The 288,358-nt window shown below is 37.1% G+C and overlaps 1 protein-coding gene and 1 long non-coding RNA gene across 7 annotated transcripts; both read left to right on the forward strand.

The window, feature by feature from the left end:
- Nucleotides 1–22,089: 22,089 nt before the first annotated feature.
- Nucleotides 22,090–24,865, forward strand: LOC138240765 (uncharacterized). The gene is made up of 4 exons (XR_011190002.1): nt 22,090–22,193; nt 23,409–23,428; nt 23,900–24,061; nt 24,613–24,865. It is a non-coding gene; the product is annotated as an uncharacterized lncRNA (long non-coding RNA).
- Nucleotides 24,866–41,185: 16,320 nt separating this feature from the next.
- Nucleotides 41,186–197,552, forward strand: LOC102691813 (coiled-coil domain-containing protein 91). 6 transcript variants are annotated; one of them, XM_015352945.2, is made up of 14 exons: nt 41,223–41,269; nt 59,901–60,116; nt 72,698–72,741; nt 78,409–78,490; nt 94,047–94,195; nt 94,811–94,984; nt 95,437–95,541; nt 120,415–120,492; nt 140,060–140,167; nt 144,447–144,539; nt 145,785–145,853; nt 146,884–147,060; nt 158,587–158,700; nt 196,721–197,552. In XM_015352945.2, the coding sequence occupies exons 3-14, from the start codon at nt 72,712–72,714 to the stop codon at nt 196,865–196,867; spliced, it is 1,326 nt and encodes a 441-aa protein (XP_015208431.2). In that variant the 5' UTR covers nt 41,223–41,269; nt 59,901–60,116; nt 72,698–72,711; the 3' UTR covers nt 196,868–197,552. The 6 variants fall into 6 exon arrangements, with proteins under 6 accessions (XP_015208430.2, XP_015208431.2, XP_069048457.1 ...); XM_015352944.2 differs by lacking the exon at nt 59,901–60,116 and having other exon boundaries at nt 41,186–41,269; XM_069192356.1 differs by lacking the exons at nt 41,223–41,269; nt 59,901–60,116 and adding an exon at nt 52,083–52,102.
- Nucleotides 197,553–288,358: the final 90,806 nt, after the last annotated feature.

A 288,358-nucleotide genomic window follows, 5' to 3' on the forward strand; every position in this document is an offset into this window, starting at 1 on the left:
CCACCTCCTGTTGCTTTGTACTCTCTGACACTGGAAAGTCACAGACAAACTGAGTGTAAACAATTGCGATCAGGCCCTGTTATACTAAAATATGGAAACATACAGTACTGCAGTACAATGAAATGATGAACATGATGAACATACTGCAGTACAATGAAAAAATACATAAGCAGTAGTGATTTCTTTCCAAGACATTTCTGGAGAACGTCAAATGACAGCTATGCTTAGTTAAGGGAGGATAGGAAAGAATCATGGGAGGTTCTTCATGCCTGCCATTGCAATGTTTCATGTGTCTGTCAATGCAGTTTTTGAAAGTAGCTCAGTGCCGGAGCAGTGACCCAAGGCCATTGCTGGCCTTTGCCTGCCACTGCTCTCTTTCAACACTGGTGTCACCTCCTCTTCTAGTTTGGCAGGACTAAGTCAGAAATGTCAGTCAATGGCTATATTCTAAGATGGGCATCCTGATTTCATACTGATTGACAACCATCACTCAGGTAGAGCAAACTGCAGTACGACATAAGAATGGCACATGAAGCTGCTTTTAGACCTGCTGTGGGAGCCAAGAGCAGGTGTGGGTGACTGCTCTGACACCGACAGTGTAACTTGTTTCCTCAAGCAGTGGTTCAAGAGCCCGGGAGTCTGATTAATGACAGGCAAGTTTAAAGAATGCCTTCAGTTAATTTTACCCACTGTCTTTAAATCATTTAGAGTCAGCTACGTGGGGTCAATACCAAGTGTTGACTGTCACTTCTATAGATGAATATATTGGAAGAGATGCTAGCAGAAATGGGATTACCTGATAAAGGTTCCTGGAATATGTTGAATATTTTTTGTCTTTTACTAATTAATAAAGAACAAGCCTGAAATATTTGACCTAAGCTTTATGTTAGAATGTTCATTAGTTACAGTTTATATCCTGCAAAAATGGATTTTGTCTTATTGACTCATTTGAGATCAAATCCCCTGTGTCAAGGGGCTGATCTTATGACAGCAGGTTTGTCGCAAGTGCCGATTGGCTTGGGATATAACTGTTGCACGAGAAAGAAACCATTTAAAACTTCATCATTTATTCTGCATTATGAGGCCTGAATTTTATGTATGTTCCATTATACCTTCACTTCCATTTCTGATGAAAAATATGGTAACATACTGCACTGTATGTAAGACCTTAGTGATGGTGCTTTTATGTTGAGCTCTGTGCAAGATCCAACATAAAAGCAAAGATTTAAAAATACTCTTAGTAATACAAACTCCACTCACGGATGCTGTAAGTAAACACATTACTTCTTCAAAACAGGATATATTCATCCTTTAGTTCTACTGCGTGATCTTGACACACTGCTCTTCCCAGTAGAGGCCACTCTAACAACATTATCACTTTTGCTGGATCGTTCATATGGGGTATCCTGGACTGACACAACCACCAACCTGCTATAGAATCAACACACATACTGCCCTTAAGTCAAGTAGCACACAAGGTTCTGTATACTTGAACTGGTCAAGCAGTAAAACAAACGGAGAGGTGTTGAGTAAGCCTTCATAGAGTAAAGACTTACAAAATATGGCGCATGTATTTGAGGCTAAAGGAATTTATTACAAGTTTTATTCCTGTCAAAAACATTCTTATACCTTATGCTCAGAATAAAGCCTTCAGAGATTTCTGATGAGGCTTTGGCAGAAGATCAGTGTTTCTTACTCTGCAAACGTTCTTCTAGTATTCCAGGCTTTTCATGATTGAGTGTTTGATGTTACTGATGAAATGCTATTTGCCAGACCTGTTCTAACCTCTCTGTATACGTCTGGAGTGTATTTCTGATTTTGGAGCTCATTTCAGTAAAGAAATCATCATACATTTCACTTCAGTCTATGTCCCATTTCAGTTTTTCCTTGCAGGGCTACATGATTGTTATGTTCGTAGATAACTCGTTATATGAAACCAAGTAACATCATGTCATAAGAACAGTGATGTGCCTTCAAATGGCCAGAAAAAGCGCACTGTACAGCACCCATTGGAAGAAGGAAAGACCGAAAAACAAATGACATTTTTCCTAGATTCTTTTCTTTTTTTATAGGAACATAATCTGACATTCTACTCATAAGCTCTGCCTTTGAAATGATCTAAAGCAGACTGAAAAGAACACAAAGGGCAAAGCTAAATTTTGACAGACTTCACAAATGTTTAACATTATGAATCATTCCCAACATTCCACAAGCACCACACTTCCAAACTGTGTTAAATTCACAAGTGAAAATATAGCTATTTGCCCATTGAAGAAAGCCGTTTTGTACAATGGGTGAGAGTTGTCTCCTGTGTACAAGGGTAATTTTAGAAGGAAATCTCATTAAAACCAAGCATGGATGATCTATGTCCTGAATCATTTACACATATGGATCCTTGAACATTATAGAAACCATTCACTCTAGTACTTCTAATGTTAAACAGATTTGAAAATTGTTTTAATAAAGATTTGTTCCATGATTATGTTTTCTTTAAACTTTGACTTAAATCTTAAGTCAACACAAAAACATAAATTTATAAACACTTTTTATATTAGTCTAAATTTTCAGACTTAGAGGTGGGGAGGGTGAGCGTTTTCCAAATGTTATTGTAAGAAAGCAATTCAAAATTTAAATGTGAAGCCAATAAAATTCAGATTGCTTGCTTCAGAAACAGCAGACCATTTGCCACTATGTGGATGTGTAGAGGAAGTGAAGACAATCCATTTATAACATTTCTGGAAAACAATCAACCCCAAATATGTCAATATTGTTAACTTAATATTCACCTTTTTCACAGGTTGTAACTTGTGCTTTATTAAATTTCCCCATTAGAAATAATGGTACCATATGTGAATAACTGAATAGTGAGCCTCAATAAAAGAGTTCAATGGCCCTTATTTCACCTACTTAGATAATGAAAATGAAGATTATGCACTGTACCACGCATAATGTTTTCTGTATTGTAATACAGTGCAAAAACCACTGTGTCTTTCAGTTTAATTACAGTTGAGTACTAGTTGAACAGTTTATGTTAAAAGGAAGTACACATAGGAAGTTGGATAATATTGTTTTGAAACGTTTTATCAGTTATACAGTGTATCCACAAGTAGTCCATTACCGCATTTACTAAATTACTGGCTAGCCTTGCAGATAAATCTTTTGATGATTTTTGATGATTTGACAGTTTGTAATGATTTGTAATGAAATGTTAAAGAATATCTGAGGGATTGGATGAGTTGTTAATGAATTCAGTTATTATACTGTTCACGATAAACTCAGAATCTGAGTGGTCAGTTTCATGTTTCATGTGTTTTTTGCAGATTACTGTGCTACTTGCTAACTATAGCTAATTACATTTCAGTGGAAAACATCATCTTATCAATGCACAACAGATACAGAAATAAAACAGTGTATTTCGCGAATGATAGGCTATAGCCTCTGAGCATCAAACTGTGTATTGTTATTCTCTTAAGCGAAAAATGTTAATCTGTAAAAAAATTAGAAAGTTTTTATTCATTTGCATTTTTGTTTATTTATATGTTTTGGGAGCAGCATGGTGGCATGGCTGCCTCACTGCCTCTGTGTCCTGGGCTCAACTCCAGCCCTGGGCACCTGTCTGTGTGTGGTTTGCCTGGTCTCCCTGTGTTTGCGTGGGTTTCTGCTGGGTGCTCTGGTTTCCTCCCACCTCTTACAGACATACTGGCCGGGTTTGTCTGGTGACTCTAAATTGCCCCTTTCTCTATGGCCATCAAAAGGCTTCCCAGGGGAAGAGCAGTCTGATTCTCTCTGTCCCTCCTTGCCCTCCTCAGGCTTCAGTCTGCCACAGCTTTCATCAGAAGACGTAGTGCTGTGACAGTGGGTGGCTGGAGGTCTACATTGCGTCTATACAGGGGGAAATAAACATGGTCCATTTCTCTTCAAACTTCACTCTTGCTCAATGAGCACATGGGTAAGACAGCTGTCAGTCTGTTGATGCTTTTTAACTTTTTCTGCTGAAGAATACCAATACCATTTGCCTAAATAGTTAGCGATAACCTAAAATGTGTTAATATTAGGAATTGACAGTAACATAAAACATGTTTAGGTGATAAAGTTGATTCTCTATTGGTCTACGTGATTCACCTCATTGTCTTAGCAGTTTCTAATTAACTAAATGTAAGTTTTATATTGATAAATGTCCTCTTAGCTCATTAGTGGTGTCTTAAAGCCTGTTGCTTTATGTGTATAAAAGGAACTTTGGTTTATGAATAAAAATATATGAGAAAAACGTGAGGGTATTCACCTCCTGGGTGGCAAATTAGTTCCTAAATTGCTTCTTATTTTACAGGCTCCTTGGTTTGCAATGGTTTTAATTTGATGAGGAGTCTTAAAGTGCTTTAAATTAAGACAACTACTGTGTATAGCGACCCCTCCCCCCTCTTAAAAGTCTGCTTGTTGCAATTTCCAGCTGGTCGGCTCCCACCTAATATAACGTTTTCACATTCAGTAGGAAAAAAAGACCTCATATGATTCCATTCTGCAAAGTCTACTTTACCTGCACATAAACAGGTAAAAAAACAACTTTCCTGGCAGAGAAACCCATGTGGAATACATGCCAGGAAAGCTGTTTTTGATTCATAGTAAATTGCTGCTTTTTGGCAGAGTGTGGCATACACAAAAAATGTTAGCTTTTAATCTTAATACTTTTTTCATTTTTCCCCTTTCAAAAACAATCTTTCTCACAAAGGCACGTACTGTTGTGCCTCATTTTTTCGTTTTTATCCCTGCTTGTAGTCATTGGGTGGCTAGCATGGAGGGCAGCTAGAAAGAGTCTAGAAGTACAGTAATACCCTACAGAGCTCGGAATGCATATTGGAAGCTGTACTTAAATCGGTTTGGACAATGTTTTTGGCACAAGCTGGTCTTCTTGAGCACTGAGCTACTGAAGAGGCTAGGTAGGAGCACGCTCTCTAAGGAGGTTATCAAGGCCAGAGAAAAAATAATGGGAGATTGAGCGACCACACACATTAATCACTAATATGTGATTGATTATTCATTTAAAACAGGGTCTTAGGTTACTGGTTACACAGGTATTTTACAGTAGTAGAGTGGACACTCACTGCAGTTACCTGTCCTTTATCCTAGGCTCCTTGTCTATTGGGATTTGCTCCACTTTGGCAGAAGAAAGTGTGTGTTTTAAGGAGAAGAAAGACAAGGTGACTGTTTTTTATCTCTGTTTTTGCTTTCTGCTTGGGTAGGTTAAGTCTATATGCTACTGGTTCTAATCTAAGTGGTGATTACATTTTAAAAGGAAACTATAGCATTGCTCTGCAGCACGTACAGTACTGTAGTACAACAGCAGGCGGGAAACCTGCTCATAGTGCTGCATGTGCTGTGGGTGAAAAACTGCTGCAGTGTGTAGTCATTTTTAATTGTCCTTTAGCTCTTCCTAGATCCTCTGGCCCTCAATGTACAGAATGGAGAATGGCTAACCTGTGCCTGTGGTATTTTCTAGGAAAAAAGAGTGAAAATGGAATACTGCATTGCAGTCTGCCTGTTCTACAACTACAACATTTCCCGATAAAGTAGATTGAGATGCCAACTTCATTATTTTAATTAAATTATTTTAATCATTGAAGAAGATGGGATTTTTAAATCAAAGACATTTGGTGTCAGCCAAAAAATATAAATAAATATATTTATAATATTCAGCTTCATTTAAATCAGTTTTTCAGCATTACAATGCTTATTAAATGGGAAACTCCTTTAAATGTGCAAGATTTTTTCATTTTTTCTGGACTGATGTAATTTAAGTAGAAAGTTAGCAATCAAGTTTAATTTTCTTTCCTTTTCCTGAATACATATATATATATATTTCCATACAGACTTAGAGTCTTGCTAGGGTAAACCACAGTGCTTGCACCATCGCACATACTGTACTGTACATTTTGTTCAATTAGATTATTTTTACTTTTCTTTGATGAAGCTCTCATAGTCATGTTAACCATTCTGGAAAGAAATATAAGAGAGTGCTTGCATTTGTTTGCATAAAGGTACAAATTCCTTTGTATTTCTAAAAAAAGTCAATGCCCGTGCAGATTTTTCAATGAGGGATTCAGATACGCTGATAGTCACATGGAAATGCATATGCTTTTCCAGCATTATTGAGAATTAGTGGTAATTTTCTTCCCTTTTCAAGAATAATAGTAGATATATTTGGTTTCTTATGCCTTCTCCACCTTTGTTTTTCATTATTTTAAATAAAAAAAACTTGTAAGGGGTGTTTTTTTAAATGCTTCTGGAATGCCAACATTTAGACATTTAGTAATTTAGATGATGTCTGTATGAGGCATGGAAAAACAAAGGAAAAGACATATTTCATATTCTCTATTTGTATGCAATTTAGTGCTGCCTTTCAATGGATTTTCTGCTAATTATTTTATTACAGCTCTGTTTAATGTTTTGCTGTAAACGTTCAAACCTTACTGAATAAGACGAAGGCACATTTCATTCTGTCATTATTATCATTAAAAAGCAGTAATGCCCAGAAGTTCACTGTGAGAAACATTTTTGGCAGCGTTTTTCTTTCATCTCATATTACTCACAATCAAAAGCCACAACACAGTCTCTGACGAATCTGGTTTACTGCAGGTACAGCGATCTGCACCTGGGAGGAAACCAGACCCTCTGGAGAACAAAACCAATGAATGTGGACTGTAGTTTGAAGAAAATCACACAGTGAAAGTCCACAGAATACCTGTGTGAGAACAAACAGGTAAATGGTAAATACTATCAGATTGTCTGTCATTCTGATGACTTATTGGTATTGTTTTTCCTCTGTTTCTTTCACAACTAGAAGTTTAAACATGTTTTCTTGTGAGTAAGTCAAAACTATTAGTTAAAATGCATGTCAATTTAGTGACCTTGGTTTTTATTGTACAGTCAGTGGTTAAATATTTTGCCAGTTTTCACACTTATAAACAGCAGGTTTTATTGGCTTAAAGAATCCCACTTAAGAATTAGTTTTGCTGCAGTTTAACTTTCCCCAGGAGATCTTTGCAGTAGGCATTTCTTGACATTTTCCTCAATGCTTTTTTATTTTATGTTTTGTTTTACAATGGTTATATCATCCATTACGTTTCATTAAAAATAAAGTAAAATAAACATGAGAAAAGCTACCATGAAATGTGTATTTGACAGAACACAGAATAACTATAAAAGATTCATTTATAAACCACAGATACACACAGATGCAAACACACACCCACACTCACACAAAGAAAGCACAGCTGAAAGAAACTCTCTCAACCACATTCCATAGGATTTAAAACTGCAAAACAGAAGACAGCAAATACAGCATCAGAGTAACTACTAGCTTTGATAACGTTTTACTCCTCTATTGAATCTGTGACAAATTGTTTAACTCTTTAGCTCAAATACTTACCCTTTGTTGAGATATAAATGTAAAACACATTATGTGTTGTCTAACTTAATTTGTTTAATATTGAACAAACTTCACCAAATGTCTACCAAATAACAAAATCAGTATAAAGTACTTTGTTAGGTTAAATATATATGACTTTACATATTTAGAAGAAAATATGAAAATAAAGAGACTTACAGATACAGGAACTATAAAAATTAACATTAACTTCAGGAAACTGGAGTCTTCTTTGCAGTTAACAACTTCTTTCCTCTTTTTGATTAACAATCCAGAGGGGATCTTTCCAAAACTAAAGTTGGCTGGGAAAAAAAGGAATGCTTTTATCTTCTTTTTACTCTTTCCTGTCAGTCTCCAAATATTTTTGACAGGTCTGTGAAATAAAAAAAAACTAACTGATTCAAATAGGCTGAGAATTAAGGGGAAAAGTATATATGTAATATTTTTTTGTATATAATGGTATTTAGAATTGATCTTGAGCCTCTGTTGCCTTCTCAGTTCAATTGTAAAGAAAGTTGGTTTTTCAAAATTTATACAAGGTTGAACCCTATTGCTGACATCATTTGCTAGTCATCAGTGCCTCATGGTAACAGAAGACATACTGAATATGTATTCATGCACATGCACTTACTCACACACACAAACACAAATCATTAGGATATAATTTATAGCCCAAGGCTATGACATTCTGCCAATGGAGCTTGTATTATGTTTTCTTTGAAATCAGAAAATCACATGTTATGTACTAAGTGTGGATTTGGGGCAGAGGAGGTGTGCATGTTTCATACTGCAAGGGAAGGATTGATTTGTTCAAAGTTTCCAAGGAAAAAAACCAATTATGTGTATATATTTTTAAAGATTAAAATTAAGAGTTCGAGATGAGAAATACAATAGCCATTGTTTTCTTTTTCTTTCTGTGGCTAAAGCAATAACTTAACTCTGATATAAGAAAAAAAGGTCTTACAAAAAAGTGTAGATGACTGGGGTGGAACTGAGAACCCAATACAAGAGTATTCTTTAAAAAAAATACAAATCTATTTGGTCTTATTTTCTTCTTTCATTCCTAATGCCTTTTTGAATGAAGAAACCCCTCCAGTGCTCTTCTGAAGCATCCTGTTGAATGGGTTTCAAAATGTAGTTTGTTGTGTACACCCACCCTTTGTATACTCAGTTTTTCTTTTGGTCTAGATTTCTATGTTTAGATTAAAATAGTGGTCTGGATATCCCCTGAACTACAGGCTACTCATTTGTTTGTTTTGTTTAGATGGGCAGCACTTCTAAACAGCCAGGAAAAGCAGCCAGGCAGTCCTGTAAAAATATAATTCCTTCAAGTCTCAGCTTTGGAAATGACATTTTTCTCATTTTTTTCATAATTTCTATTTTTTGTATACTAATGAGAATAGACTCTGAAAATAATATACAGTATTTCCACTTAATCCTGTTAAAACAATGGTGACTAGGAAATGCAATGAAGCAAAATCAGATGTAAATATCACTCTGTGATCTAGTTTTAATTTTTATCCTTCTTAAAGTGATGTTCTACATATTCACTAACATACAGTATGAATAAATTAATGCATATTAAGGAGCAAGTCATCTGAATATGTGGTCAGTATTATGTAATATGTCCACAAAGGCAATTACAATTTCCACTCAGTAAACTGGGTAAACTGTTTATACATGTTATTTAAAATAACATCTTTAAGGGATTAGCTAATTATGCATGACCAGTGTTTTTATTTATGTCTTCTGAAAGATTTTCAGTTTTGCGGAATCTAGTAGTAGTCTGCTAGTTTTTAATCAAGAAAACTCTCTTGTATTAAATCCAGAGTTAAGATTATATAGTTTTTCAATGTATCATTCCCATGATTTCCGGACAAAGCAGATGATGATATTACAATGCTCTACCAATTCAAACTCTTGGGGGTAACTTGTGTTGTTTGGTATTTACTAGAAATGTATATTTTAATTTCTTTATACAGTATACAGTATAGACATTTATATTGCAATCACGGTAAAAACTCACATTACTGCACATGTGCATGAATTAAAAAAACAAAAAACCCACTGCTTCTTTTGAATGCCCCCCAATGCATGCATTTCCTTTTGAATGCATAAGGAAATATTAAATCATGCTGGTGAATCACAGAATGTTTCTCTTCTTTGGCTCTTCAGATCTTCTTGATGAAGTCACAAGGGTGCGCTTGAGTTTCTAAGTAAAAATTTAACTTCAACGTAGGTGTACAGATGCATATTATGTACAAAGGAGACACAACAGAGTGTGTAATTGATTTAATCAAAGATTGTTAATATATATCAAACAAAATCACACAAAAATATGTGAATAAAACATTTTTTTTTGAATATGTGAATAAATCTATGCCAGCAGCCATATTACCCTGCAACTCACAACTGGCAACCCACTGAAGCTCAGCAGGTGTGAGCCTGGTCAGTACCTGGATGGGAGACCTCCTGGGAAAAACTAAGGTTGCTGCTGGAAGAGGTGTTAGTGGAGCCAGCAGGGGGCGCTCACCCTGCGGTCCATGTGGGTCCTAATGCCCCAGTATAGTGATGGGGACACTATACTGTAAACAGGTGCCGTCCTTCGGATGAGACGTAAAACCGAGGTCCTGACTCTCTGTGGTCATTAAAAATCCCAGGGCGTTTCTCAAGAAGAGTAGGGGTGTAACCCTGGCGTCCTGGCCAAATTTTCCATTGGCCCTTACCAATCATAATAATAATTAATAATCCTCCTCTATGAATTGGCTTCATTACTCTGCTCTCCTCCCCACTAATAGCTGATGTGTGGTGCGTGTTCTGGTGCACTATGGCTGCCGTCGCATCATCCAGGTGGATGCTGCACATTGGTTGTGGTGGAGGGGAGTCCCCATTGTAAAGTGCTTTGAGTGGAGTGTCCAGAAAAGCGCTATATAAGTGTAAGCAATTATAATTATTATTAAATATTATATGACCATAAGTTTTCAGTAAGAAATCTGAGACACTATGAAGATGAAAATACTGCAAAGACAGTGTTGAGTATGGTGTACCTGAGAATTCACACAGTCCTTGCAGCAGGTCATAGATACATAGACCTCATCAAACTGTGGATTGTTTCTTCAGAGTAACTGTGTGGCTGCAGGCATCTAGTAGATTTTAGTGGCAGTTGCTTTCTTAGGTGACATTAGCAAGTTGGTCTCACTGACATTTTACTGGGGAAAAAGCTGACAAAAGTGGGCAAGACCTCAGCATTGTTTTCTTGAAGTCATGTCAGTGTAATATTAGCATTGTTTTTACTTGTATCGTCTTGCTTAAATATAGACACTTTAGGAGTGGACTGCAGACAGAAAAATTGTTAGCACATTGGATTCAGTGAGGCTGCCTTAAATCTGCATGAAATTCATTTTTGTGTTAAAGGAGAGTTCTCTCCATTTCAATCACCAGCATTCAGCATTACTCTGGCAGGGAATTAAACTCTCTACAACTCTCTGCCACCACTTCAGGTGTTCTCTAGCTCACAGATTATAGTGAATTTAGCTGTTAACGTGTTGCCCAAACAGTCTCTAAAGACACAACTAATGCATGGAGTATTTTTTCCTGGAACTTCTCATGATCATGTAGGACAGGAATGAGATTATTAGTGGGGTACAACAGAGATCAGTTCTAGCACCACAACTATTCTTGTTCTATACAATTAATTTAGAATCTTGAATAGCGAGTCAACTTGTCAGGTATTAATCTTATCTTATACAAAAATTGGTCATTTTGCAAAAAAGTGCAACAACAACACAAGAGGACTGAAGAGGATCTTTAATCAAATTCATGGCTGAACCCTGAATAGCTCAAATGGCTGGTACTAAAGCAGAAGATCATATGATAAAGGTCTGGGGTTTATGTGGACTCTTCACCTTCTTCTATCACATGGTCCAGTGAACCAAAAAAGAACACCCTGAGTAGGTTTTGAGGTAGTGCCAGAAAGTGTCAAAAGTGTGCTCTCATATTTCGCTTGTTGTGTCTTAAGACTCCAAAAGGTCTAAACCCTTGTTAGTCTTGCTCCAAGAAATTATAGTGACCACAAGAACATTTTTCCATTCTGAGTCTCAGGCAAAACGAAATTCTTTCTAGATCCCGTCCTGGTTTATTTAAAGTTTTTCTAATTGTAGCTGTGTTGCATTCAGGTAAAAACCCAACGCACCGTGTAAGGTTCTCAGATGTCTGTTGACTTTGACCCTGCTGCCCACTTCAGAGTACAGTATCTTTATCCAGCAGCTATTCTTCCTCCGAATCCTGAACCCCACCCTCAGCTCTTTCCCAAACAGGCCAGCCCATAGATGACTGGAGTCCAGTTTACGTGGGGCAGGAGGTTCTGCTGCTGACAGGGTTACTAACACCAACCCGGCAAGGAGTCTAACTGGAGAGATCAGCTACAGGGAAGAAACCACCACACAAAAGAAACATACGTTTGTGGAGCAACAATTAGTCCTTTCTCAACAGCGCCTCTGGGGCATAGGCTGCATAATTATTGTCCCATCACTGCTTGCAGAAGCACCCCATGGTCACCCCAATATGTTGTGTAACCTTCTGTGGAGTTCAGGGTCACCAGGGTGGTAATGCAGGAGACTACACCACACAACACCTGGGTCAAATGTCCTCTGAAAAGCAGAGCTTCTCTACTGGGCGCCTGAAGGACATTACCGGTACAGTCGAAACCTTTTGAGCACAGCTGAGCACAGTCTTAGCTTTGACCTCTCTCATACTCTCTGACTATGTTGTGAGATTTTCAAGAGTGCTCTCTCATACCAATGGTGTCTCAGTCACCTTGACTATGTTGAAAATGTACACCAGCTTCCTAGAAGGCTGAGAACAGGAATGATAGAAAGGTGAGAATCTTATGGTATGAAAAATTACTTATTTGGTTTCCTCGCACAAACACACTCACTTCAGGACAGAAAGGCATTATCACAGATTTGTCAAATAAAAAAATGTATTTTTCCTATAGGAAAGTGTTAAGAAAGTGATAGATTAGCATTGGACCATAAATCATCTGATACTAGTGCATCAAATATTTCAGTGCTGTAGGAAGTTCCATTTGTAGGAACTGTTTTCAATGGTTCCTATGGTTCCATTTTTTATAGTCTGCTTTTAAACCTTCTTTTCAATTTTATATGAATTTAAAACATCCAATTTAATATTTCTCATTTCAACAGTTGAATCCCACCACAGACAAAAGGAACAAGACATGAAAAAAAAACAAATTTACCTTTGCTTGGGAAAGATTGGACAGGTCTGGCAAGATGAGTCAATTTCACTCTCTTCCTGTTGTACTTTGGCATAAAGCTGTGAGGTCCTTCACTCAAACTTACTGTGACCAGGACATGAACCAATGAGCACATGACATAAATGCTTAGCCTTGGACACCATATAACTTGTAGTTTAAGCCAGGGCAAAAAGTGAAGGACCACCTCAGAAAAGCTTCTGAAAAATATCGCGGCAGTTAATGCTGGCATCCGGTCTTAGTCCCACAAGAGTTCAATAAGAACTGTGCCTAGTTTCAGTTTCCTCAGTGCAGATTTATTGTTTGAAAGGGCTACATAGGATTTTACCGACATGATGCATGAAGACTGGAGAGCATCCATTTCTACTGGCAAAACTGAAAAAATGGAGAAGGCTATGAAATATATAACAAAAACAAAAACAAATCACAATAATAGCAAATTCGTAGTGGTCTTAGTTTTATCGAGGGCAAGTTGTGACTGATTTTGTTGATTGTATTTGGCCTTCAGAAAATTTGTTTTCAAATACTTTTTGCAAAGATGACCTTAAAGATTGAACTTTTCCTGTTTTGGCAAACTATATACTAGCTTGATCATCTGAGGAAATGACAGAGATTTGGCTTTTTCAAGTGTAACAGAACCAACTGAGTGGAAGACAAATGTGAAGAGCACTTACCATCATTACTGTAAAGAGCGTTACGGTTTTATGAAGCTTATTTAAACCCGCATAAGAAGTTAATTTGAAATACATGAGTACTTGTTTCCTCCTATTACTACTTAAAAAAATGTAAAAGTAAAATATGAATAATGATGTTTGTGTCATTAGTTATGAATTATTTGCAAATACATATGAAGAAATACTGACAAATACTATTATTATCTATATTATTAGCAAATTGTAAAAAAAAAATCCATCAAAGTTTTTATTTTACACAAAGACCCAATTTCACATTAATGTTTTGTTAAGGGTTCACAACATCAAGTTGCCTTTTCTTTGCATAAAACATACCTTTTACATATAAATTGTGTTTTGATTTAGTCAGATAGTGGAATACTGTCCGTTATTGTTATTGGAAATCACAATGCTATTGAATGTTTAAATGTTGTTGTTATTAGCAAACCATGTGGGTAGCAGCAAGCGTAACTTTAGTGATTTTCAGTTCAACGGGTGTTTTCTTGTGTTCAACGGTGTTACAGGTACTGTAAACAGAGTTGAGTTTAGTAAAGTTTGGCTTCAGGTAAGATTGGACTAGAAATTAAATACATGTGAATATAAACATAAGCATATTGCAATATTATACATTAGAATTTTTATTATTAAAATTGTATTTTTATATGTTTATTAGTTCTAATAGTGTCTCTAAAAATATAAAATGGTTTGCAAATAAGAGGAGGCCACTCAGCCCATCTACAGGTAGCTCATTTGGTTACTGGCAGCTAAATGAGGTAACTGACTTCTGTTCTCAGATTGAACTGCACGTCTAGATGAGATCTTACTAGTGTATTAATCAGTGTTTTACATCATATCCTTTTGTTTAAAATTCTACACTTTTAACTGCACATCCAAACATTGTTTGCCTTTCTTATTGCTTCCTAACATTGTCTAGAAGATATTAATGACTTCCATGTGTGTTTTTCATTTTATATCCATGGTTTGCTTTTACAACCTGCTTGTAATTTTCTTCACTTGTTCAATCTCGTCTGCCAGGTGTTTGTCCAATCTTGAATCTTTTTGAATGTCCTTTCCAGCAGATATTACTATACTTAATAGTGACAATGTTTCAAAATTGCTGAAAGCAGATTGCAGGCCTTTTTTTTTCCTCCCAGGGAAAAGAACAGCAAGAGCACAGTGTACTCCATGTCACGCATTCCGCATGCACCTCTGAGCAGTCTCGCATTCCCAGGCGCACTGTGTTCAACAGCTCGTGTACCTATCACTCCCATCACTAGATCGGTTCCCCTTCTTTCTCACTTCCCCGCACACTATTGCGGATTCTCCTCGAGCTCCCTAGTGCTTGTTCTTTTTTCTCGCTGTCTAAACTGTAATCAGACCTTCTTGCTTGTCCTCTCATTTACAATTTAGTCCTGCGATTCGGATTGTTACTCTCTTGCTGTCTCAACCGTTTTCAGACCTTCTTACTTGTTTCCTGGATTGGGTCTTAGCCTAGTGATTTGGATTGGAATTCTCTCTCTCCTGAGTCCAGCACAGGATTCAGAGCATTTGTGAATTTTCCATCAGAGCACTTCAGAGGTGGCTGAGGGGTGTCCCAGTTTCACTCAACGCTGTCCCTCACTGCTTGACCACACACCTCTGCAACTGCAATAAGATAGGAATGGCTGGTTCCAGAATGGCTCCTGCTCTGTCTTTGGGATCCCATTGTCAACTCTGAAGTTCTGACCTCAGGCAGACGAAGCTCAGGCAGTGTGAGATCTTGATTGTGAGGTGGCCTCACTATGCAGGAGATGACAGTGCAGGAAGAGCTCAGGGACTCACCACTAGTGCTTAATTACAGGAGCATCTATAGCCTTGTGATACAACAGCGATAGATGTGTGCGCATGTGCAAAAGGACAACATGAATCAATAAAACACCCTTCCACACCTGCGGAGCAGACTGGGTGGTTGACTCTCAAATCACTTTACTTGTTTTCTTATAATTGTAGTTTTGCACTTTCAATTGTTTACACTGATTTAAAACAATGTGGGATGAGATTTTCTTTTGTGAAGGCTTCCCTGAGAGTGATTAAGGTTATAATATAGATCCATAAATTAGTCCTGTAATTTAACCAGTTATGTCTATGCAGAACAAATTGTGATTTGCAATAACAGTTTGGAGAGTAGCCATTTATCTGGCACAGCATTTTGACTGCAGCAATCAGAATGATTGGTCGGTGTTCCACTTAAGATTTGAACTCACAACCTACCAGTTACAAGTCTAGATCCATAGCTAATACTCCCCAATACTCCCCAGTACCAGTGCTGCCCCTAGTGGCCAAATAAGAAAACGTGATGTGGTTAGGAGGGCTCTTCAGTATGTGTACATACAGTAGGCCACACACTTTCACTTTCACCCACCTGCTTTTTCTTTGCCAGGGATGTATTCCTTGTACTGGGAGAAGCACTGGACTTGTGATTTGCTATTGGAATGAGGGTTTAGGTTTGTGATTTAATCCGGGTGATGCACCTGGCTAGCAAGTGTATTCCTTTTCTCAAACATATAGTATTTTAGTGCTATTAATAAAAAACAACTTTGCATTCATTCTTTGGACTCTCTTGAAAATAGTTCAGGATTCTGCACTTTTCAAAAAGAGAATGAGGTGCCATTGCTTTGCTCATAATGCCTTCTGTTTAAAGTATCCATAAAGGAATCATAAAGTACAAAAAACAAATGCAAAAACAGCAAGAGCAACCCTTAGGTGACAGTTGTATTTTGCAACATAATCGTCTGTTTTTTATTTTTGTTGAACTCTGTAAAGATTTCAATTCAGTGCTGAAATGAAGTGCTAACTTGTTTGTTTCATAAGTACTTGAACATGTATTGTAATTCTTCTGCACAGATGTTTTCCTTATGACAAGGTCACATCCAGCACTTAACAGCAACTTAACATCAACAAGTATTTAAAAACAGTTGTTCCTGAGAAGTTTTTGTACTCATTCTGTGGAAATCCAAACAGCTCTTCCAAGGTCTTGTTTCAGGTTTCTAAGAACCTAGCAGACACAGAAAAAATGCTGATCTCAATACATGGCAGGGAATATGTAATTAATTTATAGTACTTGTCCCTACTATTAATAGTTCTGTGATGTGTCTGATTTCCTTTGTATGGCAGAGTAGACTGTGGAATATGAATACTGTCCAGGTTTTTTTTACTGAAGTCAGACAGACGACTCCAGTATGTAAGTATTATAAATTTCACTGGTCTGAGTGCTGGATTCATACTGTAGTCCCTGTCCATGGTGTTTCACAGGGTTAGGTGGATCATTTGTTATATTTGACATGAGGTCTTGATTGGACAAAGAATGAGTTTATGGCTCTGGGTTTAATTTCAGTCTCCAAAAATGTGGACCAGCCAGTCCTGCTTGGTGGAACAATAAAGATGAAGAACTTCATGAATGGAGACCTAATTCCTGCTTTTTCAATGGAAAAACTCCATTCTTTACTGGCGCCTTCCTTCTTAGGCAAGCTTGCACTGTGCTGTCCCCAAACACAGCTTAGATGGTTGGGCGGTAGAATAAAGTGGTATAAATTACAGAAGGTTCCTCCCAGCGTTTGCTTACCCTAATCCCAAAGGACACCTTTGTGAATGGAAATGGCTATAAACCCACCACAAGAAAAACACATTACATAATGACAGTGAGGATGTCTGGATGAATGTTAAACTACAATATTTGCACATTAATTTCTCTGTAATATTAGTCTTTGAAACAAAAATGTGGCTTGCGTTTATCAAACCATATCCCATTTTTTACAAACTTGTACAGTACAAAACTGCACAGTATTAAATATTACACACACAGGAAAACTGGTTCTTTCCACAATATATCAATCCTAAAAAAATGCTTTTTACAAAAAATTACCTTCAACTCAATTCAGTTACTGTGCTTTAGAATGATTCACATCTTGAGAATTTTAAACTGATTGTTTTGACACTGAGCTAGTTCTACAGGGGAATTAAGTTTCTATTTATACCGTCTCAAAATAAAAAAAAAACAAACCATAAAAACATAACATGCTATGTGTAGCTTTGATGGAGATACTAGAAAAGAAGTACTCTGGAAAATCAATGTGAAGTGTTCTGAAGGACACTTGCATGTTCACTGGTGGTCACAATTCTGTCAGTTCGACTGAAATTCACACGAGAGAGGATGCTTTATGCAAAAGCATTTTCTATCACAAAGGAAAATGCGGATGTATTTTATGAATATTAAACTATTTCACTCTGTGCAGAGCCAGTATTATCTTAGAAATCTGAAGTCATCGAGACAGAAGTGTGTGGAGAAAAGAGTGAAGGAGAGTTTTGTTCCGTTTGTGTCGTCTTGATTTGTTTTGGCCATTAATGACACTAATTAATGAAGGTCATTAAAGAGGGAAACTTTAGGTAGGCCAGGTTTTACAGGTGCTGAGTGGAATTTAGGGGTTACCCTCCTTGCTAGCTTATGCTTATGTAAGGGTTCCAGCAGCAATTACTTACAAGCATATCTAGAATTACACATTAGCATTGTCTTCTATACAAAAATGTGTTCATAAGAATTACTGATAAAATGCATTGTTTTCATAAGCAATCTTTAATCTGTGCCTTTTGGAAGTTTTTTAACAGTAAAGAGTTCTGAAGGGTGTCAAGGTTATTCTTAAATCCCAGGTAGGTTATGTTTCCAGTGTACAATAGGGCTTCCCAAATACAGGAAGTAGATCAATTTCAGACACATTTTGAACATACGCTTCCTGTGTGTCAGTTAATGCAGGTTTAGGGTTATAAAAGCAACCACTGTGCTTCGTCTCATTAATTCAACATTGAGAGAATTTTTGCTCAATTGATATGTAATGATCAGTGATAGGTACTAAATAAGAACTCAAAAACCTACTTTCACATACAACAGTGAACATTTTATGTTTTATTAGCAGTGGCAGTGAGCAATACACAGTGTGCTAAAGAGGTATTTCTGAAACAATTATATATTGTTAAGCTATGGCGAGAGTGCAGGTATATTACGTAGTTGTTAATAAACTTATAATCTCTAGAGGAAAGTCACAGGCAAAAAAATATATATGTTTTTTAACAAAGTTAAGCAGTGAGAGCATGAAGAGAAACACAGTGGACTGTTTGTGCTGAAACCTACAAGTCCCAGTCTCTGAAACCCGTCTAGTCCGTGAGAACCGCTTTGGCTGACATTTTTGTTCCAGTGGATTCCAGAATCTGTTTTAAATTATGAAGCATTTCTAGCTTCCAAATAAAAACTGTAAGGTATCTGATGTAAATTCTTCTCTTCCTATGACAGACTTATTGGGAAATAATGCCAGGGAGGTTAGTAGGTAAGCAATTACAGTCAGAAGGTCATAAATGGGACAGTGTGGAATGATGCAGCTGATAGGGTCAGGTTATTATTACACTGTCCTTTTACCACTTTTGTATGACTTCACTTCTGAAGGTCTTTGGTGAGGGGGATATTGCTGATGGAGGGAAAAGGGGGGTTATGCAGGGTGAGTAGAATGTCTTTATTTTGGATTCAAGTCATGCTCGGAAAATTAAAACTAATAAAAATGTGTTCACACCAAACCAAGCAAAAAGGCAGTATTTATGGCAAAACCCTGTAGAAAAAAAGGTAATGACTCTGTAACACTGCACGAGGTGAACATGCTCTGAAATGTGAGCCTCACAGCCTTGATGGGTAACAGGTCTGAGCAAATAGATTCATCTAATGATGATATTTTAAAGGCATCAACAAAACAATTGAAATACGTTACAGAGGACAGCAAAACATCTGTTCAACAATATTCAAAATAGTGCTCTGATTGTTATTTACCATTTGACACTAACCTGAAACCCATATGAGTCTTTAGCTCTTTGGATTCCTGTATGATGGACTTCAGTTATAAGAACTACAGAGTAATTAAGAGCTCCTACATTTTGTAATAACAATGTTAATAATATCAGGATAGAAAAGGCAGAAGTGTTTCAGTTCAGATTAACAAAATTCCAGGGAATGATGGTATTCTACCAATTGTACTAAAGGAAATAAGAGATGCTATTCTTAATCCATTAACATAACAGTTTCTGCAGTAACCCATGACAAGATTTAAACCAAATGACTGGAAAATTGATATTGTAGAGCCCAGCCATTAAAAGGACGATAAACCTAAGTAACTAACCATTGAATAATACTTACTTCTGTTACATGCAAGATATTGGAAACAATAAGAACTAAAAGAACTGTATAGAAATCTGATTCTTGTTAGATCACTTCTTGGAGATCTTTGAACAAGGAACAGCAATAATGGATGGAAGAAAACAGGGCAAGTGACTCGGCATCTTCAGATTTTCAGAAGGCTTTTGGTAAGTAAACATAAATGATTAATACAAGTATGTGGATTAATAATTGGTTAGTAGACAAGCAACCACAACCACAGATAATGTGTAAGTGCTAAAACTGGAAAGATGCAAGTAGTTGAGTACCTCAAATATCTGTATTCAAATCGCTCTTCCAAATTTATATCAAAGATACTGTTTCATTAGACAAATTGTCCAACTCACAGATAATACCACACTAGGAGGAGTAGCAAACACTCTAAAAATGCAAAAGAAAATCCTAAAGTATTATACAAAAGGACTGTGTAAGCACCTAGCACATGGCATTTTGTATGGACAACTGCAGGGTGTTGCATGGACGTAGAAATACATAAACTACAGTACATATATAAAATGAGAAACACTGAGCTTGAAGAAGCTGCTTACGAGACAGACATTTGTTTATGTTGACACATCATTTCCATCTTCTAAACATTACTGAGGAATCAATTAAAAGGCAAACAAAATGTTAGGATATCAAAACATGGAATTCAAATCAAGGGGTGTTTTGTTAAAATTATAGACTATGCTAGTAAAACTGCATCCACAATCATGTTTATGGTTTTGATCATCAGGGTGTAAAAACATATCTGGAACCAGTCCAGAAAAGAGCAACAAGATACAGCCTCAGTCTTAAAGGACCGTCCTACACGGCCAGACTACAAGACATGAACCTACAGAATATAGACTTACAGTACAGTATATAAACCTGAACTGAGAAGACTGTATTTGTAGTTGTAAGTATCTGAATTCCTCAAAGGCTTTGGCAAAGTCAATCCCATGGATTTCTTCACAATAATCAGTGAAACATGAACCAGAGGCCACCAGTGAAAACCATAGGAAGTGCATTTAAAACCTAGAGCATGGAACTGGAACTCATCTATGTTGTCCAAACAAATGCCATTGTTTCTTGGAAAGGGTTAGATGTGATCTTTGGATTAGCAACCTGTTAAAAAACTGAATGGTACATTGTTATTTATAACTGTTCTTACTGTAACGTTCTGTTGTTATGTGGTACAATAGTGGCTTAAACAGCAACTCAACAGCTTGCACCAGGATGGGTTGAGGAGACGTACTGTAGTGCAACACATGCATTGCAAAACAGGGCAACTAACTACAGAGGCAATACAGTCCATTGAATTATACTTGGCCACTTTTTTTGTTTTTTGAAACACCCCTGTCAAATGTGAGAAATATATAAACAACTGGAAAAGACTTTGCTGTTATCTTTCAACTGGACACTTTTTAAACAAAGAGATGGAAAAAAGCCTACTTTTACAACAGTCTTTATGACAAGGGTATAAAAACCTAGTCTCATTTTTTTTTAATTCTCCTGGTGCAGAACTAACATAAACATCTCTATAAAGATAAATGTTGAAGATAATTACAGCCACAATTAAAGACATGCAACCATTGGTAGACTTTCTTGTATTAAATTATATAGATGGTGTTTGTTCATCTTAATAAATGTGCTTTTTTATACTTATTTCTTAACTACTTAGAGCACTATACCAGAACAAACCTTATGAGGACTGAAATGGAGCAGATCAAAATCTGATTATTATTACTAGTATTACACAACACAGCAATGCAGTGAAGAATGATTATTTTAATATTAATATGTGTACAATAATATGAACTCTAGATTATTCTTAATCGAAAGTTAAAATATAGGTATGCAAAAGTCTAATTATTTAAGTAGTATTTCCATGAGCATACATATTTCCATGTAAAAGCCTGGCTTAGAAATCAAGTCTGAAACTCTTGAATTTCACTCCATAAAAACCCAACGTTGCACTTGTGCCACAATCAGGTTTACTAACAGATAAACACATTTTACCATCCGTAACCTTTGATGTTCAGTTCACAAAGATAATGGCATCACATCAGACATTCTGAGGGAGAGGTAGGGCCTTCAATACACTAAGTATCAAGAAGAAAACTCGACTCACAAATAGCCCTTTGAAGGTTTTACCACTGGAATGATATTCAAAATTGTTTTTGAAGATTGTTTTATTTCACTTTAAGAACAACTCCTCTTTGCAGTGATTATGCTTCCAAAAACAAACTACTAACAGAAATTATATATCCCAAAGTTTTGGGGCATTTCTAGCTTGGTAAAGTTAGCAGAGCAAAAGTTCTATATGTTCCCTGTGTCATCCATAAAAGCATGCAAAGATCAAAAGATCAAGTATTCAGGGGGGAAATAATTTGTCTGGAAACACACCACATTTATTCCTTGTATACTTTGATTTTATGTCTGATGAAGTCAATCACTGGATCTTTTTCTTTCTGATTTCACATTAATAATAACAATTGATGATAATTGTATAGCTCTTCTCAGACCAAAGACTCCCAATATGCTCCACAAAAGAGGAAGGAAGGGAAGTGTGTGGAGTTGCAGTCGTTATATGCCAGCTGCCCCACTACACCATGAGATCAGGTGAGAAGTGAGAAGCTACTTCTACAGTTTAATTTAAATAAATTGAGGAGGAAAGATGTTTTAAGCCCAAAGATGAATATTGCCAGAGCTACTGTGCTTAGTAGCCTTAATTTTACAAAGAGGGGTGTTCAATGACCTCACGATCATTACCTCAGTTTAACTAGCTTAGTTTCTGTGATTGAACAAGACTAGTCTACAAGGCGGTAATGGTGGTGTAACCTTTGTTAAGTCCAGTTTGGCTGGCTTACAAGAATATAGAAAATCTACCTTCTAAACACATGCTTTTATCAAAGTGTTGAAGAGGGAGCTCCAATAATAAAACCATATGCAGGTTGAGTGAAATGCCAATACACTCAGCCACGCCATAGCTGCTTTTATAAATAATGTTATTGCTAGGTCTATCAAGCTCCATGACTCTCTGTGGGTCCACTTGCTTCACTGGTATGGTTTCTAGGCTTAGGGCCATAATGTCTGATTTGAATTGCAGCTAGTCCCTCTCTGCTGTCTCTCTGCTGTACATTTAGTGCCAGCTCTCACCCTATAACACCACAAACACACGCAACGCAAAATGTTTATGTGAATAACTTTCCCACGGTGAATAATGACAAAGAGCATAAATCATGGTCTACAATCTGATCCTCCCCAGCACAGAGAGGCAGGGAAGACAGGTACAACACAAAATTAATTTGGGCAGAAGTGAAACACCGAAATTCACAGATTCCATTTCATTTCAAATATTTCCAAATGAATGATGACGTCAGCCAAGCTTGTTATTGTCTGTCTGTGAATCTAACTCGGGAAGCCACAGTTTCAGACTGCGGTGTTCAGAACTCTGATAGAGATCTGTTAAGTTTGGAAAAGCTTATGTGTGGGACAGTGTCACCACTCTGGAAAACCTCATACACTAGCAGAGGAGAATGTTGTCTGATCTCGTAATTATAGGCCTATATTCTTAGCTTTACGTTCTCCACCTTCTTTATGTAATGCAGCTGTTCGCTTATTGACACCATTCTGAAGTTCACACTCCTACACCAGATAACGACAGGTAGTGAAAATATAAAAGGAGAAATATAGCCATTTATGGACAACTGTTTGTACACAATTTGGAATTTAAAACATTTGAAAGTTGCGACAATCATTCTGAGTTTACTTAATGAAATAATGTATCTGCTTCAGTCGGGGCTGTAATTCTTATTTTTTCTTTATCCTTTACAGAGAATGAGAAAGCGTAAAAGGTAAAACTCCATATTACCCCACCCTACATATTACCCTACCCTCAACTACATATATTTATATATATTAAAAATAGTCAGTTAAATAAAAATTGCATAACTGTTTTGGGAAATAGAAAATAAGACAGTAAACGTTTCTGAATTATTGAGTTAGAAACTGACTCATTTTGCACAATGCTACGATAAGGCCAAAGGTCCCCATTCTGTCTGATATACAATAGGTTTCTATATTATTGCTCACTGTTAAAGACATTAATCTTTCAAAGTTTTTGGTTTTCATTATTAAAAATTGTAATGTTTTTGTTTATTTCCATTAAGTTTATTTCAATTAATATTAAATAATGAAACATACTGTATATAAGGACAGCACTGGAACCCTGGATTCAGTTCCTGATATCTGCATTAAGTTTGTACCTGCTCCCAGTGTTAACATGGGTTTCTCCTCATGTTCTCGTTTTCTCCCACTGTCCAAAGACATACTGATAGGTTAATTGGCTTAATTGGGAAAACTGGACCTGGTGTCTACTGGCGTTTGTGTGATGTACTGGTGTCTTGTCCAGTGTGTATCCTGCCTTGCACCTGTAGCTTGCCGAGAGAGACTCCAGCTCCCTCCTTGATTCTGTATTGGATACTATGGTAAGAAAATGGATGGATGGAGATATATATGGCATATACAGTACATTGATGAAATACTGATGAACTTGAAAGTGTTGTCTCTTTTAAATAGCATCTTATTTCTTCCTGAAAATATTGTTCTTATGTTGTAGCATGACAATGAATTATTGCAGCACACATTGAATTATTTTCCTTTAATCAGAACAATAAAACCTCTCTTTATGGATGTTAAAAAAATGCCTTAAACGTACCAGTTAAAGTAAGACGAAAGAAACTTGGCACTTCAGGGTCTTTGCAACTGACATTTGACAGCAACTGAGCTATTTAAAGTGACGGTAGGCGTTTTCAAAACTACAGTATGTTGTGGGGAAAGTCTGTGGTGTCAGTCTGAGGCCACAGAATTTTCTTGTTATGAAATGAAGGTGGGGAAAAATGATGCTGACATCAGTAAATGTAGATCTGGCACAGCATTTTTAATGTTACCAGTATGTGCCACTGTAACACTGAGACTGTTACAAGATGATGTAATCCTTTAAGAAACCAGATAACGTTATTTTCTCTCCCTCCACCAGGCCTGGCCCTCTGGTATACTATAACTCCCTGTTGTCTACCCGAAGCACTGTTTAAGTCAGGGCTGGAAGGTGCCTTAGAGATCATGTTTGAATGCCATCAGGGAATGAGCCGAACTCTCAGCATTTGCACTGGTATGATTACCTGTTAGGATCTGACTGGTTTCCACCGTGTAAATATGGCATTCTGCATGCAAGGAGAGGATGAAATGAAACACTGAAAGCCAAGAGAAAATACTTTACATATTGAAAATCACAAAATGGAAAACCTTTTACAATTGTCCAAAAGTATGGAAACACCAAACCTTTTTACTTTTGGGAAGAATAAATGTCAAGTATAATAAAAAACCAAGGGATATTCGCCAAATATTCGCATTCCTTGATAAACTGTGGTGCTTGTAAATTAAATTGGGTATTTAATAAAATAACATTTTGATTGTTCAGCCGACTGCATAAATGTTTTCCAGACGCCTCTATAGCATGGTGTTGGAGAGTCTATCTACAGTATCTATCTCTAGCTAAACAACTTTGTATTTGACAGGTATAGTTAATTTATTTGTGCTAAAACATGGGTTCTGTGCCAAATAAGGTGGCGTTCCAACCCACAGATTCAAAATCAAATTGTACATCTTCTTGTTATGAATGCTAAAATGAAACTTTTTTTCAAATTTAAAGCTCTTGTCAAAAACTGTCAAAATGCCAAGCTTCATAGGTGAAATACTAGTACAAACTGGATGAAATGATAGGAGAAAAGCATTCCTGCCTTGACCAAGACATGGCCTCCATTTATTTTTCTCCAGGGTCATGGGTATGCAGCCCATTACACTAACTTCTGTTGTCTAACAATCTTTTACACAATGAACTCCAAACACAGTTATTATTCTAGAGGACACCTCTAGCATCTGATTTACTGTCATTATACAGTACCAGCATGAACATGTACAGTATATACCTAGATACGTGCATGACTGCTGTTCAGTTAAAACATTTAAAACTGCCTTTTTCTTGGAAACGACAGTACTGATTGAATTTAAATTTAAATTTAAATTATAATGTTACAGTTATCGGAAGCGATTATTGAAATATCTTAAGACTCTAGAGACAATAATTAACACCTGTATAGTGTCAACATTTATAGTTCTCGGGAAGCTTCAAAGCAAGAAAGGAACTGAGGTGTTTACTGAGTTGTATTGGGTCTGAGACTCACTGATCAAAGGAATCTCTGGTTGATCTTGGTTAATTATGTTCTGAGTAAATTATTAAGTGTCATCAACCATCCAGGAACAGAGCCTAAAAAAGGCAGGTACATAGAGGGAGAACACAGAGGGTGAGAAAAGTACAGAAGGGGAGAGGCGAGCGTGAGAGTGGAAGGACAGAGAGAAGGAAAGGAGCAGGAAGCTCCTTGTTCCAATAGGCCTTTACAACCCAGATTGAAGTTAAATATTAGAACCTTGTTGAGACAGCTTGTTTTTCTGTTGTTTTTAGGAATTCCTAGGTTAAACACGGACAGTCTGGTCAGTGGAATCATTTTTTAGAATAGGGAGAGGCAGAAGGTTCCCATTCACTTTGAAACATTTGGATAGAGAGAGATTTAACTGTACTGTAGGTGTTATTCTGTTTAGTTCAGAAGGCAGCTTTACCTCCTCTGTTGACTTTTGCAGGTGTTATATAGGATTTGAATACAAGGTAACGTTCTGGGGTGTTCAGGATGGTCGGGATGTAGGCCTTTGAGATGCCTTGTTTGTAAGTTTGTAAATAGTGTCACTTGTACTGTATGTTATGTTGTGTTTTTCACAGTGTGTATTGTCATTATTAATAAATGATTGTTTAGCCCAGCCTGATTTATTACTCTTTTCATCAAAGCTGTGCCAGAGAACGAAGAACTCAGGCTTCTCCAATTGTACCAACTGCTCTGGCATATTCTTTGGAAAAACTTTAGAATTTGATGGTTATTTACTTCTTGACTAACCCACTCAGTCATTTTCTGGCATTCCCTGTTTTTGTAACCCCTATTTATAACAATATAATACCATATGTCCAGCCAAATCCAGCCAGATTAACCAATGATACTTTTGATTTACATTTCACAAATTGCTGTAATAATTATTCCACCAGAATCAACTGCTTAAAAACAGTGGCCTCTTATGCTGTTTCTGTTCTGACTGTTAGCCAAATAGCTCCAACTTGATACTGTAGTTATAATTCTTGTGACAATCAAGTTAATTCAGGGCAAAATGGTTAGATCACACCCAGACAATGCTTCTGATACCTTATACCAGGTCATTTCCTGCTGGGGGAAATTTTCTCCATAACACTGGCTGCTCTTCCTCAAAAGCTTACCATTTAACTCTGTTCTTGGAAGGTATCATTCTAATGTGAATGAAGTTACAATACACTGAAACAAGGTTCCTGCATAACCTAGGATGGTCACCTGATGCACCCTATACAGCAAGCTGCTTCTGAACAAAAACTAATTGGTCAATTAATTTTAATCCGGAAAGTATCATTTTATCCCACTATATGTAATCACTGCCGTTAAAGAAGTGGGCAAGGAAAGCCAGGAAACTTTCAAAACTGTTTGCAGTTTTCTAATTTATCATTGCTACTGATTTAAAAAATTTGCAATGTTTTTATTTATGAATTCTAATAAATAATTTAATGCTCAATCAGTTTACAGCAGATGTTCATTATTATCTGTCTTGATACAATTATTAATACAAAGCCACATATATTTTGATCTATGAATACAAAGATAATGCATGTTTGTACTATTTTACTATAGTTCAGGTGGGTAGCTGCGTCAGCATGCGTAGGCTGCAAAGGAACAAGTAATAGGTTTTTTCCATGCTGAAAAAAAGAAGAAAGAGAACACAACGTTTCAGCCGTGGAGCCTTCTTCAGGTGTGAGAGAGACAGGGCAGTAGGCAAAGGTAAAGTAGCGGGAGAACAAAGGTTGAGAGGGAGGAGGAGTGAGAGGCGGGAGCAGGGGACAGAAAGAGAGGCCAATCAAGAGGTGTGAAGTCAGAAGTCTATTTTACTATATTCAGTATTATGGAATCGGGTTTTTATTGATGGTTTTAAGATAATTTAAGTTTGTTATTTAGTTTCCCACTAAATTATTTATTTCCCTTTGAACAGTACTGTTTGTAGGTTTTGGCAGTGATTACATTACCATGATACATATTAAACACTTTTCTTTTCTTTTCAAAGTGTGCTTGTTTACCATTAAAAGGATTTAAACTTTTAGTTCATTTTTATTTCATTGCTTGGTGCCTGAAATAGTTCAAATTCTCTGGCACCCAAGATGTGAGGCATCTTACACTGATTTCAAACATGGTTTACTGGTTCAAACATGATGCCCTCAAACTTTTATTCCCAATTTATTGACGTAAGGAATGCAGAAAGACTTCTCATTCTGGTGTGTGAAGAATATGTCACAACTTACAAGTTGTGAAAAAAAATATCTATTTTTTTTCCCACTGTCAAAAGCATCAATAATTGCTCATACTTTCTGAACTGAATCATTTAAAAAATTCCAATAACAAACTCGTTTCATTGCATATCTGTGAACTTGTAACTCATTCTCGTGATTATCTCTTCTTAAATATTAATATTAATTACCTACAACTAAAAACTTAGTTCCTTCACACAACTTGCGTCTAGTTGTACAGGTTTGTCAAATGAAAACAAGTTGTGTGCCATTATACATTTGAGAATGCTTTCACATTACAGAGCTCTGCAAATTGCAAACATATTCCCCTAGAGGAAAGGTTGCTGAATTGTATTAAATGTAAAACCCCAAAGACATTACAGTATGGCATTACGGTGGTTTTGGCTAATTCCTGATAAGTTTTTCCACTGAAACATTATGATGCTTGTCTTTCTAAACTGTAATGCCAGCCACAAAGATTCCCATTACTATTTTGAACATTTTTTCTTGGCCTTAGAGGTTGTACTGTATGTGGGAGGCTGCCACATAATGTTATCTTTGCTGTGGATTTATGTAAATAAAAGTCCTTTAATGCGGTGATAGCACCTCACAATATAAGACCATGTGTTTTATATAATTTTTATGTTTACAATTAATAATAATGAAATACAAAAATAAGTATAGTTAAATTAAATCAAGAAAATACCACAACAATACTATTTTTCTAGAAAACACTACATTTAAATATGAGATTAGAATTCTCTCCACACTGTGTAAAATGTGTGTATCACTAGAATTTGTCAATTAATTTCATTAACGAAATGCAAAAGATCTCTTAGCAAATTATGACTTCCAAAGGCTTCCCGTCTACAGTATAGCAAATGTAGTCATGTCTCAAAAAGGAAAGGTTGTAACTTGAGAATACTTCATAATCAATTTTCTTTATCTACAAAAATGCTTTGAAGATTGTTTTTTTCTTTTTTTGAGTCAAATTTGTATTTCTGAACAGATGTTGTCTCTCATGATAATGAACAAAGAATTTCAGAGGCAAAGGTGCAGAGATGACAATCTTCATTCAGGGCTTCAACCACCAAAATTTAGAAACTTCAAGTCTTCTTAATACTTTACAAAGAAGCCTTTAAAACTAAAAGTACATCTGTACTTCAATATTTAATTATGAAGTTATTATAAATAAGTTATTCAGCTCATGTTTGGTGTAGTTTGTCACTCTTATTGAAAGTAAGCAAAGAGAAAGAGGTACTGTATTCTTAGAGACAGCTGGATCCTACAAAGATGTTATGACAAATAACTACCACTGAAAATGCAATGCTGTGTCGATGTTAAATATCAAATTTCCGAAAAAATAAGAATAGCAATCAGTCAATTTCATTCAAAAATGTACTTCATAATAGGATATGCTTCTATTATGAAATTATAAACCCTTTATATCATGTAATATATCTCCAGAAATACAAATCAATTACTTCTAATTCTAGAGTTCCTTTGAAAGTGATAAGATAAATCATAATTTGTAGCTTTCTTCATCTTTGAAATAGATAGCTAAATACACACAAAATCTGAGACATGTAAGTAAAATCTGTCCAAAGCCCAGTGGGAAACTATCATATAAGAAAAGTCTCTGTCAAATGTAACTACATCACAGAAATGTTACCTTTGTAAAGTGGTTCTTGCAGCACTAAAAACAGATGCACAGAAACATTGACAGTTTAGTTATAAAACAATAATTATGTGTGACCATTTTTGTTAAGATCATCTGCTGAGTGGAGTTTGCAACAATCAGTTTTTCTTGAACTACAGAAAATGAATGTCTTAAATTCCCCTCTGTGTGGATGCCAGTTGCGTTCAGTTCTTCTACAACTCTTAATCACCATTAATAAAGAGGTGGAGTGGGTGAGAAGGGGCGGAGAGCAGGTGACAATGTGTCTAGAGAGAACAGGAGGAGAGGTGTGGAAAGGCAAAATCTGTAAATGAATGGAGAGGGCTTAGAAGGAGATGAATCTGTCATTGAGTGAAGGGGGGAATGTGTGATCCAAGTTTAAGAATAATTTTGGTTGTGTTGTGTGAGGACGCAGATGGCAAGATCAGCAAGATCATGGCCGTTAGAGGTGAAATGGGGAACTCTCGGCTTGGAGAGCTCTTTGATCTTCACAGCTCGTTCCCTGAACGGGTCTGCCAGTCTTCTTCTGTCTTACCAGTATAAACTTCTGGGGGGGTTGGGGTTCTGCATGAGATGCAATGCATGAGGTTGCTGAAAATACATTATGTTCTCTGGCAGAGTCAGAATTGTCCAGAGGGGTGTTGTATTGGATATATACTGTACAGTATTTTTCAGGTGATTTAGTAGGTTCTGTTGGAGGAGAAAGTGCCTGGTATAGATGGTTACTGTGGGTGGTTAAGTGAGCTGTGAACAAGAGTGATGTGCACATTAGGTGGTCAATGAAATGAAATGATGGGGCAGCCAGGGCCGAGAGTTCTAGTGGAAGGGTCATCTTGTAAAATGAGGAAGTTGTCATTGATGGTTTTGGGAATAGAAGGGATGTTAGGGTGGTAGGGAAGCACCAATGGAATGTTATTGTGAGTCTAGTCCTACTTGTGTCGATGATCCAAGGGCTATTTTTGGCTCGGGGAGGGCCCTGTCAATAAAATTTGCTGGGTACCCCCTGTCAGTGAAAGAAGAGAGCATTTTGAGGGCTTGGTTGTGCATTTCCAGGTCATGACTACATAGTCGTTGGAGTCTGACTGTGAAAAGGGGAGATCATTTTTAATATGTTTGGGGCGGAAGGAGCTGTACAGGTTATAGCTGTATGAGTAGTAAGTTTCTAATAGGCAATGTTGAGACACATGGATGGGTAATGAAGAGGTTTATTCCCAAAAAACGGAAGAGTCGTGGAAGATATGTTAATTGTAACTGTCCTTTCATCTCTTTTCATCATGGAATAAACCTTTCTTGTTCCCTTGCAGCCTACGCGTGCTGACGCAGCTACCTACTTGAACTACTTTGGAAAAGATAAGTCTTGCTTAACTAATGTGATACAATTCTTTGAATAAGTGACAACAGGTCACACACAAAGGATACAATGGGGTGTACCTAGATTAAATGCATAGGCACAAAAAATGTTAGGCATTCAGGGCAATGTGTGTTTGGATTGAGAAATGGTTATAAAGGGTAGAAAAGAGATAAAAAAGGGGAGAATGTTCCAAATGGGGTAATATAATTAGTCTAGAACCACAGGAACCTGTACTAGGACATTTGCTCTTCCTAATTTATATTCATGATTATTTTTTATTATGGTATAATAAGTCATATTTGTAGACTATACTGAAATACGAGAATTACAATTTTTTTTTTAGATAAATGAAATTAAAAAAAAATTAGAAACAAAAATTAAAGGCTGGGCAAACAAAGTACAGGTTCATAATGATAAAAATAGAATTTAAAGAGGTTACCTATGATATAACTTGGATATTTACATACATTTAAATCTTGTACACCATGTGGAGAAGCAATTAAGAAAGCAAACATAATGCTAGGGTTTATATTAAGTATGTGTTTTGAATCAAGGGATATTGTGTTAAAATTGTACAGTACGCTAGTAAGAATCCATTTAAAATATTAAGTACAATCTTGCTCACTACACAATAGAAAATATATTGTTTTTATATAAAAGTATAAAAGTGGAAGCTCTCTCTGGACTGATTCTGAAGATGCTCATGGACTTTTTCAGAATCTACACTGAACGACAAACTCCTGTACACAAATGAAACCTTAATGGAAGTGTTTTGAAACAGAAGGTGTTGCAAGGTTTTTAGGACTATGGAATAAAATAACTATATTAGTTAAATCAATACCTTGGCTTCCTTCAAGAATCTGTTCATATTCGAAGAGACATTAAGGGTCTTTGAAACGTTTTTATTCCCTTCTCCTTATCTGTGCCTTAATAGATCATTATCCCTGACTTGTTTTGAAAGCTCCTTCGTATTTACAATTGAACCTTTTCTTGAAATTCACGATAATAATTATAAAAATTGCTTACACGTATATAGTGCTTTTCTGGGCACTCCACTCAAAGCGCTTTACAGGTAATGGGGATCCCCTCCACCACCACCAACGTTCAGCCCCACCTGGATGATGCGACGGCAGCCATAGTGCGCCAGAACGCTCACCACACATCAGCTATCAGTGGGGAGGAGAGCAGAGTACTGAAGCCAATTCATAGATGGGGATTATTAGGAGGCCATGATTGGTAAGGGCCAATGGGAAATTTGGCCAGGATGCTGGGGTCACACTCCTACTCTTTTCCAGAAATGCCCTAGGATTTTCAATGACCACAGAAAGTCAGAACCTTGGTTTTACATCTCATCTGAAGGATGGCTCATGTTTACAGTATAGTGTCCCCACCACTATACTGGGGCATTAGGACCCACATGGATTGCAGGGTGAATGTCCCCTGCTGGCCCCACTAACACCTCTTCCAGCAGCAACCTGAATGAGGCAGGTGTATTTATACTGAAATCTTATGAACCATGGTTAGTGTATATACCAATATATAGGTGTCAAGACTGCAAGTGGGTGGCACAGTGGTTCAGTGGTTAGCGTTGCTGTCTTACAGCACTGGGGCCCTGGAAACAGTTGATCAGTTGTGACCCTGGGTTGTTATCTGCATAAACTTTGTGCGTTCTCCCTGTGTTTGCATGGGCTTCCACCCACAGTCTAGAGACACACTGATAGGTTAATTGGCTTCCAGGAAACGTGGCTCTGGTTTAAGTGTTTGTGTCTATGTGTGCCCTGTGATTCCCATCCAAGGTGTGTCCTGTCTTGTGCCCGTTACTAGAAGGGAAGGCTCTGGCTCCTCCGCAACCCTGAATTGGATTAATCATTTTAGAAAATGGATGGATGGAAGACTGCAAACCTAAAGTAACAAAATGTGAAAACTGTGCAAGAGCCTAAATATTTAACAAGGCACTGAACATGAAAACATTCCTGATGCAGCAGGAAAACTTCTACAGGAATCTGAAAAAAAGCAACTAAAGAATTAACCAAAAATAGTTCACTACCATGTTATCTGATTGTCCAGGTGGAATTTACAGAGATGAGCCCAGTTCTGGAAATTGTCAGTTTATTTTTCTAGATCTGGCACCCACACTAACTGCAGATGCATTCCTTTTGACTTCGCTACCAAAGATATAATTGTTACTATCAGATATCAAGCATGTTTTGTAAAATAAAAACGTATTTCCTCGCGAATGCAGATTGATGTTAAATCTTTCATCTCCCAGGAATGTGAGCTATCTATAATTACACATTGAGGGCACAGATAAATGGTTTAACTACTGTTTGGGCCTCCATTTTTTTATTGCTAAACTTTGCTTGTGTAAAACAACTTATTCCAAATTCTTTGTCGTTGAGGTTAATTATATGGTGGGTAGATAAGAGGAAATAAAGAGCAGTACAGGTGGATTGTGTTTGATCCAGTGTAATTGCCAAAGGCACAGGACCCTCTCTGTGTGTCTTATCTCAGCTCAATCATCAGTTTTCTGGTTTGTGTTACATAATTATTATCTAAGGAAACCAAAACCAAACATATTAATAATTCTTTTTCATCAGCGACTTACATTCCTTCAAATTAAAACCTAAGCTGCTTAATCTTTAGTAATCTAAAATGTTTTTGTCTAATGTGATCATAATTATAATTGTGACATATAGTTATTTTTTCTGTGGTACAATATCACTTTTGCATTTTTTTGCCCCTTTATGAACAGAGCCTTGCTAAAAAGATGACCCTTTAACTACGCTCAGTGCTATAATTTGAAAAGTTTAGACTCCTTATTTTGAGGGTTTTTAATAATAATCTTCAAGCCAGTGGTCTGACATGGTTCCTGCTTTAACATACTGTACACAGACATCTTTAAGTAAAAGGACCTCAAAGGGCACTGTGCCTAATATTTTTGAACCACATACATATAAATATTTATACATTGTATAAATGATATATCATGTACTATACAAATTAGATTTGACAGTAAGAATTACAGTCCTGGGAGTTCTCATGACAAAAAAAATGCCTGACTTCAATTGTTTAACAGTTTGCAACTGTTGAAGCATTGTCTTCACAGTCTTTTAACACACGTTTGTGCCAAGAATTGGTCCTTACATCTAATTAAATTATTGCCAAATTGCATCCATAACTCCACTCCACAGAAATCATGCAATTCCAATTCATGTTATTGCTTAAACATAATTATAATATGGGAGTGGAATCATAAGGTCCACCATAATATTGTAAGAGTCTATATTAAATATTAGCTTGACGTTCAGTACATTTAAACTGCTGATAAGTCTGAAATCCATCATGGTCCCATACTGGAATGTCTGAAGCCACCATCCAGTATTAAAATGGCTTATATGGGACTTAACATAAGTTGTTTCAGTTCTGAAATACTTTCACTGAAAGTGAAATACCATTTTTTATGTTAATTTGTTTTTGATGTACATCTCAGTGACATAAGTGTTAGAGTTACAAAGGCTTACATGTTTTTATGTTGTCGGCTTACCTTTTAATGAAATATATTGTGCATTACAAAAATTGTCCGATAAAGATTGATTCAGTGTTAACATGTTTTATTGTCCTAACACCTATTTTTTTCATTTAAGTTCAAATAGCATCCCATATAGACTATTCAGCCAAACTAGCCCATTTTGTAGTTTTTTTTTGTAGTGTTTAAAACTGAGAATGGGAAATGCTTCTTTACGCAAAAGGTTGTAGGAGTCTGGAAGAAGGAGCTCATGTTGTTGAAGTTGATATCCTGGTTTCTTTCAAGACATGGCTGAATGAGATTCTTGGGTCACTTATGTACTAACTACTAAGGGGGCAAGATAGGCCAAGTGGACGCTTGTTTGTAACTATTCTAATGTTCTTATGAAACTATTCAGGAAATGCAAGATCATATGTTTAAAGAAAATGTATACTTGGTTACTGCACATACCAGAACATTAATATCTTCTGAGAGTATGGGAACACGCTAAAGTCTTGCAACATTACACTGGACTAAAAACACAGGTATGCCAAGTATGGTGAAAGTGAATGTCTCTTGCCACTACAGACAAATAAAAACTGCTACTCAGTAGTCCTCAGCACTCATGGGTAGACTCCTGCTGGTATGTGTGGTCAGCCTGAGAGGAAGCACATGCTTGGAAGTGACAAGGCTTCTATTCTTGTGGGATTTACTTCAAATCGTCTCTCAAAGCAGTCCCAGCTGATAAGTGGAGGAAGTTATTATGATGCAATATGCATTTAACAAGCATCCCAGACATGTGCATTAATTTTGCAGATCAATTCTGGAAAAAAAATAATTTTCTCTGTAAATGCAAAGCTCTATACTAATTCATCATCATTCATTGTCTAGTTCGTCTTGTTTGCTGTATTCATAAGTGCAATAGTGTCAAAAGATGCCACTTTTGACTAAATATATTTAGCAAATATAATAAGAAGGGAATACTAAAAGACAAATAAAGGTAAATTAAACAGGAACTAATCAACTTTGGATATCTGATTAAATAAAGCTCTTTCTTTCCTCATGATTTTTAATAGCTGTGTATTTTTAAGAGATTGGGATAACTAACTACTTGGTTAAATGTCACATTCTATTAAAACTGCTTTGATCATTTTCGATTTGATAATGGCTTCCAGATTTTTGGAAAAATCTCAAGGTTGCCGTTCAATTTGAAAGTGAAAACTAAGTAAGTGCTAATTGCAGTGCGTGCAAGTTTTCTCTGCTCTGACTATACAAAGATTCCAGAAATGGAGAACAATACATTATTGTAGTCCTCTTGTTTAATCTGAAATTGCTACTCTTAAAAACAACCCAAAAACATATTTGTTTTCCTTTTTCAATGGCCATAGCTTTCAGAATGATGCAGATTTGATTTTCCTCCAAACTTCTCTCTCCTCTCTTTTCATAGAATTTAGCCAGGTGTTCATCAATCTGTTTGATAAAGCCCTGTGGCCTTCAGGCTGTTCTTGAGATGAATGTGAGAAATGCTTTAATGCTAATCATTTTCTTTTAATCTTCCAAGTTCATCAGTTTACCTCCCACCACATGATCATTTGTTCAGCATTAAACTTCATTTAAAGTTTTCACAATGAAAGTGGGACCTTATATAGTCATTATTTTCCAACAATCATATTAAACTCAATAACCCCTCTTAAATGTACTTGATTGTTTTTGGGTTTGTCTTTAACATTCATGGCCATATTTCAGGGGGTGCACAGCTGCAGCACAGTGATTTCTGTTCATCACAAATCAGTGGCTTTCTCGCTTGATACATGCTTCCTGGAATACAAGTATGTTCAGTTACATCCTTCTCTAGAGTTTCTCACCTAGAGAAAACCAAACCTGTCTCAAGGCACGGAGGTCAGATCAAACGCCTCGAAAATAGTTTTCCGAGACGGCATTTTTTAGCGCTCTCAGTCCAAAAAGACAAAAAAAAACACTAATGACCACAACCCATGGTACCTGGGGATAAGGTCCCCAGAGTGGGCCCATGGTTTATTTTAACATGAAGGATATTAATGCCAGGGAGCAAAAGGAAGTCTTGTCAGGACATATGGTCATCAATGTGATGACATGTGGTGTGCTTTTATAGCATGGCGCACCACAAGCAGGTGTCACCCCCTCCCCCTCTTTGTCATCAGCTAGGAAGACAGCAAGCAACTTCCCCAACAAGCCTCCTGTGATTCATCACGGTCTCCACTCCCCAATCTTTTGATCCATCTTTTAACTTAGGCAGACCTTCCAGGAAGCACCATGCACAAAATGTACCAAAGCTACTGAGGTATCTGTGAAATAGACCCCTCCAAGCCCTGTCAGCTATCGTCAATTTGTCAGCAAGAGGAAGTGTGGCCCTGTGGATGACAAACACTCAAGGTGTTCAGAAAAAGAACTCTAAAATTCTGACAACCATGTTCCCACTTTTTTGCCCCACTCTGTGGAGGGGCTGAGTAATGCATTGCATAAATGAATGATGTAAATGTGGCTAGTATTTCTGGTTTATTACCAGAGTTCCTGAAGCATCTGGGCTCACGAGCAAGGGAATGTCTTGCTATTCTCTTCACCAACACCCATTCCTCAGGGTGAGTACTGAAAAAAATACAATACATCAAACAAGATACTGTATGCATCTTCAAACCAAGTAAGGAGACAAGAAAAGTGAAAAGCTTCTCAAGTATATTGATGCTAAGCAGCAGTTATCAGCTATTAGATGGGTTTCTGCTTTGTAGTATGAAGCCACAACTGAGTGATCTGGTCTTGGAAAAGCAAATTCGATATAGTTTGAACTGAATCTGTTGTGATCCTTGCCACATCCTTGCCTTGACAAGGTACATAGAAGCTGACAACCAATACCAATTAAAACTGGGTCCATTCTAGCCCCAGCATTGACATGCCCACAATGTCCATAAACATCTGCCTACAAGTTCATGTATATACAGTGGATATAATCAAAATAGATATTCAAAATACCCTCACTTGAAGGATCAGATTGTTTTCTAGAAATGTATCTAAAAATATGACAAACCTAGCCAAATGCCTTGAAAACAGTCGTCTCAGCTGCCCTGTTCAACTGCTCTCAGTACAAGAATAAAAAAAAATGATCATAATACCTGATACCTGGGAATAAACCTGGACTGTTAGTGTTGCCCTATACAAATCAAAAGGAAAATGGAAGCCATGGTTATCATCACTCATCAGACGTCTGCAGTCAACACACTCCAAATATCAACAATATCAGTGGAGCACACCACAGTGGAATACTGTGCCCTGGTTTGGCCCACATACCAGCTAAGAAGATATTAAAATTAATACCACAACATTGCAGAGAAAAGCTAGAATTCCCAGATCCACACAGTGAAGTCTGAGGGGCCCACCAGTCTCCTCACTTCTCTTTCAGCATCAGCCAGGACCCCATCAGGGACCGGCCTGTTCCTGACAGCAATCTGGACCTCGGGTTGGTGGTGTTGTGCAAGTCTGGGAGATACAGATGACAGACTAAGAAGTGTCATGTCAAATCACCTCAGCAAAGAAACCAATGAGCTGATCCTGCAGCACTTTCATTCAAGATTTTGAAAGAACTTTTCTTGAGTATTCTTCAAAACAGAAATGAAACATTGTAAAGGAGTTCACAGAGGTAGAAAAATATATTCATATTTTCTTCATATATACTGTACATCTCGACAGAACATTCTCTCTCATTGGCAGTATTCAGATTTACCATAACAATGTCAACAGACTTCACTAATGGAAAACCCACGTGTTAAGTGTATGGATGGATAAATGAACAACACAAACAGCACAGTGAGAGGAAGTTTTAATTATGGACAACTGAAAATCAGTCAAAGCTTAACAGATGAAAGACAGCTTCTCTACTGCTTCTTCCAAGGGGAGCAGGATCATTACCTCCATAGTCCTCATTCTCCCTGAAGAATTCCTTCCTGTCATTGGCTGAACAAGGCAAAACATATTTTTCACTTCTCTGCACTGAAAGGCAAGCTGCATTTATTGGAGCACTTCTAGAACACTGACATGACAGTAAAAATAAAAGTTAAACAGGGAGTTAAATCGGTCTCATATCCAGGAAAAAGCACAGATTGAATCTTTCCCAAAGAATTAATGTTAATTACTTAAGATGAAAACCAGAGGAGATCTGATTCAAATGCTTAAATTCCAGAAAGGCACTAACAAAATCATCTGTTTGGATCCTTTCAGAATCAGCAGCGAAACATGTTGAGGAAACCAATGGAAACTAAGCGGATGTGTATTTAAAACTGAAAACGTGAGGCACGTCTTTACACAAAGTATTGTGGAGTCTGAAAAAGACACCCAGCATGGTATCGAAGCACATTTCAATGCTTATTTCAAGAAGCAGCTGGATAAGATCCTCACGCCAACTACTGTAACTACCTAAAACAAAACGAGCTAGGTCAGCTGGATTGTCTCCTCTGATTTGCAAACTCTCATTATCAAGAACTTGGGGAATTAACGTACATTAATGGTCACCTAAACTCTTGATAACAGCAAAGAGTAAACTCTCCTGTGGTCCCATCCAAGTAAGCAAAACTCTTGGCCTCAGGCCCGTAAAAGGAGTGAGTGGAATATCACCAGTCAAGGATCTAGCTTTTTACAACCATAGTTGATGACTCTTTTTTCTACTTATCCTGTAAAATATGTTCAGAATATTACAGGACACATAGTATTTCCGAAAGGCAGAGTACTGAAGAAATAGCCAATGTAGAAGAAATAGTCAATTTCAGTCAATTTGTGGAAAATATAGAAATACCCAGCATCTGTGCCCAAATCTCAGGATAAACCCATATTAGAAACTCTCATATCCAAGTCTATTTAAAACAACAAAACTACCTTTCCTTGCAAAAGTGCCTTGATGATTTGCTTTTTTCATGTCACTGATGTCTAATCTAAATTGGTTTCCTATGTTTTTGGATAATATAATGTCTATCTATAATTCCTAATTGTTTTATTTAGTTTAAAAGGTAATTTCTGTAAGAGCTGCAATTAGTAATTTCGAGACTGCTGGTACACTTTGCAATCAAAGGAAGTGAAAATCTGGAAGGTAAAAGCAGAAAAAAAAACATTGAAGGTATTACAGTATACATTTCTGTATGAAAACCAAAAAATGCTAGGAAAATCAAATGAATAACTGTTTCCCGTAACAGCTCATTTTAACCTCACTGTAACAGGCTACAGTGGGTTACAGTGAGTCTTAGTTTAACCCAGCAGGCACTGACAGTAAGGCAATACACCCTGGATGGGGCACCAGTCCACTGCAGAGCACACACATCTAGTCACTCATATCCATACAGGGGGCAAGTCTGTGACACCAGTTAACTTGGATGGGATGTCCTTAGACTGCATGAGGAAACCAGAGCAGTCAAGAGGTAGCCCACATGGACACAGACTGAACATGAAAACTCCACAAGGAAGGTGATATATTTTCAGTTCCCTGTCAAGCGTAAAAAGTTGGCAAAACTGATCATTCTTCATTCCAAATTCCTCTTAGGAATAATTCCAGTTATCCTGTTATCTTTATAACTGCTATCATTAGCAAATCAAAGTAAAAAGGTATCAAAATCTCTACGAGGAAACCTGGTGTGGAATGAATATCAGATGTGCAGAAATTAGTGTTCTTTGAGGCAACGAGATAATACGTGCCTATATGCAAAGCATTGGCTAAAAGCAGCCAATATCACCCTGAGGGAATTAAGAGAGCGTCCAAGTAGACGATAAAAGTAATGCACGTATTTTGACAATATTTTTATATTTTTATATATTTTAGCTATATTTTGACTATATTTCAAATAATTCTTATTTGCATATCTGATTTACTCAAATGAAAGTTATAATACTGGTGCTTTCAGAGATCTTAGAATAGACAGATAAAGACGTCATTGACATTTCAAGAACATCATATTGTAAAATAGGAAACAGCCTTTTCAGCGGCAGCCCCACTTCTTGGAAATACTCCTCCTGACCATATTAAAAACACTCCATCTGCTTACTTTTTTCACGGTCCTTCAATTTATTATCTTTCTTTTAATTACACATAGATACATGGTTTTATCGTATTTTTGTGTATTGTACTTTTTTATATGTATAATTATCCACAGAGCCCAGAGAATCGTCTGGATGGAAAGACGCTATATACGATTAAAACTGAAAATTGCTTAAGGGGAAGAATTCTAAAATACTGGATGCATACCACCTGTGTAACATAATTAACTCACATGGCCACGATCCCCACAATGAGAAACGTACAGAGAATGGTGGATAGTCGAATTTATTATTTTCCCGAGTTCTCGGTCTTAAAGCAGCACTGAAATGCTGCATCAAACACAGCTAAACCACACACGCAAACATACACCGGTAAACGTTGGTACATTGGTAAAGTTGCTTAGAAATTTCAGTGGCACTACACACGCGATGCAGTGTTTGGGAGCAATGAAAATAAACTCTCATTTTGCTTTAAGCGTTCATTTAGCGAAGGACTACTTTTTCATGTTCTTGTGCTTAAAACTGTCTACTGTTTCCTTGCTCTTTTCAAATCACACACTACGTACGCCACACTAGCACTTCCGGGTCGACTGTTTCCTACTGCAGGTATACCCCTTAACACACAGACAGAGAAGATCTTCGTGTATAGGTAAACCCTGTTTGTATATCCATCGTTACATGAAAACATATGCACCTATGTTGCTTCATGGTGTTTTTGTCTGCGGAGTTTCCTATGTCGGCTTGCGTTAGCATGTTTTCATACGTAAATAATCTTGACATCCCCTCTCCTTTCTAGCTGGTCATTCATTACAATGCTTGTACTGTACGAGCAGGACATGCGTACCACAGGTCTTGTGACCAGTTTCCTGAACTTGTATACTTTTTAAGATACTTGATTAAAGAACTAGCGTTTTCCAGTGAACGAAGAATTTAAAATCAGTTACTACATACGTATTTACTCGATTGTATGAAATTAAGATGAGTAATTATAGCTAAGTTCCAGATACTAGTTACTGGTAGTTCAGGTTAAACTTCTGAATTGTGTATTATCGACAGTTTAATATGTGACTTGATTAACGTTGAGGAGGTGCTGTCATGCTGGTTTTGGGTTTTACTGATGACATTTTATAACTAGGTATCATACCATAAGTAAAAAAGCATTGAACGTATTGGCTTTAAATTGTTAATGCGAGTTTATTTATGGTGTACATTACATGTTTATAGTCGACCTCGCACGCTGGGACAAAAGCATTGCATCACTTATTGGTGGAGATGTATAATAAGTTTACTACCCAAGCACAGCAAACGTACTGTACATTGACGCAGACTTAATGAATCATGTGCGGCTGTATTTGTTGTACAATTTACATGTGTTTAAGAAGACATTAATGGCATCTACTGATGTCCTCTTCCAAACTCTTATGTTCTTTGCTTATGCAGTACAGTAATGTTATAGACAAAAATATGTACTATACATTCAATATTGCATCAATATTCAGGTGCAATATTGTATTGTATTATTTGTAATACAGAGCATTTTGATGTCAACCTGCCAGAACATCTCATTGAAGTGGCTGAATGAATAAATGACTCCATTGAAAGTTTCATTGCCCTTCAATTTGCGCTGAATGTGAATTCTGAAACAAATGTTTTTGTGAGATTGAAAACCAGCATTATATGGTTTTTTACTTGTTTTTTTGTGCTCACCTATTTTTATTGTTATTTGTGATGTGACAGCCTTTGTACTTCAATTATATGAATTAGTTGTCTGAATGTATAGCTTGAGACTACTGTACAGGTCTAACAGAGCCATAAATTACCCAGGGCCTTTATTATACAGTACAAGTGAATAAACTCCTGTGTTGTGATATGTAATACAGTTTCAGAGTTTTCACCTGTAGGCTAGTCCTAATGTTCACACTTGCATTTACTATTGGTTTCCCTTAGGAAGAATATTAAATTGATCCAGTTAAGATTTACAGTATCTGGACCAGTTTGTCCCTTCTTCAGCCATTTGCAGTTTAAAAAAAAAGGCAGAACACCCACAGGGCTCCAATCCCCAAGGACTGAAGTTGGGCATCCTTGTTTCAAACTGTTGCTTGAAGATCCCACCGTGAGCTTTAACAACTTGACTTGGTTCCAAATTCTGTCAAAACTGTGTGGAAAGACGTGTCTCCTGTGTCCTGAATGTTTAATTGGGTATGCAAATTTGAAGAGGCTGAATAGTATAACTATAGAGAGAACTGCTGCAAGCATACATCAATATTATTACCAATGCTGGCAGGAATCATATGACACGCAGGCAGATGTGCTGTTACAGTAATTTAGCTAAGAGAGCCATGCTGTATAAGTTTAGCCGACAGTCCCAGACAGACCTGTTTATTTAAGTCAAATGCCAGAGAATTCATCACAAAGTTCCATTTAATGTAGATGCCCATTGTGACTCATGGATGCTGCTGTATGGCTTCTTTGCAGTAATGTTTGGCACATTTCAGCAAATATGGTTGCATTCCAGCATATATAATGGAGAAATTCTATATCTGAAAGTTCTGGATTACTATGCTTATTAAGTAATAATTGCTATAATTCTGGATTATTCTAGTTGTTCATCCTTTTTATATCACTAATTAAAATACATAGAACCACCAATTATTGAGTACATATTAAGAAGATAATGAATTATCACTTTTTTATTATAATTCAGTAGTATAACATTAATTTAGCCATAATTTATTATGTTATAATGATGTAAGACATGTCCAAGAAGCTGTGTAAAGAATGCAGAAAAATACCAAACCTAATAGACTTTGTCTTTTGTGTTTACAGCCCTGTACATTAATCTACTGGTATCCATACACTATTGTCCTTATTAATATACATTACTCTTACAGTAGCTTTAATGCCTGTTACTCTCAGTTAAATAAATAATGTGATATTTTACAACATGGAGATATTAAATCTTTTTTAGTATCTATGTGCCTATTAAGCCATAAATCTGACACCTGACATTTCTACCATCGCTGAATAATTTAACAGTAATGGATTATTAATTTTTTGGAACAAGAAAAACAGACATTGTTTGAGACAGTGAAGCTCTTCTCATTCTTCCATCTTGCACATTCCTAAGGGAGAGAACAGAACCACACACTGGGCTTCAGTTTGTGTCTAAAAAGGTGCTGTGTAAAACATAATAGCACTCGTTTTTTTGTTCAGTCCGGGAAGGACAGTCATCCTTCTTTTGCAAACATTACTTTCCTTAACTAATAAAAAACAAAGCAGGACAGAAAGAAATCAGTCAGAATTTGTGATCAGTCAGGACTGTGATCCTATGCAGTGTAATTTTAACAGTTTTAGGATTATTTGAAAATCTTAAAGTTTGCTTTAGCAAAAGTGGACTCTTAGCCCTTTTTTGACTCAGTTTTTATTGTGTTATATAAATATAATTTATATATCTCAATTAAAAGCTTTGCATTGTTTGGGTAACTGCATTTTGAGAAACGTTGGAAGCTGCCTTTGCAGCTTCACGTCCTGCCCCTGACTGAAAAATTTCAAAAAGAAAAAATAAGATCTTGAGTAAAAAAAGTAATAAAATACGTTTTTCTGTGTTTTTTTCCCACTAATAATAAAAAACCTAAAGATAGCTGCAAGGGTCCGCAGCTGTACAAGAACGTAGCCTTTTGACTGATTACGTCCTTCTTGATATTTACAGATCTCTGGGCTAACAGCATTGACCTTTTCCAAGGTAGTTTGCCCCAAGTAAGCCTTACAGATGCCTCCTTGATCTCTGGAGTTTTGCTTATGCCCTAGCCTGTCTTGACGCATTGCGCTGGAGTGAAACAGCTGTTTGTTTCGTTATCAGTTTGGAACATTCTGATGAAAGGGCTTAAAGCATGATTAAGAAGAAACAGTTAATAAATGTGGCAGTTTGCACAAAAAATAAAACTACAACTTTGATACTTCATAACTGACCGTTCTTGCTGAAGTGCTGTGGCATCATGTGAACTCAAAACCAGCTGAACTATTGTTGCTTTATGTGCAAAAGCACCTCAGTTTTGTTCTAGGGACTAAGGCCATTTTCTAGATATGAAAGACTGCTGTGCTGTTTGTCTTATTATTGTGCATTTTCACTTAAATTTGGGAGGGTTTTGAATCCAGAGTAGTGGTAGGAACACTGTACTGTAGAACTATCTAATTTCACACTTCTTTCTGCTACACCCTGTTCAGAACTGCCATAATAGACACCCAAGTGTTTGTTTTATAAAGGCAACAATAAATTGTGGGCACAAATTTGCATAAGATTTGAAACTGTTAGTTTTCAGACAGAGGGCCATTCATTGTTTTAAATGATCTTTACGAAAGGGATTTTCATATTTTGTAATCTAGGTTATGAATGAGGCTCTTGTAAAGCTCCTGTTACAATTGACATCTGATCGTTACCATTCTAGTACTGGAAGTTTATAAGCACACAAGTCAAACACAGATTGCTTTTCTTCAAAAAACTTTACACAATTTCTAAATATCTGAATTATTCCCATGAATATATAAGTAATGACATTTGCTTTTCCCTAAAGCAATCATTGAATTTTTTTTGGTGGTTTCCTGTAGTGCTTTAATATTTATTTTCCATGGTCACTGCTTCTTTTGCAAGTTTGCGAGTCAGTTTGCAGACAAAACCAAATATTTAGGAGATAAGACAATGCTCACTCCAGCAGGAGCACCCTGCAATGCTTTTTTAATGTGGGCATCTTTGTTGTTCTGGACTTCAATGGTGACATATAGTCAATCAGGTGCCATTGTTTGGGTCATAAATGTTGTCTGGATATTTAGTGTCTGTTTTTCTGGTGAAACAGTGACACACCAATGTGATCATTTGGCAAGTAGAAGTGAACTCCAAAGGTACTCATCTCCAACTCTTTCCTTTCCTTTTCTAAATCTGGTGTTGACGTCTTCTGGCCAAATGAGCCTGTCCTCCTTGAGGATTCAAAGAATAAAAGAATTTTGGTTTTATGGTCTGAATTGAGTCGGACCTATCATGTAGACATCATGATCTTCTGTTTATTAGAGAAGAAGAGTCAGGAGTTGCTCTTCATCAGTAGAAGAAGATTTCAGAAGAAGATGAAGTAATTTCCATGTTTCTTGAGGTGCCATTCCTCAGCTTGTCAGGAATGAGTTGTTCTTGAGTGGCAATGTCACTGTCATATTTCTATAGGTCTCAGGCCATAAATACAACACAATCCATTATCTGTACAGTCCATGAGGGTTCTGATGTACCAGGTCCCACATTTTAAACTGTAGAAAGGAGCTAACTCTGAACTTGGTATCTCGTGAGTAGTGCTGAAACAGACATTGTTGATTGAACATATTGTAGCCTGCTGCATAAAAAGAGAAGAGCAGGGCAGATCCTAAAAAGGGCTGCTCAGTCACATTTAAAGCCAAGCACTTCTTCACAAGTGCTTAGAAACCCTCTGTAACAGCTGCACCCGTGCACTCGTCATGATAAGATATCACTGTACTTCTTCTGTTGCCCTAAGATGGATGCCAAAGAATTTGGAGAATGTGTTTTGGATGGAAGACACCTCTGTGTGTCATTTTATTGTGGAGAAACTGTTACTTTTCACATAATATATTCAGAGAAGGTAACTTTCATTCAAGGACATGAAGACCCAAGTAATCGCAGGTCTCATTCTCAGGCAGCCTTCATCTGCCAGAATGGCCATTGAGGTGTTCCAGGTGGTGTGTTGTCTTGTTAGAAATGATATATGCTGTAATGGAAAGAACATGAGCCCACATTCCACACTCTTCTGTGTAACGGCTATTAATTTAAAATAATGAATGAACCTTACAATCACACCATTTGTATTCTTTGGTTATTATTTGTTGAAGTTATAGTAGTGGAGAGGTATGAGAGCTGTTTTCTTGGTTGTTTTAGAAAAACTTGTGGCTCTATTTTCATAGTCATCATTAAGTGAAATAATGGGTGGATAAGTATGCATCCCTATCCTCCTGTATTACAGTTATGTCTATGCATTTTTAAAGTGAGATTTTTTTCAAGAACTTGAAAGTTTATATTGAACACTTTTGTAGTTGAATGAATGGGTATGTCAGACAAAAGGCCTATAATATTGGTTTCACCTGATTTCAGAATGCACTTCTCTCTATGAGGTTCTTAAGTCCAACAAACTTTCAAAACTACAAAGTATAAAGTTGTAGAAGGGTAAAGATCAGGAGATGGCTGTAAATAAATTTGGACACTGAATATTCCTATGAACGTGATTAAATCAATCTTAGAAGTGGCTGGTGTACCATTACATCCAGACACTGCGTAGATCAGGCTGTCTCTGCAAACTGAACAGCTGAGCACAGAGAAAACTGGTTAGAGATGCCAACAGCAACGTGGATAAAGTTATAGAGTTGTCCATTTTCATGAGTCAACAATATCTTGGTTACTGCACATACTGTAGCTGACCTGTATAGAACTGAAAAAAAATCTCAAATTATATATGGAGTTTGCAACAACGTCTTTAAGTGGTACTTCATATGTGGCAAAAGGCTTTGTGGTCAGATGAGACAAAACCGAACTTTTTGGTCTAAAAGCAAGGGGGTTCATGTGATGCAAACCAGCAAGCAAATCAGACACCAGTCAGCACCATCTCCATTGTCAAGTATTATGGTGGCAGCCTTATGTGATGGGACTGCTTCTCATCAGCAGGTACTGAGAGGCCTGCCATGACTGGGGGGAAATGGATGGAGCAAAATACAGGTGAAGTAGCTAAAGCTACACTGGAATAATAAGAATCAAGTGAATGTCCTTTAGCAGTCCAGTTAAAGTCCTGACTATGGCAAGATTAAAGTTCTTAACCAATACTTAAAAAATACTTAACCAATGTGACAGAGCTGAAGCATGTTTGTAAAGAAGAATAAGTAAAAATTGCACCATCTCAATCTGCAAAGTTGGCAAAGACTTATTCAAAAAAAGGGCAGCTGTATTGACTGAGAGGTGTGATAAATTATGTAATTTGTATTTTAGTTTTGGATTTTTCTTTGCAGCTTTTATTGACTGCCTCATTTCACCTTTAAAAGTGTTAAAATTGATTATTAAAGTTTTGAAAATATACCATTTAAAAACAATCATACATAATTAGTAATTCACAAAAATAGAACATCTTTGGAAGGGCTGGATATTATTGTGTAGCACTGCATATTTTGAAGTGCACAATATTCTGGTTTATTCATATCTGGAACGTGCTGAAAAGAGCTGCTGTATACTTAATCCTCTAACATTTTCCAGTTACCTGTTAGTTTCTCAAAGTTCCTAGAAGCTTCTAGAGGTCACTATGGTGGCACTGGATATCTAAGGAGATTGAACACAGAAATAAGACACTCATCATAGAAAAGAAAAGATAAGAAACATCTAAACATCTTGTTTCACCTGAGCGAGCTAGAACTTGCAACCCTCAGTCTCTATGGAAACCACCTGCATTCATATTAGGATTTGAACACCTCCTGGGGCTGTGTGGACTTGCTCAGGCTGCTTGTCCCAACTGCCTGCCTCCACTTAATGGGTGATCTACAGTAAAATATCAGTGACCTGATCCAAATGCAGTCAGTTATATAAAAACATTTAAACTAATTTAAAATAGTGACAGCTTTAACTGTGGTGCCTTTCATAAAAATGTTCAAGAATATTGCACCAGAGAGAGGGTGTAAGAAAGTTTAAGATCCAGCCTGCGGGTAGAAACATGGCTATGGGAGATAACATCACACAAAGGGGAATATTTGAGAATCTTTGGAATTCTGCAGCACCGTCACAATATCCTGTCTCCAAAATTACCATCTGAGGTTGACCTAGTGAATCTGGGGTGTATAGTCCCATAGAAACAGAAAGATGAAGATCATGGTGAAAAATAATGTAATCCCTTCTGACTTGGTCTATTCGGCTTTACTTTTGGTCCTGTTGTCCTAGTTAGAACTAAGGAACAAATAGGTTATAAAGGTTCTAAGATTTTTTAGCCCAAACTGTTGCCTTTTGTAATGAATCTCAAACATGGCTTTAAATAAGCTTGAAAGTGTTTTTAATACAAGGTGTGCCTCAAACTGAGTAAAAGATTAAATAAAAATCAGTGTTTCTTATGTGTCCCTGAACAGAGCACTTTTCTTGATTGGTTATCATAGTCTCTAGTAGGTAATTTTAAGTTTATGTCATGCAACCTAGAGAAACTGGCGATGTTCTGTATGCAGAACTGTTCAAATGTCCCTCATCAGTAATTTAAGAACCAAATTTAAGAACTTTACCAGTAGTGCCTCATTAATGTTATCAAAGTCAAAGGACCGTTCTAAAAATGAATAAAGTTGAACTCCATGCATTTAAAAATGTTATCAGATCATCTGTTCTACATCTTACATCTTGAAATCATACAAGTTATTTTGTTTCTATCCAAAATTGCTGAATGTACACCTAGATTTTCATGATAAATCAACTTTCAGTTACAATTCATAGAGGGTATACTGTATGAATAAATATGTTGACTCCTATGTATCACTTTAGGACTTGGACTTTTGAGATGAGTCATACCAATCATTGTGCACCTTTCTGTGCTTTCCATAATTTTGTTTTATCATCCTTCCTGTGCTTTTACCGTGGTGTGCCGTAATAAATATTTATAAGTCATCATTCAACCTGTTTCTTTTTTTGATGCTCTTTATGTACTTTTTATACATTCCACTGATACAGTTATAAAGAATTATGTAACTCCCCTGTTGCATTAAGGCTCCAAGAGGAAATCCAGCTGACTTGAGTCACATAAATAATTCTGTAAAACAATAAAAGAGCAGGCCAAATGAGCCACCAATGGGCAAGTAGTGTAACAGGGAATGAAATCAGAGCAATTATTGTGGTTTGCTGCCTTATTAGACCTGCTAAGTGAGATCTCTGTATTTGTGGAACAGAAAATACAAAGAAGAAAGTGATTTTCATTTCTGACACACACTGAAAAGAATGTAAAGAAACAACCATGTTTCTCCCGTGGATGAAAAGCAGAAGACTTGATCTTGTGCAGCAAGGGCATAATTCTCCAATGATGATTTTGGTGCACTTTTACAGAAATGGTGTCCAAGTTTTTCTGGAGTCTTAACCGAATATGGTTGTTAAATCCATTACAGACATCTTAAAAATGTGCAGAACTTTAGAAATTGGAGTTCTGATTGACGGCTCTCGAAAATGAAGGCTAATTATTTATTTGCAAATACTTTTGCTTGGGACAGCCAGAAAGACACAATTTTAAGTATTAGTGAATTTGGTGTGATAAACCTAACAACAGACTACCTTAACCTTAAAACATTATGTAATTAAATTATAGCAGTTGCAGATTATAGAAATTACATTAGATTAAGTTACAGAATAACAGAAATATGTTACATAACATTTTAAACAGGTAAGGCTTTGTGGGACATAGAGGCTTTTCTAAATATGGACAAGGTAACTGGTGTTGACATTGTTTAGTGGAGGATTTTTACAGAAAGCTGATTCCTGAACAGAGCACTGCCAGCCTTATCCGTTTATGTTTTATTTTGACATTTTGGAGGAATGTTTCTCAGCAAGGATTCAGGATGTAGGATGTGCTATCAAAGAGTGGCTAAAAGTTGTTTGGGGCAAAATCCTCAGTGTGTGTCATCACTTTCAGATAGCTCAGGCAAAAAGGAGTTTATGATAATACGCAAATACATTATAGATCCTATAAATTCTGATATGCAATGAACAGCTCTTATATTAAATTTTGATTTAACAATGACTGTTGGCTTGCCTCAAAACTCTGTGGTACTTCAAAAGGTTAAATAAGGCAGATTAAGCCAGTGTGTATCATTGGAAAGATTTTTTCTAACAAACTAAAAACTAAAAACATGATTGAGTTGTCTAGTTTTACAGTATGAACCAGAGTTTTTTTTAATTTAAAGGAGCACAACTTTTCAATATGACCAGCCATTTCCCCAAGCTTAATAATGATTTAATGATGGCAGGGCCTTATATTGTCACTCTAGGGTAAATTACTTCCATTGGGAATGTTTTTCCTTAAATCTTCTTTTTTCTGTTTTTTTTTCTTCTAATTTTCTAATCTGATTTTCTGCCAATTTCCTACTCTTACAAACTTTGTTTAAGGAAAACCAATTTTTAAGATTTTTGTTGTGCAATGGAAAGGAGTTTGGAATAAACTTGTCAAGCAACAGTCGATAACATTAGATCGAGATTAAGGAGGTTCCTGATTTATTTTAACATTATCCATCCTTTTTTTTAACCTCTTCATCCAGGCTCAAGTCAGGATACACCTGGATGGGACATCAGTCCATTGTAGGGCACATATAGACACAGACATGCTTTCCCTCAATTGACAGAGGAGGATGAAAAGTAGAACCCCACGAACTCATAAAAGAAAAAAAAGTCTGTCGCTGAAATTTTTCTTGCTTCTGGAAAATAGTCTTTTAAAGCAATAGTACAGAGTCCCAGACTGATGTGCATGGAAAGAAAGTGTTTTTTGTGACCTTGCAGCAACAGTGCAATCTAAGTTCCCAAATATGAAATTAAAAGTTCTTTTTACAGGAATTGTACCTGATTCTTATTGTATTGAGCATTTAATGGAAAATCTTGGCATGAGATACACATACAGTATTAATCCAAGACTTGTTTGCTTCTGTTATCTGGTGATGGGATGAGTAAAGCCCTTTCTTTTAAAACTTACAGTTAGAAGTATAGTTCTTCAGGTGTAGGAGAATGTACTCTGAAGGTAAGGAGAGTCAATGCAGTGGGTTATAAAAAAGATATTCCTGCTCTGAACTCAGCCCAGAAACATTCCTGGTCTTAGGGGAATGGCCTACAGAGAAAGGCCAAAGAAACTGAAATGAGTCTTGAATACAGGAGACTATGAGCGGACCTGGTACACATATTCAAAATCTTCAGAGGCACTGACAAAGTGAACCCACTGGATTTTTTTCAGAATCTGCAGTGAAACAGGAACCTTAGGACACGAGAGGAGACCATATGGAAAGAAAACTGCAAAGATTAGGCACTTCTTTGCCCAAAAAGGTTGTGGGAGTATGTTACAAGCCACCCAGCCATGTTGGTGAAGGCAGTGCTAACGATTTAACTGACTAGATGGGCTGAATGGCCTTCTCATATCTGGAACTGTTCATCTGAAAGTGATTAAGCCACTGAATACACTTTATGTTTGGGTAAGACGTTTTCAAACAATAATCTACTTGTCAGAGTGAGAGTCAGTAAAACTCATTAAAGTTCATTTTCTGTCCAAATCATTGCTTTCAATTCCAGTCTCACACATGTTAACTAAGCATAAAAATATTATATTTATGCTTGCACACTTTAGAAAAATACATTTGTGAGATTTTGGAATTTGATTAAATGTGTTGGGGGCAATAATGACTAATTGATTCATTCATTTATTGTTTCATTAGTGAGCAAGCTGATGTGGCACAGGTAAGGAGATGATTTAAGAAGTCTGAATGCCAAGCCTGGTGAACATAAAGAAAGAAACACAGAAAACCAATATGCCATGCTTATCAAGAGAACAAAGCCTTTGTGCAATTGGTATGTTGGAGTCTAATCTAAGTAATCTCTGTAGATATGCCAGCAGTAGAGCCAACTACTTTTTAGTGCTGAATCAAGGTTTGGTGTAGACCACCCTGTTAGACATCAGTAAGTATGGCAATAGCCATGCAGAATGATACACAAAGTGTTGTGTACAACAGGCCAGTCAATATGGAGATGTACAGTAAGTGTGATGGTCTTGGAAGGAGTGTCTAGATGCTACAAAGCTTCTGCTAAAGTTATTTGACGACCTTGAGCCATAGCCAGTGAATGATTGAAGCAATTCAATACAATAATTGTGTGCAAAATGTGTATTTTCTAGTTAAATTAATATGGAATTGATAATCCCATTCACAAAAAAATGTCATTTACAATTCAAATGCAAAACATTGAGATATTTTTCAGTTCTGGTTCATTACCAATCTCTGAACTTGTGCACACTTGAATTGGATTTGACCACTGAATTTTAATTTGATATGTCTGTCATAGTGTTGTATGGCTATGAATCCTCCCATAAAATGATGTTGAATGGTGCCATTTCTGCACCATTATTTGGAGCGTGTGGGATTTTGACATTGGGGCAAATATCTCAGAATCATCAACAACATCAAAAACCCTTAGGCATGTCAGGAAAATGAAGATGGCAATATTCTTGGGCTAAGAAGATGTTCTTAACACACAGATCATTTTACAAGAATCCTTACGTTATAGTTTAATTCTTACCTGTGCCAGCATAGAAAAGGTTTGTGGACATGAGTAACCATGCTGAAAAACAAGCTCCTCAGAGGGAAGCATACTTAGTGGATGATCCACAAATATACTTTACTTATTAACTGTACTTTGTAATAATGGACAAATGTATAAGGAAATCTAAAGTCACAAAGCATTGGTAACTGTAGGGTTCTACAAGGTTAATTTTATTTGGGTAATGCATTCTGATTTATTTGCAAAAGGCAAAGATTAAACTAAATTCAGTAGCTTAGTTGTTTGAGAATGCCCACTATAAGTAGGTGCCATAGCAGTGATCCATTTCTTTCTGTATTAGGCTCTACCCAACCACCTATGAAATGCTTCTCTTTCATCCAAATAATTCCTGAGTGCCTCCAATGTTGAGGTGGTTTATGGTTTTTGCCACCATCTGAAACAATTTTTCTCTCGGGTTTTGTGGATGCTTTACTTGGTCCCCCAGTCTTGGAAGGCTTCTGTTTGTAATTTCTTCTGTTGTACTGTACTCTTGTGTAACTGAAAACAAACTAATAGCCAGGTTCATGTATCTTCTCAATGTGGCTGTATAACTGCATGCTTTAGCTTTGTGTCATATTGTACCTTTGCCAGCTGTCAAGTCATTACTCTAGGCTTTGTAGTTTTTTTCTACACAATTAGGCTGTTGCAGCCTTTGTCATTAGTTTATGTGCAGTTGCTGGTTTCACACTATGTTGTCATGCTGTCGATTCTTATCCAGTTTATGTTGGAGAATAAACACTTCTTATAGAGTATCCATTTGTTTTCTGCTTTAATATTTGGCGCAAGGAAAAGCCATTTATCTTGTGCAGTGAAAGTTCCACAGAACAAGTTTTATTTCACATTATTCTCAACAAATGCTAGGTGTTGAAAACCCATGTTACAGGGAAGTTTTCGTTGTGTACATTTCAGAAAGCTGCCATAAATTCCAAAATTTGAAACATTAATCCTAACAGGATAGTGAGGTGAAGTGCAAGGAAAAATAACTTGTACTGCAGATACCTAAGGGTAAAGGTCTAACTCACTGCTGTGGGACAGGAAAGCCAAGCCACAGCTTTCTTCTAGCTTGAGCCATAAGCAGACAACCATGTCTATTAAAGAAAATACGTTTTCGGTCTTTTTTTTCAGAGCTTTTCCTCTCCTGTTTTCCAAAAAAAAAATAAAAATAAATCAAAATCATGTTAAGAAGTTCCACAAGAACGAGACTACCTACTTTGGACTTTCCAGTCGTCAATCCAAAGTGGTGCCAAGTGTTTTTTACCAGCTTATACTGTAACCGATCCCTTGTTGGCACACTTCCTGGCCAATTACAGTTCACTTACACTTTATTTATTTATCCATATGCTATTTTAAATGGATCCCTTTCAAGCTAAAGGTCGTGTAGCGAAGCCCTGTCCTCCCTGCCTGTTCTGTGATGCAGTCTTTGGCATCCGGAGGGCTGAGATGGATGCAGATGGCAGCCCTGCAGCGCTCGAACGCGATGGTGGAAATGCCACCCTGCTGGAGCGTGGCAGCGCCAGACAGAAATGGCAGCGTTTCCTCCTTTTCTTTTTTGTCCAAGAAAACTGCGAGGACTTACTCCCCCGCAATGATTTCAACATTTTTGTTTCTCGTGCGTGCAACCCCGTAAGCAGCTAAGGTCGCGGCACCAGATCGGCTTTCGAGATGGCCAAGGTGTGAGGCGCTAGCTCCTTTCCTCAGTGGGACCAGACACAGCTAACACCCTGGAAACTGAGGGCATCACTACAAGACCAGGGTCGCCCACGGCACCCAGTTCTACTTATTATCATATTATTTCTATTTTTTATTTTAGGATTTATTTTTAACTTGCTTATCCAGTTGAAACAGGACAAGGGGATACTTGTTATATATACTTGTTTTTTCTGACTTCATGCATCCTGTTGTTCAGAGAATGCTTATATGGTTTGAATAAGGCAGACATTTTAGATCTTTAGAGCTTGCTTAAACCATGTAGTGATGTGATGGTATTTAATCTACTGAAACAATTAAACAAATCAATCAATCATACACATGAACGGTCTCATGCACAGACTGACTTAAGAAAGAAAACCGCTTCTGTGACAAAGAGCAAGCACCCAGGAACTAGAGCCTAGAGCTTACAAACGTGGTCTAAACTGTATTTGTTCTCAGCGACTTTATACAAAGTTTAGAAATATCTATTTCCCTTGCCATTGTTGTGAGAATGAGGTGTAATATGCATAGCTGAAGCACTTTGCTGTGCTTCACTATGCTTCAGCAGTTCAGAGATCTCAAACTTTGCGGTACTCCTGAGCAGTAAATGACACTCCCTTGCCAAAATATGAGGAATTCATTTCTGTCTACTCTTGCCAGTGCACTAAAAAGTTTTCCACTTTGCACAGTAAAATGCCATCAGCAGCATTGTCAGTTATGTATTCAGGGTACACAAGTTTTCCAAAGATAACTGCTTTCACAATGTCTACCTCCTTTTCTCTCAGCAATTCCCCAGTGATTTGAGAAGAAAGTTTCTGCTTCTTCCTGTTTTAATTTTGATCTCACAACGTAAGCTCTTTGATAGATTTTTTTTGTTCTATAGGCACTATTTAATTCAACCTGACATATGCGTTGAAGTTTGTGAATGTCACAACTCGCCTGTTGGTCACAAGCACTATAATATAAACTTGGATTTAGAAGTTCTCGTGTTCTAGAAGAACTCGTGTTCATTTTACACCGAGGACTGTTTTTCAAATTCTGCATGCTCGTAGGAGAAAATACTTGTGTGATCGAAGTCTCTGATGCAGATACCCATTAGTTCTATCTCATAATAATGTAAGAAATATTGCAAAATAACCAAAATGTTATCTTGTTAAAACCCAATAATATTTTTTTCCTCTGTGGGGCTAATTGGCTTCTGTACCCTGACACTGAAGGAGAAGTGTTGTGTGTGACTAACTTGGAATACTGTCACTTACACTAATACATATTGTAAAATACATCACTTGCACTTTACTGGAGCATTTGTCTCTGTGTAAGACCGCAATATGTAGATTCTAAATGCTGACTATGGAGCTAGTACAGCTTGGCAAAAATGGTGCAACTATTTTTTTGTAAAAAAAATATTAAAGCCGATTCTTTTCTTTTAAGTCAGAAGTTGTAGGCCTAAATATTTTTTAAAATAACAAATACAGGAGCTGCACTTTCAGTACAAATGCATCCAAAAGGGAAAAGTGAATGGTATCTGTCTGACTGGGATAATAAGGACAGAAAGAATTTAGTGCTTCAGGATAATATTTATACTGTACTATGTTATTGCATCAGGTGGGTAGCTGCGTCAGCATGCGTAGGCTGCAAAGGAACAAGTAATAGGTTTATTCCATGCTGAAAAAAAGAAAGAGAACACAACGTTTCGGCACACCTGAAGAAGGCTCCACGGCCGAAACGTTGTGTTCTCTTTCTTCTTTTTTTCAGCATGGAATAAACCTATTACTTGTTCCTATGTTATTGCATGTCATCTACATTGGTGGGGTCTTCAAGCAGAACAGAGCCAAAAGTCAGCGTCACATTTGGTATTCCAATTCCTGGTTAATTCTGTGACAGATTACCCAACAGGTTACACCCCATCATGTCAGAATTGCTTTTGAGTTTGTTTGGTGCAAAAAAAAAGCTCAATTGTGCTCATCATGCCAAGGAGTCAAAGGTTATAGAAGAGTCAGAACACGGTCAGTTCTTTAGCCTTCTTATTATAACCATCCTTTTATTGTCCTTTGCGTCTTATTGAAGGTGTTTGTTTTGGAAATTGTATGATGAATTAATAAACTTTATGAAAGACACTTGAAAAACAAAGAAGAAGAACAGTACAAAATGTTTGACCCCTGACTTGGAATGCAAACCTTGGCTTTGTCTTTGTCAAACGAAGGACTTTATTGCTCACAGACTGTGAAAGTATTCTGATGTTTACACGTCCAAAACCACTATTGTTTAGAAAAAATCAATCTACTCTTCATGTAGTAAAGAAGCTGAGCATTCATTATCCTTTGCTTAAATTTAATCAATTTTAAATGGAAAAAATTGCAGACATGTATTCGGATTTATACAGGAAGGATGTAAACCCCTACCTTCCGTCACCTTGCTGAAAGTAATTGAAACCAAGAGTGTTTATATTACGGTATGAAGGTGAAAGGTCATGCGTTTCACGCTTTGGCATCTCCTGCAGAGTCTGCAGACCATAGAGTTTCATTGCACACGATAACATCAGTAACTCATTTACTGACCGTCTGAGCATTGAAAGCATGTTTACAATAAAATTAAATTATAGTTATATAAAAAATGGAAGAGTTCACACAGTCACTGACAGATCTATATTTATCCAGACCTAGACTGTGAACATCAGCAACCCATCTGGAGTTGGTAAAACTGAGGAGGAATAAGAGAGCTGGCAGTTGTAAACTTACAGTAGGGGCTACTGTACAGCCTTTATTTATTAATCCTGCCCTTGTTCCTCCATTAGGTTTGAATTACAGAACCGCATAATAAAAAACTGATCCACACAACTGAGTTTAGTTTTAAATCCCTTGGCAGACTGAGATCCCATCATGGAGTCTGGTGGCAGACATCTTGACTACAGTGAGGACTGATCGCCTGAATGCAGTAAGCTTAAATTTCAGCTGCAAACAAAACGTCTAACAATAAAAGGTCTTTAATGAAACTCACACTTTATTCAGGCACTAATGATGTGATTTCACCACCCACCCAGAACATACATATCAGTACAGCAGATTAGTCTTGACCATGGAAAATATGACTCATTGTTAAACTTTTTCCTCTTCCTACTCATATTTTTGAGTTCTTTACTAGCTGGAGGGTACCGTTATTTTAAATGGAAATTTGATTCAAATTTTAGATTTGACCTTTCTGTAATGTAACTATTCTGTAATAGGATGGGCTGTAAGTTTGTTTAGAAGAGTTGTGTCTTTTTATTTAATAAAAATCTTACAAAATATCAAAATCTGTGAAGAGGTATCTTACCTCCCTCTGTGCACAGCTTCAGGACTAGATAAATGGTCATGTTGAATGTTGTTGATAACCTGATCTGGTTCAAACTCTTCTTACCTCTGTTATTACTCTGGGTTTGTTTGTTTTTCTGTGTGGATATATTGTGGTTTTATTTTGGGGGACACGACGAGACAAATTCCCTGGTTTTCACTGAAAACCTTAAAATGGAATTAATTGAAGCATTTGTAATTGATCTCACACTTTTTTTGTCATTGTATCCAATATCTATCAAGTAACAAAAGTCTTGATCTTTTTGTCCCAATTTATTTTAGAGTTATGGAGAGGAACAAGCACGTGAAAGTGACTCATTTTGCAATTATTATAAATCTTCCTTTAATTATTTCATATGGAAAAGGGGTTAGAAGTGTCATCCAACAATGAATGTATTTGTTGGAAGCATATTTACTTGTGTCTTTAAGTTATGTACTGTGTCTTCTTTATACCCTAATGAGATTGGTTTACAGTAGAAAATGTTCTGTGAGTTACAGAGAGGTTTTGAGATGAATGTTGCTGCAGAACGGCTTTATAATCCCTTCATAACTGCTATACAAGACGTTATGATCACATTCATTATGCTCAACACAGGCATGCACAAATGACATGATGTCATAAGAGGTCGATACATTTGTTTTAGCATCATTAATTTGAAAATTAAAGTGGTACTGCTTTACTTATCCCATCACCTAACAACAGAAGCTATTGCTATGTACTTGTACCTGATATCAACCCGACAGTGTTGCGTAGTTTGTACTGTTATAATACCAATATTCTTTAAGTGAAGCCATTAATAACAAAATGCAAAAACGTCAATTAATATGTGTATCTCCAACCTATTAACTGCTCAATACAATAATATTGAGGTAAATCCTGTAAAAATAACTATTAATTGAAAGTATTTGGGAACTTAGATTACGCTGCTGCAAGATCACAAAAAACTGTGTTACCATCCACATTAGTCTAGGACTCTGAACTATTACTTAGAAAGATGTTCTTTTCCATAAGCAAGAATAATTTCAGTAACACACTTCTTTCCTTTATTAGTTCTTAATCTTCTTGCTTTCCTTAACATTTGCTTTGTGGGATACTACTTTTCATCCTCTTCTGTCAAATGTTTTTATTAACGTAATTAATCATTGATAATAATTATACCACCACTTTCACAAATAACTGATTCACACTGTCATTATTTAGTTACATGATTTAGTTCATATGAGGCAAAAAACAATCCACAATTAAGCTCAGCTAGTGACTGAAGTTTTGCTCATAAAGTACATCTTAAAGGTTACTGGGACTCTTGTATTAACATATTAGATTCGAGGAAACAGCGTTATGTTTTGTATTACCTATATTATGATTTATTTTACAACTCCAGCATTGAATTTGTTGTTACAGTCAGGCCATCCGTAAAAGCTCTAATTGGGGGCTGCTGCACTCCAGAATGGTTAGTGGGCCTCTTAACTGCAGTTCAGCTCACTGGACCAGCAATTTCAAAGCGAAAAGAATACCTGAAATGGTACGGCCAGTGCCAATCTGATGTTATTGCCCCAGAGGTAACTCTGAAGATAAAACTGTTGTGGTAGCCCAAGATAAGGTTCCTAATCTTCCATGGGACATAATACTGTACTAGCTTGTGGGGTATTGACCCATATGCATTGGCGAAGTCTAACCACAGCACAACCGGTTCTCCCTTGCCTTCTCAGGCTTCCTTGGTCAGCTGTAAGACCACGTCAACCACGTCTGTGTGCTCCAGGCAACCTGGCACCTTAGGGATCCCACTCTTCTGCACTGACGTAATCATTCTTGCGGAGATACACTGTCAAACCCCGGGCCATAATGCTGAAATCTGTCTTTCCCTCAATGCTGAACAGTGAAATAATTCTGAATGGTTTGATGTTCTTCAAGTTCTCTTTTTTAGGAATATGGAGTTCTGCTGACCTCCACTGATGGGCCACTCTGCCTCTTTGCTACACTACCCTCAAAATCTCTCACAGCTGATGGAGTAGCTTACAGGTCCTTCTTTGACAAGCTCCCGTATCTCCTTCCAGTTGGACTCCCCAACGCTGATGCCAGGTTCTACTGGATTTACTAAGTCCCTGCAGTGCCTGAGATCTTGCTCTTGTCTTTCATTGCTGTAGGTATTCCGGAGAGAACAGTCAATATACTTACTCTTTGGAACATGTGAAGTGGCCACTGCGCTTCTGCCCTCCATTTCCCCCGTTTTTTCTATGCCATCCCACTGATGCAGGGACAAGAGCTTCTTCCTGAGGATAGTCCGAAGCTCAGCCAGTGGTGTGTCTTTAAACTGCGATTTCAAAGTCCTCTGCTCCTGCCACAGCTGGTGTGTTTTGGCAGCTCACCTGTTCATTGTATACTTCATCCTAGCATGGTGGATCTTCAAGCCTCGCGGGTCCTAACAGACCTTGCCGCATACACAATCCCCGCTCATCGTTGGTGATTCGTTTGGAATGGTCATGCTTTGGTCTGTTTAACTGGGGTGCTCATCCTCCTCCCCTCTTGGGCTCCCTGGCGGTATCTCTCTGTAGCTGATCGCGGGTTTGTCCTTTTGGAAAATGCAAACCCCTGCTGCCCTGAACATCATCTTTACACACTATCAATTTTCTCTCTGGTTGTCACCAACCTATTCTTGGTGGTCACCCAGATTATTCCAGGGCTTTCCTGGCCCAGTCACATTTGAACTACTTGACAAATATATCCTCTGATGCACCTCGACACATCAGTGATGTTACCTGGGGTCACTGGGTGTTTTGGGTCTACGGGCATCAGATACCCTCACCCAGGTGACCCAGATGGGGTTGGGCTTTTGTCCTTGTGACATTGTAATTTTATGTATGCAATTATATCTATGTAGTTTTGTATATTTTGGAATGAACTATACAATATATCTTACAGGAATAGTCCTCCAGGAATCACATTAAGGGCCTCCTGATCAATAACCTTCCACCAGCATCTTTCTTGAGTATCTTGAGTTAAATGTGTGTATCGCAAGATGTTGCTATATTTTCAAGTGTGTGCTAATAAACATTTGGTGGCAGTGCATCCTACTCTATGTGATAAGTCAGCTGAGGCTGTTGTAGTTCAGTAAGCACAGAAGTGGGTTCATAGTGATGGTATTGAATTAGATAGAGCCACTTTCTGCCCTGAAAACATTTGATAGCTTTGATTCAATCTCAAAATCTGTGAAACACTCCTGATTTTCCAAACTATATGTAAATTATTACTGGTCTTCTTTTCATCCTCTTCTGTCAAATGCTTTTATTAACGGAATTAATCATTGATAATAATTATACCACCACTTTCAAAAATAACTGATTCACACTGTCATTATTTAGTTACATGATTTGGTTCATATGAGGCAAAAAACCAATCCTTACTGTTGACTAAATAAGCCTTACTGTTGACTAAATAAGCGGTTTTCCACTTCAGGGGTGTTATTCCCATCCTGAGTTAGTATCAGAAGAGTGTTTTTAACACTTGCTTTCTTTTTTATTCCTTTATTTTGCATGGTAAGGCAACTGCGAACAAATTCTCATTTACAATGTTGATCTAGGAAACCAGTTATACAGCAGGGCATTTATAGGAGCTATTTGAGTGAAGTGCCTTACTCATGGCTACAATATACTCCTTTGTGTGGTCTGTTTCTTTAATTACAGTCAGCTTGAGTGATGTACTAGATTCCAAATTTGTTTTTACTATTGGTACAATATAACGGTAAGCCGATTTAGCAGAAAAAAGATGCAAGTGTTCATTATTTGGTTCATAAATAAAAACAATGTATGTTTTGTATACATTTATCTGATATCCATTTGTGTTTTATAACCTCTCATGTTTTCAGTCATTTAGGCTTTAAATACCGAATGTACACTTGCATTACTTTGCTAAAACCATCTATATTACATTTTACAAAGATGTATGTGCTCTATTGGCATCTATGCTCTTCTACAGAAATACCTGTAGCACTGTGGAGCTTCAGTATCGCTGTATGAAGTTTTTTTTCTGCAGGCACTTCAGTGTCATTAGGGTTGTTTGCCAGCCCTAAAATTGAAAATGATTAATATCTGTAAATCTGAAATGGTGTTAGAATTGTGAATAAGAGGAATGCATCCAGAATGTTATAATCCTGCCTCTGGGTTTGTACTGGTTTTACTTGATGACCACTGAATGTGTATTTTAACCCTTTTCTTGACTGCTCTTTCTTCTAACGTCTCGCGCTGGGTCTGATTTCCCCATAGAGTCCAACTGTTCTTTTCTGAAAGTGCAGGACAGAAACCTTGTCTTGTCTTGTCTTTGCAACCACATTATGCTAGAAAAAAAGTCTTATATGTGTGCCATAATCAGTAAAAAAAGAAGGCTCCACGGCCGAAACGTTGTGTTCTCTTTCTTCTTTTTTTCAGCATGGAATAAACCTATTACTTTTTCCTTTGCAAAATAATAGCATGATCACTTTGAGACTGAGAAGTTTGAAGTGACATTTCTCACTGTCTAAGCTTTAGGTAGATTGTGTTGCTTCTGTACAGAGGCAGTTGGTGGGTACAGTATATGAATTAGGAATGTCAGGGAGAGGGAATTTTTTTTATGGTGAAGAGGTGGTATTTATTTGATATAAGTAATTTTTGAATTAGTGGCCAAGAATTTCCTGTATTTACTAAACCAGTTTTGATAGTGTAAACATGTAAAAATATGTATATGTTCCCCTAGGAAACCTTTCTAAAACCAGCCTGGTTTTTGCTTCATTCTTACTTGTCTATGCAGAGCCATCAGCTTCACATTTCTCTATTTGCTTCATTTTGTTACCTTTTTTGTGTTCTTTTGTGACTTACTGTCAAATGAATACAGAAAAATACTAAATGAATCGTCATGTGAATAATTTAGGAATTTATAAGAAGGTGCTGTTTAAAGTACAGTTGGAAGTATGGAACAATTATGTGTTTAATAATATTTGAGAGTACAAGGTTTTTAAAGATTTTTTGTTTCATTTTTCAGTTCATTCATTTTGAGTTTGACTTTTTCATTTCATTTTCTGATGGGTTGCCTTGCCCCACTAGAGGGAATTGAATTCCTTTACTTTAGATACGACACTGCATTTTGGGGTGGCATAGTGGCACAGAGGTTAGCATTGCAGCCTTGTAGAGCTGGGTTCAGTTCCAGGCCTGGGGTGCTCTCTGAGTGGAGCTTGTGTGTTCTCCTTCTGCTTGTGTGGGTTCACTCCAGGCTTCCTCCCACAGTCCAAACAAATACTGGTAGGCTAATTGGCTTCTGGGAAAATCGGCCTTGATGTGAGGTGTGTGTGTGTGTTTTCTGCTGTGTGATGGACTGGTAACCTATCCTATGCTACTGTATGTACCCTCCCGTGTGCTTGTTGTGTGCCAAGATAAGCTCCAGCTCCCCTTGCGACCCTGAATTCTCCGAAGCAGTTAGAAAAGGGATGGGTAGATGCTGCATTTTCATTTCTGTATCACTCAGTCTGGTTTGCAACTGTGCAGCTACTGCACAGTTTACTGTCCAGTGAAACATTCATTAATTTGGGTAAAAGTAAACCTTTCTCTGTTTTACTTCTTGCATTTCCACTCATCTGCAAATTTAATTTTTCCTTTCGGTACTTCTTGTGACACATGCACATGGCAGAATAAGGAAGTGTACTGTTAACAGTAAAGGACATTTATACAAGCTTGAAACATTTGGAAAACACTGAGATTTTAGTTCTTGTAGAGTGACGTTTCTACTTAGTATAAAGGGGTCAGTAAGCTTCTTTAAATTAATAGTATCCAGCAGTGTAGTGTAGTTTTTTAGGATGTAGTAGTAGAATTCAAGAAATATTAACGTTAACAGGAGCAGCACCATAACAAAGTACTTAAAATTTCTGATTATGGTTAAGTGGTTAATAATGGCTGGGCAAAAATCTACTTAAAATATTTATAAGTATTTAGTGATATTATACAATTATGTTCTGCACAAAACACTGAGATACATTAGTGCCTCATTGTCCCGTTCAGAGATCCAACCTGAATGTAAGACATCCTGGTCTCTGAGGAGTACAAGCTGGGGCTCTGATGGGCTACGATTGTGTTCAAAGGTCATGAATAAACCAATTGATTACTAACAGCTCAGATTCTTGAGGGAATTTTGTTTTTGATTCATCGGTGAAAAGTACATTAGGCCAATGGATTTGATTTGATTCCTGCAGATGTATTGGAGCTGGAACTTGGCTAGAGCAGGGCATGGTCAGTCACAGCAGAAGCCAACAAGCACACATTCTTTTTTCCTCTGCACATTTCACAACAGCACTGGCACTCAACTGATGTCCAGGGAGTGATTTTGTGGCTTGCTAAGTAGTTTGGAAGTGATGGCAAGGATGAGGTGATCTGATAAAATGGTCCTGGGAGGTGCTGTAACTGTACACTGACCACTTAGGGGGGAAATTGTGTGGGTCACAGCTACCCACACGCCTTTTCTGAGCTCATGAACAGCTGCTATATTTTAATGAAAAAGCCTTGAAGTGCAAAAAAACAAATAGAGAGGCCTGCTTATGAACTGATTGCTCTGAAGTGCGGGCAACAGGGGCATGACAAAAGCAAGGTTTTCGTATTTTGAAAATGTTTAATCAGAAGACACAGCTTGACCCTGCGGTTGTAAGCATCCTGAGTGGATGGATGAGTATGTAGCTCATACTTTGTTAAGATCGACTCAGCAATTGTGAACAGTGCACCAATATGCACAAGGCTGTTAAGCCATTTATCCACAAACAATATTAGTGTTGACCAATATTAGATTAAAAGCATTTTTTACAGAGTGTCTGTCTGTATTGAGAATAGAGATCTGCCACCTGGTTCAATGCAGCATGTAACCTATCTTACAGCCTATTTTTATTCCATCATCTTTAAAGCTCTGGCCCTTGCAACCTCCCAGTAATGGCTCCAGTGTTCTACTCAGTATATTTATATAAAAGCATAAATAGGATTTTTAAATGGTAGTTCAAATCTTTTTAAGGGGGTTTTCACATACGTGCCAGGCTTCAGAGGTCTGACTTTGTTCTACGTTTCTAATTAATGTATGAACTTCCAAAAAGTATGCACATAATGTCCTCAACCACACATATACACAATTGTAATTGAACACTGATGACAGTGCATAAACTAATCCAATTTTTGCAGTTTAGGATCAAAGGAAATCTGGAACTGCTGGCATACTGTGCAAAAATGTCTATCTCAGATTATAAAGTGTTCTGAGATTACTGAAGAAAGGCAAACCAGTTTTGCTTGGTCTAGTGAAATTCCTAATATAGTTCATGGGTAGACTAATTTGCATTGCCTTTGGTTTTTCCTCTTAAATTTTATGATATGTTGTTTTTGGTATGCTGTTTGTAAATAAACCATGTCAAATAACATAACCTTGGTATTTATATATTTCCAGCACAACCTCTTTTACTACACAAGTGAGATGGAGGCAAGGGACCCGAGAAGCCAATTTAAGGTGCTTGCTCATAAAATGGTGGTTTCTCTAAAAAGATAAACGTTTCCTTTTTCCAAGTGTTGAGAATTGCTTTCTCTAATGCTGTATCTGTGGAAACAACAGTGTTTACATGGAATATTAACAGATCTCTGTGGCAACAAATTTGAGGAAAATCCCAAGCCTTTCTGCAAACGTTAAGATTCATGGCGTCACTGAGATTAATGGAAAATCAAACGACATTGCACATCTTTTGCAGACGTAGTGTGCTTTGTCTAACCGAATAATCAAAAAAAGAAAGTTACTCTTAACAGTATTGTGAACTTTTGAGGTGCCTCTCTGGGAATACTTAAAGATGGTCTTTCTGTGAGTCTTGACTCCTGTTTGTCACGCCTAAAGAAATTTTATACTGGAGTGTAAAAAGTGAAAGGTGGAACATTGCTCCCTTGTCTAGGGCAATAAAGAATTACCATGATATCTAGCTTTGATTCATGGTGAATCCTTGATTTCCTGACACATTTTTTTACCCTGGATCGTGTCAGCAGGGCAGTCTTCAGAAGCGGCTCCCCACTGAAGTAGTATCCCATGATACAAATTGCTTGTAATAACTAAAAGCAATTATAGCAAAAAAAGGTGTTTTGATAACATTAGCCCTTGGCTGTAGGTAGGTATAGATCTGAGCTGGGTGTTTATCCAGAAAATTGTAGCCATTCCAACAGTTAATAGAGCGCTTTTTCTTCAGTCATAGTGCTGGGTTTTGAGCGAGTAGAAAAGTTTTGACTTCCACTCAGGAAATAATTAGTCTCATTTCCTTCTTTATTGGTGAAATTTGGGTTTTTCTGCCAAGGCAGTAATGGAAGTTCTGTGTAATTTTTGCAGAGACAAATGCAAAAAAAAAAAGCTTAGTGGGAATTTATTGATGCAGTGTCCCTTTTCCCGAAAGAAGATAAAATGTAGATGTCAAAGCACTTGTCTAGAGAAATTCAGGTTTAGCGATTTATATCCTTGTGCTGTACAAAACTGATGGTTCTTCTGATCGTATCACACAGGTTATTCTACAGTGAATCCTCATGCTCCTTTTCACTGTGGAAGTGGATTTATTTCTTGCTATTGGTTCACTTGTAACACTTGATTCAATTCTTAGACTATGAAGTTATAAAATGACATCCACAGTTCTCTGTGTTTTGAGGGCATTTCAATGAAGTCCATGTGATGAAGATCTAGCCCCAGATTCCGATACCCATCCAGTGATGTGCTGTGGAGGGGAGGCTGATGTGATGTTTGGCTATCCTCTGTTATACCCTTTTTAAAATTTCCACTGACAATGACAGAGTTTACACTTATGCAATTAAAATGAAGTATTCTTTTAAAAAAATTGAAAGCATAAATTTTGTAATATTCATCTGTTTTCCTATTTAAAAAAAACAACAAAATTGAGAACATGTGATAGTGTGTTCTGTAGATGTCTGCCACTTGTTTTATAGCGCATTAAAATTCACAGCAAGTCCAATTCCATCCTTACAATGACAAAAAATAGGCATAAGAGCAGGCTGTCAAAATCGCCTCCAAACTAACTGACTCCTGTGTTGTTTCTGTTAAGTGAAAAACATGGTGCTGTTTTTATTTCGCCTAACTGTAAATTTACTGATTGCTGGCACCGACTGACTAGCCTTGCTTGTACTGCACCTTTCCACTCAGAATTAAAATGTAAACTGCTGTGCCAGCTGTAAAAACTAAAGTCTTGCTGCTGTGTGGTATTAACTCATTTTAAAGCAGCAGTTAATAGACCAGGCACATTGCTACCAATTAGGACTGCCTGTAGCAGACAGCATGTTGTGCATTCAATGTTTCTGTCTCATTGCAGAGCTATGTTTTGATGTGAAAGAGCAACATGGACATTTTCAGTTCTATAATTCATGTATTGTAAGCAACATCATTTATTGCAATATATTTTCTCTGCAGCAGGCTTGTGTCCTTAGCTGAACTGTATGTAAGATGCCTGTTATCAGAATGGTACAACTAAGATCTTAATTATAGTTTGGAAAATCAGACCCAGAACTTCTTTTAAGAAGAATACAGGCCCCCGTAGACCTGAGCTGCTTTTGAAAATGAAATAAAGAAATTCTGTTTGCTTTAGTGACGGTACAAGGCAAAAAAGGAAAATGAAATGCCTTGTAAGACTTCTCAAAGTGAGCTCCGTGGAAGAGAAGGGAAGACTATTTGTCACATAATGCTCTTAAGTCCTTTGATGGAACCCATAGAAGCATTATAAAGGAATAAAATTATCACTTAAATTATATTGTGCTTGTTCAGTTTTGTACTCAGTTCTTGTGCCATTTGATAAATGGCAGTCCTGTGCCTTAGTGCCTGCCTGCAGCCCTGTGTGGTACACAGGACTAAGCTGTGGTGGGTTTTTCTCTGTGTTGGCTCTGGTATGTTATTGCATACCAGTGGTGTTGTGTCATGGCTGCTCATTTCAGATTGACAGATTGACTCCTTGCTTCCTGTCTTATTTAATCATTTTAAGAAGCTTTTTTTTGTTATAATAATGATAGTGTAAGCACAAACAAATTACAGGCCAACATCAAGAACCTGAAACTATTCATAAGCACCGCCATAGAATGGTATTTACAAAAGCCTTTTTTAAACTTCTGGCTGTTTTTCAATAGCTGAAAAAAGCATTTCTGCTCAAAATCAAATCACAGATTTGAATCACAATTCCAGACACCAGTTCTTCAAAACTCTTAAGGTTTCTAAGTGATTATTAATGTACAGAAATGTATGTGTTTTCACAGAACAGGTCATTTTGCCAATTCGTTTGATACATAAAGGTGTTGTGACACTCCACTCAATGCACCCCACCAGTGTAGTTCCCAGCTGGATGATGCGCCAGCAGCAATACTGCACCAGTACACTCACTACACACCACCAGCTATCAGTGAGGAGGAGAACAGAGTGATGAAATAAATTCATAGACGGGGATTATTAGGATGCAATGATTTATAAAGGCCAGAGAGAAATTTGACCAGCATACCAGGTTAACACCCCTGCTCGTTTCAAGAAAGACACTGGGATTTTTAATGACCACAGTGAGTCAGGATGTCGGTTTTATGTCTCATCCAAAGGATGGTGCCATTTTACAGTATATTCACCTCATCACTGTACTGGGGTATTAAGACCCACACAGACCACTCCTTACTGATCCCAATAGCACCTCTTTTAGCAGCAGCCTTACCTTTCCCAGGAGGTCTCCCATCCAGATACTGACCAGGCTCACACCTGCTGAGCTTCAGGGGATTGCCAGTTGTGAGTTGCAGGGTGATTTGGCTGCTGGCAAAACGTTCTGCTCTCTCCCTAAAGATACATTAAAGAAAATCCCAAATGTACTTTAGGTTTATTAGAGTTAGGAAGTTTTCAAATATGGATCAGTAAATAGTGCTTTAATTCTTTGCTTTAAAAGCAATTTTACAGATTTTCTTTACGCCATTAACTATAATGAGCAGAGAATGCTAAAAATAATAGTACCCCAAGTGGATAATTAGACAACTTGGTACAATTTACAAAGCTTCCCGTGAACCTGATAAAGTAAAAGTCAAAATTGTAGGCGGTTCCATAAGTAAGTTTAAGGTCTGATTTTCCTAGTGAGACTAATTGTAATAGTCTCACTAGTAATTGTAATTGTAAAACTAAAGAACATAAGAGCATAAGAACAGTTACAAATGAGAAGATACCATTCAACCTATCATTTTCCTTTTAGTAGACAATTGATTTGAGAATTTCATCCAATCAATCTTGAAATAAGCCAGGTAGCTTTTTAAGTGCCTGCTGTTCTCCATTTTATATGCTCTTCCATATAATTTCTACTTGTGTCTTATGGTTTGTGTTTCACTGTTGATTCTGTCTGTGCCTTTGAGATACAGTACTTGAATCAGGTCTCCTTATAGTTTTCCCTGTTATAGACTAAAAAGATTATTTTATCCTGTCAGTGTAGGATGTTCCTTTATACACAAGTATGTTGCTGATTCTTTTGTCTGAGCTCCAGAACAGCAACAGATTTTTTATAATGATTTGTGTTTTTATTTTTTACTGTACATTTCTGCTTTTAGCCTTTCAAATAGAACTAATGTAGTTTTTAAAAGACACCTGCAGATGTCTGATTTTGTTCAGACCTGTTACTTTAAAAGACTGCAACTACCCATCATCTGTGAAAAATCCAGGTGTTCTCATGCAGACCTATTGATTACAGGCTTGAAATCTGACAGAATTGTATGGACCTGTTGCTTATTTTCTTATTCAATAAAGAGCTTTATTTTGCTGAATCGCTGGATATTTTTTTACCCCATTTTCTTTATTTACATTTTCCAGTTATTTACATTTTAGTTAGAATTGTAACAGTTATTTTCTAGTCAACTTGGCATCCAAACTGCAGCCTTTGAACCAGCATCATTGAGATGAAGACCATGTGTGCTTTCCTGTGGAAAAATACACGTGCCAATGCCCTGTGTGACACTTGGTATCAAGCAGAGTAAAGCAGCTCTCTCTGTCAACACTGCCCACAGAAGTGCTCACACCCATCCACAGCAATCTGTCTGTCTTGAGCTCATACGCATCCACAGCAATCTGTCTGTCTTGAGCTCACACCCTTCCACAGACATCTTTCAACTCGCAACCCCCCAGAGTAAGCTTCTTTGAAGCTTTGAAATTGTCAAAAGCAATGAGTTCTAAGTTACTTTAACAGCAATGCTTTAAATGGCTTGACTTCATTTTAATTGGCTCATCCATTTGTTCCAGATGCTTTACTTTTCGGGCACGTCTTGTGCCATGAGTCATCGGCTCTGGAACAAACAGCCCACCAGTATGGCTGAACCTGACACTCTGTTATCAATCAAGAAATGGCTGAGTGAGATTCTAGGATCGATAAATTACCAACAACCAAATGAATAACAGGGGCTGAATGGCTTCCTCTCATTCCTTAACTTGCTTACATTTTCAGTTTTACCATTACAAATACTCAGACACACAAGGAAACATTAGAAGGTGTTCAAATGATGTGCTTGGTACTCTTATTTTTATCAAACTTATTTATTTGAATAGAAATAAAAGTTTTGTTTGTTCCAACAATATGACAAGTTCAGTAGATCACTTGAGATAGCCTGAATCGTACATGAGAGGGATTATATCTCCAAGAGATATGTAAGTACAATATTACAATATGCTTTTGAATAAATCATCGGTGATTATCCTGAAAAATCATAAATGCTATAAACCAGTGCAGTGTACAAGAGGAATAGAACTATATCAAAGCCTTGGAAAGATGAACAACTTAAACATTACATAAAGTCTCGTGGTAACACGGTGCTGTCAATGTCACCCACCAAGTTATGGTTTTCTGGTTTTTTGAGTGTTGATTTTATGCTTTAGAGCACAACCAGCCAAGCCAAGGAGCTTAGGGTCTTGCCAAGGTCTGCTTTGAATTTTTAAATGATTCTTGTAATTACTTTGTCTCGTCTGGTAGGAGAGTCTTAAAACGCATTCGCAGTGATCCCAAATTAATGCTACAGACTGAGAAAATACTTTAAATATGTAGCACTTGTCTAGTGGTGTCTTCGTCTTTGGAATCAAAAAAGTTTACAAGACTTTAATAGCTGTGCTGGTTTTGTAGGTTAGGGAACTGGTGACTGTGTCTGTACCCAAGTTGTGATTCAAGACTTCTAACTGAGACTGCTAAAAATAAATTGTTTTAAAATGCGGTTTTTAATAATAGTGCATGAAACCTACAATGTGTGAACAGCCCTGTTTAGGAAAACATAAGCACATGGCGTAGTAGTGCCATAACAAATACAGACGACATACGCAGAAATTGGATCTTTGAACAATGTTTAAAAAAATTACAGACTTTGTGTGTAGTAAACAATCACAACAATCTGTTCTGTTTTAGGAGGGTGGGTTAATAAAACAAGGATGGTGACATAAAGTTATTCTGAGGCTATGAGTAGATGCTGGTTATACAAGGACGCCAAATATATAGAATCAGAAATGTCTGCAGTGGTTCTCCTACCCAAGTTAAATTCCCCTAACACAGTTTGTTTCTTGATTGAATTCCTGCAGGAGCAGTTTATGACTGTGTCGATTAGTGGGCCTGTGACATATACAGTATAACAGAAAATGAATACCTGAAGTGCACATGTACCATATAACCTAGTCTTCCACTTTTCCCCCCTAAATTTGTATTTTCATCTTCATCATTAAAATCACAAGGACTGAGATGACAGAAACAAAGGTTATATCAATGCTTTAAAGAGGTACTTAAATAATTTTTTCTCAGCCTTCTTCTTCTGATGCAACTAATACTGCTACTAATAATATACACCCCCTCTGTGGGGTACTGTACTTGACATACTTCAATTCCACTTGTGTACCCTCTGCAGATGACTAGTGTGAAGTAAGCTCCATGCGGCCATCACCAGTATCCACCAGGACGCCATTTTATGTGCTTTGTTCTCACATACAGTACATGATGGTTACCTCTGCATATCACTTCACACCTTTTCACTAAAAATTGTGACTAACCCATCCCTTAGTCATGTATTTCATATTGTGTTTAATTACAGATCGGTACAGTGTAGGGCAATGAAATGTATTTATAAATTTGCAAAAAGCAATTCTGTCTACAATGTTGCACCAAATTCTGTGTATATGTAATAGTTATTTTAATGTTTAATTATCTTAATTTTAGTTTTGTAAAATGTTTTGTTCATTAAGCAAAATGTTTTTGTTTATAAATATAACACGGAGTATTTGCTCATGGAACAAGTGAGAAAGGGCGCTTCTAAAATAACCTTACTTATGGAAAAACATGCTGAAATAAACCTTTACCTAAGTTGGGAATGGAAGTAATCTAATTGTAATTTAATTTATTTTTACAAGAGTATTTGCTTAATATGCCGAATACATCAGAAAAGTCACGAGGGTCCGGAAGATGTCCTAGGAAAACCAAATACTGAAATCCTGTGAGGACAGACTCCAGTAACAACTGGAGGGGTCACACAATTCTTAATCTCAGCCTTGCTCCCTCCACCCCTCTGAAGAATTTTGTCTGGGGATTCGGAAACCCTCAAGTTGGTCCCTTCAGACTGACAAAGAGTTAAAGAACTCTTTCAGGATCTCAGAAATGTAAATGTCAAAAAGTTTTTTCTTTGTTCTATAAAGAAAGTTTAATTTTGGGGTTGTTGTTTTTTTGCCTTCTAGGTGTTTGCCGAAGAATGGATGACGATGATTTTGGCGGGTTCGAGGTATGTTTTTAAAAAACGTTCCACATTAAACATTTTATTTATTTGTAACGTGCAAATTATGGATTTTCGTTGTAAGCAGACGGGAGGGCGTCAGGTAATGAACCTGTTTTTAGGAGTTTGAATGTATGGATGCCCCTTCAAAGTATTTTCTGCTGCTCATAAAACACATGAAGGTCTGCCAGGTGAGATTTCTGGGAAGGTGCAGTGGAGAGATTGGAGGTGAATGGGGGTTGAAGAAGGATGCCAAGAAACCTGGGCAGTCTTAAATAACCATGGGCAGGCAAGCAATAAAACATGATCAAAGCTACACCATCTGGCATGTTACTGCATGTAGTTATTTGTTACAGAATAATGATGACACCAATTACAGACATGTACAATTAGTACAGAGACCTAAAAAGAAAGATGTGTGTAGTTTGGGAATTATACTAATTATCTTCAGGGAAATGAATTCTGTTTTCATACAAGATCTTTCTAAGCAAATTAAATGCAATTCCATTACTTTTTTTAGTGTGTGTGGAATATTAATTTGTTTCTTGGTAAATGTTTCAAGCTCCCTATGTCTTCAATCTCACATAGCTAAGCGGTAGAGTTCCATAACGTAATCAATCAGTCTTGCAACTGCTTTTGAATATGTGTCGCAGGGTTTAATCAGGGTTCCTTTTCCACAGATGTGAAACACAGACTTTGGAAAATGTTCTGTGTTGATCATAGCCTTCCTGTAAGACTTGCTGAAAGAAACAATCCTCCAGGGCTGCACTGTAGTTCCCATAATAATGCAGACTTAAAACAAGCATAATTTATTCATGACACTTCCAATTCGATCTTCAGAAGAATCATACCACACCTACTGCAGAAGTACACATTCTTTGTGTAAGCTGGTTTTTGGGTCCCACTGTACACCAGCTCCAGACACTGCCTTGTAAAAGTAATCACAAACTTCATACAGTTTATTGCTTTAAAGTTTGCAGTCCTGGCACTTTGAAGTAACAATATTTGTTATATACACGGCACACTGTGCATTTAAATGAGAAAACAAAGACAGAAGAAAATATGTAAAAAGTGTTCAAACCTTTGCTGTGGCAAACCTAACTTAGTTATGGGCAAAGAGGTACCTTAAAAAGGCATACAATTCCTGGAGTGGTCTCAGTGTGAAATAATAGAGGTTAACATGTTTTCAGAATGCAAACACCCATCTCCTTATGGATTCTTAGTCAGGTAGTGAATGTCAGATAAAGACTATCATTAAGTCCAAGACACTTTCAAAATAACTTCGGTTAAAGTTGTATGAAGGCACAGATTAGGAGAAGAAGGGTATTGAACATTTCAAAGGCCTTTAATATCTCTACCAGCATGGTGAGCTTTATAATTAAGAATTGGTAAGCACGCAGAAACTGCCTAATTCAGGCTGTCCCTCAAAACCTAGCAGCTGGGAAAGTAAACACTTTGAATCCAATGGGAGAAAATGTCCAGGGGTCGTCAATATCCCAATCCCTTCAAAAAGCTGGCATGTATAGCAGGATGACAAACCCATTTCAAAACCCCTACAAATGTGTGGCAGAAGGTTTTGTGATTAGAGAAGACAGAATTGAATTTTCTTCGGTCTAAATGCAAAGCGTTACATCTGAGGCAAACCAACACAGTGCATCACTCAGTCAGCACCATCCCTGCTGTCAAGCATGGTGGTGGCAGCATTATTTTATAGTTCTGTTTCTCATCAGCAGGGACTGGGAAGCTGGTCAAGACTGATGGAAACATAGATGGAGCCAAATATTGGCAATTCATAGAGGAAAACCTGCTTCAGACCTAAAACTGGGACAGAAATTCACCTTTCAGCAGGACAGTGATCCAAAGCACAAGGCCAGAGTTGCTCTGGATCGGCTTAAGAATAAGAAAGTGAATGTACTTAAGCGGCCCAGTGAAGTCTTGACTTGAGTGCTTTTGGGATTCTGTGGAACGTGAACTTGAAAATGGCTGTTTGTAAGTGATCGCCTAACAGCTTGTGGAAATCAGCTGCGAGTCCACATGTGGTAGATTGGTAAAGTGTGCAAAGTTAGTAAAGTCTTACTTATAAAAACCTGATAGTGTAAATCCTACCAAAGGTGCTTAAAACAACAGAAAATGGTTTATATAGCACCTTTAAAAGTAGCATGTCAAAGCTACATTGGTGTAAAAAATATTGCTTATATACTTATGCAATCAACATATTTTCAATTTTTTTCTTTTTAGTTTTTGCTAAGATTTGCTATAGCTGGTATCTTACCCTTAGAAGTCTTCAGTTTGAGCATTCACATTTTTTATAAGATATTTAAAAATGTGTTTGCTTGTCTTTGTAATCTCACAAAATGGGACACCACAGTAAGGATACAGTACGATTGCAAGGTACCAGATGTACCACATATTGTCTTTGGTGTTCTTTGGTACCTCTTTTTCCCAGCTACTAGCTCTTCCTTCTACAGTATATTAATAGTTTCCTAAACCACACCACCTAGGTTTTCCAGCTACCAGGTCATTCAGTACCTAAGAGTACATACCTAATTTGCTTACTTGGCTGGTTCAATGAATTTCAACACTGAGATAAAATGATACAGGCTCAACTAGTGATTCAGTGTCCGGACAACTGGGCGGTTCTCTGCCCAGATGGGAAGGAACCTTTCCAACACTATTTAATTTAAAAGTCTTCCCTTCTCCTCCTTTAAAGGCCAGAAATGTGGTATTCTGCTCTGAGGTTTGGCTCTATGCTGTGGTGCACCTCATAAAAACAAGACAAACTAAATGTACGTAGAGCAGTGGAGAGAAACATGACATCATATTTTTATAGTATACCCTTCGTTCTACTGAATTTACTGCATTTTTTTTTAAAGGGGCAGATTTGAGGACTGAAACTCAAGTTTGTTTAAAATTAATCTTTAACATTAAACTGTACTTACCAGTCTTGAATTCAGCATTCATGAAAGCAGATTTCAACCAACACTTGTTTACCAGACATGTGGGTTTAAGTGATGCTATTTATTAGAGTAAGCATATTAACAAACGGAGAAACCTAACCATTTCTCCTGAACGCTGCCTCAGTAAAAATTAGTGGCATGTTGCTGAGAGTTTTAATTTCACTCATTTTCAGGGATTCCACATATATATTCAAGGTGATTATAAAGCCGTACAGCTGCTTCTGAAAAAAAATACCCATCTCATTTAGGCGTGAATCCACTGTGTTTGAAAGTAAGGTACACATTTGGGGTCGGGAGTCTCTGAAGGCAGGGGAAAAAAAAATCACCACCAGGTGGAACCATAATTATTAGGATGCACTATATAAGGAACATAGTTACATATTAGTTTGAATGATGACGGTCATATCTTTGCAGAACAATTCACTTATTAATGCAAGACCCAATAGTGCCTTTTGAGAAATTGATTCAATGTTTTGTATTAGCTCTTGATCAGGAGTTCTGATGTATTGAACAGCTATAATAATGTAACACCATTTGGTGCAAAATGGTTTCCTGCTAACATTATTTTGGAGAAAGAGATCACTTGGAAAAAACCTTCTGCTGTTTAGTGGGACAGAATAAAGCAATTTATGAAAGTAAAAGCAATTTATTACAAAACCAGATTTGCTCAGCAACATTCAACCATGAACTTGTTTCTACATGTCTCCATAGTGTTAAATTATATAAGCTTATTTGAACTGAATTGTGTCTAGTCTATTATAATGTGCCTCTCCCTTTTTGTACTCCAAATTGAACCGCATTTTATTAAATATATTCTTAAAGCTTGTTTTATTACAAGTGAGTTCATGTAATATTGAGGTAAATCTATGATTAGCAGAAAAAAGGTGTTGTGTAAAATGTGGTTTATTATTAATATGTTATACAATACCTATAAATATATTCATATATGCAGGTTTTACAGTAAACTTAAAATTATTTAGCCAATTTCGTCTGTTTCTTTTCCTTTATACATACAGTACATAAGACTGGTGGAGATTGGGGTCAGGATTTAATGACACTAATCTCTGTTGTTTAGTCATACTTTCAGTAGATACCCTAATTAAATATGATCCAGCACCATTTAGTGGATGGCAGCACACCTCATTACAATTGGCAGATATTTCAGGAATGACAGCATGAGTAATTATTTCGTACCAGTGTTGACAGACTATGTAATGTGATATTTGAGCATTTTCTAAATTCATTTTATAAGCAAAACGGTCAAAAGCAAAAATAGAAGATTGGGAAATCATGACAAACGGAGAAAGGGTGTCATAGTTTGTCAAGTTCTGCAGATGAAAAGGGATCTGCTGTTACAGATCATGCATGAGCAAACTGGAATCTAGCTGTAGTGTAACATTTTCTGAGATGGTGAATGAGTTTTTAACATACTATAAAATGGAAAACCATTTGTTTTATTTGGTGTATGCTCAGCAAGTCTCATTGTAATGAAAAAATGGCAACATTTTATGTTAGGGTTCAGTAATTATTGTTAACAAATACTTCATTAATGTTTATTTAGGTATTATTAGCTTAAGTCTATCAACTATAGACTAGTTACATAAATGTTAGTACTGTACTTGTAATTGTTAATGAGAAAAGTGACCTCACAAGAAAACTGAAAGTTATGTTAATAACAGTATTTATAACTAGTTTATTATCAATGTCATGGATTAATGACCATAAAAGCGTTAATAAGGAATGAATAAAAGGTGTATTTACGTTATTACCAAACGTAATTCCAGGACATTTTATTTTAAATGATTCAATTCCAATACAATCAAATGGTTTTGTCTCAGAAAAAGAAATTATGGGTTAAAAATATAAAGACATGCGTAAAAGTTTCTCTTTCTTGGTGTATGCACAGGTAAACTAATAATTTAAACTAATTTTCTACAACAGCATGTTAAAAGGCAAGCTCATAGTACAGTTATTTTTATTTTGTAAGTTATTTAAGTTATTTTAAGTTACTTCACAATGCACTTAAAACTGTTTATTCCAAAAAATGGAAAAACACGATGAACCAACAGGACTGGAACAAAAGAGCAATATTACAGTCTGAGTTAATGTGGAATACTGAGCGAAGTCTCATTTGTAAAGGAAAATACTGTGATTTAAGATTTTCAATAAAGGAAAAAAATCATAGTAATTCCGGAATGTATACAAATTGCCACTACATAGGTCTTCAGTATCAGCATTGATGAAGATGCAAATCAAATAATTTTTCCTAGCCTTGACACAGATTGTGATTTATTTTTCTAGTTACAAATGGTATTTCTGTTGTGTCTGGAAAAAACAACAACATTCCTGCCAAAGAAGTTTTTAAATGTGCTACTTTTATTTTTTGGACATATTGTCTAACATTTTTGTGCCCTTTTCCAGGAGGCATGTTACCAAAGAAAGTACATTAATTCTTAACCGGGACTAAATAATGCTCTTCTAACACAATTCCACCATACTGATGATTTCAGCATTCAGGCCTTTTCTAGTGCTGTAATGTATTATGTTTTGTGCTGTATTGTTGTTTTTGCATTGACAATCCTTGTGTTTTAGAACTTCCAATATATACACTTTCAGTTCAGAAAAGTTTTTGATATGTTTTTTCATTGTATGTTATCATGTGCAGTGTAACTAGGCTTTTGTTGTCTGGTGTCAAAAACAAACTCATTTGATTTTCCAGGCTGCTGAGACGTTTGAATTTGGGGATACAAACGCACAACATCCAGTTTCGCCAGCAATACCATGGGCAGCTTTCTCTTCAGGTAAATATATTCTTCAATGGACAGCCACTGCGTTTTGTTCTGACATTACTTGTTCCCAGTGCCTTCCAGTGCTCCAGTGTTTTATTATTTTACATGCATTATTAAATAATAATGAATAATTCCTTTTACTTATATAGTGCTTTTCTGGACACTTCACTCAAAACACTTTACAGGTAATGGAGACTCCACTCCACCACCACCAATATGCAGCCCCACTTGGATGATGCAACGGCAGCCATAGTGCACCAGTCTGCTCACCACACACCAGCTATCAGTGGGTAGAAGAACAGAATAATGAAGTCAGTTCATAGATGAGGTTTATTAGGAGGCCATGATAAAGGCCAATGGGAAATTTGGCCAGGACACTGGGGTAACACTCCTACACTTTTTGAGAAACACCCTGGGATTTTTAATGACCACAGAGAGTCAGGACCTTGATTTTATGTCTGAAATACAGTGCCTTTTTGGCAGTATAGTGTCCTCATCACTATATTGGTGCATTAAGACCCACACAGACCGCAGGGTGAACGCCTCCTACTAACACACCTTCCAATAGCAATCTTAGTTTTACCCAGGAGGTCTCTCATCCAGGTACTGACCAGGCTCACACCGGCTGAGCTTCAGTGGGTTGCCGATCGTGCAGGGTGATATGGCTGCTGACTACAATATAAATGAAATGCATCACTGTTTCTCATGAAAGATACAGGCAGTAGGCAAACAAATGGTAAAACACCACTGTAACTGAGGGATACCAAGTATGCTAAAAGCAAAAGCTTCCACACAGGAGTGGCTCATGTATTAATTAGGTGCGACACATTGTAGTGTACTTAAGCTCATGTATACAAAGTCCGGATATGCCTGATTGCCTATAATTATGGCTGTATAAGGACCTTAGTGACTTTGGAAGGGAGATGATTGTAGTGTGTTTGGCAAGAGCTTTAGTGACCTAGACAGATCACCTTTGCTATCCTTTGACAGGCAAATGTATCTATGGCTCTAGAGTCAGGATATCCAGGTGTTAATTTAGTATGTAAGATAAAACAGGCGATCAACTGCAGATTAATTGGCTGCACGTTTCAACCTGGGGCATGAGCAGCCAGTTTTCTCAAAGAGAGTCCACTGACAGGTGACAGATAGTCGTGTTTCTGTGCACAAACTGCTCATCACACCTAGCAATGCATAACTGCTACACCAGTGGTGCAAAGAACACAGGCATTGGCCACCGAGCGGCGGCGAAATGTGGTCGGGTCAGATGAATCATCCTTCTCCATGTTCTCGAAAAACAGATGAGTGCGCGTGTGGCTCCAACCTGTAGAATCTGTACAGCCTTGAGTGCTTGGTTCCGACAGTGAAGGGGTCTGGTGGCTCTATAATATTGTGAAGCACATTTTTCTTAGCATGGTTTGGGTGCACTCAAGCCTTGGAAGAAAGGGTCAAAGCTTGAGTGGTAATCTTCACCGCATGTTACAGAATTACTTTCCTGTTGGGAGGGATGCTTGCAGGATGGCGGTGCTCACCACAGAGCATGTGCAGTTTCCCATCGGGTTGATGATATCCATATGTCATGGCCATTACAGTCATCAGATCTTAAGCCAATTAAGTATTCATGGGTTATCCTGGAATAACGCCAGAGATAGCTCTTTCCACCTCCATCACACAAGTGTGAAAAATTGATAGTTGCAATCCTTCCTGCAGAATTACAGTTGATGGTGGACTCCATGCCATAGTGCATACGGGCCGACAAGGACTTTTTTGGTAAAAAAATCTGCATGGATCAGTGTGTAACTGGTACAACAGTTGAAATATAAACTCACTAATGAAATCAGACACGATATCGGATATACTGTATACCATAGTTTTGGTTGCAAACCTGAAATGTGAAGCACCACTTTTAATTTTTTAAAGTTCTAAATATAGAGTTTTCTCTGATATACTAGTAAATTCTGAGCAGAAAATTATTTAACAGTATTAAACATGATGATAAAGTCTTACTTTTCTGTTTAAGACACATAAACTGGCCTGACATAACCAGTACGGAAGCTCTTTTTTATTCAATGTGATTGTGCATGTAGTGCTAACATTGAATGATGAATTTTCTTTGTTGAATGCTCATAAACGATTACAGAAAACAAATACTTAAACTACACAACCTTTAAGAGAGGTCCCTACTCACATACTTTAGCAGTGTAATTGAACTTCAAGTACCAGGGGAAACTAGAATTAGACCTACCAAGTCTTACAACAAAGTGGACAAACAGTTTTTGCACTGAAGCGGTTTGCGGTGCAGGAAAGATGACGGCAGCAGGGAGATGGATTGACTAACACTCTGAGTGAAATAAAATAAACCAAAAACTCTTTCACTGAGTGTTGTCATTTGCCTCTCTGTTGTACAGCATGGTTTGCAGAAAATTGCCTCATGAGCTGCAATTGGTGTGAGACGGACAACAGCAGGCACAGCAACTCCTTTGCTACAATAATATAGTACGTATTGCTGCATCTTGTGAGGTGCAGCTCTGAGTGTAAGAAAACCTGCCAAGTTTCATGCAAAATGGTGCAGTGGTCCCAAAGCAAAGATAGCTTAAAGTGTTATTAAAAAATAGCAGTCTGGTGGCCATTGTGATTTATGCAGTAGGTAGTCCTATTTCGCTACATCTTGATATGAATGTCACCTACAAAAATTGGAGACGATCCAGTAGCAGTGTTAAGAGGCCACATTTTGTCAAACAGTGGATAACTTCCTCTGTTTGTGGGACAGATGATCGGAACACGTCAGGAGCTATGCAGAAGAAAGATCTTTCAAGGCAGTCAGCACTTCCACATCCTGTCTTAAGCCTCGGTTATATACTGTAATTCTCATATTCTCATTTCTCCAGTTTTTGTCTTGGTCTTGTTTTATTGCTGAGATCCTTTATATTATAGACCATGAAAGATGCCTCTATGCCTACTACTAATAGGCCTCCCCTCTTCTCACTCCTGGAGGAAACCCATATGAACATGGGAAGGAAATAAATGTTCCAAACAGCACCCCAGGAATTAAACCCAGCGCTGCAAGGTGACAATACAAACCACTGTGCTACCTTCCTGCCCATTTCTAAGCAAATGTCAGAAGTTAAGAGATAATTCTCAACAGTCTCTCAAATTCTAAGCAGTTTCCATGTTTTAGGGTTGGGTGGAAGATGTGTTTATTCTGACCAGTTTTTTACTTCAAAGACGAGGTTAGTTAAAAAAATAATTTCCCCAGGTGACACTGGCATAGAACTGCAAAAACCATTATAAATTAAGACTCTTATTCACCAATAAAACCTTAGAAAATCTAATTTTTTGAAAAAGCAATCTCCAAAATATTTATAAAACATTCTGTACAAATCAAACCTTTATGTTAAAGGGTTCGCATGGCACAAATGAAGAAGAGAATAAATACTTAAAAGTGAATGGGTGTGACAGGATTTAATCTCATCTCTTTCTTAGAAGTTACTAGTAGATGGGAGTTTTGAAAAGAAAACCGCAAACACCATTATTTTCAGTACCTTAGTTGAGAAGGACAGATTTTTCATCCTTTAATTTAAAATAGATTATACAGTAAGAAAATAATTTTAATCATCACTTCAAGTCCACATTAAACTGGATTTTGTTCTTTCATAGAACAAAAGCTACATGCATTAATGCAACTACCCATTAATTATTGAGAGGAATATGCACAGTCAAGAAAAACAATGTTTTGCTCAAATATTATCTCCAAATATTAAAATGACAACTCATAAATAAAGGGGGAAATTATTTTAGTCCCCTGTTATAAGAATACAGAAGGGTTGGGTAAGAAATAGAAAATAGAATATGAAGCATGTTAGTACACATTATACTCCTTATATTAGTGGTTTATATTGTATTCTTTCAACAAATGTATTTATTCAACATAGTAAGTGCTCATAATAACTTGTAGTATTAGATGGCACTGATTTAGAGAGTGCTCCCATGCCTTATTGTCAAGGGCTGTCCTTTCCCTCTCTGCACTGTAAGCACTCAAATATCTGCAGTCATCAGCATAGGCACTGTGGCTAATCATATCTGCGTTACTGAAACGACACGGCGCGGTGCAGAGTTATGCTTTCAAGCATGAACGGGTATGCTGCGGAATTTTGGAAAAGTCACATATGAGAGAAATTAAAAATGAATGAATAAAATATTGCGTGTATATGTTTTGTGGTGTAACCAAAGTGTTGTGTTGCATGTTTGGTTTAAGGACATGATACAGGATGCGCTCCGTGACTGTGCGTTTGGGAATTGTGCATGGTATGAGTTTGATGGTGGTGGGACGTCCCAGTGGGACATACACACATCTTAACTAACTTCCTTTTAAAATATTTCTCTTGAATGTGAACCAAAATACATGGCCTTCACAAGAAATGTGATAAAAGTTGGGGTAATTCCCATAACAACTCTGAGAAAAGGGTATTTACCACAGACCATTTTGCACAAAAACAAAATTTAAAAACTGCTCCAAATTTTTGACAATGCATCTGTAGTTAATAAGTCTGCTATGCTTTGTGCATTTTGTTTTCCAAGGACAATCAAGTGCCAGTGAACTGACAGTTATTCTAGCCGATGCAGTTTATCGCCACTCTCTTTTGAATTACTCCTCAGTGGCAAGGGAACATTATGAAACATTAGAAATAGATCTCATAAACATGACTGGATTCATCTTAGATAATGCAAGTTACATGGTCAAGGTATACAGTGACATTCACTGAGGCTTGTTGCCAAATTTAATACATTGGACATGTAATTCCCTAATGGCAGCTTTGCAAGTAATATATGAGTAAATCAAACTGAAATGTTGGACTCTTTTAAAAATATGCCTCCTGAGCTGTATACAATTTAAGTCATACATTTTATAATGAAATGTGTAATAAAATTAAAGAATGAACAGTAGAGGCACAGCTCAGACAACACAATAAACAGACATTGAGTTAAAACTTTGACATTGAAGAAGTACTGACTGTATACTTTGACCTATTTACCGCTGAATTTGCAAACTATCTTTTCTTATTTTTTCAGTAATCTACTTTACTAAATACTAAACAGGCCAGATGGGCTGAATACCTTCCTCCCATTTGTAACCTTTCTTAACAGGCCTTAGAAGAGGATTTAATGACCTCTTGGTGCTGTCAGACTGAAATACAGGATAGAAAATTAGAAAAAGTCAAGAAACTCCAAGTTTTACTTGTTGTATCTTTTTTATTATACTCTATTAACTGACTGATTCATTGACATGATAACTTGATTCATACATTTCCTAATTGGATGAGCAATTAAAGGAGCCTTAATCAGTGATACATTAACTAGGTGTGGAAGTGTCCTGTGATAAACCCCAACAGATGTTTAGATATACGCAGTGTGAAACAGTAATACTGGAATGAAATTTGAGATGTGCTTATTTGATCAGTTAATGTTCCCTGATGTTCTCCATTTGTGTATATTAAAAGAAAAGAAATAGGCATATTGGACTCTTACAGAGTATATGGTTGTGGTACAGTAGATGCATGCTTTGAAACCGTCATTAACCTCATTATTTGTGTTTTCATTTAGTTTTTGTGGAATTGCATTTGAGCATTTTCTGGTATTTCCTGCATGCTATTTATCTTTAATTATTCTTGAATCAATATAGTGCTTTTCATCTTGAAGATTCTCCAAGAGCTTTTCTTAAATTAGACTAACCTCATTGAACACTGAAGTGCATACCTTATGAGCCAGCATCTCTTCTACATAACAGACCAGGGAGAGATGTTAGGAATTGCTTCACTAGTTGAATAAAGGGGGCACTTTAGGGAGGCCAGAATGTGCAAGCCCACAGTGGAATTTAGTCAGTACTCTTAAAAACAGTACCAGGGGATCTTTAATGACCTAGTACGATGTTGCTTTAATATCTCATCTAAAGGACAGCGAATCTGCAGTCTAACATCGCCATGGTTGGTATTTGTTTTGGAATTTCTGGTGCAGGGGAAAAAGCACCACTTCCTGGTCCACTGTCACCACCTGCACAACCTGGTTTTCCTTTGAAGACTCCAGTCTCAGTACTGACCAGGCCCTGCCTTGCTTCTGAGATCTGGCAGACTAGACAGTGGCAATGCTGCTGTCATGGAAAGTAAAGAAGTTATAATAGGATGTAAATTAAATGCAAAAAGAATCTTGCACAAAGAAAATGTTAAACGTAGTAGGAGATAATTGCACGTAGAGCACTGGAATCTCTATTAACAGGAAATAATTGTTTTTAAACTGCAGAAGTAACTGTACTTGTGTGTGTTCTTATCAAAGCACACTAGAACACCACCTGGAGGCTACAGTGACTGAGATATAAACCTCAATGAGTCATCATGGGCAAAGTTTCAACTTTCGGCATACTTTGTAATTTTTTAAGCAAAGTGAGAACAGAGGAGGAAGCACATCCTTTTTCCCATTTCTCTCTAATCCAGAGGTGAATGACTGAAACCCTGGGTGTAGCTGGGGGAATGTGTTACTGTTAAAAGCTGGCTGCAGGCCCTGCATTTCTTAACTTCAAAAGTGCCGTTCCAGACGATAGGTCATTATCTAACATCCATAGTCATTGAGGTTCTGAGAAATTCCATTAAAGTAAAATGACAGCTAAAGGGAATCATCAGCAGATTATACCTAAACTATGGTAACAGGATATGTCTTGCTCATAATGTTTTTTTTTCATTTCTTCTCGTTTCATCTATGACATACTGTATACTGTCTCACAATGAGAAATACAATAAATCCAAACATTTCCATTTGAGGGAAAGTTCTGCTGAAAGCTGAATACAAATAAAAAGATTAGTCTGGTTCAGTCCTTTTTAGAGTTGATTTATCACCTTGACAAGGATTTGTTTCATATTTGTATGTGTAACTGTGTAAGACTATTTGGTTAAATAAAAATTGATATCAGATTAAATTTCTTGCTTTATTTGCCTTAATAGAAATGCATGGATGTTTTACTACATTTAATGGTCAAGTATCTACTGTAGGTTTCAGAATATGTAAAAAAATCTTTGTTTACCTGTTATTTTGTGATCCAAATTTGTGTTGTGAAATAATATTTTAAAATTATTTTATATACCTATCTAAATATATATTTTTAATCAGTTTCTTGGGAGATTATGTTGCAAAGCAGAAACTTCATCCTTTCCATTTTATTGTTTTCCCCAAATCATAAAGTTTAAGAAATGTTAATGGTTTGTAATAGGTTTTGAAAACTTTGTTACTTTTATTTCTAAAACTTGTATGAGAACTTCAGAAAGGTTAAAATGAGAAGAGGACATTTGGCCCATCTAGCTAATTTGGGTGCTTGTAGCCAATTAACGGCCTTGTTTAAAGCCATTTTTGAGAAAGACGATGTATGAATTTTGACAGCAACACTAACTTTTTCTAGATTTGCAGTTCATTATGACATATAAAAGGTTTAAAAAGTTATCCGTAGATCTTTAGTTTTTCTATTGAAATTAAGCCTTAATTACAATTGCTAGAACTCCTTCAGGCTCTTTAAATTTTTCTTCATGCATCTGATACACATCTGAACCTGTCTATGATAATATTATTTAACATAGAACTTTCTTCCTTGGGAAACCTAGTGAAGTATTTATCTTATAATTGAATATACAAGTCTAATATTTTTCCAGAGACACTTTATCCTTCATAGTTTTTATATACTATTATAATACAGAAAAACTACATAGCCTCCCCATGCAGTGCACTGTATTGCATCTTGGTTATTTCTGCTTGCAGTTCCCATTTCTCTTCATTAGCTGGATGGTGTTCTAATAATCGCTTTCTTTCTCCCTATATTTTTCTTATTTGATTTGTTAAACCATTTGGGCCACTTCTATCCTGACTTTATTTTACTTAGAAGATTAAACTGTTCCGTGCTTCAAGCAGAATCTCTTTAATATGTTGCCATCCTGTCTCTACTGTTTCCAAATCTGTCCTATCCATCTCTGCTTCTTGTAACTTGTCTCTTTCCTTTGTAGTCTGCTTTCCTGAAAGTACAAGCCTATGTTTATATTGTGAATCACTAACTTAAATCTTAACATTTATTAAATATTATAATGACAGGTGCATTGTTCTTACTCTTATCTTAATTGTTTGAAAAGACTAGATCAAGATTTCTACCCAGTGCTCTGGCATTGATAGAAATCAATTATTAGCCACGTTGCCTTTTCAGCTTTAGCTGTTGATGTCTTTGTTTTTGTTTCCCAATGTAGCGATGAAAACTAAAATCCCTCGTGCACCTTTTGATCTATAGTGTTATACCTCCACCTTTTCCATCTTTTCTCTCTCTTCTCTGTTTTCTCAGAATGCAAAGTACCAATGCATGCAGCAGTGTTATATTCTTTACCATCATTCTCTGTAAGCCATGGTCCAGTGGCACCAGTTTTTTTATAAGCAACTTGTGTTTTTCCTTGGGTTATCTTCTTCACCCAGTGTATCTGCCTAGCAGATTTTCTGTGAATCCTCTCCCCTTCCCCTCTAGTTTGAATGTTTTCAAATTTCTCTGCATTACTTTGGCCCTTGCCGACTGTGTATCTCATTCCTTTGTCAAAGTAAGTTTTGCAGTGGCTGATGGAGCTGGAGCCATCGTGAGCACACCACGTCATAGTTTAACATTTGGTCACCTTTGCAAAGCACAGGTAGGATCTCTGAGAAAAACACTCATATAGTCCTAACTGTAAATTTGTTTCTAAGATCTCTGAATTGGTTTCTTATGTTGTTTATGCCAATGAGATTTGTCCTAACACAGACAACAACAGCTGAGTCTCCACCTCAGTCATGATTAGGAGCAGGCCTACTCTGTGGAGGATACTCACTCAAAGACAGCACACTGCTGATTGATAAGCATCCTGGCTTTACATCTCACTTGCACTTTTTCTAAGATTAGCGGACCAGAAACCACCATTTCAACTTGTTGTGTTGGCGTCACTGGTGCTGATTGTAACTGGGCTTTAGTGTCAGTGCTAAGAGTGCACCATGAGCTGCTAAATTTAACTTCCAAGTCTTAAGTCTTTGTTTCCTATAGTGGAATTAACTTTGATGATGTTAGGTGTGGTTTTCAGGATAGACTGTTGTATTTTACTTCCTTTGACAACCTGGGACCAACTCCTGTCTGTCAGTTTCTCCTTGCTGGGTCTGATATGTGGCACACATGTCACTACAAACTGAAACTTCAAAGTTCCTCCATCTCATGGCTCTCTCTCATTTCCCTCAGCTTCGACTATGTAATAAAGGTTGCATTACAAAAGAAAAATAACTAATGGGACAGTTGCTCCTGGCATTCTTATTATCTGTGATCAGTACTGAAAAGCAGCATTTAGAAAGAAAAAAGCACAAAAGTTGATAATGTAATATTGTTAATGAGTTATTTTCATGACAGGAAACAAGGAGGATTGGATCTTCTTGGGGCTAAATTCATTTTCTGTCCAACACTGGGGTTATTTCAAAGGCCGCTGCATGTCGAACAGACAAAGATTTTTAAATAAGTCAGTTCAGCCTGAGCTGATGTGATCAAGACGCACGTTGCAAGATGTATTTTGACCTGAAATGCTACAATATACATTTGATTACTGACCTTTTTAATTATGTATTTCAAATGTGATTTTGCATGTTAGCAGGAATATTGTTTTTTTTTATTCCAACTCACTTTGTAGCAATACTAATTCTGAAAAGAGTTCTGCTTAAGTTCTAGTTTGACCTGTAGCTAGACAGACACATCATTTCCAGTGGCTAAATGAGTCTGCCAGTGATGGGAAAACAGTGAGGTGAACTCATGACTGTTTGGGAGGATGAAAAACTGCATGGCAATCCTTCTGAGTTAAAACATACTTTACTAAATTTGTCTAGTCCAAAAAATTCATCCTGTCTCTGAGGATTGGTGTCTTAAAAGGCTTCAAAGTCCCATTTTATGACAGGAAAGACTTAAAGTAACCTTATCGAGATTAGGAGGTGCTTATTGTTGAAGTTAGGAGTTTTTTCTTTTAATCTGCACTACACAAAGGAACCATAGTGTGTATAGTTGCTTGCGTTTAACTTTCCAACTTTTTGCAAGCCCTAAAATTCTCCTTCAGGTGAGGTACCTGCACCCTGTAATTGTAATTTAACCCAAGGATATTAATTTTTTGGCAGAGCTTTACTATAATTAATCACATCTCTGATCTTGTTATTGCGATGTCTAATGCATTTCTTTTCAACAGAGGGATCTGCTTTAATGGCACACATTTAAATCAGTTTTGTGTATGTTTTAATATTTCATCAATGGAGTGGACTTTTTGTTGAAGCGGGCTAGCTGTGGTGAAATGTTGAGTCTCTTTCAACTCTCACCCGTTGGAAATACCTGTGCTTGAGCAGAGTCATTGGCTGAGAGTTTGGGCCTGAGAATGTCAGGAATGTAGTTCATGATCAGTATCAGCTGCTCAATGTAAACATGCTATAAAGCATTGTGCAGAAACACACACACTGTAACTGCAGGCTACCTCTGTTGCAGTTTAATACCTGTAGAACTGCAAACAGAAGCTACTACACAATCTCAAATCCTTTTTTCTAAAGGAAGTTTTTATAACTCTGACTTTTCCTTTTATTGCTTATCTTATTAACATGTTTACTGACCTATTTGTGGTTTGTGATTCTCTGGAAGTGCTTCATTGTAAGATTATTAGATGCTATGTTACCTAACTCTGACAATCTGATTTCAGAAAAGCTGAAAAAAGGCAACACATTGTTTTACTGTTTTCTTGTTTCCTGGCTGTATATATATGCTGGACCTGAAAGCAAGCATGGAAATTCTCTATCAAACCTGAGAGATCTCCTGAATTGTTTATGTTTATATAGGTGAAATGGAAAATAACAGAACAAAATACTGTAACAAAGTATCCTGAAGCCCAAAAGTATGAAAATCTTTTTAGTATGTAAGAAATATTGCAGGAAATAGACCACATTTCTCTGATAGCTAGAAATTAACGCATGCATTTAACTGCAAAAATCTGTGTTCTGAGTTTACTTTAACAGTAGAAGTCCAGATTCTGTACTTGTTTTGTCATAATAGAATCCCTATGAGGCCCTTTGGCTCCCTGCAGTATAAAGTGTGTATTGGTGAGAGAACAAAGCAGAATCCTATTTGATTTATTTTGCTTTATGAATACTCTTCACTGCTGAGTGTTAGAAAGAAATTGATTTTGAACAGTTCTTGTGTTGAGAAATCAAATTAATACTAAATGTTATTTTTCGTTTGGGGTTGTGTTCTAGTTTAAGACCAGAAAAGGAAAGTGAACACAAGTCATTGTTTCTCTTTGGACACCCATATTCCCAGATCGCTTGCCCGTTAGATTTGGGTGGACCTGCAAGGCTTTGTTTTCATTGTGTCATAAAATAAATCTGTAAGGCATAAGTATAAAGGGATGAATTTTGAAGGACTCTGCTGCAAGTCTGTAAACAGAGCAACAGATCTGATTCAGCTCCCCTTCCCTTCCCAGAGGCAACACATGTGGGAGGCTTTGGAAAAGTTTAGTAAGACATCTCGATGATGTCTTCATTGTATTGTCTCGCTGGAGAGTTGGTTTAAGACACAGACATTAGTAAGTGCACACACATACAGACTAAAATAGCTCCTCGCATGACAACAATATGGGGACCCCCTGCTGGTTAGTGGGTGTTCCCTGTTTGAGAGTTTAAAATACAGCCATTGCTCACACCCTTGCATTTTGAAACCTCAATACAGAAATTGTAGATGTTGATCGTCTACATTTTTTTAAACATTTTTTTGATTCCCTAACAGTTAGCCACCCATTCCAACTGTGTCTTCCAGCTGGCTTAATCTGCACAGTTCTGTCAGAACAGACTGCATGTGCACTATATGCAAAAGCAAGCAGTGAGTACCTCATTTCCACCAGTGCGCCTGGCACTCACTTTTTATTTGGCAGCTTCATCATCAATTGTATCAGCAAATAGTGCAAAATTGTGCACTTAGCACTTAGTCCTGTCTTTGTGATTGATCTTGCTCCAGTAGAGTAATTGTGATCTGTCTATTCAAACAAACTCAACCCCTGGACATTATGCCCAATTGTTCAGATTAATTGTGTAGTATTAAGATTAGGATTGAGATTGAGAGGACCACCATTTTGCATTTTAATTGCACAGTTTTTCCTGAATAAATCCATTTTACATATACAAAAAGTGAAAATCTGTTTGTCTATCACTGAAGTGCAGCATCCAAATGGGTGTCGTGAGGCACAAATAGAAATATTCAGGGAGCTGAATATTTCTATTCAGGTAGACCTCTACAGCACAGCCACCATACTGGAGCATACGTCTGAATGTTGTGGTTTAGATGGCAGAGCGCCAGCTCTTGGGTTCACCAGCACTCGCGCAGCAACATGGATTTTCTTGACTTGTCTCCAATCCTAATACTGTCCAGGTCCAGCATTGCCTTTCTTCTGAGATCTGATAGATCAGGCTACAAGGTGGTGACCCTGCTGTCACCTAATATAGTAGAGGTAGGGCACAATGTTATCATTTTGGGAATAGATTTCACCAGTGATGTCAAAAACGTACAGGAGCCTGGCAAACCACAGGGGTGATTTTTGGCAAGTCAAGGAAGCCCTCACTATGTCTGTTCCCCTCGAGACTGGTAGGTAGTTGGCAGTTATCATTGCCCAGCCATCACACTGTATCGGTATCGGTATCACTGTATCAGCATCCTTAATTTCTGAGCAGCTTGGGAGCCCCAGGTGGTGATTTAAAACATTATTTAAGGAGAGCCTTTCAATTAAATGATGTAATATAAACATTATAGTTATCGCTACAAAGAAAAAGGTTCATAGCAATAACATTATTAACACCTCAAAATTGAAACACTTTCATTGAAAAGATTGAGATTTGGACCCTTGAAGGTTACAACCAGTAGAAGCATGCAGTGAACTTTATGACCCAGTCACATATTTAAAACCATCACAGGTAATTTCGTCTCATTATTTCAAAACACTTATCTAATGAGAGGTTGAGGTTACTTACACACTGCTGTTGTGGGAAAGATCCTCTCATTTGTTTTTTTTTTTCTAATAAATCCACAGTTTCCTTCCTTCGTTTTTAGGAGACAAGGTGGGTTTCTGTAATGATTTATACAGGGAATATTACGCTTAGGTTATTTAATAAAAATCAAATAGTCAAAAAAATCAAATAATGTATCACGTCTGACAAAATGAAATCTAAAAAATATGGGCAAATATCGGCTGAAATCTTTGTAATAATTGTGATGATTTTATGTAAAACGGATGTTTCAGATTTGACGATGTAATAATAATTAATAATAATAATTGCTTACATTTATATAGCGCTTTTCTGGATACTCCACTCAAAGCGCTTTACAGGTAATGGGGACTCCCCTCCACCACCACCTATGTGCAGCATCCACCAGCATGCTCACCACACATCAGCTATCAGTGGGGAGGAGAGCAGAGTAATGAAGCCAATTTTTTTATAGATGGGGATTATTAGGAGGCCATGATTGGTAAGGGCCAATGGGAAATTTGGCCAGGACGCCAGGGTTACACCCCTACTCTTTTCGGGATTTTTAATGACCACAGAGAGTCAGGACCTCGGTTTTACGTCTCATCCGAAGGACGGCGCCTGTTTTCAGTATAGTGTCCCCATCACTATACTGGGGCATTAGGACCCACATGGACCGCAGTGTGAGCGCCCCCTGCTGGCCCCACTAACACCACTTCCAGCAACAACCTTAGTTTTTCCCAGGAGGTCTCCCATCCAGGTACTGACCAGGCTCACACCTGCTTATCTTCAGTGGGTTGCCAGTTGTGAGTTGCAGGGCGATATGGCTGCAATGCAAGGAAAAGATATTCCCTTGTATTCCATCTTTTAGAAACTGTTAAGGTAGCACAAAACACAATTCAATGTTTTACATAATGGTGAAGGAATGAAAGTCTAACAATGATTTGCATTACTGTGCATTGCAAACAATTATATATTTGACATGTTGCCAAATTGATCTAGGCTTTCCAGGCTTTATCTCTTTTTATTTCTGAATGCTGTTTTTCCCCCGATGCATTTTAGAGAAACATTACCAAAGTGCTGAGCTACAGAGGTATAGAGTTTATACTTTAGTCACGTCTCAGTGTCGTTTTTGTACATTTTTTATGGAAAGAAATTACTTTCCAAACTTTTTGTGTGAAAATGCAATATCAGCACATAAGAAAGCAAGGTTTAATTCAGAGTTGATGCATATGTGCATATTCAAACAGACATGCTCTGATTTCTGTTTTAGAGACACCACTAATACTGTAGATTACAAGCTAATATCTCTAGTCCAAAGATGAAGAGCATATGAATTGGTAATCTCCAGTGTTTTCTTGCAAAAGGTCACAAGTCAATGTGTGATTGTGTTGGACTGATCAAATCCTGTGATACTAGATCTTAGGACCTTCTATGAAAAAATTAGGAAAAATAAATCTAGACTCAAGTCTTGAAGAGGGGGAACTGTAAAACATATTTTTGGAGAATATAACTATTGCAGTAGTTGCAAAATACCATACAAGCAGATATGTGATTTAACAGTGTTTAGGGACTGGAATTTTGAGAAGGTATTTGACCTTCTCTGTTGCGGTTTTGGACGCTTCAGCTTTGCTTTGGGCTGACCATTGGAAACCTGTCCGTTAACCTTCCTCTCCGGCCTCATGAATGACTTTGGAGTCCCTGTCTGGTAAATCAGCATTTTCAGCAGCAGCTCTGCCAAACTACACTGAACGCAGTTGCAATTAAAAAAAAAAAAAACTTTCTAACGAAAACAAATGTAGTCTTCTCCCAGCCAGTGTAAGTAGCTGGTATGAAAACCGAGCCGTCTGTTGAGGGAAAAGAAAAGGGATCCTTTTCAAGCACACTTCAGCAAGATTTCCACTGCTGTGCTTTTCTGCTGTCTTTTCCGAACGTTGCCCTCGGGGCTGTGCCCGGAGGCGAGGCTCAGATCATCACCTCGTAAATCCAGCAGGCCCCTTCTCTCCCCTCTTCGGCTGGTTCATGCAGCTTCCTCTCCTGGTGACCTATGCAGAGATGGGGATTATGTGCAAAAACGACGTTTATGAAGTGGTGCTGAAGAAATTTTGATTTTGATTTTTTTTTAAGAACAGCCAAAATAGTCAATAAAAGCTGTTACTCCTCTGAATTCACTGTAAAATTAAAGTGGTAGCACAGAGGTTTGATCGTGTATTAATATGTTAAATACTGTATGTACTGTGTGTATTCTTGTATCTGTATAAGTATTTTCTTTATCTGGAACTTCTTTCTGCGGCAGATCTTGTGAGATTTTAAATAGGCTTTGATTGAACAGATTTATATAATTTTGATCATATTAAATTAAAGTATACTGTAAGTAACCTGATATTTTCCTGTACTCAGTGCTATAGTCCAAGTCACTTGATCTTAGGACAAGGTGATCAAGTGGGAACACTTCACTTGTTGATGTGTTTTGTTTTGTTTATTCTCCCCCTATACTTTCTCGATTGTGCAGTTCCGGGGATGAAACTCTCCCAGAGTGCCCCTCCAGACCTCCCACTGGACCAGACAGCTTCCAGCTCTGTGACCCTTCTCTCAGGGCCCCTCCAGCAGTCTGACACCCCTCGCCCTGTCCCAGTCATCAGTGCTCAGGAGGAGCAGCAGGTATGTAATCCATCATGTTCCCTCTGCCAGTGGACAACGGGAAACTCGGTAGCTCCCTGTCTCACTCTTAAGTGGAGAGAGGCTCTCTTCCATTTCTTTGTATCCTTCAGTGTGGACTACAGGGACCGCAGATTAAATCCCATTGCAAGGACAGGCCCAGACCCAGTACTCTCCACAGAATTGAGTGGTACTAACTGGCACATGCGACTCCCCCACCCTTGTGCAGCTCTTCTATACCCATCACTCTTATAGTTTAACACAGTATCAAGGGCCTCTCTTAAAAATGTAAAACTCTGTGCCTCATTAGTATTAATATTCAGTGCTCCACTACATATATTACATTATAGCAACTTACTGTAGGTTCTTTGGTTTTGGACCCTTACACACGCTTTTTAAGACTGTTTATTGTGATAACAGTAGTATTTGAATATCTTCTTATAGATGGTACAGTATTTGAAATCTGAAACAGTCAGTAGCTAGTCTGTATTGGAGTGAATGTAAGGCTCTAGTCAGATATTGAAGCTCTCTTGAAGTAAGAATGCAGAAGTACCATGTAGTAAAACAGTTGCTCCCAGAACCCGAAATTAAAGTTATCACTCTACTGCTTGTGTTTAGGCTTTCCCCGTTCCTTGTGAGGACTCACTATCTGCTGCAGAATCAACTGTTACTTCTCAGAAGGGTAGTGTGTCATCACTGTCATGGGAAACTCAGAAGCAGCTCCAGCAAACACTGTCCAGTCTGCAGGCTAAACTTTCTGCCACTGAAGAAGAAAAATCCCAGATCAAAAAGGTAAATGGGCACCACTTTATATATATAACAAGAATACACTTTAATGGATGTTTAGGAGTCTACATTGTAGACCTGTCCAACCTTGTTGTATCGATGGGACAGATATTGGCAAAAAGATTATGGTCTTGCACACTCCAGGGTAATATGCTTTTTGTTACTTGGGCAGCACTGGAGATTTGCAGAATGCAGACCCATAAATGGGTGATATTCCCCATGGTATTTCATGACATTTCAAAATTTTCTTCCTGATGAATTCCTTATTTGATGTACAGTACATTTGAAATCTGCAGTAACATTCAGGACAGTGTGCAGGGGTCATAGCTATATTTGAGACTCATATTGAGAACATTTGGAAGAGTTATAGTTTTATTTCTTTTTAAAATTTTAGTGAAGTAATTCATTGAAAAAGACCAGGAAAGATTCAGTCCATACCCTTTTGTTGCTGCTTGCAGGATCTCGAGGAGATGATGGAAAAGCATGCCAAATTAGAAGAAGAGTTTCTGAAAGACAAGGAGACAGAAGCAGAGGCTCACAAAAGCCGCTATGCAGACCTCCAAGTAAGACTGGCACCTAAAAACACATTTCAGGGTTTTCTTCTCTTTAGTTGTATAGAATAAAATATTAAGTTCGCCCAGTATTTTTATTTTTTAAAGAGCCTTGAGTGAATTAAATGCTAGAATTGTTTACATTTAATCAGACCTAACCCATGTCTTTGGACTGAGTGACCTTACAGCTTTTCGTCTATGCACTGAATAACCCCTTTCCCGTAACACAAGACACCTACAGTAGTTTGCTGTATCTAATTAATAACAGAACAAGCCTTTGTTATGTGGAAATCAGTGTGTGGGCATACATACCTGAGGTTGGTGAGGGAATCAGCCTTATCATCTGTTAATAAGGGCTTCCCTTCACACTAGACATAGCAAAACAGATTGCTGTATGTGGGACAGAAAAAGGCTTTAACTTCATAATCCATCTTGTACTTTTACTCAAAAGTGTGGTAATTTCCATCTGTCGGTGATGATAGGTTGGTGTAAAATGCCTGTCTCAGGCTGCCAGGTGTTATACTTGTTGCCAGCATAGCTCATTTTAAAACTGTAACCATTATTGTTGCTGTTTAGAACCAATATTTAATTTTTAGGCATCTTATTTCACCTTATGTTTGTTTCTTTATGGACCAGGCTACCTGCAAGGCTTTGCTTTTTCAGACTACAGTCTTGGGGACTTTAACTCATTATTGCTTTACACCTGTTGCAGTTGTTTTCGGAACTGGCCTTTGACGTCCCAGATCACACAAAATAATCATGCCTACTTCAAAATCTTTATTAGTAAATTGGCATCTTTCTCCATTTTTGTTTGTCACTCTGCCTCATATATATTGCATATACACATCCCTGCCATGTACAGAGGGTATATGTTTGTTTACAGTGTATATGTACAAAAGAATTAATAGAGTGATCAGTTTTATAAGAGAAGAAAACTAAATCTGTAGAGCCCATTTCTTAATTATTAGTGTAATTGTGTAATACTATATAAGGGCTCTTGGGGAAAGACACCTACATATCATTGCAAGATGTAACAATGGGAAAAAATGAATATCTTTGATTGTGAGTGCTAACCACAACCTTTGTTCCTTGTAATTTTGGTCTGTTTGCTTTGTAGAGGTTAATGTGTTACAAAATGCATAGCTGACACAGTACAACACTTCCACAAGTAATTAAAAAGTGCTAAAGGCATCTTTGAACAGTATCTTCAACCTACCACAGACTCTCTGCATTCTCTCTAGCGGACTAAATGAAATTTGATTCACCACTTCAAAACAGAGCAAATGCCAGTATCTTTATTTGGAAGAGCCCTTGAAAAAATGCAACATATTCTGCTGTTTTCTTTGCTTGCAATATGTTGGTCCATATTTTAATTCTGAAATGGGAAAACTTTGTAAGCTAGTGTGAAGATTTTATTTACAGCTGAATGAAATCCCAATAACTGAAAATTGCTCCAGGTTTAAAATTGGGAACTACAGTATATTTGATGTAATGCAGTTCCATTTCACAGGATTATTTTTTTGTTATGTTATGGTCTGACCTGGAGATAGAGCTGGTACAAATAGTGCTTATGATTTAATGTGCTAAAAAATGCAGAGCATATGATTTCTTGAAAGATAACGGAAAAATAAGTAATGCTAAAAATAGGATTGTGCATTTGCACATTGTCTTGGTTTTTTGTTTTTGCTGTTACTGTATATGCAAACTATATGAACCTGGTACATACTGTACCTGGAAAGATGATTTCCTTGGAATTGTTTACATAGGAAGATTGTTCTCTGCATGTTTTGAGTTGCAGCATTGGAAGTCATATTAGCAAATTATGTTATAACGATCTGGAGAAAAAGAAAGTGCATAAGAGACTAGAAAAAAGAGAAAAGATATTTATTTTAAGGCTATGATGTTAACATTGTTGTTTCTATAAACAAAGTATATTTTTTTGTAGAGATAGGTAACCTACCCAATACCCCATACCAAATCTTCTGTTTATGGCATTTCATGCTGTCTGTTTAAAGCTTCTTGAAGAAGAAGAAAGACATGATTACTAATACAATGCCAGATGCTGGGAAATAAATTGTATTAAGTGGTTAAATCATTAGGCATGTTACTATGCCTTCACAAATATAATGATAAATACAAATAATATACTGAGCACCAAAACAAATAAATCAGTATGCATGTATGTTTTTATTCAACTAAAGCATATGGATTTTAGATATTGATTAAACACAAATATAAATTTGGGTTTTATTTGGCTGAATTGATCATTCACGACTGGCAGTGATTGTTGCTTGAGCACTAAATCACCACATCAATGAGAGTGGACTTAGCACAAGTGATGAGGTAATTTTACTTGTCCAGGTGGTATGGGCACATTTCATAATAGAAAATCAAGATAGAAAAACACATACAAGAACCAATACGCTCACCTTATCAGGAGAACAGCTCCTTCCTGCCATCAGTATGTTGGAAGCTGGACTAGGTTGGTGCACTGTAGCTCATGGTCTGTTTATACAGACAGCAGTTTCTAAATTGGCAAGACATTGCAAGCAACTTATAGACCACATACAGTATGACATAAAAATTTTAGGCCACGGTGCGGGAGAGCTCGATTGAAGCAGGATTTCAAAATGATGGTGTGGGCAGGAGTGTCTTGTCGCTGCAGAGCTCCACTTGTGGTGAGTGAGAGAACCCTGATAGGACAGAGCGATGTTGATCACGTCCAGTGACATCTCTCCTTCCTGAGGCCTCATCCTGATGTGATGTTCAAGCAGGACAGTGCATGTCCTCACACTGCATGTGTAATGATGGTTTTCATGTGAAGAAGGGAATGTTACTGCTATGCTGTGGACGCCCTATTTGTCAGACTTCGGCTCTAGTGAACATTTATGGGATGATCTGGGCCAACTCGGGACACTGAGGGCTCAGTGACCAGTGAACATGTAAAAACTTGCCTAGGTTGTACTGGAGGAAAGGAACAGAAAAGAACACAAAAAACCTATGTCAGACATGTACAATTTTCTGTACTGTATATTTCTTCCAACTGTGGCCACACAGATTACTAGTCTGTGGCTTTCACAATAGAACTCCTGTTGATCAACCCTGTTGATGACATATACTTGGTTTTTCAGACTATCTGCAGTCTGCTTAACTTTTTGTAATTGAAGCCCAGATGGTCTTTGCAGTCAAATGTAAAACTGAAATCCCACATATCCTGTCTAGACTGAGAAAAAGAGAGTAGTATAGGCACATTTCGTGTCATTGTGCCACATTGACACTTGCTGAGGACTAGTGTGGTAAAGCCCAGTGTAAATGTCTTTGGCTAAACTCCTCTGGTCTTTCACCGTTTACATTCCCTGATCAGGTATGTCATTTGAAAAGGAAGGTTTCTGCAGTGTAATCAAATTGATGTACATTCACTAATATTTAGTCTTTCTGACTCACATATGCTTAAAAGCAGTGGAGGAGACATTTAAATTGAGCTAACCACATTACACAAAAATAAGAATAAGACACATTTGGCAATAGTATAATCCTTACAAATCACTGGAAAACTTACCAAAAGGTTAAGAGAGGGTTTGAGAAAAATCTTAAAACAGATTTCTAAAATTCAGTGCATCTACATTTCAAATTCCTTATTGTACTTTAGCAGAATGAAAAGTAAATGCAGGTTAGTTTGGTTAGAAATAGGATACATTTACAAAAAAGCACTAAATTTCCCACACTGATTGATTCTTCTGAAAAAGAACTCTCAATATCCTATCCTGTGTAAATTTGTTAAATCTGAGTTTGCTAATGCACTGTGGCTAAAATAGCCTGTTTACAGCATCATATAAGGTAGAGGTACCAATGACATTGAAGGACACAAAGGAAAAAATCTTAAAAGTAAAAAGGGTAAAATGTTTTGAAGAAGACGTCATTACATATTTTTCTATCTTTAGCATGGAAGTAACTTATACTCGCTACTTTGTGGCTTAGATACTGACAGATTCCTATTCAAACCTTTTATGGGAGAATCATAAAATATTTTTCTCTACGTTTTACTTTCAAACAGTGTATTGGTTTGCACCAAAACTACAAATGGACCCCTTTCTTAAAAAGTCACAATATTATTGATGGATTTTAAAATTAGTATCATGGTTTACCAATTCCAGTGGCAAATCTGAAGCTCTGTTAGAGGTAGTTCACTTGGATCTGAAGTCAATTTTAATTAACACAAAGAGATGTGTACAGTTAGTGTTACAGGCTTTATCAGGTCCTTTGGATTTTATATCATAATTAACTAAATCTGCTCATAACCTTTCTGCTGTGGGAGACATCCCTGGGACAGCAGTCTAATTCATTAAAGATTTGTAACTCTTATACTATTCTAGTAATTTAATGTGGAGAAGTGTTGATGTCTGTAGAAAGAAGTACATTTTGTGTCCCTCATTTTACAGCCATCAGTTTGGAATAACAAATTGCAAATCTGCACTCCATCCTTTGTTTAAGTTCTGGAAAAATACATGCTTATGTGTCATCTGAGGTATATTCTTTGACAAGAAATGCACTTCTGTTTGCACTGACTCCTAAATGTCGGACAGCACGTTTTATGACAGTCCAAACCCCGAAACTGCTCTCAGTGATAACATGCAGTCTCTGGTGCCTACTGCACGCAGTGTCAAGGTTTGACAAGCTGAGCTCTAAGCCAGGGTTTTCTGATTAGAATCCACTTTGCCTCATACCAGTTGTGCTCTGTGAATAATGCACTGCTTCCACGAACTTGCAATAAGTTAACATAACAGCCTACAGGTTGTATAATACCTGCTGAGATCTTCAGACCACCCATACTCGATGAGTCACATGGGCTCTGCAACAGTTTCCTTTCTAAATCCAAGAATGGAGATGCAGACAGCCTCTGCATCATTTATTTTCAAGAATGAATCATGAATCTGTAAACTTGGGGCACTCATCACCTGACTGGTCCACAGCATGAATTTTCCACCTGATGTAGAGTGTCCAGTTTGGTGTTTCTTATGTCCTGGCTTGTGGCTGTGGGCTGTGCGATTGTGTACCGGGGAGAAAAAGAAAAGAAAGTGTGGTCTGAGCCATTCAAGGCACTTGAGCCATTTGTCTATTAATGCCTAATCTCACTCTGCCTTAGCAGCACTCAGCGAATTGGGGAAGGGCGATCATGGTCAGCTATTGAAATGACCCAGGTTTGAACCCATTGTCATACGGATGAACCTTCTGCTGGCCGAGTGCCTTTACCAATTCAGCCGATTCAGGGTCCCCTGGAGCATGATTTTTAAGGTGAACCATTTATCACTGACACTCGTCATTTCATTTCATTATTTGCCATTTCAAATACCAGTCCTGTCAAGTTGCCAGTCAAGGGTAGTTTCCCACAGGCTAGGCAGTGGATCTGCCTCTCATTGCGCCAACCTCTGAACATCTGGTGACAAGAAGGTTACTACTGACAGTGATGAGGACTCAGATTCCACTCTCTTTTTTTGGCACAACACTGAATTTCAGTACCTGTTGGGTGTTAATGCAAGGGTCACATCAACAGACCTCCAAGAGTTTTTACCCTGTCTTGCTCATGTCTCTGGTCTATTCTTCAGCACATTGTCTTCTTAAATCATCATATATATCAAGGCAGTCATCTCAGTAGTACAGACATTTGCCTGCTTTTAATGCCTTTTTATTTTTATAGATTGACACTTTCACTTTTAAAGATATACCAACCCGAAGGCTCACTTGTTATTTTGCTAGTAATGCAAAATTGTGGTGTTGGAATCCTCAAACCCAATGGGTTGAAGACAACAGCTCTTCAGTCCAATGCTTTATGGTTCTCTTCCTATGCAGCTTAGAGCAACAAAATGCAATAGTTCAAGTTTTCATGTTATTATGTTGTTTTGCAGTCCACATATAAAGAGTTGAGTCAATTGGTGATGCTGTGGGGTATTATTATGTATTAAACACTCTGGGAATATTCTTTTCCCACCCACTGTTATCTCAGTAGGTTCACTGTGGCTGACTTCGTGGGGAGTGCTGTGTTTTTCCAAGGCTATGAAGACAGTCATGCACTTCACAATTACCTTGAAAGGCATTTCTTTGAAATACAATAAACTCACATTTGTGTGGAGAGCTTAAATGTGGCTGAGTTTTCCCATTCAGCCTGACCACATCAAGAATGCACTTTTCCATTTCCATCCCAACAGGTAATTTTTACAAGTCATTCACTGCCATGGAATTTACTTTGGCATTTTTTAATACACCTCCTCTGCATAAGCAGAACTGTCTACAGTCTGCCGTTATATACATTTGTGCTATTTATGCTTTTCACATTTGTCAAGAAACACGTATTTTTGTTCTTCTTTAATTTAATTGAAATACACTCTTCATTTGAAATACATTATTAACAGGTGCTGTATACATTATTACTGTTGCTGCAAGATCTTTACAATTGTGTATTTTTAATGAGGCTCTGTTCAGCATCTGAAATATTTTATATAAAACAAAAATTCAGTGACTGAAACCTATATTATTTGCCACCAAAGTCACACTCCAATTCCAGGCAGATTTGTACGGATGAACACAGCATGCATCCTGATAGACTGTATCCTTTTCCGGTCCTTGTGTGCTTCTCAATTGGCAAGGGAACCATACTGTGTATGTATGACTGATCTACTCAGCTACTCAATGACCGACTTACTACTGAGTGCATACTTCAATTAAACTGAGGAACCAAAAAGCTAAAAGATATGCTGAAAGAAAACAGTTTTTATAATTGCCAAGTTTACAGATTTTTTTAAAACGTCAACGCTTATTTTGGCCAATTTTGATTTATATATATTAAGGGGACACACAAGGTCTTTAAAGGCACAAACCAGAAATTATGTGGGATATAAAAAAAAAAGAAAATCACAGAGAAATATGCACAGTATGAGAAATACAACCTTTGCTATGAAGTTGAGGACTGGTAGAAACCACAATGGTGGCACCTCTGGAAATCTATCATTACCTGGTGCTTTTGTTTTACCGGAGTAGGGTTTTAAATGTGCTGGTAATGGTTAGCTCTATAGCTGATTTCACTGCTTTCTGTTCCTGTGCATTGGACAGTGCCACTGGTTCTGAACACAGCCAGACTAACAGGATTTCTGAGAGACTGTGAAGTCCAAGCTGGCATGCACGAATCTCCCGGTCTTCCAGTGTAAATAGCATGTGTCATACCCCTTGTGTTCAGTTTATAATCTCCCACTGAGCAGTAAGAACCTCCACCATGTGGGAGGAATTTTACCAAGCAATGAGTCAGAACTTTTTTGTACCTTTGCCTCATCATGTTTCAGGCATCTTTTTCTCATTTTTAACATTAAAACTGGCAGTATTCTTTCAGTTCTGTACTTCTTCGTTACCTAAAAATGGGGTGAGAAAATAGACCAGTATTTGACTGCAGGCTGTGTGTAGTTGACTGTCAAAAGTATGAGTCACTTTCCTTCTTTGAGATTGAAAATGAAGCAAAAAATGGAACAATCTACAGTATTAAAATTATTATTGCTCCATTAGTGGTGAATCTGTTTTGATTAAGATTAAGATCACTCTCTTAGCCATATGCAATTTCTTGCATTAGGAATTTGTCTTTTTGCACACCCCAGCTTGCTCTCCATGAGACACACAGGCACACAGACGGGGAGAGAGAAGCTTGGGGTCAGAGCGCAGGGTCAGCCATTTATACAGCACTACTGGAGCAGCTGGGGTTAAGGGCCTTGCTCAGGGGCCCAACGGAGTAGGATTCCTCTGCTGGCCGCAGGATTTGAACCAACAACCTTCCTGCCACTGGGGCAGATCCTTAGCCACAGTGCTTGTAGCAAGTAATAGAAGTTAATATATTTAAGTCACAATATATTATTGATGCTAAGAGTACATGACTTGAGATCAATGTTGAGAAAAGGTAGCTGTGATGATTTAGCATTATTAGTGAAGGTGATTATTTAATTCTGAGAACACCTGGTTAAATTGCTTGCCTTACCTCCAGCAGTCTGGGGTTTAGATTTGTCTCGAAATTTTAAAGTCAAGCACTATTCATAGAAAAGCCGTCAGATGTTTGCAATCATATGCACGTTTAATATTGAGATCAGTTCAGCTATTAAAAATCACTATTTTTAATCACTATTTTGAATTTGCTTGCCAGCCTTGTATTGTATAAAGAGGTTAGAAAATGTGTGAGTGAGCGGGTGGATTTTTAAGCTTAAGTAATGAAAATCAGTCCATTTACAGTATGTTTATCATACGTGTTATTTCTTTGTTTTCTCATTTGTACCTTGTAACTTGTGCCCTACGTCTCTTTTGCATCTTGTAATCTGATTATCCAGGGATGTTTGCTTAGTTGCGGCTATAAGAGATGCATTCTTTATAATAATAATAATAATAATAATAATAATAATAATAATCATGGTAATTGCTTACACTTATATAGCGCTTTTCTGGACACTCCACTCAAAGTGCTTTACAGGTAATGGGGACTCCCCTCCACCACCACCAATGTGCAGCATCCACCTGGATGATGCGACGGCAGCCATAGTGCGCCAGAATGCTCACCACACATCAGCTATTAGTGGGGAGGAGAGCAGAGTAATGAAGCCTATTCATAGAGGGGGATTATTAGGAGGCCATGATTGGTAAGGGCCAATGGGAAATTTGGCCAGGACACCAGGGTTACACCCCTACTCTTTTCGAGAAACGCCCTGGGATTTTTAATGACCACAGAGAGTCAGGACCTCGGTTTTTCGTCTCATTCAAAGGACGGCGCCTGTTTACAGTATAGTGTCCCCGTCACTATACTGGGGCATTAGGACCTACATGGACCGCAGGGTGAGCGCCCCCTGCTGGCTCCACTAACACCTCTTCCAGCAGCAACCTTAGTTGCTTAGTTGCAACATAAAAACAATCTTTGAATGGTGCTGTTAAAAAATGAATTGCTTACTGCTGATTTGATTTTTTCCCCAGGCATGTATCATATTTAAGACAAGTGCCAAGAAAACAACACAAAAAACATTTTGTATTTCATAGCCACATGTCAAACACTGTTGATAACTACTAATGTAATGAGTTTGAGGGTTTGTATAACATTACAGGAGGCATATATCAAAAATGTTCTGGCACACTGTGTTATAAATGCAAAATTTCAAGCACACAGAACCAGTACCGTGCCATAAAATTGAAACATTTGAATATAAAATTAGCTAAATCTGAAAACATGTCAATTAATTGTGTCTTCTTGTATTGCTCAATGTAAGTGCTCACTGAAAAAATGCCGCAAGCATCCCTATGCATTCTGGCAGCTGTATTTCACACAATCATTTAATGAGCTGTTTACAAGAGGAAATCACAAGTATGTATGCTTAAGAGCCCTGTGTGGTCTACCTACAGCATGAGGTCATGAAAAGAAAATAAAACCAGCTAACTGGGGGCGAAGTTATTCATCAGCTGCCTCCGCAACCCATCGTCTGGTAAAAGCAAGAGAGGGTAACACTTCAGTACCAGACTTGACTGAGGAGCTCCCTTGTTTGTCCTGCCTTTTTTAAAAAAAGAACAAAAGGAAAAATAATAGCTGTAAAAAATAGCAGTGTTTCTGTGTAACCTCAATTTCTGCTGCTTATGGAACCTCTTGGCTGTCTTTAGGGTGGAAACAAGAGGTCACAGTAAAGTCTCCCATGTGTATTTTTTTTATTGCCTGAATCCAACTCAGAACTAGTAATTTCAGTCTGTCTGGTTTGGGCTGTTTGCCCGTAATCTTGTACTGCGAAGTGCAAAGAGGTCAAAACAGAATTTACTATTGGTTCCTTTTATATATAATTTTCCAAAAGAAAAAAAAAATATTTATTTAAACTGTTCTAGCATGAGAAAACGTTACCTCTGTATCCCTTGTGTACAGAGCAATAATACACACATCACAAACACTACTGATGGTATATGACAGCAAGATGTTATGAAAACACTGTCCCAGATAGAGTTCTACTGTAGTGTGTTATCCTGTAGTTGTCATAGGGATAGTGTTGTTTACTCAATGTAACAATTTTTCCACTATTGATAGAAGTTTTTTTTTACAATTGAAACACATTATTAAGCATTTTTCATGTGCTCATTCCTTCATTCAACTAGTCATAGACAAAATATGTCTTTCTTTCACATCAGAATTAATCTTTTCTTATTCCTCCTGTCAATTAACAGCCTAAAGAGCTGATTTTACTGTGCATTCAATTAAATTCCAAAAATCAAAGCCTTCTTGAGTGTTCCAATTTTGAATAATATATTTCTAAAACAAGACAGATATACTGCACATTAGTACATTAATATATTATGGCATATTAAAGTAATTAAATTTTTCCTTTCAATTGGCCAGTATGAGAGGTATCTTTTAGAGGTTAGAAAATCCCAATTCTCCGGGTAATAATGTTACTTAACACAAACATATTACTTTTTTTCTTATACAGAACGTGATTGGTATAAGAGACCACAACACATCCCTTCTATTGAAAAGACCAGAACTGCTTTTCTCTTCATGACAATGGATAAATGTTACTTCAACAATATCATACTTTAATGCCTAGTGTCTAATTGGTGACAAAGCTGAGAAATGACCTAACTCGTTATAAAGGGTTGGAGATTTGAACTCTTATCGTTCTCTTACTTATGGTAGTGGTACACCCTTCTAGATGGACCTGTGTAATGGGAGTCCTCTAGGAAAAGTAATGGTGATGGTGACAGTGGTCATATGTTCTTTAGGCATTTGTTTAACTTGAGTTCTTGGCTACTTGGTCATTAAAATTAATATCAGAAATGGGTGTTCACCTCAGTGTCCTTGATAAATTCTACCCTAGGTTTGCATAATATAGGGTACATAAAGTTCTCACTTAATTCAGCTGGTGAAGCGAATTAACATTTCTCTATCAGATCTATGGTGTAGTAGGCTGCTGCAGTAGAAGCAATGGATTCCCTCCATTATAAATATAAGGGATTATTATAATTATTATTTGTTATTGAAATCTTAAGGTAGAAAACATTTTAAAAAAACATTCATATGATTAATTAAAATTAACTAACTGGCAGTTATTTAGTCAGTTTGTGTTAATATTTATAACAAAACTCTTTACTGAAAAGTTCAGTTGTTTTTGTGTCAAATTAAAAAAAAAACATCTTAACACATTCAGGCATTACTAGTTATGTTACCACCATTGATGTCAGGGCTCAGGCACAAACATGATCATGTAAAATTATTTTTTTTACATCAGAAACGTCTGTTGTCGAGGAGCTGGATATGGTATCATCACAAGTCCCCTCTTGGATATCGGTCATTTCTGCATTGTGAAAAGTTGTGTAACCTTCTAATTACACAGTGGGAGTCATAAAAATTCTGACTACAATAAATTACAAAACCAAGAAAATAGTGCTATGTAACACAATTTTCTATGCAAACTCTGAGGACACACATGAATAATATCATTAGCAGCTCCAGTCAGAGATGGAGAACCGTACACTTTGCATCTGTTTATAGTAAAATTAAGGAACCTTTAATCTAAAGTCAATGGTTTTACTTTTCTTTTTCATGTACGAATGTCATTCAGAATTCACAGACTGAGCTTGTCTTGACAAAGTCAGATATAATCAATGTCACTGTTAATTATGCATTCTTTTACACTCCATAAATCATTTTTATATTTTGCTTGTTAAGATTCTGACTATACATTCATAAAAATACTGTACTCTATTTTGGAAGACATGTTTTCTAAATCTACTGCTTGTGTTGTTCTGTGATGCATACAGTAAGTACAATCTCACATTTTCTCTTAAAAAGCTATTTGACCAAAAACATTGCTGGGAAATGTCTGTAGTCCTGCAATTTGTTACTGTTAGTTATTTGTACACCCAAACTAAACCTAACTTTCCAGAAATGTCACTTGTAAGGGAAATAAACTATAGCCTCAATACACTGCCCTCTTATGGTGAAATACACTAGATGAAAAATTAGAAACCAACTCTCTCATCTAGATTTGCATTTTCACCACCTTTAACATGATAGGGTTTTCGCCATATGCCCGTTCATGTGGGTAATATGTGCAAACTATGTTTCATTTGTACTGAAGTAAATAACTACTTCAGCTCTCATAAAGGGAGCACGCAGGTGGTCCATTGTGACAGGCAGACTAATTGCAGAAAAGCAGAAAGCAGACTGAACAATCCTTCATGGTTTTCCTGATCTCATCTGCCCCATTCAGTATTGTAAGCAACATCGGGAAAACATTCTCTGTGGTTTGCATCAGTGTCTCAGACTTTCACAGACGTTCATCCTAAATACCACAAGAATCACAAAGCTTATATAGCATGTCCTACTGTTACTGTTACTGACTTGACCAGACTACTTACATGATCATATGTCAGAAATAATAATATTATATATTCCAGTGTTTTCTTTGTACTGCATGGAGTCTGTGTTTTTAAATGGGTGTGAAAGTGTGCAAAAACACGCATAATTTCATGCATATTTCTAAACTCCTTAAAATCCCATACTCTTTCTATGCAAGGCCAATTCAAATTTCAGCAATGGAAAATGATGGTTTGGGCAATATTCACACTCTAAGCCCAAGAAAACTAATTGGCAGTGAATACATTTTAAAGTACTATAAGTGTATATTGTTATAATGGTCAGCCCTGTACCCTTTTGATCTTCTCTTAAGTGTCTTGTTTACGGGATGGGTATCTGTCCAACAATTGAATATTATTTATATAATCAAAGACAGAAGGCTTGAATGCAATGGGAAAAAAAACGAATGTTTTGAGAGATAAGCCTCAGATGTTGTAAGTTCTGAAGGATAACCCACTCTATAATAATCCCACACACACAAAACTGAAACACGGATGTGGTTCAGGAATGAGTAAAAAGAATAAAGGAACACCACAAAAAACAGTGATATCGGGAAAACAGTTGCACACATATTACAAACTACACAAATCAAAACAGTCTCAAGAAAAGTCCCATGCAGAAAAATGGTGCCAAATCTTCCAAGTTAAAACAAAAATGCAGGGACAGCGCCAGCCAGTGTATGACAAATATAAAAGTAACACTGACGGAGTGCATAAGTCCAGCGTCCAGGGAGAAAAGAAAAGAAAAAAGGAAAGGTCTCAACAAGTTCTAAGTGTTGCAGTGAGGAAAGTCACCTCAAAGCTACCCAGACTTCCAAAAAATAATTCAAAATGTGAGGGTCTTGAAAACAGTAGTTTTTGAAAGATCGGTCCTTTTGCAGACTCCTACCTGTAAACTGGAAAGTAAATACCATTAAATACTGGAAGCATGAAATCAGAAATTACAAGGAAATAAATGCTATAAAGTCACAGAAAAAAAAATGTGTCCCTTCCTGTTTTATTAAATTTTCATGTTTTGAAGTAATTCTTGTCAGGGTGATTCACAAAATTTCTCCTTAATGGAAGTAACACCCCCCACCCCATAACGTGTAGAGACCAACAGTTTAAAGGGATGTTTTCCTGGCTTTTTTGAAAGGGCAGTAAAAAAACAAAAAACTGAAGTCTTAAAATGGTACTGTTTCTCGAAACAAAACGTACTTTATAGACACGTCCTGTCCAGGAAAAGTGGTGCCTCCGCAAAATTATGTCACAGGTGTTTCATAGTCTCCCCCCAATTAATGCTCAAAATAGGAATTTGAAGGGATATTTTCCCAGCTTTCTTAAAGGGGTGGTAACACAATAGCTGAAGTATGATAATGGTATAGTTTCTTGAAAAAAAAAACCATATGTTTTAGACACCTTCTGGCCAGGAAAAATGGTGCATAGGAACCACCTCAAATAATGTAACAGGTGTTACAGTATGATTTTAACAGTTTAGCTAAAGCACGAAAGCAATGACAGTAAGTATGATTATATGTGATATGGGAGCATGACTGGTGCAATTAATTGAATTAATATATTTATTCACTTTTTGAATTTAAGTTTAAGTTTTATTAATTCAGTTGGCTTTAGAAAGTAAAGGTGCTTATGTGAATATATTGGTTTAGAAATTTCATTACTACGTTGTGACAATTTATAATAATGTGTCTCAGTCTGCACTCTATTGTAGCCTGTTCTGCATGAAGTATTTTAGTTTGTCAAGCCTTGTATCTATAAAATGAAGGCACGTAACTTAACTTGAAGTGTGGTACACAGAAATGTCACTGTGTTGTCAGTGCCTGTCAAAGGTCTATGTTGCTTTAACTCAAACCTTTAAAAGATGTTTTTTTCCTACATTTTTTTCTCCAAAGCTTAAATACACACACTTAATTTCAAACCGCCTGTTCATCATTTAGTGACAGGGGCGTCACTTGCAGCACCCTTGGTGGGCCAGGTGTGCAGTTAGGCTGCAAAGTGTTGCCAAGGCCTGCTGGCACTAAGAGTCAGGCCATGGAAAGTTCTGGAATGTGTCTGCGCTGGCGTGGACCTCATCAGTCTCGGTGTTGGTTTTGCCTCCAACTGTTTCTTTACAGTTACACTGAACACTCTGCTGCTGAGGCCAAGATTAGTTTGCTGCTTACAGTTGGCAGCGTGCATTGTCGGCCACACACATACACACCCACACACCCACATGTACACATCCACCCGCAAACAAAGATACACACATTCATCGGCACAAATATGCTGCACACCTAAAGTCAGACAAACAGAGAGAAAGATGAGGATAGGTAAAGCAATTATAAGACTGGTCAAGGTAAAAAAGATATTTAAAGGCACAGAAAGTGGAAGGTGGTTAAGGTAACCAAGTTAATACATTTTTCCTCTTGTTGAATACATTCAAAAAGGAGCTTTTATTGCTATTATGTGATTTCCTTCTTTCTGTTTTTTAGTGCTTCATTCAAATATAAAAATGAACAAGGCCCTTGATTGTGAAATCTACTGTATTGCTCAGGATAAAACAGTGTCTAGCCCATCCATAAAAATTAATAGCCAAAATGCTACCTGTAATGATTAAGTTATTAACGTGGTTCTTAAAGACCTACGTTGACTAGTTTAAAGGCAGATAGGCCTGTCAAAAAAATCACAATTGACAGGCCCACACAGATGCAGATGTGTTCATAGTCAAGATATTCCTTTTTGTGTTTCTCTAAAATGTTACAAAATTGTGTGATAAATCCTGGACCCAACAATGTTTAGACTGAGTGTTGAACATGAGGCTCTGACCTATAAAATAATATTTTTAATGGTTTCCAAACTATTTTGTATTTGTTGTTTTCTTTTAATTGCTTTTTTAAATCTTGATGTTGGGAAGAGCCACAAGAAAACATGACACACCTATAAGTAAATATAATAAAGTGCTGGAGTTAGTTATTCTGCAGGAATGTTTTCTATGGATGTGGTTTGTGGTTCTGTCTCGAACATCTTTGGACAGATGAGTTGAAAAAAAACATTTGCCTTGTGTTAGTTCATCAGCAGTGCAGATAACATAATTCACTTATTTTTACATATATGATTTCATTCATGACAGATGTTTGTGTAAATAAATACATATCATGTCTGTTCAAGAGGTGCAGTAGTTTTGATACCAAAAAGGTAAAAAACTGCTATCTTTATTAAGACTTGAGGATATTGCTGTCACTAGAATAAATCACCTAAAAGCATCATTTCACTTTATACAGCCCCAGACCATCTGTGGTAGGTTAAAAGGTAAAGAAAGTCCAGTTATTAGAGCAATAAAAGCAATATGTCACGAAAGTTGGCCAAATTTCTACTTCTGCCTATTTTTCTTCCATCACAACTTTTATTAACATACTGTCACTTGAAGCTGTACCTTCTCTACCAAGAGCTTCTATTTTTTATATATTCCACTTGCTTGATTACAGTGTGCCGGTATAAAATGTGCATTGAATTTAAAATTTAAACTTTTAAAGTATTTATCCTTGTTTAAAAAGACAATTTTATATAATGCGTATTCCATTTTGCCCACTTTTTGAATCTATTTAGATCTATTTAAGTCCCAATCACCAACTTTAACATCAATGGAACCACAAAATTAACCAGAATGCATGGGCATTTATATAAATTTTGTTGAATGGATTATGTTTTAAAACTTCAAATCTGTTTCACCAGCAAAAAAAAACACATATAGAGCAAAGGAATACTGTAGTGTCCTATAATGTGCACCTAAGCCCTTACATTATTTCAGTACCTTTGGTACCTTTGACTTACCTGTTGAGGTAATTCAGTTTCAATTGAGTAGCTGCTGGTTTTCATAGATGTAATCTGTTTCTAATGTAGAATCACATCTTTGCCAGACCCTGCAGGAGTTTTTCCTGAATCTTCTCTAACTTTTCAGCATCCTGTTTTTGTTACATCCAAAGGGCTCCATGAGAAATTCGAGTATGTGAAAGGAAGTCAAGCTGTAGGAGACATAATGGTGTAACAGTCACAGCCTGTCAATGCCAGCATTAAATGGGGGGCGCCATCTCATTTTACAGGAGATAGTTCATGTTAGAATTATAAGCAAATAAAAATAAGACTGTGCAGATGCAGTCTGAGGAGAGTGGAGGGCAATTCTGTTTGCAGACCTACCTGTTGGGTAGACTCAGGGCATCAATCAGTACCAGTACGTGATGTGTTTCGACCACAAAAGAAATTGTAATACCCTGAAAAAAAAACAGCTTGACTGAATTAACGATGTGTTTGAGAGAAGTTTCTTTCTGTTATTAGATACAGTATTAGATGTGTAAATGTGGTTATTTGTCCATTACAAATATACTAAGAGCCCTGTTTGAAAAACTAAAGTTCTGTAGTAGACTGGGAGAGTTTGTTCAAAATCAGTAACAAAACTCTTTTAACAGTCACTCAGGACCTACTGACTGGAAAACAGCTAATGTAATGTGACAAAACTGTGACACAGCTTACCCACGTAATTATAGACCAATTCGTCTATTGTATATTGTGTGTAAAACAATGGAAATTATTACATTTAAAGAAGAAAACCGTCTGTTGGTATGATACAAGAAATTCAGCATGTACATGTAACACTTTTGTGTCATTTATTTCACCCTTGGTGAAGCCTTTGGTGGTAAATGCAGAGGGAATGATTTCTGATGGGGGCGGGGAGGGACTTGTGGGGCAGTTTTGTTTTACGTTGGCTGTATCATGTTTGGAAAAGCTAAGACAAAATCCTAAAAGGCCTTTGAAAATGTTAGTCTAACAGACTTCAGAAAACTCAACACTAAAACATGGTCCAGAGGACTCAAGTTGAAGTGTGTGAAGTGTAGGAGCTCAGGAGGCATCTTTTTACACATGCGTGGGAGTCTAAAACAAGCTACCCATTTCGAATTACTGGGGTAAATGTGGTTTATTTCAGTCTAACGTTGTAATGATAGGGAAGCTAGTACAGATCTGCAGGTCTTTTGCTGCTGTGTTTGACTTGATCAGTGGATTATTGGTACATGCTGCTAGAACTATTAGTAAAGATCACTTGATGAAAATCGTTGAACTTGCTGCGTATCAGTGCCTTCGTCTACCAACCCAGGCAACAGCAGGACTGAGTGGTAGACCTATAGGGTTTATCTGTTTTCAGACTAACACATGAGCTCTGCTACATCTGATTTGGAGCCACTGTGAAAAAAATAAACTGTCCTTATATTCCAGTGGTTTCACTGTAGTAAACCACTTTGAAGTCATGTTAATCCATAGGAAACAGTGATAGACCCACTATACAAAATACTATGGTAAATATAGCAGTGTAAACGTCTTGATTGCATGTAATATGTGTTTACACCTCTGTTGGTAATGTGGTTTACAATAAAACTTTGCTTAAGTTTTTATGTTAAAGATTTTATTGATCTGAATACAAAGTCACTCATTACTTCATACATACAGAGCTGAAAGTGTCAAAATGGTGGACTCATTCAGTGAAGTGACTACACAAAATAATTTATGCATTTACCCATTATGTCTAACAGAAATGTGTTTAAATTTGCAATTTATAAAAAAATATAGTAAAATATAATGATGTAGTGTATTAACACTTTCAAGAGCTTTGGAATTCTACAAGTATTTTCTTTCATTCCCTTTGAAATGTAATTTAACACATCAAACAACCATTTGCTATCTATAAAAATGAAAGGATATGAATAACAAAAATTCTGTATGTTTCACCTTCTGAGCCTGTGGTGTGTTTACTCTCTTAAGAAACATTATATAGTAGTTTATATACTGTATGGTATATAGTTCTACCTACCTTCAGAAGAGAAAAACTGACATGTGTGATAAAAGCTAATTTATTGGTTTTCCAAAAGCACAGGAACAATTACCTTTTATGCCTTTCATATAATTTTCTTCCTTTTTCGGAGCCTCACAGCACAGATCCATTAATGTTGTGGTCAAAGTCTACTCTTGTTCCAATTGGAATAAGAAGAAAAATACTTCACATGTTCTTTGAAACACTCTCTTTTAATGCTTCTAGTCCCCTATATGTTTTCTTTTGTAATAAGAAGATGCTCATCACATGTAAGTACTGGTTTACAACAGCTGCAATGCAATTTAGCATGACATAAATACAGTATGCTCCACATAAATGAATAAGGTATCCAAATTTATTCAAATAGCTTTATAAAAGATTTTTCACATGATTAAAGTTTAACCCAGATGGGTCAGAGAGAATGCTTTTGAGCAGAGAAACTAAATGAGTGCAGGAAAAACAACAAAGCATAGCTAAATATCTGAATATTTGCTAACAGAGATAAAAATAGACATAGCTTTGAAAAGAATGACAGAAAAATGCCTCTGATAGCTAAACTCATTGCTTACTGGTAAAGGAAGAAAGTGGCTGAGGAAATTTAAATTTATTTCAGTGGTAAAGCTGGCTGTGTTTTTTGGATGTGTTGCCATTTTCTAAACATGTAGGGAGCGTGTTGGTCAGAAGAGAGGTGAAATGAATGCCTTTGTGGCCCAACTAACAGCTAAGTGCGTTTAGGCTTGTGGTATGGAAACCTGTGGCTTGAATGTTATGCATGATTGGTGATGGAAGTGCTTAAACAATATATTATAAGAGTTATATAAAGCAGTGGGTGCATGGGAAATATTTTCTAGAAATATTAAACTCTTTTGCCTCTTTGAGTTGCTTATTTAAAAATAAAATTCAGGATATGGAGTTAGAACCTCCCTTTAGGATTATCATCATAATTGTTATTAGGTCATTATTTATTATTTCACCATTTTGTGTCACATAATACACCATAATAAAATAGCATTGACATATGAAAATAAAATCATGAAATTGACTCCAGAGAAACCATAGAAAGACAAAAGGTGTTTATTTAGTATTTATGTAAAAACGAAATTAACACAAATTCCCGTGTTATCACCGGAATTTGCCCCTTTAAGATTTCAAGTGAGATTTACATCATATGAGCATAACAATCATTTGTAATTGTAAAATTTTCAAAAATTCTAATCCACTTCACAGCAGAGAATTTCTGATATATCACAACGGCAGATCTTACTAGTACACTTGATTGCAAATCTGACTTGAAGAATTTAAATTTTGGGGGGCTTGAGCGCTTTAAAAACCACAAAGTAAACACTATGAGTAAAGGAAGATGAAGATAAACAAGTACCTATCAATATATTCTAAAATACAAGAAAAATCACTTAAATACCAAAAGATTATCATAAACCAAGATGTCACAAATCAACAGAATTAAAATGAAATAAGAAAATTTGCAGTTACCTAAGGGGACTCCAACCCTGGTGCTTGAGAGCCCTGATCCAGTTAGCCTTATAGAACACCTGTAAGTAAAAATTGTCAACAACTGTAGGCTACTGGTGAATCAAGAAATTAGTCTGCTCAATTAAGAGAACTTTGGTCCTTGACAGCTGAAGAATTCTTATACCTACTCAGGGATGGGAGTAGTCACAAACCCCATCTCATTTAGAAATATAGATTCTTAACTCAGCTCATATTGGATAATTCACTTTACCTTGACACAGTTCAAATGATACCCAATGGTATCTTTATAAAAGGTTAAAGTGTTTGAGATATATTGGCTTAAAAAGTATGGATTGAAAACAAAAGTTAAGAAAAAATCCTGCAAAACAAAAAAGAAAATGACACTAAGCAGTCAAGCAATCAATTTACCAACCAATCATATAAATATATATCATACAAAGCCCATTCTCTAATAACCTATATTATGTTTCTTTGTTTTATCCATCCTTCCATGTTCAATCAGCTTTTCCTAGTGAGGGTTAAGTCTTTCTTACACTTTAGAAGCATTCCAGTGGGTGTGCAACATTTATCTGTGAGAGTTTTACAAGCATAGAAAGGCATTCACTGTCTGTCTCAGATGCTTGGTCAAGAAGGCAGCTTTGTCAGAGATCTGTAGAGATATGTTATAGTGTAATCAGTGGAATAGGATCAGGCTAGAGGCCCTAAAGATAGTCCATGCCTAACATCTTAAGTGAAGAAAGAAAATAGATTTTTGAGTGTTTTTTACTTTAGAAAGGGAAACTTTAAAAAGTATTTTTTTCTTTTTCTGGAGAGTTGTTCACCCCGCAAGGCGTCAATTTATTTTAAGTTCCCATTTTTTATTTTGTTCTGGAATATTCTTCATAGTCTCAAAATCTTTATAAAGTTTTATATAAAATAATGTGCCTTTTCATCACTTGATCATAGTGTAGAATTAAACAGTACAGGGACAGGAATTAGAAGAACTTTTTGTTCAGACGTTTTGTTGCTCTCCAGGTGATACGGGAAGACGTTCAAGTATGCAGACATTGTAATTTCAGATATTACCATGAAGACAGACACGAAAGCAAATTCTTGGCAGCCTGGTGATGATCTATAAAAATAGCTTGACTTCGGCACATTTTCTTCTCCTCTGCTGTGTTCATCCTTCAGTGGAAAGGGTGATGGGTTGTTGAGATGAAGTACTGCTGAACTCATATAAATGCTTCCTGCCTACCTGTAGGTCTCTGAACTCTATTCCTCCTCTGCTCCTTGGGAATTGTACAGTTTAATTTTAGTAACTGCCAAAATACTGAACTTTTCATGTGTCTTGGATTTGATGACAAGCTTGGACTCAATGAATGAATATTCTTCTAATTCAAGCCACATGGTTTGCATAAAGGTACTGTATGCTTAAATAGTGACTGTTTTGTTTGAGTTCGTGAAGCAAAAGCATTTGCACTTTTATAAGATAGGGAATAAGAACAAAAAAATAAATAACGGTTTGAGACATATTATGGAGACTGAATGCCTTTGTTATTCTGCTGTCCCAGTGGAAACGCACATGAAATCAGTCAGGTGAGCCAAGTTCTTCCAAACAGTTCTCAAAATGAAGTTGGATAAATGCAGATGGGCCAATGTTGAACATTGCACAGTTCTATTCTTTCCAAGAAACGATGTTTAGCCATGCATCTCATGATTGCCAGATCTACGATAGATATTATCTGTAAAAGAGATACTTCTAAAGATACATAATTCCTGTTTCCACCTGTTTTATCAGCTTAACTTGCCTAAAAGCAGGGATATATCCATAATGGAAGTATTGTAATGCAATGCATTTTAATGTGCCTGAATGTGCTATTGTTCTGTGATAGGCATTGTACAGATACATAGCGCAAAACCTCTGGATTATACTGGATATGAATGCACTGATCTTGGTATGAATGTGCAGTAATGCTGTCATAGAAATGTTGTCTATCTATTTCAATTAGAATCCCTTGAGCTTCCACAAAGGGTGCCAGATTTTTGCAACATGAGTTATGAACAGCTCTTAGTTCTGATATGCTGGGTTATCAGAAGGAGCTGTAAAAAACTGTAATAGGAGCAATATACTCGATTTGATAGACAATATTCTACCAACAGTACAGCTTTTCAGAGCATAATTGTTTTCTAAAGTATTTATACACTTTAATTAGGTGGACAATGTAACAAATGTGCCATGGTTTCAGACCAATATGACAAGATTTGGGTTTTACGAATGAACCAATTGAAATTTGTAGATATTCAAGAAAGAATTACAAGCCAATTGAAATTTGAAGATACTGAGGAAAATAATTACAAAATAATTACAAAACATCTTCTCAAGGAAATCATTACGTTTGAACTGCTAAAACTATAGCCATGTTCTTCTTTAATCTGATAGCAGTTTTATTGAAAAATAGAAGTTAAGGACTGTTGATAACTTATCATTTTTTATAAATTGGGTAAACTTGGGACAAAAATTTAATAAAACAAGATTGTGCAGACTGAAATGTTTATGTAGATTTTAACCACAGAGCAAACCACAAAGAGGTCATTAAAGTAATATGCGATGTCTGAAACTATGTTTTCAGTACAGTGCCCTGCACATTTATTCATGTCCCCAGTAAAAAAGAAACAAAAACATATAACAGAAGAGATTGTCTTGCTTGAAAAAGTCTAAAAATGCTGTAATGATAATCTTATTAGCTTTGTGCAGTATCTGTCACCAATAATTAAGGTAAATACAGACAATACAAAAGGTCACAATTATGTGGATGCTGCACATTGGTGGTGGTGAAGGGGAGTCCCCGTTACCTGTAAAGCGCTTTGAGTGGAGTGTCCAGAAAAGCGCTATATAAGTGTAAGCAATGATTATTATTATAATTATTATAATTATAATAATTATTATTCTTACTATTATTATTATTATTATTATTATTATTATTATTATTATTATTATTATTATTATTATTCACACCAAAGTGAAGATTTATAAATGAGATTTGGGTACTATGAGGGGGGGTGTCACCGTTCCTCCTTTGTCAACAGATTTGCTTTAGGTTTTTCATAAATGTTGGTCTCCTTGTGAACTACCTTGAAGCACAAATGTTTGATTTGACCTACTGTAGGTCTGGAGATTGAGGCAGCCAAACAAGAGTATTTTGTTTCATCTGACTATAAGACATGACTTCAGTTTTCAAAAGCAAAAAGAAGTAAACAGATAATTATCAAAGTAGCATTCCTAATTACATAAATATTCAAACTGTTTCTTGTGTCAAACCTAGATTAATGTAGGTTTTAATTGTGTGGCTCATTAGGTGCACACAATTACCTTCACAAGCCACACAAGTTGTGTGTGCTCTGTCTGTCTGCAGTAATAATGGTTCACACAATTTCAGAGTAAATATAATACAATAATTCTCTGCAAGGTTCTTCAGTCAGAAAGTGATTTTTTTTTTAAAAGATTCAACCACGAAGACTTAAAGAGATTTAAAAACAATTCAGGAATAAAGCTGTACAAAGGCACAGATCTGGAGAAGAGAATAAAATGTTTCACAATTCCTTAATAGCCCTTTGAGTCGGGTGAAGTTGATGAGTGGAAGTGGAAGGCACCCAGACACAGCTTATATCCGGCTGTCTCTCTAAACTGAGCTGTCAGGCAAGGAGGAGACTAGCACGCAAGTTACTCTGAAAGAATTACTGTACAGAGTGCAGTTGCTCAGATGGGAGAAAATGTGCATTAGCCAACAATTTCCACTCCACAAGCGGGCTTATGTGGAACTGAAAAAAAACTTCTTAAGATCAACATCAGTTATGAAAAAAAGCACCTAGGTTATACTGCAAACACATGGCAAAAGCTTTTGTCTTCAAAGACAAAATGCATACTTTCAGGTTTAAATACAAAGAGTTACATCTGAGTAACAAACCCAAAATAGATAGATGGATGCTTTATTGATCCCATGAGGGAAATTGCAGAAATAGTGATCACTCATTAAGCAGCAATACCATCTCTTCTGTCAAGCATGATGGTGGCAGCATTATGTTCTAGTTCTGCTTCTCATCAGCAGAGACTGGGAATCTCATTAAGACTGATGGGAACTTAGCTTAGTACTGGGAAATCGCAGGTCAATAACGCAAAACACAAGGCCGGAGTCACAGTTCAGTGGTTTAAGAACAAGAAAGTGCATTTTCCTGAGTGAAAATCACTTAAAATGATCTGAAAGTCAGTGGAAAACCTGTTGTACAATAGCAATCCTCAAGCAACTTGAGAGATCTTGAGGAAATTTGTCATGAAGAACAGGCACAAATTGCACCAAATTGGTGTGAAGGTTTGGTAGACACGTACACAAAAAGATTTGTGATTGTAATTGCTGCCAGAGATGCTTCCACCAAATACTGAGTTACTGGATTTGACTATTTATACAATTAAATATATTTTAGTTTTTTCCTCTGATGTTTTTACTGGCTTTTACTGTATCTTATCTTACCCTTAGACATCTTCAGTTTGAGAATTCTGCTTAAAATATTTTATAAAAAATCTTAAGTTTCACTTTGTAATTTTGTAATTTCATCGAATGGGACACCATTGGAAAGGTTTGAATACTTGTTTTCAGGCACTGCATCTGACTAAATCTGTTCTTAACATGACCATGTGTTTCAATCATTTTAAAAGAGATCCAAAATTTTTTTCCATCTCTTATAAAAAAATTGCATTGTTACTGAAGTGATGTAATGTACAAATTGCCTTTTGCATTGATTTTGCCTTTGTTAGAAAATGCATGGATTCCTATAGCCTAACTGCTTTATCAAACAAGCAACACACCAGGGCCTGATGTCCCGGAAGCCAAGTAACCTACCAGGATTTCTTTGGACTGTGAGAGGAAAATGAAGCGCTTGGAGGAAACCTCATGAACACAATGCAAACGTACAAACCCCACGCAGTTTGTAATTACTTTTATTAAGACTGGTTATTTTAACTCAAATGTAGGATTTCTCATGGGAAGTCTCACAATTATAAATAATCAGAGATCAGTTAAAAACCCATAGCAATTCTACCTTCTCTCCTTGGTTTTATTAGTATTATAAATTATATTTCTACTGCTGCTATTACTACTAATAACCAAAATATTTTTATGTTTTAGGAAAAGCACAACAAAGGACTTGAAGAAATGAGGAAGGCCGGACATGAAGCTTTGACTATAATTGTTGAGGAATTTAAGGTATGTGAATACGGTATACATTTTTCATTTACAGTATTACTGCAAAGAGATGACTGGCCATTTTCAGATATTTTAGTAGGGAAAAATATTCAGTAGTGAAGTGACTTTATTCTAAGTATCCAAACAAAAACAAACATTTGCAACATAGTGCTATTTCAAAAACGTATGAAATGTTGATGCACATCTCTCTCAACTGTGACGGCTTTTGTTTTAGCATCCAAATGCACCAGCATGTTTGTCCTTTCAGGAGGTAGCAAAGGAAGAAGTAAAGGCTTATTCCATGTGAAAAAGAGAAGAAAAGAACCACAGCATTTCGGCTGTGGAGCGTTCTTCGAGTGTGAGAAAGAGAAGGACGTCAGCAGCTGATATAGCATCTGAGAACAAAAGCCGGGAGTGTAGAGGAGGCCAGAGCAGGGAAGAGGCAGAGAGGATACTCAGGTGGTGTGTAGTCGAGAGAGGTGATGAGACGTGTGAAGTCGAAACCTGCAAAAGAATAGAGAGGATTAGAAGGAAACAAACGTCGTTGAGAAAAGGAGGATGGTGTGAAGCTAGTTTCAGGATAATTTTGGTCTCAGATGTCTTTCTGCAATAGGAGTTAAGAAACCCTACTTTGAGAATGCAGATGGAGAGATCAGTGTGATCATGGCCGTCAGAGGTGAAATGAGAAACTATGGGCTTGGAGAAATCTTTGATCCTCACAGCCCTGACATGTTCACTGAAGCGGTCTCCGAGTCTCCTTTTGTTTTCCCAGTGTAGAGATAGCTGGGCATTTACTGCAAGAGATACAGTAAATAAGGTTGTACATTTTTTACAATTTTTCTCAAAGGATGAATCTTTAAATGTTACAAAAGAGGAAACATAGCAAAAATATTTTGTCTGTTCTTTCTGTTTTATCCAACTCTTTGTGGCATTCATACTTTCATGTGTCCTTAATCAGACCTTTTTATAGTCTTATTGTAAAGAGCACAAGAGCATAATAGACACTGAAATAAAAAACAAGCTAAGTGCTGTCATCAAAAATTTGGTGCTATGGAACAGTTTCCCCGAAAATCGTTGAACTCTGTTAATTACTGTCAAAACCATTATGACAGCACAGTGTTGAATTTCAGGAGAAGGTTAATTTGATAGTCTGGTTCACTTAGGAAAGCCTTAGTAGATGATCCTTCATTATTTAACGCAAGTTAAATTAAAATGTCTTTCATGCGATCAGTTTGAAGTTTATCTTTTAAATATTTTTTTTAAATAAGCAATGATTTGGATGATATATTTTGTCACCACAAATTTTGTATTTTTGTGCAGGGAAGGTTCAGAAGATTACCTTTTTCCAATCAACAAAGAGATTAGCTAAAAGGAAAATGTTTAAATAATTTTGTTGCATTTGCAGTTTGGTAAATATCCTTATAAAACCATCATTTATCGAAAACCTACAGGTTGTCAATTTTTTTTCCCATTGAATCTCCAAAGAGATTAGCATTGAATGGGCTATTATAAGTAGTCTACAAGTTTGTTTTTATTAGGATTTTCTGGAGCAAGAAAATGATCGCTCTTTAAGTAAGCTGAAATACACATCACATCACTTTTAATACCACTTATTCAATTCAAGGTCATAGTTGCCCAAAATATATTCAGGGACATCTTGGGCGCAAGATAGGATACACCCAGGACTAGTCCATCACAGGGCACACACAGACACAGACATACTCAAACCCACACCAGGGCCACTTCGGACTGTGGAAGGAAACTGGAACACATGGAGGAAACCCATGCCAACAGGGGGAAACCATACAAACTCCAGACTCCACGCAGATAGAACCTCAGGACTCCAGCTCTGAGAGAAAGCAGTGTTTCTGCCACTCTAAACACATTAATTAAGAAAAAAAAGTTTAATGATTTGTCGATTTGTCAGCTTAAAGTGAAATCTATCTTTTTTCTCAGATGTGGTGTCTAAGACTGACATGGGTAAATAGAGCACAACTAACTCTTTGAAATCACCATTGATGTAATTTCAGATTTCAGTCACCAGACATTTATTAGATTAATAATAGGCATTTTTAAACTTTGCACAACTAGAGCAACTAATATGCCCTCACCACAAGTGGCGTATTAGTAATGAAAGAATTATTACTAAAGGGATGTTTCAGTATTAACAATGGTGAATACAGGTGTTGGAAAAGGAGATAGTCATCTTACATAATAAAGGCGATCATAATAAAACTAAACCTTTATTGCAAATGGCAAATTGGGCTTTAATGTTCATATGTTAAAGTATGTTATCTTCAGTCTGCATTCCCAGTGAAAATGTAAAATAATAAAAAAGGTAAAAAAGAATGTTTGGAGAAATAATTGCAGGAAGAGGAAAAGGCTGATATTTAAATAAATGGCCAAATGGATTTGCCGGGAGAGTTGTACAGATGTTTTAACCAATTTTTTTTCTTTAAGTACTGCTATTCTATTTCGTAAGGAAGTCAAGCATTTGCTAAGGATGGATTGCAACCTTCAAATTATTTTTACAGAGAGTCTTATATTAATACACAGATAATAGAGAGGCTATAGTTTTCATCCGCTTTTATATTGTATAGATGTCAGAACCACTTATAGTTTGAAAAGTAAAAATTATGTTGGAAGGTTGGGGTAATTGGTAACACTAATTTAAAATAGAGCTAATCTGACCACTGAAATCAAAAGCTATTGTATTTAACCTACTGTAAATATTGTATTTTGGGTTGCAGATAAACCAGACAGTGGTATACACATACAGTACAGCTCCAATAGCAACTTGTCATTTTAATATTGATTCTGAGTACCTTTCCTCACTGTAGCACAACCAATGTTATATAATTTTTAATAGGTTGTGATATTTTGCCGTTACTGCTGTAGAGTATATGGAATAAACATTTAATGTGAAATGTAACAGATCTGACCATCATATGATTGTCTGTTTAACAGTCTTGTTAACTCTGAGAACACCACTCACTTGCATTAAACAAATGGGGCACTTTTCAGAAAATAAGAAAAATAAGGTCAGAATATCTAACTTCTGTACTACATTTATCTAGCTAAATTTCATGATGCAGTTACAGATACTATAGACAACTGTGGGTCAAAATGTTATAGCCTTTCTGTGAGTTGGGTCTAAAAATAGGTATCTGTGTCTCGGCCTTGAAACTCTAAGAGATTGTGTAAAGTGTTTAATGAGCTGTGAAGGGCATTTCAAACACTGTAGCAGGTTGTAGGAAGCCCTGAAGTCCGGTGTCTGGGAAACTATTTGAGGTATTCCTTGTAGTTTGTGAAGCAGAGCAGGATTGTGGGTTGTGAAGTAGTATAGGAAGATATGAGTAATCCAGCTGGTGTTGTGATTTGTTTACTGTTGATGGATTTATAGATTATGATGGATGTGTTTGTATCAATTTGTATCCAGTATCAATTGATTTTTTATCATTATCTCTGACATTTGTTCCTAAAGCTCTACAAAAATATACTGTGCTACAGTTATATTTTTCTGTGACTGTAATCTTTGTGACATTCTTGGTAGATGTAGCACAACTTTCAGTTATTAATTGTTCTGCAGATTGATATTCATGCATAGGGGTTTTGTCAAAGGAACGTTTTATTTTTACTGAACGGAAATTTTTATTTTTATTTTATTATTTTAGTAAGGAGAACTGGCCAGATCATCCTCAGACAACATCTGATAGTACTTTGGCCAGCAATGACTTTAAAAAATGTAATCTAAATGGCCATTTTTGTGGAGCATTTGGCACTGTAGTATTTTTGTTTTTCTTTTTATTATGCTGTTTGTTCATTTTGTCATCCTTTATGCCTGCAAAAAAATGAGCATTAAATGTGAACTATACAGTCTACTACTACACTGTGCTTTGAATGTTTATTTTCGACATAGATTAAAAGTAGCTGCAGTTACATTTGGTGCAGCTACTGTACAGTACCTTTGGTTTCTTCTTATAAGGCTGAGAACATTTCCAACCACAAGAAACTTGTCAAGTAGAATTTCATTATAAAAGTCTGCACACTGATATGAATCACTATAAGATTTTGCTTTAATGCTCTTCTCCTGTCTGTTTTTGCATGTTTCTAATTTAGCCAGAAAGGTATTTTTCCTTCCTTCTGTCTTGAAATAACAGAACAAGGTACCAAAACCAGAGAGAGTTCAGAGGACATATTTATTTCACTATAATTGCTTGAATTAGACTTCACAGTATTGTGAATTGCATGTACATTTGAATTTGGTTTTACATATAAGATGAGATGAGATCACTTTATTGGCCATATACAATTTCTTGCATTAGGAATTTGTCTTACCCCAGCTTGCTTTCCATGAGACACACAAGACAAGGAGAGAAGCTTGGGGTCAGAGCACAGGGTCAGTCATTGTACAGTGCCCCTGGAGGGCCTTGCTCAGGGACCCAACGCAGTAGGATTCCTCTGCTGGCTATGGGATTTGAATCGGCAACCTTCTAGCAACAGGTGCAGGTCCTTAACCACAGAGCCACCACTCCGCCCCATATAATAATATAATAAGAACTGGTAGCAACATTTTTGCAAAAGTTCATATGTTGTGCTATTTGATAAAAGAATGAGTGAAAAAGCAAGTTCCCTGTACTTTTACCTGTAGATATATTGACTTGGCTGACATCATCAGGTGCCAGCAATTGTGTGTGGAGTAATGCATTACTGGCATTGTTCTGATGAGTTTGGTTTGAAAGTTCTAATGCTAACATACTGTGTGTAGCATGTAGAGCAAAAGTGATTGGATGCATGACAGCTTATTTTACACATCCTTGACTTTGTACTTAGTTCATTTAGTGAAACCATTTCATCCCGTGGTTTAACAGTTGCTTCCAGATTTGGAGTGTCCTGTTCACTGTTCTTAGTGCTACAACCCATCTGTGAATGACAGAGATGGAAAACTATCGTGAGTCTCCAGTTTCAATTGCTTGCCAGGCCCTCCATGAACAGTTAACATGTGTACTCAAGCCCTATTCCGGATAGCCTTACTGCATGCTGCACTGTGACTTGACATGTTAGTGAACAGTGGTATTACTAGAATTTCATATTTCTAAACCTATTTACTTTTTTGACAGATTCCAGAAAAAAAAATACCAATACAATGGAAATGTTATTATACGACACACACAGATTTTTTCAAACATAGCCTGAATTCAGAATTCCGGATCAAAAATAATTTACGATGTGTTTCTTGATCTTCATGTTTGAAGGAAGACAGCTAAGCAAAACTAGAGGTACGTTACTACCGAAGAATAAAAAGAATATCCTCAGGGAATGCTGAGCCTTTGAGACGTGTGGTGAGGGGGTTTTCAATTTCAATTGCAGCTATCAAATCTAATTTTGTTTGTTTCTAGTTTTTCTTTATTTGTTATGATGTTTATATTTAATTAGAGATTCATAGTTAGTCTACTATGTGTCTTCTAAGACACAGGGTGACAGATTTCTGCCTTTTATTGTAAACCCATACCGCAACCTGTGGTGGATTCAGTTCAGCAGAGGCTATGTATGTATGGAATGGCTTCAACACAGCCACTGGAATGTTATATTTCCCACTATTCCCATGAAGAGCAGGTAGTTCAGGCCAGATTCAGAGAAAAAAGCAGATTTACAGTCTTGGCTATTGTGAAGAATTTTACTTCCTGGTATGCATTTTAGCAAATAAAGTGTCGGAAAATTGGGTGGAGAAGAACGTGAAAGCTCGGATGAATGGAAAAAACAACATATAAAATTTAATGGGAGATGCATAAAGAATTTCCAGACAGGAAATGCAACTGACTTTGCAGGCCTTCATAAAACTAGATATGTACTGTACAACGATTCTTCAAACGCAGAAAAGGAAAAATTTGGAGTGCTGTTTTTTAATTATCTGGCTGTAATTTGACAGTAAAACTGACTGAAATTCACTTACATGCTATGACACAAATGGGGGCTTGCAAGGTTATGCAGAATTTTGCTTTCTTATATAAATAGTTCATTCTGGTACTAGATGTTACACCAATTTATTAATCTAGCTATCAGAGAAAGTTCTTTCACATTTTCTTTAAATCCTACTTAGTTGGGAATCAATGTTAACATTTGTGTTCCCTATTTAGAAAAAGGAAGAAGAATCACAATCCTTAATTTGCTTTCATCTGTGATTTATTAATTTATTGTAGGCCTATCTTGTGAGCAAATAAACATGCATTTTACATTATAATGAATGCCAAAATCCACTAAAAGAGGAATGCTTTTTATGTCCAGGAATCTACACTAACAGAACTGAAAAAATGCCTAAATTGCCATTGTGTTTTTGCATTAAACTGTAATTTAAAAATTGCAAAAATTGCAATGTGTAAAAAATTTGGGCCTCTGAAGTATATCATCTGAATGTCCAGTGAAATGTTTAATCAGCCTTGAAACAGGATGTTTTTTTTCTTTTTTCAAATGCATTTTTTGCCCCTTACATGTACAACATTCACATAATGTTCTTCAAATTTCAGGTAAAACAAACAAATACAGTATGTTAGGTCACATCAACATCCTTACATGTTAAAGTTCAGCTGACGTTCTGGATTCCTTGTGCTTAAGTTTCTAGATCCTGGCATTGTTAACATGCTGTACCCTAGACTCTGTAAGCATTGCCAGTCTTCTCAGCCTGGAAGTGAGTGGGCTGGCTTTGGTCTGAGGATACTGTGGTATTAGTCTCTGGACTGCAGGGTGACTGCGCTCTGGCTGCAGTCTGTGATACAGCCCACATGGTTTATGCAAAAAGCTGCAACTGCTGAGTGAAAGATGACTTTGTAATATACAGTGGATATAAAAAGTCTACACACCCTTATTGAAATTGCAGGTTTTCGGGATGTAAAGACAGAAATCAAGATAAATCATGTCAGACATTCTTCCATCTTTAATGTGACCTTGCAACCAACATAACTCAAGAGAAAAACAAATAGATAATTATTAGGAAAATTATTTAAATAAAAAAACCTACAAGACCCTGGTTGCGTATTTTCAAATACGTTCAGCTACAGTACATCAACCAATACAATTACTCTTCTTGCCAGGTAACTAACTTCAAATAAAATGACCGTGCTTTGGAAAGCAGGGCTGTAATTGAAATCAGTGCAGTTTAGACTAGGTGATACCGATTCTGAGTGAAGAAAACCCTGAGAACCACTGACTCCTTGCGTTTCCTGAATGAGTGAGTTACTCCCACACATGTCCGGACTTAAGTGTTTCTGCTAAAATGCTCTGGCATTTCTGTCATGGGATGGCTGTTCATATCCTGTCACAGTGTTATTTTGTTCACATTGCCCTGGCATTGTGCTTTAAACTTGCCTTGGTAATTCTTCAAATTACTTCTTCAAATGTTTCTTCAGATTCCTCTTCTGTGTACATCAGTCATTGGTTTATTACCCAATTAAGCCCCTTTTGAAAGACAATAGAAACTACTGTGCACTTTGGTCTCAATGTAGAGTCTCCGAATTCAAGAGAGATTTTAATCTCAACCTCAGGACAGATTGACATGGGACATGAAAAACCAGGGCAATCTGCTTTTCCTGTCAAGAGAAGTTAAGGGTATTTCTAGAAGCTTCTGGCCTATGAGGAAATAGAAAAGGATAAAAACAAAATCTGTTATTTGCCTTCCTTCACATGGTTACAGTTTATATTATGTACAACCCACTTTGGTTCTTTGAACTATTATGTAACAATTGTGTAAACAGTCTTGAAAAAGGCGTCAATGTTTATATTAATGTGTTACGAATCTTTACAAAAAATATTTCCCAGTATTATCCAGATTCTTTTAGATCTTTTTGGTGATCATTGTGCTGTGTAGATAATTTAGTACATTTAGTGTGATAAATGTTATGATATTCTCCAGCTTATCTATCTTGGTTACCCACCCTGGCTGGATTTCTGAGGCCAAAGTGATATATAAGATCAAAAGTTGACGCCTAAAGCATAAACACACTCCCACCCTGTAGTTCCCTTCAACTTAAATACCCTTGTTCTAGCCTCTCTGATCAAACCGTTTGTGATTCCCATTGACCCTTGGAGTTTGGAGGGGAAAGTGTGGTCTTTGGCACTCCAGAAGGAAATCAAATCTTTCATTTATTAGTTCTTGTAACCCTTGTTGTTATAAGGATTTAAAATAAAAAGACTGGAATAATGTGATGGCAAAATAAATAAATGAGAAGCTTCAGAAAATGTAAATGTACTGGTTAGCATTATTTGTAACATGAAAGGCTTTCCAGACATTTTAGACTTGGCAGATTTGCTCTCCCTTTCTTTTTCATCAGCGGAATAACATTTCATCTTATTTTGTATATTCATTTATTACACGTACAGTATCCAGTTCAAAAGGGTCTTTGCCCTTAATGTAATAAAATTCCTTAGCACAAAAACTAATGTTACAGAAGTTTTTTGGGAGTGTTTGCATTAATATTTTTAATACAGTGGGGAAAAGCACAGGAGAAGTCCCAGTTTCTTATGTCTGACTGTGCTGCTGTCCTTTGCTTTGAATGCATTAACACAAATGGGGTAAATGTGGAGATATTTTTCTCATAATAAAGCTTAGCATTTGCAATTGCTTTGTGTGTTTCAAATGATCATACTGTACATAGGAGGCTTAAACTGTACAATGTGAGCCAAATGTTTTTTTTAAGGAGAAATGATGTGAACCGTGCCCAGAAGCGAGAACAACATTACCTTTTCTTCATCACCCCAGTCTGTGTACTTACTACAGTCTCACCAAGCTTATCTGTGTCATTAGCTGGGCCATCTTGTAATTAAATCTGCAGTTTTCTCTGAACAGACAAATGGTTCCTCTTTTGCTTGGGGTACAAGTTTCTGTTGCCCAAACGTTATAACAGTCATGCTTCTCAAAGAACTCAAAGATGATCATGGCAATGGCAATGAATCAATGGAGAAAACTGTTTATTCTCTCTGTTATTATAAAAAGGCACTTTCATGCCATAAATGGCCCTCCTTCTGTGTGAATTTCAAGAGTGACTGCATTGTGATGTGCTGCAGGTTTTTCCTGCCTGCTGATTTAGAGCAATTTACGCAAGCTTTCAACCCATACCTCAGCTGGGGTGAATTTTAGAATTTGCTTAGATTGGGGAGCATTGTGATAGAAGTAGCTTTATTATGAACACAATTCTATGGTGCAGGTGCTTTAATAAGCAACTCTAGGGAGAAGTGCTTGAAAACAGTCCATTATGTTTTACATTCAATTAACTTTAAAGCACTGTAAATATTCATTTACTGTATAGTGCATGTATCATATTTAATCAGTTATGACATATACGGTCATAACGGTATAACAGTTTTTCCAACTGTCCAAAAGGTAGAAACATTCCTCTATTCATGAAATCTAAGCTCTCAATCTGGAAAACTCCTGTCAAGCAAAAGCTTTCCCACTGCAGAATATTCCTAGATAAAAGTTGCAAGACAAACAAACAATCTTATGCAGGTTGCAATGGATAGTGGACTTTAGAACTCCATATACTGCTGACAAGTGTATACTGTGCTCAAGCAAACTTGAAAAGCACAATGCTCAGACGACAATCCACAGTGGTACAGGTGTACAGAAACTGCTCTATATGTCATCTAACAAGAATTTCGTGATTGACAAGTTTTAGGCGTGTTAATGTGTGGAATAGCTCATGCTTTACTCAGAAACAACATTTTACAGTCTTGCTTTCAGACACACACTCTTGTGTTGTTTGATATTGGTAACACCTTTTCCATATCTTCATGCAGATAAGCTCATATGATCGTAGTGTATGAATGCGTGTTTGTTGCACACTGTTGATTCCACACTTCCCCTCCTATATTTTATTATTATTGACATAAATCAAATGGTAAATTTGAAATACTGTACTTTTAACGTAATATGATCCTCTATATTTAGGGCTGTGGAATTCAGGCAGACAGACCTGTTGACTAGTTGTAACCAGTTTAGCTATTTATCTTAATGTACTTTTTACAAACACCCAGACATAAGAGTATGAATTTTGTGACTGAATTATGTATAGTCACCTTTTACATTCTGTGTTTAAATGTGCACATCCTTCAGATAGTATTCACTCCACCTGAACAATTGCAAATATTGTTGTAGTATGACCTGATTTTTTAATGCATTGAAGTGATTCAAACAACATGCAACAATTTAAAGGGGGTAAACTACTTTTAATGAGTATAATATGTATGAAAAAAGAAATATTGTATGGAAAGATCTTGTTTACTTAAATATTTAACTCTATGAATGAGTACTCGGTAGAAGAACCATTTGCAGCAATTACAGTTCTGAGCCTTTTTGCGTATGTCTGCGCCTGCTTTGCACATTACTAACCAAATATCTTAATTATCTATAAATGTGTTTTTATTTTACAACATAACAAAAATGTTTAAAAAAATTAAAGGGGGTGAATACTTTCTGAAGGTACTGTATGTTTTGCCTGTGTCTTGACATTTATAGTAACTCAAGATGTTGGCCAGGGATGTACTTGGATCATAAAATACCTCCAAGAATAATTATATTTAGAGCATAGCTGGAGAAGATATGTTTTGTATCCCTGTTATGTTCTCCAGAAAGAGCCCATCCATAATTAAACTCATTTCAAAGTTTCGCTGAGCTGCACTGTGGCTTCTTATATCCCTACAGGACACTTTTAAATAGAAGACAGACCATTTTTATCATGTTCATCAATACAGTGATAAACTAGGGAAAAGAACCCTTGAGTCGTTCCTGTATTGTTTAGCAATAATGCATATCCACAGACTACAGAAAAACCTTGTTAATGAAAATACCTATAGTATAGCTCCACATCGCAACACCCACCCACTTTACAGTACGATGCTATGCAATGCACATGTTTAAACCACTCTTCATTAATCATCCTGAAATAGTGTGAATAACAAGCTCTTCCAGATGTCAGTCGTAATTTTTTTGTAATGGCCAATAAGATTAAACATCTGGGGAATAGCAGAAAAAAAGTGCATTAATTAGATACCGTGTATAAATTGTAGAAAAACACATAGCACTTACCCATCCATCAAGCTGAGTCAAGTTATTTTCTTTTAATTTCAGTTGTTTTTGCTATCAGGTTCCCAGATACATTAAGGTTAAACAAAGACCTAATTGATAGACACAGTCTTCATTAGAGGGTGATGGATGGGAGAGTAAGATGTGTTTTCTGTCATTTTTACAATTTCTGCACTCAGTTGCACCACTGTATTAAAGCTGTACCGTATATTAATCTGGATAATGCTTCTTTGACTATAAGGAAAACAGTGTTCAATAATGTTCCTCATTACTCAAATATAAACAAGCAAGATTTGATTTTTTAAAAGAATGTTAGCATTTAAGTAAAATATGAGGGTTAGGCAATAGCTCATATTTTGAACAATATATGAAATCAACATCGTTGCTTTATTTTCAATACATCTACAGCCTAAAGGTCTGTGTGGTCTGACAATAGGAGACTGCATCGTTTATCATTAATTATTACTTAGAATAATAGTAATATTATTATTATATAATTAGTTAATTGGTTGCTACAGTATATTATTACTTATTAATAAGAAATAGTACCAACTTTGCACATTACTAATCAATATGTAAGTAAGAAAGACATTTTGTGGCCAGGAATACAATATTAGTTGTAGTCTCACTATGACATAAACACATAAGAAATGTTAAGTGAGAGGAGGCCATTTTGCTCATTTGTGTGCTAATAGCTAATTTAATAATAATAATAATTGCTTGTAATTTTTTTGTAAACAGGATGAACCTGGGGCAAATATTTAATGAAACAATTTGTTCTGACGGAATTTTTAATGTAGATTTTAACCACAGAGAAAACCACGAAGGGATAATTATAGTATTAATTCCTTACACTTATAGAGCACTTTTCTGGACACTCCACTCAAAGCACTCCAATGTACAGCACCCACTTGGATGATGTGCCAGAACTCTCACCACACACCACCTATCAGTGGGAAGGAGAACAGAGAGATAAAGCCAATTCATACTCTTTTCAAGAAAGGCCCTGGCATTTTAAATGTTGACCGAGATCATCCGATGGACAGTGCCTTGTTTTACAATATGGTGTCCCCATCACTATACTGGGACATTAGGGCCCACACAGACCGCAGGGTGAGTGCTCCATAATGGTCCCTAACTAACTCTTCTTCCAGCAGCAATCTTAGTTTTTCCCAGGAGGTCTCCCATCCAGTTACTGAACAGGCCCACGCCAGCTTAGCTTCAGTGTAATTACAAATAAAAATCTAGAAAAACAATGGGTTGCCAGTTGTGAGTTGCAGGGTGACATAGCTGTTGACAAAAGACTACAAAATTCAGTTCTTTTAGTCTGCTAATGTTCTTTTAAGCCCAAGATTGTACCTCATCCCTCTGCCCTGGACTGATCCCAGGGTAGCAGTATTTTGCTTCATGGTGACAGAAATTATACTGAATATTCTAATAAACTCCTACTTGATGCTTATGAAAGTCTACACACCCTTTCCAAAGAAACACATTTTGTGACCTGACATCCTGAAATCAAGGTGCATTATTGTACCTTTATCAACACATTGTAACACACAACCTCCAAGTGAAACGCAAATGTTCAAACATCCTGAAAAGAAATCACAAATTAAAATCTAGAGAAAAATGGGTATGCTACCTTGCATGTTTCTTAGAAATTTTTAAGGTCATATATAAATTTGAGGATGCCAAAAGACAAAATCTATCTATGGTATAATTTTGCCAACTCAAACAAAATAATATAATGGCAGAAAGCTACAAGATAGGACACTGTTCCTGTCTCTGTGTGATGTGTTGATGAATTACATTTAAGTAGCACATCATTCTATGCTCAGTCGACACATTATCATTTCTATATACTCTTAAGCATGCCCAGAAACTTAAGGTTTATTGGTTTATACAGCTGGCTTAGCAAATCACTGCAAGTTAAAAAAACACATCAGGTGATCAAATACAAAACACAGCTTCCTAGATCCCCGCACAAGTTGTGAACTAAATGTTTCAGTTATACAAGAATCCAGTTACTGTGAAGCATCCAAAAACTTGGTATGCTCATTTCGCTATAACATTGATTTTAAACCATTCTGACTGTTTAAAAGACCATCAAGTTCAGATCAGGTTATTCTTCCTGTGAGTTAAAACTTCCTGGCACAGACAAAGATTAGACTTATATAATGATACAGTAAGTAATGTAATTGCTCGACTAGACTGAATATAAAGGGCATAGCATATGAGGAGACTTCCAGACAACTCATTTCTGATGAAGTAACTCCCAGTGGGAAGAATTTTCTTTGCAATTTTCTACATTTGCAAATGTTAAAAAACAGGTTTGATTTAAGAATCCTGGAAAGTTTAATGGAAGTATCATATAGTTCCTGTAAAAGCTGCCTGAACTCATTACCTTTAGAATGTCTGCTAACATAGCAGTATTGTCTGCAGCTTTCAGAATCTGTTCCTTCTTAGCTCTTGGATCCTCGAAAACATCTTTAATAACAATCTGTCAGTTTTTTTCCTTCTTCCGTGTTTTACCCTATAAGACCCAAACCTCATTTGAGATTTTTCAATGTGAGTACAAATATTGGATTTTTTGTAATATTGTGGAGGAAATTAAGAAATTAAGGAAGATCCAAAGGAACATGACTTATGAGTTATGTCCATCTGAAGAAGAACTCGCAAGCAAGCAGACAAAGTGTGTAATAGTGCTTGTAGTGTGTTGTAAACCTGCTACTGTATGAGTTTGATGATTACAAGAGCTTTGCAATGCTGGTGCTAGTTCTTCTAAGGATTTCCTCAGATGTTGAAACCATATAGCATTTAACTATAGGGCCCAAATCAAGTAAGAACAGTGTGTCACTTACTGAGGATGTAATAGAGTTTAGAAGGAGCATATAGTATAGAATGAAAGTGTTACAGTAAGATTAGCCCCCTTATTTGTTAGGAGCTTTCAAATCCCATGCTTCAGGCTGTTTAGCATTGTGACGCTTGATGATAGAGCCACGTGGCTCTGCACTCTTAGAGGCTGCTGCAGACATGCTGCTTCTAGCCTGGAATCTGTATGCAGAAAGAGCCACAAAACAAATATTATATGAAGGCTCCTAGTTATGTCAGAAATAAAAAAGGACCCAGCAGGTGATGGTACCTGCATGAAGCAAGAACAATTAGTATTAGACTTATTTTTTTAATGTTAAGCCTGAGTCAGAATCTGCTTGTTTGGCCACACTAAGGTGTTTGGTCTATTTGCCAGATACCATTTGGTGGAAATGAATTAAAAGCAAAGATGATCTAAAAACGGTGATGTTAGTGTGATGTGTTTTATATTTCAAAGGTTATTTGGACAGTTTTGTAAGTTATTATTTGTTAAAGTTGTCCATGGCAGTAACCTTTGCCAATGGAGCATTTTATTCTAGTAAGGATCAACATTTATTTGCACTGTACCTAATCATAGGTATCCTACATCAGATTTTTCATTTTTCAGTTGATACTCGCCTAGGCCTGACTGTGGTGCTTACAGTAAATACATGAAATATCATTGCCTTTCTTGTCAAAATGCCTTGAGAAGCAGTGTACTGTCCCAGAGAACTTGGCTGTGACTGGGCTAAGATTTTTTTTCCCTTTCGCACGCTGAACCACACCCACTGACACAGATGGCACAATACTCCATTCTCCTGTCTGTTTGAATTTCCACCCGTCTCCCTCTGATCCTGCTGTCCTCTAGATAACTACATTCCCTTGGGAAAACATACAGTAGCATGCCAATGTATGTGCTGAAAGGAGACAAGTTTTTTAGTCCTTTTATTTTCTCTCTGCAAATAAATAAAGTATGTTTTTTGCCTTCAAAATCCTCTTCAGCTTGTGTGGTCTGTTTCTTAAAATGACATAATGTGGAGCTAAAGGGTAATAGCACTTGTCACCTCTACTCTGTGTGTGTTCATGTGAGGCAATATTTTAAAGTCCTTATTTAATTGTGTTAATGTGACAACTATACACATGAATGATATCAATAAGAAAGTTTAGGATCTGTTCAGTTACTGAAATTAGCCGTGTTTTCAAAGGGCACTATTTGTACTTTTTTTTTCATTGACCCTCATTCTTGTACATATGTATGAAGTGTGGATATATTAAAATGTTATATCAAAACATTTGCTTTATAATTTTTGGCTTCCTCAGTGTTATGCCAAATCAAGTCACACTTCGGCCACAAAGAAATTGAAGGAGCTGGCTCCTCTCCACGAGGGGACACAGGCAAGCTATAGGATGAGAAGTAGGTATCTCCAAAGCAATTCCACACAGAGCAGAGAAGTCTTACTGAGTAATTGCCAGTGGCTTATGGAGTTGGGCTAATCAGAGTGAGGCATGGTTACTTTCCATACAATGGTAGCCCCATTCACTGATAAGGCTGTTGTAGAACTATGCTGTGTCAGTAAGCAATGTTTGCACACAGGCTTCGCTGTGCAGCAGTAAGCAGGCGATGATCAGGTGCAGGGCTTGAAGGACGTGTGTTATGGCTGTGTTGCATTTTAACAGAAAATCAGCTGAAAAACCTGGGATATTCTGCAAAGGTGAGGTAGATCATTTTAAAATGATTGAAAGATGCATGTCCTCTGCAATATTAATCACAAAATCTTCAGCATGTGAAGGCATTTTTCAGTTTGGTATGGAGTGTTAATAACAATGGCTGTCAGTCTTCACTGTGACATCTGCAGGTCACTGAAAGTTAATAATCAGGGGGTATTTGCTGTTCTTTTCATTTTTCCAACGTATGTTACGTTAAATGAAAACAGTTACAGTGATTTTCCAAATGTCCCCAAAAAACTGTAGTATAATATACAAATATGGCATAAAATACTATGAGAGGTAAAAATGGAGGACTTCTAAATGAAGAAATATTGAAAATGAAAACTATTTTAATGTCCAGTCATGCAACAACCAATCAAAGGAAGCACCCAAGCATTACAAGAATTATGCACAATTTTTAAAATTTAATTAAATGTAATTTGTTACAGTGGGCGAAAAAATAATAATGGAAATGTATTAAGCAGAAAACATAATCTTTTTGTACATCACTCATGTTTAAAAAAAAAACAAGGTTATTTGGTTAAGTGGACTACTGATGATACTAAATAAACAATGATTCGGCCTATCATTTCTGTTTTGGTTCCATTTTGCAATATATTTATTGAATATCTTGAATAAAGTACAGAATCTATATAGGTTATCAGGAATTCACTTTTTGTGCAGATACTCAAATTCGCATAAGGTAAACACACGTATAGCACTGCTGTTTTTCATACTAATTAAAGAAGCAATTTTTAGGCTCCATTTAAGTTTGTGGGTGGCATGGGGGTTAGCATTGCAGCTTTGCAAAGTCAGAATCTTGGGTTTGATTTCTTGGGTCGATTTCCTCCCCCGTTCAAAAACATGGGTGTGGCTATTCAAAATTACGTTCCTGTGGTGGGCTACTGTCCTGTCCAGGGAGAAAACTGTGATGTGTGATTTCTGTGTTGCTGGAACCCTGTACTTCAAGATTTTAGCTTGACGGAACAAGCATCCTACTAATGATTGATGCATGAAAATGTGTTTCTTAGATATTTCTTTCATTTTTTATGTCTGTGATTCTGAGTATTAACATGTCTGAACTTGTTCAGATGTCCCCTGTTTCTCTCAGGCTTTTTGTGTTCAGGTTTGGTAATCTTGGTAATCCTGTGACCCAATGGGCATGACTTTAAACACTGCTACTAATGCCATATGTTTTTTGGTATCCAGGGAAGTTTATTGAGTTAAAATAAAGCCAGCAGCCTTATCACCCTGCAACTCACAACTGGCAACCCACTGAAGCTAAGCAGGTGTGAGCCCTCCTGTGAAAAACTAAGGTTTCTGCTGGAAGAGGTGTTAGTGAGGCCAGTAGGGGGTGCTCACCCTGTGGTCTATGTGGGTCCTAATACCCCAGTATAGTGATTGGGACAGTATATGTAAAAAGGTGCTGTCCTTTGGATGAGATGTAAAACCGAAGTCCTGACCCTCTGTGGTCATTTAAATCTTGAAAAGAGTAGGGGTGTAACACCGGCGTCCTGGCCAAATTTCCCATTGGCCCTTACCAATCATGGCCTCCTAATAATCTCCATCTATGAATTGGATTCATTACTCTGTTCTGCTCCCCATTAAAATTGGATCAGCAATGAGTGCACAGTAACAATCCCTTGAAGAAATAAAATGGGTTTTGTCTTAGAATAGGAAGTTGTTTTTAATAAAAAGGTGAGAATGAACAGTCAGCCTAGCATGACTGCCTCATGGTGAATTTATTAAAGCCTTATTAATAACACTAGAAAAAGCAAGACTTCTTGTCTTTGTGATTTGGGGCAATTTATTACAAAGATTAAGAAATGTCTAGTTTTGTTCAAAATTGCCCACATGACTGAATTATCCCTGATTATAATAATGCACAGTGAGTACTTTATATAATATGGTATTCAATATACATACAGTACATATTATATAAATCTTAACTGTTTTAAACCATTGTCCTTAATTTCACAAATGCTTTTAGCATTATTGTTGGGATCACACATATGTACCCAAGTCATGTGAATATACTGTATGAGTAGTTAATGCAAACATAATAATTAATCTTCTACCTACAATTAATCCTTATTCGTAACCTTATTCGTAAATGCTGTCAATGACATTATATGCTTCAGTGATGCATGATATAAACGTTAGTCAAGTGAACTGCTTAGTTTATAAAGGAGCCTATTAATTTTTCATTTACTTCAATGATTAGCTTGATTTAGCTACTAGGACGTCTACCATTGCATCAAACACTGATGTCATAAGGCCTAATCTGAAAGCAGTGTACTTGTCTGTCTTGCGTCAATGCTGTTACATTGCACCAGAACAAGACTTTGATAGAAGGGTTGCTGTTATGCTGAATAGTAGTGAAATTAATCAAGCAGAAAAGAAGAGAGAGGGGGATGGATTGTATGAGCATTACTAATGAATATGGGACTGGGGATGAGCAATGGTTTTGTTAAAGCCAATCTCCTTAACATCACAAGGAAATCACCCATTACAGTCCAGAACCAAATAAAACAACTAACCCCTTAACTAATAGCTGTTTCTTGGGTTTTTAAGAGATTGTGACTGAGTTTATTGAAAAAGAGGTAGGTTGAAATAAATGCCAAAAATAGGAATCTTTTGAAATTCCATTGATGTTTTTATATCGTAGGAATACAAAATGTAAGGATTTAGGGTGGAATATGCATTGCATTTTAACTTAATTTTACAGATCTATGCTGTCTGGATTGTATTACAGTATATGTAATTCCTCTTCCAGAAGGTGAAATGTGTAAGCACAAAATCTTATTTTTTGGAATATATCTTCAGTATATTTAAAAATACTTTCTTTATTTTTCCTGTTATTGTTTAAGTCTCCTGTACATTTTTCTAAGAGTTACAGCATGTATACTTGCATTTATGCATTTACATTGATTTTTGATTGTGCAACATTGTTCTTCACTGATTTTGAGAAGAATCCAATTACAATGTAAAAATACTGTGCTCTCAGTAATGTTATCTAACTTTTCCTCAAGGCAGAGGTAAGGCAGCTGCATGTGTGAAAAGAATTGCAAACTGTTTTTGCTTTGTCCTTTGAAAACATGGTGCTTTTTTCCCTTCTTAATTCTTTCTTTATGAGAGTCTTTGAAATTTACCACAATAAAGATGTAAGCTATATTACAGTATGTCATTATGACTCATATTGGTTGAAATCTTTTGGAAATGATCTACCCAACATTTAAACCACCCATAAGCATTTTGTATTGTTCTGTATACCTGCATCACGTCTGTAGTAATGTGAAAACTATATTTTTCCATTGAAACCATTATTTTCAATGGACTTTCTTGTGACCTGTTTTAGAAAGCAATGGAGCAAATGCTGTATAGAACAAAAGGTAAATGCCCGTCAGTTTCTACCTGTGTAGAGTGTGTTGCTGTAGGTCTAGGACACGAAGACTCTGAGTTCCTGCAGAGGGAATAGAAATTAAATAATACATATATGCAGTTATGGAAAAATAAGGTAATGCCCTGGAAGGCATGCTGAATTCAGATGAATAAATATGCTGAAATTGTTAATAATGGGTTCAGTGATTCAGTGAAGAAGGAACCCAAAGAAATTTACAACATGTAACTGGAGGCCTTTTATTCCCATAAGTTTTTTTTGGTGATGTAATTTTTTGGAGGGTTCATTCCAAATTGCCATGTAGTATTTACCTTGATATACTGAGTGTGTTTTTCTAACTTTGAATTCTAAACCTGGTTCCCTGTATTTGGTAATCTGATGACTAAATAAATTAAATATTTTGTCCCCGTCATGCAGATTAAAATGCGTGTGCACATGGGAAACATGCTTTACTGCAGGTAAATTGTTCTGTCCTTTGCCTGTAGCCTCAAGCCTGTAAGGCTGTTGAGTACAATTCCAATTATTTGACCTGGATGCTTTTGTCTTCCATTTTTTTCTAGGCTTTAACAAAGTCAGCGGTTCTTCAACAACAAGAAATCAGTGAAAAGTGCCTGGAAGTGGCAGTAGAGAAGCAAAGCCACAAATGTGAGGAGCTGCTGAATGCCCAGGTAACCTGATGTGCTTGTGGTAACTGTTATATTTACAGTACATGCTGACGATACTCAAATCTACGTCCATACTAAACTTGACATTGACATAGCTGTTTCTGCACTCTCTAATTGCATCTTTGACATAAAACCTTGGATGACTCAAAACTTCCTTCCCTTAAACTGGGAGAAGACTGAAGTCATGCTTCTTGGCACCTCCCATCAATTATGTAAAGCCAATGACGTAATCCTATCTGTGGATGGCACTGTAGTTGAATTCCAATATAAATTGAAAATCTTGATGCATGACGTTCAACCTACGTGTGCAAAATATTGTCAAAACATTTCCATCTCAGAAATATTGCTAGGCTGCCTCCTACAATATGTTGTCTCTGACTATAGCTGAAAAGTTGGTCAACACATTCATCTTTTACAGAACTGATTACTGCAATGTCCTACTTACTGGTGTAGCACAGTGAACCAACTTCAGTATGCTCAGAATTCAGCAGCCAGAATCCTGACCACATTTCATGCAAGTGATCACATTACTCCTATCCTGGAGTCCTTGCATTGGCTTCCTGACAGGTTTTGTGTCAACTTCAAAATCCTCATGCTCAGCTATATACTGTATAAGGCTCTTCAAGGCTTTGCACTTCAGTACCTGTCTGACTTATTATCTTACTACTCCCTACCTCACAGCCTTCATTTATCTGACTTTGTTCTCCTGTCTGTTCCCCAAGCCCGTCTACACTCTATGGGTGATAGGGCCGTCTCCTACTATGCCACAAAGCTCTGGAATTCTATCCTCGAGGATATTAGAGAGTCATCTTTCATTAGAGCTTTCAAATCCAGACTAAAAACTATCTTCTTCAGAAGAGCTTTACTTAATCAATTCTGTGATTGAATCACTTGCAAAAATAAACCCAAATTCTATTTGTTTTATCAAGGTGGTAGAAGGTAACTTTGGAAATACATATTGAAATTCTGTATATCACTGAAAAACAATGTTTGTCAGATGAATGGAAATAAGATTAAAAAAAATTAAAGTAGGCAACTTAGCTGTAAAGAATTATTGCTTTTATATTTTGTTTCAAATAGGCCGTTAATAAGACCTTTAGGTTATATTAAACTACAGTCTGTTTTTGAACGGCAGCAAACATAAACTTCTCTCATTCTCTTCCCTTTTTTCATAAACCCAAAAGATGGGAAAGGCATGAGAAAGAAAAGAAACCTGGTTTGGCTTATTGGATATTACAAGAGGAAATAAACAGATCAGGCAAGTGTTTCATGGGCCCGGCAGAATGTTCTATTGACAATACCGTTTGTATTGACAGCTGCTCAGGTCCATATGGTGATCCTTCGAAACAGAACCCTTGTGGGAGTGGGCGATTTCTCCTTAACACGGCTTTGTTAGCATTCCCAGATAGCTGGGGCGTCCCGCTGAGAAACCTACGTGCTGTTTTCCTTGAGGATTATAAAAGTAGTGAGCTGTCGTTTTCACAGATGCTTTGCCCATTTTATAATGCTTATCTTTCAGAGAAGCAAAACCCTTTCCTTCAGTCTTGTTGGATTCATTGTTTTTGTCTTTCTTCTGTGTTAATTTCCTCTCTTTACATCTAAAGCTTAAAACATATGGCGGCAAAAGTTTTACTGGTGAAGCAAGTTTGAAATGAACTGCCACCTTCTGTTTACCATACATGTAGGTTTCTTCACTTCTACCCAGCAGAAACTTCCTGAGTTTATAATTTCCTATTACTGGGCGGATTAAAGCTTTCTCTAACCTTGGCCTCAGTATTTTTAAATGGATGTTTCCTCCATTTTTCAATCTAAGAGGTTTGTTTCTGGTCTTACAATAAATGCCAAACACCAAGGTAGAGGAGTATAGAAGAGTAATCTGTGCCAACTTTCCTTTACTCAATATTAGAATTAGTTGCAAAATATAGAAGAGGCATTGAACTGCATGCCTATTTTGTTTTTCCCTTTTCATAAAGGATAAAATGTGGTACTAGGATATCAAAATAATTGCCTCGGGTAGCCAACTTAAGGTTCTCCATCTTTCATGTCTGTGGCAGTGTATTAAAGGAGGAGTGTAGTCAGGGATCAGTGAGGTTATCCTTTCTAAATATGTCTATGAAAGTGCCATTCATATTTCAGCTTGTTTCTGAAAAAAAGTGCAAATATTATGTGTGATGACTGATTGAAAATCTCTCTCGCAGGAGCAGAGCCCGTGTGTGATGTCATTGGTGTAAACGAACGCCATATTTCATGCAGTGCCACATGGTACAAACCATTTAGCTTGCATAGCCATATGCATAGATCATCTAAGAACTGGAAACTGTTATTATAAGTACACGGCCAAACACAAAATCGTATCAGTGGCCTACTTTCAATGCTATAGGCCTCAAGTAGGCTATACTGCTAGATACATACATAGATACACTACGTAGCAGAGATTTTAATTCAGTTCAGCTTTATTATACTCTGAGTGAAATTACCAACAAAGTAGAGTAGTACAAAAATGTTACAGGAGATAAAATAGATGTTTACATTGTATATTAATAAGAAAAAAGGGAAAAGGAAAAAGGAAAGACAACTAAAGAACAAGAAAATGAGAATGTACAAAAATGTGTAGCACCTACCACCCTTTTCCTTTTATGACTGGACTGAAAGAAGGAACATAGTTTAAGTGATGTTACTTTGGCTGTGTATTTAACTGTTACATTTATGTTCAAATATGTTCCATGCTAATATATTATTAATAATCATAAGCACAAGCTCTATGGGTCCTGGATGTACTCAAGAACCCCCTGGATGTTTTGATTGGATGAAGGGCTGCCTCACTTTAACAGCTTTACTTGTAAACAATTTAGCTTGTACTTGTTTTTCAGAAAGCCTTAGGAATTCACATACAATGTCAGCTGACAACAGGTCAGGTGTAGTTGATTGAGTGCTTCAGGAGTGTGATTTGCATTCTCCTAAGAAAATGGATACACAACAATAAAACCCTTCTACAGCCAGACCAGCATAAAATATGCAGTCATATACAGGTACAGTGATTCTTCTGGTTGACAGACAGTTATTTATTTTCTACTCTCTTGTTTTGTAAGAAACTCTAAAATAAAAAGCCTGAATTTGTGTAGCTGTGTAGCCTTTTGACAAAGTGGAATTCACCGCTGTCTAGTTCTTGACAGTGCTAAAATCCTAGCAGGGGAAGAGCAGAGCCACATCCAACCCATACCAACAGTGGAGACATACCTGCATTGTGTATTATTGACTGGAGTTCTTTCTGCAATAGTATGACTAAGACAATCTTGCAGACTGGTCTCAGTCTCTTGAGTTAGTGCTGGTTTTTGGTATGATGTGCTTATTTTTTTTTTAAACTGTGTCCCACAAACAGATTGATTTGTTCTAATTGGTAAAGCATAGGATTTAGAATGATGTTTTTATTGTATTAATAATAATAATTAATAATTGCTTACACTTATATAGCTTTTTACTAGACACTACACATAAAGCGCTTTACAGGTAAGGGGGACTCCCCTCCACCACCACCAATGTGCAGCCCCACCTGGATGATGTGATGGCAGCCATAGTGCGCCAGAACGCTCACCACACATCAGCTATCAGTGGGGAGGAGAGCAGAGTAATGAAGCCAATTCATAGATGGCGATTATTAGGAGGCCATGATTGGTAAGGGCCAATGAGAAATTTGGCCAGGACACCGGGGTTACAGCCCTACTTTATCGAGAAATGCCCTGGGATTTTTAATGACCACAGAGAGTCATCTTACGTTTCATCCAAAGGACAGCACCTTTTTACAGTATAGTGTCCTGGTCACTATACTGGGGCATTAGGACCCACACAGACTGGAGGGTGAGCTCCCCCTACTGGCTCCACTACACCTCTTCCAGCAGCAACCTTCGTTTGGCTCACACCTGCTTAGGTTCAGTGGGTTGCAAGTTGTGAGTTGCAGGGTGATATGGCTGCTGGCTAAATAAAGTAGACTAAGTACTTAATGCTAATTGTGATTAAGCTGCACTGAACAGGAGTGCCTAATAAGAGAAAAATATTCTTACCCATCTCTTATCACTCCTTTTTGACATATAGAAACAGTAAAGTCTATAATTCCATTGTTCAGATGCAACTTTGCACTGAGAGATATAAACACCCTGCACTGAGGTGAAAACAACAAAGTACTACAGTATAAGTTTACTATAACAGTCAATGTTGGGTACAAATAAAGTGTGTAATATTCTTCTCCACATCCGAGAAAATCTTTGTGTTTTTGCTTTTTTTCTAGCATCAAAGGCTGTTGAACCTGATAGATGCTGAGAGAGAGGCTTTAGAAGAAGAATTAAAAGAAACTTTGAGTCAACAAGCGCAACATCAGAAGGTACCACTTTCAATAAAGGAAATATTTAAGTTGGCTGTATTGAAAAGGCTAACAGTTACCCACCTCTCTTTCTTTCTAGTGTGTTTCACTCTTGAAACTGGAAGCACAAATCTTACATAATATGTGTGTGTATTTCTAACCCTACAAAAAAGACAAAGCCGAATTTTGGAAATTACCCCGAATGCAGGAAGTATAAATGTATCAAATGTCATCCTGGTCAAGAGTGCATCCTGGTCTCAGTGGCAGACGAGAAAGCATGTGACTCCCTCTCCCTGAATGGGATGCCTAGTGAAGACTATATTGAATTAAAAATCGCTCCATTGTACTCAGTAAGACTATAAAATCTACTTTCAAATTGTGCAAGCTCACAATTTGATATGTAACAGAACACTTAATCTAAAACAATTTGAAAACCTTGGTGAATATTACAGTATGTGTGATTCAAATCTTCTGAAGAAGTTCACCGTGTAACTGACACCAGGCCAGCCTTCTGACATTGTATTCTGACTTTTACCACTAGTGGAGATCCAGTCAATATTTTGTATGTCTTTTCCATTTCTTCTTCCCTGTATGTGCTCATAGTTTACCTTGAATTTGCTGTGGACAGTATATTAAGGCCTTATGATGTAGGAATTTAGCATATTTCATGTTTTGGGGTTTTCTGAAATTCTGATCGACTACTCTAAATGTTACAGTTTCGTAGCTTTGTTTTTGAGCTGTATTACAGTACTGTATATGTTTTCCAAGACATTTTGTATTGTATCCATTTCAGGGGTGTTCAGTCATGTTCCTACGACACCTGTGTGTCTCTTGATTTTCTAGCTTTAAAGCAGCAGCACCTGAAGAGCTAGGAAGAGCTTCTAAATTTGTCCAGTTAAACCAGTATCAGGCTGGTATAGCTCCAAAAGGGCTTGTTTGGAATGAAAACTTGCAGAGACACTGACCCTCCAGGACCACTACTGGATACCCCTGGTACAGACTCTCCTAGCAGTAACTGCAGGAAGTTAAAATAATTTATAGTTGAATCAGCACTGGTGAAGAGCTGCACAAGCTTCCAATTTCTGCACTTAAATGAAAATCCCATACATTTGGTATCACAATTAAGTACCATTCATCAATTTATTATTTAAATAAACAAAAAGATATTCCACTTTCATTTTTGGTATTCCCATCTTGATTTAAATATAAATCTCATGGTTCGTTTATATTTAAGAATTGATATTACAGATGTTTGTGTAATTACAGCAAGTGTTAGAGAAATGTTTAGAAGAGGAGAAACAGAAGGCACAAGAGGCAATAGAAGCAGCAATTCAGGTACAGTTTCCTATCTTTTTTAATTTTCATAGAAATGGGTCCATCTCTGTGGCTTGTAGCCTTTCCAGTCCAATCTGTATTACTGAGTACTATATAAAATATAAATATATAAATAAGTAAAAATAAATTTACAGTAGAAAGTATCAAAAATAAAAACACACTGCATCCACAGCCTCTGGACCCAACTGGTATATACATTACAAACCAGATCCTTGCTTGAGCTTTGTTGAAGGATGACCATTTGGTTGATTTTACTTTAATTCAGAAAGGACTGGTTTTTGCTAGTTTTACAGCTGTAAAAAAAGCAGTTCCACAACTCTGGATAAGCCCAGACATTGTGCCAGATAAATAATGGATACTCACATTTCCATATATTGCAGACTTCGAATATACAACTGCTAGAAGTGATAACTCCTCAAACAATCCAACCTTGGGATGGAATTTCCACGGCTGCTAGAAATACAGTTTGCTTGGGTACAAATTCAATTTGCAATAATTTCTTAAAATAGTAAATGTAAATATACACAATATTCTACAGTATATTAATTTGGATTAAACTAGGATTCAATTTGGAAAAAATGTGTGACTGTATCGCTACAGTATTGTTGTTTCTACTGTTGATGTTTGCTCTCTTTTACTTTTTGTGAACCTTGTGTTTGGAAATGATGGCCTCGACTAGCTCTGTTGGTAGAGCATCAGACTCATAATCTCAGGGCAGTGGATTTGTGTCCCACGTCGGGCACAAGGTCCTCCATGTTGGAGGTTGGCTAACAACCCTGTCCTGTAAAAAAAAAAGAATGTTCCGGAAACAGCAAGAGGATGTTGCTGCTCCTACATGCCGGAAGGCATAACGGGCAAACATCCATCCATGTTTGGAAATTCAATAATAAAGTAGATTTGAAAAAAACCTGCAGAAGAGACGTTATTTCTATGCGAACTGCCAGGGTGCCGCCTGAAACTCGATCCCCCCCCCCCCCGTGACCACAAGGGTCCCACGTGTAAAACGGGGCGAAAACCGTCTCTCTTGCAGGCGGAGAAGGAGCGCGTGAAAGAGGCCGTGCTGGATGCAGTGCAGCAGGAGCACCGGAGGGCGGCCGAGGAGCTCGCAGCGGAGAGGGCCGTCTGGGAGGAGCAGCGCGCCAGGGACAGGGAGATGCTGGCCCAAGCCATACAGGAGGCTCTGAGAGAGGAGAGGAAACAGAGCAAGGTAGACATCTCGGGCAATCTCCTGAGCCTTTCCAGAGACACTTCTCTGCTGCTTTTATTTTAGTCGTGTTTCAGATCAAGGTATGACCCAGCAGTTTTTTTTTTCTTTGGCTTTTCCAGACAAACTTATAAAGTATCATGTCGGGAATCTAGCATCCTCACAGACCCTGTCTGACATTGACGGAAATGACCTAGGGTGTTTATAGTAGGGGCTAGGTTTACCGCCTACACACACATGCATACTCTGGAATCCACAGGGCACCTCCAACTCCAAACATAAAATAAGGCTTTCTTTGTTTCAGACTAGCAGTTGTCCCTGTCGCTAACTCAACAGTTCATTAAATCTGGCAGGAGATTGTGTAATGTCACAAAACTAGATGTAAAAATGTTTTATCTTTTGAGTTTTGTCATTCCTTCTTTAAAAAGCAAAAACAAAATGTACTGCTTGGAAAATCTGTTCTGTCAGCATTCATTGAACTTAAGCATTGAAGCCAAACACCACTTTGATATCCATCCATACATTTTCTAACTGCTTTATCTAGTACAGGGTTGTGGGGGAGCCAGAACCTATCCTGGCTAGAAACACCTCGGCCAGTTTATCTAGAAGCCAATAAACCATCCAGTATGTGTTTGGATTGTGGGAGGGAATTGGAGCACACAGAGGAACATACATACTCCACACCAAAAGCACCCCAGGAATTGATCCCAGAGTTCAGTGCTGCGAGGCAGCAATACTTACAGTACCACTGCAGCCCTGTGCTGCGTTGTTTACTGTGAAATACCTGATAATTGTAGCAGTATTCAACATACTGAACACAATGCATTGCCAAGGACTGTACAGTACATATAAAGCTTATGCTTCTGCTATTAGTCCTTTATCTGCGCATCACTGAAGAGGAAAAAGCCAAATGCACTGTTTGGGGGAAAAAACAAAAACAAATGGCAAATTGTAGATCTGCCCACTGTGCACCACGCGAATCTAATCCTTGTTTGTTTTTTGTCAACCATCATGTATTTGAGTCTTTTAAATCTTGTGTCCAGTTTTTTAAGACATTATATTCTCCAGCTGTAATTCTATGCTTGCCACCATGTGTTGTTTTGATTTTGACTTTGATTTATGAAAGGTAAATTTCAAGTTTTGACAAAACCGCATTTTCTCCAAAATCACCACAACAAAAATAACCGCACAGCTGAAACCAAGTGAGGTTTTTGTTTCTTTAAGGTGGCTGTACAGTATCTTTCAAGGCTAGAGTGACAGTCATCATTTATGGCTTATTTACAGAGTAGATTTTATGGCTTTGGTTATGACATTAGGGGAACGAACTTACACAAACCTTTCATTATGTTGTCAAGTTTTATGAGTGGGGTAAACCAGTGTTTGAGGGATAATTGTAATGTAGGCAGTTTTAACAAATTATTTTCATAGTTTGTTTGCTCACTGATGTGACCAACATTTCCAGTCTTTTCCTCTCAATCTGGAGAGCTGTCAGTGATTTGGCCTTCTTGCAGTGTGGGCCAGTACTCTACGAATATAACAGAACTAACTGGTACTAGGCACTGTTATGATCTCTCTGCGCTTAGAATTGTCAAAGAAGCTAATTATTGCAAACCCTGGCATCACGATATCAACACCACCAGTATGCCATCTTACTTGTTTGCGTTTAAGTGATCAGTGCTGTTCTTTCGGATCCCCTCTGATATCTGAAATCTTACTCATTGGTCCCCTCTCAGGGAAGGCTGTGCATACCTCTTCCAATCTCCACGAGGATTTTTCCCCATCACAATTTACCCCATGAAGCCCAGTTCACAATCTCTTAAATCACAAGTCATCACTCACTTATCATCACTAGACCTCACCCATTAGTCAGCAGTGCCTCTCCATCACAGAGACTTTAGACCCTACCACAACAGCAGCCAGGTTTGCGGTTTCCTTCTCTCTCACTCACTCTGAGACCTTCCATGTGATGTTAAGGTAGTAGGAGTATTCAGGACCCCTCACTATATACACTATCTGTGTCTTCTTACTCCCCTCTGGCCCATGGGCCTGTATCTGTTACTGCAGGAGTTCTCCCTCTGGAACTCTCACTTTCCCTCCTTCCAGGCTGGAGCCTTTACACAGACTGAAACCCTTTCCTCCAAACCAGTCTTATAAGCCTCTTAATTAGCCCAGAGGAGTGGTTAGTTCCACAAGGAGCCTATCCTATCAGCTCATTTTCCTCAAGTGGAATTTCACTCCTTCTGAGTGCCAATTACTCATTCAGACCAGCTGTGCCTCGTTCTGCAGGTTTTCCCAATTAATAGGCAGCCATTTTGGCTCGGGGCCACACCACTGGGCCTGTGGTTTAAATCAAGATAGTGATTTCTCACAAAGCCATCTCACTACATTGCCCAAATATTTCTTGTTGTTCAGTTTTTTGTTTTTGGTACAGCAAACTGTAGAAAATCTTAGACATATCTACATATGTACTTCTACATTGCCTATACCAGTACACATTATATATTGGAAGTAGAAATACAGTATATACAGTATTTACAGTAAAACCTCAGTATTCATGAGGGTTAGGTACCTTAAGGATTTGGAATAAGGAAATTAATACCTTATGGGAAAATAGCGTATGGTTCTGCAGCTCTTGAAATAAACATTTCCATAGTAATACTGTATTTATGTTAGAGGTTCGAGCAGGTAGCTGCATCAGCATGTACAGTATAGACTGCAAAGAAACAGGTAAAGGTTCATTCCAAGCTAAAAGGTTAGGAAAAGAAACAGTGTTTCAGCTGTGAAGGGTTCTTCAGGTATAATATTTTTGTTAACTATTTCAGGAATAGTGTTAGTAATTATTGGTAGTAATTTAAATGTAAATGAGTACTGGAAATTTTAAAAACTTTTTCTCCCTAGACGGTAACTCAGGTTATTTCATCTGCACACAAATGTGATCACTGCTATGATATTGTTGCTTACCCTGTAGAACAGTTTGTTTTTTATTCTTATTAGAGAATGAAATAATAACTTTTCTTTACCTTTTACATCTTGTTGCCTGTTATAAATGCAGTGCTACTGTACTGCAACAAAGTTTATAATATAGCAGATAGGAAAGTAGATTAAGGGAAATCACTACCTTCCCTCTCCACTTGCTCTCTTGCTACTGCAATTTGTCTAGTTTGCTTTCTTGTAATTTATTTTCTTATCCTTTTCTTTGAGACACACAAGAACTGGGGCTGTGATAATTTAGGGGATTAGGAGACCACAGGGATTGTTTTTGTTATTTAATGTTTATTTTATTTCACAGCACAACACAGAGTCACATACAAGCCATTACTCTGATAACAGGTCTACACACAAGGCACATCTAACACTATCCCGAAAGAAACTGAAAAGCTACAGCATAACCCAGGATGCGCTTCTACATAGGGTAACTCTTTGTTAACCAAGCTACTGTATGCCTTTACTACAGAAACTGAAGAAAGTCGAGTTAAGTAGATCCGCAAGCTGAAAATGCTGCTGAAGTGGGCTCCTACATTTACTCTCCTACTGACTGCACAACCTTGGTCACTAGAAATCTTAACTTAGATCAAACAATTAGAATAGGTAGAAGTGTTAAAGACCCTAAAAGCACCTAAGATAAACAAACATAAGGGGGCAAATCATACTGTATGCATACTGTACCAGTGACAGTTTTGTTAAATACTATGATGACACACAACTCCAAATGAGATACATTATGTAAAAATACTGTATAACACTAACAGAATGATTGTTTTCTTAGTTACATTCAGTACACAGAAGTATCAGTAATTGAGTATAGATAATTATACACAGTGGTCATATTTTAACAAATCTAAACATGTAAAAAACAAAAAAAAATATTTAGAGTTATGATTTGAATGACTTTGTTGGTCGTGTCCTAAAGTTTGCAATGTACTGTATCTGATACAAGTCTGTACTATATAGAGGCTTTTTCTTTAATCAAAAGAAAGGTTGAATCCAGTACTCACACAAGATGCATACAGTAGTTGTACCGTATTCAGAGTTTGTGGTATTTTGCTTTATATACTCATAAGCAGGTATATATAAATATACCTGTTAAACCATAATTGTCGTGAGCTGATGTACACCGCTGTTATGCCATATTCTAGCCTTACGTATTGTGCATAAACAAAAAGCTATGGCTCCTAAAATGCAATTAGGTAATAGATAACATTTAAATTAAATTTCTGAAAATAATTACAGCATAACAAGTTTTTGGTTTGTACCCCTTTACACATCAATGATTCTTAAAGGTGTACCCCCAGTACCACTGCAAGGAGACAATGCAATCAGAAAAGTTAAGCTGAAAGAGGTGCTACATGAGAAAGCACTTCAACCACTTTGGTGAAGCCAAATGATTATAAAACTTATTATTATTTATTATTAACTATTATTAACTTATATAAACTACTAAGAAGAAAAAAGGTGCAGCAAAAACAAATGTAACTGAAAATATTTTAGATGAAAATGATAAAAAATGTACAGTACATAGTGGCCTTAAAATTTAATATTTTAGAGTAAATATACACAAAAAACTAAATTGCCATTTCTATGGCAAGAAACTTTCTGAATATCCTGGAGATTGTTAGTATTTGGAAGTCAAGTGACTGGTAAAACTGGTTTTGTTTTCTCTCCCTGTGTCAGGATTCATGTGTTTACTAGCTGTACACTACAGAGGTTCATCCATGTATTTACTTATTAATATTAATTTAATATTTAACATTCTGCTATATACAGTATAAAAATAATTGCAGCACTGCCCTGATAATGCTGGACACTGGGCTCCAGTGAGGAGGCAACCACCTCTGAGCAGTGCATGCAGGTTTTCATTAGTCTGGTTTGTTCTCAGGAGAGACTTGTTCACATGTGAGTGCTTTGAAAAATGAAGGCTCATTTCACTGCTTCTCCACAAAGTTTGGGAACCTGCTCATGGTCCAATGACTGATAGGCAAAAAGTTTAACCCAGCTTGATCTAAAATTGCGAGGATCTGCTGCTAAAAATTAAATGTTTTTGTGATGGTGTATAATGCTCAAAAACATAAAAGTAGTTAAAATAGTGTGGTAAAAAATCCTCAGAAACATACAGTGTATCCAATAGACCTTTTTTTGAATGAAAAAAAAGCAAGAACCAGAGAACATGAGTGGAAACTAAGGAGCACTCACAATTTCTGTTTTACTGCTTCTTTATCTTCACCTGTCCGGTACCTCAGGTAGCAGCCATATCACCCTGCAACTCACAACTGGCAACCCACTGAAACTAAGCAGGTGTAAGCCTGGTCAGTACCTGGATGGGAGACCTACTGGGAAAACTAAGGTTGCTGCTGGAAGAGGTGTTAGTGGGGCCAGCAGGGGGCGCTCACCCTGCAGTCCATGTGGGTCCCCAGTAATGCCCCAGTATGGTGATGGGGACACTGTACTGTAAACAGGCACCATCCTTCGGATGAGACGTAAAACCAAGGTCCTGACTCTCTGTGGTCATTAAAAATCCCAGGGGGTTTCTCGAAAAGAGTAGGGGTGTAACCCCGGTGTCCTGGCCAAATTTCCCATTGGCCCTTACCAATCATGGCCTCCTAATAATCCCCATCTATGAATTGGCTTCATTACTCTGCTCTCCTCCCCACTGATAGCTGATGTGTGGTGAGCGTTCTGGCGCACTATGGCTGCCGTTGCATCATCCAGGTGGATGCCGCACATTGGTGGTGGAGGGGAGTCCCTGTCATTACCTGTAAAGCGCTTTGAGTGGAGTGTCCAGAAAAGCGCTATATAAGTGTAAGCAATTATTATTATAAGGTGATGCTGGTCAAATCCACATAGATTTGAACCTAGATTCTGAGATAGAAACAAATGCCACTGCACAGGTTTTCCCTGGTGCTGGACCTGTCCCAAGCTGGCTTTGACAGCTGTATTCACCATCTTCTCCCAGGTGTTCTGGATGATTCTATACAATAAACCATAGCTCTGTTTGTTGGTGTCTTTAGCATTGTGCTAAATATTGTTGCCAAGATACCTCATTTTTAAGCAGGCTCTTTCATCCAATTTAATTCATTTAAATGAAAAAATGATTCGCACTCATTTTTTATTGTACACAATTTTGGACAGTATTCATTCCTTTTGTTTTGATTTTCATTCTTTGTTTATCGGGGATGGGACAGTGGTACAGTTATTAACATCGCTACCTTGTAAAACTGAGGCCCTGGTTTAAAAATGTCTTGGGTGCTGCTGTATCTTGCTTGGACTTTTAGATGTTTTCTTCCTGCGTTCCTCTGGGTGTTCTGGTTCCTCCCACAATCCAGACACATGCTTGTAGGTTAATTGGCCTCTGAGAAAACTGGCCCTGCTGTGAGAATGTGCGTGTATGTGTCTGTGTGTGCCCTGTTATGGAGTGGTGTTCCTTCTAGGGTGTTCCCTGCCTTGCCCCTGTTACTTACCAGGACAGGCTCTGGCTCCCCTGTATTGGATAAAGCGGCTAGAAAATGGATCGATGTATATCTGCTTATATTTAATATATATTGTGTTTACAGAAAACAAAAGTTTAAATTTTTAATGAAAATATGTAGTGCAAACCTAGGGCATATTATATCTGGTCAGATTCCATGAGATCTGACACAACACAGGTTGAGGCTTGAGGCCATTTCAATCAAAGATGCTGAGTTTTTGCCAAGGAATTCTAATGTTACCCTGTTGAGCATGACAAAGCCTTCCCTGTCATATTGTAACTAATGCTCTAATAGTAAATCATCCTGCAGTTCTCCTCTGTTTTGTTCAATATTGATATAGTTGAATGAAAACCCCCAGAATGCATTCTCTCTCTAAATGTATTCAAATTAATATCCCCAGCAAGGCCAATATTTTTTGTTCTACCACTAAATGTTGGAGATTTATCATCCTAATATCCTAGGGGTTTATGTAGGTAGTGTTGGATGTGAGTCTCGTGGGTTTGATGCCATGCCAGTGACAATATTTCAGCCTTGCCAAAAGTCTGCACTGAGTCCACCAAGCACAAGCTGTGAACGTCTGTCTGGGAGTAACAGTAAATCCTTCCCCTTTGCCACACTGAAGTAAAGAAAGCCACACTGTACTAAAAAGATACCACAGCACACATTTTAGCCCAGTTAAAAAGACATAAGAGAGATGAAACCTCCCGACTGCAATGCTTTGGGATAATCTGGACAACATCTTGTATGTTAGAATAGGAGGGGAATCCCTAACAATTCTCTTTTTCTACATCGGGGACAGAAAACTGCTAAGAATGATTTCTCAAGAATAAGTGTTTGTGTAATCTGAAATCAAACATTTAATAAAAGAGGGCAGAAAATCAATTTTTTTAATTCTTTTCATAATTGCAGAAAAATAAAGACCACAATTTGTAACTTTGTATGCCAAAAATATCACTGTTTCCTGTAAATATTGAATTCAACCAGTAATTTCATGGAAGTATCCCCCTGCTTTTAGAAATTTGTTTTTTTAATATATTTTCTTCTTGGAAGGTTGTTCCAATTATCTTTCCAGGTAGCCTTAAAAAAACAGGCATTTTTCAAGTTAAAAAATATTTAGCTGCACCAGGTATTTTGGTGTCTGACTCTGTATTGATGCATCTCCTTAGATTGACGTTGAACAGGAAGTAGCTTAGACATACAAAAATTAGACATTGAGCTGAAATGTGAAATCTTATGCCACTGTGCCTTATCATGGCAGCATGAAAAAAAATCATTCAACACCACAACCCTCCAGAATCTTTAATTAAAACCTTGACCATACATTCATACTGCCCTCTTCAGTATTAGATACTCCTTTTTGACCCTTTTTCAACCTCTTCCCTACAGAACAGTTACAGTATGTAATTTCAAAGAACTTCCAGCCTTCACCTAAAAATATATATTGTCTTATTTCTTTCTTGTTTTGGCAAAGCGGAAATACAGCTGTCACTAAAACTAGTGAGTCTTTTGAGTGAGTAGAACTTGTTTGAGTTCTGTGGAATTCTGACGAAAATTTAATAATTAGCATAAAGAAAACTTTTTGGCTCTTGGAAGTTACAGTGGAATTGTTTTTCTGAATTTGCAAAGTTTCAAAAATGATCCCTGTCAGCTTTTAGGCAGAACACTTAGGGTTATATTCACTTAACATTTTCCACCATGCTAAGCATACCACAATTTTTAGAAAAGCCAGCGAACAAATGACAAATGGTATGAAATCCAAAGTAAATATTTGCAGTGCCTATACAGTCCTTTAAATGATCATTGTGGAAGACTTTTTTAACTTAAAGACTTAATAAACTATAACAAAATAAGCAGAGCTAGTGTCGGTGACCGATGTATAATCCTCCTCGTTCTCAACAGGTGTGCGTGATCTGTCGGAGCTGGCGTCAGTACTCTTGGCCTCTATCCCTTTCAGCCATGACATAATACTTGATTTTTGCGAGGTATTCATTTTCGATCATTTGTTCTCTTGGCGAATGTGGCACTAAGCTGTGTCTCTGAAAGCTCGAGAGGAGTATGAACGCTCAAGCATTAGCACGCGCTGTATCAACGTAGCTAAGTAGGTAGGCTGCGTATTTGTCACATAAACTAATTTTATTAAAATAGAAAATATGAAAACCCGATTCAAGCTTTCTCAAACTGATTAAGTAAATTACAGATGAAAAATGTACTTACAAAATGCCTTCCTGTGGTGTACTATTTTGTCAAATCAACAAATCATAGAATTTCATTTTTTAAACTGAATAATTTATTGAAAACCAGATTGCTCACACTGATGATTTAAGGGTAAGAGTTTTTGTTGAATTTGTTATAAGACGTCTGTGGGACAGGCTGAGGAATCCACTTGCTTGGTCCCCGTGAGGCACTGCAGAGGTGAGATCTTGGGGATGCTCTGTGCAGACAAAGACAGATGAAGCAGGACATGCTCTGTGCAGCTGGGCTGAAAGGACTTGGCACAGCCAGGGCAGAGCAGGGGAGCTGCACAGCCTAGCAGGACTGGAGAACCAGTAACTGCACCTGGTAGAGAACAGGGGGCAGAAGGGAATCTGGCTGGCAGTGCAGTTCTGATTTAGGGAGATTCTGAAGGGCTGAACCAGGCACTTTTCTTCGGGCAGACTGGTTGTGCTGAGAGTACTTCTCTAACGAGGTAAGAAGCTCCATGACAGAGTGCTGGACTCTAGGCATATCAGGATTTAAGTAAACTGGAGCTATTGAGATAATTTACTGTAAAGTGAGAGCAGGTGGCTGGGACTGCTAACCCAAATGAGTTGTCACGGCACCGGGAGGTATTTGACTGTGGAGACCAAGGGCTGCAAGCTCTGGTTCGCTTCGGCATAACAGATTGCTTACATATTCAGTCCCGTGCCCTTGATATTTCGTAACAACACCTTTAGTTGCAGTTACAGCCGCAGATGTTTTTGGATAACTCTATACTCATCTCTTCCAGGATGACAAAATCCTCATCCAAACTGGTGTTATCTTTAAGTTATGGCCTTCTCAGTCACCAGACCTGAATCAAAATAAGCACTTTTTCTAAAATTATGCCTGAGATAGTGGTTTCTACCTCCATCAACCAAGCCTGAGTTAATTGACTTTCTTGTGCAGAGAGTTGCTGCATCATTCCTGTAGATTTCCAGTGGATAGTAGAATCCAGTACCATGGCACTGTTCTGGTTTCACATGATGTCCCAACACCCTATTAAGTGACTTAACATTGGCGCATACATTTATTTGTCCACTACTCGTATATACAGTATATATTACCACAGAAGAGGAAGAAGTGTTTCAGGCATTAAGAGCTCTTGAGATGAAGAGATCCTCAGGGTTAGGTGGTATTCAAACTGTTGTACTTGCTGAAACAAGATGTTATTCATAGATAGTTAACAACAGTCATTCAGATCTCTGTGATACAATACAGGGGGTAATATGCATTGACTGGAAAATTGCTAATGTAGCATCCAAGCATAAAAGGGTGATAAAATTAAACCAATAAGTCTTACTTTTATTAAATGAAAGGTTATTCAAACAATAATTAGAAATAAAGCAGAAGATCATTTGTATGGCAATAGGATTCTAGAGGTAGTCAGAATTAATTTAGATTTTACTGCATAAAAGGAAGCTCTTACTTTACTAATTATAGAGTTCTTTGAATAAACAGGAGCAGAGCATAGATATAAACAGATCATATAACATGCTTTATTTAGATCTTCAGAACAACTATATCCTAAAAAAATAAAATAAATTTTACGTGGTAAGCTTTAGTGATAATGCATGAATTTGATTAATAGATAAAACACAAAGAATAAAAATAAGAGGTGAATGCTCTTGTGGGGTAATATAATAAGTGAAGTACCATAGGAATCTGTGGTAAACCTGCTTGTCTTCGTAATTTAAGTTTAATATATATAGATTCTAGATTTTTGTAGAAGCTAAAAAGGAAATTCAGAAAGTTCTAGACAACATTCAGGACTAGACAAACACTTGGCTGATGACATTTAATGTAGACAAGTGGAGAGTGTTGCAGGTAGAATAAAAATAAGCTATACAGATGAGAAACACAGCTATTTTAATGCATCACTTTCTTGTTAAACACATTTCAAGAAAACAATAAAAAGACAAACTCTCTTGAACAGAGAAGACTGCAATGGATCCTGCTAAAACTATTCAAAATTTGCAAAGGTGTTGACATATCAACCCAATGGACTTCTTCAGAATAAACAGGGAAACATTTTTGATGCAAGGAAAATGCGTTCAAGCTGGAAAACTTGGGTTATCTCTTTAAATTAATTATGAGAGTCTGAACCAAGCTTCCCTGCCATGTTGCTAAAGCTCATACAACCAAACAAGCTAAATTGACATAATTTCTCATTTTTAGAACCTAACTTTCTTATGTAGCCTCTTTGAAAGGTTCCCATCAAAGTGCAAAACATTCTGCACATCTTTTTTAATGCAAATAAAATTCCAATTTTTAATCTTTTAAAACCACAGTGTTTTTAAAAAGAGTTTTTATAATAATGTTGCCCCTTGTTTGGCAGATCCTGTACCTTTAAGCCTCTACATTCATAAAATTGGGATCAATGTTTAATCTAGAAACAATATAATACGTTTGTGTAATTTCCAAAGATTTTGCCATTGTTTAAATGCTTGATCTTTAATTATTAGCTTTGACTTGACCTCTTACACAGAGGAAGTAATTGGCAAATCTGGTGTACACAGAATACAAGCTCCTGATAGTGGCTGTTTTATGAAGGTTGAGACACAGAACCACAGATGTCATTCTTTTTTACTTCGTTAAAAGAGTGCTCCATTGTTGGAGTTAAACTAGACTTAACTCCCCCTGTGAAACACTTCCAACATGATAAGAACAATGTACCAGGCAACATTGAGTCAAATATATTTCTGTCCCATTTGTGCAAGAGTGGCCAAGCATGTAGCCTAGAATGGAGTTCAAAATAAAGTTTGCCTCAAATCAAGACAGCTTTGAACACACATAATTTTCTAATGCAGTGAAACTTCTGTTTTTGCAGGAAGCTCTGAAAGCAGCCATAGATGAAGAGCGTCAGGCTGGTGAGAATAGACTTGCAGAAGGTGTTGCCAAAGCACGAGAGGAGCTCATGATATATGTGAGAGAGCAGAAGAGGGTAAGTGTGCCTCAGGCAGCCTGGCTTTTATTAGCTTATTAGGTAAAGGCCTGTTTGATGAAGTGGTAAAAAACATTAATATTATTATAGAAATGAGTGTGCAACGATACCAATAGTAGTAGTAATAGCAATGTATTTATACATATAGCTGTTAATCAAGTGCATTTACTAGACATCCTGATCCATTGAGGTGAACTCCCAATAAACATCCTTAACCTCAGTTTCTTTACAGTCTGAGTGGCTATAATAAAGTGTCCAGTGTTTATTGGATAGCAAGTAATATGTTTCCTCAGTTTCCCACCTATTGCACCAAACGAGTTTGAAGCAGTGTTCTAATTTCTCAGTTCCTTAGTACTACAAGGAATTGTATGTTTTCACTTCAGTGTTGGCATGCAATTGCACAATCAGTGCCTGTCATCCTACCTGCAGCATGAAACACACACATGAGGCTCTCCCTTTCCACACGTTTGCTTTTCACATCACGTCTGGTGGCAGCAGTGCCCTTTGTCGCTTGGTCAGTTGGAGGAAGGAAAATGCAAGTAGCAGAGGTTTCCAGGGTCACTCTATATCTGACATCTGGAGAGCACAGGAGATTTCCCTCGTATGCTCTGAACCAGAGAGGACAGGAAGTGACTGACCCCAAAACATTTAGACTTTGTGAGTTCAGAGAGTTTGGTTTTGAAGCTGTTGGGCAGCTTAGCTGCCCAGCTATTTCCAGAGAAGACAATCTGGGATGAGTTAAGTTAAACTCTAGGAAAGTTCGGGTTTCTTGCTTATGTAAATTAAGAACAACATTTGTTTGCCTAAGGAGTGCCTGTGTTGTCTGTTTAAAAGAGGCCTGTTGCTGCAATGAGCCCCTGGTTGTGTCACACAACCTTTACTCCTTATAGAGCCACCAGAGATATCCTTATAAAATGCACATAATGGAATACTTTGCAGCAAAAGCTGATAGCTGTAGCAGTTTTGTCTATCTTCCCATCTACCTCTATTATGCTGTGGCAATCTTTACTTTTCTGATATTGGCATTAAAAGAGGTTTTCAGCTTGATTCAGTTCCAATTTATGCATTGAACTACCTGCAGTCCAGCAGAAAGGTGTAGGCAACTAATATTGTGTCTTCTATAATACTGTAATGTTAGAAGTTAGAGCTTCAATTTTATTTTTTAATCTCACTGTTGCAAATGAATTGAAACTTAAAGGGTACAAAGGAGAAGAAGCCTTTAAGAAAGGGTACTAAAGAGAAGATTGTATTTGGCTATTCTTACTCAGTTTCTAGTAGTTTTGAAATTTGAAGATCATGTCCATGATCTTACTTGAAGGATCCCAGGGAGTCTGGTTGGGTAGCTCATTAAAGGCAGTTGAAACAAATGTAAATAACAGCAGAGGCAACAATAAAGTAAAAAAAAAATTTCAAGGAACACCTTGTATCTTTCAAGGTTCTATGAATTATAGAATGTGAATATTCATTATCTATCGCTGTTTCACAATGCCAGAAAGCAAAAACACCTAAACAGACTAACTCCACTTTGCATATACTGTATAGATTTCGGTAGCAACCGCAGACGTGTTTTGCCCTTATTAGGTATTATCAGCATATCATAAATCACTGACCAGTGAAATAGGTTTATATATGTATTATAAAGGAACAACTTTCAGCGTTATGGTGACTTTTAATAGCATTCACAGTCTCCTAATACAAAAATATGTCAAATTTCAATCCATTAATTAAAAGAAAATATTGGGTTGTATTTCCAGTGAGGCATATACAATATGTGGTCAGGTGAGTAAAGTATAGAACTCCTGGAACTTATAATAATAATTATAATACATTGTGCTTTTTGCAATGATAAAACCATAAAAACAAGAGCCAAGTCAAATTCAAGTCAGAAGTAATTGGCAAGAAATATACTATTTGATAAATATAAATGATGATCTGGTCATGAGCATGCTGTTCAGTAGTGTCTGTGTTTGGTACTGTCTGTATTAAAACTAGGGAGGAGAAGAAATAAAAATATCTTGCTTAAAATGGACGCCTTTTCAAAGATCTGCATTTTTTGCTCCTCTTGGTTTTTGTTGTTTGAACAAACTCAATTAGATTTTTTTTACATGAAACGCTGCCCACCCAAAACATTCTTTATGCTGCAATGGGAAAGATGAAAGGGCAGTAATACTATTGTTCTGAGTTTTGCAAATGCTTTGAATTGAGAAAATGAGCAGATTGGAAGATTTATCGAATGAAAAAGACGGAGCACTCAACTTCATACTCTTCCCTCTCCTAAAGTGGCCGGGACCCCCACAAGGACACAGGCAGGTCATTGAAAGCAGCTGTCTTCGCCTGAGGTGGTGGGTTTTATTCCAGTGGAAATACACATACTTCAGTTTGCTTTGGCTTGTTGCCACTGTTGATCCATGGCTTCAAAAAAGCTTCAATAAAGCCACTTGAACCATCTCATTTTTACAGTTTGATTGCACCATTTTTGCCCCACCCCTGAAAAGGAATTATTGTCCTGTAAGGTAATGAGATCACACCTCTTTATTTCAGTGATACCAGTAGTCCATCAGATACTCTATGGTTCTATATTGTATGTTTCTGAATTTTTCAAGGTCAAAGCCCAACGTAGCCTTCTTTTACTATTTTTTGTAAGCAAGTCTGTGCTGTAAGCAACAAATTTGTGCTGATCTGTCTTGTAAAAAGCTGTGAAGAAGCAGAATGTGCATGGTTTGGTTCATAGCCTGTTCACTCACCGAAAATGTTTAATGCCAGGAGGCTTTCTTTGACAGTGGTTATCATTCAGTAAATTATATTCTTCTACAATAAGTTGTTGTTGTCTTTTATAAAACGATATCTAAATAGCTTAAAACTATTACCTGATTTTCCAAGGCTTTTAAGCAAGGAAAAAAAGAATGAAGTGATTATGGAGTCATGATATACAGTATATAATTAACAAGGCTGTATATTGTAGTTATTGTTATTCATCGGTTTAGAAGACACTTTCATCTAAAGCAAAGAACAAGTACAGTAAAATATTAATAGTGTAAAAACAAAATGTAGAGAAAGGTATAAAACCGAACTAAATTAAAACACCAATATCACAAAACAGTAACTAGAACAAGTGTCATAAAATAAACTGCAAGCAGTTACAAAGTACATGCCAAAGTACCTGAAATACAAGTGGTACAGTTCGACGCACTGAAATTTCAGGGTTAAGTCACACAAACTGAACAACAGTGGTTAGGGTCCTAGAAGGTTTTGGGTTCAAAGGTGAGACACTGCTATTGTACCCTTGAGCAAGGTTTTTCATGTAAAATACCCAGCTGTATAAGTGGATTCAAGTATAAATTACTTTTGATGTCATTAGCCAGACAAATTAGTGATGTGGGTCTTGAGGAGGTGTGCAAAAAATTTCCATGTTATAGAAAATATACTGTACTGCTGCGCTGGAATCAGTCCAAATAAGAGCAGTACAATATATTTCCGGACTTTCACTGACACAGTGATAGTGATAATTCTAGAATATACTTTACTTTATATTCTATTTCCTGTAGAGTATACTCTTTAGAATAGGAGGGTTCAGGATAATTTTTTGAGAATCTGGGTTATACGAGTTTTTGAATTAGGAGTGAAGGCAGCCAAGTTGTAGACAGTTTGTGAAGAATGAGGAAATGGGGAGAGGGAGTAGGTCCAATGCAATGGTGTCTGGAAAGTATGAGTGATGAAGAGTTCCAAAGCACATGTGGCTGTCTCATGATGTAATAGGAAAGAGAACGTGGGGACACGCAAGGTAGAAGATGCAGTGGTGTGGAATCTTGGATTGATTGCAGCAGAAGTTTGCATTGTTGCAGTAAACAAGCTCGTATCTCGAGAGTGCTAAGTAATCATAATTCTAACTGTTGTTGTGTTTAACCTTGTTTAGCATGGTGCTGTGGTTTTACACTTCACAAATCAATTTAGAGCCTCTCATCTTTGAAAAACTGTAGACAAAACACACATCCTCATTGAAAGGCGTTATCTTATCTCTATTGTTCTGCAATAGAAACAAAAGACATTAAGGGTCATCTAGGGTAAAGATGTAATATGCATATACTAGCACACTCTTACACGGGACTCCAATAGCAGCAGCTATTCTGTGAGAAAGCAAGAAAATCTTAAAAACCTCTGTCTGCTTCAATTCTAGTAGCCCAGGGCAACTTTTGTAACTCCACTGAGGTCTTCAAAAACGGTTAGTTTTCACCATAAGCTACAAACTCCGAATTAAATCTGTCAGCTTCTTCACTTTAGTTTCACTGGTTTTTAACCATTTGGCCACTAGAGACTCTTCACTTTTGTTTCTTTGCACGTTTTCCCATTTGTTTAAATTTCACATAGAAATGAAAAACACAGCTGCTGTGTTTAAGGTCAGGTCTACTTTCATTTTGTGTAAATATCATAGCAATATATTTCATAAAATATTCTAAGCTATAGAGTAGAGTAAGATTATTATTTTTACTGTAGAAGTGAAGTTATTCAGATTTTTCATTATTTTCCTGAACCGCAAGGATTACCTGTTTGTAAATGTGGAAGTGGGTTGTCTTGCGCCGAGAAAGTCTTGCCTGAGTGCTATGTGTGAGATGAGAGGTTTCCAAGGTGCTGCATTGTGTATTCTGCTTCCTTACTTGGCTCCAACTTGCTCATTATGTACTGTAAATGGCTGGAGCTGTAGTGTAGGGTTGTGTAGGTTTCTGTTTGATCGCTGTGTGGTGTCAGTGCCTGTGTGCGACTTGTGTGTTCCAAAGCCCAGGCTGTAAGAGGATAGTTCTGGGCTCACAGCTCTTTGTTCTGATCCAGGTTTGGCTGGCTGCAAAATGCTTGATAGCAGTGCCAGTGCGGTGGCTTAGCTCTGAACATGGTGTGTGGCTCAGTGTGCTGTACTGGCGGCCAGTTGCTGTACCTATAATCATTTAAGTAATTAACATACTAATAACTGAATGCTTAACACATCAAAGCATTGTTCAATCTTCATTAAGGAAAAACAGTGCTGCTGTATAAATAGCTTGGTCCTTCAATGTGAGCATTTAGAAAATTAAATGTGCTACTATTACTTTCTTTCCATGTTGATTAATGAAAGCTTTTGAAAGCCCGGTGATGGTTTATGGTGTTGCAAAAGTCAAAATGTTAACCATGTATGCTAAATTCCTGTGTCAGTGGAAAGCAAAGAAGAGCCCAGGAAAAAACCAGGAAGCATTTTCCTATTGAAATGCAAAAGTTATTTCAGTCATTCCAAAAAATTAAACAACCCAATAGATCTTTTTCCGATGTCTTAACCTTCTGTTAACACCTATTAATGCCTGTTACACATAAATGGCCTTAACTACACTGAACTGTGTGTGAAATTGAAATATAATAAAAAATAAAAACTTTTGTGATTGGCCTCAGCTTAAACTAGGTTTGCTCAAGAGGTCTGAGCACGTTAAAACTCAAACTCACTCGCACAACGAAGTACTGTCTGGTGTTTATTGGCTGGCAAGTATGATTTTTATACTAGCAATGAGTCCATATATGGCACAAGTATAAGAGGCTCTCTAGTGGCCCCTAGTGGAAGGCTGGCTGAAGTCCGTCTCTCACCCTACCTACCATATTTCCTCCCCTCTCGGCTCGAGCTTAGGGGAAGAGCGTAAACCTGCACCAAACCAGGGCAGGCTGGAGGGAGGAGACCAAACTAACTTCACTCCTAGACCAAACAACACTCTCCATGTGTCTCAGCTGACGGCAGGAGGTTACAAGATCCTGCCATTAGCTCATCTGGAGAAGACTGCGGGCAGGGCGCTGTCACACACCAGCGACACTCTCTCTCTTTTCTGGTGGAGACCACTAGGACAGTAATGTCACTTCAACCGTCCACAACATTAGTATAAAATATCAGAATGTGTGCCACAGATTTTAGGGGGAAATTTTATTGGAGTACAGGAGAGTCCCGATTATCCGACCTAAATGGGACCAATAGTATGTCGGATAATGGGGAAACTGAGTAGACAAATCCTAGATTCATGGAAGTGCAGTATAAGTATGAAATCTGGTTTATTAATCTTCTGTAAATCAGAGCTTTCTCTTGAAGTATCGGACCTGTGATAGGCATGCCCTTATCCCTTTGTTGCGTGAACCACAAGAACAAAGCTTCACTGACCTTTTCATATTCACATTTCTTCATCATTTTTCTGTCCCTCAGTCCTTCAATTGAGGCCCGATCAGAGCTCCAATTTTCTGTCGCATTTCTTTTTCTCTTCCAGTCACCAACTGTAACTCGTCCCACACCGAATTCAGATGCAATTTTTTGCATGGTCTCGCCTTTGTCTAGTCTTTTTAACGCTTCAAACTTTTGTTCCATTGAAAGAACTACTTTCTTTCTCTTCGCATTTGTCATGTTTCTCAAATAATAAAATTATTTATATGAGCACAAACCAACAAGCGAAGCTACGTCAATGGCAGTATTTGATGCACTGAGAGACAAAGCAGCATGGGATTGTGCAATATTATGCAAGGTTTCAATGCTAACCACTGCACCACCTCGCCACCCTAAGCTATTGATAATGCAGAAAAATAGGTGCAGTAAAATAATCGCAGTAAAAGACATTTTCCTCCAGAGCTTTGGCTTTTCCAGCTTTTCTGCACATTCTGTCACTGTAATTTTAGCTGTCCTCTCATTCTAGTAGTTTTCCAATTGCCCCTCCTTCTTCTCCATCTCCAAATTTTATTTGCCTGATACTTTTATCCAAAGCCACTTATGTTTGTACCCATGCAAACAGCTGGATATTTACTGAAGCAGTCTGAGAGACATATTCTGCTTAAGGATATACTGTATGTACTGTACTGTATATTCACACACAGACTGTACTCTTTCCCACTCTGCTATGATGCACAGTCGGTGATACAGGTATGTCATGGGGGTTATTGAGGGGACTGGTGATAGCACATCAATTTCTGTTAATATTTATACTTTAGAAAAACTTCACCCGCAAGCTATCTTTCCTGAATGTATTGCTGGGTGCTGAAGAAAGACCTGGGGAGGCTGAGAACTGAATGGACAAAATCGGTGTTATACTTTTAAATTTGAAACAGAATGTCAAGCATAAATGTGTGATTGCTAAAAAGGGAGGATATTTTGGCTAGAAAAAATAGCACTGAAGCTCCAACAAAAGTTGGCATCTGTCCTTTTGATAAGTTTTATACATTTTGATATGTATCCATACAGTATTTTATGCTGATTTTACTTCAGTAAAATTGATCAGTAGTAGTAATAGTAATGGCATATTGTTTAGAAAGGTTATTGAAATGTATAAATAGTCAGAGTTAATAAATAATCTTTGTTGTTTTTGAAAGACATACCACCAACTTTAAATGCTGATACAACATTTTTTTTCTAGAAAAGCAAAACTCAGTAAGAGAAGTCTGGAATGTTTTAAGGAGGTTTTGTGTAAAGTGTAGAGTGAAGCATGTCAGGTGTTTGACAGTACCCCTCCCTTTCTGTAAATCCCAAAACCACACATCCTCTTTAAGTTTCATGCACTCACTTTCCAAAGCTGCATTCTGCCCTCCATGAGTATCCTCAAACCATTGGGCACCAATTTGATTTGAGAAGAAAGCACCTAAATTGCAGAGCAAATAAAGACGTGGTTCTCCTGGCTAAAACAAAGGACCTTTTCTTGTTGGGTTAAGAACCACACCACTGAGAACCACATTCCAATAATGTTCAAGACGTACAGCTTATGCTTTGGTATACACCTACATCAGTTGATCCGTTAAACGTTAAAGGTGATATTAGGTCCAGCAGTTCTGCTAGTGCAGATTAAACATTTACAGGGATGGGGAAGTCTACCACAGCAGATCACCATGATACAGTAACTGTCTGTTGTCTTTCCAGTTCATCTCACATGCATGGCATGAGATAGGATTGAGATCTGATTGCATCACTCCTTAAAGATGAAAGATTTCTGCTCATGTATTGGAGCTGTGAACATAAGTTTCTGCAAGTATGTTGAAGTAAGTGTATCAGAATATAGTGACATTGAATTATGCTGAACATTTATGCTAAACAAAGCCATTCGAAATGATTGAGGGCACCTGAATGAACCAACCTGTCCGAGGTGGCAGAAACATTCAAAAAGAGATGGAAGGGCAGACTCAAATTTTAGGTCATTGGTGGTTCTGAAACCAAATAAAACTCAATAAACCTTATGAAAGCTATGAAAGAGTTTTAATACCTTTAATACTCTGTCTGAGGACATTTTAAAGCACTGCTTTCACACTTGATTTATGTTAAATATAAGTCAATGTCACAGTAACCATATTGGTTGGTTTTGTGTTAATCTGATTATAACCTGTTATAAATATTTGCAGGTATCTTTTCTTTTCAAGAAAATAATAAATATGGTTCTTAATCACTGAATTAAGATATGGGCTAACAGAGTGCTCAGATTCAAAGATGTTTGTGCACAGTTTGATGGAGTTGCCATTGTACAGACTCCTAATTACCCAAACCTGTTTCAGGATCAGACTGACAGCTTATAACGATGGCTCTATATACATTAATCTTATCTTAATGTATATTTTATGGAATCTAGGTTGACTTGTTAGTTTGCTGTTGGAAGATAAAGACTATTAAAAAGTTGCTGTATGTTTTATCTATAGAATCATCGTAGCTTAATGTTATTTTGGTGCCCCTGACATTTCAGTTGTTAGCACTGAATGTGAGGTGCACATCTTGATCCTTAGTTGCTTTCACATGCTGTGGTGCTGTGCGTCTCATCAGGCCTTGCTCATGAACCACTCTGTGTTTCAGCATCGCCCCACCCTGTCAGCACTATAGAGGGGAGCCACATAGAAAACCAGTACATTAAAAATGACCTCCAAACTGTCATAAACACAATCGGCCCATAATTTCAGAGATTTCAGACAGAAAAAAAAGTATTATAAAAAAGTAAAACATTACATTAACACTTGCAAGACAACATATCGCTACCATACTTAAAATGTAGAAGTCCAATTTATCCAAATCTTTGAAGATATAATGAGAGAAATCGTTGTTTTTGCAGTTGATTTGACAGGGGTTCAAATATCAATTTACGGGCATGCTGTGGGAAGAAAACAGAAGAAAATATTCATTGAATGTGGCTTCATAAAGATAACAGATATTGTTTGTACAGTACCATTTAGTGTGTGCTTACTAAAGCTAATGCATGCATGGTGGGTATTTTAGTTACTGTTTCATAATTGTCCACTTTATTCATGGCTACCTCATCACCAAGATACTATTTATAAAATTGCATTGTATTAGTAGCCCTTTTATGCTTGGAAATTGTTATGTTTCTTGCCTGAATATATTTGTAAAATCAATCTTGTTCATTTCTGCTCCATATTCAACACTGTGTAAAAACTGCCTCATCTTTAGTTAGAGATTAGTCAGTCCTATGACCCATGCTGTGCTCAGAACAAACTCCTGTGACAAATTTAAATGGCTTCACAGTGCATCAGTACATTTTCAGAGAAAACTGAACTCAAAATAGCAAGAGTGTTTAAAGTACCTTAACAGAATAGCAAAGTTAGCGTCTACTGGGGTGTTCTTGCTAATAAAATATAATGCAAATAGACATTTCACTTGGGTGAGTCATTTTTTTGTTTTGTGTCAGTTCTTTTTTTCCTCTTAATCTTAATTAAGGGGACCCAGGAAATGATTATGTACATGAAATTAGATGGTTTTGATAATTTGTAGTGTTAGCCATTTCAAACATATTGCTTTATCCTTCTACTTGATTAATTCCCCAGTTTCCCTGTAATGCGCTTTTAGAAATGTATTTTTACTATGAGAATAATAATTATTCTGTATTTTTTATTTAGAAATAAAAATAGTAAATAGTTATATATTTGTGTATTCGGAATCATTTGCTTATCATATTGAAGCTCTTTAGTTAATTGAAAAGCAGTATCACAGCAAATATTAGGTTACTTATATACTAGCATAAGTTATAACATATTTCTAGCCACTTGGCAGTATTTCAATAAACTTCAATACATTTTCAATAAAAAGTTCAATAAACTTAAAAATAAATATATTTAAGGATGTACATTACCATATATACAAATATCTTAGACATTTGTTCTACTCTTAGCCTCAGTGTTTATCTTTACAGTTACACAAAAATCTGTATCTTGTTTTACAAAAATAGCCTCTTATTTTTAGAGATAAGTAGAAAGGAACCAGGATCACTTGAGAATGAGATTTGAAAATTTCTAGAAAATTAGATTTGGTAAATATGATGGATTAACAACACTTCACTGCTCATGTGTGATTTTGATAATGTTTTTCAAGGTTGTGATTGATTAAAGATTTCTCAATGAAAAGCAGGGTATCTTCTCAAGCTAAGTGGTATTAGTAACAAATGTGTTAGAATATTAGAAAACACTATTGGAGCCTTTATGTAAATTTTTTAAGCTGATAATATATATATACTGTATATTGTTCCATGTACAGATAGACAGACAGGAGTTATATGTATTTTAACTCATGAAAATACTTTTTCTCAGCAGTGTATATTTTAACAAACATTATTGATCATTCTTAAAAAGCTAGTGAATAATACTGATGGACATTGAGAGTGTTTAAAAAATGTTTCAAGTTTTAAATGTTATTTGTGACAATTTTCTTATTTGTTACAAGATACAAATACCATTGAAAAAGAATACCATTTTATTTTTAATTAAATTTTATTGAAACAAAACTCCAATGTCTTTCTTTGATTGTAAGAACTAAATGAGTTACGCGTCCAACTTTGGATCTTAACAAATAATTAGAAATTGTAATACTGGACTATCTGGGTTAGAATTGATCTGCTAATTTTTAAATTGTTGACGTACTGAATGCAGTCAAAATCTTGCTTGTTGAATTTTTATAGATATTTTAAATTTGAATTTTAAATGCATGTAGATTTATATATAAAATGTATACATTTAAATTTTGTATATATGTTCAGAGACATTTTATGTACAACCTGAACACTCCACTGTTTACTAGCTTGTTCAGGGAGTCAGAGAATGTTAACCCTGCCCACACATAATGATTTTATGCCATCACAGCTTTTTGCTGAAGGCAAAAACTTCATACTAGCAGTAGAAAACCCACTCAGGAGGTGGTTTAATTCTGGCATTTTCTATGCCAGGTCTCTGCAACTTCCCCTGTGAAAACTACAACTCTGTTCCAGTGTTTTTACTAGCATGTAGCCTAATTCAGGTCTGTATTTATAAGTGGAATATTTTTGTCTACTTCTTCCTCAATACACAGAAAAATGAGACAACATGAAAGCCTTAGTCCTGAGATGGATTTATGATAACAGTTTGGCCAGCAAATGACTTTGTCAAGCTTTCTGTACCATCTAATCCATTTAGGCATGTATTGAATAAATATGTTTTTAAAAGCAAGAATAAAATACTGAAGAGAAGAAAAAATATATCCAGTATTTTTCATTTAACCTTGATGAATACAGTCCCTTGTTTTTACATTCTGCTTGACAGCCCACCTCCTTTGATTAGCAGTAAAAAGTATTTGGATGTATTTAGGTATCAGTTTTGCAGTGACACAAAAGAAACAAATCTGCGATCGTGGTTTACTAGAACAAAGAAGTCACTGACTGAACACTGTAAAATAACAAGGACTTCATGCTGTTGGGACAGATTACCTTAGTATTAAATGGGGGTGAATCAATAGGTTCATAGAAGTTACTTAAAATGTATTTAGTTACATTTTCTCTGTGCCATTTTTTCTATAAATTTGCCCTTGACTTTAATGCCCTTTGCCATCTTCTTATATAGGTTAGCGTATTTGAACTCTTCAGGCTGCATTTAAGTGTGTCCTCTGTGAATACCTATGGACATCTGTCATTTCTTAACCCTTTAAAAATGAGTGAACCCCTAAAATGTTAATAGTACAATCTTGAGGCAAGTTGTAGCCTGGAAGGGAGATGATTAACCTTTTCAAATCACCACATATGATCAACAGCCCCCTCTTCTTCTGCTTGATGACATGTCCCAAACTGGCACAATACTTCTCAACAGTAGTCATTTATATCTAGCATAGTAGTTGTTTTATCTATCTGGGTTAGAATTGATCTGCTCATTTTGACATTTTTGACATATCCAGTCAAAAGTGGCAAACTATGGTTCTTTTACAATACATGGATTTGCAGGTTTACATTGATCCTTTACCTTGAGCAGTTAATAATAATAATAATAATAATAATAATAATTGCTTACACTTATATAGCACTTTTCTGGACACTCCACTCAAAGTGCTTTACAGGTAATGGGGACTCCCCTCCACCACCACCTGGATGATGCGATGGCAGCCATTGTGCGCCATAACGCTCACCACACATCAGCTGTCAGTGGGGAGGAGAGCAGAGTAATGAAGCGAATTCATAGAGGGGGATTTACTGCAAATAAGTTAAGCCATTGCTGCTACTTGAATGTATGATATTTTTTACCATGTAAAAAAATACATAATATTATGAGCATAAATTCCATTGTGAAAATATCTATTTTTGATTTGTAAATGTTTATTAAACCCCCGTCACTAAAAATTGTACATTATTAAGGTAAGAGAGAAACCTTTTTCAGTTACCATATGTAATAATTTAAAATAGTTTGATCCGATGAAAATTGATTCTTTCCATTGGTGACCCCTGACATTCAGAGGAGTCCAACTTCTTAGGACTATGACATAGTTATATGATGATGGCTAAATCCCTACCATGGGAAATGTAAACCTTGGGTCTTCTTTCATTTATTGTGATGTAATAGTGATCACTATTAATTTTGACCCAAGAGATCAAGTAATACGTGAAAATATAGCCAAGGTGTCATGACCAGTCATCCACAATGGACTTATATTCATGCTTGACTTCAGCTGGGGTTTGCTGGGAGGTTTGCTGCCCACAACCCACCATTCATAGCTTTTCAGCCATCCTTGACCAAGAGCTTGATGACAACCCCGTACTGAGTTTCATAGGGACCTGTGTTTTTAGAGGAGTATCCTCACTCAAGCACGTATCCTCCAGCCAAGAAGAGAAGCAGGAAATCATTTTTTAGCATAAGGATTTGATGGAGTAAGCTTTTAAATGAGCCATGACCAAAATAGTGGTGATGAATTAAAAAAAAATCTTGTATGAACTTAAGTGACACACCCTTGTTATAAAGTCTGAAGACTCAGAGTAATTGTACTGTAAATACTTCTAAATGAGGCAGATCCTTCACCTTCAAAACAAGCATGATGAACGGTCATTCCATCTCAAAAATTGTTTTTTAAATCAGGCAGGCAATGATTATTCTGACATTTTAAGCAGGATAATCCTTTGCTCATTATTTCCTCATTAAAGTGGGAAAAGAGAGAAAGGACATTTGGAGAAATATAGTACCCACAGACCATTAGTTAAGCTTATAAAAACATTTTTTTTAAATTGCACGCACCTTCTTGAAGTTAGCCTCTTCCTCTGGGTCACTGGTCAACTACGTGGTGATAGCTTGGTTTTTATTGATCAGTGTGTGATAACAGTGAATCTTGTACTAGCTCCTACTTATCAGCAGACAACCCATAAACCAGCTTTACCCTTCAGTCTTAAATGCCCCTGTCAAGATTAACCTTTTCTGTAAATGGTGATTCTGTGTCTGAATGAGAATTACAATTTGCTTTCATAGTCACAGTTCATTGAAGAGACCCACTCAGAACAGAGTTAGTGTCCATTGACTGAAAAACTATTAATGTACCTGTAATGCACATCCATTAATAGGGTGACAAAGCCAAGTATAGACCAAACTCACTTCTATTGATATAGTGAGGATTTTATAGATGGTAAGCATTATATGTAATGCATATATTTGGATTGAAAATTGATTGATATAGAGCAAAGATTAGGGGTGAAAGGGATGAATTAGTGTTGTACCATAGGAATCTGTATAAGGACCATTGCAGCTCTTAATGTATATCAATGATTTAGTTTCTGGTAGTAAAATTTGCAGATGATACCAAAATACACAATTAAAAAACACTAAGAAAACTCAAAAGCTCTTGACTTAGCAAATGTCTGGCAGAGGACATTTATTGTAGACAAATGCAATTACAGAGTATTATGAAGGAATCAAATGATCCATCCATTTTCTAACTGCTTTAACAAATAGAGTGTCATACAGGAGACAGAGCTCCCCTCCATCATAGTTAAGATATATATATATAGCTCAGGTGTATATTATAAATTTTTAACTGACATATTGTATTCAACCACCCTCCATTTGCACCCATTTAAACAGCTGGGTATTTTACTGGAACTGTTTGGGTGAGATGCCTCCTTCAATGGTACGTTTCTCACCTGGAATTTGAACCACAACCTCTCACTTCCTAGAGGTTCAAGTACAGCAGTGTGTCAGCACGCATGGTCTGCAAAAGAACACGTAAAGTTTAATTGCTACTAAACTGCTACTAAAAGCCCAACCACAACTAACCCTTGTGGCCCATTATATCCACAAGCATTCCACATTAATTAGTCTCAGGTGAGAAAGTGGACCTATCCACCACCAATGATCTAATTCATTAACTGATAACCACCCAGTGTGTCTGTTTACAAATGATAGTGGCCTTTAATGGCATCTTGTAATCAACCTTAGACTCCATTATCCAGCAGAAAGATATGCCTATACAAATTACAGCTTTTTCTTCTTTGTTCTTCTATTTGGCCCATAACTTCCGTGAAACATTTCTTGATCCACAGTCTTTTCCTAAAGTGTTTATTATAACCACATTGAACAATTAACACCTTTTTGACAGACAGACACTTATGACATGTGTAAAACATAATCAAATTATCTTTTGTTAGTGTTTCTGGAAGAGCAGCAAGCATTTAAAGGCAAGGTATGAAAGAAGATCTTAAGGATGCACACAGCAGTGAATTCTTTGTACTGTAGGTATTGTTGCTATTTAAGTTGGGAGTAAGTTTGAAGAGTTTTCAAAAACTCATCTGCTATCAGATGAACTACATGGTAGTTGGACCTGTCCTCTAAGTTTAGCTTGAGACTTTCTTTAGTGTGATGTGGAAGAACACCTTGTTCTTCAATAGAGGGCTGTTCTCCATTACTCCGGACTCAGAAATATATGGCTGTATTCACATAATGACTTCCACCAACTGACTTCGCAACTGATTTCCAGCATTTCCTAGAAACATATTTGAGTTATATACTGTATGATTTAAATAGTAGCTGAACTTTTCCCAATGTGAGTCATGTGAAAGGGGATTGCTGTAATATTTAGGGAACGTTTCCTGCACTCAGTATGTTACACTGAGTCATAAATATCAGAAGTCTAGCTGGACAGTGTCTAAGCACCCTTCTGGCCTTCAGAATTCAATAGATTGTTTAATGCAATGAAAAGAGACCACAGGCAAGTAAAAGGGCACATGTCAATTTGGTTTCCTTCTGAACCATGGACGTTTTGTTGATATTTTCGCTTGGGAAATTTAGGGATCTAGAAGTGTAAAACAGCAGAAAGTGATAGGATTTCTTTAGTATTGTAATATTAAAGCTGCAACAGTCAATGTTCATCACAGCAGTTTAGTTTTCATGGACACCTGTTACTGTGACACACAAATGCCAACACTATCATGCATAGCTGAATGGCCGTTCAAGCAGAATTGCTGTACATGAGAAAAGAATGGCTCCAAGACAAAGAGGTGGTGGAATGCTTCTCCATCAATGCATCTAATGAGAACTACATACCTGTATAGGACAGTATAGTAGTGTTCTAAACAGAGCCGAATAAAATAAGATGTAAAAAATATAATATGCATTAATAAAAATAGATGTAATCAAACAGAAATTTGTTATTGATTTAAAATGTGATCTGTTAAATTAAGTACATTTGGATGAATATTGTACAGTTTAGAAGTACTCCTTTATGCGTAAAGTTTTCTTAATTGGACAAATTACTTTCTCTATCCACTAGTAGCTCCAAAACCTGCTAGTTTTAGAAATACTGTAGGTGAACTATAAGTTTAACTAAACTGAGACTCTTCAGGAGCAAAGTTGGAGATTAATACTCTAATAGTGTTTCTTGACACACTCTAGATTTGCATTGCTAATGATTCTCAGCAACAAAACTCCTTGAATCCTTTGAATTCTTTAGTTTTTGTGTTTTTCTGATTATAGCTTTTCCCAGTGCTGTGGTCTAAGCTAACCACAGCTTCATTCATTTCTCAAAAGATGCTATGACTGCATTGCCATACTTATCACAATGCAGAATTTCCAAAATAATGCAAAACTAAACAATTTAAAATAAAAATATTTTATATGTAAATATATTCAATGTATTTTTAAAATATATTTCCATATTAAATTGTGGAAATACACAGGTAAACAAATAGTGGCGATTTCAGAAGCTGATATTTTGTTACCTTCAAATAAGGAAAAAAATGCTCCTAGTTACTTCAATTTTATTTTCTCTTTTGATATTCTGTATTTTTAGTAAAGAACAAAGCTCTGGTCTCAATATACTTGTGTCTTTGAATCATTGAATCAGTTTCTGTTTTATGAATGACCCATTTTTTAAAAATAATTTGAATCTAGTCCTGAAAATTTGTCTGAATCCATTTATGGTTTGGCATAGGTAAACCTATTAAAACATTTCTTTATAATATCACCTGTTTTAACTGAAATATCAAATATTGACAGATTTTACAAGTGACCCAAAATATTTACCTTTGTTTTAAAGGACAATTAAACATTTGGAGATTTTTTTACACTTCACAGGAATCAGTGACAATTAATGGTTTTCATATTTGACACAGTGTTGTTCTGAATTGGCCACAATACTTTTATATTCTTTAGTATATGACATATTTTCCAAATAGACATACTGGCTTATTTTTGTGATTCGGAGCGTTGTAAATTAAGTTGAGTGGAAGTATCACAAGTTTTGAATATACTGTGATCATTTACTTTGTTAACCTTAATTACTGTATGTTCTTAATTGCTGATGAAGAAACACTTTCATTAGAGCAACAGCTAAATAGATTAGGTATACTGTAATTGTCTCTATAAAGCTTGTTGCTTTAATTTAATTTTAACAAGATAGTATCTATTATTTGCTCATCACTAACAACCTTAAGTACAACAAGACCTACTAAGTTATTATTGCAATGCATTTTCACATAGTCTAACATATTACATAGTCTATCAGCACAGTGTAGTAGACAATAACTTTACTACTCATATTACTAATCCCATTCATTGTAGTATCAATAGTATACAGTATGTTACCATTATCTATACGTTACCATTAAGTCAAATTCTTTGTAGGTGTGGCATCAGCTTTCATTTCTATAATAATGAAATGCATATATATGTTTGCATGAAAACTGATGTTAATAAAGCGGTATCTGTCTTATGGTATTGCTCAGATCATTTTAAAAATGGATGCAACAACATGTTTTATGTACTGTATGAACTCTGATTGTAGTTAGATAATTGGCTCTTCTTATCAACTCCTCAACTGTCAACAGTGGATGGTGCTGGAATCAGCACAAGAACTCAGGTCAGGAATCTTGCTGCCATCTTTGCCTCAGGCCTTGAATTTGAAGCTGAGTTCCACAGTGATGCGAAAGTGTCTATTTTGTCCTTTTAATTTTGATTGTATCTCTTCATATCTCTCCCATGGTGTGACAGAAAAGCTCATGCACGCTTATATCTTTTCCCCGGCTTGATTATTGTAATGCAGTGCTCACTGGTGTAGCCAAACAGGCTGGAACATATATCTCCCTTTTAGCTTTGTTATTTGTGAATAAAATACTGCTTAACGTCAAGGGCTTGCGACTGGTCTGGCTCCTGACTACAGCCGCGAGCTGTTAACTCCTTCGACACCCACATGTTTGTACTCTGTGGACTCAGCCTTCCTTCGCAAGGCTCTGGGTGAAGCTGCAAACCCTGGAGGGGAATAAACTCCCGGCCTGGATAGATTGTTCATGTCAGTCAGTAACCGTTCACATATCCTGTCTAAAACTCACATTCTTACAGTACATTTTAATTCTGTAAGAGCCAGCTTACCAGGGCGGTGACGTTACCGCCCATCCCTGTAATAGCAGGGCCCAGAGCCGCTGGGATGGAGGGAGATCTCTCTGTAGCTCAACAGGCTGGGTCCCTGTTGAGTGATGCCGGAGGCCCGGGTTCGAGTCTCCGATGGTGGGGGGCAGATCTGATGCAGCAGCGGCAAGGGTACCCACCTGAATCCAATAGTGTTACAACATACATTTGAGTATATTGTTTCCTCTGTCTTGTTCCATTCTACAATGCCTTGAGATGATGTGTCATGAATGATGCTAAACATTTTTCATTATTATGCACTTTTGCAGATACTGTAATAAAACTACAAATAAATAAATAAAACTGACTGATGTACAGAGTCCATCAGTCAGTTTCAATCTGTGTATAATAATCTGGGGATCGAGAAATATATTATAAAATAGGCACTAGTGTTAATATATGACACAAAGATCTTTGCCATTTTTTACAATGCGTTTATTTACAAATAGTAGAATCCAGGAAACCCGTATGCCCTTTTCAATTAAATCAAAGCTGTTTATAGTTTAAACATATTCATAGCATACTAAACTGTTTGTATAGTTTATATGTCTGTGTGAGTTCCATTGATAATTTTTATGTTTATTCTCATGCTAGTGCTGATTCTCCTCATTCCCAGTAACTGCGTTAAAGAAAGAATGCATGGAAAATAGTAGGTTAAGATCTCAAATGTTGAGTTAAATTAGAACACATAATACAAGACATAAGTAACACTAATGTACTGTAGAAATATCAATCTGAACAATACATCAGGATCTTAGAGGATATGGTTCATGAGTATAACAATAATCTCAGAGTTTTTTTTTTGTAGTTTGTGGTTTTTTACACAGGGCAAGCTGGGGTGTTTCAACAGAAATGAATTAAAGATGGTCTTTCAATTAACTTTAATCAGCCGGAGCAGTCTCCCGATGTTGTGCTGCAACCAGTGTGCACAAAAGATTTGTTCTGTCTATTTCTGTGTGGTGAGAACGTCTGCCATCTTACGGTACTTTGCTAACGTGCCCCTAATCAGGTCAAATACACAGGGAGAAGCTCATACTTGTTTTTCCATGCAGAAAAGGTGGCTGATTGTGCTAATGCAGTGCATTGAAATAAGGAAACACCTTTTTTTGTGAGGGTCTATAGGCTGCACTCTACATAAGAAAGGCCTGTGTTACCAGTGCACTTAGGTTTAAATATTTGGTCTGGCAGTTGCCTCAAAGCCTCATTTCTCTGCTCCTATCCAGAGATCATGTGCTGTATATAGGATTGTGGTGGGGAAAATAAAAAAAAGAATTTCAGAAGCAGAGTTTATATCTTCCCAGAGGTCACATTAGCCATTGCCCAAACCCCAGGCCTGCTAATACCAACTTTGTGTTGTTTTAGTAGGCCACAGCTTTGGCCTGCACAGAATTCTTGCATTACATTTATGTTCGACTATATTTGCTTTTGCAGGTCTTTGTGGGTGCACGTAGAGTATACATTTTTTATTTATTTTTTACTTTCTATTTATTTCATTATAGCTGCTTATGTACAAAAATGATTGTTATGTCTACAAACACAATTTTGCAGTAATGCTTTTTTAATTTTTGATTATTTTTATGTTCTTTTTCAGAAAACCACTTCTTTGATTCTTTTTAGTTATTTTTAAAACACACCAGTATGGCCTTTGGTTATAATGTATTTCAAATCCATACGGAAGACAAATATGTTTGCAATACAGATTCTGCAAAAAAAAGTTTGATTAATTTCACGATTAGATCATTTGATTTGAAAACATTAAGATGATTAATTTGGGCATTTCATTACATACAAGCACTGATCTGGATTTATTAAATAGTGCAGTGGAAGTTTGTGTGTTAGGGGGTCAAAGGTGGTATTACAAGCAGCTGCCAATTGTTCTGATGAGTAAAACAATTGCCAGTACCCAGACGTGTTAAAGAATGTTACTGTAGTTCTTGGTGGCTGAAAAGAGCTGCTACGATACAGTGTTAGCAGAATTGTGTTAGAGCTGTGAGCACAGAGCTGGCTGCGGCACACACAGATGGACATTATCAAGGATGGGTCTGTCCAGAACTCATCTGGAGAAGTAGTTACAGCAATGCTGAAACAGAAAAAACATGGAAGCTTCGTTCTCAAATAAGATGATACCTGATACTGCTTCTAAGGGTTTAAAAGCATAGAGAAATGCTTGTTCATGGAGGACACAATTTAAATGTGGTGAGGTATTTCTGAAATTGTAAAATGTGTCAAAATCTAGCATATTTCAAACTTCTTATTTCTGTTACTGTTCTTCCCATTAGGGTACTATTAAAAATGCTACAAGCTTTAAGGTTTTGAAAATTTGTGGAAAGAAAAATTAAAATGTTTTAACGTCTTCCCATTGAATTCTGGCCACAAGTGAGTCAGCACAGCAAAACACTGTTTTTTCCTACTGTACTTTTTGATTGTTTCAATATGCGAACAGTTTGTCCAGGAAATATTAATTCCAAGTTGTACACCACTCCATGATTATGATAGCGCAGGACAATTCAGGTTTAAATTCAAGTTCAAGTTTCAAGTTTATTGTCATTACACTCATTTACATGGTATATGGTATAACGAAATGCTATTTAGCTAGCTCTCGGACATAAGTAGTACAAAAAGAAAAAAACAACAACAACAACAATACAATTGTGTAGCAAAAGAAAGACAGAGACAACAGGCAGTGTGCAAAAAACAACAACAGACGATGTTCAAAAAAACAACAGGCAATGTGCAAAAACCAACAACAGGCAATGTGCAAAACAACAAAAAGGTAACAGGTTATGTGCAAAAATATGCATCAACAGAATGAAATAAAGGGATAGAAATTATGGGGAGTGAGCTTTTGACATGTATGGTAGAGGTAGATTTTCAATGTGTGTTTGGGTTTTTGGTAAGAAAGAAAGGAAGAAGGCACTGTGAGGTTCAGATCATAGGTGAGAGGTGAGAGTGAGAGAGGCTGTGAATTTAACAGTTTGATAGCGCGGGGGTAAAAACTGTCTCTGAGTCTGATAGTCCGGCCCAAATGTTCCGGTACCGTTTTCCAGATGGTAGCAGATCATAAAGTCTGTAGCTGGGGTGTGTGGGGTCTTTGATTATGCTTAGAGCTTTCCTCAAGCACCGTCTGTCATAAATGTCCTGGATAGATGGGAGAGTAACCCCAGTGATGGACTGGGAAGTTTTCACCACCCGCTGTAGGGCTTTGCGGTCAGCAGCACTGCAGTTGCCTTACCACACTGTGATGCAGCCTGTCAGTGTGCTTTCTGTAGTGCATCTGTAAAAGTTAGTGAGGATCTGGGGACATATCTTAGCCTTCTTCAACCGTCTTAGGAAGTACAGGCGCCGTTGCGCTTTCTTGATCAGACAGGTGGTGTTGAGAGACCATGTGAGGTCCTCGGTGATATGGACACCAAGGAATTTAAAGTTACTGACCCTTTCCACTTCAGTCCCGTTGATGTGGATAGGGGCATGTCCGGTTTGCAGTTTCCTGAAATCAACGATCAGCTCCTTGGTTTTGCTGACGTTGAGGGTGAGGTTGTTGTCATCACACCATGATGTAAGGAGATTGACCTCCTCCCTGTTGGCCCTCTCATCATTGTCTGTGATCAGACCTACAACTGTGGTGTCATCGGCGAACTTGATGATGGAGTTGGTGTTGTGTTTGGCCTTACAGTCGTGGGTATAGAGGGAGTAGAGCAATGGACTAAGCACACACCCCTGGGGGACCCCAGTGTTCAGAGTAAGTGTGCCGTAGGTGTGGTTTCCAAGCCTGACAGCCTGAGGTCTGCCTGTCAGAAAGTCCCGAATCCAGTTGCAGAGGGTGCTGTTGAGACCCAGTGGACTGAGTTTCTTGACTAGTTTCTCTGGGATGATAGTGTTAAAAGCTGAACTGAAGTCGATGAATAGTAGTCTTGTGTATGTGTTCTTTTTGTCCAGATGGGATAGGGCCGTGTGTGTTGCAATGGAGATTGCGTCATCTGTGGATCTGTTGGACCGGTAGGCAAACTGGTACGGGTCCACTGTGTTTGGGATGCTGTCCTTAATGTGCTTCATGACCAGCCTCTCGAAGCACTTCATGATGACAGGTGTTAGTGCCACTGGTCGGTAGTCATTAAGACATGTCACTGTAGTTTTCTTTGGTATTGGGATGATGGTGGTTGTCTTGAAGCAGGTGGGGACTACGGCTTGGGCCAGAGACATGTTGAAAATGTCTGTGAATACACCCGCCAGTTGATTGGCGCAGGCTCTGAGGACGCGACTGGGTATGCCGTCGGGTCCTGCAAAGCATGTTTAGAACACAACTGACAATAAGTTGAACATGTGAACCTTTTGTACATAGACACAGGCTTGGTAATTTTCAAAAATCACCATAACGTTTTTAAACATTTTTGTATCTTAGCTTTCTTAGTTCTACCAGTTTTAAGGTTATTTTTTCTAATAATGGTCAGTTTTTATGTCCCTTTGACAGGAAATATTTGACCAAATTAAAGATAAGAAAAAAATGTCAATATAGTAAACAAATTGTCAATATTAATAGAAATAGTCTATATAAACGGTGAAATAGATTAATCTGAATATGAATTAATAGGAATTTGTGTTGACATTAATTATATGTAGTCATTTCTAAGCATTTCCGTCAGGTCCTGCTGCTGATGAGGAAGCCACATTTCTATAAGACTTAGGATGAACCCATGCACTGGGCAAGACAGCTGACAGTACCTGGGAAACTGCGAGCAGTCTCTCAGAGCTCACTGAGCTGTGTGCACATACACAGGTGCTGGGCTGAGAGGGTAGCGCGTTCTCAAAGGGACCGGCTGCCTTCTGCACACTGGCAGGAGAGCCCAGCGAGCTGAGCAGCTAGCTAGGGACTCAGAGAGGCCACAGAGCTGTGCACGCAGCACACGGGCAGATAGCACAGGGCAATAGTAGGTTGTACTTCAGATTAGTGGTCAGGCAGGTGAGGGCGGGTGGATGAGAACAGTCCAAAGCACAAAGGGAAAATCCACAAGACATTGTCATAATCACGCTAAGCTAAGCAGGTGTGTGCCTGGTCAGTACCTGGATGGGAGACCTTCTGGGAAAAACTTAAGGCTGGAAGAGGTGTTAGTGGGGCCAACAGGGGGGGCTCACCCTGCTGCCTATGTGGGTCCTAATGCCCCAGTATAGTGATGGGGACACTATACTGTAAACAGGCGCCGTCCTTCGGATGAGACGTGAAACCGAGGTCCTGACTCTCTGTGGTCATTAAAAATCCCAAGGCGTTTCTCAACCAGAGTAGGGGTGTAACCCCGGCGTCCTGGCCAAATTTCCCATTGGCCCTAACCAATCATGGCCTCCTAATAATCCCCATCTCTGAATTGGCTTCATTACTCAGCTCTCCTCCCCACTGCTAGCTGATGTGTGGTGAACGTTCTGGTGCACTATGGCTGTTGTCGCATCATCTAGGTGGATGCTACACATTGGTGGTGGTGGGGGGAAGTCCCCATTACCTGTAAAGTGCTTTGAGTGGTGTGTCCAGAAAAAGCGCTATATAAGTGTAAGCAATTATTATTGTTATTATTATTATAATAGCAGCTAGCAGGTGATGCAAATTTCCTGACACCACATGTTTCCATGGTAACCGCCACTGAGAGGCAGATGAGTGGTCGGCTCCCAAGGCAAACGTTAGCTTGTCGTAGGGGCAGGCCTGACAAGCTCCCTTTTTAAAATGACAACTGCTGTGCTTCAAAAGAATAGTTACAGAAGAGAGGTGTCTTTTCAGCCCATCTATGCTGTTAAGAATCCTAGTGAAATAATTGAGAATTCACAACTATTTCTTTTGAAGGGCTTCTTTGAAGTCTGCTGACTTCACTTTGACGATTTGGAAAGATATTTAAGTTAAAGGAATACAGAGTTTTCTAGATTTACTCTTAGAACCTAAAATTATTTTTTTAAGAAATGAAATGCCAATAGTCATGTACTGTATTTTTGAGCTGGTAAGTCAGAGAGCAGACATCCAAATGGTCAGGGTGACAAATAGCCACCATGTTGCTCTGAAAAAAAGGAAAATAAAATTTCCTGTACATTTTAACAGCAGGTTAATGAAAAGCAATGACCAGGCCTTCTGAGTGATGCCAGTGCTGGCGCCCAAGAGAAATTGAGCAGTAAACTGAATGGGGATCTAAAATAGCACAGAACTTTTAGATATGTGTTACCTCCACACTCCTAACTGGCGCCGGAGTGTGCTAGAAAACTCCCTTCCGGATGCAGCAGGCAGACTTTTGGCAAAAAACCACTAAAGCCCTCCAGTGCCAAATTAGCCACTTTTATAAGCTGCTTTAGAGGGTTTTTTTTTCTCTATGCTTACCTTTGCAATTGCTCATCAATAAGACCAGACGTCTGTGCTGTTTACTGAGATAAGAAAGAGGAAAATAATGTGCAATGCATAAGTTAACTACAAAAAGAAATCTCTAACAATTCTCCACAATTTCATGCAGTGCAATACAGACAAATCCAGATTAGTGTAAATTTCCACTTGAAGTTAAATTAAGCTTCCTGCTGAAGAGCAGGTCTGTGTTTTACGTAGTGATAGGAGGAATAGTTTAGTGCTGATGCCTATGGGGCAGCTGTTTACTGCAGCTGAATCCTATGGCATGTTGCTCAATGTGTTTAACATGTGGGAGGACAGGTCTGATAGGTGCTGAGAAGGTGTTTTTACTTCTCTGCGCAAGTTTCCACAACTCTTTATATAAAGTCGATCATGATCATGACAGATCATGACCGAAGGATGAGCTACTGATTTCTGAATTTTCCATTAGTTAGAAGGTTGCTGGTGCATGTGATAAGAAAATGAATGTTTAACTCCAGACCTCTGTAGAAACCAATACCTTTTGCCTCCTCCCTGTAGCTGTATTATAAGGACAAGTCTTAGAAGTTTTGAAAGCATTTCAGCATACAAAGACTCTAATCATTCCCTCAGACCCTTGTCTGGTTGAAACATGCTTCAAGCAAAATAGGCAGCTAAAGAAGATACACTTCAGATGATGCACTTCAGATTGTTACGTATATCCAAAGCAGGCAATGTGTGCCAAGCAATGGAGTATATGTCTTAATAAGAAGCAGTCGGAGAAAATTCAACAGGCTTTTTACAAGATGGAAACAGGATTGTGGTTCCAGTATTGAACAGGCCAAACAGGATGGAAAGACTCCAACCGGTCACCACATCATCACTAAATGCCATGATCGTGCAAACATGTCAGTACAGTAGCCAGTTTTGGAAGGGAAAAAAACATCTTGGAAATAAATGCATCTTATGGCTTTGGTTGAGGAAGTAAGGCCAGACAACACGAGGAACCTCTGTTGACAGCTCCTTTACCAAACAAGCCTTGGAAGAGATTGCTTGCTGACATTTGGCACTACTATTTTATTGTAATAGACAGCATTTCAAGAAATGTACAGATTCTGGGCAAGCTCATTGCTGACCATGAACCTTGGTTTGAAGAAAAATCATTCCAAGAAGTTTAGCATCTTGTATCACTTTAATCTTGCCATGAGAACTTCCTGGCTGATAGTCTTTACAGTGAAGCTGAACTGTAGTGTTCTCGACTTCGAGAAGGACTTGACTCCAAAATGTCCTTACTTCAAACAAATAAAGTGTAACAGGCCCATTCATGTTTCATTTAAACCGCTGAACCCTCTTCCTAAAGATGTCTGAACAGTACTTTAGCCGTAAAGTAAAAGAGTAAAGAATCTGGAGCTTCAGAGTTCAGTGCTGTCAGTAATTTGATGAATTAGTCGTATATAAAACAGGCGTTAGTGAAACCCCAAAGTGCTATAAGTTGTTTCCAGTATCAAAATTAAACTGCAAACTGTTATGTCTGGAGAGTAGAAAATTAGATTATAGAACATTTGACACCCATAAGTCATTGATTACAAACTTAACTGTCCAAGTATTACTTAAGTGGCAAATATCGAAACATTTGGTGATGCAGATCCAGAGAACCGTGACAGTGTAACCTGAAACTTTACAAGTTGTCATTTAAAGCTGCTGTTACTGAAAAAGGCCAAGGAGAGGGTTCCCCCTTTTGGTGGGTAGAATTGTAAGGGTTTCCACGACCCTTGGACAGAAATCTACTTTACATTTATTTTGTGAACTGATAAGTGAGGACAAGATGGCTTTTCTCATCAGAACCACATTGACCAGAGAGCTGCAGTGGCTGTTAACTTCTGCCCTCTTCCTGCACCTTCCTGGAGTGGAGGAGCACTGCGCCTGAGAGAGAACTGAGCAAGGACACGGTCCAGCGGTCATCCATGTTTTTCTGAGTTGATTTGAGATGAGCTCATTGATATACATGAGGATTTTGAATACTTCATCCAAGCCTCTTCATAGTCTTCTCTTTTCAAGACTAAAATAAGGATCTTTCAGTCTGGGACTATACCTGATTTGCTGTAATCTTGGGACTGATTTTAGAGTTAAAAAATATTTTTTTAACATGGTGACCAAAGCTATAGAATATTCTAACTGAGATATTATACTAGGGCATTGTACAAATTTAACATACTGTAGCATCACCCAATTTAAACCTAACATTCTGACTTTTGTATTGCTTTGTCATTTGTTGGTGATAATGATGTGCCAACATAAACATCTAAATCATTTGCTTCAATTAGTTCTTTTAGGTTCAGTGATTCAAGTTTTGTATTTATAGTTTGTTTTTGCTACCTGTATGTAAATGTTTTCTAAGAGATGTTTGCCCAGTCTTGAGTTCTGTCTACATGTGTTTTAATTTCCTGTGAGGTTTCTATGTTGTTTGCTAATCATCCTAATGTTGTATCAATTTCAAACTAGACCAGTGTAGTCACTATACTAGAATCTAGATCATGGATATAAATCAGGAAGAGCATTGGTCCTAATACAGACGGAATTCTTTATGATGTACTTTCTAAAACACCTTAGGAAAATCTAAATATATTCTAATTTCAAATACATCCTAAGTTTCCATTACAGCTGTAGTTTCTTTAGAAGACTTTAGAGACCAACTTTTCCAAATCAATGTTGGCAAGCTGCTAGAATATTATTATTATTATTATTATTATTATCATCCTGATTTTTTACAGTTTTGTTTTAATTATTGTTGTTTGTTTGACCATCCTTGCATGTAATAGAAATAAGGCATGTGTGTCTGTAATTACTTGGATAAGCTGTTACCTTTTTATAGAGTATTACATTAGACATTTTTCAGTCAACGGGTATTATGCCAGTCTTAAGTGACTGAGTGGTGCCTAACATTTCTATTTTCCAGATACAATTGATAAAATATGATTTTATAGAATAAGATTTTATCTTATGTACTTCTAGTACATTTAACACTGCAGCCTCTTCTATGCTAAAATTATTAAAAATAGAACTTTGCCTTTCATCCATCTGTGGCATGTTTTTATTATTTCTTTGTGCACACCTATGTAAAATAGTTGGGGAGGGGCTAAGTTGTTTTTTTATATGTTTTTAAATGTTTTGCTACTAGAATTGGAGGTTATTGAGACAATAAAGATGTGATCAGTAATACACTATAAAATCCCAAATCTGCTCAGTAGGACCACTACACTGCAAGAAAGTGTAGTTGATTCCTTTAAATAAGTAATTTAGCACAGCAGTTGCTCTGATACAATAAGCATTCCCTTACTTTTGCTGAAGTAATTCAGCACTTATAGTCTGTATTAAACAGTAGCTTTGGTAGTTTATTGAGTTTTCTTTATAAAAAGAATGGTTTAACAATCAAAAATGTTCTTTAAGGTAAGTACTTAAATTCCAATTGTAGGGCAGAGAATAACAATTCCCTTAAAACCTTAAGGCAAAGGTCTGAACAGCATCACTGTCTTTTTTGGTAAAACACAAGTCTTTAACAAAACCCAGACCATAAGCAGGAAACCAAGAAGTTAACCAAGTTTACCACAAAGGCAGTGTTAAGTTTCATTTTCAAACGTTATTTATTGAAACTTCAAAGAGGCTTGCTTCAAACCTGTCCAGGGAATGTTTCCTCTTATATTTCTACAAAATTCGGTAGAGTTGTTATTTTAAGTTGAGGTACTTTTTTACAGTTTTGATACATTTTCTCTGATTTTACTCCCTATGGAGACTCATTGCCTCTTTTTATCCCAGCTTGCCAAGGCTACACCACATTTCCATGGGAGAACTGAAGAGCACAAGAGTTCTTCCTCTGATGTGTCAAACCAGCATGGTTACTGCTTTTTACATTGATAATCTAAAACACAAGCAGCAGAGCTTGAAGTGGAAGCTTGACAAAGCTCTCCTGCAGACACATGATGATCCTCCAGCAAGGTTTACAGCTAAGAAGTCAAGTCCTGGTTAACAGTCAAGTTTTCACAGCAACCAGATACTCACAGTCTCAGCAAAGAGGCTTTTTAATTTAATTTAATTATATGTCATTTCATAAAACCAAGTACTGAAGTTTGTTTCTACCGTATGTGTTTAGGCAAAATAGTCCTTTTCTGTAATGCTTGGAAAACATTATTTAACGATTTTCACCCAAAAAAATTATTACGGTAAGATAAATCCAAGCATAAATCCTAAAGATATGGATAGATTTATGGTGCACTACAAAAGTATTGGGACAGCACAGTCAAAACTGTTATTTTTGTTTTATAGTTAAACAATTTTTATTAGTCATTATGAAAATAATATGAATAATAAATACAGGATGATATATGCTTTAATTATGATATTTCTAGCAAACATTTGATCACATTAGAACAAAAACATACTTTGTGTTCAATCCAATGATTTCAAGTGACCTTAAGACTTGGGACACATTCACTTTAAAGTAACTTTCAGATTGAAATGCCAATATTTGATTGCATAATCCTTTAAAACAATAACTGCATGAAATTTCTGACCCACTGAGTTCACCAGACTCTTAGGTATTTTATATACTGTATATATTTGCAAAACATATTTTTTTATACTTTAGTGATCTCATGATACAAAAAATATGTATTGCTTGACTTAAATAAAAATGACCATTTTCACTTTGCTGTCCCAATGATTTTGGATGGTACTATATATAAGATTTAGTAAATATAACTTTTTTCAGCACAGTTTATTTTTTAATCCTCCAAATTATAAGAACAGACTTGTAAGTCTATGCTTTGCTCCCAGTTTAAAGGACCAATTCTCCCTGTAGTAAAGGTGCACGAGGTGCCTCACAGGAAAGAAAAGGATTCTGTCTGTTACATTAGAAAGTATTGGCATGAAATAGAATTTGCCTGAACATAAATGTCTGAGAAACACACTTTTTTTCATTGAAATAAATAAATAAATAATTCTGCTATTGACCTCTTCTTACTTTCATGAGTTAAGAATATGCCCTCATCTGTGGAAAATGCTTCCTTCTGTCCTTTTGAATTGCCGACTTTCACTGGCTTAAAATATTTTGGTCTGGTACAGCTTTAGCCATGGACAATAAAAAGGATGTCTGACACTCCCTTCCTCTGGTTCTGCAAAGGATCATCCTAGGTTATTTATTTTTATTCCACAGTGGAATTCTTCAGAAATATACCTGAAATTCAGAAGTAGCCTAAATCTGAATATGACCCTCATATACCATAAATGACACAGGTTGCCATTTTATAGATTTTTTTCCGTAATTTTAGTTTGAGTAATTAAAAGTGGGTCACACTTTCATATGTTTATGTATGTTTGATTTCAGACAGGCACATTTGTGTTTTTCTACATTCCTGGGTCCAGCTGTGAAACAGCAGGCGTAAGGGTGGACAGACAAGTTATTTTCCTATCTCCTCCACACAAGACAGGGCAGATGTGCTTCTGTGTGCTGCAAGAGATAGAAATGTGTTCTGGACAGATGGCCAAATTATTTTTCTTAATGGTGCTTCAGCTTTTACACACTACATTCCTTGGACCTGGTGATGGCGTGTCAAGATGTGAGCGCTTGAGTGGTCTAGGGTTGTGCAGGTCAATATGTGACCCTTCACTAAAGCATATGGTGCCTCATGTGTGCAGTAATTCATCTGTTTTTCTCCCAGAGCTGTATTTTTGGTGGTGGAAATACCTATTTCAACTTAATCAATCAACCCATTGCTATATTTAGCAACTGTTAAGAACATGCTCATTCCCAGTGGTGACTGTGGGGAATTAAAAAAAAGACAGAGAAGGTTAGGTAAAGTCAAGCACGCCACATTCAGCTTGACTTTAATTTAAAGAGAAGGGTATTCAGCCACATGTTCTGTATGGTCTTTAGACCATGTTTTCTCCACTATTTAAGGAGAAAACAGAGATAAGTATATTACAATATGGATACAGGCTATCCTTGTTATTCTTCTTTCTTGTCTGTTGTTTTATTAATCTGTTGTTGATTGGTTAAAGAACACTTTTGCTGTTCATTGAACTTCTCTTTATCAATGGAGATTATTTTGTTGTGGACTGCAAGGTGTTCTCATGTTTTTATTGCTACACTTCTCAGTCTTTACCATATGCATTCCTTCTTGGTTAATAAGCAGTGACCTGCTTCAAACCTGAATCTCTCCTCTGTTTTAACAGAAATGTGGAGGGGTTGAAGAAAATAGTACTCCTCTGCTCTTGTTGTTTTGGTGTGGATGATGCAATGCAATGAATGACCATAAAACAGTTTATAAACTGAGTGTATACACCTCACAAAAAATGAAATTGTCACATAAATATGGTAGTCTTAAATATAAGCGTTCCATCTCATTCTTCTTTTTATGTCTAGTAAGGATCTATTCCATATTTGTTTTTCACTTCCATTGTAATTGTAACAAATATATTGTCAAGCCTTCCTTGGAAAACTTTGTGGAAAGTCCGGGGGACATTTTCCACTCGTTAATTATAAGCATCCTTAGATTTATGAACAAGCGATTTACAGTTTCACTACAACGATGTGTGCGTATTTGAGTGGAGTGTCCAGAAAAGTGCTATATAAGTGTAAGCAATTATTATTATTATTATTATTATTATTATTATTATATGAAGAGTGATCTGTTAGGTTAACTAGGCTTTAATGGTAAGAATGTAGCATTAAAAATAATACTGTTGTGATTGTAATACTTTTGTACAAAAGATTATAGTGTAGTTTTCCTGGGATTCGTGAACCAATCAGAAGGATTTACTTCTAATTTTTGGGAAATTAGATTTCAGTTTACAAATTTTCACCCTTAGGTTTTCACGGAATGAAACTGTTCATAAATTGAGGGATGTCTATATGTGTTGTGTGGCAAAGACAAGAATCTCTCCTCATATGTTTGCTGTTCTCTGGTTTAGGAGGAATTTCCCCCTATGTTTTTGAGGTAAAGAAGCTTTGCTGTCAACATAAGGTGATTGTGCTGCATAAATTATTGTTATACGAAATAGAAATTGTTCTTGGAACTGCACATAATTTGATGTAATAAAATGTTTTGCACTACATTGCAATATAATTTATTAGAAAAGGTAATAGCAGCAAAATACAACATGCTTCCCAGCTTGTGTGCCAAAGTTCTTCTAGTGTTATGCTGTTCAAAATTAGATTTTTGTCACAACATTAATAAGGATAACATTATTGTTGAGCAGTTAGTAAAAATAAATGTGTGCCCACTATGTCCACAAATGAATGTACCAAATGTCTTCATGTAACATCACTTGAAATTACAGATTAAGTCCAAAAGTAGTCACCTACGAGCTCTACCATTTCAGTTTCAGCCTCACAACTCCCAGATGGCTTCTCCCAATCAATGTAAAGAAAAATGAAACCCTCTATTATTATAATTTCCTCTTCCTTGCATATGTTTCTGATTTTTTCATATAGTAAAGTATTTTCATTGGAATCAGAATTTGGTGGTCGGTAGCATACCCCTATTACTAAGCTTTTGGTGTTTTTATCCATTAGTATCATTTATATGGTTTGTCCCTTCTAGTTTCATTTCCCTTTTTATTACACTGTGCAATCCCACCACTCTTTCTATACATTCTCATTTACGGACTTTTCTGCACTTCTGTACAGATTTTATCAATACTGTGCAATTCCAATTGTTCTGTGCCACAATCATTTTTTATATCAGAGATTGGAATAGCCAATTGATTTTTCTATACCGTACAGGTATATATGTGCAGTAACTAGTGCACCTACTGTACCTGTGATTGAAACACAAAGACATGCTCCTACAACATGCGCACATGCAGAGCCATTTATCATTATATTAACTGCTAGCTAGTCACAGGATTTCCTGTTTTCCAGAGACTGAAAGATACCGATGTTCTCAGATTGAACTTTACCATAAGTAACGCTTACCCCAACTCAAAACCATACCCCACCCACAACAAAACTACACCCACCATCTCAGACGTACTAAGTTTAAAATGGATCATGAAAGAAAGTACAATTTCTCACTACAAGGGATAATTATTGACAAGCATCCCTTCCTCTAAACTCATTCATGGAAAATAATGTTTTGATATGATTTCAAGTCAAAATTGGTTTATCCCAATTATTAGTCTTTTTTTGTTTTGATCAGAAACAATGAAAATATGTATTTGTCCTGTCGTCTTAGTGCCTAAACTGAATATTAAAGTTGTACTAATTAACACTAAGGTGTTAATTCTTCAACACACAGACTTCTCTAAAACAAGGTAATTCTGTGTGCCATGTCATTCACTATTTGAGTAGGCCCAAAAATTAAAGCCTCATTAAAGTGAATAAGATTGATGAAGGTTATGTTGATACAAATATTGGCTTCTTTGCAGTTGTAAACTGATTTATTCAAGGACCTTAATTGTGAGAAGGGTGTTTATTGTTTGTTTTATTTCATGATATCTCCTAGTGCAGGTATTGTACTCTCTGTCATAAAATAACATTAAAAATCAGAGATGTAAAGACACTATCATCAACATGTTCATCTTGAGAAGGGAAAATAAATAATGAAGCAAGCTACAAGTGTGCATATTAAAATTGCCTATGGAACAGAATACAATTTGAAAGTCTTGTGAAGCCTGCTTACAGTATGTGGCTCAAGAAATAACCCCTCTTAAGGTTTTGCCACTTTTACCACTTTTATGGTTACTTCCTCTCTTTAACACTTGACCACTTCAGTTCACTAAGATTAGCTCACTATATATCACTAATGATCAGTTTTGCAACAATGACATGTCTGTAACAAAATAAAACTTAGAGGAAGAACATTTTAAACCATGTTTTTGTTTTACATTAGATTTGCCTGCTTTTGAGTTTATACCGTATACCTGCAAGATCTGATAGCTGATGAATGGATAGAATTATGTTAGATACAGCAGATCATGGCCACAACACGTTTCAGGGACACTGGTTAGCTTTTACACTTTGCTTTCCTTTGCTGAGTTTCCTTTTCCCCCTTTTTTAAGTTAACTTGAATTACTCTGAATTCTGCAATGGATGTGGATTCTGTTTGAATTGCACATACCACATTTCTAAAGGTCAAAAGTTCCTTAAATACTAATACTGTCTTATAAATCCAGTGGAATGAAAGTAATAGTGTAAACAGAAGAAAATCACTTTCACTTCTTGGTGTGCACTTAGCTGCAGTTTTGGAGTCCTTACAAACCGCCTCTAATTGAGGCCATTGATTGCTTTGCCCTGAACAGAACATTAACTAGTTTGAAAATGACTTTGTTAGCTTTTTTTTCTATTTCACATTGCTTTTCAAGGCACCAGATTTATATCACTGTTATGAAAATAAATAGTATTCAATAATTGTCAGTGAGAATTCCATATTCTGAATTGCTGTTGTTTCCTATGGCAAAAATGAGCAGGAAATCATGTGAGACTTTGCAAAAAAAAATGTAGAAAGTTAATGTGGGAGTCTGAAAATTAAACTTCCTTAACCACAGTCCATCACACTGGAGAACAAGTAGCTAAATTAAGGTCAGATAGCATCCTTAGTGGATGAAGGGATATCATATTTTTTAAACAATTTTTGAACAGCTAAATTTACCTGATCGATAAAAGGAGAAGTGTTTTTCATAAGAAAGCATTAATATAAAATTACACGTTTTAAATCCACATTGACTGAAATGTTTTTTCTGTATAAAACATTTGAGCTTCAAACTAAATTAACTTCTATTTAATTTTATTAATTTGAAAAACAAATCAGTAGATTCAGTGTACTATATACTCATTTTCAGTATTGAAATTGTTTTTTCGACTAACTTCATTCAAGACACTAGGAAACACAAAATTTAAGGATATTTTTGTTTTATGGGAGTGTATGAAGAAATAAAAAATAGGCAAAGTGTGGATTGCCAAATTTTATTGATGACAGTAATATGCCACACAATTTAAAATACAATTAAAACAATTAAAAAACAAAACATGCTAAAATATCTTTGACATTTTTTCAGGACCGATCATGTTCATTTTGACAAAATAAGAAGAATCATTGTTCAGCAGAATGACTACAGCATTTAAACTCCCCAAACATACTTTAATAAATGCTTTGCATTACTATTGCGTAAGTTGTTTGTGAAAAATGTTATTTTGTAGGAATTATTTTACTGTGTCGTTACTTTGAGTGTGTGCAATTTTTTATTAATATCACATTTTGGATTTTCTAAAATAAAGTATTGTAATTTACATACTTTGTATTACTATATATTTTAGTTTCAAAAGACATCAGAAGATAAGCAAGGCTGGGCCTGGTCAGTGATGGGGTGTGAGAGCGGGCAATTTTCTTTCTGGACCACAATTTCCACAACCAATGACCCTGTACGGTGACAAGGGTCACTGCGTAATAGTGTAAACGTTGTCCTTCAGATGTTTATCTGAGACCCTATTTGTTCCTTAAACATCCCATGGTCATGTTTGAAAGAGTAGCTTTCTAATGAACTACTGTAGCATCCCGAAAAAGGAGTATTTCATTCCTTCAAAATCTTATGGCATACTGTATTATAGCTACAACCTTCAAACTATAATGAAGTGTGTGAAGTAGTGTATCATTGGAAAACTAAGAAAATAAATACAGTAGATAGGCAGAAATATTTCACATACAGAGAGAAAAATGTATATTTTTTTACTCAGTTTATTTTAGGCAGTGTCACAGATGAGTGTCTTTGAGTGAGGCAGAGACATTCTTTCCAAGTATAGAATGCACAGCCTCTGAAAGTAAACTCAGTAACCCAAGGACAGATAGCTGCCATGGTGGCTCGTTCATTTAAAATCCACTTGTCTGAGTGCACAAATTGAGCATTTAAAGGCCAAATAATGTTCTACAGACTGTGAACATTTGGAGAGTGGTCTCCATTTAATTGCCAAAAATGGCATTGATGTTTATTTAGAAAATGAGATCATTTCTCCTTTGAGAATGTTGAGTAAAAATAGAAAAGAATAGGTCCAAAAAGCAACAAGTTAATATTATTTAATTTGCTCTTTCTGGTGTAACCAAGAGTGGGAATTTTCAGGGTAACTAATATATTTAAAAACAGCATAATCTGTACTGTATCTTTAGATGATTTCCTGTGTTAAACGTCCACGTGTATGTAAGTGTGGCATTTCTTGTTCTGTGTGGTCATTTTTAAAATATTCTTGAAAGGCTATATTGTATTTGACTACAAGTATCTTTCCACATATAAACAATGGCTATTTGTTTGAAGGTTTTATCTTCTTCTGATGAAACTGTCAATCTAGATATAAAATATCCTTATATGATTAAAGAATTGGAACTCTGACATTCTGTTTTTTTTATGCTACCAGGTGTCTTAACACTGGAACACATGAGCTTCTTAACCACATCCTTGCCAATTGTAGTCCCAGTCTGATTTTTTCCAAGGAAAATTAGAATAGTCTGTCTTCTGCAGAAAATTTACATTAATATTAATATTAACACCAGAAAAAAAAAGAATCCGCTTTCTATTCAAACCCAGTGTTTACGGTATTAGTGTTTTAATTAATTGCAACCTGATTACGAAGCAAAAAACAATTTTGTGTTGTCTTAAAAATGAACCTTCTGAGACAATCCTCCAGTGTGTGAGGCTAATATAAAGGCAGAAAATCTCTTTCTATGTGAAATTATGGTTGGTCTCTTAAAAAGAAAGAAAAAAGTAAAGAAAATATTTTTGTTCTACTTAAACGTAATTTAGCTCAAGTAGGTTTCTCATGCCTTTGCGTACTTTATAATTCCTTTTTAGAGAGGCACATTTCCATTCAAGTAAGATTGACAAATGTCATCAGTCTCAATCAACCTGGCAATTACCTTTCCACAGCACTTTTCAAATGTTTCTAGGTGGTTATCATAACAATGGCCATTCGAACACACGTTTATTCAGTAGTGAGCTGTGGGCTAAGGAACATGTAGGCATTTCTTTTGAGCAGATGAAGCAGCAGCATGTACTTAGTGACTGCATATACATTCTGTATCAGAACTAAAACAGCTGCCAGCTGATATATTTTAACATGTTACATAAAACCGAACATTTTGTGCTAGCATCTCTTCATATTGCCATACAACTTGTACTGTATGTAGAGTGCAATCACATCATGCCGGCTCTTTTTAACTCACAGAAAACTCAGCATGGTAAATAAATTTGTTACCTTTCTTCTGAGTAAAAAAAACCTTTTCAAAGATTACATTTATAATAGGACATGATATGCTGTTCATACAAAGAGCAATGCAGATTTTACAATCAAATATCAAATAACTGCATTTTGTTGAGCCAACAAGCATGAAATTCTGAACACAAATATCGTATCAATTCCAAGCATTTGCAAAAAGCATAGACACTTACCAGATGTTAGAGTTTAAGCTGAGTGTGCAATTAAATGCCATTGTTTTTCACCAAGATAAAACTGCTGACTCAAATACATGCCATTGCCATCAGTATAACCTTACTATAACCTGCATGCCTGTACAGATACATTTCACTTAATCTAAGGTGTGCATTTCCTCCAGTTTTTTGAGACTGGAAAAATCATGATGACAAGGATCTCATATAAAAGATCAATACAAAATTTAAAATTTAATCTGACCCTGTTGTGTTAAATGATTTTTCAGAGGAGCTTAAGTTAAAAGTAGAATTGTGTGAGATATTAATACTTCTCAGTGTGCCTATTAAAAATAGACTGCATGATTGCTTTTCCTCCATCGGAAATCACAGATTGCATGCACTGCTTATTCTGATGTTAATGTGCTATGGAGCTTTAGAAAGGTTACAATTGACAGGAGGCCATTCGACCCAGCTAGCATGATTGGTTGCTTGTAGATAATTGATTAAAGGTTTTTTATCTAGCTGTTTACTGAATGAAAGCAGGGTGTCATTTTTTCCAGATGTTCCAGATTCCCACAATCCTATGCATAGAAAAAGGCCTCCTGTTCTCAGTTCTAAATGTACTCCCCCATAGTTTTCTCTTGTGTCCTCTGGTTACAACATGGGAAACATCAGAACATAAGAAAGGTTTCAAAGGAGAGGAGGCCATTCCACTGATCTCAGCATAATAACTGATGCCTCTGCACCTTGCACTGTTTCAGAAAATGTTCCAATTAGGAATTCAAACCTGAGCAGTAAACAGGTGCTAATTACACACAGGTTCACTAAAACTGAGCAAAGGCTGGGTGAAGCAGGTGGTAAAGTTTAGCAAATGTTTGCCATAAGGCTTTTATCATTGCAAAGACAAAGCCCTCATTCATCACATATTCTGACCTAAACTATGATTATAGATGCGCAACCTGTCCGATTCTTTTTTTCCTGAATGCAAAGTTTAAAATGTGAATGTAATCTTACGATACATCTGGGCCTGTTTTTCTCACATTTGCAACATATTAACTTAATTTGACTAAAAAGTTTGAACAGTTAGAGGCCCTTTTGTAAAGTATTACTTCAATTATCGCCATTTTTTTTCTTCTTCCACAGCTTGATCAGCTAGCCAGACAAAGAAACCTGGCCAGCCTGGAGCTGTTCCTGACCTGTGCACAAAAGCAGCTTTCTGGCCTTATGGAGGATAAGCCTGTGGAGGCAGAGGAGAGCCAAACATCCCTGGCCAGCACCCTGAAACAATGAACACTTTCACCATGATTGTCAGATGGGGCCTGTGTGAGGACATTCCAGATTTGTTTTTCTTTGTTGCCTTTCATATCGAATCCTACTTCACTCATTAAGTTGGCCTCAATTGCACGCTCTCATCACGACACAAATTGAACATAATTTCTTAAACTTGCTTATCACCTCTGCATTACAATCTGCAAAATGGAACCTGCATTCAGTGCAGAAAAAAATACCCCACTACCGCCACATGGCAGAAACGTGTTGGTTTATTTCTGCTCTCGTCGACTCTTTTGTTTGTTTGGTTGCTTTGAGTTCCTGCAGCTTTCAAATCTGCCGTGCGATGTTAAATTTGGTTAAGGTTTGATCGGGGTTGTGTGTTTTAATTCAAAATATTTTCCTTAAAAAGCACTTCATGTACCTTTTGGTTCTTCATGGCACAAGGACAGACTTGATTTTACTCTGCATTGATAAAGAAAATCAAAACCTTCTTGCACAATGGATGCTAATAACAAAGGGCTGTACAGTTAAGTGTTTTTTTATGCCATAGAATGGAATGGTCTGAAATGTCCAGTGTATAAACAAATAGTAATAGTTGCCTTTGCTTTTTAACAGGAATGGGAAACGTTACTGTACTGTTTTAAAAATAAAAATGAAAGAACATAGAAAATGCTGGAAAATTAAAGATGCAATATAGTCAGTATTGCAATAGTGTGCTTATGTTGGGGTTATTTGTTTTTCAAGGAGATTTGATTTGATTTGATTTGATTCCAGAGTGATTTCTGATTATATATACTGATCTACAAAAGAAAACATACAACTCCTAATGCATTTTATCAAATATTGTAAACACAGAAATCAAGCATAATCATGCTTGTCAACAAAACTGAGGATAAAAGAATAAAATATGTTTTCCAGTGACAAAAGGTGACTGTCTATATGACTATCTATAACTGTTTAATGAAAATATTAAAAAGTTAGTATGACATTCCTGACCATTAACATGATCCTGGCAGTGAGGGTGCTTTCACCTGATCAGCCACTGGGAAGACTGCTGTGGGTGGATGCATCACTCTTCCTGCGTCGCTGTTGCCACCTGATTAAGTTGCAGTTATCTCCTGTTGATTTACAGCTGGCGCCACAGGTGTTCTGTTGGACCCATTGAAAAAACTGACCACAACCAGTCAACAAAACAACAGTTTGGTCATTGCGTGGTCTTGCGAAAGAACCTGATACCTCCTGATTGGCTTTCCAGAACAGATTCTTGTTATTCATTATTAGCTGAAGTATTTTATCGATGCATGGCTGAGCAGTAAGGCTGCCCTCAGTCTGCACCAAAGGCATTCTGGTGTTAAAGGAGATTCATCCCCACTTCATAACACTTTTACTGCCCTACAGGTTGGCTTGCACAACGCAACAGTCAGCATAATGCTTGCAATATTTCAACACTTGCTGTCCTCTGTCAAGTCTGTCAAGGGCCAAACATCATTCATCAGTGAATAACACACTCCACCACTCTCTCTGCCGCCAACTCAGATGTTTTCTGGCTCATAGAAGATGGCAATTTCATCTCTCAGCTGTCAGCATGTTACCCCTGTAAAGCCTCCAAGCATGCAGATGGCAAACTACAGTCATTCTGCTGATGTGCAGGTTACTTCTTCCTGGAATTTCTTGTGCTATAGCCAATACAATCAAAAATCAATTAAGCAGCTGGGTCAGATAAACAGCTGTAGGTCAGTGTGGTGATCTACTGCCATCAAGGACTTGGCCTGTCCCCTTCGTGGTACCAGATTTATGGGTGCTCTGGATTATTCTTTGCATTGTTGAGGCAGAGCGTCTGGGCGACGTTTATCACAGAGAAGCCACCTTCAATTACTCCAACAGCAGCCCAAAGATGACTTTCATTACTCAAGCAGGGAACTGTTGTATCTTTCACTGTTCTTGAATTATTTAAAATAATGAGTTTTTATGCAAATGCTTAATTAATTTACTATATTTTGTCCATTTTCTACTGAAACACCAAGCGCCTGGGACTTTTATGTAATTTTGACTTAATTTTGAAAATATGACTTCAGCTCACTATGTTGCTATCCCAAGGAACTATACTATTTAAACAATACCATGCTATTTATTATTTAAAAGAGAAATAACATTATTTGGCCAATAAACTGTTGATATTATGGTTAATGCATTTCAAGGGAAAATTGTCCATTTAATGTTCATTTCAAAAATTGGGTAAAAAAATCCAAAATACATTTTATGCACTGTATACATTTCCAGTGACTAAATACCAAATTGTAAATGTGAGTCTTCAAATACATTTAAAATTGCCATGTTGTAGACTCAACAATGTGGAAAGATGAAACCAATTCCAAAAATGACCCGAAAAGTAATTTCTCATGAATTACACACTGCATAGGAATTCAGACATTTAGGGATGTCTGTACTTTTTTAAATAGTAAGGAAACAAGATTTCTTACAATGGAGGACAACAATGCAATGTTTCACAGATGATTCAAAGAGAAAATGAAAAGGAAGGCTATTCAGAACAAGCTCAAAGCTTGAATAAATATTTCAAATCACAGTTTACAGGACAGATGAAAGTCAGAGAAGGTTTAACTACTTTAGTTGAAAGAGTAACGCATTAGAGCATCACTATTGTTATGAATAGGGGGTTACAAGAATGGAGAAAATTAAAGAATAACAGGAATTGACTGAGCAGATTAATTAATAAAGCTAATTAAATAATCATAACCCCCAAATTGTAAAGTTTTTACCAAGAATATGCTGTAACTGAGTGGTACTGTATAGTTAGAGGCAGATGAATACTTTGTTCTCTGGCACAGCTTTGGTGAAAAGAGTAATAATGCAGGCACACTTCATTAAACAGTGACAATACACAAACTACACTATACACAACATACGCATACAACATACAAGTTACCCTACAGTGTATGTACAGCTGAAGCTTACAGACAAGGCGTCCCACAGGCCTAATGTCCTAACCACACAGAAAATCCAAGACTGTTACCAAGTACTCAACTACAAAGGCCAAAAGAAGTGAAATTCTTTCTCCCTCTGCAAATCCGGATGCCACAAAATAAATAGAACCTGGAAATACACCCACAAACCAGGACAAGCAAGGGATTCTTCACTCAGGACGTCAGAGTTCCCTTACAAATACAGAATAGCAAGCTGTTTTAGTAAGGTTCAAATACGTAGTTCAAATCTGTTTTTTACGGATGATCTTTTGATAAATCTGGACAAGTACGTGGCACATGCTTCAAGTTCTGTCTCTTCCTGTCTCCTCCCTTCTCTCTTGTTCTACTCTCCTTGCCTGATCTTTCATTTTTTATATTGTAACGCAACGGGGGCTCAGGCGGGCGCCCTTGCCGCATCTGGTCGGCCCCATCCCGACTGGAGGCTCGAACCCGGGACATCCGCGTCTCTCTGCAGCGACCTAGCCCCGTGAGCTAAAGAGAGATCTCTCTACAGCCCAGTAGCTGTAGTCCTGCTATCACAGGGAAGGGCGGTGACGTCACCCGCTCTGGTACGCCGGCTCTTACACACACTGCTTGTCGGCCGTAAGCGTTACACTCTCCCCTGCTTAAATCGCCGTCCCCGGCGAAGGGCTATCCCGCCCCGCTTCTGACACCAATGTAACGCAACGGGGGCTCAGGCGGGCGCCCTTGCCGCATCTGGTCGGCCCCATCCCGACTGGAGGCTCGAACCCGGGACATCCGCGTCTCTCTGCAGCGACCTAGCCCCGTGAGCTAAAGAGAGATCTCTCTACAGCCCAGTAGCTGTGGTCCTGCTATCACAGGGAAGGGCGGTGACGTCACCCGCTCTGGTACGCCGGCTCTTACACACAGTGCTTGTCGGCCGTAAGCGTTACACTATGGTGTCTTTCTTTACTGTTGAGTGACATTTAATTATTTACCCAGAACTTAATTAACTAAGGTAAAATTTACAATTGGACTGATCATTGCATCTGGACCCTTACATCTCCAGCACTGTTAGACGTAGACTAATTGCCACTGGTCAAAATGGAAGGCTTACTGCCAGGAAACCAATATTAAAGAAACCAACAGAAAAGATCACAATGAGTGTAGTTTGGAAGACATCAATCACATCAGACACTGAAATTTGATCCCTTTTCCAGTAAAGGCTACAGATTCAGGAGGGATACAGTTATGTATTCTACAGTGTATAACACTAAATTTTCTGGAAGTGACATGAAAGATTTACGTTGGGTTTGCCTTGTCAAATGGTGAGTGGAAGGCATTTCTTGTTTAGATTAACCTTATTCAACTGGCATTGCTTTGACTTGCCACAAAATAAATACGCAAAAAAATTGAGATGGGTGCAAGCCCTCTACTGCCAGCAGCCATATCACCCTGCAACTCACAACTGGCAGCCCACTGAAGCTAAGCAGGTGTGGGCCTGGTCAGTACCTGGATGGGAGACCTCCTGGGAAAAACTAAGGTTGCTGCTGGAAGAGGTGTTAGTGGGGCCAGCAGGGGGCACTCACCCTGTGGTCCATGTGGGTCCTAACGCCCCAGTATAGTGACAGGGACACTATACTGTAAATAGGTGCCGTCCTTCGGATGAGATGTAAAACCGAAGTCCTGGCTCTCTGTGGTCATTAAAAATCCCAGGGTGTTTCTCGAAAAGAGTAGGGGTGTAACTCCGGCGTCCAGGCCAAATATCCCATTGGGCCTTACCAATCATGGCCTCCTAATAATCCCCATCTATGAATTGGTTTCTTACTCTGCTCTCCTCCCCACTGATAGCTGGTGTGTGGTGAGCGTTCTGGCGCACTATGGCTGCCATCGCATCATCCAGGTGGATGCTGCACATTGGTGGTGGTGGAGGGGAGTCCCCATTACCTGTAAAGCGCTTTGAGTGGAGTGTCCAAAAAAGCGCTATATAAGTGTAAGCAATTATTATTATTATTATTATTACTGTCTTGTTCATATAATTTTGGTTGTGTGGCACATTAGTCCATTTTGGACTTTTGTTTATTGAGCATTCATACTCGCCCCTGCACTTTTTCCTTTTGTTTCCAACTCACTAACATATTGCTAATCAAATCAAAATGCTGTTAATCTTTATTGCTTTTGCTACCCTGTTGGACAGATGAGTTATACCACTAAAACTGGAGGACATGTTTATCTGTGTCTGAGAGATTTCGTACAACATTGGAGACTTCCTGTGGCTCCAAAGGTAATTTTATTCACATTATCATATTATCAACCTCATTATCATAGTTTTCCTCTGTTACTGGATGTTACTCTTCATTTACTAACTGTCCAGTTCTCTCTTACACCCATCCATAGCTGAACAGCATGACAAACTCACCTGCAATGCATTCTTTTGTACTACATAAAGGCAATCATTTATATTACCTCAGTTCACAAAATGTAGAGCTGCCATGGCAAATATGAAATGGAAAATATGGACTGTTATTTCACCAAGTTAAAGAAGTTTCATGGTACACATGGGCCTTGACTCTTATGCTCTATATGAAATAAGCTAAATAATCACTGAGGTAAACTTTGTTTATTCTTGCCATGTAAGCTCTGGTGATATAAAAACATTACGTACGACTTCATACACTGCACATTTCTTGCTTTATTCTACTAAATTGCAGGTGCATTGCTAGTTAATATTAATATTAGTCAATAAAACATCCACGACTAAGGACATTTTGTTTAAAAAAGCTTTCCTTAGGAAATGAGAAAAGCAGACTTCCCCCTCATGAGGAGAAACACAGTAGAACTTGTGTTCACAGAACAGCTCTACATCAAGCTAACTGTCATAACCAGACAGATTTCATTCACACTTAAGAAAGGCTGAGCGCATGGGTAACCTGTCTACTAAAACAAGGCTTTCCTCCCTAGTACAGATGGTCTTTCCTGCCTGTGCTCTACAATGACACCTCTGGGTGCTTGGCCTCAGGAATGACAAGGAACTGGCATGAGGTCTTAAAAGTTTAGCACCTGTATTGACAAGAAAGGTTTCCCATTACCACATGAAAGAAAAACAAATCACTTTTTGAAGTTTTGACTGTATAACCTTTACCCAAAACACATTAAAGCTCCACTAAAAAAAATAAACAAGGCATTTACTCACATCTTCCATCAAAACCCTTTTGACTTTGAAATCTTCTTCACTTGAAACATAATTACACAAGAAAAGCTTTTACTGGTACAAACAGTAGGACTGTGCAAGTTCTGTCTGAAATATATAACATGAATACGATATAGTACTACGATTTAATATGGCATTAAGCAGAGGTATCCTGCTACAGTGCACATTTTAAATTATAAATATAGAATATGCATAACCCTCATTCCATTTCTTTCTTATTTCAATTTTTTCCTTTGCATTCATTAAAAGGGACCATAAGCTGAAATCCACTTATTCCTGGCAAGGCTCATGGCTACCCAGAGGCGATCCCAGAAGCACAGGGGCAAAATGGATAGTGCTACACACTGGATGGGATACCAGTCCATCACAGAGCACAGACACTTCAGAACACAAAGGGAAAACCCATGCAAATACTGGGCAAACATTCAAACCCCACACAGAAAGTAATCCAGTCAGGAATCAAACCCAGCACTCAAGAGCTGAGTATATGTGCATTGATGTATGTACACTGAGAGGCATTGCAAATGTTACAGATTATGGTATTATCAGTACTACATTAGTTGCATTTTAGTATCTGTCAGTATGTAACACATTTGATTTAAATTCAATAGAATTGTCATCAGCTAAATGTATTAATCTGCTGAGAATTCATAGCAGCCCGTTAAAAGGAAAATGTATTTGTCTATAATGCCCCTTCTATTTCTTTATCCACTGAAGATGTGGGTTAGAGGTGTGATAAAACAGAATTTGATCATTAGCAGTGATCATTTGGAGTACAGTGCAAATATATATATTGCAAGTAACAAGAAGACTAGAACATCTCTGTGTTTGATTTTTTTTTTACTATACTGCTATTTTCAAAAATGTTTGAAACCTCATCGCCTGTGTAAATCCCACTTGACTGGCTTTCAGCCTGTGCTTAACCCAGCGTGTCATTTTAATCATAAACTAGAAGAAAGCAGCATGAATATAAAAATGTACTATGTATGTTACAAAAATGTTTCATTCCAAAAGGAATAATAAGCCTTAACTTTGATTTTTATCAGACATTCCCTTTAAACACTGATATCTGAAGCACGTTTGACAAATACCATCTGCAATTCATGATCAGTGTTTTGGTCAGGATACTGTATGTTAGTCTATGATGGTTTAGGGAGGAAGAAGCTTAGTCCAGGTTAGGTCATCTGTTTTCACCGGGAACCTATTAGGGGTTATTGTGGTTGACTCTGCCAAACTAACTCACTCCAACTGACTTTCCTTCCCCAACCCATGGGAAAGTCAAGGTCGATTAGCACTCTTACATGGTCCTGCACCAGTAACAGTACCACAGTTAGGACTCCACAATGTTTTAGACATGACAGGTTTAAATGAAATATCATATTCCGAGACCAGTATTAGACAAATTTGTTGTCATCATGTCTGCTTAATGTTAAGCAGAGATTTTTGTCTGTTTTTCTAAGGTTGTTACTGTAAATATATGTAGAAAGAACCCCACAAATCAATACAACACATTAAAAATATTTTCAGGAACATTATTAGACTGGGGCCTGCATTATGATCTGAAATCACATTATCTCAAATAGTCAGATTTCCATTAGATGATCTGCTCATTGTATTTTAGCATACATTGTAGTCTACTGTAGTCATGGAGAAATCCATGCCATTCACTACTGCATCAGAATGTATACATGTATGAACTGGATTTTTATTAAGTTGAAGGACTAAAGATCAGTACTGAGGGTAATAAAAGAAACAGGAAATTTAAATGCTGTAAAAGCTGGGGTACCAAAGTACTCAAGCCTGCTGTTTGAGCAAGTTACGGAGTTTCTAAAGAAAGGTATTACACTGCCACCCTCAGGAGTAAACATATTTCCTTCAGGATTACACAAGGTGGATGTCGCTAGACGTCAACCCTGAACTTTTTGGAACAGCGTTTTGGTTTTTCAGGCTAGGGGTGGGTGGGTGGGGGTGGAGAGGCACAACACCAGAGGCTGTGTGGAGCTGCCATTAGTACAGTGAGCCCTTTCGCTTGCTGCCATACTGAAGATGACCGCAGGATTGCAGTGTGTTTATTTAAGAGCCGGTGCATAAGAGAAAAGCAGACCACCGGCAGCCACCACCCGCTGGGCTCTGGGCAGACCCTGGGGCTCATCTTTGTTGAAAATGGCTGAGAAACCTGCCGTCCCCTACCGGCCTATGCTATATTTAGCAACAAACTGAAAACTCTTCATTCTTAAAAACTGTTTTCATTTCCATGCAGAAGGGCTCAGAAAACAGACAGATTTTGCTTTTTAAAGTAGGAAATGACGGCCAAAGTACGTCTCCTACTGAATTCAGGCTTCAACTCCTAAACACTTGAACTAAGTAAATGAGTGCAAGTAGTGGAAATGCAAAAAATATATTGGGAATAATTTCACACTGAAAACTGTGACTGGTTGAACTACATTTTTGCACATTAGAATCTTAGATTAGGTAGTAACAACGTAGATTGTTTAGATTGAAGCTCTCAGAAATCACTATTTCTCAGCTTCTGAATGACATGAGGTATGAATGACATCATGCTGCAAATGTGCTTAGTTGAGTGCTTGGGTTACCATTCTATTACATCCCAAACATATAAAGACAGTTCTTTGTCCTTCTGTGGCACATCCCCGGTACATTAAAATATAAATGAGAAATGTAATGGAAAATAATAAGCCTTTAATCTAGCATTTCAGAAAACATGACAGTTTTTAAGAATGACAGTTCTGTATTCCAATAAGTCTCAAAAGGTTAAAATGTAAAGATAGATTGGCATAGTTGATGAAACGTGCTCAGTTCAGATCTTAAGCAGCATTCAGCTATTTAACCCAGTGTAATTCACTGCAAAACAAGACTGGACATGACTTTTTCACTCTTGGTAAAGCAGGACACCCACTGTTTGTGGAAATTATAAGAGATGCCTTTTTCCTTTCAGCAGAACACAGGCATTAATTTAATGGCTCTGACAGGTTGCCAAGACAAATCAACATGTATCCAGAATGATTAATACAGTATGAACAAATGTGTGAATCAAGAAAAAAAAAAACTTCACCAAGAAAAAGTCATCAGCCATTGCGTCAAACACAGGGCCTTAACAAAACTGAGAATAACCTCACATTAACTTGAGCCTCACATGAAATTCCTATAGATGAAAGACGAGGCACTAAACCTTTTGTTACCATTGCATGAGATCATTATCATATCATTGCTCCAGTACAATCATCTGCAAAGTTCAAAATGTCAGTAGAAAATGATTAAATAAAAGATAACTACCACCTTCTTTCCAGATCTTGTCAGATAGTTCCTGCTAATAGCATGTATATTATGCAGGAACGAAATCTGTCATAAAGTACCTTTGTGTTAGTTTTATATACTACACAGATACAATTATTACGTACAAAAAATATAAAAACAGCACATATTGTACACTTTCTGAAAAAACAATATTTGATCAGACACTGAACAAAAGTAGCTTTTACCAAACATTTAAACCAAAATCAGGGAAACCTCTCAATATTATAATAATGTTTCTTTATCAGCCCTATACAATTTCTTGCATTAGGAATTTGTCTTTTCGCATACCCCAGCTTTTCTCCAAGGAGACACAGACACACAGACAGGGAAAGAAGCTTGGGGTCAGAGCGCAGGGTCTGCCACTGTACGGTGCCCCTGGAGCAGTTAGGGTTAAGGGCCTTGCTCAGGGGCCCAACGGAGTAGGATTCCTCTGCCAGCCGCAGGATTTGAACTGGCAACCTTCCAGTCACAGGCGCAGATCTTCAGCCACAGAGCCACCACTCCAGCCTTTTAGTCATTAATTACAATGACTTCAGGTTTTGTGCTAGGGTGTGTGCCATATACTGTATATATCTGTTACACAGCAATTAGCAAAGGGATGGAGCCTACTGTATGTGGGCAGAGTAAACACTTTAACAACAGGGAAATCCAAGGTCATGGTCAAAAACTAGCAAAAGGGTCAAGAAGCCAAAAAACTAGGAGAAACTTCACAAAATGAGTCCAAGATAAATTCCAAAAGTCAGGAAGGATTCCAGGGATGGTATCACAATAGTTGGTCAGTAACTCACAAGGTCTGAACCAATACTGAGCACTGAATGAACAGGGAGCAGGTTTTAAATAGGCGGGAGGGGAGGTGTGGTGATGAGCTAACGAGTTGTGGTTAACCTACGCCTCCCCAAAGTGGATGAAGTTCTTGCTTTGGGTGTCCTCTGGTGACGGGCTGTTTGAACTGTAACAATACCCTGTCTGCTTTCCTTCCCTTCTCCTCCACAGGTAACAGTTCAAGTTTGCATTGTGGGCCAGTGAAGTCCTGATTACATTGCACTACTGATAGTCCACACCCCTGTCCCTGCATAGTAAACTGCTCTTTAAGGTTATGTTAGTGTCTCACAAGAGACACCAAGATTTGTATTCATAAACAGCACTAAAATGAGGAAAGATATTTTATGGTGAAGCATTACATCCACAAAAGTGCCAAATTGTATATCATCATTCATTATTACACCGAGCCAATTAATTGATTGTGAAGGATAGTAACACAGGGGAGAGTGGCACAGAAAGGTTATTGGTCTTTGCATGTAGAGCATCCAGATTTGTATAGAGAATTTGCATTTTTTTTTCATTTACTTTTTAACAGCATGCAGTACAATATATGCAGCGAGATGCAGATAGTTTGGTCTATTACATGTTTGATTCTGAGAGAAAGATAATTCGTCCATCCATTTTCTAACAGCTTTATCAAGTACAGCATCATGGGGGACAGTAGAGACGAACCCAGCAAGCAAGGGGTGTAAGGCAGGATGCGCCCTGAACAGGATACCTGTCCATCACAGGGCACACACACTCATGCCAGTGTCAGTTTTCCCAGAGGCCAGTTAACCTTTCAGTACGTATTTGTTGTGTTGGAGGAAACTGGAACACCCAGAGAAAACCCATGTTTGACATATAAACTCCACACACACACAGTTGCTCTGCAGATATAGAATTGAACCCAGAGTTAGTAATGCTAACAACACAGCACCATGCTGCTGATAAAAAACCATCCTTCTTCTAAATTTACATTTATTAAAAGTAGTAAATACTTATTGCATTGTGAGATGTTTTGCTCTGCAGTTTAAAATCATTGAAAAATAAAAATTGAAGTCAGTTTAAATTACATTTTCAGCAATACAATTCAGCATGGTCTGCTTTTAAAAATAGCAATCTACACAAACCTTACCTACAGCAGACTTCAGTCTAAGATGCTTTGAGGATGGGTGTCACAGTAGGATAGCTCATTTGCTTCAAACAAGAATGCACTGCGGTTGGCAGGGTGGTGCAGGGGTCTGTTTCTCACCAAAATAGGTCAGAGCCCTCCTATGACCCTGGATCAGAGGAAGTGATTAGAAAATGGATAGATAGATGGATGCATTGTGCCTCGACAATTTTTCCACACGATGTACATACAGTATCTAAACTGTTTTCACCTGAAAAATAGAGATTTTTTACCCCAAAAAATGTAATTTGTAAAATGTTACATGTCTTACAGGGTTTTCTTGTTAAGTGGCATTGTAGGGTCAGGCCCAGACAAAGTCAAAGTGCAGCATGTAACTGTAGAGTAAATTGGGAGGATTTATTTTAAAATGTAGTTTCTGCTTTAAAGCTTAAATGTGGATATTTATGTTCCAGAAAGAGACAAGAAAGAGAAGGAAAGGTCCACTTTATGGCTCAAAATAAGGATTTATTTAAGGAGACTAGCCTGACCAAAAATGTTCCATTTCAGGACTATTAATCTTCTTTCTGTGGATGTACTTACTGTTCCCAGCAGTCCTTAAACTGTTTGTTGTATTGCAAGAATTGAACCCAGGATAGAAGGTGAGTCCTCAGGATAGGCTAGCTAACTGAGAACTGAGAACACAGAAGCACATGAACACAGGATTATTCTGGTCAAACTCCCTGGGAGATCTGCATTCCAGTCCTGCTGCATTTCACTGAGGGTAAGTTAACCCATAGCTCTGCCACAGTAGCAAGAACTACTGTACCTAAATTAAGGCATCAAATAGAGAATGTATAACTAGAAAATGCATGGTTCCAAGTTTCAGCCCAAAATGATGAGGAAGAGTGGTATAAATCCTATTCTACATGAATCAATGGATGAATCAAGACAGGGCAAATTATAATAGACCAATGTCATTGATAAAAAGTGATTTGTACAATTATGGATAAGAAATGTTGAACAGCGGTTTGATTCGTTTTTTACCAAACTGTATGAATGACAGAGCAGGCTGTCCCAGTACATGAAATCTCCTTCATCCATTGCAAACTCTTATTATTACATACAAAAGAGGTCAAATTACTTCTTTATGTTGATAGTTTTATCATGTTCTTGTTTAATTGTTTCCCTTTGCTCCATGCACTATTTTAAGAAAACATTCTAAATAAAGAGTTTAAGTTTGGTGGTGTAAGATACTGCTGACTTTCCTGTAGACTGGTCACAGTAGGATAGTTAGAATTATTATTCTAATATTTTGCACTGGGTACCTAAAAGGCATTGAAACGAACACAAAATGTCAATCCTCCTCTGCATATGTCATGGCGGAGCCTTTTCCTAGCATCATACAGTATGGGTAAAGACTAAGACTGATGCATGGAGCTAAGCACCAATCGTCAGTGCTGGGAGGAATAACTTATTCAAATGTGTTACATCTTAATTTCTTTAATAAAGGAGACGATTCCTGAGCCAGAACATACAAAGTAAACCCACTTGCCTGGAATGGTTTGGCACCTTCTTAATCCAGGCACTCAGGGCTCAGACCAAACAGTCTCATTACAACCCTGCCGTGCATTTTATTTACAGCCCGTTTGATGACTCCTCTACCCAAAAGAAGGAATCCATGGAAAGTTGATCTTCAGCGGCAAATGTTAAGGCTCTGCTAAGTCTCTAAAAATACATTCTCTGTTTTTCAGTGGTCAATAAATATTTTGGTTAAAACTTGCCGAAGATTTGCACAGAGCATGCAGCATCACTGCTCAAGAATGCTGCTCGGCATTTCACACTGTGTACATGTGGTTTTGACTCCCATTTGTGAGAAAAAAGGAAAGACATTCTTATACGCTCTGTGTGATTTTAACCCACACAAAGAGTAAACTGAAACAAATGTGGTATTTATAAAACTAAAACTTCACTTCATAGTCATGCGAGTTCTGAAATCAACCTGGATGTCTGATTAACCCTTAACTCTGTGTACCTATTTGTATATGTGTTTATTATTGCATATGCTTATAGTTTATACTTTCAACAATTTCTATTATTATACCCAGCCAATGTTTTTGATCAAGGTAAATCTTTTGGGATTTAAATTAGTTTAGTTTAATTAAAACCATTTAAACAGATCATCTCCCACACCTCCACACACTGACTAAATGGTTAATAGCTAACTATCGTGTGAAATCAAAGAGTTTTAATAATAATAATTAAACAATTTGTGTAAAAAAATAAGTTATTCTGAAGTGGAAAGCAAGCACTTTGTGAAGCCACCTTCTGCTTTTGAAACAAATCAAAATAAGACACCTGATTTACAAAACTTAGAAACCCATATTATAGAAATTATCTAACCCTATCTTTGAGTGAAAAAACTGATATTTCCGGTTATTTACCTGATTTAAATAGTATGAACAAACTACATGGGCTAAAAAATCAGAATATTTTTCTGTAACACAATTTTTCAATGTATTTTGTTTATTGATGATTTATACTCACAGAACTGCCTCCCCCAGTAAATAACTCTATGTTAATGGGGCTTTAGAAAAAGTACAATATTTACACAAGAGTAAATATTTCTTATCAGTTAATCAGGTTTATTGAAAAGCATGAACTGGCTGTGTATGCTGATGTAAATGATACAAGGCAGATTTTAAAGCCTTCATCACAAATCTAAATCTGCAGAATGGAAAAATTACTATGTCAGACCACATTCCTGTTGCTAGGGACAAACTTTTACTGAACTTCTTCCCCATAAAACACCAGGCTGAAAGATTGATATAACTTGGAGAACGCTGGATTTGTAGACAACTTTCCTGTTTTCAGGAAAGGCCATGACTGTTCATGAAATGTGATCTACATCCTCGTAGGAGGGGTTCATTACAGCTTGAAAAAGAAAAATTGACAATTATTTTTTGAGTTCCTGCCTCTGATTCATCACTTTCTTTAAATTCTTGAAAATTTGACTGTACAGCGTCCCTCAGGATAGATTCTGAGCTGTTCTGAACAAAAAACAATAAAGATGTTAAAGTGAAATCTAATCACAAGCACCACAGCAGTTTCTACCCAGGACAAATGCTAAAACTTTTACGAGTGGTTTCTTACAAATAGTTACAAGCATATTAGTTGAGTATGTAAAGTGTATGCCTGCATCTACTAAGTGTTTTCTATTTAAGCAAACAAATCCATTTTATTCAGTTATTTTATTGCTCACCATTAACTTGGTGATTCTAAAAATTTGGAGAATGCAAAGAATAGTGTTGTGCAGTGTAGTCAGGGAGTAGTGTTGATGTCACGTACTGTATCTCCTTTATCAGCGTTTCTCCCTGCATTTATGGATTTCTCCATTTAAGTGAATGATTCAATTTTGTTTTTTCTAAGTTCAGTCAAACCATAAAGACCCAATTTGAATTTTCGGATTCTTTGGCTTCTTCATTTGACTTATTCCACCTGCCTGAGGGAAACGACAATCCTGATGGTCTTCCTTTCGCTGAACAAGCAGGGAGAAGTTGGGAGGGATGCGCAGGAATTATGGGCAGGAAGTTGTGGGAGAATTGTGATACGTATAATTAGATGAAGAAGACGAGGGCATAGTTAGGATTTGACCACTTTTTGACCAGAATCGTCCTTCAGACCATTACAGGGGTACATGCCCGAGCCCTAGTGAGCTCTTTGATCGTCATCTCTATCATTTCATTATCCTGCTGTGACCTCCCAGTGCCACTGGGTTTAGGATGGGGTTAGTTGGCTAAATCCTGCATGCAGTACTGTCGGGAGGGACGTGACTCTGATCCATCTGGTGCGAACTGAACCTACAGCACGGGGCTGTGCTTCCTGTGACTTGAAGGCTTGAAGGAGCAGTGTACTGCATGCCATTGCTGCTGGCCTGATCGCAACGTGAATTTAACAGAGACCACAACGTGAACATAAAGTGTATTTATGCAGAAAATAACAGAAATGTTTAGTAAAGCACCCGGGATTATATTCCAGCTCCGATTGCGGCTCAGCAGCATCAAACGGTTGGGTCCTACAATACTAACTGAACGTGCGGTAAAAATACATTTAATTTGACAAATAAAAAAATGTTAGTTTTTAGTAAGTTAAACAAACCCGCACCATACATTAACACTATAAAAAGAAACACAAGATGTAATATAACATAACAGAAATGTATCCAACAGCTTTTAGGGTTAGTCATATTTAAACTACGAATGCGGATAAATGGATTACCCGTTTGACTTTGCAAAAGTCCCCAAAATGTAAATATTTAAAGGCAGCACATACTGTAAGTCGTCGCTCAGCCGTATAAGTGTCGGATTATAGTGGAGGCCAAAAGCTACAACAGCAGGACTTGAAATGGGTCAGAACTGACCTTGTTACACATGAAGCTGATCAGCTAGGATTTCGAAAAGAAACGGCTGGTGCTTGGATAGTAAAGATGTTTCTACAATACCTTTAAAACACCTTTAAAGAAAATGCTTATTTGTGGCCACGAACAGACAGAGCAAGATTGTCTAGTTATCAATTTGAAGATAAACTGCAGATCAGAGCCAGAATCAGGAGTGGGATTCACGAGAACGGTGACGGAGCCGAGAGGAAGTAGCGCAACAGCCGGACTGGTGTTACTGACGTGGAAGTAAGGCAACGGCCAAACGTGGGGTCAGCTGCTGGAGACATATGGAAGGTCTCTTTGTTTTAGGGATTGTTTTTAGATTAATGGAGGTGTCTGTTAATGAACTAGTGAAAAAGACTTGTGGCATTGAGACAGTTTCCTGGGTAAATTGACATCTGGGAACCGTTTGTCCTCGGAATTGGGTTGGAGCTTGAGCAGTGGAAAATGGTTCCTTTCAAGCGGGATGGAATAAGACTGAGAAGACCAGAAAGGTAGAGTGCGCAGTAAGACATATTAATAAAGAGGCTCTAGAATCGTGAAACTTGTCATTTGTCCTCTTCTCGTTCATCTAAATGAGAAGATCTTTGTTTGAATGTTTGGCCTTAATGTTAATAAAATGGTCTTGTAATAGTTTAGTGCCCACCCAATCTGTTCATTTCTCTTGATAATGAAAAACAAAATCTCGTTTTGTTATGAATGTCATGAGATCATATGCTTTTGACCTATAATCTCTGGAGTGCTACTGAAATATGTATGCATATTTCAACCAATCTTGTTATAAATGTACCTGATCACTTCTGTATTTTACTTAAGGCTATTCCTAATGGTTCCAATAGGTGTCTGCTCTGTGCTGTTTTATCACAGCGGAGGTTTTCTTACTTTTGAATTAATATAAGCAGTTTAGTAATAGATCAAGTGGGTAGCTGCGTCAGCGTGCGTAGGCTGCAAAGGAACAAGTTATACAGTATGTTTATTCCATGCCGGAAAAAAAGAAGAAAGAAAACACGTTTCGGCCGTGGAGTTTGTAGTTGAGCTCTGTTATTGACATTACCTGTTAAGATCTGTTAACATTTTTTCTCTCTTTGTTGTAACGGTAATATTTAACATTTAGCAGCTCCTACAGGTATCTGACATACTGTACTGGTCAACCAGTCCTGTGTTTTTTCCACACAGATTGTTGAACGTGGTAACATTTGATAATTGTATTTTGATTGCTTCAAATCGTGCTGGTTGCACTACCTTTGAATTATAAGCATGTATGACAATTGTAAGCACATTCCTTATTAAAAATAGTACCGATACAAGCAAATGTACTTGTAATCCAACCTAATGTCAGAATGTATCTCAAACCTCCCCTTTTGGCTTCACACTTTCTCTTCAACCCTTGGGAGCCGACTCGGCAAACCCAAATTAAGTGAAACAAATCATGAAATTGAACCAGTATGTTATAACCTCTTGCTCATGGTGTTTTCCCTGTTCCTATTCGTTTTATTTTGTGTACTGAACACAAATCCTCGATGGTCTCGGAGGAAGAGTGTCAACAGAAAGAACTACAAAGCCCACAAGAACCTTTGAAGTCAAAGGGACCGACAGCAGATTTCACATCTTGTGAGAAATCCTACTGAGTGGACGTCCATCTCGATGGACATCTCTGAACATCTCCAAACGTCAGTGAAGTCAGGGCCTTGATTCACAGCAGCTGGAGCTGCCACTGGGGGTGGACTGATTCACTGGTAATGGTGTTCTCTCGTGTTTTGCTAGGGCAGTATATGTTCCAATTCCTTTAATCTCCAGTGGGCTCCCCATTTACATGGTATTGTATTTTAATAATATTTTGTCTTCTGTTTTCTCTGTTTTCACTGAGGGGCCCGGTAGGTCTACAACACTTGCAAGATGTGTTTCTAAATCAGATTAGAAAGCATACATTTATGAGATTCACTGTTTCAATATCGGCGCATAACCCTGGGTTGTTTTTTGCCAGTCTGCACAGGTAGCTGAAATAATTTTGATTATGACATACTCTGTGTTGCATATATTTCTAATTTAATTGTACAATAAAAGTATTTTGGAAGAAGAATCTGGTTGCCTTTAGCACACTCTTGTAACAAATATTAATATATTTTTGTCCATGAAGGTGATTGATATGATTTTTGAATGATTGCGCCCTGTGGTTTTTGTGCACTTACAGTACCTCCGGGCTGTTTTATAATACAGACTATGAGGCCTCACCTATTCTCTGTTGTCTGTTTTTACCCTCAACTATAATGTACTAATAGAGAATTCTTTTCCATCAATAAGTTTTGCCAAGTTTCTGCTACTCTGATGACATTAGAGTCTTACATTAATCCCGCAGTTTCAAATTCCATCATTTTTAAAAAATATTTTTGGCTTCTAGACTTGTGGCACTTAAGGGTTTGCTTAGAGAAAATATTGCTTTCCTGTTGTGGTAGTCTCTGGAAACAACGTCTTGTATTTTTCCTATATTTATCTTGCCCCACCTCCTTCCTCTGCAGTTTATTATTTTATGTATTTTTATTGTTTTTAGCCATGTGTATGTTGTCTCCCTTTACTGTCAAAATCAGATTATTCAATCTACACAATTTTCAGGTAACAAGGAAGGTCAAACAACAGTATATACGTATGTGTTGTAATTATACAGTGATAATGGGATCATAAATTGGATGTTTTGAACAGTTATCATGCTGGTTCTGTTTCTTTGGTATCTACATTTCCTTGATAAGGATTCTGAGCTGTATTTTCTATCGTCATCACACCATGAACGGCAGCGTCAGAGCAAGCCACTGTTTATGTGGGACATAGAAGGATGGAAAATAAGCAATAAAATAAACAATTAATTCTTAGGTATTAAGAATTAATGGTTTGTATTGGTTTGTAATGGTTTGTATTTTTTATTGTACGAACCATTATTTGTGCTAGTATCTTATTTTAATAATTAAAGGCAACTATAATTTTTGCTCTTCTTTTTCATGAAACTACCAATTGATTTAATTTGATAATTTAAATAACCAACTGTGTATGCTTTGATAAACTCTGTTTATGCTTTATTGGATTGTCACGTTTATATATATGTCTTAGATAACCTTTATATATACTGTACTGTATATGCATCATGAAAACATAAGAAGAGTTACAAATGAGAGAAGGGTATTTACTGTAGTTAATCTACAGTAAATTGTTTAGTGGCTATTTGATCCAAGGTTGTTTCATTAAGTTGGGTAGCTTTTTACATGCTCTGAAAACCCTTTATGTAACTTCATTTGATTTAAAATGATACATTTTTATCCACTGATCCATTTGATCGCTGATCCATTGATTTTCAGTCCACCCTTCCTGATGAGCTTTTATCACAGCAAAAGCAAATGTACGACAACTGTAAGTGAATTTTACTAAATTATATTATACTAAATTAGACAACAAACCTTGATGAATACTTCTTATTGTGTTTTGCATTACAGGTTCACCATATTTATCAGATAGAAACCTAATAAATTTGTTTTTTATTGAAAACAAATTGATGTAAACAATATACAGGGATGTGCATGATTTTGTGAGGCAGTTTTGCTTTTGCTGGAATAATATAAGAGAAAACAGAGTGCTTTAGAAAACTTAAAAAAAAGGAAGTTGTTTACGAAAAAGAAAAAGCTCAGGCATCAAAGAATATTAGTCCAAAAGAAAAATTAAAAGAAATATTGCAACGGAGGCTACAATAACAATAAAAAGTTATTTCAGCTCTACAACACCAACAGAACTGTGAAGGATAAAGTAAAACATATCTGGGACAAAAATGGTAATCTTTAAACAGTGAATGGGGAAAATTATTATACTGCTACTAAAAAATATTTAATTCAGGTGTTCACTAAAGACAAAATTAACTACGTGCCTCAGGCAATGGAAGGTCAAAGATAGCATATAAGAGGGAGTATTGTTTTTGGTACTAGTAGAAGCACTTAAGATTAATAAATACCCAGTGCCTGATGGTATCTTATCAATTATACTGATGGAAATGAGAAATGCTGTTCACAAAACATAGGGACAAGAATTGTGCCAAAGAAATGTTTAGTACCCAGAGACTAGTCCTGAATAGAGAAGACTGTGAAGGGGACCTGATACAAGTGTTCAAAATCCTCAAAGGCAGTGACAAGTTAAACTTTCTTCAGAGTGAACAGTGAAACATGGTCCAGAGAGGGGACAGTAGTGAAAGAAAATTTGAAACTGAGAACAGGAGCCACATTTTCTCACCTTGGTCATGTTCTTTTCATTTCTTATTTTGTCTTTCTTTGAGAGACGCTATTCCATGTGCTTCAGTATTTGTATAGAAAATGTTATGTCACAATAATTAAATATATTTAAACTGGAACATTAATTTAGCAAGGCCATGATTGCCATTCTTATTGGAAGAATATTTTATAATCAGCAAGTAACTGTTTTTTATACTTGATTTTCAGAATCAATTTTTTTGGAGCTTTTCGATGGATCTGCTTGGATGAGGCTTAAATCTGAAAAGTAATCAGGACATTCAGATTTGCCAGTTAATTTTATGGGTCTTAATTAGGGGCAGAGTAATAAGTAATCAGCTCAAAGAGTCTTTGATGTTTCATTGAATTAATTAATTGAAATGTCAATCAAATTAATTGATATTTTAACATCTTTTGTGGTCATTAATAATTCCTTTAAAGAAATGCTGGGAAATGTGTTTTTGATCAGAACTAAGGAAGTACTCTTCATTTTTCTTCAATGGAATAGCATAATCGGTGTTTCAACATGTCTTGGATAGGAACATTAGGTTCTAATATAACACCACAGACAACAAACAGCTTGAAGACGAAAGGAACACCTTCTCACCTGAAGGAGGCTCCACAGCCACAATGTTGTGTCTCTTTTCTTTTCAGCATGGAATAAACCTGTTCCTTTGCATATCTAGAGGAAACCTTCTTGAGCTCTCGTGTCAATATACCAGCCAGACCAAGCACAGATTCACCAACACCTGATGGGTGCATGTATGAAGTTGTTATGGCTACTGACTGTGGGGGTTGCAAGAATTTGTTACAGTATGGGTTAAGAAGGCATCCAGCCAAGTACTCTATCATCTGTAGATTTGGCATTGGTAAGAAAATACTTTGCCCATTTAAACCCCTCACTAACTTCTGACCAGATTCATCCATCACAAAAGGCAGACAAATTAAGAGATGTTGGAACTGTGAAGGTGGCCAAGGGTATTTATTATTCCAGCTGCAGGAAAAATAAAATCTCAAGCACTTCTGATTTTCTCAGCTGCGGCCTGAAAAAGGTCCCAGATACCTCTAATTTCTCCCACTGGCTTTGTCCAGCCATTGGATGACTTAGTTATAAAATGTTCTTTTCTTGTCAGCATCATATGTCCCTGATCTGGTATTAAGAGGCTGGGCAGCAACCCAGCTACACTGTTGAATCAAATTCCTTGAAATTTACAGAATTAAAATCAGCTGGGTAAATAGCAACAGATGGTTCTATTCTCAACGGCTTTTTCTCCTGCATGAAATTCATATCTGTACCTTAAAAATTAGACAACAGGGCGTTGTTGTGCTTTTTCTCAGAATTATAATGCATTTGCCGAAAGGGTTACTGGAATACTCTATCACATCTAGGTTTTCAGAAAAAGAAATGCACAGAAATATGACATAGACTACTTACTGTATCTATTTCATGAGCTATATCTTATAATTATTTTTGTCTCAAAAGGCCAGATTGTTTTGATATTTTAATTTCCAGATACTGAGTCATACAGCAATTATTGCTTAGGAGGGGTTGTGCCTGTGTTCGTCTTTATGAGACTAAAGTCAAGCAATCCTGAGATTTTTTTCAATAATTCTATTTTGCCTTTCGATACAAAATGTTCCAGCTGGTAGACTTATTAGACAATGCTTTAGTGGCAAGTTTGTTTCCTGCTGCCCAACTGAAACTGAGTAATAAGAATACTATTTCTTTCCATAAAACAATTGTTTAAACTGTTGTCTTTCTTGATTAAGAGACAATACTGATAAAGTATTTTCTACTGTACTGCTGGTATTTAGAAAAGAACTGCATTCGTAGAAATGATTGATTGTTTTTTTATAAAGCCATGCTTGCAGTACAGTAATAGTGAAGCTATTTTGCAAAAGCAAAATGTTGCTTTTGCTTTATTTGTAGGGTTTAAGGATACTAAGATGCTTTGCATTCCATAAGTGTAAGATTCCATACAGTATGTTACAGTATTTATGATACTGATACCGATGGGAAGTACAAGTACTACAGCTGACTGTAGATTCAAGTGTATCAGATAGTGTTGAAAGTATTGTTCAGCTTTTATCATACTGTGCAAGGGTTAAAGTAAATAACAGTTAAGGTAGAAGTGTAATTAATATCAAATCAAATCAAAGTTTATTTATCAAATGCACAACAATACAGCGTGCAGCAGTAGTTGCTGGCAATGAAATGTCTTTTCTGCAAGCTCACAAAAATCACAAAATTAAGGTTACGACAATAAGGTTACATAATAATAGATAATGTAATAGAACTTGAATAAAACTCAATATGAATAGAGCTGCTATGTGTCCATGGTGTATGCAATATATTATGTCCAAGTAGTGCGGTATGCTGAATACATTGAAAACTGTGTGTCCATGTAGCCATTACAGGTGATTTGCTAAAGGAGCTGCAGGTTGGCTATTTAGCAGTCTTGTTGCCTGGAGGTAGAAGCTGTTCCGTAATCTGTTGGACTTGGACCGAATGTTTCAGTACCGTTTACCAGATGGTAGGAGAGAAAACAGTTTGTGACTGGGATGACTGGGGTCCTTGAGAATGGACCTAGACTTCTTCAGACATCTAGCTGAGTAGATACCCTGGATGTTTGGTAGCCAGTAATGAGCTACGCTGACTTCACCACCTTCTGCAGTACTTTGCAATCCTGGGCGGAGCAGCTCCCATACCAGGCAGTGATGCAACCAGTCAGGATGCTCTCAATAGTGCACCTGTAGAAGTTGGCCTGGATATGTGATGGCATGCCAAACGTCTTTAGCCTGCGGAGAAAGAATAGGCGCTGCCATGCTGTTTTGACCACGGTGTTGATGTGATGGGTCCATGTTAAGTCCTCTGAGATGTTAACTCCCAGGAACCTAAAACTGCTGACCCTCTCCACTGCAGTCCCATTGATGTACTGTAGATAGGTGTGTGATCTCCTTCCTGGTGTTTCCTATTGTTCACAATCATAAACAATAATAAGGTAATAAAGTTAGTAATGTTAATGATAAGGGTAGTGATTACAATAATAATGTTAATACTATTCTTTGCTGACTATTATTTGAGCGTTCTGTTCGTACAATTGTGTCTATTTGATGATTAATGCTGCCTGAATGACCAAGCAACGGATAGGCAGACCAATTACATTCAAGTCGTAGTTCAAGTGTGAAGAATTCCAGTTTTCAACTGCTCGAACTGCTGTGCATTTATTTTTAGATTTTTTTTCCTGTTATTGAGCAGTATGCCTACAATCAGTTGATTTAATATATCCAAGGTATTTGATGATTTTCATAATTAATTATATAGTAACTCTTGCAATTCTGTAAATTCAACACATACATAGTTCTTGTGTAAAGGTTTACTTCAAATGCAACATAAACGACAGCAGTCAAAATATAAATAATTCAGTGTACAGTAATATATTAGGTAATGCTTCACTGCCAGTTTTCTGAACAAGTCTGAGGGAAATGAATGCTAGAAGAAGCCTCCCCTGCCAGCTGAGCTGATACCGTGATAATGGCGAGATGTCATGTATTGAATATGGAGCCTGGAAAGAGACAACGGCAGACAGAGTGAACAGATGACATTTAAATTTATTGGATTGAGGATTCCAATACAGAGCCTAGCCTGGCCAGTAATGGCCGCCACGTGAGATATGCTCTTGACGGGCCAGCAGTCCTTCACCCACCAGGCACACAGACGCACACTTGCACCCGAGCCAAAACCCACACAGACGCGCGGTGAACATACAAACTCTATGCAGATAACTAACCCATGTCCGGATCTGTGTTTGTGTTATTTTGTGTTAATGTGTTAAATACATGAATGCTCCCTCCATTATGTTAACAGAGAGGGAAGGAAAACTGAGTATCTCCTCTAACGAAAAAGATTTCTGTTTTGCTTTGTCTGAGGGTAAATTGAGGCTTTTGTACTTAGTTGTATGCTTTGAACGTGTGGGTCTGTTTGCTTTTCTGCAACACACGCACATAACCTTAAGTATCAATCGCAATGATTACATCACAGGAAGATTGAATCAATTTCCAAAAACCCAGTGACAAGGGTCTATGTCGCAGCCATTCAAAAATTAATGTATACTACAGTACCCACAGGTAGCACGTTACTAGTAAATGTACTCAATTCAAGCACCTGTAGGAAAACTAATTTCTCAGAATATTACATACAGATACCTTTTATATAGAAGTGGTTTATATCAATATTAATATAAGAACAGAACCTGTACAGGCACCTGGTGTGTAGAAGGATAAATAGCAATGGGTGAGCAGTTGCTTATGTTATTCTAAAAATTAACATCAGTTTTACCATCATGTTCTGTTAAAAACCGCTTAAGAAAATGACAGTGCACTTGATTTGATTTCTCTGACAAAGCTTTCAATGTGTAGCTACTTCACCATGTCTTGTGTTCATATGCTTACTGTGTGGTTATTTTCTCAAATATTTTTAAAATGACCGATTGAATTTGTGGTAAATATAAAGAAAGTGGCTTTCAGTCAGGTAATTCTGCTTTAAACCATAAACTCATTTTGACGATCGTAATATAATTTGTTACATTATGTTAAAGAAGGAGTTATGCAGCCCTTCACATAATATACTACTTGCATGAAGTGAGAACCTTAGACCCGGAAGAAGCTCAGCATGATTCCTATACACTTGTTTACTTACTGAAGGCACACACAGTTTAATGCATCTTCAGCCAATATTCTCTCAAACCGATCAAGAAGAAATTATGTTTGACACGTGATGTAAAAGCTGTTTACAAGTGGCAGCAACAAGGAAATTCATTTGTGATGCCTAATCTTAAAAAGTATTTTAGAATACAGTAGCTATGCAGTCTTAAGTGCTAGAGTTTGGCTCATAAACGCTCCACCTCTCATTTGGATATTTATTTCTGTTTTTATCATTTTAATTTAATTTCTCTGTAATCATCAATGTAGAAACACTTTGTAAATTATTTTCAGAGGATTCTTTAAATCGCTTTTTATCTTGACATGAAGAAGGAACAAAACTTAGGCAGAACTTAGTAAACATCTTTGGAACAGTCTACTCTTCAGCAAATTGACAACTATTTCCCATGCCTGTAGGTCTTCATAAGTGTTAACTTGCACAGCTTCTGATGAAATAGCACTTGTAAATATGTCCAAAGGCAAGCAACACATTTGGCCAAGTGTTGTAATTTGTGAACTTTTTGAGCAATTGTACTAATCCAGAGAGCAGCCTGCTCCAGAAATCTGGGGGAAAAGGTTATGATTAAAAATATTAGCCAGTCATTTTTTCCCTGTTTTGAATTTCACTGCGAGCGCAAGTTTTCCTCAAGGCTAACTTGTGGGGAAGAAAATCTCCTATTGTTAAAACCGCAAATCTTTTTCATATACTGTATGAACCTATGTATATGTATTTTTCCATTTTTCAAACATTTATTTCATGAAGAAATCTCAACTTTTATTGAGAATGAAATTGAAATATTGTTTAAGAAAAACACTTGAATGTGGTCTTAAGTATAAAATCTGAAGCCTGTAATGTATCAGGAAGATATTATCTTTAGAAAATTAAAATTACATTTCACAAATAAAAAGAAAATGTGTAGACTTCTATTGAAATAGTTTTATGTTTGTTTTAAATACAAAGAAAAATGTGGATTATATATACAGGTATACAGTATGTATCTTATAACCAAGGCTTATCATCCTTTTCGTACAAGTCTGACAACTTAGGATCATTTTAGAAAACTCACAACTTCACTACACCTCTTTCAAATTGTCAGACCTACTGCCTGCAAATGTCTAGCTAATCCATGAAGTGACATTGATCAGATTTCCCTTGTAAATTAATATGAATAATCAAATTAGTCACCCATGATTTGAACCCGTTGTAAAATGTTTCTTACAAAACAGTAAAAAAATCACAGAAATTTACATATGTAACAGTACTCCAAAAGACCTGTTAATTAAGTGCTTGTACAGAAATACCAGCAGTGTTAGAAGCTTCTGCATTAGTGTGCAATTATGAAGCACAGTAATTGGAATCACTGAAACATGAGTAACAGAGGGCTGGTGATGAGTACAAGATTAGTGGATAAAGAGAGTCCAGAATAGAAATGAGAGATGGAAAAGTAGAGCTGGAGGAGCATTAAGGCACAAGAATGCTAATCTATGCGAATTAAGAGTCTCACAGTCTATGTGGATCAGATATGCTGTATAGAGAACATTAACAAATAGAAATTAGGAAATTAGGAATTGGGAATCCTAATTACTAATTAGGAAATTAGTAATTTTGAAAGGAATTCTACAGGAAATGCTTTACTGGATTAGTCTTTTAGTCTTTTCAAATAACCAAGTCAGTAAGAAGAACAGATTAGTGTATGAATTTAGATCATAGTCATTATATGGTGTTTTTTAAAGTAGGAGTCTATAATCATGATCGTTGAGAGCCCTAGACCAGCAGGTTATTTTGGTCACTATTAAAATCAATCAATTTCCACAATTTAATTTTGATGAATGATCAGATGATGAGTGAAATTAAGCTTAAGTAATAATTCTAAATTAAACAGTACTTGCTTACTTAATTGATGACTAAGTTTCAAGAGATTCCAAACATGAGGAATTGGTAATGTGACACAGGTTTTAATAGATGGGACCCAGGAAAAACAGACACAAAACTCTAGCTGTAAAGTTAAAATAATGCTAATTTATTCTTAAAATAAATTAACAGAATATACTCATCGTGCAGAAAAGTAGTAAAAAACAAAAGCCTAAGTTTTTCTTTGAGCTTCTGACTTCTTCAGTTCTTCTCCCTCCATAATCAGCGGCAGCAGTGAAATTCAAAACCTGGAAAAAAAACGACTGGCTAATATTTTTCATCATAACACTATTTCTCAAAAACATCTTTTAAACAACAAAAAAATGTTTCTCCTTGTAACTCTTTCGCACTCTCTCTGTCTTTCTTCAAGAATCAAGTTGTTTGTCTCCCCAGCACTGGCTTGGGTTTGTCCCCGGGAATGTTGTTCGCTCGTGGTCTCGGCTTCTTTCACATTTGCCACACATAGCAGTGGATCCTGACCTGTGTCACCAAATGGCAGTTGTGGAACCCCTGAGGAAACCTCAGCTTTTTGGTTTAAAGTAAACTGTTTGAGTGACTGAGGGAGGCAGGACTTTTCTATTAGACAGCAAAGGAACAGAAAAGAAACACGTTTCAGCTGTGGAGCCTTCTTTGGGTCTGAGAAGGCTCACAAGGTAGCTGAGCTAACTCAGGGCCTTGAGTCGCTGAAGGAAACTAAGACTTTGGTCCCAAATAATCTTAATTTAGAACCTTGTGACACCAGACGCAGCTACCTACTTGAACTTTTCTAATAGACTCCTTTTAAAGTCTCTTTCAACAGTAAAATTAATAAAATCCCTGATTTTCTACACATTATCAGTGTCACACATCAGACCAAATCAGTTTGAACAGCTGAATTAATCACTTCCAATGTAAAAATTCCTGATAACTTTACAAAAGAGGCTGCATATAAGAGAAGGTAATTTGACCCTTCGTTTGGTTGGTAATAACCATTGATCCTAGGATCTCATCCAGGTATTTCGTGATAGAAACCTGTAAATTGGTTTTGAGGACATGGCAGAGTAGCTTTTTTCAGCAAATGCCCGACAACACTCTGTGTAAAAAAATGTCTCCTACTTTCTGTTTTAAAAACACTTCCCCTTAATTTCCATTTTATTCTCTGATTTGTGCTTCACAGTTGAAACACTTCATTTATGGATTTGAGGTGCACAGTCCGCAGGACTTTAAAATTGTATTAAATATTTAGTTTTCCTTCACAACAGATTTTTTCCTACACTGCATTTTGGGCTATGTTTTGTTTTATTGCTTATGTCAAGATTTTGCATTTATGAATCCTGCTTGAGTAATGGAAATAACACTGGACACATTGAAAGTTCTTGGACCAAGTCAGTTGTGACATACCTTTGAGCGTTATTCAGTTTTGGAAATACAGCTTTTACTGTCATTCAGCACCATAAAGTTATAATAAAGGCTGGAACATTTGGAATTGTAGAGAGATAGTCAGTACCAATAACAGTATTTAATTGCTAGAAAATAAAAATTGTAATACTGCAAGCAGTTATGAAGACTTCTAAGCAAGTACATACAACTTTTTTTAACCATTTGCATTAGCTAAAGACAAAGAGGAAACTGGATCTATACTGTGCCATCTTTAGATTTATCTGTATCATGATTGGAGCTAATTTTTTATAGCATATATATAACACCTATAACAAGAGTTAGTATTATTAGTTACAAAGTTACATTAACAGCGCAGAAAAATAAGTCAATAATGTAGCCATATAGCTTGATGCCAGTAGTTCATTTTCACATCTGTTTGACCTTTTGTTACCATTATACTTATAAAATTTCAAGTCAAGTGACCTAACATTTTTGTAGAAGTTGTTACTGTACCACCATCCAGCCACCAGGGGGCTCTGAACCCACAGGCACCTACCTCAACTACTCAGGGAAGACTCAGACTACCTAGATCTCGTCAACCAATCCCAGCACTTCTTCACCACCACACCTCCCCTTCCCAGCCTACTTAAGCCCAGCCCCTTCCCTTTATAGATTTATATTGTGAGAGCCACACCTCCTGTTTACTTTGAGCCAGTCTTTGCTTCCCTTTTGGCTTATGGAATTTAGTCTAGCTTTTGAACAAGACTCTTGGATTCTCAACAGGTATTTATTAGGTATTTATTCCTCTAAGACCTTTTGGCTTTTGACCTACTGCTGTTTTGGACCTTGTATTTGGATTCCCCTGTTTAACTCTGTTTTTCCAACTCTCGAGTTCCCTGGATCGGCATCGGGTCCATCCCTTGCTATCTCCTTAACCGAAGTGGGGTTATCACTATAGAGTGCATTTCACCAAGCGTATGATCACCTGGTGTTGGGTGTACAAAATATTGTTGGAGTTTTTAAAGAGCATTTCTTAAAATGGTTGTGTATCATGAAGAAGTAAATGGGGAAACTGGAATAGTTGGGAACTTGAGTTAATGAGATTGTTAACTTCTGGGACTTCAGGGAAGGACAGGGGTTCGTGTACATGTTACATGTGAATGTACTTGTGGCTGTTCCATTTTTCCCCATCTCAGTCTGTGGTCTCAGGTTCCCACCCTGATATGCCTGGCTTCTCTTAGTCAGGACACCTCACCTTCACTTTGTGTTTTAGCAGCTTTCCTCTGGTTGGTGAGCATTCATTTTAAGGATAGTGGAACTTTGCCATTCCTACTCTGTGTTTGTCCCCATTATGATGTACTGTATAGAGAGAAATAGGGTCACAACTGGTGTTTCTGATTTTCTGTTTCTTTGCTGCTGATAAGTTCTCCAGTCTCTGGATTGCTTACATGCACCTCGGCATGATCTAACCTCACCATCCAGATTCCACTCCTCTGTCACTGACAGCATGTCAGAAGTTAATTTTATGCTCACTAAAAAGATGCTGAGAATCAACAAGTGTTATTGTTAGTAGCTGAGAAAATGGCAGTCAGGTGAATATTTTGTTTTATACTGTACCAGTACCCAATATTCTGCTCTGTTCATCCTAGACTAGAAGTCTACAAATTGAGTTTGGAGATAACTGGCCAAACAATGTTTGTGCTGGAGAACTTTGCATGATGGACCACTTCTCACAGTGTATTACCCATTGCAGTAGAAAGAATGTTAATGTTGCAGATTTTCACATACATGCTTAGTAAAGCTTTGGTTGCTGATGGTCTATCATGGTTCAATTCAGTTGGTGGGTGGTCCATAAGAAGACTTTGAAAATGTTTTGCAATGCACAAATTAGGCCACCATCTTGATTGCTGAAGAACCCCTGTTTTGTCACAAATGTATGGCTTATATTTCACAATATATGTGAAATAATGAATTTATATAAATTACAAATACTTATGTATAAGATTGACAGTATATACATGCATTCCTGTATATACTGTACATTGTAAAAATGTTTTTCTTTTGATGCTTCCTTTTGAATTACACAACTCAGTTGGCAGTCAAAGTAATGACAATGCACATTTGTTTATGAAAAAAACACTGAATGTTTGTTCTTGGTATTTTGTTTAATTGTTAAAGGTGTGTAAAGGTATTTTAGATCTGTATCCCAGGAGAATACTCCAGCAAGGCACAAAATATATATAGCATACAGTACCATTGTTATGAAAATTTGTGTTTTATTGGACTTTAGTTGAACTGTGGCTATTACATAATCTTATTTGATTTAAAGATCTTGAACCTTTTGGAGTGTCTGAAAGTAACAAAATGAGTCCGAACTGATGGACAAAAAGAGAAAACAGTATTACATTGGAAACTAAAATATTTTCATATATTTTACTACAACAGCAAAAGTGTAGTAGTACTAGTAGTACAGGATCAGGTAGTCTGTTAGAGAGAATGGGGTACATTATAAACTATTATGCCAAATATATTTAAGTTATTTAGATATTGGAATAGTTTGCCAGAACATCTGACAGTCATTCTCCATGGTCTCTCTAAACTTCTCCCACACCATTCAATTCAGCAGCCTCTTGGCCTGTTGTTACTTTTCTGGTGCTTGGCCTGCTAGTGCATCTCCCCCAGAAGCTGTGCATGGAAGGCCTCCTTCTTTCGCTTGACAGCATCCAGTCAGGCATAAGTCCATTCCACAACAGGCACTGACTACCTTCTAGCCACCACTCCCTGCAGCCACCTCTTCCTTCCCCAGAGAAGCGAGGGTCCACATCCCAAGAGCCAAGCTCTAGTCTGTCCAGATCCATCCCGCTTATGCCTGTCTCCTGCTGGACATCACACCTGGCCCCAGTCCTCCGACTCATGGGTGGTGAGTCCACACGAGAAGGTCACGATCCCAGGAGGGGTAGAGAGTCTGCCTATGATCCCAAAATATGATTAGCAAACACTGGCAGGCAGACAAAGAAATCAAAAGTTCTTTTTGAAATTTCAGAAGAAAAGTTCACAAATTCGAGACTAGAGAAACACCTGACAGAGGACTTTCAGTGTACTTAGACCAATACAAAAGGTTACATGAAAATTGCAAAAACACTAACTGAAAATATAAAATGGGGCAAACCCAGACCTTCAATAATCTACTTCTAAAACACTGAGGTGTTTGTGAAACAGTGACCAAAGTGTGTGGATGTGCAAGAGGACATAAGCTGAAAAATTATACTTACCTGCCTGTGGAGGATAATTCACTACATCTAATGACTTACCCGTGGGAATTGATTGGACACTGGAGACATTTGAGCTAGGCATTTCTTTGTAAATAGTTGAATTATTGACAGTTATTTTAATTGTATTAGTTGTGTTCTTTTGTGTGTGTGTGTGTCCTTGTTGTTTTATCAACCCCCTCCCCTCCTTCAGTGACCTCTTTATTTAGCCAAGGGGGGGAGGGGTGCAAATACAAGAGTGTCTTGTTCAGTGCATCTGGGTGGGAACGTTCAGTCTGGTTGGAGAGTAATGGACTCATACTCCTATTCTGTGAATTAAAGCCAATGTGTTTTGTGTTGCAGTGTCCTGAAGCTGATTAGTGCCGGTACATTGCCTGAGAGTTATAGCTTGTGCACTCAGTAAAGAGCGCCGAATCTATTAACTAGTCAGGACGTTTGCTTAGAACCCTAGCTAGTACTTGACAAGTTCTACATTCTTCTATTTAATACTTGAAATATGCTTAAGTCTAACGCAATCCGATCACATTTTTCATTTTTTTATCCAATCGACAACTAAGAAGATATAGGTGCCACTATGTTAAGAAAATTAAGTATTCATATTTTCTTATGATTTTATTATTGGGGTTATTATTGGGATTCTTGAGTGGTTCAACTGCACACTCCACTCAGGGTTATAAAAAAATAGAGGTGGAGTGGTGGATCTGTGCTTGTGGCTGAAAGGTTGCCGGTTCAAATCCCGTGGCCGGTAGAGGAATCCTACTCTGTTGGGAGCAAGGCCCTTAACCCCAACTGCCCCAGGGGTGCTGTACAATGGCTGACCCTGTGCTCTGACCCCAAGTTTCTATCCCTGTATGTGTGTCAACCTTGATTTTCTTAGTGGACATGCCTCATTTTCTATAATCTCCCAAAAGGTAAAAAGCAATTCTAAACTGAAATTTAACCCAGCACAGGGATGTAGAAATGCTGAAATAACTGCACTCTAGAGCCCTCACCTGAAAAACACAGGGTGATCGTTCTCTAAGAGGGGATAGCCAGCCAAATGTTTTTACAATTCGAAAATGACCAATCTATTGTCTATAGTTAGACTATTAGGCCTAGTATTTTCTTGACTGTTATTTGATTTAGTAAATCCATTGATGTTATTATGCTTAAGAATTGTTATTAGAGGACGAATGCATGAACTTTTAATAATAAAAAAGGACCATTTTTAAAAAAAAATATCCATCTTTGTTACCTGCCATGATGGCCAGTCGGAATATCGCCTTCATAGAGAAGTCTGGAAACCTTACTAGCATCGTATCGAATTCATTTTATTTCAACAGGTGTTGGTTCCTTTTTCCATAGTAAAAATAAAAGTTGTCTTATTTATGACAATACAGTAGTCATAACCAATGTGTCTTATTTGTAACTGCAAAATAACTTTTGGAGATTTTGATGGATTATTCACCCTTAACATACACTGTTGCAGACCATCCCAGAAGTGATCATCCATATGTGTCTTGAAATCAAGACCACTGTTTCTTCTAATTTCTTTTCTTACTGCCTCTTCAACTCTTGACAGATTACACACAATGTTAGAGACTCACCCAAGCATTCCTGGCACAGAACAACATTCAAGCAGTGTAGCAGCCTGTCCTCAGCCCAGAGATCTCTGTTGACAGAGGTCTGGTACCTCCTGCATTCAATAGCAGCTATGTCAGACATTATAGTAATTATGTTAATAATCCATAGTTTCATTTTGGATTCGTGACCTATCACAATTCAATGACGAAAATTAGAATTTGTTTTAAAAAACGATTTCACCATTTGACATCTCAAATCGATTTTCTTAGTGGACATGCCTCATTTTCTATAATTTCCCTAAAGGTAAAAAACAATTCTAAACTGCAATTTAACCCAGCACTGGGATGTAAGCACATTTTGAAAGTATTTTAAATACAGTTATGGTAGTAGTTCCCGTTGAAGGTGCAGAAGCTAGTGTAATTTAGAAAAATATCCGCCCAGTGTTGGTTATTCATCCTTTGTTTGAAATGGAAACCTGGTTTTGCTCACTACAGTTGACCATTGGTCTTTACATTTTTCCATCAAGAATTCCACAAACTAGAAAATAAGTTTTTTTTTCTTCTCTGAGGTTTGACTGTGGGTTCTTCTGGAACACTCCAGTTATCGTTAGCTGAAGTTGGAGCAAGCTTCCTTTTGGAGATGTTGCTTCATGTGACAGGTGAAGTGCAAAACCTTCTAATACTGCCAGAATTTAAAAGGTTCTGGCTTTAAATCTTCAACTAAATTTGTTTCCTTCCTGATCCCTTTTTCTTTTGTCCCCTAAAGTTGACCTACTCAACTATTAATCTTTTGAAAGAAAAATTGCCTCTGTGGCAGTTTTATGACTAAGTAATCTTCCCAGAATTGCAGGATGTTATCTTCATGAGTCTATTGAGCGGTTCAATGATCAATAACTGGCATATGCACTTCCAATTGCTTTAGGTAATAATCATTTATTTTTTTACTTGTTTGGTGTCTTTACTGTATTCCATACTGTACATACTTTGATGGTGTTACTGTACATCTGCCTCTCAATTTATGTGGTCAAATCATCAAAGTCAAAGAATACTCAAGTTCTATTGATAGAGTGCCTGCAGAGCTTGTGAAATATTATCTGTAAACTCTTACATTAGCATGTATGTAATAAAATTTTGCCCACACAGTCCCAAAGTAAACTAGCATTTGGAGTGAAGTTCTAGTGAAGTGACATTATGGCTGTGTACAGTATATACACTCTATGGCATTATTACAAAATAATTAACGATTACTTTTGTAAAGCAGATATTTCATAGTATAAAACTATAAATTGGACAGCATGCCAATACTCAAGCCCTTACTTCAGTCCCACCCTAAACCTAACTTGCATATTAACACTAGTTCCAACTCTAAACCCAGTTTCTAGTTTAGTCCCACCTACATCTACAGCAGTAATTATACGTCAGAACTATGACCCAAAACAAAGACTTGAATCCTTCTGAGAAACTGTGTGAAGACTTGGAAACTGCAGTCAGTGGGCAGCCAACATGTACAGTAACTTGAGAGAGCAAGAGCAAATCTGCCTATAAGAATGGATAAAACTTGCACTGAATGTTGTGCAAAGTTAGAAGAGGCTTATCCAAAACTACTTGCTCCTATAATTGCTGCCAAAGGTCCTTCCCCCAAATATTCATGGGTCTAAATACATAAGCAATCAACATATTTCAGATTTTCTCTTTAGTTTTTGCCCTTAGAAGTCTTAAGTATGGGCACTGAGGTTCTGAATAAACTTAACATTTTAAAAATGTGTATGCATCATTGTTTAACTTTAACAAACAGGATACCACTGGAAGGATCTCAATGCTTTTGCAATGTACTGCGTATGCTACAAAAATAAAAAACATTTGGTGTCAGAAAAAGTAACATGGTTCCCAAGGCATTCAACCAGTAAGGGTGCTTATATGACTGCAGGTGGAATTTTGTTGTGCAGTCAATTGCAAAATTGAGTCTCAGTCACATCACTATGACGACGGTAACCAGGACTTCTGTTGCAGTGATGCGCAATTTATTATTAGTTCGCTACATGCAGCTTCCTTGTCACTTGCAGGCTTATGGTGCTGTATATGAGAGATGTGGCTGTCCTCCAAATGGTGCTGCTCCTTTGGTACTAATGACATAACCTGTGATGTGTAACAAGACAAGTGGCTGGAAGGTGGAGGACTCAGAGAAATTAGTCTACATTTCCTCATCCTCCCCAGGTTGCTAGGCAGCTATAAGCCAATCAATGAAAAACGGACAACTGGTGATTCCAGTTCTCGTGGGTATGTGACGAAAATGGTAAATGACAACATTAAGAATTTTTGCGGTAATTTCTTAACATTGTGAAGAGTAGCGAATAACTAAGGGGGATATCACAACTTACAAGGCAAGGGAACTGAGCATTTTATATAAGTGGGTTGACACTGTCTCCATCCTCCTCCCATGGAGATTTAAAGCTAACTCAGCTCTGTCGTGTCCTCTTTAGTTTTATTATATGAATGCAGAGCATATAGGATAGGAGTGCAGAGCAAGTAGGTCTTGCCTTGTTTGAGTGTGTATCCAAGTGAAAAATGACCTCTAGCCCTTGCTTAGATCCACAGTCTGCCCCGTTTCTCTCTCTTGAGAGCTACCCTTTAATTCATTTGTTTTCTCTGAAAATCCAATATCACAGGGTACCACATACAATGAAGAACAAAACTGAACAATCATTATGATATGGCAGACTTGGTACCTAAACAAACTTTATAAATCCAAATTTAATATAAGAAAGGAGGAGAAGATGGAACCACAGTCTTCAAGGTCTATTGAATGTCTGGGTTAAACAGCAAGCTCTTAAAGCTCTTTTGTAATAAATGGGTTTGCAGGCAGAAAAATATGTTGCAGTTGAGCCATGGAGGGAAAATCTCATTTTTCAGGGTGGAGACAGTACATCACATCCCTTACCCAGTGAGTAAAAGTGAATGCATCGAGTTGCTCGATGCATCCACTTTTACATGGAGCAAAATCAAAAGTCTCGCTAGTAAAGTTGAAAAGGCCGAGGTGTTGAACTGAATATTCAATAAAATGGGATTATGAGGGACACCAAAGATAGTTATAAGTGGAGTGGGCTCAAGAGGCACATCTAAAATGAAATGAAATTGAGATTCAAATATAGATTTCCAAAATAACTCCAGTTAACTCCAGACAAGAGCTGTAGTTCACACTTGGACTGATGTTTGGGAAAATATTAGCCAGTTTAACCTTTGAAAAGTGGATGGAGTAAACTATTTTGAACTGCATTAGACCAAGCTTTGCTCATGTAGAGATAGTACAGTACCATGTTTCTTCAGAAAGTTCAATTCTTAAATCCTGTTCCCATAGAAATTTCACAGATGCAAATGGAGTGCAATCCAGAGACAGTATAGTGGAATACATTGGGGAAATAACACCTCTAATGTTTGGAGTTAATTAAGGGATAAAATCAATAGCTGGGTCTGGAGGGAGAGCAGGGAAATTTGGTACTTTGTTTCAGATAAAGTATCGGATCAAGAGCTACCTTTTTGAGAACTTGGTATGTATGGGTTTGATTTCTTATTGCTCCCCACTTTTTAAAAAAAGGACTAGCAGAATGTGAGAAATCTGTCTTTTTCTTTTCCCTGTCTTGTTATTCTAGCCTTCTCTTGTTTCATCAGAATTTAGTGTTGTTACCAAATACCCATTTATATTCTATAATTATATATTTATTGTCTCTGCTGTCTGAGGAAGTAAAAGCAAACGAAAGGATACCTTTCTTCATGGTGCTGTCTGTCTAACCTTGGCTTCTTGCTTTCCTTCTATGGTTTTCGTATCAGGACCCTTCCACTTGAAAAAAAATTGACCAAAAAACAAGGGAGAAGGGAGAAAAAGTAGTCTTTCACCCTGCTGGGTTGTTATCTTCACGAATGTCTATGTCTTGCCTATCTACTGATTTTCAGCTATCAATTTATAAACCTTTTTAGTTAATTCATATTCTTAGATATTTTAGACCTGAAATGTAATTAAAACTTCACGAAAGTCATCATTGTAAGATGATTAAGATAACGTGATAAACATATAACACAAGACATAAAACCTTTGGATTTTGTAATTTGCAAAATTAATCCAACAGCACAAATCTTCATGTGAGTATTTGAAACTTTAGATTCAATAAATGGAACTGGAATTTCGGCATCATATTAGCAGATTCTGGAGGAGAATGTCCGGCCATCTATTTGTCAGTTGAAGCTGAACAAAATGGGTAAAAAAGGAATTTCACTTTTAGGATTCTGAGTCTAGACTTAAATTTAGACTTTTTAGAAGGTCACTGATGTTACAAGCTGATGAGAGAGACTGATATAATTACAAGAACCATCTACAATCACAGCTGCTGAAGGAGGTGCTACCACTTACGGTTCACATCTGTCTATATTCACACCAGGGTATTGTTAATCCAAATACATTTATGTCTTTGTGCTATAGGTTAAATTAAATTATCTTAATCTTTTAAGACTTTCATGAAGATGTTATTACCCAGTTTACAAATTTTCGCTGTAAAGAAGACAGTTTTTGTGCTTGTGAAGCTATTTTCACTACAGTGCGGAAGCATCCTTCATGGTTGAAAAGAAGATGCCATCCTTATAGCACAACCACCCATAACACAGGTCCTCTTTAGTCTTACAGTTTTTACACTTTGTATTTTGTCTTTAGACCTTGTTAACTCCTGTACTTGGGTAAACACACGGTAATTAACTGCCAAAATCAAGCAACAGTATCCTTACTAGTACAATTTATGGCTCTGTTAAGGTTAGAAATATTAATGCTGGGTGACTATGGGAACTCCCTATATCCCCTCATCTCCTTGTTTTCCACCAGAGTTTCTGCGCCCTCTCTCCATTCCCCCACTTCCAGAACATGTTCATTCTCCACACTTGATCCTGAGAGGTGGAATGAATTACCCACAATAATTAAAACCGCTCACACCCTGACCACAATTCGGCACCTGCTCAAGACTCACTGGTTGACACATGGCCCAATATCTCTCTTCTGTTGTTTGTTTGTTTGTTTTAGGGTATCCTTTGATCTCAGGTTGGCAGTGTAGTTTGCCTGTTGCTTCTAGTCACTGTAGACATGGACTGCATTCAGTGCTGCTTGGTGTCCACATTGTCTGTATACTGTTTCATATTGCCTAGCATGGTATGCTAGCTTGAATTCCTCTTCCACTTATTTTTCCATCTTGAAAGCTTATTGTACGTGCATGATTGTTCCAGAAAATCTAGAGCTGCGGACAAGTATATACCATATTATGTTGGTAGGTTGCCCCCTGGTAAGGGCCCCTCTTTAGATAATAACAATAATAACAATAAAAAGTCAAAGGCACCAGCTTTTCCAAGCAGAAGCACAGGGGGTAATTTGTAAAAAAACATTCAGGTTCTTTTCATGGGAGCCGATTTTATACGACCAGTAAATTTTCAGTTCAAATAAAACTGAACCCAATCATGAGGCCTTGGAGGGTTAATTTGCAGCAGGAGGAAGCTGGCCTTGAATTTTTAGGGGGCGCACATACTGAAACAGACCTTTATTCAGTGTAGGTGAGCTTGGAAAAATAAATTAATAACTTAGCAGGGCTACCACAAAGTGTATGTTAAATCCCACATAGGAAAGGGGGGTGGTGGTGGCAGAACTGCTAAGGTGGATAAAAATACAGCATAGATGTTGCTGACTGTAATTTTTTATTGCATTAGAAATACTAAGAAATATAAAACAAAGCCGTGGTTGTCACGCTAAAGGGTCCTGCTGCTTAAGAGGTGTCAAATTATTGTACCTCAGCTGGATGTAATGGGAGTCTAAGCCAGAGTGTAGTGAAAAAGCCAAACCCAGTAGACTTTGGCACCTTATTCCTTCACCGCTGGCACAAGCAAGCCATGCTGTGAGGTTTCTGAAAAGAGGCACTGGTATGACTTACAAACGTGTGCCATTGGCACCACCAAAACCCTAAGTGTTCAGCCCATTCCAGGGTCACAGCCCAAGATAAAGTGAAAACAACAGTGCCGTCCCAACAAATCCCCACAGGTAGGATTTGCTAGCCAAAATGTCATAACTGTTGAGTCTAATACTCTAGTCTAGTGAATGTCAAGGCACTTAAAGATTCAAAATGAGGTGTGCTGTATACAGTATTGGGTTGTGAAAACAAAAAGGAATAATGAATGAAATGGTGGGGTTTTCTAAGAAGCAAAAAAACAAGAACAAATCTTGCTTTTTCAAGAGAAGCTTTCTGGCTCAACATCACATGCCTGAGACACCTCTGTAGGCGTGCTTAATACTGTGTTTGAGGTTTGAATGAGCATTGGGTAACTGATCGCTAAGCTAAGCATATTTTCTTTTTGTTGAAAAATTAACATTTATACACGCATAAAAGCTTACTCTGGAGAATGTTACAGATGACCGTGCTTTATGAAGCTGTATTCTAACACTTTGTGATGTTCAGTACGGCAGAGGGTTTTGGTGACCTTATCTAATAGAACTATGTGCCTTTTGAATCTTAAACTCAGTCCAACATTTTCTTATGGATTTGAAAAAAAGCTTGGAAAATAAGCCAGTTTTTCACCACTGGGATTCCACTAAAGGGAAATATCTGAAAATAAAAACTTGCTCTTTCACAAGAAAGCTATTGATTGATTGCATTCCTGAATCAGTAAATAATTCTAGTTATTCTCCCACATGCTTGCTGACACAGACCAAACATGTTACTTGTGAGTTCTTTCTCTCAAAATTAGATTATAAATAAAAAGTGTATGCATACAGAAACAAAAAATAAAAGAACTGCAAAAAAGCATTCGTTTTTCATAAATTATTTCTACTTAGATGCATAGTACATACTGTAGTTTTGAACTGTAATATCCTTTTACTGTGTATAAGGATTTGCTGATTTTGTAAAACGTTTACATTGCCTGGATGCATTTTAGGCCTGCTGCCTGTTAGGAAGTTGCATTTTATTATTATTTGCATTTCATCGTTTTGACACATTTGTAAGCACAATTTTGAACTGCATTAATTTGCAAAGATGTAAAAACATCTAATCAGTCTTTGTTGTATAGATTTAGAGTAAAGGTAGGAGCAATACATAACCCAATTTTTTTCTGCTTAACAAAAACAATATGAAACTTGTTTATTTAATAGGAAAATGACAGAGATGTCCATGCTGAGAATCAGTTTGTATGGCAGTGCTTTCAGTTCAGAGCAACGTTCTGACTTTATACAAATTGGAGAGCATTATTAATTAAAATGGCTTTTTAACTAAATGCTCATTCTGCCTGAAAATATCCACAAAGCATAATCTGAGGTGTATACATTATATTGTGTGCACAGAAAACAAGGAATTTATGTTTTTTATTTCATCATACAATGTTTGTACAGTATGATGTTTAGTGCTGCCATCTCCCACCTCTTAGGTCCTGAGTTCATTTCTGGACTGGGGTGACTTGTGGTGATTGTGTGGAGTTTATGTTTACAAAGTTTTTCACTGAGTAATCCAGTTTCCTCCCGCTTTCCAGAAACATGTTGGTTAGGTTAATTGGTGTCCCTCTGTAGTGTCCCTGTGTGTGCGCATGTACAGTATGTGTACTTTGTGAAGGCATGATGTTCAGTCAAGGATGTAGACACACCTTGTCCCCTTTGCTTCATTTCCACAGCTCTTATCAGGAATAAGCAGTTTTGTTTATTCTAACAATGGCAGGATGGTAGAATTTTTAAATGTTTCCTTAAACATGTTTTAGGCAAATACTTCTCTGAGCAAGTATTCTCTGAAATGAAAACACAATTCAAAGCTTCTATTAAAATGTGCAATGCTTATGTCATTCCAATTTAAAATGTTAAAATGTGCTTATTTTTAAGGCATGAATGCTTTACTTTCATGGTATTCTCTGAAATGCTGCATAAAAACAAAAACACAAATCAGAGCTTCGATTAAAATGTGCAATGCTTATGTCATTCCAATTTAAAATTTTATAAGTTGCTTATTTTAAGGCATCAATGCTTTACCTTCATGTTATGTTAAGGACTTATTGCTTGTTTATATAAATGAGTACACTTTACCTCTTAACCTTAAATCAATAATAGAGCCCTCTCATAAGCAGCACATGCTTTTTGTCTTGTGTGTGCTATTGTACAGCACTATGACTTTCTTGACAGCGCTCACAGATAATTTTATATTATATTGTCTGTACAGGCAAATTGTGGAGCATGTTGTGACTATCAAATGCATAAACATCCACTGATGGTTTATGAGTGAGAAGCGATTATTAAAATAATTTTCGGTCAAGACCATTTACAAAACTAGTTCTAACCTTTTGATGTTAATTGTGAAACTCTTGAACTTTGAAAGCATTTCAGTGCTGCTCTTTAATATTTACGATCCTGTTCACCTAACAGAAGTTTGCTCAGATAGACCCCAAGGCTCTTTTTAGAGCTGTATTATTTTAGATTTCCATGCCTCTCCCTAATTAGAACATGTACGAATGATAATGAAAGGGAACTTTTAAGGCCACCTTGCTATTTGGTTACTAGCTTACTAATGATGCAGGGATTCCATAAAGCCATTTCTTAAAAGATCCCCCAAAGTCAGCTTCCCAAATGAGAATAGGGAATTGGTTCCAGACTCTCATAATGTTTAAAGTAAGTTCTCGTATCAGTGTTGATCTTGAAGACATCCTTCAAATTTGTGAATTATACAGATTGATGTAATATACTGTAAGACTTATTGATGGATTAAAACAGGTGCTGTCTAAACGGATTAGTCTGGAGCTGGTGCTGAAATGTGGTCAGGGGCTGAAAGTTCTGATTTCTGTGGGTAGTTCATTCCACCACAGAGGGCTGAGGGAGGAGAAGGAATGGACTCTGGAAGTGGGAGAATGGAGAATGTGCAGTAAATAGAACCCCCTAGACTGGTCCACATTCTTGTATATTTTAGGCTTTAAAACATAGTTAAAGCTTCATGAAAGTCTTAATAAGAGATGAATATACAGGTAGCTTGATTAAATGTATAATATCAAGACATGAGATCTTTAGAGTATTTAATTAACAAAATGATTCAATGATGCATATTTCAATGTGAATCAGTATGAGAACCCTTAGATTTAGTGACAGGTAGCACCTCCTTGAGCAGAAATGTCTTCAGCTGTGTTTCCTAGAAGAGTTTATCGGTCTCTCACATTAGCTTTTAGGAATTTTTCCCCATTCTTCCTGATAGAACTGCTTCAAGTCAGAGGCATTTGAAGTTTTCTTGCATGAATAGCTTGTTTCATTTCCAGCCATAAACCATAGGATGCTAAGTAAACTAGGTGTTCACTTATTGTTTCACATACACTGATTCTTAATTAAATAGGAAAAAATAATACACCATAACATCTCAGCAGAGATTGAATTGGTGCACATAATCCCCTTTAATAATTTAAGAAAATATCAATTTCAATTAAACTATTCTAATATTCTAATCTAATTAGAGGGTAAGATTCCCCTAATTGGTAGCATAGCAAGGGAAACTGTACATAACATTTTCCCTATAGCAGGGAATTAAGCAGCAAACTGTTCAGCCCTGATGCTACAGTATATTTGCCTTTCTATGAGTGCACACCTTTATTCCCCTTCCTAAGGTCAATAGCAGTGGAATCCCTATCAAGTCAGTCCCATTAAGATGAGTTCATTCAAATCACAATCTTTCTTACCATCGGACTGGTACAGCAACAATTAAATCTGCTACTAAAAAGTAGTTAAGTGTAGCACAGGTTGTCGATGGATTAAAGGTTGTCGTTGGATTAAAACATCCAGAGTCTGAGTAGACAACCCCTGTCTGCTCTGAATGACTTTTATATAGTGAAGCAGTGCTCACAGGTGTAGCCAATTCCTTGATCCCTTCGTGAGAATGCCGTATTTCCTCGTCTTGGGAGTGTCTCAACTTTGCCCTCTGGCGGCTCAGCCACGTTTATACTTTCCCAATTTGGCAGCCTGTTACTGTCCATACGGGTATCATGATAGGAAATTGTACTTCTCTTAATTATATTGAGGCTTGGCAATTTTTTTTAGCACTTCCAAGTATTTCTGAAAATATACTTAATACAAAATACAAATTTGAATATGAATTTGGAATCGCCAGTTATTTCTTATAACATACCAACTCAATTTGGAATAGGGCCTCGACTAGCTCTGTCGGTAGAGATTCATAATAACCAGGGAACAACCTTGACTCGGCTCTTCAGCAAAAAACTCCTGTACCTGATCAAGAAGGAATGACCCACAGATACACTCCTCTGACATGGTGAGCTACATGGCCATTTGTCATTCGACACATGGGAACCTCCACGTGTTCTGGAGAGGTAGTGCCAATTGGAGGAGCAGTGCATCTCTCATTATCACTTCTCCAAGCCTCTAAAAGAAGGCGCTGTTTGCTGGTGTGTCCCAACGCTTCTCTGGCAAGGCTCAGCCACATCTTGGGGGATCCTGGCGCCAGTTGTAGTGTCATGACCCAGGCTCAAACTAGCTACATTGGAGCCATAGATTTCAAACTGTACTCCTAGCAAGTGTCATTACAGGTTTAGCTGCCCTTGCAAATCAGTTTTAATATATGCATGCTGTGTTTTAAAATAACTAAATAATGAAACAGAGCACTCAGGTCTGATGTGTTTTTTTTTTACTCTTCACAAGAACATTCCTTCAATTTGGAAATTAACCACAAGTGTATTTAATAGAGCTGCAAGAGTGTTGATCAGCTTCAAGTAAGTCGTTTAAATGGGATGCTAACTGTTTTCACTATGATTCTAATAATGCTAATGATATGAATATATGTTTTTGTTCAGAGGTCAAGTGTTGTGAATGTAACTTACTGCCACCTAGCAGCTTCCTGCTCACATGTTAGTGGTTGCATTTTTATTGCTTCCACTTCTTGTATAAGAGCTAACAGCGACCACAGTTGAGAAAAATTGTTAACATATAAAATCTGAAGAGACAGGCAGCGAGAAAGAAGATGCATGAGATTAAACTCCTCTTTGCCTTTTTTGTCCTTGATAGCACACCTTTGCAGAAATATAAATAAAGTCTTCTGCAAAGAACAAGCCTCTTATTGTCAGCTTTGGCAGATCTACTGCCAGCTTTTTTCCTTTTTTTTCAGTACTTAATTGAAAAATTGAGCTCTGGCTGGGCCAAGAATTACAGTGAAATGCTAAATACATTGATGTGTTGGCATGTCCCTCAATCTGGCACTTGTGGCCAAAAGCAGTGGTGAGTTTCTGCTGAATGTCTGCTTTTGATTTATTAGGTATAGTTAACAAAGTGGCTCCTCTGTGATGATCAGCTCTCATGGATGTACAATGAGCTCAGAAGTAAAACATCTCAGAGAGGGGGATGGTTCAGCAAGGGCATGATGGTGCCATTGAAAAACTACATGGGTCTCTAGTTTTTTATTATTATTTTGTATTATTTTCCATCTTCTTTATTTTTTCTTTCACTTCATATGCTCCAGGAAGGGTGTTCGATTGGGAGTTTGGAACCAATCTGAGTTAATGCAGGCCCTGAGAAATGCTGGGCCAAGCTAAGCACGGAAATCATTTTTTCCTTGTTAATTCCAGAGTTTGGCGGTCGCCCGACAAGCAAGGTTGATTCAGTTTATTTTTTTGTTGCTCTGAGAAAGACCTGCCAGTGGATTTACTGTGTATATAATGAAAGGTTGTGATAGATTGAAAGATGCCAGCTTCAAATGCTGAATTAAAAATGTGAAATAAGGATCTGTGCCTCACAGGGAATGAAAAGGTAACAAACAGAAGGCTCAAAGTAAAGTGGTTACTATGTTTGCAACATGCCTTTCTCTTGCTCTAGAGGGGCCTAACACCAAAAATATATATACATATGTTACTTCAAAGAGTATCTCTACTTTACCTGATATGTTTTCTTTTATTACTTTCACTTCTCAGCTGAATCTTAGAAGCAGAGCTGTACCTGATTTTTGTTTGCACAGATTATCCAGCTGCCCTTTCTGAACGGACTGAAGTCAACAAGAGGCTGAGAACCTAGTTTAACTTCTTGCCGCAAAGAAATGTTGACCTTTTGTTGAAAAGAATGGATCAGACAAACATAAATACAAAAATATCAGTCATTTTGATTCAGCTACATTTAATTTAGTTAAGTAATTCAAAAGGTTCTACTTGTTAAAGAGGTGCTTTGAGAACTGTGTTGTTGTTCTCATGGCTCAATGTATGAATTAGATTTATAGTTGCTTGCCGATTTATTATTGTCAATACCAACATTTTATATTAGTGGAAATGAACAGTATATGATACCAGATTTCTTTCAGAGGTAAGAAGGTCCTAGGCTTTTTAAAATATTTAAAGGAATGCAGGTCATCAATTCCAGGCAGAAGTAGGTGAGAATGATCATACTAGTTGTGGCTGAACATTTTATCAAAAACATTCAAAATGATCTAAAAGGAGCTATTAAGCTAATCATATATACGCAAAGAGTCAAAAACAACAACCTGTCCTCCATAAACAATGCAATACAAGGAATTTAGAATTTATATAAATATAAAAATCACATTTTCCTATCAGATTTTAAGATACAGCAGTATAACACAAGATAATCTAATGTATTCCAAAGTATTTTTTGACAATAATCACAACAAAAATGCACTGTTATTTACAGTGGATTGGTATTTTTAGCATAAGGAGAAAAAAGGGCTGATAAACATACAGGTATTGTAATGGCCCAGTTTGATTAAAAACCGGGGAGCCTTCTACAGTATGTGGTTTGCATGTTCTCCTCATAAGTATGTTTGTGTTAGTTCTCTGTTTTCCGTCTATCTTCTGAATACATGCCAACGTGTTTTATAAGTTAACAGGTTGATTTCTGTTCCTTAATTATCTCTGTATTTACATTATGTGTACCGTGTGACAGACAGACAGACATCCTGTCTTTTTGGGTTGTGCTCCAGGTTGCCAGAGCCCTTTCCATGGGAATTGCTTTTCATGCCATTCCTTTCCAATCTGGAATAAACAGCTGTCTGATAACGACATTTCCATTGTTCTTGTATTCTGATTTCTCACACCTCACATGCAGTGGATGGGGGACCACTACATTACCCTCACCCTGAGCTCTGTCTGCCCTTGCTGTTAGTTTCTAGCTCGCAATGCCACCCGCACCCAGCAGCATCATCACGGCTGGCCTGTCATCTCAAGCAGTTACTGCGTCGCTGCCTGAGCAAGGGGTTGGCCTCTCCAGATGCCAGGGTGACCTGCTGTGATTAATCACAATCCTACCAGAGCGCAGTAGCATATGAAGTGTGATGGCACTTACTGTACACGAAGCAGGAAAATTACATGAAGGGAGGTGGACTAACCATGAAAATGGTCTGAACGTGAGTCAGTCAACATCCTTAACAGCTTAAAGCAGTTGCTTTGGTCAATGGTTGGCTCTGTTTAAGTGCCAGTCGCAGGAATGCTTGAGAAACTGAAAGGTCTCAACAGTGCAGTTGCAATTGGGTCTGACATGTATGTCTTCCAAACCTTATCAGAATTTGGATCGCTCTCGATATACTGTTCCCCCTCATTTTCGTTATGGGAACACCTGGCAATACACTGACAAAGTTCTTTAGCCAACAGATTTCCGCTCCTGAAAGCCAATCCGGAAGTGTCCAATTTCCGTGAGTAAAGTGCAGGACCACACAGCTTTAAGAATGCAATCCTGAAGTCTTACTGGGACCAGCTTTTTCTCCTGATTTGAGTCCAATAAAACATCTCCTGGGACCAACTTGCCAGTGCAATCAACAGAAGGCAACAACTGGCCCAGCTGGCTGTAGCTCAAAGATGAAGAGTGGCAGAACATCCCACAGGTGCAGTCGATCCTTGCAGTCACTTTTGTTGTGAACTAGGCACTGCACCTCTTCCCTGGGAGCATAGCCATGTACTTTAGTGTGGACCTTAGTGTGCTTACTATAGCTCCCCATGCTAGTGAGTGGAACCACAATGACTCCAGCAGCTGCCTTAGCTGAGTTCCACAGCCATAAACCTAACCTTAGTCTCAACCATGAACCCAATCTTCGCCCTAACCTCAAACCTCGAGTAAGACAGCAGACAAATAACTGGTACCTTGCAGAGTGAAGGCATGTACAAGGCGCTCTAGTCTGTTGATCTGATGATCTGGTCTGTGCCAGGTAGTGTTAATTTTCAGAAAGGTTACACTTTATGCTGTCTTTGTAATATTTTCACTATGGTAGTTTTTCATGTTTTATTCTAAAAAGCTAAGAAGATAAGGTATTTTTTCACTCTTTTCTGTGGGTTTGTTTCAGATATTTTGCAAGTCCTATACACTTAAGTGTTCCATTTCTTTTGTGCGGCAGGATATATTCCATGCTGATCAAAGTAGGATTTTATAACAAGTCTACCGTGTCTTCCTGTGAATATCGTACAATTTGAGAATACATCTACAAGCTGACAAAGATGCAAGTTTTATTCCAACAGTGACACTTTCAGGTTTACTGTAAACGTAAGATATAAATGCAGTATACAAATGGAGATAATGTTAAAATATTCTGTAGATTTAATCCCTAGATTCCTTAGATTTATTTTTTTCTCTTTGTCTCTGGTACAGAATACAGAATAAGGATAGAATATATAGAATTAGGGGTTGTCTGTTTTATAAGGGGAAAGGGATTTTGAGTGTGACCACTACAGATTAGTAAAAATAATACAATTATAAAATACTCTAATTGAATAATTCAACTAAATTCATTGCATAAACACCCTTTTCACGGAAATTAATAGGATTAATGATTTATACTTAAATGTCTGTTTTTGTTCCGGGGCCAGTTCAGATTTCCAGCTCTAAATCAACATCCCGTTACTTTCTTTGCCAGAGTAATTGCTTCATTGATTAATTTATAATAGCTGGCAGTTTGGCACTGCCTCGAAATACACATTGCACGGTTTGCAAATTTGTTTGAAAAACAAGTTTTGTACAATGGGGTCTGAAACCAATTTATTGGCTTGTTTAACCAAAATATATGTAAAAGAAACAGTCCATCCAAGGAATGAAGGCAGACTTTTTTTAACGTTCTCAACATTATTAAAAAAAATAATTCCTTGGTTGGTTCATTAAACTTCATCCACAAGCACTGGCCTTTGGTTTGCTTTCTGAAGTACAGGGATGTGTCAAATTGAAACCTAAAGAAATCACAACTACTGCATTTCGTGCCAAATGTTGTTAGTCCGTCTAGTATTGAATTACATTTAAATAATTCCATTAAATTAATGTTATCAAAAAAGCACTACTGTATGCATAAACATCATTGCATGATAAAAGGTAGAATCCAGAGAAAAGTTTATAATATCCCAATACAAATGTAAGAATTTTTTCATTTTCTTTATCATAATTCCCTTGTTTAAATGAAACCAGGCTTTTCTCAAACCAACTACATTGGTACCAAAAATGAAATTATTGAACTAAAATCTAAATACAGCAATTATGGGTCTTTAAAAGAAAGGGTAACAGCTTATTTTCAGCACTAATGTATACGGTATGTATTGAACATCATGGGTAAATGGGTTTACAAAACTAACCAGCACATTGCATCTCTATGCAAAATAATAATATTTTGCAAATAGGCTCATTTGCCATTTGTGGCAAATTTAAAATGATGTTATTGATAATGTATTTATTTGCAGTCTGACATAGAAACCAGTTTGCAAGCTTTTGAGATTGAGGCTATCTGGTCCTGTCCTGCTTTTTTATTGTTCAACATGTGAGTTGTAGTATTGACACACTCAGAAAGTTACCTTGAATCCTGATCAAGTGTGTATTTTATTCACATCTTATCATTTGACTTAAAATGTTTATGAAGGTCAAAATATAAATTCTAATTATAAATTGTCACGTTTGTTCTTTAATCTTTCCTAAAATGCATAAATATATTGATCTGTACCCAGCAATGATTAAGCAGAATATTTTCAGGCCTCTTTTGGCTAATTAAATTTAATAGATTGGGAAGTTTTTTGAAGTCAGAAATTGATTTTAAAGGTGTCTAAGTCATGTGTCCTGACATCTTTAATATTTAAACATTCTGAAATACTCTGCTATTTCAAAAATTCAACTTTCTTTAATTACCTCAATTCCCTCACCTCCTGTGGTCCTGTTTTTAGCCTGCTTGCAACTCCTGTGTCTCGGCATTTTTTTTTACCAAAAAGCCCACTTCCCTATGGAATTGCTCTACTATGCGAGTGACCCTACTTTTTTCAAAATTCTGTGCTTTTTGTGTGAAGCCTTATGCTGTATAGAAACATTTCTGGATGCTCCACTGTAACTAAGGGAAAGAAACTGAGCAAAAGAAAAGCATTTTGGTCCCTATAAGAGTTCACTGAGTCTCTTTGTTCGAAGGAAACAGTGTTTCCAAACACCTCCCACCCCACCCCAAAAAAAAGAAGGAAAAGTGTACGGAAAAGGACTAACAGCAGATAAAAAAAGAACACGGCTCCTGATGTTATTCAGCAACCTGGCCTCCTTATGTGTTCAGACACTGAGAGACAGTTAAGGTTTTAAATCCTATTCCAAAACCACTTATTACAATTTTCTAATTCCAGAATAAATCCTGGATCCCATGGAATGTCTAACATACCTCCCAGGTCAAAAATAATGAATAGTATTAAAAAAAGAGACGCAGTTATATGAACTCTCTTATGTACAATAAGACACCTCATTAAATGTAACAGGGTGTGTTCGAAAATCAAGCAGATTAACTCAGTCACGAATCCCTGAAGAGGAAATGCCCTCCTTCACTTTCAGCAAACAAATAAGGACACCCTCTTACAGTAATAAGTCAGTTTGCCCAAGTTAAAAGCCAGAGCATGCTACACCTGGCAAAGCCTGATACTGTAGGAAAGAATGCCAGGATAGTGGGGAAAAAAAAAACGATATGGTACAAAAATCAGAAAGCTGACATCATTTCTGAATTGGCAACTAAAACACAATCTGATTCCAACCCAAGTATTTCTATCAGCCCCTCGGGGGAATCTAACCAACAATGTTGAACCAGTAGTTGATGAGATCAAACAAATGGAAGAAGATAAAAGCGGTGTGCATGTAAGTGATGAACCCTGGATCACCATGGATTTGAATTTTTTCCCCTTCTTTTAAAACAAAGCAGCATTGCCTTTCAAGTTTAGGAATATGCAAAACTTTAGCTTGAAAAGAGAAAACATATGTCAAATTTGGCAGAATACATGACCCAGGATTTCCTTGATTCGACCGGTAATGATCTTAGTCTGCAGTCAGTTCATAAGATACTAGACAGACTTTAATGGAATGTGGTTCTCTGGAATTTGTACTTAAGATTGTTCCTATATAAGAAATAAAAAATGCAGTGGGCAGTATTTTCAAACCTTCAAAATGGCAATTTGAGGAAAATTGATGCAATTTCTAAAATCTATTCTCTTACTTGCACTGCTGATGAGGAAGAATTAGGGTTTTCATAGCTTTTCTAACTTTATATTTTCAATTAAAGTTCAGGTAGGGGAATGTTCAATCAGATACATCCTATGACTGTTTTTTCCAGATTTGTAATAACATTTAGACAAACACACATGTTCCAAAAAAGACTTGCTTAATTTTGTTTTATATTATATATATATATTATTAATTCTGATCTGGTGAGACTGGTGAGAAGTAGATAGTGAATTATTAAGCTATTAATTCTTCAAGAACAAATATTGAATTCATGATCATGCACTATAAATCTAACCTGAAACAGAAAAAAACCAGCAAAGAGATGTATTTGGAAACTGATTTTGTGAAAAACTACTGCTTAAAATACTTATTTAGGTAAGAAAATCATGAAAAAGACCTAGAAAAGGCTCTTACCAAAGACAGTTTTATTGATGTAGACCTTTTGTAGGCCAGATTCAGGTTTCTCAGAAGAAAGTTATGGGTGAGTATATCTACAGCTGGAGCAATCATAAATCAGGTATTTTACTAATTATTGCTGGCCATTGTAATGGAAATGGAGCCCAGAAGCTTTAAAGGAGTGTGTACAGAGTACAATGGTTGTGTTGTTGGTCTCCCTGTCCTTTATGTGCTCATCTGAGCTATTCAGGTGATTGGGGGTCTCTCCCCTGTGTTAGTACATCATTCCTATGGGGATTCCAGGGAAACATTCAGGTCCAATTGAATGCCTCTCTTTTGTATTGTTCCTTGCCATCTTCTGTTCTATATTCCAATTTTTGTAATCAATCTTTCAAGCAGAAACCCGTTCATGGTTTCATCACAATCATAGATAGCTGCCTAAGTTGTAAAGAATTTTAACATGCAGTAGATGTGAACTCTTCCTTTTCAAATAGTTCAAACTTTACCTTTGTCTCCATGAGTGATGTCCCCTTGTACCTTATACTATAAGTTATAGCAGAACCAGATGTGTTATATTTGTCTTAAATTTTATTATTGCACCCTCATGAAATCCAATATTTAGTGGTCCAATTATTATTAATTTATTTTGCTTTTACCCAAAGCAATTTACATTTGTATCCATGTATGCAGCTGGCATTGTACCGAAGCAATCTGAAATATATTGCTTAATAATACATTAGTATTGTCCCAGTGAGAATCCGAGCCCACAGCCTTCCAGTTAGGTCAACGTGTTACTGCTGAAAGAGCACAGCTAATGCCTGTATCAACAACATGGAAGCACTTTCACAATCATCTTGCCAGCTATGTTGAATGACTGCTGCAGTTTATGGTGAAATGAAAATTAAAACTACTAAATAAAATTGAAAGATAAGCTGGTATAGAAGTGAAAGAAGTTTCTAATTGTCAGCAGCCATGTCACTCTGCAACTCACAACTAGAAACACACTGAAGCTCAGCTGGTGTGAGCCTGGTCAGTACCTGGATGGGAGACCTCCTGGGAAAAACTAAGGTTGCTGCTGGAAGAGGTGTTAGTGGAGCAAGCAGGGGGCGCTCACCCTGTGGTCCATGTGGGTCCTAATGCCCCAGTATAGTGATGGGGACACTATACTGTAAACAGGTGCCATCCTTCTGATGAGATGTAAAACCGAGGTCCTGACTCTCTGTGGTCATCTTTCTTGAAAAGAGTAGAGGTGTAACCCCGGCGTCCTGGCCAAATTTCCCATTGGCCCTTACCGATCATGGCCTCCTAATAATCCCCATCTCTGAATTGGCTTAATTACTCTGCTCTCCTCCCCACTGATAGCTGATGTGTGGTGATCGTCCTGGTGCACTATGGCTGCCGTCGCATCATCCAGATGGTGCTGCACATTGGTGGTGGTGGAGGGGAGTCCCCCTTACCTGTAAAGCGCTTTGAGTGGAGTGCCCAGAAAAGTGCTATATAAGTGTAAGAAATTATTAATTATTATTATTATTATTATTATTATTATTATTAATAATAATAATAATAATAATAATAAAACTAGAAAATAGGTCGTACAAGTATGGAATAAGTTTGGAAGTGCAGGTAGCAGGGGAAAGTGGACTGGCAGCAGGAACATACCAACACATGTGGTGACGATTGTAGAATGTGCAACAGAAACCTAGTGTACATACTACTATCCCGGGTGCTGTTGGAAAGATTGGAGAAATGTGGGATGCCTGCTGCCTGTGCCACAGGTAGGACACCTGTACGTATAGAGATCGAGTTGGACACCAGGGGCTGCAAGGACGGTAAAAGCAAAGTGTGGGGTCAATGGCTGTGCCTGGCCCACCTGGAAACGATGTGAAAAAAAGGTGAAATTAGAACTGGGATACAGAAACGAGAGGGGGTGCTGAGGTCGTAAACCCATTGGGTTAGATATTTGAGTGCTGTGGAGAAGTGGAAGCTTAGAGAGACATTGAGGAAAGCAGGCATGAAAAAGTCAAAACAGCAGCATGAGGCAGGTATAGGAGACAGGGTAGCATCTGGGGAAGTGGAGATATACAGTAATTGCTGTATAAAATGTAAAAGTGCTACAGATCCACTCACAAGATGAAAAGTCTTTTTTACAAAGTACATTTATACCGTCTAAGAAAATGTGTTCTTGACCTCAGCAACATTTATTTTAGATCAAATTTAGATACTGCACAGCAACAAAGAGGTGTGACACAAAAGTCTGAATTCTGGGTAAAGCAATGTGTCGTTACTGGTATTCACTGTTATTTGAGTGAAGGTATAGTATATCCACTCATTTACTAGTAATCCAAGAAATGAATATGCATGTGCATCCATTTTTAGTAGAAATCAACTCCTCATACATATTTGCTTCTATCACAATTAGCTCAACTACTGTAGATCCAGCATAAATGTGCTGAAATAAAAGCTCTTTTAAATATGGTGTATTTTTATATTCCATGTAAAGAGCTCTTTACTCCCAACCTCACAATTCATCATACCACTCACTGTGACCTCTCTGCAATATGTTGTGTTAGGCAATTTGTCCTTTCCCTCACTGACCTTAATCCTGGTTAACTATCTGTAAATGTGCAAGCTTATTTTCTGCAAATCTCCAAAACCTCTCATCTTAATCTTTGTCAAACGTAAACATCCACTCCTGACATTTCATACTCAATCTATTTCTCAATTGCCCATTACATCTCTCATATGTCACTCATAAACTGCTGTACTTCAATGCAGATGAACCGTTTGTTTTTTTACTACAGACTGTATTTATATCAATGGGGAAGCTGCATGTGCTTGATTGGGCAGTAAATACTGAAGCAGTCTCGGGATAGTATAGAACGCTTTGTGGCTGAATGAGTTTTGGAAGATCCGGAAGCCTGTTAATGATACATTGTTAGAGATATTGCTGATCTGATCTTACAAACATGGTTGGGTTAGAAACATTTTTACTAAGAACACCTCTGAAAATTAGGAAAACATTTGGGAGCCCCCTTGGACACGGGACCCATTAGATCTGTACCCCCTGGTAACCCTGTCTTGGCATGCAAGGCCAAGACCCCTTTTTTCTGACATGACCCTGAGTTCTGTGTAAATTTCTGCCAATAAACCTTGGCACAGTCATAAAATATGTTTCCATTTTTCCAGATCAGTGTGGGTAGCACACAGAGCGGCAAGAACAGTCTTGACCTCATCTTGATGTAGTGCTGGGTGGTAGAAAAAGCAATAACCTTAAGAAAATGTCAATTCTAACAGGAAAAAGGCTGGCTTTTATGGAGGAATCAAATTAAAAACAGGTGAGCTTAGTGAAACAAAATGTCCATGTAATATTCTTTCTTACAGTATTAAGAGTGAATGGCCTGTTTCTCTTCATTTAACATTTTAAATTCCTTACTGCACTGGAAGGAGAGTGCCATACTCCAAATATGAAGGGTGATCAGAATGTGGTATTTGTTACCTGTCTATACAGAGCAGTCTTTCACAGATACGGCTTGCACTGTAACTTACTTCTGATCCAGGTATACTGCTGGTGCTCAGAAACATTAGCTTCAGTGTGTTTTCAAATATGCTGTTTCACATCCTTTTGAGAAATGTATCATCCTTACCCTTAGAAATTATGTTGTATGTTATACATCTTGTAAAAAAATAGGGCTGTATATGGGGCAGAGCTGCAATGTGGTTCCCACTTCTAAAACAGAAGCCCCAGAGAACGTCTATAGATGTCTTATCCAGATATGACCCAACATGCAATAGTAGATTTGTTGTTTAACTAATTTGAAGCACCTTGCTTCTTTTATTTAATATATTAATAAACATTTTGGAAAACCTTAATAAAAAAAATGACCTCCTTTTATTTGAAACCATATATATATTTTAACCAGCATAGTTAGAGTTTAAGAATCTTTTCCACTGAGAGGAGCCTTTCATAAGAATATAATCAATGATGGTTGAGGCCTGTCTAGCCCATTCGGTACTTTACTTCTCATTGATTCAGAGATCATGTCTCTTGCAAGAAACAATGATACTGGCTGCAACAACATAGCTGAATAGCTTGCTGCATGCTCCATCAAACATTTTGTGTTAAAGAACTTTCATTTGTTTTCTCGGTTTCAAATGCACTTCCGTGAAGTTGTCTCCTACAGTATGTCCTCTGCTTTGTGTTGAGCTAATTTTCACGCAGCTTTGTTGACCTTGTCAGTGTCTTTGAGGATTTTGAATACTTGTATCAGGTCTCCTCATAGTCTTATCGGTTCAAGACTAAAAAGTATTTGTTCCTGGTGTGCTCTGATCTGATGAGCCACTGTGGCTCTGGTAAAGACTTTACCTGCCACCTGCCTTTATCCTTATCATTCATATTTTAACCTCTTAACTCCTTAACAGGCTGCCAGGTTTTTCAAAGTGTGAAACTGGCCTTGTAAGTCAGCTTGTTCCAATAATGTCATTATACTTTCTCTATGCAACCAAAAATGGTAAGATTTCTTCTTGAATATATTCATATACTGCATTTTGACAAACAAAATAAGCTGTCTAGCAAAGATCAGAATGAAAGTCTTTTCGCAATACAATGAAATAAATTACAGCACCTTTTATTACTGTAATTAAAATGTGGCCTGAATACACCATTTTAATTTTTATTTGCATCATAGTTGCAAAGCATATTTGCTTTTTACATGATATGTATATATCTTTTTATATGTAACAGTTTCTGTTCTAGTTATTAGTTTACACTGTTGTATTTGCATAGTTGCACTTTTGGCTGCATAATATTTCTTCACATCAATGCATTTCCATTCAGATCCTGGGCTACCCAGATTGGGCTATTTTGCTTAGGTTTTTAAAACTCAATAAAGATTTGCACAGGCTTATGTCTACTTGTATATTGTAGATGAAGTAATTACACAGGAAATAAAAACAAGGATTCAAAACATTTCAATGTTTCAACCACAGGTAAAAAAGCTGTGTAAGTATCTGTTATTTGCCTTGTTTTAAAATAATTATAAATTATATCGTAGTGAATTCACTAGATGCAAAATTGTGGTAATATTACCGTTCATAGATGATTAGGATACAGAAATATAAAAAAAGTTTGAATATTAATTTGTAATGCTGTAAAATGCCTCCACCCTCGCCACATGACCTTTGACCACATTCTCATAATATATTTCCCCTGAGGTTGGCAACAGTGCCGTGTAAATGAATTTTTTATTGCTTCAGATAGTGCTTCAAAAATTAAGCAATTTTCCTCAGAGCAAGCAATTTTGAAAGCTTTGAAATCAGTGAGCTTCCTGGAGCCATTGTGCCTATGACCACTAAGAATGATTTCAGTCAGTAATACATCTTGGCATCCTGTTGTATTTCCTTAAAACAAGCAAAGATTTCCAGGCCCCGAAGAGGCAAAACAAGCCCATACCGTGATGGAACCATCATTGCACTTGGCAATAAGTTTTATAAACCTTTCATCGCCATAGGAACGTTGGTCACTGCTTTGGAAATAACTCAATTTTTGTACCACAGGATATTGTAAAAGATCTAATTAGACTTGTGTTTGTATATTTTGAGTACAATGTATGTGCTTGTTTTTGTATGTTTTCCAGAAAAGAAGCTTTCACCTTGGCCTATAACCATTGATGACGTTGTTGTCCAGGTGCTGAAAAACAATTATCCAAAATTAGGGTTCATTTTTCTAACTGTAATTTCAATTGAATGGCTCTTGGCAGTGCTTCTGACTTTGTTCTGTTTTATAGACATGTACATGGTTTGGGTTGTTGTGCATAGTTTCTTTGGCAAAGGACGTTCTGTACATTAAAGCTGTGGCATAAGTTCTAAGAATATTGCCTACATTTTGAACTGCAGGAATTTCAGATAAGCTACATTCTATTTATTTGAAAATCCTGGAGGAAGCAGAGAAAATGAGGTCCAGGTTTTTTTCTCTGTTACTCAGATAGTTCTCTGTTGTTGTTTTCAGTATTGGTGCTAGTTACTATCAAATGAGAAGTTGTAATGTACCATAGTCAGTTTGTAACTTAACTGTCATAACTGTAACTGTGTCATAGCATCATAACTATGACATAACTGTCATAATATTGATACAGTTTTTTGCATCAGGACTCCACTAAATTATGTTTCACTTTTGTCCTTTAACATTTAAAAAATGGTTACAATAGTTTACAATAGTTTCCAGTATGTTCAGTGCAAGTCATTAACTGAATGTCAAAGGATCAATTAATGTAATTCATGTATGTACTGTATGCCTTCATATATAGTTGTTGTGATTTCCTGAAAATAATTGTTTAATTGCTTATTCATTAATATAAGGGGTTTAAAAAACTTTGAAACATAGTATCCAAGATTTGAGAAATATTTGGTGTGTAATTATTAACTTACCATTTACATTTAGAATTTCAAATTGCTCAGACAATGTTTTTTTTCCTGTGTGTTGTAAAGGGATCTATAAAATTAAAATTAAAATCTAAAATTATTTAAAATGTTTTGCTATATACTGTGCCAGTAGAATAGTGTACCAACAATATGACCTCTCTGCCAATTCAAAATGATAGTTGATTTTTTACTATTGCATTAAAGATAAATTTAATGCTCTTTAGTGTAGCATGCAGTAGGGGTAGGGTACAAATACTTTAGTACAGGGGTTTTCAACTGGCGGTCTGATAGGTATTTCATTTGTTTAATCTTTGTATGAATAAAAAGGAGAGTTAGTTTAAAACAGTGATATCAACTTTGGACAAGCCTTAAAGTAGAAGTTAGCTAGCCCATGCAGATCCATTCTCTATGTGGATTGCTGGTTATACACATTTCAAACACCTATCTTTTATGAAATGACATGAGTCAGACAGGAGAAAAAGCATCCTTTACAACAGGTCCTTTCCAAGTTCAGACATTCTGCTGCTACCACTACCACTGCTCTTCTGGCCAGTGCTATCACCACGAGGGCAGGATGTAGTCTGGCTTGCCCCGGTTGCTGCTGGCATTGGAGTGGCAGTCGGTCTGCTCTCCACCCACTGTTGCTCAGCGCATTTTGCCTTGGACGCCAATTAACAGCACACCTGGAGAAGATTTACTGCCTCGTCACTCAGGTGATTCAGCAATATTTAAGGGCTGGTTAGACTCTGCTCGGGGATCGGTAATGGAGTTCTGACTCGGGATCTCTTGAGCCTTGTACTCCTTAGTTTTCCTGCTTTGATTTGCCTCCCATGCCTTGTTCAGATTCCTGACCTGGCTTTTGCTTGACTGGAGCGCCTGGATTTTCTCCCTGTTTCAGTCTCTTTCTCTTGGCTTCTGACCTTTTTCACATTTCTTGACCTCAGACTGCCCCCTTGCTTTTCTACCATGCTTGCCTGGTCCTGACCCTACCTTAGTTCTGACCACGCTTCCTAGATTGCCCTTTTTGCTTTTGGCTGTGCTTAGTTTCAAATTCACTGGCTTTTGACCCCGTCTGCTCGACCTCAAGCTTGGTCTTTGTTTATGTCCTGAGTGCCCGGCCTGCTCCATCGTCGTCCTGCCTTGTCCTACACCCTTCTGCCTGCGCGCAGCACTGCTGTGCTCTCGGGGCTGTGTGCGGCCTGCACAGCTCCTCATTGTGGCTGCAGCTCCCCGGGGCTCATCTGTCACTCACCCAGCAAGTGGGCTCTTCTATACAGGTTCCAATCCCCTGCTAGAACCACAAGCATGTGATGCTCTAGAAGGTGCATAACAAAAAGTAGCGCTGGAATGCATAGTCCTGTATGCTGAAAATAAGCTTATATTAATCGAAGACATCTTGAGCTGTTGCGGGTTTCTGCATGGCTATCAATATCAGTCAGGTTAGTACTTTGGGACAACAGATATGTTTCCATTTGGGTAGCAGTGGAAATTCTGTCTGCCTCCTTGGGCTGGCTCAAAGTAACAGCTCAGTTATGCATGTAAAAGGCTCCCTCTTTTCAATTCACAATAAAGAAAATAGATTTAGTGGAATTTAGTGAAACCACTTGCTAACAGCACATACTTTTCGAAGCCCACACAGATTTTATTTCTAATGCCTTTACTTGCCAGTGTTTCTTGTTTTCTCCTCAGAATGTGTACCTTTCAGTAGTACGGTCAAAATCCAATTACGACAAAATGAGCTGATGGATATTAAGGGATAGCATATTTATACTTGTCTGGCTGTGGAAGTGTCAACTCTGGCCAAAGGTCACCCCCAAAAGGATGCCCAAAACACTGATGCAAATTTCATCGAATATAGCTGAAAAACAAGTCAGATCAGCTGCAAACATTTGCAGGAACCAATTAGAAAATGTGTGCTGTAGTGCAAAGTGAATGATAAGTGCGTTGATGCAGGCAAGAGCTTTGTTTATTGAATAAATACAGATATACTATATTTCAGAGGAATGCTGATGGTGAATGAGTGTCACGGCCACACACAATCCGATACGAGCCTCTTCTAATTCCTGCAGACGAATTAACTAACTCTTGGTGCTCACTATTGAGTTTCCGACTGAAGCTCCTTGCTTTAGAGATTCCTTGCTTCATATATGCTTTTTGCTTCCTGATCCTCTGGCTTACTAACCTGTGTTTTCTAAGACTACGACTTTTGATACTCCCTTTGGATAAGTATACCCGGCTTCCACTAAAAACCTGTACCTCAGGTTAAACCGTTCACCACATAGGGTCCAGCCATAATTTTGGCTTTCGCATCGTTACAATGAGAAGCATGTATAATGCAGGTAATGGAACACCAGTCAGTGAACAAGCAGGAATATAGCCACAAAACCCAAGCTTGCCTGAAAGATTGGAACTATGTGGTGAGAAACAGACGATATTGGGGTGACCCGGAAAGAGTAGCCAGAAATGAACTATATTGATGCAGAGGTGGATAAGATAGCAAGTTATCATTTGATGAAGTTAGAACTAAACCAATGAGGATGGATTCCTAGCAGAACCAAGCCAAAAGAAGTAGGAGTATCAGCTACATCACTGGTGGAAGCCTGGGTAGGAGGAAGAGTCCAGGGCTGAAAGGAAGACAAAGCGTGTGCAATTGAGAGATCAGAGAAATGGGGCATCAGAAGATGAAAAGAGAAAGAGAAGAGTAGGGAGGATAAAAGGTACAGTATGAAGAGCATGTTGTTTAAGAGGAGAATTTGAGGCTGAAGAGCTTCTTGTTCAAGAAGATGTGAGAAAGCAATTTCAGTTGTTCCAGCCTTGGAAGAGGTAAACATGACAAAGGTATGGTCCTAGCAAGGCCGAGTGTGAGAGGCTTCAGTCTCTGAAGAGATTAAAACACAGAGTGTTGAAAATACTGCAAGCAAAATTGTTGCCTCCAGTGAGTATGTCAGAGGGTGGAAGTGTAAGACTGGAGTTTGACCTGAATTTCTGTTAAAAACTTTTTTGTGGTAAAGAGTCACAAGCACATTAATAAAAGATAAAAGTTATTATAATATAATATAGGTAGTAATGGTGTCTGCAGATAGATTATTAATGACAAGTGCTAATAGTGTATAAAGATAATAACTGTTCAAGGTTATTAGTGGTCTAATTAATTTTTACTGTGCTTAAATTAAGTGAAGATGTGCAGAGGTAAACAAATGACGCAGGAAATGAGAACAAAAGCAGCTGGAATACAGTATTTAATTTGGGAAATGACTGTAATAGCTGCAAGACCTTTACATTTCTAATTATTTATTTTATAAAGAATAGAAGCAAAAGGAAAAAGATAACTCATTTTAGTCACCTGTGATGCAGCCATAACTGATTATTTCAAACATGTGGTTAGATTTCAGGGACCAAAAAAAAAAAGTCTATCAAAATAATAGCACTATCTAGTTCCATGGCTTGTATATCCTGTAAGTACAAAGTTCTAATTGTCAGTGGTGGAAAATATACTGTGTGAGTGCTGTGGAAGGCTATTTCTGCGCCAGGACATACAAATCTCATCTACTCCTCCAAAACCTTGGCGTCCACCTCCTTCTGGCAGGGCACAGTACAGAAGGGCTGATTTTAATTAGTTGGGCAGTTATGAATAACATCCTTAGAGGATTAGGAGTTGCTGTTGCAGGCTTGCACAAGGAAAATGGCTTTAACCTTCTGAATGTTTAGACAATTTTCATGCATGTGTTACTGCCTTGAGCCCTATTCATGTCAGAAGGGTATGAGTACAATAACCCCATCAGGAGTTTATAACAGTATATACACACATTCACATACCTTATCGGGACATTAATCATTGAACAATTTTCTCTTCATATATATGAAGACATCTATTGAAAAGCATTTGTGTGGTGCAAATGTTCCCTCTGTTTAACCTGGAAATTTGAGTGCACGTGACATTTGTATTTTGGTCTTGAAAATTACAGGTAAATAATGTTTAGAGTCTTCATGACGGACTGGATTTTAAAAAACTTTGAAGAACAGTGGAAAACTAAAATATTTTTCCAGTGTCTAACTGAGGTTTATTGAGAACACCCACATTGTCTAGAACAGATATTTCTACACGTTGAACACGAGAGTGTACTGGAGCTACTGCTGTAAAATGTCTTTGTCCTTACAACATTAAATGTAATACAGTTTGCCAAATGTCAGTAAATACATTTCATGCAATGTGGTCCAACCTTTTTACTTGAAGGAACTATTACAAACCAAGGTGAGATGTCTAAGTGAATTAAACAACATTTAGCTACAATTTTGGCCCAACAAGGTAAAATGTGAATACAGAGTCTAGAATATCGTATACTGTAAAACCCTTCGTTACCAAATGCAGATCACCCTTTCAGTGTTCTTTTTTTATTTTAGTGTTAAATTATTAGCCATTTTTTATAAACTAATGTATGAGTGTAGTGATAAAATGTCTCTTTTTTACTTCCGTTTGTTCTTCAGCACTTTTACATTTTTCCACTCACAGTAGCCAATCCTTCAATCTGCACTACTTCAAAGAGCCTAGTCTCCTACTGTAAACTCAGTCTGTTTCATTTTACTGCCTACATAAGGCAACTTTAAATTGAGCTTAAAATAATGCTCAGCCAAATAAACTTCATTAGTGCATTTCTTCAGATATTTTTTTATATTAATAATTTTATTTATTTAATATGTATTGTGTGTGAAGTAATTAAATGCAGTTCAGAACACTTGATCAGTTTAATTTAAATAAAATCATAGTTAATTTAGCCTTGGGCTATTTGAAAACCTCCATTGAGATGGTTCATAGTTTACTTTTTTTCTCTTACTTGTTTGCTCCTTTTCTTGGAATAATTGAAAATGTATTGCAAAGCTTTTTTAAGACTATTGACAGAAAATATTACTCTTTTGTAGGTGTAGAATTTTAGAAAATGTACAGTTTAAAAAAAATAATTACAAAGAGCACATCATTGAACAAAGTATTTCTTAATCAAGTATGGTATTTTCTCTGCATATAGTATGCTACTGAGAAAAAGAATTAAAGATTTTAAATGCAACTGTAATGGACATTTCTAAACTACTGTATATATATTGTAAAACCAATTATACAAATATAATGTAAATATATATGTAGCTTTTTTATTTCTACAGTTATTTTAAAAGATTTTGATTTATTCTATTATTTTATTATGCATTTACGTTGGTAACATTCTTAACCAGGGTGAATTACAGTGTTTTCAACATTTTGTCTTATCTTTAGGTTAAATTAGTACATCAAGTACAATAAATTAAACAATGTTATAATGAGTATTACCTTAATTTTAAAATGTATAATTTATATTTTAAACTTGCTATTGGTGTCGACATTGTATGCATTTAGAGAAGATTATATGACAGTCCGAGTTCAACCTAACTAGATGACATTTCAGCTGTCGGTGAGTCACCGTCTTTGTTCCAAACTTTTTTTATCTTTTAACTAAGAATAATAATGTGGTTAGGGGGGAAGTTTTACTTATTTTTAAAATGTTTACTCTTTACTCAACTAACATTATCTGTAAGACCAACTGTACTTTAAACATTCTTAACTTAACCCCTCAGAATATAACAGTAATCCTAATGTAAGACAATTTTCACAAAACCTATTGTAATCTTACCCCTTGAATAAGGTTTAGATTTAAAAGTTATTTAATTAAAACCGTATTCAGTAGGGAGATTATCCTTAGCTTGCATATTTCCTCTCCCCAATGAATACAATAGGATCTCGATATTCTCAAGGGCTGGGGTGCAGAAAACCATGTTTAACATGCCCCACTGTAATGAAATGTGCAATGAAACTGTCATTGAACACAAGAACCCTTCTCCAGCCTGACATACCCCACATCGTTGGCTTACCTTTATAAACACGAGATGCTAATGTTGGGTAGGAGGTACCTGGACAGGTGGCAGGGAGAGGCTCACTCACTGCTAGGTTTGCCTCACCTTCCTAGTCTGTTGCACCGCTAATTGGAAAGTTGCAGTTTACAACCTTCAGCTCGGTTTCATACTTTTCTGCTGTTCTTCCATGCTAGACCCCATCGGTCAGACCGAATCGCAAATAAGCACATTTGTGAGTGTTAAATGTGCAAATGTGGAGACCCTACTGCCACCCAGGGACTCCCTTCGCATATCTCTCTTGCACTCATCACGTGTTGTAGCCAGAGAAAGACAGCTCTTTTACACGCAGCGTGGCTAGAGCTTACCTTTGTTGCTCTCGCACCTTTCTGTTATTGCTTGCTTGGCTTCCTATTTCTGATGTCTCCCTGCTCTCCGCAGGCATTGATCATGTTGTCCATTTGATCAGAACAACACAAAAGTGTACTGGGAGGGAATATGAATACATTGATGATATATTTTTTTAAATACCATAGTCTTATGGAAACATTTTGCAGGTGTTTTACTGTGGTAACCTGTACTTTATTTATGCTTAACACCCAGGAGAGCAAATCAGCTGTTTGCAACTATACATTATGAAAGTTATTTTCATTCACATTCCACCATTTTGTGATGTTATAGTATTCTGGAACCACCGTGCACAGTTGCAGCATACTGCAAGTCTATGGGGCCTGATGACATGAATGTGTAAGCTGCCAGAAGTCTTTCTCGTCTAAAAAAAGACAGAAGAGTAGAGAAGTATCAACTGTCGCCAGGTTTGAGTGTATGAACAGAGAACTGCTAGTCAGTAAAGCAAGCTATGGTTCATGCTGATGTAACACTCAGAAAAGGACACTGTAAATGCTGTCATGTTACCTGCATAGAAGCTACGATACCTTGAGAAAGGGAATACTATAGGCCAAGGGCATCCAATCCTGGTCTTGGAGGGCCAGTATGTCTGCAGAATTTCAAGGTCTCTTTAAAGTAACAGTATCTGAAGAGCTGAGTGAAGTTGTTATATTGATACAATTAAGCCAATAATGAGATGAATTATGTCTTTTAGAGCTGGAATGAAATGGAAAACTGCAAAGCCACCAGCTATCCTGGACTTGGAGTGCACAAGCCTACTGTAGGTGCAAGGAACCTTATTAAAGAACTATTTATTTTGGCTCCCAAGGCTGTTCAATCTTATTTAATCATTTATTTTTAAATTATTTCAGCTCTCAAGACAGTGTTTTCTTTTGCTCAAATAGAAGTCTCTCTGTAAAAATGAATTGTAACCTCAAATGTGGTTGGCACATAATTTGCAGTAGGAGGCACAAAGAGTGGATGATGAGGTGAATGGAGACATGGAAACAGTACTGAAGGTCACAGTTAGTTCAGAAACTAAAACACAGTAAGAACAATGAATAAAATGCAGAAAGATAAAGTAGCAAATTAAATGCTATATTAGATATGAGAATAAACCCTGGTAATGAGGAGCTTTGTAGCCTAAAAATGTCTGAATATAATTCTATTCTCAAAATCAAGTGTTCAAAGTAATGAAAAATGTTACTTTGCAGCTGATGCGTATATTGAAATTGACCAGCTGTTATCAGCTGACAGTGTGAATAGTATCTATCCTCTAGAATTAGATGGTTTTCGTTCTAGACATTCGGATACTACCATACCTGTTTCACTATAACAGACAATGTAATGTGACTAGAGCTCAATCTAATGATCTAAAAAAAGTCTACTTTAGATCTGTTATAGAACTTCTCATTTTCTGGTGAAGATCTGAAAGTGGCCCATGGTAAGACATGAAAGAGCAAGGCTCAAAATTACTTGAGAAAAGGCCAGGCAAACCCAACCCTGCATGAATTATACGCTCAAGGTTCCCAGTAATTTAAGAGTATTGAAAAATGCTAACAGTAGCTTGCTGTCTTTATTCAGGGGGATAGGGAAGGACAGCAAAGAAACCTCTTTGAGGGGTGTGGTGAAAGAGAAGTGTTCTTTCTGGATATCTTATGTATAGAAAAACATCAGAAAGATTGCAGCTGCTTAAACAAGGCTACTTGTAAGTGGCTGAGGAAGAAAATCATGGGACTGAATCATACAAAGCCATGGGTAGGTCACTAACTAGAATTACTACTCTAGTCTCATCTTTACAGTGACAAAGAAAACATCAAATAGCTGCCCTGAATGGCAGCAGCAGGTAAAGCATAATTTGCCACTGCTTTCAGTAGATGAGTCGTTTGAGAAGATCACCATGGATGTAGTGTAGCTGAGCCATTAGAGCTTAACCACTTTGGAAACATATATTCTAGATTTTGATTTTGCTACAAATTACCCAGAAGGGCTTCCATTCTGTGATGTCAAGGCTACACAGGTAGCAACAGCTTCATTACAGTATTTTCCTCACATGAGCATTCCCCAGAAATGCACTCTCTGACCAGGGTAGATATTTTCAGCCCAAATCGGGTCAGACAAGTATACCAACTTTTAGGACTGAAGACCTTCTCTTATCATTGTAGGGCTAACATGCTCATATAAAGGTTGAGCCAGGTCCTGAAGAACATGCTGGGTTGTTTCATCCTAGAGACTGGGTCAGACCAGGGCAAATAGCTTCCTCTTCTGTTTACTGACCATGGGTTTCCGCAGGTGTCAGCTAAATTTCCATTTTTGAGCAATTGCAGGATGCAGGGAGGATTGGGAGCAGCCAACACCCACTGAGACTCTAAGGTGTCATACAACCTGTAAATGAGAGATAAACTGGAAAAAATGTCTACTCTGGGACAAAATGTTGTAGTCCTCTTACCCTCTACAGTGAACAAATGTTAGCCAAATGGTAAGGACTGATTCAGGCCATAAGTAAAAAGAGTCTGCTTACTTTGGAACAGTTGATGCCAGGATGATGACAGCCCAAGCAGATTTTGTACGTACAGTAAACCTTCTTGAGGAATAGTGTGATACAACAGAGAAAACAATAGAAAGTACAGTATGTTGTAGGAAGTGGAGGATTCTCTCTACATGTCTGAAGAGAAGTCAGCTGTGATCTGGGATCTACTGTGTCTATCCCCTAGAAGACAAAAACATTTTTTTTAATTGTTTTAAACTCAATGTGTTTCAGAAGACTCCATTTGATTCAACATCCTGTCCGACTAACAGAGCCTTTCCCATTGCAACAGAATTCTTAACGGTTGCTTGGTGAACTAGACTCAGTGTCAAGTGGGCTTGATTTTATTCATCTTGAATATTGAGAAATCCACAAGTGAGGATACAAACCATTCGTACTTGTACCAAAGAAATGTGAAAGCCTGAGGTTGTGGATTGACATCCAGAAAGTAAATATCATTAAATCTGGTCAGTATCCAGTGCCTGTATTAACAAATCTTTGAATAGCTGAAACAATATCCAACGTCTACATCAAGCTGAGATTAATGGCAAACTTGACTTGGGGACAGAAATCCACTAATGAAACCAATTACTAGGCTTTGAAATGGCTGAGCCAAACGAAAGACAATAATGACTGTATTATCTTCTGGTACTGATCATTACAGCAGTGCTATTTTTAAAAATCCATCCATTTGTCCATTTTTGTTACCACTTTATTTTTAGTGGGTCACAGTAAAGCGCAGCATTCAAGAGGGGATACCTCTCCACCACAGGCACACACACATGTATACAGATACCAATTAATATGGACAGAATGCCTCAACGCCAGAGGAGGAAACTGGAGACCCAGATTTGGACAAAATTTGCAAACTCCATGGAGTAGGCACTATTAAAATTGAAATTGCAGTCTGGAATTGAAAGAGCTTAGAAGCAGTAATGCTAACCATAACAACACCTTGCCATTTTTGATTAAATATAATAAGCATTTGAAGTTGCCATGTCCTTGGAATATGAAATTCTGCCTAATCAGTACCTTTCTAGGCGAAATTACATGATTGGTTAAAAATAAGCCAGTACCTATAGTACTGACTCCATTTGTTTTGTGCAGAATGGCCAATACCAATTCTTTAAAATGTCCAGTAAGCTGAAATTTATGCCCGTGTGCTCATTTTCTCTTACTGATTTAGCTTGTACTGTGTTGTATATCAGTCATCGATAAAAAAAAAAAAATGCAGTAAATAATTTCCCTGTTCTGAGACATTTCCAGGAAACTGCAGGAGCAGTGGAATGTTCTAATAGGTTTGCCCAATATTTTGTGTGTGTACAAAAACACGTGTATGTGTGAGTGTTTCTTTGTGTGTTTGGCATTTTCCCCAGACAAAATAAATTTAAGAATAAAAAGGAGCCATTGTTTGATAAACACATTTGCTGAAATAGGAGTTACATAAGATGTTTTTAGAACTTTGTTGTGGATTGCATTTTTACATTTATATACATTTTTCTTGTCAAAGGAAACAGATTACTACAGTTGATGTATGGTATAAGTCTGGGTGGTACAATTCAGTCTAGGACATTGTTTTTCCTTTGGCTAATTCAATATGAATTTGTAGTACGCAAACACTTCCTGCTGAGTTTTCTTTTCTACAACTGACCTGAACCAAGGGTTCTACATTTTTAAAGCAAATTTGCACTTTTGGAAAGGTGATTGTGTTTTTAAATACTGTGGAAGTATTCTACTTTACCCCAGTCCCCATAATACAGCTTCCTAAGACTCAGAGCTTCATTTTGGTGTGGTACATGTGTCAACTTCAAGTGATGAGGATTTGGTATTTGATTTCCCAGTTTCCTCTTTTCCATTGGAAGCAAAAGGCAAGACTGCACCTTGACCCACATCCGACCTCCTCCTTTTTAAAGGTCAGATGTTGCTCCAAAATTCACCCCTTCAGCCTCTTCATAATCGGTCTGCATGGGGAAAACAATGTGCCAATGTTCATTAGGTACAACACATTTGTGCATCTGTGCCTTCTGCCAAGGAATGCCAATAGGGAAAGCATCTCAGAACACAGTAATTCTTGATTTTTTTTCTGTTTTCGGTTTAACACACCTCAAAAATATATTGCACTCCTCAATTTAGGAGGAATTCATTCTCACTTTAAAATGCTTGGAGACAGTCTGCAATTTTAACTTAAGAATTAAGGTTTAATTACTGAAATGTTTAAAAAATGCAAACCTCTAATTGTGTGATCGTTTTTCTTTCTTCTAAGGTATATATTTTAGGGTATTTATTTTAAGATCGGATAACCCACCTTTTATTTTTTATACCTGTTTCACCCTTTTCTATTTCAAGACATCTGTATTCAATTTTTGTAAGTGTCTAAACTTTTGTTTTTGTACAAATTTTTTCTTTATATTTAGTAAAATAATTATTGTTAATTGCCTGTTCTTTTTGGTCAGATAGTAGAAGCTCTCCGTATGGTTGGTCCACATAAATTAACATTTTTCATTCCCATCTTTGCATTGGAAGATATTCAGTATTAGCAATTTGATTGACCAAAATGTGTGGATATCAAGAAAAACAGCAGACACTCAATTTGAAGTGTAATCATGTCAAATTTTATGTCTGGAGAAGTTTAAACACAAACAGTGTTCTATATACAACAACAAATGGACAGGCACAGTACATCTACAGATACTAGTGCTAGTCCACTCTGTTATGCCAGGCAGTACTCTCAGCATTGGAAAATAATCTTTTTGCTTTGCTTAGGTCTGACGGCGACCCCTCTCAGAAGGAAGGAATTCCACTTGGATTGATCTTAAGTAGCTTTCCAACAGTTTGCACACAATTTCTGCCTCAGGTCCAGTCCGAGAATGACAAACGTGGTAAGAAACTGTTCACTCTGAGGTGTAGCGCTGCTTCTGCATATATGTCGCTCTTCAGGCTTGTCCACAAAAGTCCAGCTGTAATTAATTTCATTGATCAGGTGAAATTACAATTGGTTCGCAAGTCAGAAGATTAACCTTATTGCAGAGAAAGTCTTGGACAGAATGGACTCTCCCTTTTTTTCAAGCTAGGACAATGGAGGTTGCAATCATGTGGATGTCACGTTGCCAGGTTTTAAGCGAGACAGAGTTGAAAGAGTGATTGATTGAGAATGTAAGGGATTTGTAATAAAATCATTAAAAAATAACCTTTTAAAGTCTGTAAATCACTGTAGGTTTCTAATTGCATTGTTATCCTTGTGTGATAGACAGATTAGTTCCAGCTAGGACCCCTCCAGATGGGCCCACCTCTTGGGGTTGCAGACAGAGACACTGAGTGTTGGCCACCCCACCACTGTAGTGTCCTAGTCCACTACTGTGTGCTGGTTTATGTTACAAGTCAGGGCACACTGCTTATCAAAGGAGCCCAAGTCAAACACATTCTGTAGGGCTGGAATCAGCAGAGCTAGGATCTGCCAGAGGTATTATCTGTTCAAGACAACAGAAAGATTTTTAGTCTTTCTAAGACTTAAATGTTCGAGTAATAATAAGCTTTGCTGCCATAGTGATATTGCATTACTTCATATATTACGTGAACAAATTCTGAGAAGAATGAAAATTTTGAGCATTAGTACACAGTAACATCAGTTGGGAACTATACATTATGATCCATGTTAACATAAACTCATCACATTCAAACAAATCACATTATGCTTTTCTTTTTTTTGACAAAGAGATGTGCTTGCTCATTTCCACTGCCCTGGAAATGAAAAGAAATCATCAGTGTTATTTATTTCCTGAGAGAAAATAGTATGTTCTAGCTGCGATATGAAGAGTTTGGACAAATTTGTATGTCTTTGGTTGAAAATGTGTTTTGGTTTCTTGTGCTTATATTTAGTTCTCTTCAGTAAACATGTCCTACACACATCCCACTGTAACTTACATGTGTTCCAGTAGAGTCCCTTCTCTTACTTTTTGTACTATACCTATGTTTCAACATCTGATCTGGAAAATAACAGAATATTAAAGAAATTGTATAGCACATTTTGAAATGTTTCAGATAAATGTTTGCTTTTTTGGTTTCTAACATCCTCAATTTGATTTGATTTAGGGGTTTTTTAAAAGCGTTCAGGCGCCATTACTTGAGGCAAGCTCGTCTTCCAGCCTGTGCCAAAGCTATTCATGCGCCTGTGAAGTAGATCATTGTAACAGATACCAATGGGCAATAAGTTCAAAGTTATTGCATAATTTTTTAGAATTTTATGATTGCCTTTCCTGCTTCCTTTTAGAATAATGGCTCCTCTGTGCAACCTGCAAGCCAGTCGCTCTGTTTTTATGAGTTTCACTGTTTCAGCAAAATGTAATTTACCAAGGATGGCAGAAGTGGTAGATAAACACTCAGTAGAATCCAGATGATTTATAGCATGGCAAAAGCATTTTTGCCAGGGTTTGGTTGTAAGAAGAGATGGACAAGTTGCCTTGGACTGTGTTAAGGCTCATCCAAAGTTCACAGTCTCAAAACTCTCCAACAACAATTGCATTTCTACTTCCCTGCTGAGAGGTGATAATAGACCACTTTGGATTTTCTTCTTTTAGGCCATATAGGGACTGAACCAGCCTATGTACTGCTGCCAAACACTTTTTCCTAAACAAAATATTGCACAGGTGGCAGAATGTGTTAATGACCATCATGATTTTACAGCATCATAGGAATTTAACACTAATTCAAAAAACTTTAACAGTTAATGAACATTGTATTTTGAAGGAGACTGTTTTCACATGGAAGAGTCACAAGTCTGGTTGATCGATAGTTCATCAAGAATTGTTGACAGATTCTACTTTCATTTTATGATTGCAATAACAGATTAATGGTTTATTTGTGTCCAAAACATACGTCTCTCAATGGAAAGGCGTGTTTATTCACAAAAAAACTTTTTAGTTCATATTTGTTTTATCACTAACCAAATATACTAATCATGGTACTTTAAACTGAGAAATAACTACTCTACAGGGCAATGACACTTCAGGCTTTACTAGTTTGAAATCCAATAGGATTCAATGGGTGCCAGGGATTGCCCTGTGATGGAATGGCATGATGTCAAAGGTCAAAGGGTGTAATAAACTCTCAATACAAAACTAAGGGACTAACCAGAATAACCAATGGGTGTTATAAACTATAGAAACAAGGTTGAGATATTCTATGAACCAGGAATCTGATGAAGTATTTCACATCAACCAAACATACTGCAACAAAAAGTGGACTTCAGTCCTCTTGTAGGAAAATTATGTAGCCAAAAATAATTTTCCAAATAAATACTACACATAAAAATGTAGTGAGATCTTTCTTAAATCTGTCATTTGACAGTACACGAAAATTTAGTTTCCTGAAAAAAATCTGAGCTTGGCAAAAAAGGTTTGCTTTTGTTTAATAGTATGATTCATTTTTCAGCCTTTTAAGTAACACTTTTATATTTAATTTATTTTTTTAATCATTCACATGATTGTGAAATCAATAAAAAAGTTATGGTTTAAAATAATGGAAAACTTAATTATATAACTTAATAATACTAGAATTTTAAATAACAGTTACAACCAGCATTATACTAGCATCATTCCCATTTCTAATTTTAAATTTTACATTTCCATCTCAATTCATATTTTAAGTTTGTATAAGCATATATATATATTTATACAGAGTATTGAAATAAGCATATCATTTATTAGATGTTGCTAAGTAAAGGTTTATTCCATGCTGAAAAGAGAAGAAAGAAAACACAAGGTTTCGGCTGTGGAGCCTTCTTCGGGTGTAAGCCGAAGTGTATGGACAGTGTTGTACGCAATACAAGCTGTGCATCCGCAAGGCATGTTTTACATCAGGTTCCAGGAGCTTTCTACATCACATTTTTCTAATAAAGGCAGAGCAGGCATGTGCATGTTAATTGGTCTCTGAGACCTAAATGCCCAAAATATACCAATTCACCACACACATGTTCAATGGAGCTTAAGTTTGGCAGGTAGGACATCCATAGCATGTTCTCATCTCATAAGAAAGCCATGACAATGTGTCCTGCTGGAATGTTGTTATGTCAGGATATGCCTGCAGGAAAGGCAGCAACAGAACTCCTAAGGTTGGTACAAGTGGAGTTCAGTAGTGAATCGACACTCATACTTGGACCTCTCAAACAATTGGTGTGATGTACTCTACAACTAGTAAATTCCTTAAGACATCTGTGCCAATCACTGTCATCTACCAGGGTCATTAAGAAAAAAAAAACCTTGATTCATTGTTGAATCACTCTTGAATAGAGTGAACTTATTGATTACTTTTTTATTCTCACCAGACTTGTTATACAACTTAAATCGCCTCATCAAATGAAAAAAAGAAAAAATAAACAGCAATTTATAAGCAATTTTTTAAAGTGATGGTCCTGAGGGCAAACGGGAGTCCAGTGTGCTTGAGAAGTTGCGGTTGTGAGCTTGAGAAGAGGTGGGGAAGTTGAGGTGCGACACAGTTGAACGCCAGCGAAGATCAGGGTAAGAGGATTGAGGATCCATGTCTGCATCAACCACAGCTGGCGAGGAATAATAATAATAATAATAATAATAATAATAATAATAATAATAATAATAATAATTGCTTACACTTATATAGCGCTGTTCTGGACACGCCACTCAAAGCGCTTTACAGGTAATGGGGACTCCCCTCCACCACCACCAATGTGTAGCATCCACCTGGATGATGCAACGGCAGCCATAGTGCACCAGAACGCTCACCACACATCAGCTATCAGTGGGGAGGAGAGCAGAGTAATGAAGCCAGTTCATAGCTGGAATGGCATTGAGAAGCCTGGGACCAGTGCAAACTGACACCGTGCACTGCATCTGTGACTGGGCAGCTCCTATGGGGAAAGTGAAAAAGAAGACTGGGAAAAGAGAGGGATGGAGCAACAAAGATAGGCTGAAGGTGTAGGTGTGTGGTGAGTTGGCTACTGACAGGAATGGAGAGGAAGAGGGGGAATGGAGTGACCAGGGATAGCAGAAAAGACTGATGTCGAGAGAGAGAGAGAGGGGGAATGGGAGTGAATGCAGCTGTGGTTGATCCAGAATTCCTGGGCAGGGTGACGACTTCAGGAGAATAGGAAGAACAGAAGAGACATTACGGCATGTGCAGGAAGCTGGTTATTTTCCATGGAGAGGTTGAGGTTGAAGAGCTGCCTTTTTGATAGGGTGAGAAAGAGACTCCTGTCATGACTTGGGAGAGGAACGCGGTGTTTAGATTTCCAAGTCCAAATGTAGTGGGAAGGCCAGCATGCAAGAGGAGATGATGAGGTGGGATCAAAGCGAGGAGCCTGGGAAAGGTGCAGGAGAGACAAAGGTAAGGAGTAACAATGTAGAGTATGAAAGACATCTGTCTCAATCTCAAAACTATTTATGTGTAAGTTTGACATTACAGTTTGACATCCTCTCTAGCTGCTGTTTCCAGCAACATTAATAGTTTTGTGCCAACGCAATTGGAAATTAACAATTTTACCTATTAAAAGCCCAGTCAGAAGAAATAAATGTGAAGCATTATAAAAGTTGTGATCCCTACAGTCTGTCAGTTGCTCAATGTGTCTCTAAGATATTGGAATCTTTTACTGTCCCACATTAGCCATGACGCATACTTGCCCAGAAGACAGATGAGACGATCAGCTGCAGATTAATGCAGGGTGGGTAGGGATTGCCAAGTGCCTCACCAAATTAACAATCCTTGGAGTACTGTTAATCCCATTTTCCGAATCTTGTTGGATCAGTAGCAGTGCAAGATAACAATGGAGCAGAAGCATGACGAGGAGATGTGCTTGGATTTGACATTAAACGTTTCTTGCACCTGTGGCATTCCAACCATTGGTCCTGTTTAATGTGCTGTGGATGGAGGAACCACATTTGACCCTGCATGAGACCATAAAACACATAACAATTGCATCTGGGCCCAGAAATGTCTGGGAGTGATTTGGCCACGTCATTGCAATCCACATGCCAGTGGTTCACAACCCTGGTCCCGAGGGACCACTCTGTCAGCTGGGTTTTGTTCCAACTGAGCTGTAAATCACCAGCTAATTATTTTTTTTGTTCCTTTATTTTACCAAGCAAGCCAAGTAAGAACACATTTTCATTTTCACTGATGAGCTGGAGGTCTATTTATATGGAAGGATATTTTTTGAGTGAAGTATTTTCCTCAAGAGTAAAAGTGTGTCCCACTCCAGGATTTGAACACAGACGCCCCACTCCAGAGCACTGAGCTCTACACAAAACTGCTGCCTTGCACCACGATGCAGACTAATGCCTTTTATTGATCCGCTTATTTCTTTAGATTTTTGGTTTGGTTTCTGCACTCAGGTTTGTGTTTTAAAATTACCCTATCTGTTGGGTAGGGTAATTGTTTCCAATAACTTCACCCTACACAATTTGAAAGTGGGGTCTTTTTAAAGACTAAAAAGCCTAAACAACCATTGCCTAAATAGCCATTAATAAGTGATCAATTTAAAATGAACAGACACAGAGGGAAATGACAATGTAACAAATATTCCCACTCTTTGTTGGGAAAACTTTTATTGTCTTCTGCAGAATACAATGAGAAAAAAGTAAATAATTAGTATGAAAGAAAAATGGCAAAATGGCTACATTCAATAATGATTCAATAAGTATTCACACTCTTTGTTATGGTAAACCTACATTAATTTAGGAGTACAAAATTACCTTAATGAACTAAATATATAGTTGAGTAGTCTTGGCCTGTGTGCAATTATAGATGGGATTTTGCAATAAATAGACCTAACTCATATCACACTTTACAAAGGGGTCTTGTAATGAACTTAAAAAACAAACCTCATATCCTGTATTGGGATCTGCAGTCAGGCACCTAAGTGATACAGCAAACATGTGGCGAAAAGGTTTTGTGGTCAGACAAGACAAAACTGGAACTTTTTGCTCTAAATGCAAAGCATTACTTCTGACTCAAAAGCCATATAGTGCTCATCACTCAGTCAGCACCATCCCTCTGTTAAGTAAGATGGTGGCAGCATTATGTTATAGTTCTGCTTCTCATCAGCAGAGACTGGGAAGCGTATCAAGACTGATGCAAACATAGATGGAACAAAGTACTGGCAAATCTTGGAGTAGAAAAATCTACTTAAAAGACATAAAACTGGGACAAAATTTCTTCATCAGCGTAATGATAAAAGAACACGACCAAAGCTACCCTGGAGTGGCTTAAGAAAAAGAGTGAATGTCCTTGAGTGACCCAGGCTGAGAATTGAATTGAATCCAGAATTGATCCATAAGTGATCCCCCAAACAGCTTGAGAGAACTTCGCTCAGGAGAACAGACAAATCGCACCAAACCTCTGTGCAATGTTGGTAGACACATACCCCCAGAAAACATGTGGCTATAATTGTTGTCAAAGGTACTGTACATCCAGCAAATAGTGAGTTCAGGGCTTTGAATACTCATGCAATCAACATACAGTATTTCAGTTTTTCTCTTTAATTGTTCCTAAAATTTACAGTAATATATCTTACCTACATAAATCTTCAGTGTTTTTATTCATCATTAAGTTTAAAAATGTACAGTATATGCACAAATATTGTCATTTTACAACATAGGACACCATAGGAAGGGTATGAATACTTTTCTTACGAACTGTAAAAATCAATGGAGTAATGAAACTCAGGTGGTGGTTAGGTCCATACTAATTACAAATTCCATTTAAATTTCTAATAATCCCAAGCAAATTGTATAAATGCCCCAGATTGAAAAAATGAAATAATTTACCCAGCAATCAAGACCTTGCTTGGGGGCAAATACCAGAAGACATTGTGGGCCTCCAGGAACAAAATTGGGAACCCATGTCCTAGACTGATTCATGAGGTAACATTTCAGATAGGTCCTTGCTTCTTTAAAGAACCTGGTTCATGTGGTTTTCAGATATGCACACCTCTCCCAGACCACAGAGAATGCCACAGTTTTTCAACTCAGCAGTCTGAAAGATCACTTGACCGTACCACCAGCAGATATCGAGTTAGGAGAATGCATGAGGAATGAGATGCATCTCTGCTGAAGACTTCCTTCAATAGCTGCCCTTCCCAAGAACGTGCTCATGTTTGTTTAAATATTGTGTTATATGGTATGTGTGTTCTATTGAAAAACGTTACTTGAAGCAGCAGTTCAGCTTTACCTTAAGCCAATTTTATTGGACTCGAATATAAGTATTCAGATAATGAATGTACTGTATATTTTCTAAATAATCACTGATTAGTGACAGTATACATGACTGTATAACAGTGTTTCAGTAGCTTGATTAGATCCTAATTAAACTGAGAGACAGAAAAGGTCTATAGAGAATATCTGGAGAAGCTTGCCTGGCTGAGAGAGTTGACCCCCCCCAGCTCTGTATTGCTAGATTGAGCCAGGAGGTTGTAGATGAGGTGGCAGGAGAGTCAAGTCACATGCCTTATTAGAAGTCTCGGGTGCAAGACGTATTCACTCAGGCGAGAGGAAGTCGACAAGATGGGGATTTAACTTTCCCCCAGAATTTCTGTTATAACTTGGGTATAATTCCATTAATAGTTATATGACCACTTCATCAGGTGCTGGAAAATAAATCAGAAGGTAACCATGAAGATTAAACCTAAAGAGCACCATCAAAGCCTAACCATGTCCACATTCTCAAAACGACAACTAAATTTACGAAAGCAAAAATACAAACAAATGACAAGTGCAGGAGAAGAGTAACTAAGGTAAGAAGCTTTGAATGAGGAAGACTTCAGATTTCTGCAAAATGTGAAAGAATTGTTTGATGAGATTTGATCAAAACTGAGAGAATACTAATTTCACAAGCAAACAATTGACTTGTACGATTACAAGTTGTATGTTCCCACTGGTGAAAGCAAAGAGGTTAACCTTTTTAAAAACAAAATAAATTTTGTTGAAACCTTGCAACAACTTGCAAAAGCTTGATGATTTTGTTGTAAGCAAAATCCTAAATAGCCTTTTTACTATCAACAAAGTAGCAATATTTTGAAGGGGCCAAATTTATCAAAAAGATTATCCTGCCCTCTAAACACAGTGGAGCCTGTGTGATGGTCTAGGTTTGATTTAATTCCCCAGGCACTGGGAACCTGTCTATTCTAGAAGGATGAATGAGTGCTGCAAAATATAAGGATATCAGTATATCCCATGCAGAGACCAGTACTATGAAGCTTACAGTACAGATTTTTTTGTTTTCCAGCACAATTACAAAACTAATCATCCTGTAAAGTCTTCATTTGCATTTCTGAAGAAAAATGAAAACTTAAATGATCTATTGGGCTTCTCAGTCCCCTGACTTGAATCCCATTTTGCAATGAGGAAACCAGTCTATTCCAGTGCTGTTTGTGTTGATATGTGGTTCAGAGAATCTTCAAAGGCATTGGCAAAGTCAGCCTAATAGATGTGAGACTCAGCAAGTCTGAAACATGAGTCGGAGGACACAAGTTGTAATCTTTGCAGAAGAGCATTTACAATAGGAGAAATGGTTTTACAAGTTATTTGAGCGCCTGGAACAAGCTCCCGGGCCATGTTGGTAAAGCTGATAGGCTGTCTTCTTTCAAGAAGAAAAGGCTAGATATGATCTTCAATGCATCTATCTACTCGCTAACAAACTATATAAATGGGCCACATCACCTCCTCTCATTTGTAACCCTTCATAAGTTCTTATTTGGAAAAACATATTTTAACCATTCCACATCAGAATGTCTACCCTTTGCAAAACCAAAACATGAAAACAACATTTATATTTGAATATACTGTACACATGAATCACTGTGAGATAATATCAGCAGCATAGATATATTCTTATTTCTTAATGGACTTTTAAGAGGAAATGTTTGTAACATCTTTGTATGCATTGTAAAATCACCCACTGAAGAACAGTCCAACCCATGTTCTTTAAAATGAATCCCATCTATGTTTCATGACTCACACAGAGCTAATAAACTATTTTAATATCTGGAAAGATATTGAATTGAAGAATTAAAAAATCAAAACTGAAAAAATAGGTTACACTGGAAAATCTAACTTGTTTCTATTCAGTCTTTTATAAAGCTAATACCTCCCTTTGATTCCAACTGGACTGCTATGTTATGGCAATATGTCTTTGACCTTTTTTTAAATCATGGTACATTTCAAGTCATGATGTGCCAAAATCAATCCTGTAATCCTTTCTGCCTTTTTATATTTAACACAATGTGGCAGCTCACATTATTCACTAAAAACAGCTAATGATTTTTTTTCTGACACAGACCTTAAGGTTAGCTTTGTACTCTATCATACATCAGAGAAGAGTCACTAAAATGAAATATTTTTTGCCTGTATCACAAATCATACAAAAAAGAAAATGCATTCATGGCTCAAGAGCAAAAATATAAATTTGAATAAACAGAAGCTTTACTTCTTTACCAAAAAACTGTCAGAAGATTTATTTATGGATTACTTATGTATGCCATAGTTTGGTTTTCAAAGAAATAGTGATTTTAAAAAGAGACTGTATATATTGCTGTCTAAAATAGATCACTGATCTATAAAAAACTTACATTGTATTATAAGTATGAAAATGTGTGTGCTTGCTACATCTAAACTTCGTTTTAACTTTACCCTATTTACATTTGTTTAACTATTTATCTCTTTTTTCTCCTGTACTATCAATAACACAGGTATATGTGTTATACAGAAGTGAAGTAACATCATATTTAAGTACATTTTTCCAGGATTTTAGGATACCACTTTTTTGTTCAAGATATGGTTTGAGTGGTTGAATGCTAAGCTTGGTTAAATGCTAAATTCATTTAGCTTAAGACCTACAAAGACAAGTTTGAAATGTCAGGTGGTCTGTGAAATTTTCAAATAAAGTATTGTAATTAGACTTGCTACAAAAATGTGAGGGAGAAAGAATTTGATATACATACTTATTATTCTTCTTTGTGATGAACACCAATCATTCTTTTTTCCACAGGAAAAATAACCTAATGTATATTCTACAACCAGCTGCTTCATTATTCCCTCTTCAGTCCAATAAATCAAATGAGATATATTAAATATTTTGACCTGAAATAAGTGTTATTATGCTGTAATGGTCACAGTTTTATTACAGTAATGATGCTTGCAGTGGCGCTCAGGCTATCAGTGACAGTGTCCTTTCATTGAAGCCAGAGGAAGCAAGTAATGCCAATCCGCTTTGAGACATTTTCCTGAACAGAGGCATTCTGGGATGGTAGGTAGTATAGTCAAAGACATTGAACCCTCACACTCCAAAAAACACTTTGTGTTCCTTTGAGCCTCCCATCCATTGAAATTAACATAATGAGTTACAGATATACAAATATTTGTTAGTACTGCTGTGTTTGTTTGTAGTTAGGGTATTCTATTTGCAGCTCCAAAAGGGAGGTTACTGCGACTTTAAAGGTATTTCTAGATATTGCTTTCTTTAAGCACATATTAAATTCTTATATAAACGTTTACAAATTTGTTAGGTTTTGATTGCAAGATATGATGCCCTGTGTTTCCACATACTGTACTTTACATCTGCAGACTTTCAGTATCTTCCATTTATAATGGGAAGGCCATCTTCAGATATGCTAAATCATAGACTTTTTCTGGCAGTTAAAATGCCAGTTTTTCTAACTGACTGTCGACATGATTCAAATAATTGCTAGTTTATCTAATAACATATGCAGTTGTTGTTGTTGTTGTTGTTGCTGTTGTTGAAGTATTGAATAAACAATATTTCATGAGAAATAACACAGACCAAGAATACAATATGTCGAGCAATGGTTATTGAGCATTTAGGTATAGGGAAGATCTGGTTGAGGACCAAAACAATGTCCATAAAATATGGAGACTAAGACCTCCTTGCTGAGAGACATGGTAACCGAGAGGTAGCAGAAAAAGTCAAGATGGAGAGGAGGAGGGATGTTGAAGTGAAATGTGAGGAACAGAGGCTTACTTATGGTATTTATAACATTTCAGAAAATTATGTCAAGGATGATTACAAGGTAGGGCAGCTGAGATGAAAGAGGACTGGCCAGTGAGGACAGCAGAGTTAGAGTTAGAGTGGTTTGAGTTCTGGACTCATAACTGAGAGGTTGTAGCTTCAAGTCCCAGGTGAGATCTTGCTATTGTATCCTTCAACACGGCACAGTAGTTCACCTTAATTGCTCCTGCAAAATACCCAGCTGTATAAATAGGCACAAATGTAAGTTGCTTGGGGCCAAAGTATTATTCTCCTTATGATAGCATAATTCAACCCATATTTTGATTTAATGTTGACTTGCAGCCTTTGCATCCTTTGAGAAAAGTACTATGAAGTGTACTGGACAATACAAGAGTCATCGTGAAACCTGTATGTCTCTTTTTAAGTCAACAGAAAATAATACAGTTACTATGTTTTGCTTTTCTTAAAACTAAAATGTTAATTTGTTCATTTTTCTAATGTATTACCTCAGTTTCTCAAACAACAAGAGAAATCTTATTGGGATGTGTACTGCAGTGGTTACATTTGTATTTCACTGTGTATACTGTATGATGACATAAAAGTTTCTGATGATCCAACTTAAAAAGAAGGTTATTGTCAGCTAAATAATTGTCCGCTACCATTGAAATAATGAAGACAACATTAATAATTAACCTGTTTTTTTAATATTTACTTAACTGAAATCTACAAGTACTACAGATATGGCGATGGAAAAATTGTTGTCCTTTCAGAAGCACCCCTATAGTTTACCTGTAATTGACATAGGCTGGTTTATATAGGTCATCTTGAAGGTGGTCACTAACTTATTATTTTTTTTGTTGGTGTTGTTGGTTTGTTTTTAAGTACGACCCACTCTCAGTGTTATCAGTATTTACTGTATCAATAGATTCATCCCACAGTGATATACAGAACATTTATTGGAGAGCACTTTCATAAACAAGCTTAAAAACTTTTTTTTCCCCTCCAAACCCTACACTACGCTTTATTTGAGAAGATAACATTTGTATAACAATATTTTGTCTGCCTGATAATTACTTGTTTGTTTGCCTTGTGGCAAGTCCTGTATGGCAACAACACAGTTTGTCATTTAATGTGGTTTTTGGCCAAGAAGGTATTGTCCATATAAATAACACGTGAAGAGGCCCCTGGAGGTGTTTAAAGTGGTTCTACTTTCTGAAATGTATCCCCATGCTTTCCATCTTATTGCCAATTCTGAAGAAAAAAATTAACTAAGAACCTTTATGTGCTATATTTCTTGTGGCTTGAGGTTGAGCCTAGAAACCGTCGTCTTGGGAGACCGTTTTCTCTTTTGCACTTGAGGATTCCTGGGAAACTAGGTCTGAGTGACTGGGCAGCCACTTGGCCACCTCAAACCACTGTCGCTGTGGAAAAAGACAGTTCTTACCACAGAACAGTAAACCTGGCAGGCAAGGAAACCAGACAGTGGTCAATTTGTGCCCTATACTATCTCTGCTGGATCACACAGGACAGTTCTAACTGTGATGCACTACTGTATATTGCCTCACTGTCCTTCAAGAAAACATTTGAAGCCCCGTAAATTAAGCATTGGTAAAGCCCTGTTCAATGTTTTATTTTATTGGAAACAGGCTGCTGGTGGATGCCTACCCACCAGTCTAAAATGCAAACCTGCTTTCTCTGTTCATGCTTGTTCACACTTTAAACGTCTAGCACATTAAGCTTACTCATTCTTTTTTTTCAGTTTACAAAAACAGAGAAACTTATACACTGAAACAGTAAAGTAAAGAGAGAAACAGTTTATAATCAAGAATAATTTTAGTAGTTTGGTTAAATTCTAATTAATGCACCAAGGCTACAAATATAAAATGATAGCGTACTTAACATTTTATTATACATAAAATAGGTGCATAAAACACTGAACCATTTGCAATTTAAATTGTTGCATCAGGGGTTATCATCTCTAAAGTACTATGGCTTATTTTTTCAGGTTAAAATCAGCACATATGGTCTTATTTAGACTATACCTTTCTTTGTATGGACCTGCACCGTCCCAACCCGGTAGAGTACACACAAGCTTCAGTGTTTTATAAAGAGGCCATTGATCTGGGAGGTGGTTCTAGACCATTTCTTGCAAAGAGATTTCTCACTAAATTATATTTCAGGTTTTCTGCCCATACTGACTTCATTCCATGTCATTGAGTCAGAGCTGTCATCAGACGTGATATTTAGTATTGCCCAGTGTGGAGTCCCAGGAACCTCAAGCACAGGCTTCTGAACAGGCCGCATTCATGATTGAACATCAGTACATTTTGAGAGAATTCAGGAATCTTGCAGTACTTTAGAGGCTGGGGCTTTGTCTTTCGTATTCTGTGGGTAAAATGTTGTCAGCTTGAAAACCCCATCCATGTCAATTTGGAGAATCTCAAAATAGATTCAATTTGATTAATTAGTTTGCTAATTGATTAAGTGATGGGATTGAATTCCTTTTTACTGTCCGGGATTCACAATGGCTAATAATAATAATAATGTGAGTATGAGACATTGTGCTCACCACACATCAGCTCTCAGTGGAGAGGAGAACAGAGTGATGAAGCCAGTATATAGATGAGGATTATTAGGAGACCTTGATTGGTAAAGGCAAATGGGAAATTTCTCCAGGACGCCAGGGTAACACTCTTACTCTTTTTGAGAAACGCAATGGGATTTATAATGTCCACAGAGAGTCAGGACTTCAATTTTGCATCACTATACTGGGAAATTAAGACACACCTAGACTGCAGGGTGATTGTCCCCTACTGGCCCCACTAACACCTCTTCCAGCAGCAGCCTTAGCTTTCCCAGGAGGTCTCCCATCCAGGTACTGGCCAGGCTCACACCTGCTTAAAGAACTGTTCTTGTACCACTTCGTAATTTATATCAATGTTCTAGATTCAATGTATAGTTAGCAAACTAGTTTGCAGATGGTAATGAAATAGGAGGATTAATAATCTCTGTAGAGGGCACAAAAGACATTTTTAAAAATTCAAATTATTTAGACAGGCCAAGCAACCTGGCAACTGACATTTATATCGATTATCTAGTTCAGAGTACTACATGCATGTAGCAAACACATGCAGTAAGGCATGTATTACTGAGCTGTTGGGCCACTGTGTAGTGTGAGCTACACTTTTCTTTTAGTTGAACACTTTACTCAATACAAATGTTTTGTAAATCTGCAAGACCATTGTCAATTACCTACCGAGACAGTAGGCAAATCTCACTGTCCTCACTTGACTCCACAACATCAACATATTACTGTAGCCCACTAATTCAGCAACTGCTGAAAACAAGGACCGTGAAGAACACAATAAATTCCCTCATACTAAGTCAGGCAGAGTTGCATCCAATACATATTCCTTTTTGTGGACAAAAACAAGATATTGGATAGGTATTATTTCTGGCATTACAAGTCCTTCCAACTACACTCAATTCAAGAGATTTCCACTCCGCTGAAGAAGCAATGAGGCAAATCAGGTCTAGCAAATTATTTCATACATTGGTGTAGTTACTTATAATATCCTGTGGGTTTTTTTTACTTGTTACATGTTTACTAGTATAAGCCCTGTTAAAAAATTGACATAATGATTGGCAGGTTTTTCAATCATGGTAGACTGATTTCTCTTTTTGGTAGCCTTGTTATTTAACAACTGTGGTTTCCCTCAGAATTCTTAAGTTTTCCAGAACATATTAAGGCTTTTCTTTTTGTCCGCTGTAGAATCTTCCTAGTAAAAGAGACCCTGGTGATTGAAAGCAGAAGAGTGCTGTGTCATCATTTCGTTTGTAACTTATTGTTGAAATCAGTCTTCTTTTTTATGGACCTGAGCTTTCTGAAAACACTACAATAGAAAAAGACTATAAAGTTACTGGAAAAGGGCAAAGCAATTTTGTCAATGAACTTTATTCCATGCAGTGAAAACCCCAGCCTGCATCACACAAAAGAATTCAATCAAAAATACAAGCAGTGCAGCAAAGAATACAACTGTCCCTCTTAGACAGTCATGAAAGCTTCTGTAGGTTTATCTCTGTATATAAAATGGGTTATTTTTTGGCTTGCTGAAATAGCTGGTGCTGAGAGGGCAATCCTAACCCTGTCCACAAGAGGTGCAGAGGTCTGCCTGGAGTCAGCTGAGGCCACCATGAAACTGCCATGACAAGCATGTGATTGATACGTTCCCCATCTGGAGACAACAGATGTCTGGAAGGGGTGCAGGTTGGCAGGGAGAAGTGAGGAGAGGGAGGCTGATGTCAGTGTAGCTGAGCAGATGTACTGTATACTGTATGACCTGCACAGCTTTGTGGCAGAAGAGGGTTTCGGAGCAGCTGCAACAAGAACTGGAAAGGTACACATGCACTCTGGCTTCTTTCAAGAAATGGCTGGATGAAATCCTCAGATCAGGTAGCTGCTTCCTTAACTGAGCTTCCAAAGGAGGTAACTGGTCTTGTGGTGAATCGTCTTGTGTTCTTAAATGCTCTTATGTTCTACTCCACTGGCTGCAAACATTCAAGTGCAGCATATCGGTGATACAAAACAAAAACTAGACTCTAGGTTGTGCTACAATATTATGCCAGGTTTTGAATTGAAAATTATTCAATTATTTTAACAGTCAAAGTACTGTATGTGTCTCCAGTCTGACAATTCATTAAGAAATCAACAAAGACTACTGTGGAGTCTATAGTAAAACCCAGAATCTAGCCAGAATATATCAAGATATGTAGAAAGAAAGACATGACAGAAGGGTTTAATGAGTAATAAAGGCACTATGGAGAACAGATAAAGTGTGTGGTGTCAATATACAGTATCTTTATTTCCCTGTTTACTTACAGTACCTGGACAGCTTACTCTCTACATATCGAGGTATATTTTGAAACCTAATTGCTTCCTCTGTCAGACAGCATCAGAAATATTTAATCACCACATCACACTGTTCTTGCACCAATAACCCAAATAGTTGCTATATTACTTGTGTGTGCTTAATAAGAGGAACATTAATAAGGACAAAGGAAATGTTATAGACCAGAGGAGATCATTTAGCTTTTCTTATCTAAAAGTATGTAAATGCAACATCTCATGTTACCATTCACGTCCCTACAGTATGTCCTTGTTTCCAAGTCCATGTTAAACCAGAAATACACTCATCTTTCACTATACAGTACAGTTGGTTCCAAAATTTCTGCTTGAAGGCGAACATGTAAAAGCAACATTAAAGTTCCATTAAAATACATATAAAAGTCTCTGATTTGTTCCAAGTGCTTGAAACAGGACATAAAACAGATGAGTAGAGGTACTTTTCTAATGTATTTCAATAGTTTGGCACCATAAACTGCTGAGAATATGTTACAACAAGTAGAATTCACCAAAACCGTTTTTAAGCACGCCATTATGTTTAAATGTATTACAAAGCACTTCAGAAAAATAAAATTTTCATGACCTCTATAGTGCATTTTAACAGTATGTATGAAATGAACTTATCAGAATTTCCTCCTTAACAAAAGTTATGTTAGTTACTAAATCTCATGTGAGTCAAAGACAGAATAAAAACATTAACTACGAAAGTAAGATAGAGCATCAGTTGATATTGATACTGTAGATTCATAGTGTGCATGATCAAAATTAAACATTTAATTATTTCATTTCATTGAGTGTTATTATTTTTTTCTAAATATTTTACATAACAAAATTAGAATTTCTGTTCATATAGTTAAGACAACAGCAGAGATTAGCAAAAAATAAAAATGGAAGAATGAACTACACCCTTGGAACTTGTATTAAACAGGGGAAATTCACTCTTCTAACAAAAACAGGTATGTATATATATCACTGAAACAGCTTCAGTTCTTTCAACATGCCTTTTTATGGCCTAAATATTAGACAAGAGGAATTCATTTTCTGAATTGGTGCTAGGGTAGCAATATCCTCCGTGATGAGCAGAAATGTGCACAATATTCTAAATGAGATCTGACAGGTACATTGTTCATTTGACATATCTTACCCCTTTTCAAAATCTTTCATTTCTGTCCTAGCACGACATTGGACTTATTGCTTTTCTCGACACTGTGTAGAGAAGGACAAAGATGGGTCAGCATAAATGTTCTAAATGATGTTTCTGTCTTTGACAAAGTCAAGATCAGTAATACAAATTAATAAGAATGGGTTATTTACCTCTTAGGATATTTCCTTTTATCTGTAATCTGTTTTCTAGCCATTAGCCAGTTCCCAGTCAGCATAGAAGCCGCCAGCCCAAATACCTACTGTGTTCCATTTAAGTCTTTTATGTTAGGTTTTATGGAAACCATTTGAAAATCTAAATACAGCACTTAGTATGGTCTATTCTTATCTATTTCTACCAATGCTTATTCAAAAAAAAATTAGATATACCTTTTCTAAATCCATATGAATATCTCCAGGAATCCTCTCAGAATCTGTACAGATAGTAGTCCATTTTGTCTCTAATTATTGTCTCTATAGTTTTTACATGTGATAAGGTGTAAGTAAGGTGTTCTGATCTCGAATTACTTTATTCAGGGTTTTCCCTCTTACTGCATACTATTTACTGGTCTAAAATGTGTTTGTTAATAGTAATTCCTGACAAATATTTCAAAAACTGTTCAGCTCTGTTATGATTATGAAATCATAAAAATGAGGATAGTTGTAGGCATAGCACAATAAGTAATACAAATAATACACTGTACAGGAAGCAGTATCTCCTGAAACCAGAGTATAGTTTGATTTATGTGGTTTGTATTTATATCATATGATTTGATTTAAAACCTTGTGTTACTGAATCGCTGTTTAGGTTTTCTAACATAGATATTCTCAATGTAGTCAACTAGTGGCAACAAATGATGTTGTAATGTCTTTTTCAGTGGGAACTATTAACCATACAGCGGGAGGGGCAGTGGGATAAAATCATATTGCTTCATTTTATTCCAGATACTTTGTAGTGAACATCACCACATGTCTCTTAGACTTACAAAACACCATTTGAACCACACAGTTGAATCAGCTTTTGGAAATCATCAAATGTTACAGTAGGGGGACGTAATTCTGGAAGATCATAAGTAGTAAAAATGTTTTTATTACTACAGCAACACAAGGATGATGTAAAGTGGATCAGAGATTATAATGGAATATCCTTAGTACTTAAAAAGGCCAAGGTACAAAATGACTTTCACACCTCTGTTTGCTAAGAAATGGGCAACACGCTTTGGTTTGAGGAAGGACAAAGCTAATGAATGATACTAGCGGAAAAGAAATACAACTTTTTATGTCAGTTTACCATAGTTTATTTAACATAACATTTTCTTTCTTTACTATGGCTTTGATATTGTTTGACTGGGAACATTCTGTGGTTTCCTATGGTTTACAACACTGAACTATTTAAGTACCATGATAAATGGTAAGGAATATTTACTATGGTACACTCAGTTCTACAGCGCAGTGAGTCTGGATTTAGAAACAGTTTACTTAACTATTGTGTTAGATCTCTTTGAATGAGACACAGGCATAAAGCAAGCAGGACTTACATTTAAATTTTCAAAAAGTCTTTAATTAAGTTCCACAATAAAGATTCATTTTAAAAGATTTTAGGCATCCAAATATAGATGTATGTATTTGGAGTGCTGCAATGGATCATGAATACTCAGATTGAGGTGACATATTTAGTGCATACTGCTGAGGTCTCTATTAGGACTGCTGGGCTGTCTAATTTATAATGAGAAAATGTGCAGGGATGTAAAGAGAGTATACTTGTTTTTAATCCCTTGTTTATAGTCTAGGCCCAACAGTTAAGAACGAGTGGATTCCCCTACAGCGATCTAAGTGAAAGGTGTGAAAAGATAGAATCTCTAATTGAATTGGGGAGATTCTACAAAGAAATTAGTCTGAGAGCTGGTGGAAGGTGTGATCCAAATTTTAGGATAATCTTAGTTTATAATGTCATCTTCTTGGAATAAGAGTCGTAGAAACCCTGTAATAGCACACAGACAAAAGGTCAGTGTGCTCACAGCTAAGACAGGTAAAAAGGAGAACAATTGGCAACAACAGTCATAGTAATAGTTGAAGCCAATTCTCTGGCTTCTTTTAAGAAACAATGAGATTCTTCAACCAGTGAGATGCAAATGGGTTTCTGCTAGTTTGTAACCTGATTTACATTCTCATGTTTTAGTCCATTGACAATTGATGATATCTGAACTTGTGCCTTATATGAAATGTGATATTTTGCTTAATGTACCATTTAATTAAAAATAATAATTAGTATCAGTTACATTAGCACCTATTGTACAAGTACATGTGTTTTTATTTCTCTGTTTTTTTTATTTTAATATTGTAGCCCCTAAACTATTTTTTACTTTTATTAGTGTATTGCATAGTTCAAGTTAAAAACTAGTTTTATACTTGAAGAAATTGTACATTAATACTGACAGCACATCATTGCCATACTCTCGATCTGGTTTGCTGTGTACAATTGTTTTTGCTTTCTTTGAAAATGGTAAGGTGTTAAAAGAAAGATAATATCTTGATTTGATAACATATGATAGAGGCATTCTATGTGAACAGATGAGATACAGTATTGGCGATGGAAGATATGTGGTTAAAATGAATGTATTGTTCATCTGTCAGCAGTACCATTGCACATTTTATTTATAAAGCAACATTTGTTTAAATCATTAAACCCTTTAAGACACATAACCAATTACATTTAATGACCTTAACGTATTTGGTTCTGTATTCCTCAATGAGTCCCTTTGGGAAACAGTATTCCTCTGAAACACATTCAAGAATAGAAGAAAATAAATGTAATCTGAACAATATTTTAATTCTTACTATAAAATGTGTATTATTCACTGCTGTTCTCTCTATAAACCAAACCAATAATTTTTCCTTTTCTGAGAACATGATTTAATATTTTCTAAAGCATGATGGAAAGTCTTGCTACCAAATTATTCCTAATCATATGATACTGCTCATAAATGTGTAGCCTGGATAAGAATATATGGATAGTTCCTTCCCCTTCCATTGCAGCTAATGAGTTCATCATTGACTCTTTTTTTATTCTGGTTCTTAAACTTTCCAGTATTAACTTCTACATGCTTCATGGACACTTGAAGTGGCCCATGGAGGTTGATTTAACACATTGTGGTGTACTGGAATTTGGTTTTGGATTTTAGTAGTGTTCAGACATTTAGTAGAGCTGATTTTTAGGGGCTGAAGGAATGTAGGAAGCAGGTAAGGCTTTTTATACAAGTTCAAATGATAAACTTTGCAATTCCTTCATGAACACAGTCAGATGCCTCGTGTTTCAAATTAAAGTGTTTAAATTCTTAATTTAATTTTTTTAATTTTGGATCTCCACTGCCAATGTATTTCAGATAGAGGCAAAGGTTCCGCATGCTGTATGATTTGATTTGAGAAACTCTATGTTGAGTTAAATGAGGGTTCACCCATTATTTATAAGTGTTTCAAAATAAAGGCCTGGGAATATATACCTGAGATTTCCTGGGATAGGAGCAGTGTTAATATTAATACATATGGCACCACAATTATCTGTATACTCATGAAGTGGATTCCTAACAATACATGTTTTGGCAAATAAAACAACTTTTCATTAACTTTTCAGGTGAAGAACAATAAGGTGTTTTATTTTCTTCTAGTAGCTGCACACATAGCTTCTTGTGTCACTGTTCCAATAACAATAATAAAATTTAGAATTAAGGATTCAAAAAGATAAAACAACATGTAAGGCACTAGAACCAAAGTAAATGACCCAAGAAAGTCATTTATAAGCACCAGTCGAGAAACAGTTTTTATATTGATACAGGCTCTTTCACAGTGATGTTACTTCAAAGAACATCATTAGCATATGTAAAACGGGCCAGGCTAGTGTGAAACAGAAGAGTAAGGTACACGTTTCAGATAAATAAATAAATAAATAAATAAATAAAAAGTGTTGCAAAAGCCACAGATAAGGAATGTAATTCAGTGTATTTGAGTTTGAAAGAAGTCTATCCTATTTTTATTAGACCACTATAAAAATGCTAAACATTTTAGTAAATAATAATTTAAAAAACTGAAAGTAGCTCATGAGAAGAGTTGTACTGTAGATGCACAGAAAGAGAAGGAAATCAATTTGTATTAGAAACTTTAAATAAAGTCTAAAGAAGACAGATATTACTTCAATTTAAATTTGAAGAAGGAAACTTTAGGGGGTCTATCTAAGAGTAACTGAGACAAAATGGCAAGGCTACCATATATGCACTACAAGAGTTTGGAGACAATATATAGAATGGGAACTAACATCTGCAATATAATACCCAAATTAGAAAAGAGTCTGGGCGTGAATCTAGGGGTTTAAGTAAACAGGAATTAACAGTTCTTTCCCTTAACCTTCCTGTAAAAAGTGAAAACTTCTAAACAGTTTGTCACCCACTCACTGAAATTGCCCAAGTGCAGACATGATGGTACAGTGATTAGCGTTACTGCCTTGCAGCACTGAGGACTTGGGTTCTATTCCAGACTTGGGGTGCTGTCTGTCAAAGTTTGGATGTTCTCTCTGTGTTTGTGTGGGTTTCCTCCAGGTGGTCTGATTTCCTCCCACAGTCAAAAAAACATACTGGTAGGTTAACTGAATTCTGGGAAATTGTGCCTAGTTGTTTGCGTGTGTCTGCCCTGTGACAGACTGGCACCCCATCAAGGGCATACGCTGCCTTGTGCCCATTGCTTGCTGAGATATGCTCTGGCCACTTTGTGACCCTGGATTGGAAGAAGTGGTTAGGAAAAAGCTAGATGGATATAAATATAAGAAATTAGACATTTTATTTGCTTGTTTGCAAATGTTTTCAACAAGCATAAATAAGCATCAGTGTGGTATCATTTTACTGCAGCAAAATGTACACTTTATTCTCGTAAAGGTCTACTTAGTGTATGAAACTAGTGGCAGGGTCAAACTGCCGACTTTCAACCACCTTTTCTGTTCCACTGGGCAACACTGCCATCTGGTGATAGTCAGCCTGTATTACATTATTTAGACTTAATTCTCGAGATTTTGTTCAACAGTCGTTGCAAGAAACAGCAATACTGCCATCTTGTGGAAGTTAAACTAAGTTGCTTATCCAAGTTCACCCCTTTTTTGTTGAGGAACAAAAATGACAAGTAGTCCCTAAAAGTGCAGTGAGCAGTAAAAGATGCCAGGGAGTCATATTCAACTCCATGTCTGGTTAATAATAATAATAATTGCTTACACTTACATATAGCGCTTATATATCCACTCAAAGCACTTTTACAGGTAATGGGGACTCCCATTGAAGCATCCACCTGGATGATGCGACGGCAGCCATAGTGCGCCAGAACGCTCACCACACATCAACTATCAGTGGGGAGGAGAGCAGAGTAATGTAGCCAATTCATAGAGGGGGATTATTAGGAGGCCATGATTGGTAAGGGCCAATGAGAAATTTGGCCAGGACACCAGGGTTACACCCCTACTCTTTTTGAGAAACGCCCTGGGATTTTTAATGACCA

Source organism: Lepisosteus oculatus, chromosome 7, assembly GCF_040954835.1.
Source record: "Lepisosteus oculatus isolate fLepOcu1 chromosome 7, fLepOcu1.hap2, whole genome shotgun sequence".
Taxonomy (NCBI): Eukaryota; Metazoa; Chordata; class Actinopteri; order Semionotiformes; family Lepisosteidae; genus Lepisosteus; species Lepisosteus oculatus.

Coding starts and splice junctions, on each gene's coding strand:
- LOC102691813 (XM_015352943.2), top strand. CDS start 52,174: ATGCCATGCTTATCAAGAGAACAAAGCCTTTGTGCAATTG. Junction 78,491..94,046: donor ATGGGCAGCTTTCTCTTCAG/GTAAATATATTC, acceptor TCGATTGTGCAG/TTCCGGGGATGAAACTCTCC. Junction 147,061..158,586: donor AGGAGAGGAAACAGAGCAAG/GTAGACATCTCG, acceptor CTGTTTTTGCAG/GAAGCTCTGAAAGCAGCCAT.